This window comes from Dermacentor andersoni, chromosome 4, assembly GCF_023375885.2.
Source record: "Dermacentor andersoni chromosome 4, qqDerAnde1_hic_scaffold, whole genome shotgun sequence".
Classification (NCBI taxonomy): domain Eukaryota; kingdom Metazoa; phylum Arthropoda; class Arachnida; order Ixodida; family Ixodidae; genus Dermacentor; species Dermacentor andersoni.
In genome coordinates, this window is record NC_092817.1 from 3,490,062 (window position 1) to 3,778,419 (window position 288,358).

Here is a 288,358-nt window from a genome sequence, read left to right on the forward strand (position 1 = left end):
CAAATGCCGCATTGTAAGCTCGCAGTAATATTTCTGACATGATAGATCATCACAAACAGTTTGGGAATTCACTGTGACGAGAGGCTGACGCGCACAGCTGACTCGACTTGGCCCAGTTCGAAGCGCGGGCTGCCATCTTCTCCGTGGGCGGGGTCACAGGCGGTCCGGCTCATGACGTCAGTCCAGAGTGCGCGCCCATTGGTGGATGCTCCTGTGCATCCGCCTCGGAGGAGTAAACGTTCCCTTTTTTCTAAAGTTGTACACGACTATAGACTAGTATGCGATTGTGTAGTCAGACTAACTGAAAGGTGAATGTTAAGAGACGCTACAGTCATGGACAAATTATGTTAATAATGAAGGTAGAGAAACCAATTTAAGTAAGAGAATGAAGATTAGATATCTTCATTCATATTCATTAGATATCTTCGTTGCACAATACAAATATCTAGGATTATGGATTACTGACGACCTTGACTGGACAAAACACATTGTACAGGTTATAAGCAATGCTAACAGTAAAATTTGTTTTCTTAGGCGAGCCCTACAACTCTCCACGCCCAGAGTCCGGCTCGAAGCTTACAAATCCGTTGTCCTTCCAATAATAGATTATGCGGCGAGGATTTCGGATCCATTTACAAAAACGAACATTAATAAAATTGGAAAAGTACGAAAGAAAGCAGTTCGTTTTGTTAACAATAACTATGGACGCACAGGGGTAACTGATATGTTAAATAGGGCTGGTTTCATATCTGTATCCGAAAGAAATCGCATTTCCCGACTTAAGTTCTTATACCAATTATTCAAAGGTCATCGTAAGACTAATACTGACGGACTAATATATTTCTCTTCAGGTTACGCTACAAGAGCACGTCATAATCTCACAATCACCCGTTTTCGTCAGCGTAATAGCTGCTTTAAGTATTCATTTTTTTCCTAGAACAGTAACGGAATGGAATCGGCTTACTAACGATCAGGTACTACAGCAATCTCTGGCGTCATTAAAACAAAACAAAAAATAGCAATGCGTTACTCGAAGAAAACCTAGTGCGTATTGTTTACAGTACAGTGGAGTAGCTGCCAGTATTTTTTCGTTACTGAGGTTTAATTAGGCAACTGTAATTAATTAACTAGCTCGAGACGTACTATTCTAATTATCAAAGTGTAAATGAGGCCAATGAGGACTCCGGCCCTTCTCTTCGTCCAGCGACCAGCGCTATTATTCGTTAGATCGCGTAGTGTACTGGTCGTGTGTTCATAGATGGAATTAATCACCACACTGCTCTTGCAGTATTTCGTGAGTGTACACCCACGAACTCATCTAGGGGTGGGGCTTCTTATCTTCTGCGTCCGCTTCTGTCTCTTGTCCTCAGCGCCTCATACAACTGGATGCCACCGGCAATTCTCTTCCTAACCACGAAGACCGCATTTGTCTCGTCACTTCTTCCGATTACGTTCTTTGGCCATCTAGAGAAGAGAATATTAGTGTCAAGTCGCGCAGCATTGTGAATGGCGACGTACTCAATCTACCCTATGGCCATACCCTCAGTCGAGGGATTCTGATTACCCTTGGCCTTATTCGCTTCTCTGAGGGTTCTGCATTGCTTACGGCCTTAAACCAAACTTCCGAACCCCGACTGTTGCCTCGTGGATCAACTGTCACTTGCGCTGTTGACACTGTGCCAGCCGAGTCAAGATCGCTAACAAGTAATCCCTCTTCCACACCATTGTTGGCAACCATGAGCCCTGCCCTAACACCTGTCCAGAGTCAAGATCTCCTCGCATCATTCAGCAAATACCCTTCCTTGTTCGCCGTCAATTCGCCCGTCCTCGGTGTGACTACCGCCGCTACTCAACGGATACAGACAGATGGCACCCGCATTGTTCAGCGGCGCCCATATCGCGTGTCTCCTACAGAGCGCAAAATCATCGAGGAAAACATATCAGACATGCTTAAACGAAAAAGCATACGTCCTTCCTCGAGTCCCTGGTCCTCTGCCGTTCTAGTGGAGTAGAAAGACGGCGCAGTGTGTTTTTGCCTGGATTATCATGCCCTGAACAAAATCACACGCAAAGATGTTTACCCCCTGCCACGGATCGACGATGCCCTAGATTCAGTCCACGGTACCGCATATTTTTCTAGCCTTGACCTTAGATCAGGATACTGGCAAATACAGATGTGCGAATCCGACAAAGAAAAAACAGCGTTTTCTACTCCTGATGGGCCCCACGAGTTCAATGTGATGCCTTTTGGATTCTGCAATGCGCCTGCCACCTTCGAACGCATCATTGACAATGTCTTGCGTGGTTTGAAATGGAAATCCTGTCTGTGCTACCTCGACGACATTATACTGTTTTCAACCACGTTCTCACAACATTTGCAACGTCTTGATGAAGCCTCGCCTGTCTTGAAAACTCTGTCCTGCAGCTCACCACAGAAAAATGCAGCTTCGCCAGCAAGACCAAACAAACATCAAAGTTTTGGGGCACTTAGTCAGCAAAGAAGGTATTCAAACGGAACCCGGGAAGCTTGCTGCCGTTCTCGACTTTTGCCGTCTGCTGTGTCAAAAAGACCTGCGTAGTTTTGTCGGACTTGTTTCTTGCTTCCAGTGCTTCATACACAACTTCGCTGCGCTTGCGTCCACGCTCCATCAACTCCTCGCCACTAATGCGCCCTTCGTTTGGTCCACCGAATGTGGACATGCTGTCCTGGATTTTAAACATGCCCTGACGTCGGATCCAGTACTGTGCCAATTCAATACGACAACACCCACCATCTTTCACACGGACGCTAGCAGTCATGGTCTCGGTGCCATTCTACTGCAACGTGACAACACCGTGACAACACCTTCCACGAGCGAGCAGTTGCTTACGCTAGTCGTACACTAATCACTAGTCATCCATTGTACATCTTCTTCATCTGTATATATCATCACTAGCAACACAGCTTGATGCTCGTGGTAGTAGCATGAACTCGACAAGAATAAAGCGGTTCCTTAGAATATTTTTATTTCATACAAAGATTCCAACTTTTGAATATGGCAACCGAGCAACTTACATAGCTCAGTCAGAATATCATGTGGGCGGCGAGGCTACCTTATCTCGGAGAAGACCAGCGTAGAGGGCCTTACATGCCTAAAAAAGACCCTTACTTTACCCGCCATTATCGGTTTTGATTTGCTGATCGCGATAGGTAGCACAGTAGAGTGTAATATTTCAATGGTCATAACATCGTGGTACCTGAATCTCACGTACGTATGCGGGCATGAACGCGGCTAGGTACAGGATATATTTTCGGCGAATACGAACAGCACTTGAAACGTGTGCGAAAAGAAGGGAAGAAAAACGAAAAACGTTTGAGCGTTTAACGGGAAACCCCAAGTCGCCTATGCGCGGAGATACACCCGTCCGTTTATCGTCTCGAGGCCTGCCTCTGGCCGTCTTTTTGCGACCGTTTTCTGGTCGTCGTTTGCATATATACCGAAACTTTCGCTCCCAAACAAATACAAACTGTGGGGAGACGGCCCGCTAGAACAATATGGTTCTGAGCCGCGCGCAAAACAGGCGACCTTGACAACGGCTAGGTGTCTTCGACCTTTCTACAGGTTCGGACTGCGCTTACACCAGAGCTAATGAGAAGAATTAAATGGCGGGATGGGCTCCTTAGCTTATCGGGAACGACTCGGACGCTAGCAAGTCAGGAATGTTATGCCTGCTTTAAGACACAACAAGGCCGTCTGCGATCAGTCAGACATAGTTTGTAGACTTCGCGCGTGGAAGCAATTGATGACTCTGGTACCGCCGCGCTCGCAATACAATTCACGGGGACACAAACGGAAACATGCAAGAAAGAATAAATGCAAATTCAAAGGAAGGAATGGCCGCATATACGACCGTTATAGCGTGATGAAAATATGTGTGTCAACTTTACACGTGGTGTCGCTACGGGCTTTTTCCTCATTCTTTGCGTGAATACTGGGAAGCTTTCTCCTCACGTTTCTCTGTTCCTTTTGGGCGGAAATTTTGCATCATCTAAGGAAGCACGTTTCCGCAGCACGCCTAGTAAGGTGCCGCGCATAAATTGTAATGTGAAATTAATAAAAAATCCAAGTGTTTATAAACGTTCTACGAATTTTAATGACATTTTCAGGAATTCTGACTTTCCATGTGATTGTAAAGGTGCAGTTTTGTACGGCATAAATATTTCTTTTAGTTGAAAGAGCTTGTGAAAATGTACCATGTTTGTCAAAAACATATCAGCTTGCTCTCGGAAAGTTGAAAATGACCTCATTTTTCCCTGGATGCCTGTTAACTTTATAAAATGGTACAGGAGATGAAACAGTGTGAAACAGTACAAGCATCAACTCCTGGCGCTGACAGCAGAGCGGCAACAACCGTGACCCATGCCAAAGGCCATACGGAAAGAAAATGGAATACGGAAAGTTAGAGAATACGGCCCCGGGGCTGCATTCAGCACCTCACAGTCGAGTATAGGCACAGATATATACAACAAATCACTAGGATATGATTTGCTGCTGCAGCGAGGCACCTTGAGACACCATAACGAGTCTTATGGACTCCTCGGATATACAGGTATGAAATAGTTAAATCAAGGATGAACGACACTCATTGTGGAGACCGAGCGCTTTACCCGCGGCACTCATTGGCCATGCAACCCTTGCACCATTAAAAATTGCATCACGCTTGCTTTATAGCTGCCAGGATAATCCACTTTTGGCTACCAATTCCTTTGTAACTTTAATTTCATTGCATAGCACTACGCTTGTAAGCCGATTTTCATCCCAAAGTGTTTTCTTAGGAATGTTTCTTTTTCATAAGAGATTCTGTATTAAAAGTAATTCACTTTATTAACATTTTCACTCGAGAACGAAAGTGTCCGTATAGATATTTAGGTGCTACTACATGACGAGTAGGTGCATATACTCAAGCAGTGCTTCTGATGAAACAGGTATTAGGTTGCATATTTCGCTTCAAGTATTCCGAGAATGTATCATGCATGCTGTGATGCGAATATAAACAAAGGTGACGTTATTGTAACAGGCTGTGCACTACACACAAAACGGGCCAGCATAATGACGCGAAGGATTAAGGCCAGTTGGGTGCTGCTCATTTTGCTCCACACAGAATATTCATACAAGACGTTATACATCGAATGTCCTTGTAAATGAATTGGCACGTAAAGATATTTCCGTGAGTCGCTCCTACTAGCCTCTTAGTTGTTCGGAAGAAATATTGAGGCAAAAAAGTATTTCAAGCTTTGAATGTTGGCAGCATACCTGTATGCAAGGTCAAGGCCGTCATGACCAAGCCGTAGTCTCATCAAGACCACCACAAGCTGGGTCTTCAAAGGCAGGACGAAGTTTGTGTCTGCACTGTCTGTTTCTTTCATCTGCCAGAACCTCAGCCTTGTGGTATCTGGTTCTAGGAGGGATCAAACAGTGTCGAAGCCTTCGCTGCATGTGAAGCCGGTGTAATGCCGCTTCTTTTTCTCGTCTTTTAGAAGGACCTCATATGTGTTATGTGTGTAGACTCAACCTTGCACCTTCTTGCAACAACCTTGCCACAAGCAATCGCTACTGTTCGGTGCATGTTTCATTTTCCCTTTATTAATTACTTTCCTCCATCTTGCGGCTTCTGCAGAACTATTTCGTAAAACCCTTGCCTTTGCTTCCAGTTGATGGATTCGACTTCGCCCTCTCATCTGCTAGCCGCTTGGCTAGCACAAATGGCGTAGCGGCTGCCCCGGAACGGTGGTGGTCCCGGGTTCGAGTCCTCCCGGACTAGGACGAATTTTTCAACTTCAAGGCCTTTCTTTCGAGGAGCCCTTATGGGTCTCCACTGTATCAATTGCTACGATTGGGTGGATGTCTCATTTTCCTTTTATTAAATCACTTTCCTCCCCCTGGTGAGCTTCGGCAGAAGTATTACGTCAAGTTGAATTATTAATAAGACTAATTATGTAATTAGGTACAACAAAATACAACAATGTGAGTATCTCCAAGCGACGGCAAACATTACCTTGGTACTGTTCTAGTTACGTATGTGTCATTTGCATATCTTTAAATCTTGGTGCATGATAGTCGCTCACCCTGTATACATATGTATCTAATCATGCCCTAAGAAGACAACAAAGACACCAAGGGTAAAATAGGGCAAACTACTTGCACTTGCTAATTCAATTCAATAAATGGTGAATTAATGAAATGAATATGGATAAAATATTGGCTATCCCTTTTTGCTCTCTGACCAGTGTCACTCTCCTTGTTTTTTAAAGTTAGGCCTTAACATCTTTCGTTCTATCACTCTTTGCGCGGTCCTTAACATGTTCTTGAGCTTCTCTGTCAACCACCTAGTTTTGTCCCCACATGTTAGCACTGTTTAATGCAGTCGTAAATAAACAACTTAGTTCAAGTAGTGACGCATAAATACCCCAGAAAGTGGATGGGAAAGCGGCGCCGCAGTAGCTCAATTGGCAAGAGCATCGCATGCTTATTGTGAAGACGTTGGTTCGTATCCCACCTGGGGCCAGTTGTTTTTTCAAACACTTTCAGTTCAATAATTTCTATCATTTCCTTAATTCGTTAAGTAAGTAAAAGTAATTTTCCTTATGTTCTCATTGATGTCTCCTTTTCCTTATGTTCTCTTTGGTGACTAATAAAAAATCACCGCCCTAGCTCTCCGTACAGACTGTTAACCCGCGAAGCTGAAATAGCTGAAACGTGCGGCCGCCGTGTTTATCGCTCGGTCAATCCCTACTATTAATTAAACGACGTCTTGGTAGACTGCCGGATCCTCGCTACGCAGTTGCTGCTTGCGATCGGCTGCAACGAGCCGGTCCTTGTGCCCGGGTCAGCATCGGTTTGGCCTGAGCGAGCTCTTTCCTGGCTCTGCTCGCAGCGTTGCTGATAGAAAGTTGCCTGCTCCTCAGGGGCACGTATGACGCATGGCCTACCCATTTCGGAGCCGTAGAGAAACAGCTGCGCGCACGCTCGGCTGCGACGGAGAGCATCGACGTCACTACTGGCGCAGCCAATCGCACGCCTCTCGTTTTTTTCGCACTTTCGCATCCGGTTGCGTCGTAGGAGTTTTCGGCATACAGGAGACAGACAGACGCACGGATCAATCGGCTTGTCATATACAGCTTCGCTGTAAAAGAGGCCCATCAGTTCCCATTCTTCTCGTTCATTAGAATACGACGGTCTGAAATCCAGCAACATTGATACTTTCGGGTACCCCGTGTAAGTTTATTGACCAGTTGCCGTCACGCAAATGGATAATGTACTCGCGACACCTGCTGCAGAAATTAGGTTCCACATCCGCCGCCTAGGTTTGTGAGTGGCGGCGCTGGCTAACACAGCCAGGGTTAGTTCTAGCAGCGAAACATAAATGCCCCAGAAAGCGGATGGAAAAGTGGCGCCGCGGTAGCTCAATTGGTAAGACTGTCGCACGCGTAATACGAAGACGTGGGTTCGTATCCCACCTGCGACTAGTTTTTTTCATCCACTGCCATTTGCAAAAATTTATCATTTCTTTATTTAAATTGGTAAGTACAAGTAATTTCCCCCATGTAGTCCTTGGCGTCTTTGTATGCCGGCTTCTTATGCTATCATTAATAAAAATCGGGCCCCCCTCGGTTCCCTTTCTTGTGGTTTATGACACACACACACATCTATATCTATATATATATATATATATATATATACACGCACACATACATTTGCAGGTCTCGCCGTAACGTGAGTCCTGCGGTCACGCATGCTTCTCTTCAATGCCGTGTCAAGAGAACGCCGAGCAAGCAGAGCGCAACGTGAGTGTTGTCGTGGCCCTTCCGTTCGATCGTGGTCTCCGAGATAGTGCAGCGAACGATACGTGCCCCCCGATCTCGGAGGCCATGGCTCAGTACGCCTAGTTCAGGAAAGCCAACACAGTGCAGGATTCGTTCACAGCACTCCCGTCTCACGCTAGCTCAGTGCTCATGCACGACCTTCACGAAAGAGCTGGCGTCAACTAGTTGACGAATATCCAGAGAAAACCCACTTTACCTTTGAAAACCCGTTTCTCCGCAACGAACTGCAAAAAAGTAAGAAAAAATCAAGAAGCTTTGGTAACGCTCTGCTAGAGTGAGAAATAGTTACTGTGTATTCCACGCATACTAATGTTGATAAATGAAAATAGAACGGGAAAATTGAGCGCGGAATATGATCGTTATGATAGCTACACAGGCAGAGGGCGCATAGCTGTGTTTGATTGGAGCTTCAACGTAAGGTACACAGTAAATAATTTACTCCTTCTGCTAGCCGACTCTCTCCGCTAGCCAGAATCTCTCTCCGCCTTTGCGCCGGCTGGAATTTGGTGGGGGTCACCGGTCCGATAGTCCGTAGGCGGCAGTGTTATTTGTGCTTCTTGATTGACTGTCGTCTTGGTGGGTTGCGACCGGTGTGCGATTGGCTACCGCCAGCAGGGAGGGTTTGAGCAAAGCTTTTATAATGACGGTGGGGAGAGAGAAAAACTGCACTAGGCCATGGAAACGAGGCTCATCGAGAGGCTCGTTAGTTTGCAGCACAAGGAAATTTCTTGTTGCCTTTATGTCAGACTAATTACGGAAAGATGGCTTCCTCTTTTTGCGCGCTTAAACTTTGGAACAGTCTTCCATATTCCATTAAGTTGTCAGCTACCTTGTACTCTTTCAAATATGAACTCAAGGATTATTTGCTGTCTGATTAATTTCCTACAATGCTATTTTGCTATTTAGAAGCTGTGGAATTACCATTGATTGTGCATCTTCCTCTTCCTTTTGTCTTTTATGTGTGTCGTCACTCAGTTTCTTGGTTATATTTTGCTTATTTCATGATTTCTTTCTCTGCTCTGTATTCCGCTTTACTTTTTTGTATAACTTCTAATCCAAGGGTCGTGGTGCAGTCTCTGACTTTGGGACCCTCGTCTGTATACCATTTTTTGTAACAAATTATGAACGAGTAATAAACTGAAACTAAAACTGAACTGAAACAGTTCACCTTTTTTCTGTTTTTCCTCTTCAACGAAGTAAATATGTTTTGTTCAAGTGCCACTAAACATCTATTTCCCAACTTCCGAGCTTATGATTTTTTCAACCCGAAGCCTCCGCCACGCTACCATATGGAGCCGGGTTAGAGATAACCTAGCGCCGCAACAATACTTTGTAGGAGTTTGGCATTACAAAGAGTTGCAAAAACCACAACCTCTTTGATGAAGTGGATCATTTTTCAAAAGAAATATGCACTGCAAGGCACCACTCTAAACTATTTTGCTAGTAAGTGTACATACATACGGCATGTGAGACTTACCAATTAGGTAATTAGTAGCATGCAATTAAGCAGCCTATAACGACTCTCAGTGTTTCTGATGTTCGCCGCTATTCAGGCCACCAAAATTCCCATCTTGTTTCTAATTTCCTGTTTTTGATAATGAACGAGAAGAAAGGAGCAGAGGTGACCGATGTTTATTAATCATATCACAAGAAGCCAACAAGGACACCAAGGACTACAAGGGGTACGCTGCTTGTACCTAATAAGTTAGTTAATAAAATGATAAATCAATCGGAATGGAAGTGGATGAAGAAACAATAGGGGGGATCCCACATGCGACCAGTTATATTTTCATCAACTTTCATTTCCATAAATTAATAATTTCATTACCTCAATTAGTAAGTACAGGTAATTTCCCCTATGTTGTCCTTAGTGTCTTTGCTTGTTGTCATCTAGTGACATGACGTCTTGAGTCCGGCAACATTTATGCCTTCAGGTAGCATGTGTGGGTTTATTGATCAGTTGCCGTCCCCCAAATAGTTCACGTACTCATGACGCCTGCGGCACAACAGATGTTCCACATCCGCCACCAAGGTTTGTGAATGGTGGCGCTGGATAACACTCCAATGGTTAGTTGTAGTAGTAAAAGATACCTACCCCAGAAAGTGCATAGGAAAACAGCGCCGTAGTAGCTCAATTGGTAAGAGCATCACACACGTAATTCAAAGATGTGGGTTCGTATCTCACCTGCGGCAAGTTGTTTGTTCATCCACTTTCATTTTCATTAATTCATGATTTCACTAACTCAATTAGTACGTACAAGTAATTTTCCCTATGTTGCCATTGGTGTCTTTGGTGGTTGGCTTATATCCGTTTTTCATAAGTTATTGGTAATAACCGTGCTTGAAACACCCGGTGTACTGATGCAATTTTCTGACTGAATCATCGCTGTTTGTGCCTAAATAAATAAGAAAAAGCATGCGCAGGCATAACACAACTCTGAACACAATTAATGCCGTGAACATCCCATATTTGTTGTGAAAACTGCGTAGTTTTTGTCGGCATTCCAGCAGAGAAAATTTCAGATTCGTATGTCGTGTGAGAGAATCATCCCTGTACTCTCAAAGATTCGCAAAATTGCCGAGGTGGTTTCTACAAAGAGTTCAATCTCGTCTGGCACCGTTGTAAATATTAGGAATGGTTATCATACCCCGCAGTTCTTTCGCAGTGAAATCATAGGGAAGCAGATCTCTCTCATGCAGTCGTGCAAAATCTAATTGCTATCGCGCAGACTGGGCAACGTGAGTGGGTTGCGGCCATCCTCGTCGTCTGCCTCATCGTTCCACCAAACGTGCCTCGCGATATACTCGTATCACGAGCCTCTGTTATGATGTCCCTGGTTTACGCAATAGACTAGACTTCAATGTGCCTGGGGCCAAGTGACGCAGGCATCGTGCGCGCCAAGTATACGTGGGTTGCAATACGCATTGAGACAGGGAGAATTTCTATGGACTGACATTAGCCATAGACTGTGTTGCTATGTACAGTGTCGTCACATTGCCTCGCAAAGTTGGTCTTTTGTTTTTGTAAACGCAAAGTCGAAGCTTCACGTTGTCATTGTCGTCATAAATTACTAAGCGTCTGTTGGACGAACGTATGTTGCATGAGAACAGGTTATGGGTGGATAGTCGGCGCCCACAGACTAGCCTAACGAGCTGGCCGAGAACCACTGTTCTGATTTTGCAGTCATGGCCTCGAGGGTTGACGTGCCGCATCTAGATATTTTCTGTTAGCATGTCCCATATCTTTTATTGACGCAGTACAACGTACAGACGCCCAATTTCCTAAGTGGTAATCGCCGAATGGAAGTTGTTGCATTTAAAGAAGAAGCAATACTTGCAGCATACATTGTTGCAGACCCATTGCTCTGTATTTTTTTTATGGCAACCCGAAATAGTATGCAACGGTTGCTGTAGATGGCACTGAAACTAATTCAACACTATGAAATGCCGCAATTTCCGAGAGTATTTCAACCAAAAGCGCGTACATATCGATATACTGAAGTTTTGATGTTTATTTTAGCTAGAAGAGTCACGTTATTGAAAAGGTTATTATACGGTGTTTCGCTGGCGTGTGCCTGTTCGTGAATGGTACGTTTTGCATGCCCTTGTTTTGTACAGTCCCGATCCTTGAATTGTTGGAAAACAAAAAATGGCCGGCTGGAACGATTTGTTGATTTTGGGTCGTCGCGGAAAAAAAAAAAATCGCTTGGGGCGTCCACATAATTGCTATGCGGAAAATCCGAGGAAATCTCGGCACTTCTTATGAGTTGTAGATGCTAGAGCATTAATGCCCAATTGAACGGCGCTGAGCGATTATGAGCTCCTCGCGGGGAAGCGAGCACGTTGAGTGGCTTGGCGCCTTTTGATTTTGCTTTACCAAGACGCAGTTAGACCGAGGCGAGAGCTTGCGCGGACAAGGAATACAGGCTTGCGCGGATAACACAGGCTTGCGAGAGTGAGGGTGACGTCACGTCACGGCGATGCCCTCTCCCCTCCCGCAACACCTGGCGCGGGGCAGCAGCTGTGCCCCGTTCCGTCGACGCGCGCTGGTGCCGTGGAGTCGCAGCCCATGGCAATGGCACCTTAGGTGCCGTTTAGCTGCTACAGGCGACTGACGCGAGGCTTTACTTGGGCCATGTTACGCTTTTGGATCAACAACTGGTCCTGTGTTTATGTACCGAGTCACTGGAAGAGGCGTTGATGAAAGCGGAAACGGCATCGAACTTGGGTGTTGCGCATTTCTTTGATTTTAACGCGTGCCGTGAAACGCCTCTTCTGCCGGACTCCTCTGACGCAGGAGCATTACATAAGAGCATTCAGGCGAAGCTAGACCCGCAACTACAACCAGCTCTTCGGAGCGGCTTGTTCTCCCGGTGCAGCTCCTTGCACCATCGAGTCCAGCAGCGGAGTCTCGCTGACACGCTCCGTTCTCACAGCAGGCTCTCCAGCCTCGTGCACGGTCGCCAAGGGTGCGTCGTCGTCCTGCTCAATCTCGGTGCTCACCTGGTGCTCCAATTTCTCCCTGCACAAACAACAGTTGGTCACTTTTCTCGGGTATCCTGGGAAAAGCTTTTATAGAACTCCTTTTTCTAGGCGCGTAACTTAAGTGCCAGCGTCCTGCTCAAAAACAAACGCCTCGTTAGCGTTAACCACTGTCAACCAGCGCTTACGTTTTCAAGCATGAAATGCTTTTACCTCCTGCTGTCGGCAACCTTCAAATGATTTTGCGCCGAAAGCCAAAGTCATTATACGGGCACCCAACGAGAACATTCGGGCAAGTTGCGAGAAGAAAACGAGATAATCCGGGAGACCAACTAAAACATAAGAAAATGCGGTCTCTGGCCTCCAACCCTCTGTACAGTAACGCATAACATACGTTAGTTACTGCCCAAACAAGTTACAAAAATATTGCTTCCGAGTTCTTCCTATTGTTCATTGGCAATATCACTCAAGCTGTAACTTCTAGTACGCTCAAGTTTTATTTGTCACTTCCAATGGCGACGTTAGAAAGGCAGATACAGGGCGCCATACACTTCATTGTCATCTTTTGATGCTGGGACAGTGTTGCGTGTGCTCTTTTAAACGCCAGAGGTCCGTGAGTTTCGCAGCGCAGGTTATGCGTCGGCTCGAGAGATGGCGCCAGGCTGCGTGGCGCCTCTCTCAGGGGTTTTGCTTCTGTCTGGGCAGTGCACGTTGTCTCCCTGGCGTATTTCGCTGCCTGTCGTGCTGCCTTCAGCCGCTTTTCTTCTTCGAGCAGGGCAGCGGCCACATGAGCCGGTGCACAGTATGGCGTGGTGCGATGTGGTGTGGTGTGGTGGGGTGTGCCGTTGCGAACACGCACTACACCCGTTTTAATATTCTGTCTAGTATCATCTGCAACCAATGTTGCTTTCTTGCCAAATTCATATACGATCTTTTCCCCAATGGTGATCCACTCGTCACCAGTCCACGTTAGCTTATTCATCGCGCACGAACAAGCTCACAGAGCGCCTCAACCAGACATGCTCACTATGGACGTCTCCACCGTTATTCCCACTCTACATTGCCCTTCGTCACTTTGGCTGGCGGCTCCTTGCGAAGTGCTGGTTACGCACTTTCACGTTTTCTGTATGGCCATCTTGCTTCTACCTGATGCAACGTCGACCTGCTTTATACTCCTGGTGTCATTGCCCCTACCGATACTCCGCATCGTCCATGATCGTCCAAGGCAATATATATGGCGTTTCTACGGAGACTAAGTATTATTTCAACAATGCGCCTCCGTTGCCCCCCGTGAAAGTGTATGTACAGCGATGCTGTTGCCGACGTTAGACAATTGAGTACGTTAGACACTCGGCCCCTCGCACACGAAGGTCTTCGAGTCTGACAGCACGCCGCTGCTGGTCATACTGCTGTTTCTCTACCCTCTGCTATTGTTCGTGCTCACGCTGCTCTTCAGAAGGCCTGTGCATGCGCGGCCTACTCACAGTGCAGCAGTAACGACACTGAAAGCCATTGCTAGGCAACTTCTCCTTAAAAAGGGCCCCGCCATCTGCATTTGGTTGCTGCTGAAGGACGTCAATCCACACGACTCCAACTGCAGCTGTCTCGTGACGTCGGGAACCACCACCCTGTAATCGTCACCACTCACGCAATTTCTCCGAAGGAACGGTCCTTTTAACACAAAAGTGTTTTATGCCGGGCTCGACGCTTGACATCCTGTAACAGATGTAGCGGATGTGATGTCACCGCCAAGGAGTAAAATAGCTGGCCTTGTTGCAGCACTGTGGAAGCTACACGAATTCTTTTCCAATAGGAAGGGCGACTGCCACTCGAGATGCGCTCACCCGCACCGCGTCGTCTGCTCAGCGTCTCCATGTCATCCTGTTACATGCTCCATGGTTGGTGGAGCGGCGCAATGTTTTGACGCCGTAACGATAAGCTGCGTTTACATGGATACGACAGCATGTCTTCGCTTCCCTGTGCGCGTTCCTTGCAGTTATCTTGCACTCTCCTTCGCAAGAAATACGGGTGAATGCCCTTACAAATGTTCACCTGGGCCACAGCGTCTGCTCGACGTCTACTTGGCGCTTTGTCGCTATCGTCATCACGTACCATGCTAGAGTGGGGTAGCAAATTAATGATGCAGTGAACAATTACGCTTTTAGATCGTTCGGAATCTTCAACGCATCACTAATGCTAATGCTATGGCGCCATCTGCCAACTAGAAATCAAACCAGTTTTACGACTCGGTACCGTGTATGTAGTCCCAACAGCGCGATAACAGACAGCCGATCTCGATATTTACAACAAAGCATACCTAAGGTGAATTAGCGCGAGCTATTGGCCCAGTTGGTGCATGATTGGGGATGCCAGCGAAACGCAAAGGAAGCGCACACAAGGAAAAGGCGTTAGACGCGGACGGACGCTGGACTTTCAACTGTACTTTATTGAAATTTACATTAATTGCCACACATAACCCCCGGCGCATGCGTATTTTCTACTCCTTCCCAGACATGTGCATAGATAACACCTTGAAGATACACTACCGTGCGAAAACAGCCGACGCATGCGCAACTTCTACCCCTTTCAAGACCTGTCCATAAATGTCAATGTTTTATTAATTATATTTCACCTACTCGATAGGTAAGCACGTTCCTTGTTTGTTCAACATAAAGGCGTATCACTGACACAAATTTCTTTCTAATTTCCCATGTGAAAAGCTTCTAAGATTTCGAGTTCGTATCTAGTCTTGCCCTTCCCTAAAATGCTCACATGACCGAACAATGGCGCACTTTTTTTTGCACTTATTGCAACAGCGGTAATGAACCGCCAAATTGCTTCCCTAGTCCCCACTTAAGAATAGGTTATGCTCTCGCAAGCGCTTATTAACACATCTACCTGTCTAGCCTATATAGACTTTACCACAAGCCAACGGAATGCGGTAAACAACACCAGTGTTGCACTTGATGAAGGGTGTCACGTGTTTAACTTTACAGGCCCCTCTCTTCGTCCCCTCGTTTCCAATCCTCCCACACAAGGTAGCGAATTTGCAAGGTGCGGAAAACACAACGCGTACACCTTGCCTTCCCACCACCTTCTTAATGCTGTGGGAAATTTTATGAATGTATGGTACTACTTCTAGTTGCTTCCTTCGCTCTGATGTCGGTGACTTCTGGCCTGCTAGACCCTTTACTTTCCGCAAACCGGCTTCAGCAACAGCCTTCACGACTGAGAGAGGGAAACCTGCTGTTTCAGGCTATACGCCATGCGGTGACAGCAGCTCTTCTGTACTACGTCCAGAAGGCGTCCAGACGCCTTTAGACGCCATGAATGCCGCCATGTTGGCTGTGTAATCACGGTTAGGGTGGCTTTACGGTTAATGGCGGCACAGTAATTCTAGATATACGACGTGCATTCACGCATGTCATAACATGTCACGTGCCGCTGTACCGTATTAAGTAGCGATCAAAAATTAGTCTCCAGTGTATACCCGATAATGAGCCAGTTAGCCCAGAATACCGCTGCGCAAGGATATTACCTGTGTACGCCTCGCACCTTCGTCAGTGCTCTAACCAACTTGTGAGATGGAAATAGCAGTGGTGAAGCGAAGTAGAGCATCATGACACTAACGAGCGCCCACAGAGAGCGCTTCGGTAGTCACTGGGCAACGGAGGCTCCAACGCTATATAGCCTCGTGGTGGCACTTGCAGCACATGGTTTGGCTTTCGCGCAGAATTAGCCTGTGGCGTCTCGTCGCCTACGGTGTGCAACTTCAACATGCACCAGCAATGCTTACACGACGCCTACTGCTTGGCTTGCGATGGCACTAACTAAGAAAACTACTGCGCTAAGCGGCGCAGAAAGGTAACGGCGTCGGCAGGCGAATCTCGCTTTGGTCCGGCGAGAGAGATACCAGCATGAAGCCGAATGCCTTGGCGCGTTCGCGGCGCACACTGCGAACTTTGCCACTCGCATTCTAGAAGCTGAGGCCGTCGCAACTCAACTGGCTACGCAAGACACTCTGGAGTCGGACGAAAATGCTCGTACTGTCGCCAAAGTGACTCGCCAGCAGGACGCCGCACGCCGAGTCAACATGCAACACTGTCGCCGATCCGCAAATCGTGCGCGTTTCGCTGCAGCAGACCGTGAGTTCACAACGCAGACATGCAAACAGCCTTTGTGAAGACACGTTTCACTTTCGTGTTCTACCGATTCCGATTGAAAGAGGGATCAATCCGAATTTTTTATTTCAGAACTGCTATTTTTAAATATTACTTAGTGTTCGTAGAAACACGCGGTATACTCGCAGAAAATGCAACCATCGCAGCCACCGAGTCAGCTACTTGTACACTGTGGATGTGTCGCCGCGTGGACTTATGACCGGCTCGGCATACATACCAAATCTCGGCTGCATCATCCGTATCTGCAGCTGGAGCGGGTGCACATCGCCAAGTTCGATCACTAGTTTGTCCCGCACACTGTGCCTTAGGCAGTTACGCGCGGCGCTTTGATGTAGAAATTTTAGCCACCACGTGGTTTCAGCCGTGAAGCCGGAGACAACAACGATCGGGTTGGCTTAAATGGTGGCCGCGATTAGCTCGTGAAATTTTGCGTTAGCAATTGTAGATACTACAGTGCGCTCCGCACTAAAAGCTGGGGTTTAAAAATCATGAGCCATTCCACTCTGTGCAGGTGGATGGCCAGCGAAGATGTTTAGCACACGAGACAGAGGTGACAGAGATTTTTGAAGAAAGGTACGAACACATTTATTGTCTCAATCGGAGGTCATCATGAGATACGCACACTCTTGTATCACCTGTGTTATTGTTACATTAAGGCTATCATATCTGCGTGTAGTCCGGACTCCCGAGAAGCAACGCGCCTACGAAGAGCGCCGGCAGGAACAGAGAATGCAATTGTGGCCGGCTGTCGCAACCCCCCCCCCCGGTGAAGATCATGCACAAAACGCCAAGCGCATGCGGGACGTCGTTCTTCGAAGGCGCGTTGCTCCTCGTGAGTCCGGTCTATACGCGGCTTCCCCATCACCCCGACAAAAGCGATGTGGAATTCAAAATGGAGAACGGCAACTTGCCTTTCTGGTTTTTTTATATATTCTATATATTCGCGTGGACGACAAGATCACCGCCCCGCAGGAACACAGGCACGTGTCACGTTTCGACGACACTAGATACGCAAGCGCTTGGAACGCCGACAGAGGGAGAGGGCAGTGCTGACATAGACGTGGTAAAACCCCTTAAGATGAGGGGCGCTGCGAGCTGTCAAGGAGAGCGGACGCATTTCACGTCGGCTCCATCGAATCGATGTCCTGCCGCCGAAAATTTCTTCTGCACCGCCCGAAACCAGTTAGACTACATCTGTGAAGTTACCAGGAACCCGTGAACATCGTTATTATCCAGGTGGGCCAATTTTTGGCAGTTCTACGGGACTCTATTCTTCAACCGCGCGAACGCCGTAGGCGCGGTAGCCGCGGACGCGGCACCAGACGCGGCCTCCATGGCTCTCGTACGGGGCTATGACCCAGACAGCATGCGAGAAATGGAGCTTTCGACCGCGGAGACGCCAGTTTTTGATGAAACTACGGAGTATACCATCCAGAAAAAGTTGGAACAGTGGGAGCGAGCCACCTCGACGCGCGCCCGTTCCGAACATCAACGCAGCCACGGTGGCGGCAGTGACGGCCACGTCACCACTCTGGCTCTTGGCAAGCAAGCTCAAAGTAAACGCTGGAAGCCACAAGTAATGCCGAAATTCGGAGCGGAAGACGCTGTGGTCATCATCAAGCCAAAGGGAACTCTGAACCTCGCACAATTTAAGGGCAGCAACCAGATCGGGGAAGCAACGTACGCTGCCGCCGGCATTCCGCGGGCGTCGCAGGCGCTCGCTATTTGGCCGGCCTGGGACCAGAATATAATTATTATTGGCATCAAGAACGCCCAACTTATTCGTCAGGTCCTTGCGATCGAACAGCTCCAACTTGGAGGACAGGCCCGAGCGGTTCAAGCCTACCTCAAGTCATCGGACAACACAAGCCGTGGTGTCATTCAAGTGGATCCCACAGCCACTGAAGCGGATATTACTCAAGCCATTTATTCGCCAGAGGCTCCAGTAGTAGGAGTCCGAAAATTAGGAGAGACCAACGTAGCAGCGATCACGTTCGAGGGCCGGAAGGTGCCTTTCAACGTTTATTATTGGGGCGAAGCTGTGCCGGTTCGCCTCTACCGCAAGACGACGCCAGCCTGTCCCCGCTGCGGCACGATGGGACATCGCGCCGATGTTTGCCCTAATCCACAGGCCGGTCGATGCCAGGCTTGCGGCGAGACGGATCTAGAAGAAGGCCACGAGTGTCAACCCAGCTGCCTCATTTGCAGGGGCCCTCATGCCACGGGATCAATTCAGTGCACGCAAAAGTACAGGAGAGGCGGTGCTGGAACTGGGGCCAAGCGGAAGCCCGTCAATGGAAAAGCCAGTCAGCAACATCACTCCAGGAACGCTGGAGGGAGCGAAGCCCCCAACCTGCAAGCTCGGACGCAGGGGGTGACCCCTTCGCCTCGACCGCATGCAGGAGCCTTCAGAGGGGGCCCTAAAGGAGGCGGTCGTCCAGCAGACAAGCACGATGGGCCAGAGCCAGAACACAGTCCCGGAAACAAAACGAGCAGCAACAAGGTGAGCTGGGCCAATGTGGTTGCCTCCCCTCCCCTCACGTTGTCTAATGAGAGACTTAGGGCTGAGAACGAAAGGCTCAAACTAGAAATACAACAGCTTAGAGAGAAGACGGCAGCGAACGATACAGGAAACTCTAGAGCACTTCAGGTACCCTCAGCTCAGGCGATGGAGGAGGACAACCCTCCCCCGCTGCCGTCAGGTAGTGCGACTAAGTCACCCCCTCGTACGTCAGAATTCGGCCGAGGAGCGTCGGGCGGCAGCGTAGCGTTGGCGGCTGCACCCTTGACAGAGGAGTGTACGACACACGCAGATGTGGACGCAATTACAAAGAAATTCAGTGCATGGATGGAGAGCATGGAAAAGCGCATGCGAGAGGAAATCGAGAAAATGGAATGTCGCATGCTACCAAGCCTACAGGCTAGCGTAGAAAAAATTGAAGAGACGCTAAGCAAAAAAATTGAGCAGAACTTACAAGTAATGACAGAGCAGACAATCCATAAAATGTTAGAGCCGCATCTCTCAAAACTCCATGCTTACGAGATTAGGATTGACCGTAAGTTACAAGAATTCGCTGAATGCTCGCGCACTAAGACACCCAGATTGACAGGAAAAATGGACACCAGGCAGATTGCGTCTGATGATGCGCTTGACCTGAGTAAAGAACAAGGACTGACCTCTTCCAGTTTGCAATATGGCTCGTCAAACTAAGTTAACAATATTACAATGGAACTGCAGGGGTTTTAAACGTAAGCGGAAATCTCTGCAACAGTATGTGGACTGTCTAGATGAGAGGCCGGATGTAATCGCGCTACAGGACGTTAATGTGGCAGCTAAACTCAGGTCGTACAGTACGCATCAAACTAACACTTCGACTTGCATACTTGTACATAAAGACAGTACGGCTTCAACTATAGACCTCGAACTTAATGCTGAAATAGAACATGTGTTTATTCGTATCCTCCCTAACACTCGTTCCAGTAAAGGGGCGTACGTACTTAACATATACAGCCGCCCTAAACACAGGAGAGCAGTCTTCGATGAAATTTTCCGGAAAGCAATGCAGGCTGCAAAAACTGCGCCTCTCATTATAGTGGGGGATTTTAACGCGCACAGCTCTCTTTGGGGTTACAACAACGAAAACGTAAAAGGCAGGAAACTGGCAGCAGCAATATCGGATATGGCTCTTACTATTCTGACGGACCCGCAGCATCCTACAAGAATAGGCAATAGCGTTTCAAGGGACACATGCCCCGATTTAACGCTAGTCAAAAATGTTAAAAATTGCGAGTGGCAAAATACGCACGAAACCTTAGGCAGTGATCATTATATACTCCGAATTTGCCTAGACCACAACAAGCATCGTAAACACAGGGGACAAGCCCGGCTTACGGATTGGTCGCTTTTTCGAGAGTCCAAGGGTCCTCAACTCGACTCGCCTATTGAAGATTATGAGCAATGGGCTGAGTCACTTCTAGCTGCCAGAGAGAAAGTCACGAGAACGCTGCACACCTCAGAGGATGTCCCGCCAGTCGACAACCACCTTCTCCACCTCTGGGAGGCTAGGAGAGGCCTCACCAGAAGGTGGAAAAAGCAAAAACACAATCGCAAGCTTAAAATCAAAATCGCTGAAATTACACGACAAGCGGAGGAATACGCGTGGACCTTAGCCAAAAACAACTGGTTAATCAAGTGCGACTCATTGAGAGGCGGGCTTGGCGTCAAGTCGACGTGGAGCCTCCTGCGATGCCTCATCGAACCCAGCAAGACGAGCGGAGAGCAGCAGCGGAACCTCAAGAGAGCCCTCCACGGCTATGAGGGTACGGATGAGCAGCTGGTGGCAGCCCTGACGAGCAAATACCTCTGTACGACCAAAGATGACGAGCCTGTGTTGCAGTATCAAGGCAAAGATAATCCAGAACTCGACAAAGACTTCGAAGTAGAAGAAATACAGGCGGCGCTACTAACCATGAGAAGAGGTACGACGCCAGGACATGACAAAGTTACAGTCGGCTTGCTCGCCAACATGAACAAGAAGATGCTAGGCCAGCTGACGGATTATATCAATGAGTGCTGGAGAGCTGGCAAGCTGCCCCTGGCGTGGAAATCGGCAGACGTCAGCTTTATTCCTAAGCCGGGCAAAGAGGTAAATATTAACAACCTGCGTCCGATTTCGCTCACTTCATGCGCCGGCAAGCTGATGGAGAAAGCAGTGCATGCCAGACTTTCAGCGTATTTAGAGGAAAACGATTACATACCCCACACCATGTTTGGCTTCAGGGAGCGCCTATCCACGCAAGACGTACTGCTGCAGCTCAAGATGGAAGTTATTGACCCACCCAACAAACGCAGTAGCAGAGCCATCTTAGCCCTAGATCTCAAGGGCGCTTTCGATAATGTGAAGCACTCAAAGATCCTGGAGAACCTGCGGAAGACACAGTGTGGAAGAAGGACTTTTGAATACATCAGAGACTTCCTACTAGACAGACAGGCTCATGTAAAAATTGGAGATTTTAGGTCCCCGCCAATCCCTATGGGCACCAGGGGTACTCCACAAGGAGCCGTCCTCTCCCCTCTGCTCTTCAATATTGCTCTTATAAATTTGCCTGAGCAACTCGATCGCATAGAAGGAATTCGGCACGCCCTCTATGCAGATGACATCACGGTCTGGGTGACGAAGGGCAGTCTGGGGCAGATGGAAGAGGCGCTCCAAGACGCTGCTTCGACAGTTCAAAAGTATGCCGAGGAGTGCGGACTGCGCTGCTCTCCGGAAAAATCGGCACTTCTAATCATGCGCAGACGAGAAGATGAAGCTCCAGTCAAAATTAGGGTGCACGACGCTGCGATCCCTGAAGTGGAGACAGTGCGTATCCTGGGATTACTGGTTAACAACAAGGGTGTCAACGCAGCAATGATTACTCAACTCCGTACATCCTGCGAACAAGTAATGCGAATGATCACACGTATCACAAATAAAACGAGAGGGATGATGGAGAACGACACTCTTCGGTTGGTCAAGGCCTTTATACTCAGCAGAATTGTGTACGTAGCTCCGTACCTTCGGATGAGGAGGTGCGATTTAAAACATTTCGATGTCATGATCAGAACAGCATATAAGAAGGCACTAGGACTGTCGGTCAAAACATCTACAGAACGCTTATTGCAGTTGGGGGTGCACAATACAACAGATGAGATGATTGAGGCCCACCTATTAAGTCAATATGCCAGATTGGCAGGAACGAAAACGGGACGCAAGGTACTAGAGGACCTAAATATCAGCTGTCCTTACTATACGGCAACAAGACAAGACATTCCGAAAGAGTGGAGGGGCAGATTAGCGACACTGCCCCTTCCTAAAAACATGCACCCAGAATATCATCAAGCAAGGAGGAGGGCAAGAGCCAAGAAGATGGACCAGATCTATTCTAAATTAGATGGAGCCTTCTTTGTGGATGCTGCAGGTCCGGTGGGAGGAGTCTCCACAATATCGGTAGTGCATCAAGGGCAGACGGTCAATGGACTTTCTGTTCGGCACGGGGAAATTGCAGAATTGGAAGAGGCGGCGATCGCCATGGCGGCTTCGCATCCTAGTTCAGAATACATCATTACAGACTCGCAAACTGCATATAGAAATTACACGCGGGGACGAATTGCACCGCTAGCTTGCAGGATCCTCAAACAATCTGGGGTCTTCGCCTCGCGCAAAGAGCTGATTTGGGTGCCAGGTCACGAGGGTATAGAGGGAAATGAGCGTGCACACGCTGCCGCCCGAGCTTTTCTCCCCCGGGGTCCCTCCTCCTCCCTCACCGAAGACTCGGACGTCCCAGTGCCATTGATAACTTATGCAGATGTATTACAACACTTGCGCTTATCGCGACGAAAATACCCGGGCCCAACTAAGGGATTAAACAAATCAGAAGAATGCCATTTACGAAGGTTACAAACCCTATCATTTAATAACCCAGTCAAGCTGCATGCTATTGAGCCACAATCTTTTTCGGCCGAGTGTAAATTCTGCGGGCAGAAAGCAGATTCATACCATATGGTATGGGCCTGCCAGGCTAATAGTGCCTTAGAAGCTATAAAACAGCCAACGTGGGAAGGATGGGAGGCAGCCCTGTCCAGCTCAACCCTCAAGGACCAGCGAGCCCTCGTGGAAAGAGCTAGGGCGGCGGCCTTAGCCAACGGAATTCCGGAATAAGAATCCGACCACCCTTCTCCTAACTCCCCACTCCTTTTTTTTTTTCTTCAAATAAAACGTTTTCATCATCATCAAACCCCTTAAACTTCGTAAAATAACCACACGTTTTCACGAATGCCACCTCCTGCTCGCGCGCTCTGGCCGAGGCCGACGACAAGTCGCTATTGGCCTATAGCATCACGTGGGCCCCGGCTTCGTTTGTTTATAGTCGTGCTTCAGCGCCAATTTCGCTCGAGCGGTGTAGGCGGCGTAACGTCGAAGAGGGAGCGTGAAAGAGAGGAGAAACGAGGAGGAATGAAGGCGGAGGAGGAGAGTGTTGCTACCTCACGAAGTTAAAGGGGTTTTAAGACCTGGCCGACGTGGGTCAGCCATTTGGGCTAAGATCCGATTGAATTAGCGATATCTACGCGCTACACATCACGGCAAGAAAATAAAACTCACTAGGCAGACACACTACACTGACACACATCTATATGCCGGCCCGAAAACTTCCAACAAAACCCGACAAGCACATTGCAATAAGATGGCGAGTTGAGCCATCGTAAGTTGATGTGCATATCTAAGTTAGATTGAACACACCTATGACATGGACAAAGAACGGAAGTAGACAGCATAGGACTTCCTTCCTATGTCCGCGTCTTAGGTGTGCTTCAAACTAACTGAAATATAAACGCCAACCAACTAGCCCAACTCGCCATCTTATTGCAATATACTTCAGTACGCAGGCTTCTTTACAACCTAAACAAACGCTGCCATTTCTACTTCATTTTCTGTCGAGGTCTTACGTGCGCTTCAGTCAAACTCAAATGTGAACAAACACTAAACGAACAAACACCTTCACTCCTGCTCAAAAACAAACACCAAAGCTCTAGTTCGTTGTCTTGGGCGTTTATGTAAACAACAGTCCTTTTTGAAAAGAAATTGTAAGAAGATTTTTCAAAAACGTCTGTTCTTACCCTTGTGTCTGGGACCTCTTTGGGTCCCATGTGTGACAAGGGTAGTTAAAGGGCGCGTTGCAGGTCCCGGAGCCCCCTACCCGGAGTCCACACGGGTAAGTGCCAGGGGTATGTGCTTGGACCCCTTCGGCATATCACGAGGATCGGCCCACTTTTTTGTTAACACAGACGAAAAATGCACGGAACGCTAGCCACAAACAGCACCGCTGCAAAAATAGAAAACGCCAGGTAGTCGAAATTATACCGCGCAGCGCGGCGTGCCCCAATGTCCATACGTTGCCTCAGTAAAGTCAATTCCATGATTTGAGTTTTCTTTTCACGCGCAAACGTAGATGTCCCACCTGTCAAATGCGCGAGATTCTGTTTGTCGCCGCGAGAGAAGCCATCGCCGGAGGAGGAAAGAGCCTGGAGGCGGCGAAGAGAAACATCGTGTTTGCACCCCTTCAGTTCATGCTTCTACGAAGCGGTGCTCGAGGTGCACGTTTTTTATACGCCGTAATATCGTCCTAAACCATGCGGGGCATACAATACGCCGCGTGCGGCCGCCCAACTCACCTGAGCATCGAGGTGCGAGTAGGTGCGTCCAGATTCTTGCTGGTGCCAATGGGCGACACCTGCAGCGCCTTGACCAAGTCCCTCCAGCGCTGCAGCACCCGACTGTAGCTGGGCCGAGCCTCGGTCTCTTCCTCGTGCCTGCTGCTGACGTCGGCGCAGCTCGAGTGGTGCGACAGCAGGTCCGGGTCGGACGCGTCCATCAGCGTGATGCTGAAGTCCTTGAGCAGCCGCCGCTCGCGCACGCGAACCTTCTTATTCGGCATCGCTGCACCAACAGGTGACACACCATTCTCACTAGGCCGAGGCACCGGTTTTTCAAACAGAGCGTGTACTTGAAGCACGAGACCGGACTTTCGCAGTTCTTCCGAGTGTACATAGATGGTAGAGCAAAAGTGGACGCCAGCAACCTTTTGCGCCAGTTACTAAATACGCCTCGAGGGAACGCCTCGAAGATATCTTCGCTGAACCGCGTAAATTAGTATACCACAAAGCAAAAAATATTCAAGATATACTATCATAATCATGTAAGTGTACCCGCCGCGGTTGCTCAGTGGCTCATTATGCAAAATAGAAGTGAGGCGTGCAGACAGGACACAAGAGTAGAGAAGTGGACAACACGAACGCCGTTAACGAAGCAGGATTGTGCAGATAAGTAGGGGAACATAGAAAAGGGCTCAGAGTACTAGAAATGAAGCTGAATCCAACAAACACAACACACTGGCGCGTACTCTACACGCCGCCAAGCGTGAATCTTCCGGTGAGTAAGTTCCATCCAGACTCATGAAGAAGTATATATCGGTCGCATCGGGACCTACACCACCCTCACCTGACTACGAAGGCTCTGGGCACCCTGCGCCCGATGCAGAATTCGAGATTGAGGAGATCAGGTAGGCGCTCCACGACCTCAATGGCAAATCGACTCCTGGTCCGGATAAGGTCACAAACAAATCCCTAAGGAACCTGTACGATAACTCCATCGAATACCTGACGGACATCATTAACCAAGCATGGAGCAGTGGTTAAGTACCAGAAATGTGGAAATCTACCAACACCATGCTAATCTCAAAGCCGGGTAAGCCGCCCAGCCTCGGCAACCTCCGTCCAATTTTGCTCACATCGTGAGTGGGGAAGGTTGCTGAGCACGCATTCCTAAACAGAATTTCTCGCTACCTGCAGGACCAAGACGTTTACACACACAACATGATCGGTTTCAGGACCGGACTCTCGATGCAGGACGCGATGAAGCTCATCAAGCATAACATTATTGACTGTAATACGCGGGACACGAGAGCCATACAGGTCTACGCCAGGAAAAGCCTTTGACAACATTCTTCACTCGTTCGTTTTTGACACGATCTCGAGCCTTAACCTTGGAAAGCACTTTCATTTCTACAGAAAGTCGTTCCTGTCAGACAGAAAAGCCACCCTTGAGGTCGGCGACCTGACAAGACATGATCAAGATAGGGTCTGGGGGGACGCCACAAGAGGCTACCCCTCTACCCTCTTTAACCTCGCCATGATTGGTCTACCCAGAAGACCCTCTCATATCACGGTATCAGTCACGTCATATACGCAGACGACGTCACCATCTGGTGTACGGGTGGTAGCGACGGACAGGTAGAGACGGCCCTGCAAGAATCGATCATTGCTACTGAGAAGTACCTCGCGCCAACGGGCCTTTTGGTGCTCACCACAGAAGTCGGAACTGCTACTATATTGTCCCAAGTGCAGAGGCCCCAAACCAAATGGTGGAAGCCACTCGCCGAATGCGACATCAAACTGCGCACGAACGATGGAGACTATATACCGAGGGTGGATGCCATCCGGACAAACGGCATGATGATCGAGTCGAGTGGCTCTAACAATCACATAGTGCTGTGACTCAGTACGAAGACGGACAATGTCGTCAGGCTAAAAAGAAGAGCGACCAACCGGCAACAGAGCCTCATAGAAGATAACCTCGTGAGATTGGTACGTGCGTTCGTATTGTGCTATTTCACTGACGTCGCGGCCAAGCACAACTGGCAATGATCGGAGCGGTATAAGCTCAACGCATTAATCAGGAAGGCAATCAAGACAGCTCTCGGCCTCCTCATTTAGACACATACGGAACGCTTACTTCAACTCGGCGTGCATAAGACGCTAGAGGATATCGGATATCGCAGAAGCGCAGGAGAGGAACACACAAGCTACACGAGCTGGAAAACACATCCTACAGAAGCTGGGCGTTCCCCCCCTCCCTCTGCCCCCACAATAGTCAAGACAAAGTTCTGCAGCATCCCTCAACAGCAACGGAACCGCATAGCTGTCGCCCCGATCCTAGGAAACGTCCATCCGGAACACAACGTGGGAAGATGTCGGGCGCACGTGAAAGCCCTCCTCAATAAGGCTCGTGAACGGGCTTCGGAGAACAGTTTCGTCGACGCATCGCGCTACGCGGACGTACGGACCTTCGCTGCGCTTAGCGTAGACCATGAAAGTCAAGTGAAGAACTCCGGACGACGTCCTCTGAGATCGCAGAGCAGGCTGCAATAGCAATGGCCTTATTGGAGGACAAGAGGAGAACGATCACAGTGACTCAAGATCAGCCGTTCGGGCATTTGCCAAAGGAACCGTATCCAAGCTGGCCTTGGGGATACTTGGAAGCAAGGAAATCGAGCCACATACAGTAATCTGGTTTTCAGCCCACATGGGTAAGATTGAGGGTGCCCGCCAACCTGAATGAGTCGGCACGCGATGCTGCGCGAGGGATCATCGACCGTGTAGTTACCGAGGACAGTGATGTTGGGGGTACGGACAATCGGGACTCTCCTGCCTCATACAACAAAATTACTGAGCACTTTTTACTTGGCTGAGAGGATCCGCCCTCTTCCACATTCTAAATTCAATAGACGTCAGGCTCTTACACCAAGGCTTCTACAGACCAGGGCATGCCCAAGCTCCCTCCTTCTCACAAGATTTCCCCCGAAATTGCAATGCACTATGCACTATGTAATGACTTCGCGAATTTAGATCACATGCTCTGGCGGTGTCCCGCTTTTCGTGGCGATGAAAGCAACACTTCCTCACGATGGGAGGCATTTCTACGCAGCCCCAACCTCTAAGAGCAGTTATGGGCTGTCCAACGGGCCCACGACGCGGCGGAGAGGATCGGCCGCTCTGTGCCGACGTGAGAGCTGTCCGCTGTGCGCTAATGCGTGCTCTAAAGGATCACAGCAAATTTCATCCATCCATGTATCCATCCGCACAGATCAAATACGTAGAAAGATGCTCTAGTATTATGGCACGCGTTATTCCACGCACAATATTGGGGGCATTACTTTGCCGCTGAAGGAGCACATACCTTCGCCTCGCTTGCGCTGCACTTTGTTGATCTTCATGCCGTTATCCTTGAGCACGTCGAGCAGGTCGTACCGGAACGAGGTGATCTGCTGTTTGAGCTCGTTCACGTCGTCTTCCGTAACGGGCGCCTGCTCATTCTTGCTCTGTTCGCTGGTGACGTAACGCCACACGAGGCTCTTCATCACGTCCTGCAACACACCGACATGCACCCAAAACAATTTTGATTCCGAGACGAAGTAAGGGAGTCTAGTTATGGCGACGTCGTTAATCAACAGAAGAATAACAAGAGCTGGCCCTCTGGCGTTTCCCTACGCCTCATCTTACGCGACCTTTCCAGCTCTATCCGTTTGTTCTTGTACACTCTCTTGCAGGTGCTTTTTGTCAAGTTATCCTCGAAGACCCATATTTTAGCGATGGTTGAATGCATAGGTTTTCCGCAATTAGCCGCTTGTGATTTCTCGAGACGAAGATATTAAACACAATCCTGGTGTAGGCATCACATTATTGCTAGCTAACCAGCTTCCTTGAACCATGGATTGGCGCGACGACATTGTCAAGCTCAAGTCTACAGACTCGATCGCTGGCCTGATGTGCACTAAAGAATAAACGACCTTGACGGCGGGTTTTATTGCTCTGACAAATCCCTGACAACATGTGTTTGGGCTCTACTTAACCATTTCAAGCCTAAAAAAACACACTCTGTTTATTTTAGGATGTTTTGTTGGAACCATGGACAAACAACCACTATTCTTGTGGCGGAAAGCGACAACAAAGAAGCGCGATAGTTAGGACAGAAAGGTCGCGCTCATTTTTCTGTATGAGCAGCTGCCATCTGTTGCACACAACCCCCGTACGTAAGAACCACCTCTAAATGCGTGTGAACTCTACTAGCTTGTCCATGTTTCAATGCTGCTCATTTGTGTGCATCTTCAGTTTCTTGCATCGTTTACACGCATGCCTTGAGGTAGCACTATCTCAACCTTCGTCGCCACAGTCACACTCCGCTGGTGACAATACGGCCGAAAATTGCGGGTGGTAACATGCATGCACGAACGCACTCACATACACACGCAAGCGGGGACATATGAAAGAAAGGGAGCGGTTTATGCAAATAATCGCCTATACAGATTCTTTCTTGTAAAGGCAGTTAAACTGCGCTATACGCGATCAGTCGCCGCATTTCGAGTTCTTTAACGTGCCCCTGATGCACAGGAGACTGGTGTTTTGGAGTTTCGCCCCCATCAAAATGCGGTCGCCGCGGCAGGGATTTGACAACGCGGTATCGTGTTTAGCAGCGCAACGCCAAAGCCGCTAAGCCACCAGCATCTAGTTAATCTCCGCTCTAAATATCTGCTAAGAAATGTCTTGGCATTCCAGTTAAGATCGTCCTTCACTGGTATAGGTACGTTTTTTGGGAAGCTGTTAGCTAGAAGCTCAATGGATTTCGTAGCACATCTTAAGAGGAGGCTTTAGCTAGGCCTCAACTCCGAATTCGCCCATTCGAATGCATGTAAAACGCAGAAATGCTTTTCTGAGCCAATCCCTGGCCGACTTGAATGATATTTGGCGTATTTAAGAGAAAAGCTTGAATTGTGGTGACTGTGGCAAGCAGAATTCGGGTTTAAGGCCTTGAAGTTAAAAAAAAAATTGCAGAAATTTGGTAAGTTTCCTAAGAGTCGCAGTTTCGCCCGGAAGGCGAGGCATCGATTGCGATAGCAGAAAACTGGACAGCTATACGAACTAAGGATAGTAGCTTTATAAGCTGTGTGAACTTGAAAACATTCACTTACGAACTAAATTAGCAAGCATGGTGTCACGCGCGCCCAAGCAAAAATGAACACATGTCACTCGATGACCGCGGAAACTCGCTGTCAGAAAGCTGGAGTAACGAAGTGCGGCAGCAGCAGCGAGCAAATGCACCTTCTTGCTGTCTCTCACTTCAAAGCTATTCAAGCATTGAAAACACAGCACAAACGAAGCTATCAGTCGTCGGTGCACTAGGCTCTATACTCATGGCAGATCACTTTCAGAACAGGGCTCGCACGGCCGCGCCAAATGCAGCACCGCCCTCCCTCAAATCCCCCTGGTGCCTTGCGCGCGGTGCGAGACGGTGCGCATCCTCGCCGCTTTCCTCCCTTGTGCGCGCGATTAAGCCGCCCATCGTCGGCTCACCCTCGCACGTTCTCACGTGCACATACAACATACGGCACATGGCCACGATGTGCAGAACATCACGGACGTTATGCAGAACATCACGGCGACGGTGACGAGAGAGACGCGCCCGGAGTGTAGGCGGCCTGACTAGTATAGTACTCCTGATATGCAAACCACTCAAGGGACAAAGAACAGTAGATGTGGCACACAGGACAGAAATAAAAGTGGGCTTTTTTGAAAAACCAGTCTCCCAGGAAAACCGGGCGAGCACGCGCCGCTGGAGAGCCAAACCACACACAAAACAACATTTATTGCAACATATACCAAGTAGGTAGCGCCAGTGCAATAGCAAACTTAATCCCTTCTGCAACGGTGAGATAGAATTTGTGCTTACGCAGTCATCCCCTTCCATATTGATGTGATGCGTTTCGAGAATTTCCCGCTGCTCCTTGCCCTTGCCTGCACGCAGAATTTTAACATTGGAAGAAAAGCGGGATGCGGCCGCATTTGCAACAATGGCTAAGCAGATTCCCGACAATGGCCGCTGAGCCAAGCGACGAAGCCGACCGGTAGGATCCCTTGAGTGCCCAAAGCGAGCAGAGCGCGTGATGGAACGTTATTACAAAGATGGGCGTGTGATACAAATACAAGCGGAATTTGGAAACTGCCTTGACAAGAGCCAGGTATTCACGCTCTGTAATGGAATAGACGTGCTTCGCTGCTGTGAATGGGCGGCTACCGTAGGTGATGAGACGAGCATTTCCCCGTTGGCGTAGAGCTAAGGCGGCTGCTATCCCATGACCACTGGCATCGGTACGGGCCTCATTAGTAGAGGCCCGTTCAAAGTGTGCCAGCATAGTTGAGGTGGGGAGAATGGTAGTGAGGCGGGCAAATGCGGCGGCTTGAGAGAGACTCGACGTAAACGGCACATTCTTCGTCAGAAGATCAACAGGTGGTCGGGCAATCGCAGGGAAATCTTTCACGAACGCTCGGAAGTAGGAGCATAGTCCTACAAAACTTCAGACGTCTTTGACAGACTGAGGTACAGGAAAAGACGTGGCAGCGCGAATTTTCTCCCGGTCCGGTTGAACAGCGGAAGCGTCGACGAGGTGGCCCAGCACTGTAAGCTGCCGGCGACCGAAGTGACACTTGGATGAATTAAGTTGGACTCTAGCCTTGCGGAGGTATTGAATAGCTGATAAGCGCTCATGGTGTGCCCCAAATGTAGGGGGAACTACAAGAACGTCGTCTAGTTAGGACGGACATGATGCCCATTTTAACCATTGAAGCAAAGAGTCCATCATACGTTCTAACGTTGCTGGAGCGTTGGATGGACTGAACGTGGTCTTCTCTTGGTTATTTTCATCTGCAGAATTCTGCCAGTAGCCAGAGCGAAGGTGTATTGAGGAAAAGTAGTTGGTACCATGGAGACAACCGACGGCATCGTCAATGCGAGGCAAGGGGTAGACTTCCTTTTTGGTAATTCGGTTGAGACGACGATAATCTACGCAACAATATCACGTGCCATTTTATTTTTAAGAATACAACAGGGGACGCCCAAGGGCTCGACGAAGGTTCAACAATGCTTTTGACAAGCATCTTTTTCATTCCTTCTTGAATAACCTTACGCTCAGATGCAGAAACTCGATATGGCCGGCGATTAATGGGACTAGCGTTATCAGTATTTATATGATCCTTCACAAGTGAAGTCTGACCAAATTTTCGATTCTTGAAGTCGAAGGTGTCGTAGTAAGAAAACAAAAGGCGGCATACAGCTGCTGTCTGCTCAGATAATAGGTCCGTAGCAATCATATGACTAAATGTGGCGTCAAGGCACATTGGATCCTGTAGAGATTCTCAAGGATCGGAGCAGACGTCTACTGGAAAAGTCGTGACGTGGTCATCTGCTATAGCAGGCAGCGTGGCAACCGATATGTCTTAGGGTAGAACTTTCTTTGTGAGGCCAAAAGCGATGACGTGGAGGCATGTCCAGTTATCGGCAGCAGTTACGACGGTACGGGGTACAGCGATATTGCGCATCAAAAGCACATCAGGAAGAGGTGTGATGATGTAATATCCGTCAGGCACAGGACAATATGATATCAAATCAACGAAAGTCAAGGCTTTAGGCGGCAGGTGGACGAAGGTGGTCATACTGAAGTTGCTCAAGCGTTCGGCACGAATTTGCGGGAGAAGAGGAAATTCGAGGCAAAGGGTACCGGGAGAATAGCCGAAAAGAGAGAAATGTGCCTTAAGAAAGTGTAGTCTGAGGATAAGGTCATGGGGACAATCGGTCAACTGTAGAAAGAACTGGAATGTGGTGGCCAGTGATACTTATACGGGCAGTACACGGCGGCAACAGTGCTACCATCGGTGACGTGTACGGCTCGTGTAGTAGCAGGCGTGAGAACCATCTTTAGTCGACGACAGAGGTTAGCCCGCATAATGGAGACCTGGGCTCCAGTATCGATTAACGCTGTGAAAGGGACACCGTCGACGTACTATCAAATTCTGGTTCTTTGGGAGCCTATACGGAGGATTTCGGCATGACGAAAATAAGACAGCAATTTGACATAATAGTTTTGCGGAAACCCGCAAGCTGGAGAGAAGTAATTAGTAATAATCAGACATCCATCCGTTCGTAGCAATTGCGACAAAGGAAACCCATACGGGTTTCTCGGAAGAAAACTTCGCATTTGAGGAAAAATTCCTCCCGCCCTAGGACAAATTTTTCTTCCAGGCAGGTAGGTAAAAAGATTAAAAAGGAAACGAATACTTCTTCTGATTCCAGATATCAGCAAAAAATTGCGGAATTACCATCTCAAATTAAAATGCAGTTCACTTCAGATAAACAAGGTAACTTTGGCGAGTCATTACCCAATTTCATAACTAGCTGTTCAGACAACGTTTGGAGAACAATTTCCCCATAGTACCATGAATGTGAAATCTTTGACGATAATTGTAGAGAGTTCAGTGATTGAACCACGCCGGTACGCCGCGGTATCAAGCGGCGTACCAGCCCCCCACCTCCCCGCCCACGCCACCACTATTCACACATTCCTAAAGGGCCGCCAAATCAATATTGAGACTAGACAGCTATTCAGCGGTCAACATTTTCATCTTAACAAAAAAGTGCGCGAAAAAGACGTAGACGAGGAGAGAGAAACGACAAACACGGGCGTTTCTCTTTTCTCGTCTAAGTCTTTTTCGCGCACTTTTTCATTAAGATGGAACCACACCAACTCGCCAAACTCTCAGTTTTGGTCAACATTTTGCTGCCTTATTCAGTTATATTGGATGGCGGTAGTTATCGGCACCTCTTGGGGTGTAAAGCCCAGTTTTCTCATAGGTTCAGTGCTCGCGCGATTAACTCGAGATGTGTTCACTTTTCATAATCTTTTCAACGGTCGCGCGCATCTCTATTGCTTCGTTAGTTCAACCTTGTTTATTTAGACTGATCCAGAGACCAGGAAAGAAATTTAGTTCTTAGTCAGCTGGTCTGTATGCACGTGGAACGATTGCAGCAGGAGAAAACGCCAGTTTCGTTTAACTATTCCTTTTGCTTCGTTATTTCTTTGAGTGACGGCTCCCCGCGACGCTGGCAGATCCCCGGAACCATATACCCGCGATATGGGTTAGATAAGGTGGAAAATAAAATAATGCGAAACAGCGTCCATCATCGAACCCTGCAATAAACCTTAAGCCCATAAGCAACATAAATGCCACCTGTGATCTCGTCTGGTTTTCCCCTAATTGTACAGCACTTTTCGTGCAAAATTGGCAATTGGAAACAAGAGTCGCAAGGTGTTGAGAAATTAAGTGATCTACTAAGGGAGAGAGCAATGGCAACAGCCAAACAGAAAGGAAAAGCGAAAATAACAAATTTAACCATTGTTTAGGAAAATATTTATGGATCAACATCTCCTTACTTAGAAAGCAGGTAGAGAAAACGCCGCCGAAATTGGAGAACAAATCCGTGTGTTTTTAATGACGCTACTACAATTATCAGTCGAACCGCCTGACGCAGCCACTTCTCTGGTGTGCTTATGTGGGCGTTTTCTAACCCTTCGCGGTTGGCGCAGTACGTCTAGAACCGCAGCGGCCTGCGCTCTACGCAGTAATACGGTACTAGTGGCCACGCATCGTTACGCAACTTCCCAAATAACAATACGAGTCGGTTTTTGTACTTGTTAGAGCAGTAAACGAGGGATCCAGCAGAACTGATTGTTCTGCAAAACATATTTCTCTGTTTTCTTCCAATTACTATAGTCAAATACAACTTAAGTCTGCAGTAAAGCCCTGCCCACGCCCTCATGACCGCCAGCCACTGTTCCTCCGCGAGGCTGCAAGTAATTCGTAGTTCAAACTTTTCTTGCTACCCAAATAAGGCGATAACTACAAAGATAAAATTATTAGCGCGTAATTTTATGCGTTTTCTTTCGGCTATTGTAGTGAAATGGCGAAAGTCTAATTATTTATTGAACTGAAATAAAATGGTTTATAATAAATCTATTCATTTTCAATTTTGACTTCAGTGGGCAGTGAAGTTTCATGAGGAAAACGGGCTAAGCAGTTAAATGAACTGTACTACAGACTTTTAAAGAGTGAAATGCGCAGACTCCATACACTTTGTCCGTATCTGTTGCACATCTCATTGCTTCCGCCGATGAAAAGACGCTTCAAGAACAGCGGACTCTCCGGAGGTATCAATCACGACGCCATTTGGTAAAGGCTGCATCACGATGATTTTGTTTGCTTCTGTGACTGGCTGTCAAAGTAACAGCATCCCGCGCGGACCGTGTGCCTTGGTTGCTAACTGCTGTTTTTATTGCTGATTCTATTATATAAATCCTTATTTTACACTTTCACTTCATTAGATGTTCTTGGCAGTGTTCTTCCTGCGCGAGTCCATTTGATGTGGTTCCTTGTTTGCCAAGTAAAGGACAGGTGTATCTAGCAAGGCCTACCTGTGAGATACACCTTATGTCATTTGTCTTTTACGGATTTGCGCGTCTTTATGGCGAATAGCGGACATTATTCAGATTTGTACTAGTAAACGTACCCCCCCCCCCCTGATTTGCATAGAAAAGTTACCTTGGGTCGCACATCCCCCGAAAAAAAAAAAATCCTGGTTACGTGCCTGCCTGGCACAGTGAGTGACGCCAGTGGTGGACATTTGATCACCGTCGATACAGAAGGCGGAGAACAGCGACGACATGTGGGCTAAATGCGACTTCGGGAAGTTCGGCAGGAAGTTGCCATAATTAACACATCAAAGGGAGAATGAAATGGACAATAGCGGTGGAGGTTCGCAACGTTATCAACCATCGACAAATGAGGTCTGCGAGCAAACCGACATAGCATCGAGTACAGGTCAAGCTGCAAGTACTCGGGAAGAGCCGAGCCTACCCAGACAATCCAATCCGGAAATCCCCGGAATCGCGCTCACTGTTGAACTGTGCATATGCGCATCGGCACTGCGCGTACATCCATGAGCTCTCTGACTGAAGAAGACGATGACCAAATGTACCTGAAAATAAAGCTGTTCTTTACTAATAGCCCTGGCATGTGTCGGGCCCAGGACGATATTACGTAAACGCTGCAGTGAAGAAATGCAGCAGCAGCAGCGAGCGAATTGACCTTCGTGCAGCCGCACTGCATCAGCGCAAACTAAGTCGCGAAAACGCAGCGCAGATTCTACCCGTTGCAGATGGTTTTCAAGATACAGCGGCCCGGAGTAGAGCCCGCCGCTCCCTTGCCTAGCCTCCCCTCGAAGCCTTGCGCGCGCTTCCTCCTGCCGTTCCGTGGGCCAGCCTGAGCCGCGATCGCCGGCTCGCCCTCGCACGAACAAGGCACCCGGCAACAATTTTATCGCCCTTGGACTTTATACGGAGCCTCGCGACGACGGCTGAAATGCGCCTGTAGTGTCCATATAATTGCTATCACAATAAAACAAAAAAGTCGAAATTCATAGTCAACAGCTATACAGCACTAGTCACCGTTCGCGACTGTTTTATGGCTCTCCACCAGAGTTGCAGGCAAGCTTTAGTTGTGGCTACACCTCCGAAGCAGTGGCCACTCTCCACGTAGAGAAATCTGAGGGCCTGCAGCATGGTGGTGCCATGGATGGATGGATGGATATGGATGGATGTTAGGAGCGTCCCCTTTGGAACGGGGCAGTGGGTTGCGCCGCCAAGCGCCACCATGGATGGATGGATGGATGTTATGAGCGTCCCCTTTGGAACGGGGCGGTGGCTTGCGCCACCAAGCTCTTGCTACTATGCTGCCTAATATCCTACCTAGGTTCCTACCTAGGTAGGAATCCTACCAACTGCGGCATGGCAGCGCCATCTAGGAGCGATGGTTCACACTCCTTCGCTTGCAGTAGTGGAAGGTAAAGGGGGTATGCCAGCCGGCGCATGCGGGAGATCGGCGCACCCGGGTAGCGTTGCGCATGCGTTGCACCGTCTGGCGATGGCGAGTACGGCCGTATCCCCGCCTCGACGGGGAGGTCGTGTACCCGGCAGAGAAAGCCAGCTTGGCTCTTGCTGGTTGAGTCCAAAGGTGCATTGCAAAGCTCCTCGACACCCTTGAGGCAGTTTGCAAAGTGCGAGTGAACACTGCTTCGTAAGCTTCGCCGATTCCAACAGGGCACGTTGGATCTGCAGACTTTTTTAGCTATATATCTTGATAATCTCCTTATTTTCAATCAGCGACAAGGCTCTGTGATGTGCTGCGATATGATTTTAACCACCTTTTGGAACCACGTATATCATAATACCACGCATCAAGGTGCTGCCATATGATTCCAGCTATGCCAAAATATACAAGCGGAGCATCGCTATGCTCTGCCGGGAGTCGACCCTCAGAATGGCATGTACGCATCCGAAAATTCAGGTTTCTCGTCTTCAGACACCAGGGTTCCCTATATGACGTCAGTCGCGGAATGACCTCTGCAAGCAGGCGCAAGGAGCGCAACTAGAGAAAAAGAACTACTAGAACTGCTTAACACTTGCAGTGGTTACGCCGACGTTAAAAAAAATAAGAACTACGGCTACGTGCGATCGTTTCTGCTACATCAATGAGAGCCATGACGGCTGCTTATAGTTGCGATTGGTCATGCGTCTCAATGTTCGCTTATTTGTTGGTCTAAACAAAACATCGCCGCCTGGGTAATTGGTAGAGGCTATAGTTTTTCTGCAAACAGCAACAACGTCAAGTAGCAAACTTAATGAAGAAGACAGTATCTTAGTTTAGGTCCGTAAATATAATAAATGAAAATATCGTTAGCGTTTCGTACCATAGAAAATCGCCACAGAATAAATGCGTAATATATTTCATTTTTTTCGCATTTCATCGCTGTTTGGTTAAGCTCTACAGTTAGATCCAGTCAACGAAAGAAGCCATCTAAAGAAAGGGTTTGGAAGGTAATGTTTTCCACACAAACCTGATATGTCAGGTCTTCTTTCTTCGTAGGCAGACCATTCTCTTCCAAATAAATCTGCAAAAAGAAAAAAAAAGTCATTTCGAGAGGGCACCATAACAACGACGCCGTTGGTATCTGAGAAAACGGCCCGCAACTCTGCCTCTGACAGAACACTTCTCTTTAGAATCGCTTTTGCTTTACGAATGAGTGCACAATTTCTGAGCATACATTCCTAACTCAACATTGTACCTACGTAGTGCATTGATGCCGCGAACATAATTCCGGGACTCAGTATCGATTGGCTCAATGATTTGTTTGGGTGAAGAGACGCCATGTAGACAGCAAACTCAAATTGTGGCAAACGTTTGAAACGTATTTCTCACAGCCGCATCTTTTTGCTGCATCAAAGAGAAAGGGACAGATAACGGCAGAAGTGAAAAGTAGAAAACAGGATATATCCCCGTCGATGTGAAAGATTTAAATCTAAACGCCGGTGTACCTAGTCGGACAGCGTGGACAATCCCTAGCTTCGTGTTTTACCTTGTCCTTCCTTTTGGGCATCTTGCAGCCGATTCGCTTGGTGATATGGCGAATGAACTCCAACAAGTTGAAGGGGGGTGGCAGTGTCTGACCTGGCTGGAAGTACTTGAGAATCAGTTTGGCGCGGCCAAACTTCCATTCAGTGTCTGCGCGTTCCTGCAGAGGCACACCAAACAATTGGTTAACGGTCACTTTTAGAAATACTGGAACCAGTACACAGTACAAGCGCAGACTGACATTCTTATTTTGCAAAAAAAAGCAAATGAATACAAGGCCGGAGGTGCAGACATACGAGCAGTGGCACTTTCGAGCAAATCTATTTGGTCCCAGCTCGTAATCCTCCGCTGCTGCTCGTCGGTGCGCAGCTGCGCTGCTGTATTGTGCAAGAGGAAGGGCGCTTATGGATGAAGAAACCGCCAAACGAAGGACGAAGAGGATGATGAGTAAAACACAGCTGTAAGAAGCAACAGTGCTTATAATAATCGGTCACACTTGCTGAGTATATTTTCGACCCTTGCCCTGCGTCTTAAGTCCATTTTCTCTGGGTACTCGGTCAAAGTTGAATCTCTTAAATGAATCAACTGACTCGCTCAAACCGTCGTCACTAAGCGGTCCGGTCTCAAATATCCTACCTGATTTCGTTTCGTTAACAGCGGCTAGCTTTCGACGCCTTTTATTTCTAAATAGTTATGAACTATGCCTACTTTCCGCAGATGATTTGACATCTAAATTTCTCGCAGAACACGAGCAAATGCCTTTCACGGCAATGCGAGGTTACCTTATCAAGCTCCCGTTGTAGTTTCCCGCCTAAATTTTTACCTTCATAGATCTGCTTTATCCATCACTAACCTTTGCTATTTTGCGATGAACCGGAAACTACGGACCATTTCTTGATTTCTTGCCGACGCTTCTGCTCCCTCCGCAGAATGTTCCTCGTATTTCTAACTAGTAAACTGGGATTAGCGCTTACTACACCAAATATTTTGTCATTTTGTGTCTGTCAATTAGGCACAAGCCATGGGTAAATGATTGCCGATATGCACAAGTTCACTGAATCGTCAGAAGAGCTTCGCTGCTTGGGTACAAACTGTCGCACACCGTCTTCTTTTTTAATCCTAAATTTGTGTATAAGCCTTCTAGTAATTTCTATAAGCATTTGGTTGCGTAATGGTTCGTTTTGAATGTTTGCCTTCACCCCTGTCAGCATTTGGTTACATGCTCTTTTCAATCAACGTAGTGTGGTCTATCCCCCTGTGGGCGCGAGCCCTGTTTTGAGGCAACAGCAACCATCCCAACTAATCAAGGCGATGAGAGAATGAAAGAATTGCCATGCGGCTTTTGGCCGCTGACGTGCACCGTCTAACGACCAAGCCTGCGCGTGTCCGAGGGCGGCTTGACCGACTCGGTGGCATAGGTTGATGGGATACCGGCACTCGATGGCGCGGTATCGGCCGTGACACTCGGCAGTAAACTTTAGAACGAGGCCAGGGGAGTTGAACAGTAGTCGAAGCCAAACCGGTGAGCGAACGGCGAAGCTCTGCACAGGCTGACCGCTGTCGCAGCGATCTTTCTGTAGGCCTTGATTGTCGGACGGGAATCAGTAGGCCAGCTAACGGCAACCTTCAGCATGCGGTGCAGCTTCAGAAACATTGCTGAAGTTGGAGGCGTACGCGCAGTATGGTAAAACAGTGTCTATTGTGGAGGATGGTTCAAGGCCAAATAAAGCTCCGCCTCCTCACAGAATTTGTCGAGAGATCAAATACATGAATAATAACTGCATTTCCATTGCCAAAGATGCTGCAAACGAATTCTTGGACGCTATGCACTGTCAAGACTAGGAAAATATGTATATTTTTATAAAAGCATATATTCTTGGGGCCTAAAAATTGCGCCAGAAATAACTGATATCAATGCTTCCATGTTTTTTGTCTCTTTAGTAATAAAAAAAAAAATATCACATGAACTTTAGAACTACATCAGTACGAGACCAGCAAAGCAGTTCATGCCACTGACATGATAAATGTAAAGGCCGTGAAATGCACAAGTCGAGGACAAATATTTTAATGAAACTTTGTCATTCCAGAACCTTGTTTACATTTTTGTGCATATGCAACTGCGAGGGAAAATTCTCTGTGACGCTGTCCTTCGTTCCAATGCACTGCGCAGGAGCAGCTGTCAGCGGTCGTGTATTGTAATTGCACCGAAATCGTAGTCGCAACAGAGATCACATATAAAAAGCAGCAGTTCTGCAAAAAATACGTTAGAGATTGGAAGTACAATGGCATACACAAATGCGAAGATAAAGCTTGATAAAAACCAAAAGGTGTCTCTGGAAACAAAGTTCACTGCATGCATCCACAAAACCTCGCAACAAGATATTTAAATATACGTATAAGTATATATCCAATAAATCTACGTATCTAAGCAAAATTCACTGTATAGAGGGTGTTTCAGCTAAATTTAGCCAGAGTTTAAAAATATGCCGACGCGACCAAGTGCTTGTTGCTCACTTTTGTGCGTAGTGTGTCACGCTATTTCTTGTATTTTTGCTTAACTAGGTTTTTAGTCAAGATTAATAAACCAACTTCTGAAGTAACGAAACTAGGAAAAAATTCCATTTAGAAAATTGCAGAATGGTTTGCAAAGCGTCCGAATAAACAGTTTCTGTCTTTCTATACATAAAAATAAGTATTAATGTATTTCACATTACTGATCATGCCCGAGGAAATACAAAGCACCAAGTGACATGCCCGTTGGGCGTTGGGATTTCACTGCTCTCCTACGTTCCGCGCACAAACAGCCATAGGCGCGCTTCCGCTTGAAAGGCGACAGGGCAACCACGTAGGCATTGGCAGTGCCATTTACACCGGTGATGTGCTCCGCTCGCGAAAGTTCGTTATAGCGGTAAGCAGACGCAGCGGTTGTCGCTTGTGCTGCCGGAAGCAACAGGTCCGGCATTTCGCGATAGCTGCGATGACGCCAGAAAATCCGGAGCCCCAAACACGCACGTCTTCGCGTGACTATCTGCAACCCACGTCTCGTCGCTCGCCTTCACCCCTTCGCCGCTCCTTGTCGCCCATGCGTCGTCGACCACCCCCCGAAAATGAGGAAAACTAGCTCCCACAGTTCATGAGGCAAGAACTGCGCTGTCAAAATGCTGAAACCTTCGAACTTTGCCGTTGAATATTGTCGAAGTTCTTGTAGAAGGCACCCGTGCATATGCTCTTGTCGATAGCGGTGCTGCTGTTTCTGTTATAGATGACACACTTTGCCGCAAGCTTCGAAAGGTTACCACGCCTCTTGGGATGAGGCCCTCACGTACAGCGAATGGAGACCCTGTTCGGCCTAAAGCTGCCTGCTCTGCTCGACTTATTATCGCCAAAGAGCTCTACATTATTGAGTGTATCGTCCATTAATCCTGCTCGCTCGACATCATACTTGGCTCGGACTTTCTATCGTATAATCACGCCGTTATTTACCGTGCCAGATTTGAACTTGAGCTCTTCCCGTCGTGTGACCAGTCGTACAACCCCACTCATCAAGCCGCACACAAACTAGTCGTAACAGAAGATAAAGAAGTTCCGCCAACAGCAGCTGTTTCGCTCCCCGTGTTCTGCAATAGCATATGTGATGAAGCTGCATTCTTTGAGCCATCACGTCTCCTTTTAAGTCGGAAGCCATTTCTTCTTCCTTATCCGACCATCTCTGTTTCGATTGGAACAAGCGCTCTCTGCCTCACAAATCCTCTTCCGTATCCCATCAAACTGCTTAAAGGTGAATCCCTTAGACGCATGCAACCCATCGATATCGGGCAAATTTTTTTCGTGCAGCAAGATTCAGCTCGATGCGACCTCGACGTCGTCAGTGCTCTAAATCCTTCTGATGTACCAGCTGCCAACCTATTCGACCGATCGCTGACGGACTGTCGCCATTTGAAGTCTCTGCTCTTCTCCAGCAGCTCTACTAGTTCCGCGACTCTTTCGATGCTGCCCAACGTGCCCTTGGCCGAACTTCTACGATTGGTCACTACATCGACACCGGCTTCAATTCACCAGTGCGACAACGCCCATACCGTGTCTCCACCGCGGAACGTCAAGTTATTAACGACCAGCTTGACGATATGCTTAAATGCGACGTTATTTGCCCTTCACAAAGTCTGTTGGCATCCCTTGTGGTTCTCGTTAAAAAAAGATCGATCGATTTGCTTCTTCGTGGATTACCGGCGCCTAAACAACGTCACTCGAAAAGACGTGTACTCTTTACACAGAATTCATGATGCCCTTCATTGCCTCTAAGGTGCCGAGTTTTTTTCGTCGTTAGATTTGCGTTCCGGGTATAGGCAGGTACCTTTAGCAGAGGCCGACCGTTCAAAGAGAAGACTTCACCACGCCTGACGGTCTATGTGTATTCAATGTCATGTCGTTCGGCCTCTGCAATGCGCCTGCCACCTTCAAGCGCATGATGGACTTGGTTCTGCGGGGTTTGAAGTGGCACATAGGTCTCTGCTGCCTCAAAGACATTGTTGTCATTATGCCAGATTTTGCAACCCATCTCGAACGCCTCAACCATGTGCTGACTTGTCTGAAGACCGCTCAGCTCCAACTGAATCTCATGAAGTGCCGCTTCCCTGAGCGAAAACTTACAATTCTCGGTCGCTTGGTATCAAAGGACGGTGTACTTCCGGACCCCGCTAAACTACGTGGCGTGACCGACTTCCTCAAACCGACGACTCTCAAGCAATTATGAAGCTTCATAGGGTATTTGCTCCTACTTTCGCCGGTTTGTGCGCAACTTCGCCTCTATAATTGCGCCTTTGACGGAACTTTTGAGCAGCGCCTACAATCTCTCGTCATGGTCTTATGAATGTGATGAAGCCTTCTGCACGCTTCGCGGTCACCTGACGTAACCACCTATATTGCGCCTCTACAATCCTATGACCACAACTGAGGTTCACAGCGACGTCAGCGGTGTCGGCCTCGGTGCTGTTCTCGCACAACCAAAGCCTGGGTTCGCATAGTATCTCGTCGCATACGCCGGCAGAACGCTCGCCAAAGCTGAGCCAAACTATAGCGTCAGCGAGAAAGAATGCTTGGCAATAGTCTGGGCGCTTGTCAAGTTCCGCCCATACCTATATGGCCGCACGTTTCATGTAGTTACGGACCACCATGCATTATGTTGGTTGTCTTCGATGAAGGATCCATCAGGTCGCCTTTCCCGCTGAGATCTTCGACTTCAAGAGTTTGACATCTGCGTTTTTTATCGTTCCGGACGCAAGCATGCCGATGCTGATCCACTGTCGCGGTCACCACTATCCACCGAAACTGCGTCCATATCCACTAACGACCACCCATTATTCGATCTTGACATCGCCACCGTCTCCTCTGCACAGCAGCTTCTTGACGTTTTATCCGAGGCACCCACCCTTTCGGCCACTCGATAACTGCGACGCCAAGCTTCGCACTTCAGCATTCGTGATGGCATCTTGTACCGGCGCAACTACTCGCCGGATGCGAGGAAGTGGCTACTAGTTATCCCCGAACGCTGCGCTGTACAATCTGCGCGTCCTTTCACTCCGACCCGCAGTGTGCTCACGGCGGTGTCTTCAAGACCTATGAACGCTTTCAGAAAGGTACTACTGGCGCGGAATGTTTCGCTTTGTCCGCAAGATCATTCGCGGCTGCCACGAGTGTCAGCGACAAAAAAAAAAAAAAAAACCGCATCCTGCCGCAGGTTCATTGCAGCCCCTTCTGTGCCCAGACCGCCCGTTCGACCGTGTTGGAATTGACCTTTATGGACCTTGGCCTTTGACCACGGCCGGAAACCGATGGGCTATCATTGCTGTCGAGCGCCGTACGCGATACGCCGAAACCACTGCTCTTCCCACGGCGACAGCACAGGACGTCGCCCTTGTCATCCTCAAGCGTTTTGTGCTTCCACACGGCCCCCCTCGCGAACGCCGAGTGACTGTGGCCACGTATTTCTCTCCGATATAATTCAAGCACTTCTCCATCAGTGCAGTATTGTACATCGGACGTTTACTGCCTACCACCCTCAGACGAACGGTGTGATTGAGCGGTTTAAGCGGACACTGGGCGACATGCTTGCGACGCATGTTGTAACTGATGAATCAAACTGGGACCTGGTTCTTCCAATTGCGACATACCTTGTTTAACACCGCTACGCAAGTCACAACCGGGCTTTCCCACTTCTTCCTTCCTTGCGGTCGCCAGCCGACGCACACTATCGACACGTTGCTGCCTACGCACCAGATGCCCTAGAGTGCACGCACGTGTCGGAAGCTGCCCGATACGGAAAAGATAGCCGACAACTAGCCAAGCGCTTTATTACGGCCGACCAACAATGCCAGAAAAATGCCCGCAATGACGACCACTCTCCTGCCGCAACGTTCGCTCCTGGGGCACTTGTGTGGCTGCATGTACCGCCCTGCGCTTCTGGCTTCTCATGCAAACTACTCAGAAGTTATCATGGTCAGTACCGCGTCGTCGAGCGTACCTCCCCCGTAAACTACTTCACTGAACCTCTTACGCCGCAGGATGACCGTCGTCGACGTGGACCTGATGTTGTTCACGTAGACCGCCTCAAGCAGATCGCTCCAGCTTTCTTGACTGGGGAAGTTATAATGAAGAAATGAAGAGAATGACATCGCGGGCTCAGCGATCATCAAGAGCAGAAGGTACGAGATCGGCGCTCCAACACCACCATCTTGTTCTCCCTGCGTACTGTTCCGAGCTACCGCCTGTTTCTTGGACTCGCCCAATAATCCTCTTTACATTATTAATATTATTATTATTATTATTATTATTAGAATCCTCACTACGGCCACATTGAATGTGTTGAAGCCACCGTGACACCCAATTCAATATATTTCTGGAGCTTCGTGCGCTCTCCCTCTTCTAAAGAAAGCGCCAAAGATGTATGTCTTCTTGATGAAAATGGTAATGTTGTTTCGAACACTGCTGATGGCTCTGCAGAACGTTTCTGTCCTGCATATGGCGTAAAATATGCTTCAGGCAACCTCCCTTCTAAATCTGACACGTTGTGTACGCTATCGGTCAATGAAAACCTTGTTTTCAAGTCTATGAATGGCCTCAAACCTTCCCTTCTGGTGCTGATGGTATTCTTTCCGCAGCACTCCCTTTCAGACGCTGTCTACACAATTGTGCACAGCAAGATTGTGCATCAACGGCAAAAGCACTGATGAAACTAATGATATTTAAAATGTGTTACATAAATCTTGAAACACTCACTATTGGAACTATGCTGCAAGCTTGAATAACGTGGAGAGTGTTTTAGCAGTATGAGCGGGAAGGTAGGCAGTTCAGTGTTTTTACTCTGTGGCAGTATGTATGTTGTAAGTAGTGGGTTCACTTCTTTCATTGTTTTTCCACAATTTCATGCACAAGGCATAATTTTCAAGTTGCTGGATAAGTGCTTTTCAAGCTTTTGAAAACACTAAATAATTTATGTTCTCATATTTGATGTTCCTGTAGCGAGTTTTCGCATGGAGTCGAAATTATGTAAACTTGACAAACTCAATAAGCAACTGCAAATTCTGGTCTTTTTCTGTAGCTGTACACTTTTTATGATTCTGAAGATGCAACAGATGTGGTGAAAGCTAGTTTTCAATCAGCGAGATAAAGTGGCGTCTGAAAGTGTTAAGACCTACGAAAGCATACTTGTTCCCTGTTCTCACAAGCATCTTCAATAGTTCGCTAAGGTCTGGTACGTTTATTAGCACTCGGAAGGTAGCACGGACATTGCCCGTGCACAAATTGGGTGCAAGACGCGTACTTACCAACTGCCGGCCTATATATATTCTCTGCAGGACGTTAAACGCGTTCCAATCGCTATTGCATTCCTTGCTTTCTGTTAATGCTAAAACTCTTTTATATATGAACAGCATGGCATTGTGTGTCGACGACTTTAAACTATTTGAGACTGTCAACAGCGTTCACCACTGCATTGAATTCCGAAAAAACAATTTTATCACTCTCAAACTGGTGCAGTAACTATAATGTACTCTTTAATGCTTCCAATACTATGGCATTAAGAGAGAGAGAGAGAGAGAGAGAAAACATTTGTTTATCAGGAGTTTGGGCGACATCCTCGCAGGGTGGAGCCCTTAGTTCAGGGCCCCATTGGCTCGCGCCACTCCGCGTGCCCGCCGGATCAGCCATCGCTGCTCTTGCGGGTCTGAGCTGGCCAGCGCAGTCTGCCAGGAGGAAGGGGAAGGTGAAGGAATAGGGGAGTAGCCCGGAGGGTGTGGGCACTTCCAGGTGCAATGATATACTGTGGGCTTTGCTCCACAATAGGGACAGTATGAGGTATATTGTGTGGGGTAGAAGAGGTGAAGATAAAAGAGGCAGGGAAATGAATTAGTTTGAAGCTGTCGCCACGCGACGGCATCTTCTCGATTAAGGGAATTATGTGGGGGAGGGAAGTGTCTCCTGTTATTTCTGTAATATTGTAGAGTTTCAGTGTAGTTCAGTGGTTCTGTCGGTGCGTCGTCTGGGTTGGACAGCTCTTCCAATGGCGCCCGGTTAGCGAGCTCTCGGGCTACCGCATTAGCGCGTTCATTACCATGGAGAGAGGCGTGTCCAGGTGTCCAGATGATACGCACCCTGTGTAACGCTGTGGGGTGTAATGATGTAAGGATGCGGTGTGTGTAGGGTGTCACCCTCCCTTGTGCCAAAGTCCTGCAGGCGGTCTGAGAATCAGTGACCACTGTGATAGGTCCATCCGGCGCCGGCATGGTTGAAGCGTGTACGATGGCTAGGGCAATAGCAGCCTCTTCCGCCGTGCCACTCTCCACAGTGTTGAGCATTGCCGAAGCTCTCAGAATGTCTGCACTATCTAGTACGACTAGGCATAGGGCACGTTTCTGTGGGTAGCGGGCCACGTCGGTGTATAGGACTGGAGTGTTTGATTTGTCATCGCCAAATAGGCGAGCGAGGGCTTGTGCTCTTGCCTTTCGTCGACCTTTATGACGGTCAGGGTGCATATTCCGGGGAATTGGGGCCACGTGAATTTTGTTGCGAATGCTAAGCGGAAGAAGTGTGCGGTTTTCCTGTTGTGGTTGTCTTGGTATTTGGTATCCTAGCCGGGATAGAATGTGGCACCCTTGCATTGTTCGTTGCAGACGTTGCAATTGGCTGTTAAAATGACCTTCAACTAGTTCGCGGATGGTGTTGTGCACCCCCAGTCGTAGTAAGAGCTGCGTAGACGCATGTTGGGGTAGTCCCAGCGCTGCCTTTAGTGCCGTACGGAGGAGGGTGTCCATCTGGTGCATCTCAGTCTGAGTCAGATTATGATAGGGCAGGTGGTAGGTTAATCGGCTAATTATGAGGGCTTGCACGATTCGGAGTACGTCTTTTTCTTTCAGTCCTTGTCGGCGGTTTGTAATGCGCTTTATCATGTGCGTTATTTGGGTAAGTTGTTGGCGGAGCATGTGTAGGGTATGTGTGGCCTTCCCGTTGTGTTGTATGTGAAGTCCTAGTACACGTAGTCTGTCTACCCTTGGAATAACGTTGCCATCGAGATGCAATGTGATGGCTGGTGGAAAATCAGCCTTGTTCCGTTTTTTGAATACAAGCAGGAGCTCCGACTTCTCAGCTGCGCATGTGAGTCCTCCGGCTGTTGCGTACTCTTGAACTATATTTACGGCTTCCTGTAGTGCGTCTTGAATGGCGCCGTCTGATCCTGTGGTCACCCAGATTGTAATATCATCGGCGTACAGGGCGTGCAGCACGTTCGGAAGTTTGTCGAGGAGCAGTGGTAGCTTTGCCATCGCCAGGTTGAACAGGGTGGGTGAGAGAACCGAACCCTGGGGAGTCCCTCTGCCGGAAAGTTTTATGATATCCGACCGAATATCACCTAGGCCGATGGTGGCTGTTCGGTCGGATAAAAAGGCTCGGACATAATCATAGATCCGCTTTCCGCATCGGGAGAATGCAAGGTTGTTTAGAATGAGGTCATGTTAGACGTTATCGAAGGCTCCTTTGAGGTCCAACGCCAGAATGGCTCTTGTTTGAGCTTTACTTGGACCATCCACAACATCCTCCTTAAGTTGTAGGAGTATGTCCTGCGCAGACAGGCCTGGTCGATAGCCGAATAAGGTATTGGGAAAGAATTCGTTCACTTCGAGGTGAGGTTGGAGGCGATTTAGAACTACGTGCTCGAAGAGTTTGCCAATACACGAAGTCAAGGAAATGGGTCTGAGATTTTGGAGGGACAGCGGTTTCCCGGGTTTCGGAATTAAGGTGATATCGGCGTGTCGCCATTCCTGTGGAAGCGTTCCGTTTTGCCAATTGTCGTTGTAGTATGCAGTGAGTTGCCGTATGGCCTGGTCGTCGAGGTTGCGTAGCAGTGCATAGTGAATGCCGTCTGCTCCGGGCGCCGTGTTTCGTCTTATGCCGTGTAGGGCTGCCCTCACTTCTGTCTCTGTAATATCGCCGTCCAATTGGGTGTCTTCCTCGTGTGGATAGTCTTTGTTCTCCGGTCGGTGGCCTGTAGCAATGTGTCTTTGTTGCAGTGTTTGGAGGATCGCGTCATCATTCATTTGTTCTTTGTGGATGATAGTGCGGACTGTGTTCGATGTGTGCGTTTTTGTGTGCGTTGGGTCGAGTAGTGCTCTGAGGAGGCACCACGTTTTGGAACTACTTAGTGTGCCATTAAGGCGGTCGCAGAGGTTGTGCCAATTGCTATTAGTGAGGCTGGTGGCATATTCTTCAGCTTCTGCTGTGATCCGGGCGATTCTTTGTTTCAGCCTACGGTTGTGCCTCTGCCTCTTCGATCGTTTGGTCAGGCCTCTTCGAGCATCCCAGAGATGGAGCAGATGTCTGTCCACATTCGGCGTCTCCGTTGTTGCAGTAATTTGCTTAGTGGCTGCTTTAAAATCTGCTTGTAGCTTTTGTGTCCACTCGCGTAGAGATGGCGGGTCGTGTTGTTCAGATTTGGTTCTGTTGCGCCGGAAAGTGTCCCAGTTTGTTATTTTAATTGAACGTTCTGGGGTGCGTATAGCCACCAGTTGGACGTCTGTGGCTAGAATGCTGTGGTCACTGCCCAGATTCTCCATTAGGCTGTTCCAGGAGCATTGAGTCAACCCCTTCACCATTGTTAGGTCAGGGCAGGTATCCCTGCTTACACTGTTACCCGTTCTGGTTGGTTTGTCAGGTTCTGTCAGCAGAGTGAATTGATGAAGGTTCATGGCGTGGACTAGACGGCGGCCTTTTGGAGTTTCTGTTTGGTACCCCCAGGCTGGGTGGGACGCATTGAAATCTCCCAGAATAATCAATTTCTTGGCTTGTTTACTGGCGGCCGAAAAAAGTTGTCCGAAGTCGTCTCGTCGCGATTTGGGTGCACTATAGATATTAAGTAAAAACAAGCTGGTTTCATATCGATTCCTAGGTACAATTTCTAAGAGCACATGCGGAATGTGGGAGCTGTCGAGCGTGTGCTCGATCACTGTGATTTGTTTGGACACAAGGGTGGCAGCTAGTGGTTGTTTGGTGGTGTCATGCTTGTCGGTGTATGCATTGTATCCACTGAGTGTGGGAGTGCAATGTACTTCTTGAAGTGCTATAACGTCTGGTAGGTGAGGACGTGTGGCTAGGAACTGTGTGAGGGAACCCTTCTTCCTTCGGTACCCTCTACAATTCCATTGCCACACCCGGAAGGTGGTGGTAGGGCGCCTCTTAGGTTTGCTTGCCATGATTGGTTGATACCGCCTCGCTGGTGAGGGCAGGTGTTGTTGTACGAGCCGGACGGGTATAAGGGTGTGACCTTCTTGGTTCTCTAGTGGCGTTAGTGTCATGTGGAAGGGAGTCGTTTTGATGGCTGAAAGTTGAGCTAAAAGTTGCACTGATGAATTGTTTCATGTCAGTCATGGCTTGTTGTATGACCTGTTGTAGCATGTGCTTGACATCAGCCATGATCTCTTCCTTCATTTTTTGCATCTTCGCTCTTAAAATAGTCGCCATTTCCTCTATCATTTCGCACACTTCTTGTTTGGTGCAGGAATTGTGAGGGAGTTTCTCAGGTGCGAGTGTGTGTGTCTGGGTGAGTGAAAGCGTTGCTGTGGGAGACATTTTGTTTTGTTTGTTTGTTTGCTGTGCGGACGGAGGTGAAGGAAGGGATGAGGAAAGAGGGGGAAACTGCGCTGACCAACTCACCGCTGTCGTCTTCCTGGTGTGATGGTCGGGCGTTTTCGTCCACGCGGCCTGAAGTTCCTTCGGTGGCTGTTTCTGCTGCGTCAGGCTGCGGCTCCCAGATCGGCTTCGACCACGTGGTTGCTTCTGGTCCTTGGACGGCCTGCGGACCCTGGACCTACTGCGACTTTGGGATTGGCTGTGACCCCGGGATCGGTAGCGCGGACGACCACGTGTTGCATCAGTAGTCGCATGTGCCGCACCGTTGAATGTCGTTACCTTGCTGGACTTGTCGTGCTGAAGTTGTTGCTCCGCCATTTTCTGCTGCTCTCGGAACATGTGGCTCTTGTTAAAGGGCTTGCGTTGCCTTACAGGACATCGAGAGTCAGTGGCGGGGTGCTCACCACCACAATGATAACATTTCAGCGTGCAATCATGTCCTTCGGAGGGGTTGGAAGTTCCGCACGCAGCACACCGGGGTTTATCCGGGGTTGGGCAAACATCTGCTCGATGACCCGTGGAGAGGCACACGCTGCACAGCTGCTGTCGGGGTTTATGAATGTAGCACCGGTATTCTGCTCCGTAATAGTAGATATACCGGGGAACCCGAATGCCAGAGAACGTGATGATGGCCGTGGCTGAATTTCCCATCATTCTTGCATGCAGGACCTGAGCCATCGGGGATCGGATATTTGTCATCAGCGTTGTCGGGGTTGTGTTCTTTTCTATACCGGAAATGACTCCTTTGCAGGAAGCATCCGAAGCAGCCACATAGGCCTGAACCTCGTACTGCTTGTTTTCCAGGCATATAGACTTGATCAGCTGCAGTTTTGCCGCTAGTTCTTCGTCCGGTGTGCTGACCACTGCGACGTTCTGCTCTCGGCGTATGCGGATGGTTAGCTGGTGGAGCGTGCTCTCGTTTAATTGAGCCGCTGTGCCTATAGCTCTGGCTATAGAGTGCTGCGGCCACTCACCGAGATTCAGTCCATCTCTCGGTCGGAAGACCACTTTCAAGTCGTCGATCGGTAGCGGGGGCAGCTGCGAGCTCTTATTGCGCAATGTCAGATGTAGGTGGTCCTGCTGTGCGGGTTCGGTGTTGGGTGGCACGCTCGACGTGGCTTGGACCTGTTTCTTGCACTTTCGGGCCACGAGAAACCAAGTCCCGTCTTCGTTGTCTTCAGTCGGTTCTTGATCCATAGCGGTGGCTGGTGTGGTTTCATCCAATGCTGCAGCAGGCAGGGGGTCTCGGGCAGCCATCGTCACGGTAGCAGTGCAGTGGGCATGTGCGGCACGCGATGCTGTCGCGCCGTAATCGCGGCGCCTACGTTAGGCCTAGCGCTGCGGCCTGCTCGCCTCGAAATGTCCAAGCGCCGAGGTCTCACCGGTTGTGGCAGATCTTGGTCTCAAAAGATTTCACCCGTTAAGATCCGTCGACTGGTGGTGGTAAGCACGTTGTAGAAACAAAAGATCAGCTGTGAGGTGTTCCAAGAGCCGGAGTTCATACGGAGTTCGTCCTTCACACGCGGTCTTCTTCTTCTTCCCCCTATGGCATTAAGTTACATGCGGAAAACACACCATGCGCAATTGTCATACACCCTTGGGGATCGCTCCGCTGCTTACGGTCGATGAAGTGAAAGATCTCGGTGCGTATTTGCAGAGAACGCTCAGCATCTCTCGAGATAATCACACATCGCGCCCTTCAGGCTCTTGGAAGTGTGTGTCGTATAATGCATGATATCCACTCACCTGTTCTGTTTCTAAAGTTGTATGATGCTGTGTGCCGACCACTACTAGAGTACGCCTCTACAGATTGTGGTGCAACGTGCAAATCAAATTGTGACTTGATTGAACGCGTTGAGAATAAATTGATGTCTGTCGTTAAGTAGCACTTTTACCATTCTGGCAACTATAATTAAGGCTTCTCAAATATCCTTCAACTCGCACCTCAATACTTAATTGTGAAAATAACCAGCTTATATATATATATATATACAATCTTATTTCCTGCAAATGAGCTGCCCCTATACATTCGAATGAGTGCTTCAATAGCACGACTTGGCAAGGGGCAACGTATTACACATATTAATGCCCTCCGATTCTCAAACTTGTATTATCTCACGGTATGTCATTCCATTACTGTCGAGAAAAACAGACTTGACATGTTGAAACAAGTTACAATAGAACATGGCTTTTACACAGTACAAAATTTTCTAGCAATACACTCAATGTGAAGGCCTCCCAATGCGGTGTTGATGCTTCAAAACAACCTTGAATAATAAATGCGGTGCTCCATGGGCAAGATTTGACAGAATCAAGTATCGGGAGCAGACAAACCACGAATTAGATAAATTTCAGCTATTCTAGATGTTTTTTCGTGAGCGCTTAAGGTGTTTCAACTTTTCTTTTTCCTGATTTTCACAGAACCCACTTTTTCACGTTTCTTTCGTGCAACGACCCGCATAATTATATTGACACGCATATTTCTTTATCTGTATCCGGAGACCGTATTTCACTGGCTAACACATGTTAAACATTATCGCTTGGCGCAGGACGCGCCTGCGCCTATGGGAAGTTTCGCGGATGTTATCGATGGTGCTGGCGATTGTCTGTTGCCCACAAAACCTGTTTAACCTCATTGCATACGCGACATGAATTGTGTACTAGGGCGCTAGAACGTAAAACTATTCCAAACTTTCCTATTCCAATTCTGCATCAGCTCTCCGCGATTGGTGAAACGCTTTTTTGGACCACCCGCACTTCACCTGTCTGTTACGCGACGTCACGAACAACCGCGATAGCTCCCCATCTGATATGACGTGTACACACTGATTATGCATAATTTGACCGAACAAAAGAAAAATAGTTATTTCTCGTTCGATGCCTTTTCACAATTAGCCCTCGGCTATTGGTCAAAAGTTTTCGGGCTGCGCCCACTTCACCTGCCTGTCACGCGACGTCACAAAACCGCAAAATCTTACGGCGTCAAAGTGATGTGTACGCGTTAAAGATGCAATAATATGCCGAACAAAATTGAAATTTCTTCTGAATAGCCGCAGGCTGCCCCGTTCCGAAAAGAATAAAAGATGGCTGCCGCCGATCGCTGATACACTGGCTACTCGCACCTGCCGCAGAGCATGGGTTTATTTGCGTGCAATAAAACTTTTTGCGTGGCCATGTAACGTTTTCGAACACTTTCGGCACTTTCACGACCTCGTTCTGCCAACTATTCTTTGCTGAGGATCCGTTTTAGCGTCATTCTTAAGCTTCCGTTGCAAGCCGCCGCGATTGTCGACGAGCCACCGCAAGCTAAGTAAGAGAAAGCGGACCAATCGCAGACGCCGGCGCCACCTTCTTCATCCGCTTATCTATTTTCAGTGCATTGGCTCGGCCCCATCGAATCCCTCTGCACTTGAACGCGCTCCTCACCTCTTGTGAGCCAATTAGATGAGACAAGCCGCTCAGTGTAGGCAATGCTATTCGTTTTTCAAGCAAACAAAAGTGACCTCCTATGAACGAGGAGAGCGTTTGATTGGTTTGTTCAGAGAGCCCTGCAGGTGACAGCCCGATGCTTGCGTTGACGTTACGCAAATTTGAAGTGAGGAGATTGGAATAAAAACATATTGGAATAGTTTTACGTTATAGCGCCCCTATCTTGTAGATGGCGTGTGAGCTCCACCAAAATACGGTGGAACTTTCTATGACTGATATGTGAAAGCGGACGCGCTTAACCCGGAGATGAGATTTTCGACGATCGCCGACTTTGCTCGCCGCTATCATTGCGATTGAGTGTTGCTTTCTGTGGACACAAGCTCGACTAATTAAGAGTTAAATTTGTAAACTCCAGTTTTGACTCTGCATTATTTTTCAGCATCACTACTACGTGACAATATTTCTGATACAGACTTTTCGACGAAACTTTGCACGCCTAATTCTTACATAGTTGGCTGTGAAATGAGCTACCAAATATGATATCGTACAGCAGCTTTTGATATCATATGGCATGGTCGTTCAGGCGTTTGCAAAGCGTTCTTGCAGGCAGCTCACGTGCGAGCGCTGATGTTAATACTTTGTGCACTATTGTAACTTGAAAGGTAAAAAGAAACTGTTGCGGCAGGCGCACATGCACTAGTGAGACGTGTTTTTTATAACTAAAAGAGCATATAGGTCACTAAATTATTCTCTCAAGCTCAGTCTACAGTCTGCTGCTTTAGGCCGGACTTGAATGATTGAGGACAACATAGTCCAGCAACAGTGCGCCGCCGCCGAAGAGCCAGTGTCGGTGCGCGTCAGAGCCTGTGTCCAGCGGTTTGCTCGCCCTTTTCCTCCAAGCGATGCTAAGCGACGCGTTCGCTTGTCGGCTCGTGCCGAAGCGTGCCAGTGGCTGGGCACGGATCATGGCGACGACAAAAATGCACCTGGGGTATCCATATAATTGCTAACGCAACGATATGTTGGACATACGACACGCTGCGTTACTGTTCATCTTAGCGACATTGTCTCTTCAAAGTACTGGGCCGCTACATACTCTTCTGCACTGCAAATCATGTTGCTCTGTTCCTAGCTTTGATGAAACTCCTATTATCTTTAAACACATTAAGTTACTTATAGGGCTGTACGTTCCAAAACCCCAGTCGGATAATTAGGCACGCCCTAGTAGTGGACTCCGGATTAATTTTGGCACCATGGAGTTCTCTAACGTGTACCTAAATCGAAGAGTACGTGCATTTTTCTATTTCGCCTCCGTCGACATGCGGCTACCGTGGTCGGGTCCTGCTACCTGAACAAATGCCACTGCTGGAAAGCTACCGCTGTGGGCACAGAAGTGTTTTTTGACGTGCAACTGCTTGCGTAGAGTCGCCTAGACGCTGCATTGCTTTAATCGGCGTTGCGCCTGGACGTCCTTGGTTAGTTGTGCGCTTGACAAATCTCCATGGTGTTTACTTGCACAGTCGTTATGGAAAGGTCGAAACGAGCTTTTCGGCTTTCATTTTTGCCATGCTCCTTTCTTTTATGCGCATGCTCAGAACCGCCTCCCGAGGGGAGCCCAAGACAGCGACAGCAGCAGTGCAAAAGTCAAAGGAAGAGGCAAAGAGTTTTAAAGGAAAATGTCCAGTTCCCACGCAACGTAGGAACCAGTGTAACCGAAGCTTTCTGCAGTTTTGCGTGACTTGAAGGTAATTGGCAGTGATCGTAAGTCAGTAAGCGCTTGATGCTATACAAGAATAGCAAGTGGATGTTCACCTTCCGTGCAAAACTTGTGTTTATTCGATCCGTAGTGCAGAGAACACACACCGAGACATGTCTGCTCGAAGCGCTGGTGCGGGCCATTGTTCATAGCCTGAGTAGCTTGGCACACTCATTGTCTCAGACGGCGCATCGCATATTGGCAGAATTGGTAAACTCTAAAGCATGGTGCTTTACATGGCGAAACGACAATCTCATTATCAGGCACGTCGTAGTGGGAGACTCGGGATTAATTTTCTCCACCTGCGATTCTGTAACAAGCATCTTAATCTAACCGCGCGAGCGTTTTTGGATTGTTCCTTCGTCGAAATGCGTCGGCCATGGTTGGGATCACACTACGACCCCGACCCACTAAGATATCGCGTCGCGTACAAAAGTGTTGCTATGCCGGACGGCCGCTTGCGTAGTGTGTCTTGACGCTGCGCAGGTTTAATGTGGCTTCGCGTCTGCACGCCCTGTGTCAGTTCTCAGTAAGAGAAATTTGCACGATGTTTATTTTTCAAAAATATCAGAAATGTACCGTACCTTGAATTAACATTTATTCACTTATTCTTCAATTTCGGTCACGTGTATTAGCCACTCCTTTAAAGACGAGACCTCAAATTACGGAGGCTAGCTGCCACGAGCGAAGATTGGTAAACTTCCCAGATATTAAGCCTGCGTCGGTGAATAAACGGGTAGGGCATCCGGTTCTGCCCCTTCGCTGCCTCCTCATTCTACTGTTTCCCAGAGCTGTTGCTCGTTGGCACAAAGCCAAGCGCTGCAGCTTCTGTAATGTTTTGGCGGTGATGGGGCATTGTGACGACTCCCAGGAAGCTCCTGAGCTCATTGTGGCGCTGCTTTCCCCAAAGAAGGCATACTTTTATTGTGATAGCAATTATGTGGGCAAGGCAAGAGCATTTCTGCCGTCAGTGTCGCCGTCGCCGTGATGCTCCGTATGACGTCCGAGGGTGACAAAATTGTCGCCGCGCTTCTTGTGCTCTATTTGCAAGTGAAAGCATGTGAGGGTGAGCCGGCAATCGTAGCTCAAACCCGCGCCCGAAACGAAGGAAGGCGTCGAGGAGGGGCGCCATCTTCCGTTGTGCGTAGGGCTCTGGGCAAGGGTAGGGAGGGGGGGGGGGGTGGCGGGCGGACTGTATCTTGAACGCTATCCGCGACAGGCGCAGAGTCTGCCGCGCGGTGTATTTTCGCGGTTCGGTTCTCGCTGATGCAAGAGGAATCGCGAAGGTTCATTCGCTCACTGCGGTTGCCATGACTCCTCACTCCAGTGTATTGACAGCGAGGTTACACGCTCATCGAGTGAGATGTGTTCATGTTTGCGTATGTGCACGTGGCACCATGCTTCTTAGTTTAGTTAGTCTACCTATGTCTAAACCTTTATACGGCCAATAAAGCTATTACTCATACTTCGTATGGCGGTCCACTAACTTGCTATTACAATCGATACTTCGCCCTTCGGGCGAAACCGCGACTTTTTTACATCTCCCGCACTCCTACGTGGGTTCTCAACCACCTATCGACGTGGCGCCCAAGATAGGGATAGCAGCAGCAGCAGCAGCTGCGGCAGTAGAAACATCGAGGAAGAGCCGAAGAAAACTTAGGTTTAAGAATGTCGCAGCTTATCATGTAATTGTTGGTTTGGGAAAACAAGTGGGCCGTTGTCTCTCCATTTCGTGTTAAACATGATGACTTCCACTGACCTGAGAACGATAAGAATATTTGCGTAGGTCACGCTATAAGCAGCCATGCTTACCGATATTCGTTGGTAGGAGTTGCTCATCATGGCAATGAGCAGGTTCAGGAGGACGACAATGTTGATGACACTGTACGATCCGAACATGAGAAGGCCCCAGAACCGTGTATAGCTCTTGATGCCCGTAAGCTCGAAGTTTGAGAGGTCGACCAGACCGAAGCTGGCCCAGAAGAGGGACTGCGACGATTCGAACAGGCTGCACCAAGAAGGTTTAGATCACGTAAGCTATCTTCAAAGGCCACAGGGTTGACGAGAGCGAGTGCAAGTGTTGATAGAAGGCAAAAAAAGCATAGAGCACCAATGTCGCCAAGGGCAAAAACGAAACGGATTGGATAAAAGTGAATATGAAGTAAAAGAACTGGGCACTGACATATTTTCCCCGCCGCCTGCAGGCGGATGAATCGCTCACTTGGAGAAGCGTCGCCACGTGAGACAGGAGGAGTCCCTGATGTTGTTCGGGTCGCAGTTGGTCTGCTCCAGGTCTGCGTAGTACCAGAGCAGTTGGTTGAGGCCGCAGGCGAACGAGAACAGCACTAAGGTGTAGATGAAGAAAAACTGGACGATGTCAATCACCATCCGGCCCAGCGAGATCTGCAGGGGGCCTAGGTGGGGGTTCATGGAGAACAGATGCACCAGGCGCAGGGCTCTGAAATGTTAACCGCACGCAGTTGCTGTAGTCAAGCGCCACTTCACGTCTAGGTCCTAATTATTAGTGGGCATTGTGTTGTCAAGCTTCCTCTTAAAGACATGCGCATAAATTTTAGCGCGTCGACTGAAGTGTCCGCCTTTACGCACGGGAAGCACTTACGAGAAGACGTTTCCTGCAGCGAACAGGCCATCTGCGATCAGCATAGGATCAAACGGGTCCCATTCTTCCCTCGGAAGGAAGGCAAGCAGTGGCTGCTCGCCTATTTCTTGTGTCTCCTGTTGAACCAAGAAAAAAAGAAACCGCGTTCAGTCGTCATGCACATACTATTTGTGTGAACGGGAAAGCTATGCAATGAAGTCAATTAGCATGCGGCGAACTATTTTAGTAGAGGGCGAGAAGCGATGCATGCAGCGCGAACTCGATAAACGCGCTTGTTGCTAGACAGCGTGGATACCATTTTGGGGTGTTATGCAGAAAGGCCCGAGTTTGGCAGAGTTCTGGATCTCCGCGAACTCTGGCGACGCCCAAAGATGAATGAGCTAATTGTATGACGACATAAAATGCAACCCTCAACACTCCTCTAGATTCATTGGATGATGCAGATTCACTCTTGGGTTACCATCGGTTGGGTGTTATCTCATAGGTGACGGGAAAAAACGAGTCACGTGGTCAAATCATGGGTGCCTTCTTTCAGCTGTTTATCGCTCCAACAAATGCATTGCCTGTGCAAGTAAGTTAGACAAAAAAAAAATCTTATCTATTAGTGTATTCGAAAGAAAGAGTTGGCGTGAGAATTCGCCTCATCCGCACTGTTCGCATTCGATGGTGGATAGAGAGAATATGGCCGAAAAAGCAGACACGCCCGTGACGCGCTCTAGAAAGGCGTGGCAAGCGGCATGCACCGAATGTGTAGATAAATAGCGCCGGGGGGAGGGGGGGTCACGGTATTGCGATATTCCGTTGCAAACAATAAGCGGTGCTGGCGCGTAACATTACCTAGTCTTCTCTTTATGAATCTGTGTTTCAAACGAGGAAGCACCAAAACTGGCTTTATCTCGACATGTAGTACATGCGTAAGCATGTTTTGCTTACCAAATAACAAAGGATAGCCCGCAGCCCGGAAGAGGTGTAGAAAATCACCCGTTCCTTCGCCCCTAATTAAAGAGGGCGCGGCCAAGACTTTGGCAGAACTTGATTGGATCGTCACCAATATGTGGCGTTACTCGATCCAGGGAACTAGGGAAATGAGAAGTTATTTAAACGCAGCTTTTAGTCCCCTCTGAGCATTCTAGAAGCTGATCCTATAATCTTCTGAGAAGCGTCAAGGGGCTAGTGCCATCCAGTATTACCTGGTCCGCATAGCCGCATCTGAACTCCGAGTGACTACTTCACGTAAGAGACGACAAACTAACGTCTGCAACAAAGCTGACGGTAGTTCCCTTCGATATAGCCCAACCTGGTCGAGGGAAGTCGTCAGATCTATACTCCCTGGAAACCCAGCCCAGAAATCGCATCCACCGCAACAAGATCGGCTCGCCAGTGTTCTTCGGGTAACCTCTGCCGTCGACTCCAGGGTTTATGGACTTGCTGCTGCTGCCCGGCCATGCGTATACCATCATTTCTTTTCTTTTGGACTTTTAGGTTTTTTAGTTTTAGTGAACCATTGTCAGCTGTCTTCTCGTGCAGTGTAAGTTTTTATATGCACTGTTAATTGTTCGTTGTATTTCTTTTGTCGTCATCAGTGATCTATATTAAGTGCATGTGGGGTAATGTTCTTGTGTCATTTTTTTATTTGAGCATCGTTGTCAGTCAATACATATCTTTCTTTTTTCTTTCCTCTCATTATGACCCCATCACTGTGTTCGCTTGACTACGGAACGACCAACCGGCTTGCATATACCGTCGATGACTTCACGTGGACGGCCTACGCGTGACAAGCCGTGACATGCAGAAATATGTGTCCCTGAAAAGCGTCGGTACGAAATAAAGGAAGAGATAAAGAAAATCGGCAACGAAGTCAAGGGTAATTGAAAGTGTAAATAATCAAGCAGGAGTTACAAAAAGTAAGTGATAGAAAAAGAGAGCAGTAAATTGGAAGGAAAGTGTGGAAACAAAAAAGAAATATATGCAAATCCCACGCACTGTGGGAATCGATGTGCGCGAACATTTCCGCGTTGGATGCTTTCATCGACAATAATTAGCGGTGAAGTTCACGGCTAAAACTTAATTTCTTCAACATTTAGTCTGACACGAGAGTGGTCAGTTGATGTTAAACGCTACCTTGCGTGCACCGCTGCTGTTTGTCTGTGTAGTACACAGAAGACACAAGGAGAGCTGTTTGCTTGAGGCGTTGTTGTGCGCAACATCTCATAACATCAGAGAGGGTTGAGCATTGTCATCGTCGCACATTGCACATCCCACCGTGACAGAAGTATTAAACTTGGATTATGGGGCTGTACGAGCCAAAACCACAATCGCATTATGAGGCGCGCCGAAGTGGCGGACTCCAGAATGATTTTGACACTGTGATGTTCTTTAACGTGTCCCAATATGTAATGCGCCTGCGTTTTATATTTCGCCTCCTTGGAAATGCGGCTGCCGCGGTCATGATCAAATCTGCGACCGCTAGCAATACCATAGCCGCAAATCTAACGCCACGGGCACAGAAGCGCTGATTTGACAGTCGACCGCTTCTGTAGTGTCATCTGGGCCGTCCTGTGCACTTTAATTAGGGCGGCTCCGCTTCTGCGCGCCCTGCGTAAATTGTCCGTTTGACATATTTGCGTGGTGGATATTTTTGAGAAGTAGCAGCACCGTACTTTACGTAACTTCAACTTAAGCTTATCCAGTTTCCCCGAAACCGCTGCCGTACAGTAGTAGGTTTCCTTACCTTCTCACGTCACCTCCCACCTCCCTTGTATGGGAACTGCCCATTCTTCCCTGCTCTCTAGAGTTCTACCTACGTCCCCTTTGCATTCGCACATTAGTAGAAAGGGAAGCGCTGCAATTTCTTCAATGCTATTGAGGAGAGTCACGGATAATTACAGCTGTCAAGAGGCTAATGTGACGACGTCGAGGGAGCTGCAGAGGGCATTGTGCACATTCGACGCGAAGGGTTGAAAACGAGTTTCTCGCGTCGTCTTTCCTCTCTGACTCGCCCCTGTCGTGCATACACACGCTCTGAACCATCCCATGACGTGGTGTGCCGGACAGCAGCAGCTGCAGCAGCTGCAGCTTCCGCAGCAGCCACAGCAGCCACAGCAGCAGCAACAGTGTGAAAGTTGAAAGAAGATGCAAAGAAAGCGTCGTTTTAAAAAATTCGAGGGCACCTATTGTTACGTCTCAATATGGCAATCAACATTCCTTAGACGTATTCAACGAGGCAGTTCTGTCATCAGCGCACGCCCAAACCACGCCGGGGCATGACATAGACTGTGACGCCCAAACAAAGGAGCTCACTTCGAGGTGCCAACTACCGCTAAGATCACCCTATCTGAACCTTACCCTGACAAGCTGAAATAATTGTTTAAAGGGGCCAACGTCGAAGGCTACCGCGGGAACCACGTCGACCTCGGTTTGCCAGATTACCACGCAGTTGCGCCTGTTACGTTTCGCCTACGACGCGCGGTATAGCCGGCGCGGATGCAACGGACGCCGGGGCTTCGTTCAAAGCGGCGGACATTTTGGCCCGTTCAGCGCCGCCGATACGCCTCCCCGTCAAGCGCGTCCAGGCATGTTTCAATGCCACGTGTCTTCGTGTGCGCGTGTGTGTGTGTGTGCATGCTGGTGCCCACGCTTGTCAAAGCGCGGCAGCCGGGGAGAGGAGCTCCCCAAGTGTGAAGCGAGGAGGTCTGACCGGCGCCGGGCCGGCGGATGCGTCACTACACTCGTACCAACGTGTCTCTCAGCCTGTCCGTGCCGCGCGTCACGTGGGCCTCTATCAGGCGTTCCCCCTTGCCCTCGACTCCGAGACTATAAAAGCAGCTGCCCCCGGACGCCGAGGGAGGCTCCGATTTCTTCCGTTGAGTTACGTGCTCTCCCGTCTCTCCACTTCGGTCGACCTGACCGCGCGCTCTTTTGCGATGCTAGAATAAACAAGTTGTTCTGTTACCAGTCGACTCATGCTTTGCCGGGACCTTCGGATGCTTCCAGTTGTGCCCCAGGCCGCCAGGCCAACGCTACCCTTGGGGCTTGCGACCCATTTGCAACAACTCGTGCCAGCGGTGCGATTGCAATAACGGGAGTCAGCGCTGAGATTCCAACAACTGTCTGCCAGCGGTGAGATCGCGACAACGGAGGCCAGCAGCGAAGGTATGCGGTTGACTGTATGCTGAGCAGCACAACGACCATCCGGAAGCAGTGCAACGAGCCCTGTGTGATGACTGGTTGCCTGCAGCGGAACGACTGCGCTGAATTCTTGGCTGCGAGGTTTGGTGAGTGCGGGACTTTCTTCTTCTGAGTTTCGCCAGGCTTTTGTTAGTGTCAGAAACAGAGCTGGTAATTGTGGTTGTCGTTGCTGTCGGGTTAGTTTGCGGCAAGACAATAGTAGGCAGTAGAGAAAGCAGCATTCAGAGCAGCCATGGATTTGAAGTCGATGCGCAAACCGAAATTGCTGGAGCTTGCAAGAGAGTTGGGTCTGGATGTCTCAGACAAACTCAGAAAACCAGAACTGCTAAGGGCTATTCTTGAGTTAGAAGCTGAGGATGACGAGCTGTCGGAATGCCTTGAGACCATTGAGGAGCGGGCAAAAAGACAGGAGCGCGAACTTAAAGAGCAAAAAGAGAAACGGGAGCGCGAACGAAAAGAGCAGAAAGAAAAAGAAGAGCGCGACCACGCTTTGGAAATGAAGCGTCTCGAGATAGAGATGGAACGCGCTCGTAATGGAAGTCAGGCACACGGTGCAGGAGAACGAGTATTGTTCAAAATGACTGACCTGATGCGGCCGTTTAAGCTTGGAGAGGACATTGGTTTGTTCCTGGTTAACTTTGAGCGAACGTGCGAGAAGCAGGGGTTCTCTCGGGAAACGTGGCCACAGCGCTTGCTCACTTTGTTACCCGGCGAGGCGGCCGACGTAGTCGCTCGCTTGAATAGAGAGGAGGCAGAGGATTTCGACAAAGTGAAATCGAGTCTGCTAAAAAAGTACAGGCTGTCAGCGTAGGCGTTCCGTCGGAAGTTTCGGGAAAATGAGAAAGGCAGAAGTGAGTCATATACAGAGTTTGCCTACAGGCTAATGTCAAACATGCAGGAGTGGCTCAAAGAAGAGAAAGCGTTTGGTGACCACGAGAAAGTTCTGCAGTGTTTCGGGCTGGAACAGTTTTATAGTCGGTTACCTGAGAACGTGCGGTACTGGGTCTTGGATAGGCCAGACGTTAGTACGGTGGCTAGAGCCGCTGAGCTAGCCGAGGAGTTTGTGACGCGTCGGGCTCGCGGAACTAAGGACGGTCAAAAGGGTGAATTTGGCTCCAAGTTTGAGAGGCCGAAGTTCACGCCCGTGAGAGCAAAGGGGGACACACGTAGTGCGGATGCGAGTGAAAGCAGTCCGACCGAACGTAAGGAGACGGCGGCAGCCGAAGCCGAACGCAGAAAGCGGTTCGAGACGAGGCAAGCGCGCGTTTGTTATACGTGCCAGAAGCCGGGTCACTTTTCGGCGCAGTGTCCAGAAACAAAAACAAAAGTCGTGTTTTTGTCATTATGCAGCATTGACGAGAACATGAAGCTTCTCGAGCCTTACATGCGAGACCTCCTCGTGAACGGGAAAGAGTGCCGAGGGCTTCGCGATTCCGCAGCTACAATGGATGTAGTTCACCCCTCTTACGTAGAACCCGATATGTTCACGGGCGAGTGCGCATGGATCAAGCAAGCCGTGGAAGCTCATAGCGTGTGTCTGCCCGTAGCAAAAGCTCTTATTGAAGGACCTTTCGGAGCACTTGAGACGGAGGCCGCAGTGTCACCTATGCTGCCCCCCCCCCCCCCCCAGTACCCGTACCTATTTTCGAACAGGTCCGATCACCTCCTGCGCGAGAAGGGGCTTTTGTTTGGTGAGGCTAGCGTTCAGGCCTTAACCAGATCGAAGGTTCGGGAGCTCGCTGCAAAGGCGTTAGTTGCGGGGCCGACGTTGTCGAATAATGAGAAAGGGTCAGAGGAGCAGCAAGCTGATATTCAGAGCACGTCCGTACTGAATAAAATTGAGCCTGTAGCGTTAAAGGCACCAGATACTGGAGAGGAAATGCCCGACACGGGAAAGTTAGAAGAGCTATCTGCAGATTTGCTCATCGCGCCTACGTCAGACGGACTTAATAGGTTGCTAAAAGTCAGCCGGGCGGCTTTGATAGCCGAGCAAAAGAAGGATGGCAGCCTAGAAAACATACGCTGCATTGTCAAGGAAGGTATCGCCAAGAAAAATGCTCGCTTTGTGGAAAGAGGTGGGGTCCTGTACCGGAAGTATCTAGACCGCAGGGGAGTGGAGTTCGATCAGCTGATCGTGCCTCAGTGCTACCGTCAGGATCTGTTGCGCTTGTCGCATGGGGGTTCTTGGTCCGGACACCTAGGAGTTAAGAAAACTAAGGACCGTCTCTTGCAAGAGTACTATTGGCCAGGGTGTTTTCGTGACGCAGACCACTTTGTGAGGACATGTGACACCTGTCAGCGGGTGGGCAAACCAGGGGACAATTCGAGGGCGCCGTTGAAGTTGGTACCTATCATTACGGAGCCTTTTAGACGGCTCGTTATTGATACAGTGGGACCTCTGCCGGTAACAGCCACGGGGTACAGACACATTTTGACTGTGATCTGCCCAGCGACAAAGTTCCCTGAAGCAGTGCCGCTTAAAGAACTCAGCTCAGTTGAGATAGTCAATGCACTACTGTCGATATTTGCGCGAGTTGGTTTTCCTGCGGAAATCCAATCAGATCAGGGCACAGTGTTTACTAGCGCTTTGACGACAGCCTTTCTCGAAAGGTGTGAGGTAAAGCTGTTAGACAGCTCAGTGTACCACCCACAGTCGAATTCCGTTGAGAAGCTCCACTCCGTCATGAAGCGCGTGTTGAGAGCATTGTGGTTTGAACAACGAACTGACTGGGAGCTGTGTCTGCCTGGGGTGATGTTTGCATTAAGGACCGCGCCGCATGCGGATACGGGGTTTTCGCCAGCTGAGCTAGTGTACGGTCGCTCGCTGCGTTCTCCGCTTCGCATGCTTCGAGACGGATCACTGCCCTCTCCAATGGCTGCAGACTATCTCTTCCACAAATGGCCGCCTCCTGCGCTGGAGCCTCGCTTTGCAACAACATTCCTTTGAGGTCCGTTACAAAAAGGGGAGTCTCAACGGTAACGCCGATGGCTTAAGTCGAAGCCCCTAACGTAGGAATCAGCCTCAGAGTTGTTTGTTACTGATGTTTTTCTTCCTGAGGCAGGATTTTTAACATATTGCTTTTGTGTAGTGTTTCAAAGTGATGACTTGCTTTCTAGTGCAATTTTCCAATTTGTGGACTTGTTCTGGGTGCTGCTAGACTACTGTAAGGAACAAGGCAGTGGTATAAAAGGGGAAAGAGCCTGGCAGGACTTGGTGAGGGTTGTTTCGTGCTTGCTGACTGAGCGGTTGAGTTTCGGCGTAGTTCTAACGCTTGCCGGGAACGAGAACAAAAATGTCAACTCTCCCGAAGTCACTTTGCAGTGTCCTGTGTGAACCTGAACGAGAGAACGAGGCCTTCTCTGTGCGCTGCGCTCAAGAAACGCCGAAGGACGCCCGACTTCGGTTATGAGCATCATCGAGCGATATCCCTCCGGACAGCGGATGCAGTCCCCTGACCATCGGGATCTCCTTCCCCCGGCGGGGCGGTCTGTTACGTTTCGCCTACGACGCGCGGTATAGCCGGCGCGGATGCAACGGACGCCGGGGCTTCGTTCAAAGCGGCGGACATTTTGGCCCGTTCAGCGCCGCCGATACGCCTCCCCGTCAAGCGCGTCCAGGCATGTTTCAATGCCACGTGTCTTCGTGTGCGCGTGTGTGTGTGTGTGCATGTTGGTGCCCACGCCTGTCAAAGCGCGGCAGCCGGGGAGAGGAGGTCCCCAAGTGTGAAGCGAGGAGGTCTGACCGGCGCCGGGCCGGCGGATGCGTCACTACACTCGTCCCAACGTGTCTCTCAGCCTGTCCGTGCCGCGCGTCACGTGGGCCTCTATCAGGCGTTCCCTCTTGCCCTCGACTCCGAGACTATAAAAGCAGCTGCCCCCGGACGCCGAGGGAGGCTCCGATTTCTTCCGTTGAGTTAAGTGCTCTCCCGTCTCTCCACTTCGGTCGACCTGACCGCGCGCTCTTTTGCGATGCTAGAATAAACAAGTTGTTCTGTTACCAGTCGACTCATGCTTTGCCGGGACCTTCGGATGCTTCCAGTTGTGCCCCAGGCCGCCAGGCCAACGCTACCCTTGGGGCTTGCGACCCATTTGCAACAACTCGTGCCAGCGGTGCGATTGCTATAACGGGAGTCAGCGCTGAGATTCCAACACGCCATATGCGGGGTTGAGGGTGCAACATAGGAGGCGGAGACCGGCAGAATGGTGCAACATCCTGGGAGGAATTTCGAAACCGATTCGACGATTGTGATTGGCCGAGACACGATCATTAGATTCCCCAGCGTACTTTCCTAGAAAAGACTAATGTTTCAAAAGCGGATAATTATGGTGCAATAAGGAGGGGGCTGATGTGCTCTGATGTGAACTCGAACGTTCAATATGCTCCGGCATGGAGTGGACTTCCGGGTATAACATAAAGCGTTTTTCCTTCGTTCCTACTACCGGACGTACTCATCCCGGCGCCGGGTGGATTCCTGGCCTAAACGCTACTCTGAGCCCCAACGATCTGGTTGGGAGCGGCGAGATCATGAAGGCAGTCTTCACGATCTGGTATCGGCCGGAATGGGAACGTAGCTACGGGAGACACAACCTTCGCAAGCTCAAGGTAAACTGCGGCAGAGCTCCTCTTCGTGGCTCCGGGACGCACAGACGTCGCGCTAATGGCGTGAAGGCTGGGAGGAGTCGAGGAAACTTCAAGGAAGAGCAGCAGGAGGCATTCCTCACGCTATAGGATCGGCGGACCTGAAAACGTGGCTCTGGGAAACGCGACCTTCGCAAGCTCGAAGTAAACTGCAGGCTGATAGGTGACTTCTCTGGATCCGTGATCAGCAGAGCTCCTCTTCGTGGCTGAGGGAGGCACCGCCGTAGCAGTATGGCGTCGAGTCTTGACGAGGCGGGGAAAGTTGAACGAAGAACAGCAGAAGGCCGTCCTCATGATCTGGGATAGGCAGACCTGAGGACGTGGCTGCGGGAGACACGACCTTCGCAAGCTCGAGGTAAACTGCGGACGGAAGAACGACTTCCGTGGATCCTGGATCAGCAGAGCTCCTCTTCGTGGCTCAGGGAGGCATAACCGTCGCAATGATGGCGTGGAGGCTTGCAAAACTGGAGAAAACTACAAGGAAGCGCAGCAGAAGGCAGTCCTCGTGATCTGGAATCGGTGGACCTGGGAACGTGGCTCCGGGAGGCACGACCTTCGCAAGGTCGGGATTGGGCGAGTTCTGCAGTGACTATGTTTTGGACCTACGATAAAGACAGGGTTCTATCGGACAATTAGTTATCATTGACCATCACCGCACCCAGCATAACTTCCCCTATATGACCGCCAGCTGTCAATATAAGGGACGTTGTAGCAGGCTCTCGCAAACGCATTGATATTACAGTGTTAAAGAAATATCAGATTCGGCTGTTGGCGCAGCGCTCGGTACGGAGATGAACCATACGTTGAGGAAGCCTGAAATTCGTACTGCCATTAACAAAGTGGGTTTCGAGGAGGACGGGCTCATGGATGCCTGGGAAAAGATATGTCGCGAGAAGAAACAAAGGGCGGAAGAGGAGGAAAGGCAGGAAAAGAGGGAAACTTTAGGCTGGCGGAAATTGAGCTTGAGAAAAAACTAGAGCAAGCGAGCTTAGCGCCCCGTACGGATACCAGCCCGCCACAAGCGGAAAGCGTGAAAATGACGAGTTTGCTTCGGCCGTACAAAACAGGCAATGACATCGGTCTCTACCTGATTTCTTGTGAACGGATTTCTGAGATGCAATCATTTCACAAAGACACATGGCAGCAGCGGTTGGTTCCGTAGCTGCCGGTAGAATCCTCGCAAGCCATGGCCGAACTGAACGCAGCCGAGGCAGGCAGGAACAGTTAAGTCAAGTCGAGTTTGCTCACAAAATTCCACAGAGGAATCCCGAAGAAAATTTTGACAGGAAAGAAAGAAGCCTAATGAAAGCTTTGTCGAGTTTGTGTGTCGCCTGATAACTCTGCAGAGTGGTTGAAAGGAGCAGGGGCGGGTAACGTCAGTAAACAGGCAGTGTTAATCTGCTTAGAGCAGTTTGAGGAGACGCTGACGGATAACGGGCGCCTTTCCGTTAAGGACAGCCAGGATGGAGTGTCTGCAAAAAGTGCAGCGCAGTTGGCCGACAAGTATGTGACAAGCAGCGTCTTCAGGTCACATAGCAATAGCGCCCAGTACTATCAAAAGCCTTCCTCATGACCGCAATGTTGCCCTCGGGGGCTGCAAACTACAACAAAAGAGGAGGCAACAGCTAGCGCCGGAAACATAGCTACGCTAGAGGAGGAAATCTTTCCGATCTCCCAGGCAGAAAATCAGAAAGGGGGCCATGCTGAGGAGCCACCGACTGAAACAAAAAAAAAAGGCAGCAGCGTAGCCGAATGCAGCGAAAGCCACTAAACCTTGTGAGGAGCGCAGCGAAAGAATTAGAAAGGCGCGTTTTTCGTTAGAGACGTTGCCAGTCAGAGCACGTGCGAGCCGCCAAACGACGAAGAAAACAATGAGCGGTACGCCGCGGAGGGCATTTATGTTCCTCCTTGCCGAGTTATTTTCGAGGTGCAACCTGTATGACATAGGAGCGCGCGGCAGTGAGGCTGCGCTAAGTGGTCGCACCAGGCAGTAAATTCGTAGTGCAATGCCGAAAAGGCAGGTTGCCATTTCGTACAGTGCCGAAAGTCTGCAGCGAGGTGAATGACCTCTGTATTCCCTGGCTGGCAGCATGAGCTTTCAGACCGCACCCGCCTCGAGTGCGGTCTAAAGAGTTGACGTTATCGTCGCCTATTCGGAATGAATAACGCTGTTACAAGTTCTGCGGAAAGAGCAGTTTTTTTTTAAGAGTTTGGGTAAACGTTTTGACACCACCGAGACTAAAGATTGTTTCGATAAGCAAGTTTCGAACTTTGTTGAGGTTGTTTGTTTTAGAAGCTCATTGATATCTGAAAGGGATGGCTTGCGCGCGCATAAATTTTGGAAACTCTTGCCTCGATATGTCGTTCTTTCTTTTAAAGCGGATAAGCTTCATTTTTTCTTGCGAGGTACGCTTGCACAGTAAAGTCTAGGTTATTTATTAGAAGCCTGTAGTGGCACGCTTGAGCATTAGTGCACTTTCGGGAAGTAAGACACGTTATTTGGAGGATCCGTTGTTTAACCGCAGAATTTTAGGAAGTGTTTGTGCCGTTCTTTAAAGGCATGTCTTGCACGGACACAGAGACGCAAAGCATCAGTGCATGTGTCGCACGTGTACTCATAAGACACCAGCGTTTTCAGAATCGCTTAGAGCGTGCGTGGAGGTATTTAGAATTAAGCTCTTTCACACACGTAATTTACGCAACATTTCATGGCAATTCTTTTAGTGCCAGTCTTTTGTGAACAATAGACAGAAAATGTTGATGATTCACAAAAAGTGGAAGATTTGCAGAGCCTTATTCGGAAAACGTGGATTGTTTTCAGAGGAAAGCCTTGTCTTCACGGCTTGTGCTTGTCTCACCAGACGTTCACGCAGAATACATTCTCTAGAGTGACGCAAGCAATCGTGCTCAAGGTATATTCCTTGTCCAACTTAATGAAAGCGTTGAAGAAAACCCCGTGATGTACCTCAGGAGAAGGAGTGTTTGCGCATAGTATGGGCGATTGAAAAGCCAGGATGCCATATTGAAGGCACGAAATTCGCGGTCGAGAGCGACTATTGCCCTCTTACATGGCAGAAAGAAATGTCAGGAAAAAAGGGGAGACTGCTCAGACAGAGTCTAATTTTGCACGAATGCAACTTTGAGGCAAAACATAGAAAAGGGAGCCAGAATAAGAATGCAGGTGGTCTGAGACCGGGATCTTAGGCAAAGAACTCAGGGCGTTTTTTTAACGTGTTCTCCATCGCTATTGGTGTTAGTGAAATAGAAAACTAATTTCTGCCTTGACGAGGGCTGACCACGACAAAAAGAAAAGAGAGACAGAGAGAGGGGTAGAACTTTATAAAGCGATGTGAGCATCATAGTGTCCGGTGGGCGTGTCGCTGAAGCATGCCGACCAGACTATGTGTGTGTCGGTGTAGTCCGAGGGAAAAGGCAACAACGAAGCAAGGGCTGAGACCTGAAGCTGCAGTGTGTCATCAGTTATCACTTATAGAATAATACCCGGAGTCACTAGTGGACACTCACGCTTCGGGTAACCTGACAGCTGGACACCCTCAGGTCAAATCTCGCGGCAGCGGAGGAGTATGCTGCACCTCATTAGGGCGATGAGCATTCCTTAGACGTTTTCCACGAGGTAGTCCTTAAATAAGTGCGCACACAGATGACGCCTGGGCCTGACAGAGACTGTGACGCGCAAACAAAGGAGCGCACTTTGAGGTTACAACTACCCCGAAGATCACTCTACCTGAACATGACCATTGACAAGCTGAACCCGAAAAGTGAGGTGAAAAGGGTCAACTTCGAAGCTGAGAACCGCTTCGGCATCGGTTTCCCAGATTATCGCGCAGTTGCGCCATTGCGGAGGCCAGGGTGCAACACAGGAGGCTGAGTCCGGCGCAATGGTGTGACATCCTGGGAGCGATTGTGCGACCGATTCGAGGATTGACCGAGATACACTAATCAGATTCCCTAGCCTACTCTTCTAGAGAAGACGACTGTTTTAAAAGTGGAGACTTTTGTAGCACTAAGGAGGGTGCTGACGTGTCCTGATGTGAACTCAGACGTTTAATATGGTCATTGATGGAGTGGGCTTCCGTATCTAGAAGGAACGTAAATGATGTAAGATAAACCTTTTTCCTTCACTCCTACTACCGGACGTACTCATCCCAGTAGCGGGTGGATTTCTGGGGAGATACTCTACAAGAAAGCACCAAGAATGCACCTACCAAGAATGCACCCATTGGCTTGGCGTTGCTGCGCATCCGTGGCAGCGAAACGCCACAGCCAGTAAGCACTTCAGCAGCAGACGAAATGGACATGTTCACTAAGTGGGCATTTGGAGAATACTTCCCCTGTCCTAAACGCCACCCCGAACTGCAACACTAAGCATTCCTTATTAGTTGTGAATGCGAAAGCATTTTTGTCCCATTAAACGCCGCTAACTGGTTCTTCCAGTTTCGCGCCGCGAATATTGTACCATAGCAGTACGTGCTGCCCGAGCCAGCAAGCAGCAGCAGCCTGCGGTGCCAACGCAGCATTCCACCTACGTCCTGAGCTACGAAAGACTGAGAAAGCAGCAGTGGCCGCCAAGGCCGGCCGGCGAGCACAGCAGCTAAGACCAGTGATAGTGAGAGAGAGATACGGACTGCGCGCTGGCTTCCGACAACGAGGGTCACCTAGCGTCGCAGCGATGCCCTTTCACCGCACGCAAGACCTGGCCAGACATGTCAATCGCTGGTGTTCCCTTTCGTCCACTGTGCCCCATCGAGGCGCGCTCGTGCCGTGGGTTCGCAGCCAATGAGAATTTATCAAGGTGGGCTCGAGACATGGCGTCGCCGCCTATGGGTCTTTAGGCACAGTTTCGCTAATACAGACGCCGTCTTTCTCTTTCAATGGGCCATTTGACGATTTCGCATAAATAAAGGACATGGATAGTTACAAACACTACAAGAAATATATCTGAAGGGAATGTCCGTATGATAACTCAAACAGGAGCGGCCTGCTATTTGAGGTACAAGCTGGCGGCCTTGGGACAAAACACAATGGAGCAAATAAGCGCCGCAGGATGAGGCATGTGTGTGCTCCACAGGAAGCCCTGAAACGACTTGGTACATCGTAACAGAATGCGAAAATATGCCCAGCCAGACCCATAGCGAGTGTCCACCTTCCACAGGCGCTGAGATTCAAAGAATGTGAAAGTATAAGCTGGTTAACAGTACAGATTAGTAAGAGAAGATTACACTACTGGTGGAAAAATATCAGAGAAGAGATTCATAAAAGCAGAGTCATTGTGTAAATAATAATCGTTATTATCATCACCTTATTGACACGTGTACTTGTTTATCTTTATCGGGCGACCACGTTTCAACGCCCAACAAATGTTATAGCAGAGTGGAGGACGCGCCTGCATGTATTAGAAGTTTCTGGTATGTTATCGATGGTTCCATTCGCAGTCTGTCACGGAACCTTGTGCAATTTGATGGCATGTATGCGCCACGACAATAGTGTAGAACTTTGTGGAAGACACCCGGGTCCCAGCGATTACTCTGGAACATTCAACGACTGATGTATAAGGCCGACGTGCTTGACCCGCTGATCAGATTTTCGACGATCTCCGACTGTCTTCGCCGCTATCGTTGTGCCTTAAGTGTAGCCTGTTTTTGTGGGCACAGGTTCACCCAATAAAAGTTAGTTTTGTCTTTCACAGTATTGCTACTGTGTTCTTCAACGACACTACCGCGTGAGATCTGGTGGAGGTGCTTTGCGTTCATGTACCGGACACCCCATCAAAGCTGTGACCCAAGCCCGAACACGAAAGACGTCACCAAGAACCAGCGAGGTACCTGCATGCTGCAAGTGCTGCCTTCGGAGCGCGGACTTTTGCCTGAGACGACCAGGAAGATAGTCACCCAGCCAACCCCAATAAGAGCCCCAGCGTCTCCCATCGTGCTGCAGCAACCCAGGGAGCCTCCGATATTCCGCGGTTCAACACTCGAGGACCCGGAAACCTGGCCTGAGACGTATGAGAGGGTCGCTGCATTTAACTGCTCGAACAGTGGCTAAAAACTTCGACATGTGTTTTTCGCATCGGAACACGCCGCCAGGACGTTGTTTGAGAACCGAGAAGCCGCCTTACCGACGTGGGACCTGTTCCGAAGCAGCTTCCTGCAGACATTCACAAGCGTCGTACGCCGATAACAAGCCCAAGCACTACTAGAAACCCGAGTGCAGCTGCCTAATGAGACCATCGCGATCTTCACGGAGGAAATGAGCCGTCTATTCTGCCACGGCGACCCGGAAATGTCCGAGGAGAAAAAATTCCGCCTACTCATGCGTGGTGCGAAGAAGGAACTTTTCGCGGGAATGGTATGAAGCCCACCGAAGACCGTCGACGAGTTTCTTCGTGAGGCCACCAGCATCGAGAAGACACTCGAAATGCGGAACCGGCAATTGGACCGGTGCACGAACTCTACAAACTACGCCGGAGTTCTGTCACTGGCCACCGACGACCTATGCGAGACTATCCGAGCACTCGTGCGGGAGGAGCTACAGAAGCTGTTCCCTTCATGACAGCTTCAAGTGGCTGCGATTGCCGACGTCGTACGTGAGGAGCTACAACAACAACTCAAGTAACCCCTAATCACCGCTGCCACAGCCGCAAGCGATGACCAAGTTTCCCTTACCAAGTTTCGACGCGAGAACGTGAAGCTATGAGACAACAAGTCGACGAAATGCTGCGCGACGACATCATCCAGCCGTCTAAGAGCCCGTGGGCATCTCCTGTTGCCTTAGTGAAAAAAATGACGGAACCCTACTTTTTTGCGTCGATTATCGTCGGCTGAACAAGCTCACTAAGAATGACGTATACCCCCTCCCATGGAAGACGACGCATTGGATCGGGTCTGCAACGCTAAATATTTCTCGTCAATGGATCTCTAGTCTCGCTACTGGCAAATAGAAGTCGACGAGAGAGATTGCGAAAAGACCGCCTTCATCACTCCAGATGGCATCTACGAGTTCATAGTCATGCCATTGGGACTGTGCTCGCCGCCTGCAACATTTCAGCGTGTCATCGAAACGGTACTAGCAGGGTTGAAATGGTTACCTGTCTTGTTTATTTTGATGACATCGTCGTCCTTGCTGGAAATTTCGACCATCACCTTAGGCGGCTTGCGACAGTACTAGAGGTCATGAAGTCATCAGGGCTCACTCTGTAGCCGGAAAAGTGCCGTCTAGCTTACGATGAGCTTCTGTTCTTGGGCCACGTCATCAACAAATGTGGAGTCCCCCCTGACCCACAGAAGACAGCCGCCATTGCAAAGTTCCAGCAGCCCATCGACCAGAAGGCTGTCCGTAGATTCTTCAGCATGTGTGCCTACTAAAGGCGCTTTGTCAAGCACTTTTTACGCATCGCTGAGCCGTTGACACATCGAACTAAATGTGATGTCGAGTTCAAGTGGAAAACGCCGCAGGCCGATGCATTTGAAGAACTCAAACGACGCATGCAGTCGCCGCCGGTATTCGCGCACACCGACGAGTACGACGATGAAGAAATCCATACTGACGCCAGTAGCCTAGGCCTCGGAGCCGTTCTAGTCCAGAGGAAAAACGCACTTGAACGGGTGATAGCTTACGCTAGCCGGTTGCTGTCGAAAGCGGAAGGAAATTAGTCTACGACCAAAAATGAATGTCTCGCCATCATTTCGGCTACAGCAAAATGTCGTCCTTAGCTCTATGGCAGGCCATTCAAAGTCGTCAGCGACCATCATGTGTTGTGTTGGCTAGCGAAGTTAGAGTATCCTTCAGGATGGCTGGCGAGGGGGAGCCTCAGCCTACAAGAATACGACATCACTGTCACCTACAAGTCCGGACGGAAAAACTCTGATGCTGATTTCCTACCACATGTCCCCATTGATCCGCCGCCGCAAGATGACGAGGATTGCGACGCCTTCCTTGGAATAATAAGCGCGGAAGACTTCGCTGAACAGCAATGAGCAGACCCGGAGGCCTCGTCAAGTATCTTGAAGGGCACACCGGCGTTGTCCCTAGGGCATTTAAGCGAAGATTGTTTTCGTTCTCGCCTCAAAACAACCTACTAGTAAAGAAAAACTTCTCACCAGTACGCACCAACTACCTTCTTGTCATTCCCTCAGCGGGGCGTCCAGATGTACCGCACGCCCTGCATGACGATCCAACCGCTAGGCACCTCGGATTCTCCCGGACGCTATGGATGATGCAGGAAAGGTTTTACTGGCCGCGCCTGATCGCCGACGTTACCCGTTACGTCAAGACATGCCCAGACTGTCAGCGACGCAAGACACCACCGACCAGGCCAGCGGGATTACTACAGCCTGTCGAACCTCTTTGTCTACCATTTCAGCAGATCAGAATGGACTTGTTGGGACCCTTTCCGACTTCAACAACCGGAAATAAGTGGATCATCGTGGCGACGAAGTACCTCACCCGCTTCGCTGAAACGAAAGCCCTGCCGAAAGGTTGCGCACCTGAAGAAGCGAAATTCTTCGTCGAGAACGTCCTGCTGCGCCATTGCGCCCCAGAAGTCCTCATCACCGACAGAGGAACGGCCTTTACAGCGGAGCTCACCCAAGCAATTCTGCAGTACAGTCATACGAGACACAGGAGGACAACTGCCTACCACCCACAGACGAATGGTCTTGCCGAGCACCTGAATAAGAAACTCGCCGACATGCTAGCAATGTACGACGACGTCGAACACAATACCTGGGATGCAGTACTGCCGTACGTAACATTCGCTTAAAACACGGCGGTGCAAGAAAGAACACAGGTGGCTCTGTTCAAGCTGGTTTACGGCAGGAACCAGACGATGACTCTGGACGCCACGCTGCCGCACGTCACCAACGAAGAGAATCTTGACGTCGCCATCCATCTCCAGCGAGCCGAAGACGCCCGACAGCTCGCCCGCCTACGGATCAAGAACCATCAGCGTACCGACAGCTAACACTACAAACTCCGACAACGCTACGTCGAGTACCAGCCAGGCAACCGTGTTTGGATTTGGACCCCGATACGTAGACGAGGACTCAGGGAGAACCTATTGCGACGCTATTTCGGACCCTGCAAGATTATCCGACGTATTGGCGAATTGGACTATGAGGTCGTGCCATACGGCATTTCGCATTTACAGCGGCGCTGTGCGCGATCTGAAGTGGTCCAAGTGGTGCGTCTTAAGCCCTTTTATGCACGCTGAACTTGTTGTTTCTTTGCTACGGGTGTTTTTGTTTATTACTTTCGTTTGTTTGCAGCATCGGATGGATGCTTTTTAAGAGGGGGGTACTGACACGTTTACTTGTTTATCTTTATCGGGCGAACAATGTTTCACCGCCCAACAAATGTCATCCCAGAGCGCAGGACACGCCTGCATGTATCGAAAGCTTCTGGAATGTTATCTATGGTACCATTCGCAGTCTGTCACCGACCCCTGTGTAATCTGACTGCACGTATGCGCGATGCGAATAGTGTAGAACTTTGTGGGAGACACGCGGGTCCCAGCAATTACTCTGGAACATTCGACGACTGATGCATAAAAGTCGACGCGCTTCACCCACAGGTTTCCGACGATTGCCGACTGTGTTCGTCACTATCATTGTGCTTTAAGTGTAGCCTGGTTTTGTGGGCACAGGTTCGCCCAATAAAAGTTAGTTTTGTCTTTCACAGTATTGCTACTGTCTTCAAGGTCACTACCACGGGTCATTATTTTTGCGTCCACTGCAGGAGGAAGGCAATCTACAATTACTCTTGTCTTGATTCAGCTGATTCCAGCCTTAGACTGCGAATTTATAAATTTCATCATCCTATCTAATTCTCTGCCTTCCTCGAATGCGCTTCCCTTCCCTTGACATGTATTCTGTAGCTACGCTAGCGAATCAGAAAGCCATTGCCCCGGTTTTTTTGGCGCAAGTATGGCTGAAAATACGAAGTCAACATATCTGTTCCCAGCGGTGGACCCAGCGGTGGAGCTACCTCCTGGTAGCTCCGCGGCACGCTGCTGCTTTCAGTTTTTGAAGGTGACGCTTGTGATTAACACTTCGAGTGCGTACAAACAAAGAAGTGTTGGTCATTTTCTATGAAGCAAGGTACGAACGCCCATGAAAATCTAATAAGAAATGCAGCCCACGTTGAGGAAAGCTGTCTCTTTTTGTGAATTGAGGTGATGATGTTGTGAGTAAGTAAACAGCCGTGGAGGCACGACAAGGAGCGTTTCGGGAGGCCGCGTGCGTCACAGTCAGAACCACCGACGAGCTCCGCTCATCTTACAGGGAGAGTCTGGACCGCCCGCCATACAGTCCGGACGTCGTCCCTAGTGATTTACATGTTTTCAATCCGCTGAAGAAGTTCCTGCCTGGACAGCGATTCGCATGCAACAATGAAGCCAAGACAGCAGTCGGACGGTGGTTCGACCGTCAGCCGCACGAATTCAGCCACGGGGCATCTCAAATTTATTGCTACGATGAAACCAATGTCTGAACCGGTCAGGGGACTGTGGAAAAATAGTGTAAGTTTCGAAGAAGAGTACGTGTATTTGTAGTTACCGATATCTACATTGTTTTGGCTAATAAATAAAGAGGCAAATACTTTCTTATTGGCCCTAGTACAAAGGTTCACAGATAATCCGCCCTACGCATTACATGCCGTGCCGAGTTCCATCGTTTTCTCTTGGTGTCAACTAGGATATCGGTTTTCCCGGTTTCCTCCTCGATCCATACCGCTCTCTTCCTGTCGTTTAACGCTACGCCAAATTTTTTTCGTCAATTCGTTGTTTACGCTGTCCCTGTATTGTTCTACAGCCTCTTTTGTAACCAGCACGTTTCCGTCCAATATGTTAGGACCGGTAGAATGCAATGAATGTTCCCTTTTCTTTCCAACGACAAACGTAAGCAAACAGTCAGGATTCAGTAATACCTGCCGTATCCACGCCAAACCATTTTTGTGCTGTAAATTTTGTTCATATCACCAGGGTCTCCTGTGAGTAATACACCAAGATAAACGTACTCATGCACAGACTCTAGAGGCTCACTGGAGATCACGATTTCTTGTTCCTTTGCCAAGCTATCGAATATTACCTTTGTCTTCTGCAAACAACCTGAGCCTTCCCAGTCGAACAGCTTGAATATTTCCAAGGATGCAGTGAGCAGCATTAGGGATATTCTCTCCTTGCCTGGCTCCTTTCATAATACATTTAGGTAAGTTTCTACGTATCTTGTAGAGAAAACAATGTAGCTGTAGCATCTTCATAAATATTCTCAAGATATTCACGTATGCCTTCTGTACTCCTTGATAGCGCAATGTCTCCGTGAATTCTCGTATCTGTGTTGAATCAAATGCCTTTTGTTAATCTATAATAGCCATTTGTATAGTTTCATTGTACTCCGCAGCTTTCTCGATTACCTGATTGATCACACGTACGTTATCCATTGTAGAATATCCCTTTCTCAAGCCAGCCTTGGTTAATTGCAGTGAATTGTTGCCCTGATTCTATTGGAGATTATCGTGGTGACTATTTCATACAATACTGAAAGCTACTTAATGTGATTATAATTCTTTAACGCCTACCTTCTTAAGAATTAGTATAATGTTGACATTATTTCAGCTGCCTGGTACACATGAAATCGTGAGGCATTGTCAATAAAGGGCCGCAAGCTTTTCAAACATATTATCTCCTCCATTTTTGATAAACTTTACTGTTATTCTTTACTGTACTGTTATTCCGGACAGGCCGCCGTTGGAATATGAACCTGGCAACGTTTAACGCTAGAACGTTATCTAGTGAGGCGAGTCTAGCAGTGCTATTGGAGGAAATAGAGGGCAGTAAATGGGATTTAATATGGCTCAGTGAAATTAGGAGGCCAAAACAAGCATATACAGTGCTAAAAAGCGGGCACGTCCTGTGCTACCGGGGTTTAGAGGAGAGACGAGAACTAGGAGTCGGATTCCTGATTAATAAGAATATAGCTGGTAACATACAGGCATTCTATATCATTAACGAGAGGGTGGCAGGTCTTGTTGTGAAACTTAATAAGAGGTACAAAATGAAGGTTGTACAGGTCTACGCCCCTACATCCAGTCATGATGACCAGGAAGTCGAAAGCTTCTATGAAGACGTGGAATCAGCGATGGGTAGAGTGAAAACAAAATACACTATACTGATGGGCAACTTCCATGCCAAGGTAGGCAAGGAGCAGGCTGGAGACAAGGCAGTGGGAGAATATGGCTTATGCACTAGGAATAGCAGGGGAGAGCTAATAGTAGAGTTTCCTGAACAGAATAATATGCGGATGATGAATACCTTCTCCCGCAAACGGGATAGCCGAAAGCGGACGTGGAGGGGCCTGAACGGCGATACTAGAAATGAAATAGCCCTCATAATCTGCGCTAATCCTGGCATCATACAAGAAGTGGACGTGCTCAGCAAGGTGCGCTGCAGTGACCATAGAATGGTAAGAACTCGAATTAGCCTAGACCTGAGGAGGGAACGGAAGAAACTGGTACATAAGAAGCCGATCAATGAGTTAGCGGTAAGAGCGAAAATAGAGGAATTCCAGATCAAGCTACAGAACAGGTACTCGGCTTTAACTCAGGAAGAGGACCTTAGTGTTGAAGCAATGAACGATAATCTTGTGGGCATCATTAAGGAGTGTGCAATAGAAGTCGGTGGTAACTCCGTTAAACAGGATACCAGTAAGCTATCGCAGGAGACAAAAGATCTGATCAAGAAACGCCAATGTATGAAAGCCTGTAACCCTTCAGCTAGAATAGAACTGGCTGAACCTTCGAAGTTAATCAACAAGCGTAAGACAGCTGACATAAGGAAGTATAATATGGATAGAATTGAACGTGCTGTCAGGAATGGAGGAAGCCTAAAAGCAGTGAAGAAGAAACTAGGAATTGGCAAGTATTAGATCTATGCGTTAAGGGACAAAACCGGCAATATCATTACTAATATGGATGAGATAGTTCAAGTGGCTGAGGAGTTTTATAGAGATTTATACAGTACCAGTGGCACCCACGACGATCATGGAAGAGAGAATAGTCTAAAGGAATTCGAAATCACACAAGTAACGCTGGAAGAACTAAAGAACGCCTTGGGAGCTATGCAAAGGGGTAAGGCAGCTAGGGAGGATCAGGTAACAGCAGATTTATTAGATGGTGGGCAGATTGTTCTAGAAAAACTGGCCACCCTGAATACGCAATGCCTCATGACCTCGAGTGTACCGGAATCTTGGAAGAACGCTAACATAATCCTAATTCATAAGAAAGGGGACGCCAAAGACTTGAAAAATTATAGACCGATCAGCTTAATGTCCGTTGCCTACAAAGTATTCACTAAGGTAATCACAAATAGAATTAGAAGCACCTTAGACTTCTGTCAAGCAAAGAATTAGGCAGGATTCCGTAAAGGCTACTCAACAATAGACTATATTCACATATTATCAATCAGGTGATAGAGAAATGTGCGAAATATACCAACCCGTATATATAGCTTTCATTGATTACGAGAAAGTGTTTGATTCTGTCGAAACCTCAGCAGTAATGGAGGCATTACGGAATCAGGGTGTAGATGAGCCATATGTAAAAATACTGAAAGATATCTATAGCAGCTCCACAGCCACCGTAGTCCTCCATAAAGAAAGCAATAAAATCCCAATAAGGAAAGGTGTCAAGCAGGCATATACGATCTCTCCAATGCTATTCACAGCGTGTTTACCGGAGGTATTCAGAGACCTGCATTGGGAAGAATTGGGGATAAGAGTTAATGGAGAGTACCTTAGTAACTTGCGATTCGCTGATGATATTGCCTTGCTTAGTAACTCAGGGCACCAATTGCAATACATGCTCACTGACCTGGAGAGGCAAAGCAGTAGAGTGGGTCTAAATATTAATCTGCAGGAAACGGAAGTAATGTTTAACAGTCTCGGAAGAGAACAGCAATTTACAATAGGTAGTGAGGCACTGGAAGTGGTAAGGGAATACATCTACTTAGAGCAGGTAGTTATGGCGGATCCGGATCAAGAGAAGGAAATAATCAGAAGAATAAGAATGGGCTAGGGTGCACTTGGCAGACATTCTCAGATTATGAACAGCAGGTTGCCATTATCCCTCAACAGAAAAATGTATAACATTTGTGTCTTACCAGTACTCATGTACCGGGCAGAAACCTCGAGGCTTACGAAAAGGGTTCTGCTTAAATTGAGGGCGACGCAATAAACTATGGAAAGAAGAATGATGGGTGTAACGTTAAGGGATAAGAAAAGAGCAGATTGGGTGAGGGAACAAGCGCGAGTTAATGACATCTTAGTTGAAATCAAGAAAACGAAATGGGCATGGGCAGGACATGTAATGAGGACGATGGTCATTAAGGGTTACGAACTGGATTCCAAGGGAAGGGAAGCGTAGCAGGGGCGGCAGAAAGTTAGGTCGGCGGATGAGATTAAGAAGTTTGCAGGGACGACATGGCCAGAATAAGTACATGACCGGGGTAGTTGGAGAAGTATGGGAGAGGCCTTTGCCCTGCAGTGGGCGTAACCAGGATGATGATGATGATGATGATTACATTGAATCAATGTTTTTACTGTACAAATAGCTGAAAACTCTCCCAGCCCATTTACTTTCTTCCATCTTCCTCAGCCTCTATTTACAATCAATTTTCACACGAGCTTCTCTCACCTTAAATCTTTTCCAGCGCATATCACCCTGGACGGCTGGATGTGTTGTCTTCCCGTGAGCACCCAATGTGAGGCGTACTACTGTCCTTTGGTCACTATCGAGTCCTGATTGTAGCCCTGGCTTTAAACAACCAACCACATTTCCAAATGTATGTCCTGGTACCATTGCACCTTTCCACGCACCCCAGAGCACCTCGTACCTGTTGTAACCAATTAGCACTCCGTGCTTTATTATGACGGTATTTCTCTTTCCACTTGCTGTTATTGTTTTTTCCTGTGTTTCCGTATATCTATTGCCTTCCTTTATTCGTATTCTAAGGTATTTATACTCTTCTACCCAACATAATTCCTGGCCCTGTATTTATACTGTCTGTTCCCTGCTTTCGTTGAATACCATAACACTTGATTTTGAACGCTAAACTTCATACCTAAATTCTCGCCTTCATGTCCACAGATATGAGCCAGACATTGCACATCACTTTGCTTGTTAGCTAGCAACACAATGTCGTCCGCATAAAACAAACTTGGAAGCTGCTGCTCTACCACTGCACTCGCTTGCTTGTATGAGAGACTAAAGCCGATATTACTTGCTTATAGCGCGCTTTCCATCCTCACCATGTACATAAGAAACAGCACTGGGGATAAAGGGCACCCCTGCCTCGGTCCCTTGTTGACCTTTCGTAGTTACAGCACCCTCTGGGAAAATTTAGGGTAATGAAACAAAATAAAACTACCTATTGATCACTTTTATGAACTATAACGCATATACATATGTAGACATGCGCTTTTAATGCCCTACCACTACATTTCATCCAGTGGAAAATAAAGCACCGCCTTGGGAAACGCCAGGTGATAGCTAGCGAGCTTGCATTCTGCGTACAATCTAATTTTTTTCTGACGCTAACGCGCAACACAGTGCGCACGACATCCTCCCACGCTTCAGGGTTTTCAAAAGGGTCAGCACTTGTACCTTATTTTAGCAAAGCAATTTTCGTCTTGTGCGAAATCGCTTTTGTGGCTTGGGCTACGCAGGCAAGCATAAAGGCGAGGTTGAAGTACACGGCATGGTCGAGAACATGTCACTGGAGGCACGCCATCGTGGAAAGAGCGAGGAAAGCGAGGTGCCTCGATGCACGCGCGAGAGAGGGCGCACGCATCGACCATCCTTGCTAGCGAAAAATGGCAGCAACGCTTCTCTCAAGCGGACCGTGTTTCTCGCTCCTCTAGCACACTTGCGGCTAAGCGGAGGGCGCATTCGCGCTTCCGCTCCGCTCAGATGCTGAGCGGAGCGAAAGAACGCCAAACTAATGCACTCCGCAAAGGTGAGCGCAAAGGTGAGGTGTAGGCACACTGCTTCGGGTTGCCAGTGAGCAGAAATGTGGTTCCTTCCAGCGCCAGCGCTGCAAGCCTGGTGATCGCTTGTGTGCCCACGGCGGTCGCTCAGCGGCGCGGAATTCCGATTGCGCGACATGGTTACGCGTGCCCTTACGACACTGGAGATATTCTGTACAAGTAATGCAACGTTAGGTTCATGTGAATAAATGGAACGTCTGCACGAAGCAATAGCAGACGTTATTCTTTCTTCCTTTTTTCGAGACGTTTACATTCTGGCAATAAAGTTTTCTATTCCTTCGTGCAGACGTCAGTTATATTCAGATGAACGTAATGGTGCCTTACTTGCGCCGCACAATTGCCGCATCGGAAGGGCACGCGTAACACGAGCGTGAAAGCAGACAATGTCGCGCAACCGCCGTCGGCACACAATCCCGCTCCTGCACACCAGGCTTGCCGCGCCCCGTTTGCGCTGCAAGGAACCACAGTCCCGCTCATTGACAACCGGAAGCAGTAAGCCTACGGTGAAAACACTCTCACCCTCGTGGTATACCGCAATGCTTCCATAGGCGGTGCTGCATGTAATGGCGGCCACGCTCTTGCAGTGTCGCGTTTCAATTCGCGAGTACTGTAGATGACGCCGGTATTAGTGGACCTCTGTTTCGGCGGATATCGTAGACGCTGACTAACGGTTATCTAACCTACACATTACATGAATTGCCCAGCTCCATTTCTTCCTGTTAACGTCAACAATAATATCCGCTATACCCGTTTGCTCTCTCACCCGAACCGCTCCCTTTCTGTCTCTTAACGTTATACCTAGCATTCTTAATTCCATCGCTCTTTGCGCGGTCCTTAACTTGTTCTACAGTTTCTTTGTCAATCTGCAAGTTACTGCCCCATATGTCAGTGCCAGTTAAATGCACTGACTGTACACCTTTCTCCTCAATGATAATCGCAAGCTTCCAGTCAGGAGCTGACAATGTCTGCCGTGTGCACTCCAACGCATTTTTATTCTGCTCTAAATTTCCTTCGCATGATCAGCGTCCCCTGTGACTAATTGACCTATGTAAACATACTCCTTCACAAACTCTAGAGGCTCATTGGCGATCTTGAACTCTTGTACCCTTGTCATGCTACTCAGCATTCGCTTTCTCTTCTGCAAATTAATCTTCATCCCTACTGTTACACTTTCCCTGTTAAGGTCCTCAATCGTTTGTTGTAACTTCCAATCCATTCCTTCCAATCAAATGGAAGGTTGCTGAGACATTCGCCACAGATCCTTACTCCAAAGCCTTCCCAGTTTAATAGCTTGAATACTTCTTCCAAGCAAGCAGCGAATAGCATTGGAGATATTGTAGCTCCTTGCCTGACCCCTTTTTTTATATGTATTTTTCCACTTTTCTTATGTAGAATTAGGGTAGCTGTGGAATTTCTGTAGATATTTTCCAATATATTTATCTAAGCCTCCTGTACTCCTTGATTGCGTAATGCTTCTATGACTGTTGGTATCTCTACTGATACACATGCCTTTTCGTAATCTATGAAAGCCATATAGAAAGGCTCATTGTTTTCTGCGGATTTCTCAATAACCTGATAATTGACATGCATGTGATCCATTGTACAATATCCCTTCCTGAAATCAGCCTGTTCTCTTGGTGGACTAAAGTCAAGCGTTGCCCTTATTCTGGTTGAAATTATCTTGGTGAATATTTTATATATTACTGGGAGTAAGCTAATGGGCCTGTAATTATTTAAATATTTAACGTCTCCCTTTTTGTTGCTTAGTATAATGTTTGCATTTTTCCAGTTCTCTGGGACCCTTGAAGCTCATAAACAGTTTGTATAGAGAGCCGACAGTTTTTCTAGCATTATGTCTCCTCCATCTTTGATTAAATCTACTGATATTCCATCTTCTCCTGCCACTGTTCTCCGTTTCATGTCTTGCAAGGCCCTTCCGACCTCATCTGTAGTTTTAGGAGGAGCTGTAAACTGTTAATCATTGTTTCGAATAGAGAACTCCTGAGTCCTTTGGGTACTGTACTTGTCAGTATAGAATTCTTCCGCTGCTTTTATTATACCTTTGGGAGTGCTAATGATATTACCCTGCTTATATTTCAGTGCGTACATCTTAGTTTGTCATATGCCAAGTTTCCTTCTCACTGATTTAAGGCTGCGTTCATTTTTTACGGCTCCTTCAGCCTTTCTCACGTTATAATTTCGAATATCCCTTATTTTGTCATTTTGTCCTTGTTCATCAGTTTTAACAGTTCCGCAAGTACTGTCTTATCTCTTGAGTTGGGCACTTTCATTCTTTGTCGTTTCTTTATTAGGTCCTTTGTTGTTTTAGAGAGCTTGCCTACTCGTTGTCTTGGTGCTTTGCCTCCAACTTCGAATGCTGCCTCTGAAGCCCAGCCTAGTTACGGTTTCATTTATTACCTCTATGTCATCATCATCATCTCTCTGTTCTATGGCTGCCTATTTGTTTGCAGGTAGTAGCCTGAACTAGGTCTTCTTTTACGCTTACTGCGTCTAGGTTGGCCTGTTTCTTCCTGACCCTGACTTGCCCGACAAGGGGGCTAGAAGTATGCTGCAGAGGTTTCAAAATCAACTTGTCTTTTATTTGTCTTGAATAACGCAAGCTATATAATTGACCAAAGAAACATGTTTCGATGGATCCAAAGTACTCTGACCAGCACACAGTCGTAATGTATAGCAGCGTATGCGAAACGTTTTCACAGAATTATTCGCAATGCCGTGCGACACCGTGTAGTCATATCCAGAAATTATCAGACATTGCCCCAATAAACATGCGACTTACTAATTTTGCTGCTCGTCGGAGACGCCTGTGTTAGGGAGAGTGAATGAACATAACGCAGCGTTTCTTCACGGAGCGTTCCAGCCTCGTCATCAAGACGAGACACAGCGCGTCGCATGCCACAACGTCAACTTGCAAGACAACAAAAAAACTGGTCTGAACAAGGTTTGAAGTGAAGCGAAATGCCACACTTTGAACAAACACGCAAAGAAACAAAAACCCGGACGAAACCACCGCGTTCAAGTGAGCAAGGCCATTCCGCACGATATTATAGCTGGCTTGCGCATTCTTGGAAAGTGTTTCCTTTGGATCACTGGTTGGTAGGGGTCGCCAAGAGCTAACTAATAAATTGTGAAATAGAAAAAATAACGTATTTTGTTTCAGTACAGCAAAAATATTTGAAACGGAATATTTACTCGTATGACAGTATTCTGGTATTCTGATTAAAAATTTTCGGACATTGTCTTTCAGATAGGTTTTCTAGTTTGTTTGTCCCCGCTCGCTTAGTCGCGTTTCAATCACGTACGCCTAACTGATATCTCTGGCAATAGGCTTTGGCAAGCTTTTCGTTCCAATTTCGCGATGTATACTTGGATGGACCGTGGTTCATCTTGAAACATTTGTGTCCTCACCCATGCTTTGGCGCATTGCTTCAAGAGTGCGGCCATTAACTTATTCTTGATACGTGTGCGACATAAGGTACGTACGTTTCAGTGTGAGTTGGGTGGATGTGTATGAGACAACATGCGAGAAACCTGCTACGCCAGGAAGCAGCGCTACTCGCTTTGTCACCACGTAACGAGCGGTACTCACTCCTGCCGACGTTCTGTGGCTGAAATTCATTCTGTAAGTTAGTGATACAACGCTGGAGAATGGATGAATTTTTTTTATTCATGAGGAAATCCATTCATCGCGAAGGGCAAGCAGAATAGACAGTCCTTGCGCAGCAGCAGTCCGTGAACTTGGTCACACACATTCATTCCACTCCTTAAATCTTTCAGCCAACTCCTGCATACGTCTTCCCTCTACCGTCCGACATTTTGCAGCATGAATGAATCACAGTGCGCTAGCAAACACCCAGTTGCATTTCCGACAGCTAATTGCACAGTAGCAGGGCAGAAGAGGTAATTGTTTCGCGTTCGTCCGCTTTCGCCTGAGGCAGCGTGCGAAGCGTCGCTGAAAGCGTCATCTCGTGCCTCTATAAAGGGTCTATAAGTTGCCCCTCAGGGATTCGTAAGGCCAACACGTCGAAAGAGCGGTGTCGACGCTGTTCGACGGGGGCCGACGACGGTGCCGGGGCGCGTTAACCTGCAGAAGCTCGCGAAGCCCGTCCAGTATAAACGCGTATCTCGTATCGTGCCTGCCATGAGCCGCACGAAGTCACGCAGCGTAGCAGAGAGTCGAGCACCCGAGTAGCTGAGAGCCGCCCAAGATAGACGTCGCCTGAGACTCCTGAAGAATACATCGAGTGTCTCCTACGTTACCCGGCGGTTATCACCGTAGTTGCGTGAGAAATATGATAGAATTAAGATATGACTTAAGTGAATAGTAAACATGAAAACTAGACACAAACGACATATAATGGCATTTAATAATGCCGGGTAGTCATTGTTAGATTATTTTCACTTCATTGGCGTTCGGAGCCCCTCAAACGCAGAAGCAAAAGAAGCCGTAAGCAGAAAGCGTATACGAACCAGTGAAAGGCGCGCACCTTAATGTAGGCCACCACGCGCAGCAACGTGGCAGCGACGTACATGGTATTCCGTATCGCATCTAGCATATTCCAGCTGTCCTTGAGGTAGCGGGCCATCCCTATCGACCAGATCTCGGTCGCCTCTTCCAATATGTGAGCTGCAAAAATGGAAATAATGCGATGCACTGCGTTTAGAATTGTCAACAATATGGCGACACGTGATCGCGTACTTCTCATCATCAAACCATCGATACTCGGTCCGTTTGAAAGGTTCCACTTTTAATGCTAACAGATAGGACATTAGAAATATTTGTAGGACAAGCAGAAACACGGAGAAAAAATATGAAATGTGCACCGTACACCGACAAGAAAGGAGGTCTCGCTTCAGGCAAGATTAGACATGGACGCAGGAGATCCAAACGCTGTCTTCCTAACGTGATTTTCGTTTCCTTAAGGGCGCCTGTCCTACTTATCTGCGGAATCTCGTAGTTGCCTACATATGGTTTTCCAGTGCCTTACAAGCAGTGTTGGACGGTCTGCTGTATTGCAACTTACTTTACTAATAATGACCTACGTAAACCAGGGTGCCTACTTCCAGAAGAGGGTTATAGCGCCGAAAAAACACAACACACAGCAAGCGAGACGGGACAGGCGCATCCCGTCTCGCTTGCTGTGTGTTGTGTTTTTTCGGCGCTATAACCCTCTTCTGGAAACATGCACCAACTAGCCCCCCAACAAGTATTACTCAGGGTGCCTAATAGTTTTTAGATGACAAATTTGTAGTCACTGGATGAAGTGAGTTGAGCTGGCGAATGGCAGCGATAGTCAACATAATCCTGCAATGGAAGAAAATGTCATGGTTTAGCTCGAAGCGAGATGTTTTGACAGTAATAGCAAAGTATTAGAATATTGCACGAAATAAGGCTTGTGGTTTTATGAGCAGTGTCAAATACGGCATTCGCTTACTAAACAGGCGCGGTGACAGGTGGACAAAACACAAAAGTGTTCTTCCGAAGAACGGAAGTAATCGTGGTCAGAACGACGACGTGATGAATGCCGGCCGCAGGTGGCGCTTGTCCGAAAAGCGAATGTTCGGTGCGTGTTGCCACTCCCTTAGGCATTTACAATGGAAGACAGTGCGCGTTGTCCTTTTCGACATAAAGGCAGCGCTAGGCAGCTTTTAGCCCGAAAGTCAATGCATTGTGCTTGCACTCCTTGGACAGTGTTCTATCCTGAGTAATTCAGGCTTCAAATATACGCGGGTGTGGCATGTTGGCGTGCCGCAGCGCACAGGGCAACTGCGGTCAGATCAACAGCACCCTGGCAGGCGTCCCACGACGTGGTCAGGAGCGGCGCTGCAGGAGCCGCACTTGGATGGTGTGCGAGACCTTCGGCGTTTGGCTGCGCCTAGTTAAATGCGAGACGTCGTTTGCTTGACGTTTATTGCCCGTATGTCCTGCACTCAATCTCGGAATGAGGCGAAAAAATAACCCGCTGATTTCCCCTACCCGTACGGATAGCTTAAAGTGATGTTTTCCTCGATGTTTGTCAACAACGTTGTTCTTGCTTAGTAAAAACATTTGCAAGAGGAGATCACCAGGGCTATTTGGGGAAACCACCTCGCTGAACATAAACTCGTGGCACTCGATCGTGCATATTGCACACGTGACGACGGCGGAATGACAATGACGACGGGACGACGTCGGCATGACAGCCATGGGATTACGCTGATCTTATGACGAGGATGCCGAGTCGTTGGCTGTGTGACGACGCCGTAGCGACATTGCTATAATGATAACGATGTTAAATCAATTACTATGGTATAAAGACAACGGCATAACGACAATAGTAAGGTGATGCTAGATTGACAGCAACTGTATTACAAAGACGGCAGAACGTCAATGGGAACCACTATGACAAAATGACGACAATGTAACTTACACAAACGCATGTCGGCGATGATGTGACGGCGACGGCATGAGGACAATTTTAGGAGGATGCTCAATTGCGACTCAGGTGTAGCGACTACTGCGTGACGACAACATGATGCCGATGCTGGTGCCAATGGCATGACGACGACGCCATAACGAAGGGTCTGATGAAAATCATGGAGCTGGAATAATGATGACGGCGTTGCAAGAAAAAGCTACCGAAATTCTGAAAATTGTTTACTAATTCGTATGCGTTTTTTTGGCACTGGAAGACCGATAGGTAGAGATGCATAAGCTAGGAAAGCAATCAAGTAAAAGCGAACAGCCCCGCCAAAGAATGCCTAAGCATTAGTTGGCAGTTGTCAGAATTGTAGCATTTTTGCTGCTTATGTCCAACCTGCTTCGACTATATCATAACGTTCCAAACATAATTGTATTCCATACAATCACGGGATAACAATCTTCTTTTATTGCTGCATTATGCACAATTTTATTTTAATATATTTTTTATTTTTTTATGTTTTTGTTGCAACTGAGTGCGGTGAGGTCACCAGTTCTTTCTTTTTTAAGCCTACCAACAATCTACTATCACAATATAATCACATCTATCAATCCGCTAGACTGTTATTCTCTATTCTCTGCCATCCCAGAGCAGGTTTCCTTGCACGCACATTAGTAATGCGGAAAAGAAAGATTTCAAGGAAAGTAAGCATTCAAGGGGGCATGACGAGAATGATTGTCTTCTGTTATTGCTATAGCAATTATATGGACAAGAGGCATTTATGCCGTCGGCGTGGTAGTCGCCGTTTCCGTGACGTTCCGTATAAAGTCCAAGGGCGATAAAACTGTCGCGGCGCACCGTGTGCTCTGAGTGAAGGCGTCAGAGGGCGAGCCGACGATCGCGGCTCAATCTCGCGCGCGCAAGGGAGGAAAGTGGGGACGAAGCGCGCCGTCTTCTGCATGCGAGGAGGGACGGCAGCTATTGTGGGGCTTGTATTTTGGCAGTAACTGCTAATGGCGCGGTTGCGTGGTCTTGAAAGCGATCTGGTTAGTGGGCAGAATCTAGATGGGCCGACGGCTCGTAGCTTTGCGAGCGCTGCGTTCTCGCCACTCACTTTGCGTTCAAGCGATAGACAGCACTAAGGTCACTTAGCTCGCTGCTGCTACCGCGTTTTCTCTCGCCAGCGTTTTGACCGCGAGTGTCCGCGGTATTGCGACTCGGGGTCTACGACGAGAGATGGACTATTGCAGCACACTAAGAGGAGACGAAAAACCCGATGCACTATGTATTGATATAGCAGGTAGCGATGCCGAAGAGCGCACCAGACAAACGCGGCGGCTGGCGGCGGCTCTTTCTTCTAACAATCGGCCAGTTCCGCCCTAAATCCCTTTGAGTATCCGTAATCAGCAGGAACGAGGCGCGGCGGCTGCTGACGTCACCCGCGTCGCATTTCCCTTTCGTCGGGGCAGCAATCCTGGTGTGGCGGGACACCGGATTTCTCAGTTCGACCCACGGGAAGAGGTCGGCAGTTTCACGTAACTTTGTAGGTTGTCAGTCGCAAGGGCAACTACTTCAGAAAAAGGAGGAAGGGGGCAGCGCGCTCGTTGCCTCGATGATAGGCACGTCATGTGCCAGCACAACGTTCTTCGAGCGTAATGTGTGCATGTTTACCTGTGCGCACTGGTACCAGGCTTGTAAGTTAGTAAGGGAGTGTTTACTACAAGTTTATACGATCCATAAAACTGCTATCCTTACTTATTATGGCTGTCTACTGGTGTGCTATCACAATCAATGCTTCGCCTTTCAGGCAATACTGCGAGCTCTATTCTTTTTTTTTTCATTTTTTACTGCTTCCTCATTGATTCTTAAACAGTCAATCATTTACGCTCACGCTGCTATACCGATAAAATGTCTTAACTTTGCCAATTATGCGTTTATCTTGCAGATAAGGGGTGCGACACTTTTCGCATTACGGACAGATTTTACCAGGGTACTGCCCGAAGAATGTTTACGCATTAATACATAAGCTGAGGGTGCTAAAATGTTTACAACGGTATGACAAAGATGACATAACAATGCTGGAATGACGACGACGGCGTGTCGTCGACGGTGTGACGGGACGGCGGAATGACAATGGCGTGAGGAGGACGATGGAATGGTTATCGCGACGCGACTTCAAAGGCCTAAAGACAAAAAATGCATGATAACAATGGGATGATGACAGTGGAATCACTGCGACGGCATGACGACGATGGAATAATGACGACGGACTGTTGACGACAGAATGACTACGACGGCATTTTGGCGTTAGAGCTAACGTCCGCACTTATGAGTATCAACTTCCGCGGCGGGCTTCCTCGATTCGCCCTGCATACGGTGTTTGCATTACGTCTGGTACCAGCCAGTCGTGCAAGATTCTAGACAGAATCCAGCAAGGATGACAATGGTGCAATGACAACGCCATGACATCCGTATTTCCCAAGCATTCGGCAAGAGCCGCGTGGATTCGTACCGTGTCCGGTGTTTGCACTGCGTCTGGCGCTGGTCAACAATCCAAGACAGCCTGGAGCCAGCAGGGACGACAGTGGTGGGACGGCGACGATTCAATGACGGCATGACGGCGACACTGTGACGATGACGCAAACACGAGAACGGTACGACGAGAATCGCATGAAGAAGGCGACGTGACAACGATGGCGTGCAGTGCTGAAGCTCACGTCCGCGCTTACGTGCATCATCTACTGATCTGTGCTTCCTCCATTCACATTATATCCGGTGTTTGTATAAACTGTGCCCGGTACTGGCTAATCAACCAACACTGTAGCCAGGAGCAGGCAAGGATGACAGTGGTACGACGGCGACGGCGTGATAGCAACATTATTTACAGTATGACTCCCGTATTCGGCTACACCGCAACAAGCAACAGAAGTAGTCCAAGTAAGGGGTAAACTTTAATGAAGACTTCAGTTTACAGATAAAGCTTTGATAGCTGTGGCACTGTGTCGGCGAAGGCCGCTCGAGTGCACAATAAGGTTAGGCTCTTCTTGATATAAAGGTACTCTGCCCTTCTTACCAATAACGAAGGTCAGGATGGCCACTTCGACGAAGGAAGGCGGCAGGCCTCGCTGTTTTTGTTTCGTAACTACGCCGCCTTGGAAATGAGAGTGCAGGTCTTCCAAGTTCACCCTTTGAGATGCAAGTATAAGAAGAACTGCAACGAAACGTGGTGGTTTTCAAGTCACTCGCACAGCGACCGTCAAATCAATTGAAACCACTGCAACTGCGACAGACAATATTCACATCTCTGGTATTTCATGCTTCTGGTTAATTCAAGATTTACTACTGCGGTGTACTAGAATCGTCAGAAGACGAGCAAGCGGTATAAATCATATCTTGCGCAACGCTTCCTCTGAAAAACCATTGTCGCAGCAGCGACAAAAGATAGTAGAAAGTCATTATGGCTATGGTGTTGGGTTGCTAAGCACGAGGTCATGGGATCGAATGTTGGCCACGACGGCTGCATTTCGATAGGGGCGAAATGCGAAAACACCCATATACTTAGATTTAGGTGCACGTTAAAGAACTCCAGGTGGTCCAAATTTCCCGAGTCTCCCACTATGGCGCGCCTCTTAATCGGATCGCGGTTTTGGCACGTAATACCCCATTATTTAATTTTAATTTCAAGAAACCCATTCACACAAAGTTTCTTATTTCGCCTTTAGTCTGATAAAGCATACTACGCATCCCAGCAAAGCGCAGAACAGAAGAACACACCTACGCGAAGTAATTACTTGTAGGAAGGCTGCGACCAACGCAGTTTCTCAAGCTGTCAAAGCTATATGGATGCAGCTAATGACTGATATAGTGGAGCTACAAGATTACGAGGCGCAAGAGATCAGCCACCTCTGATCCGCCCGAGACATGCATCTACGCGCACGGCTGTGTCCCTCTGCACGCCACCGTGAGTGTGGCTCACGACGACGCGCGAGGGTGGAGCTGAGGTTCGACGTCTTCCACAGTTTGGCTCCGTACACATGGAGAAATTCTGGAGCTGTTCGATTGGCGAAATACACGTGTAATAGAACAACCGAGACAGATATCCATACCACCACTTCAATTCGAGAAAAACGAGATGACCTTAAGAGGAAGCTTTATCTCGGGTGCTCCTATAAAAATACATGTAAAAGGAGAATTCGTTTTTCTCGGCAACCACTGCATCAAATTTGACGAGGTTTCTTGCATTTAAAAGAAAAGCTTAAGATCTAGTGACTGTTGGTTTCGGATATTTGATTTAAGTCGTCAATTCTTTTATTAAAAATTGGCAAAGATCGAAAATTTTCAAAGAACGAAACTATCAAGTTCACAACTCTGTAACTCAGCAACGAAAATCGATAATACAATTCCGTGAATTGCATCTAATAGTAGATCTAAAGCAGACAAAGGTGATATGTTACACATGAATCTCAAAAAATTTATTAATGTGAAAATATAGCTTTTTCAGAACCCCTGTAAACAACGTAACGAATTCACGTAAAATATAATATGACATATCGAATTTGTCTGCTTTCAATGTCCTAATAGATCCTGTTTACGGAAACGAGATATCTGTTTTTTATGCAGAGCTATGAATCTGTAAACTTCGTACTTCTATCTTTTTCAAGCTTTCGAATTTTTGAGAATCTTTTAAACAACATTCAAGACGTAAATAGAAATTGCGTGACAAACAGTCAAAAGAATTTAACTCGTTCTTTTAAATGCAATAAAGTTCATACAAATTGGTCCAGGGGTCATCTCAGAAAAACTTTCTTTTCGTTTTTACTTGTATTTGAATAGGCCGCGTCGGAGTTGGGCCCGAACTAAAGGTTCCTCTCAAGATTTTGAATCGAACATGGAATATTTTCTCGTTTGTAAACGTTTAAGAGGCTTAGAACGACCGAAAGTTGAGCTAGTTGTACGGGTTCATGTTAGAAAAAATTGTGTACATCCAGCACATATGCCTTATTCCATAGAAAAAAATGAAAAAAAAACAAATTTCTGAGCGGTAAAGGAATGCTCTTCTAAATTTGCCCATTTCCATCGCGCACCCGTGCTACGCAGCGTGAAAAATCCTATAATGGCTTGTGTTCCTTCATTTCTTATTTACCTTAAATGTACCGGCCACATTTTTTTGCCATTTTGCCACAGTATGGAAATTACAATCATCTTCCACATCTCAAGGGTATAGCTGGCGTCGGACCACCTACTTGTCGGCCGACCTCCCGTCGTTGGTCTGCGTCTTTGCATGCAAATCATCCTCATAATCCTCGACACGGGGACACGTTTTTGACCTCCGGTGTTGATACGTGCCGTAGCAGGAAAATCATAGTCACCTATCAACGCCCGGCGATCATCTCAAAGAGCTAGTCTTTAGCACAATATGCACCGCTCGATACTCGATCAATCTGCCGTTGTGGACATGTGCCAAGTACGGAAATTATAATCAAAGCACGGACACGCTTCTTGGCGAATCCCCCCCGGTGGGTATATGCTAGAAAATCATTATCATAAACAACACGCGACGATCCCTTCCAAGAGCTAGAGTTAGCGATGGTATTTTTATATAACACTTTACTACCTTGCGTGTTTGATCTTCCGTGCATTCGTTCTTCCTTATTAACAATGTCGTCTTAATATTATTATTTGTATAGCTGTTACAATGTTCTACGCATATAGTTATTTGTATAACTGTAGCTGTCTACACCTTGCTACATTTTTGTAAAGCCCCTCTCACCCAATGCCCTTTTCGGGCTTGTAAGGTACCGTCCTCAACGCGCGGGGACTGCTTCGTCCTCCCCCCCTACCTACGTGTAGGTTAAGAGGCGGGCACCCCAGCTCGGTGGAATAAGGTTTTCAATCAATCAATCAATTGAGTAAATAAGTAAGTTCCACCCACTTCTTGACCATTTCCCCCTTGTGGGTATGTGCCATAGTAGGGAAATCGTCATCATAATGAACACGTGGCAATCATCGCAAAGAGCTGGTTGGTGTTGGCACAAGAGAAACACAGGGGCGCTCGTTGGTATACATAAATACACAAGTGCCGGCCCAATGATGCCACCATCACATTTGTGCAATACTCTTCCACTAGAAGGTTGGAAAGGGTAAACCCCTCACCAAGCTTTGTTACCAGACTGGCGTAATGTAAGAATAATCATAAATGTGCCTTAGTTTGTTGATACGGAGTGATTTCCTCATGACACCATGTGCCCAGTGACCATGCGTGCGTCATAAATACCATAAGAAACACATTGTGGTTTAACATTAGGATCGTGTTTAAAAGTCCTTTGGAGAACGTCCCAAAACAAGATCGCGTCCTTGCAGTCAGTAAAGCAAGATATGCCACCTAAATGTGAAGATGTGCCTTTCGACATGCTGCTACACATGACGTTGCACACTTTACAAAAAAAAAAAAACTCGCATGTTCAATTGGAATTCAGAACCAATTGTACCTTTGCAGCCACATTTCATTCAGATCATTTCAAAAATGAAATACATTTATGACCAACGAGACTTCCAAACAGACTGGTATCAATTATTGATGGAATGTATCCTTTTGCCTCCCTCTTAGAGAACCGTTTACTGCAATAATTTTACTGTGAAGTGTTTGTTTTGTGCTTGTAGACGCGGCTATGACTCTTTTAGGCACTACGTAAATAACATAAAAGAAAATACATAGTGTGTTTTAAATCATGTTGTGCACACCATGCACCCCACAAATACTACAACTAGCATTGAACTTTGAAAAGTGGCAATGACAAGCAACTTATCAAGAGGTGGTACCAATCCGGTTGAAAACCTGTGAAGTTATGCATGCGCTTCATGTGTCCAATCATTTGAGAATAGAGAAATTTTGACAAAACAGTGGGATCCGCGTTTTCGACTAATATGCGTGTCTTCCATAGGCTATGTAGTCTTTTGGTTCCTTCCTAGGCCGTGAATACCAGATGTGTTGGCTAGTGCTTGCTCGTTTCTCATGTATAGTACCATTCTTGCATATACATGATGCAATAAATACCATGTGAGAAAAAAATTGTGGTTGAATGCCGAGAACATCAGGTAGACGAGGCTCGAATGCCGTTGCCGACGCGCTTTTTTTTTTTTTTTGCGAAAGTAGAAATTGAGTTCTTGTGTTTGACGTGCAAAAACCATGATTTGGTTATGAGGTACGCTGTATTAGGGGACTGCGGATGAACTTCAACCACTAGGAAATCCTTAACGTGCCCCAATGTACGCAACAAGGGAAGGGAGGAGGAACCTACTCGGCAAGGATCCGATGAGCGACCAACCGACCCAGGGGAAACCGCAGAATGGTGGATAAATAAACATAAATAAACGAAAGACAGAGCTTTGCTTTAAATAGTTAGGCGTGCCGACACGGACCCAAGATGAGGAAAACGAACAACATAAGCGCTGCTGTCAACTGAAGGGTCGCCCATGGGTGGAAAAGAAGGTTGACACAAAATGTATCTGCGCAATCGCAGGAATGGCATCGGCACCTTATCACACTCAACTGTGCAGCTCAGGAGCGACAGTGCAAACACCTCAATCAGGGACAGGCGCGGACCTACACTCTTAAACAAAAGTACACCCTTCACTCTAAAAAAAGTTTACACCCTTTGGGTTGTATTTTGTCCCCAAACAATAATCGTCATCTGTGTTGCTCGCATTTTCTTTCTTTAACACTGCGAGCGCGGTATTTTCTAACCACGAACGGCGAGCGCGTTATCAGCTTGACACAGCATTCTCGACAGGAAAGTAGCGAGCGCCCAGTTTTGAAGAGATGAAACGCAAGCAAGGCAGATGACGATTATCGTTTGGGGAAAAGATAAGCCCCAAAGGGTATAAAATTTTGTTAGAGTTTAATTAGGAAGGAACAGCGCCGACTAAGACGAACACGAAAGGAAGAACGACACAGGACAAGCGTCATTATGCTGTCGCATAAAAAAGGGCCCTGTGTTTCCGAAACATCGTTCAGAACAACATTCATTTCGGCTAGATGGTGCATACTCGAATTAGGAGGGAACAGCGCCAACTAAGACGACCACGATAGGGAGGGCAACGACACTTGGCGCTTGTCCTGTGTCGTTCTCCCTCTCGCGTTCGTCTTACTTGGCGCTGTTCCTTTCTAATTTAAGTATGCACCATCTAGCCGAAATGAATGTAGTTCTGAACCTTTTTTTAGAGTGTTTGGGTCGTATCTTGCCACGCAACAATAATCGTCATCTATCTTGTCCGCATTTCCTTTCTTTAATGCTGCGCGCCCGGTACAAGGTCGATCCAAATAGCTCGCGAAGCTTCGGGCGAAAAGCGGTTCAGTACAGATTGTCACCGACATCAGCAAGGGGGGTTAGCAACGATTGAAGCGCGTCTATGTTTGGAGGGAACAAACATTGGGAAAGAAAAAAGCGTTTTTTATTTCAAGCGAGACACAGTTAGATTCATTCAACGAAAATAAAATTCCTGGTCAATTTTGTATATTCGCGACGAGTTAAGAAAATACAAGTTTGTTAAATTTTATTGTTATTAATAAATGCATTTATTTCCGGCGCCCATCGTTACAGGGGCCGTTGACACCACCATCACTCGCAATGCAATGCACGTCTTGAAATGGGCAGAAAGGCGCACTCGTAAAGTTCACCTGTTCAAATGCGCCCCCCTCACTGTTTGTGCTTTTTTGCTTGACGGAGTTTGGATTTGGTGACGCGGGTAGCTTCATCGCTTCTTAATCTGTTCAATCAAAAGTAGTGAGTTACGACCGCCAGATAGTTGTGTAGTTGTTTTCGTGCGACTGCGCCGGCCGACGAGCTTGGCGTCCGACGATAGGATCAGCACTCTACACCTAAAGCTTTCGTCGGCCTCCAAAGAAAGTATGTTCTGTGCAGGGGTGCGATTTCGACAACCGTACGGCTGGCTTTTCCTGCATCGCTTTCTGCGCTGAAAGCTCGACACGCCCATCAAGTCGAATGGCGGGGCATTTGAATATATAGCTCCAAAAGCAGGCCAACAAAACAAAGTTCGCGCCTTCGAAAACAAAATGACGTCACTTCTGCGTTTAACGAACATGGCGTAACATTATTTTTTCTTCAGCCGGAAGTGTTCCTACCACATACAGATGGCTCCAAGTCCCATGAACCACCGATGGACCGCCATGTTTTGAACATATGCGCTCCTATGGAAGCTTCGCTACGAGGTATATTTACATTGCCCGGTACTTCCATGTCACGAACGGCATGCGCGTTATCAGCATACAGATCATTCAGGACAGCAAAGTACCAAGCGCAGCGTTTTAAATAAAGGAAACACAAGCAAGACAGATGACGCTTATTGTTGTGTGGCAAATATACACCCCAAAGGGTGTACATTTGTTTCAGAGTGTACACTGGAAAATGTTTACACCCTTAAGGGTGTTTTCTTGTCGCACAGGTAACACCCTTACCGTGAGGGCCGTAAAATATTTCGTTTCGCCAAAGATTTTCCCACCACCCATACCCAGGCCCTCTATGTGGCGCAAGGACGCTAATGAACTAATTGAATTTGTCAAGCTGAAATACGTAGAAATATCGTAATTTACGACTTACACAACCTACAGACATGATAGCGTCGGATTGTAATTTGACTATGCGAGAAAGCATAATTCTGTAACGCCAAAACTCACACCCCTTTTCCAGCGTTTCTACGATTCATAGACAGGCCAAGGCGTCGGTCATTTGTACGCGTTCGTTGCGCGAGTATCTTGGGGTCAACGGAGCGGTGCCCCCAGTTCTTTGCAATACCTCCAGATGGCGCTCGCCTCCGCCTTAAGACGGTAGAAGCATGTGCTTGCTGCGGTAAAGTTAGGGAAACGACGGAGCAGGTTTTATTAGAATGTGAAGACATCTGCCCAGCGGTCGATTTAAGTAAGCACCACTGACCTCCATGAAGCTGTTGGGTTCAGCGAGACCAGAGGAAGAGTAAATATGTCGGCAATAGAGATCAGTAAGAGGAGATTGCAAGATTGGTGCAAGAAAAGTAGGGAAACGACATAAAACGGAGACGTACAAAACGAAAGTTCGCAATAGGGCGTCAGAAAATGTGGTTGTGAGAGTTCATAATGTTCTTTCCTGTTTTTTTTTTCTTTTTTAGCTTGGGTAAGACATTAGGCAGTATAATAGCAAGAGCTTGGTGGCACAATCCACCACCCCGTTCCAAAGGGGACGCTCATAACATCCATCTATTCATCCGTTGCGGCCCGCGTAAGAGGCCCCGTTTCAACTAGAAAGCCCACCTTCATGTATAGCGCTCGCGGCCCGCGCTTCCCGGTAAACATTACGGTTACAAACGCTCCAGTTGCCGGGAAGCGTTAGCAGTAGGCAGGGATCTTTGAATGCTATCGCGTTCCACTCTGAAAGGCGAAACTTTAGCGTCCTCCATTTTTTTCCATGTTTGTCCGCATTTTCCTGAGATGACTAGCCCGAAAAAGTGCCATTTCGACGCCCGGTAGTATAGAACTCGACACAAGCACCGAACAAGACTACGTCAGACACATAAAAAGATATCATCAATCCCTTTGTCATCGGAATCGGTAGAATACGAAAATTAAAAGTGTCTTCAAAGAAGCTGTTGCATGTTGGCTTCGGGAACTCATGGTCTGCTGCAGCGAAAGGCGCACAATCTGCGGGTCGGCGACCCTGTCGCAGGTATGGTTGGCGCGCGGCACCGGTTGGCAAGCGTCGTCCTGCTGCCAAGTTGCTTCGGCGAAGGTACGAGCATTCTGGCTTGGTAGTGCCTTGAGCTCTTGAGCAGCGAGTTCAATTGCGACGCACTCAGCTTCAGGAATGCGTGTGGTAGAGTTCGCAGCGTGCGAGCCGAATTTGCGAGGGCGTTGGGCTTCACGCTGGCGTGTCTCTCGCCGTACCAAAGCGAAATTGAAGCATCGACGTCGTAGCATTTCCGCGCAGCTTAGCCTAGCAATTTTCTCCGTTTGTAGATAGCGAGCGAAGCAGTAGGCGGCGTGTATTTATTGCTGATGCATGCTGAAGCTGCACTCGGCAGGCGACGAGGCGTCACAGGCTAATCAGACGCGAAAGACAAGCCATGTCCGAAAGCTGTGTCGTGACCTCAACAAAAGGCCTACACCAGGCTACACTACGTTGGAGCTTCCACTGCGCTGAGTCTACCGAAGAGCTTAGTGTCGGCACTCGTTGGTGTCATGATCGCCATCTAGTGTCATTAGCGCCATGTAGGAGCGTTTCACCGCTCCTAGATGGTGGCGCCTGTCTTGTCAAGAGAGTGACGCCATCTCTGCCAAATGAATGAAAATCAAATAACAGGGATAGCAAGAAACATAGGGAACAAAATGAAGGCTTTCCTGCAGCAGTCTGGGAATATAAGCAACTGGTAGGCGTTATGCGGCAGCTAATAAGACAGACATGGCGAAAGCAATTGTAGGGTTGGTAAGAGGAAATCACCTAAGTGGTGCGACAAGGAAAGAAAGCAAGCCATAGAAGAGTGATTTTATAGTGATTATCTGAAGTGAGATGTTGAACTTGACCTGTAGACTGTAGGCACATACGCGGGGTGACTGGGCGAAATGCTTTTCTCGTGGCGCACAAACTGGCGACTGCATATCCTGGTGTTCAGCGCTGGTTCCCATGGTTTTCTGTCGGGGCTGTCGGTGCAAAAGACCGAATTTTACCAACGCAGATAATCAAGCAAGCTTCAAGACAGGCGAAGCAGTCAGAAGGCGCGAAGTTTCGCTTACCCAGCGCGACGAACTGCAGTTATCCAGCGCGCCCGACGCTCCGCCTCGTGAGGCATTGAAGGAAAACGGTAGAATATGATGTTGGGATTCAGGCCTTCTTGTTCGTGGGAGCCCACGACGCAGCAGTAACGACGGTGATGATTTTTCGAGGCTGAGCTAGGTCTCTCCGGATCGGCGTCGCCGATTCCTTCTGCTTCCAGCATTACGTCCCACGGCCCACGGATAGTCCGTTATCGTTAAAGTATAGGCTGCGGCCAGATCGCAGTGGGGTCGGGGTGGTCTGTGAGAAGTGACGAGCATTTTCGCACTGGCAACAGGACAGAAAAAAGTGCAAATCGACGCAAAACTCGGGCTAGAAACGTGCTTCGCCACAGCCAGGGCTCAATACTACCCAAGCTGGTACTACCAAGATAACGTTTCTTGCCGCCACCAGGCGCCGCTGCTAAACCTCAAGCTCCAGCGCAAGATGCCCATAGAGTCACGAGCGTACTGCAGACGGGGAGTGGATAGCAGTTGGCAGGAGCGTGTCTAAAAAATTATGGGGTTTTACGTGCCAAAACCACTTTCTGATTATGAGGCACGCCGTAGTGGAGGGCTCTGGAAATTTCGACCACCTGGGGTTCTTTAACGTGCACCTAAATCTAAGTACACGGGTATTTTCGCATTTCGCCCCCATCGAAATGCGGCCGCCGTGGCCGCGGAGCGTGTCGAAAGGTCACGTCAATGTCGATGTCATGTCGGGTCGGGTCACGACCAGAGAGGAGATAGAAGGGAGAGTAGAGAGCGGTGTCGGTGACTTGACGAGTTGTACGCGAACATCACAAATTGAAGCGCGGCGTCCCCGTCACTATAATCTGAGGAGACATACATCAAGATCATATCGGTAAGTGTTCGGTTCAGGCGTTCAGTGAGGCCGTTCGTTGGAGGGTGGTATGCTGTTGTGAACTTATGTTTCGTGGCACAAGCGCCAAGTAGATCTTCAATAACCCGAGACAGAAAGTAGCGGCCCCTGTCTGTGCGAAGCTGGCGAGGAGCTCCGTGGTGTAAGATGACGCCTTGGAGGAGGAAGTCTGTGACGTCAGTAGCACAACTGGTCTGGATGGCTTGGGTCAGGGCATAGCGGGATGAATAATCCATTGCAAGGGCGATGTACTTATTTTCAGCTCTGTAGGTAGGGAAAGTGCCCAAAAGGTGGAGGCCAACATGCTAAAACGGTTCGTTGGATATTTATTTATTTCTACATACTGCAGTCTATACAATTCAAGCAGGAGGCGTATTCCTGCTAACACTCATTTAAGAAAAGAATAATATGTGCCCTTGTGCTAGACATATGGAACAGTAAAAGGGAAGAGAGCAAGAAAAGAAAAAAAAGAACAAGTTGGCATTTTTGCACTGTAAAAGACGATATTCAACCCATCACAAGAATGCACTGGGATAGTCAATGTCATATGAAAATAACAAGTTGGGGTTTCTGCTGACCTTCACCCAGAACAAAATGCCCTTGCATAGGCATTAGTAAAAATAACATGAAAAAACAAGAGGGAGAAAACAACATTCCATATTGCTGTGCAAAATACATGAGCAGTGCCTGCTCAAAATTATCAGCAGAGAAAATTTCTGAGGGTAGATCATTCCCCTGAAAAACAGTACGAGGAAAGAATGAATTTTTAAACAGGTTAGTGCTTGCCCGAAAAGGGAGCAAGTTGTGAGCCTGACGGTGTCGAGACGCGCGTGGCAAGTAAGTTTGAATGCATGTTCGCCCATTAAGTTCATGCGACTTGTCGTACATCGTGAATAGAAATTTTAGTTTTGCCACAGTTCTTCGTGCTTCTAAGGTAGCGATATGTTTTTCAGTCATTATCTGTGACGGCGAATCAGTGGACCCAAACTTGTTGAAAATGAACCATACTGCTCCCTTCTGAACCATTTCAGGCTTATGCTCATCCTTTGTGTAACAGGGGTCCCATACTATTGTACCGTATTCTAGTTTTGGCAATATATAAGTTATGTATGCTAGAAGCTTTAAATTTGATGGCGCTGTTTTCATTTTATGACACAGAAAGCCAAAATTTCCAAAGGCGGATGCACAAACGTTCGCAATGCGTTTCGACCACGATAGAGGATTTGTAATCGTTATGCCTAGGTATTTATATTCGGAGATTTCCTTCATTTGTGTACTATTGATACAATATGTAAATGCCATAGGTTGACTTTTGTTCGTGACACAAAGTAAGACAGTTTCGTCAGTATTTAGGGTCATAGGCAAGGTGGTGCGCCATTCTTTAAATCTGGCTAAGCTAAGGCTTAACTGAACTTGATCATCATGGCAAGTAATCTCTTTAAAAAGTAATTTAAGCAGTAAAGGCAGTTTTGAACAGTAAGGCAGTTTCGTCAGTATTTAGGGTATAGACAAGGTGGTGCACTATTGATTAAATCTGGCTAAGCTAGTGCTTAACTGAACTTTATCATTGCGTCAAATAATCGCTTTAAACACACGACAATCAATCATCTGCGAACAATCTGATGATAACGTGTGGACGAATGGTGTTAGTTATATCATTAACATAGGTTAGGAAAGGAATCGGGCCGAGTACGCTTCCTTGAGGTACTCCGGACGGAACCGGTAATGCAGCAGAAGCATGGCCCTTAACTTCTGCGAACTGGCTATGGTTTGATAGGCAGGCTCTTATCCAGTTTATGAGAAATGTAGGAAGGCCGAACTTAGTAAGCTTTCCCAGAAGTTTACCAAGAGGGCCGCGATCAACCGCTTTACTGAAATCAAGGAAGATATATCATCAAGTTGTCGGGAAGAATCAAGCGTTAGATCAATTTCGTGAACAGTTTTTAAAAGATGCATACATGTCGACAGTCTCTTTCGAAAGCCATGCTGAAATTGATACAGCAAGTTTGTACTTTCAAGAAAATTAGTTATGTAATGAGTGATGATGTGTTCTAGTGTTTTACAGCACGTGGATGTTAAGGAAATGGTACAGTAGTTTTCTATGCTTAGGCGATCACCCTTCTTGTGGACTGTAATGACACGAGCCACACGCCAGTCATCAGGTAAAGTTGCTGCGCTCATAGATAAAAAAAAGGACAGCTGTTAAGATGTGCGCAACAGGTTCGGCGTAACGGCGAAGAGAAGAATTTAGTATGCCATCCGGCCCCCCAGAAGAATTTCCTTGAAGATTGAGCAATAAGGAAAACACGCCTTCAAAAGATATGAAGTATGACACTTGGCACGCGGAAGACGACGCCTCCAAGACTCTATCAGTGTTGGTGAACACAGAATGGAAATTGTATCGACTCAGCATTGTTACAGCGTTACGGGGACGCTTGGAAACCTGTTGCGTATACGCTTCGCGAGTACTCAGCGGCATCCAAAAACGATATTCGCAGATTGAGAAGGAGGCGTTGGCTGTGGTATACGGGTGTGAGAAAAGGTCATCCTCGAAACAGACCACCGCCCCCTGATCAATATCTCGCAAAAGGCAATTGCTGACATGCCACCGAGACTGCACCGCTTCTTTCTACGCTTACTAAAATACAATTTCACTCTGCACTTTGTTCCAGGAAAGCACTTCGTGTTGTCAGACCTGCTGTCACGTGCCTCTGTAGGAAAACCGCAAAAGGATGAAGCAGAAGAAGACGTCGAGATTCACGCCGTAGGTGTTGTATCGTCACTTGTAAGTGACCCCACGTTAGAGGTCCTATCAAAAGAAACGCGAAATGACAGCTACTTGCATGCGAAAGACGGGGAATGCGGGAGATTGAAATTCAAGACGATGAGCAAAACGTGAAGAAGGTGAATGCAGGAGCCAACGTTTCGACAAGTGGGCTTGTCTTCTTCAAGGCGACGTACGCTTTCCTCGCCACAGTATATATAGGTGGGGTTCTTCTAATGGGGAGAGGGTGTGAGGCGGGAGGGTGCGGAAACGAGGGAAGGTGTGTTAGCTTGTCGAATTGAGAGTAAAGGAACGCGGTGCACAAGGTCAAAGCCAGGGCCACCTCTCACCCCAACCCCGGTCTTTTAACCCACACGTGTTAGCCGGCGTGTCAAGGGCGTCTGACACGCCGGCTGAAAAAAAAAAATAAGGGGGGGGGGGGGGAGAGGAATGGAAAGGAAAAAAAAGAGAGAAAAAAAAGGGGGGATACGCCAAGAAATCCAACTAAGTGTTGTTGCGTATAACTAGAAGTTTAGCATAGCGAATAGATTCTAAAGCCCCCTTTGAAACTTTTATGCCTATAGGTCGCAATGCTTAATGGTTGCAATGCCTATAGGCATAAACGTTTCAAAGGGAGATTTAGAATCTATTCACTATGCTAAACTTTACCGGGCTGCGTCTTCCGCATCCTAGGAACGGAACTCACTCTGGATCATTGCGTGACCTGGTGCCCGGCGCACACAGCGATAGCGGGGAACGAACGGGCGGACCGCTTGGCTCGAGGCATGACAGGCCGAGCCGCGGGCCACACCGCCCGAGAGAACACCTCGACACCCGGTGCGCCAAGAGAAATCCTCGAATTACAACGGCTAAGTAGGCGAACCAAAGCCCTTTTTCACCCAAACCTAGACAGTAGGCAAGCACGGGACTGGCGCCGCCTGCAAACAAACACTTTCCCACATTTATACAGGCTACACAAAATGTACCCAGACAAATACAGCAACACATGCCCGTGGTGCGAAGGAACACCGACATTGGAACACATAACATTCCAGTGCGCGTTACGTCCGGTGGCTGCCACCTCGCCGCTGCTAGACAACACTCTACATAACTGGTCGTGAGAGGCGCGACTCGCGGAAGTGGAATTGGGAAGCCAACTGGCGACCCTTGACCAGGCCCGGCGAGCCGCTGTAACCAGTGGGGCCCTGGAGGAGGGGCTCCACCCACCATAACAAAACAACCTCTATTACAATAAACGTTTACTCTCTCTCTCTCCTCTTCTCAAAAAGATACGATTTCCAGCATGTTATTTCGACCCCGCGATTTCCATGCTCAAATGGCTTCGCCGAGAAAGGGGTTCAGGTGGTTAAAAGAATCCTTAAATAAAAACAACCGAAGGAAGAGGGGACTTCTGGCTTGGATTGCTCAGTTACAGGTCATGTCATCTGGAAGACGGCAGATCGCCAGGTGAACTGCTATTTTGTCGACGGCTTCGAACGCCATTGCCGGATTTTGCGGAGGTACCCAGCGCGTCTGTGCGGAAGCATCGACAAACGGAACAGCCGAGACGCTCCCTGGCTCCTTTGCGGAAAGGACAAGTCGTGTGCGTGCGCGGAGACCGATGGGATACCAAAGCCAGAGTGATGCGAGCGGAGCAACCAAGGTCCTACCGAGTAGAGACAGAAGACGGCAAAATGCTGTGTCGGAACCGACAGCACCTTCTTGCGACAGCCGAACCATTCGGCATGGAGTCATCCACCTAAGATTCCATGGACGACGAAAGCGACAATGACGGCATTGTAAGCCTACATACGTCGTCAAACGGAGGTGCACCAGTGATATCAAATGAGACAAGTCCGCTTTTGAGGAGATCAACACGGCAAAGAAGACCGCCACAGCACCTCCAATACGGCAGATATATTAAGCAATGTTCCTAACCCCTCGCAATGCCTTTCAATAATATTTTCACTTTCGTGTTGGTACAGAAAAGAGGATGTATCGTGTTTTGTAAAGACATACGCATCATGTTCAACTCGGCATTACTGCGCATGCCCACTAACGATGGAATCAACAAACATGCCCTCAAAAGCTATCGTAAGCGTGTTCCCTCTCCTACCCTGTGTGGATGCACGACTCTCGCGCGTCCCCTGATGTTTTTCCTGCATAGCGCGTCTCCTGTAATCCGGCTTCGCCGCGTGGCCTGCGTGATGCCCGCGGCGGTGGATGTGGTTGGGGCGCAGTGCGAGAGATGGCGCGAGTGTTGCGCAGCTAACGCCGCCTCACGGCAGGGTTACTTGGGGGCGCAGGGGCGAACAGGCTGGCTCTTTCCAGGCGGGTCGGCGAACAGCGTGGACGTCCCGCGCGCCGCCGACCCATGCTTCTGCGAGACCGCCTCGCGTGGCCGCCTTGGAACGCGCCACCGTCCGCGTGACCCTACACGCGAATGACCAGGCGTTGGGATCCAGCATGGGGCGAACATATTCGCTGGCTATCCGGTCGCGGTGAGTCGGACTTTTAGATTTGTCGCGCGCCCATCGGCATGTTTTGTGGATAGCAACTCGGCTAGCAGGCATTGATCTATGAAAGGTGCAATAAATGCCCTTGTGATTGTTTGCACTACTGTGCTGTCGTTCCTTTGTCCCAATAGCACGGAGGAGAACCCCACAACGCATAAATAGTTGAGCAAATAAAGCAACGAGGTTCTGTGTTGACTGACACTTGGCTCGATCGTATTCTTAGCGCGAACGGCACGAAACAGAAATATTCATTCTTTATGTTAGATATTTCCTGAGGATCGGTGATCACAATGTCGCGTTGCCAAAATTTTTGCAAATGTGTGTTTCCACCGCCAAGATATCACCAAAATTTATCAGGACTGGTTTTTACGTAATTTGGCAAAGTATTAGAAAAAATTTTTTTTCAGAGAATGCGTCTGAAATCTGGGCTTGCAAGGGGCGACTAACTTCAGGGTTTTTGTTCCGGTGGTTTTTGGCTCGTTTTAACCTGCGTTTTATACGTATAATTTTTCTCTCAATCCATGAGTTTCTTCGTTGTGGTTTAATACGTTTAGTCGGCACGACGGCATCAGTACAGTAGTTAACGCAGGTCACAAACGCATGCCACAGTGAAGTAACAACAGTTTTTGGTAAGTTGTCGATCAGCTTCCAAAGTTCAAGGATAGATTGATCAATAGTATTAATAAAATCTTTAATAGTTTTGAAGGACTTAACGTGCTTCCTTTCACAACTATCAAGCCTACTACTGACCAGCACAAGCTTGTGGTCAGATATGCCCTCCTCCACTCGGACCAGCTCTGCCATATTTTTGCTAATACAAGATCCAAAATTGAACTAGTATCAGCATTGTCACGTGCGATTTCAAGCACAACTTGCTCCATGCCACATGCAAACATTATGTCGAGAAGAGGGCTATCGGCCAGTTGAATTTGGGGCATGTGCAGCCAATTAACTGCGGGTAGGTTGAAATCGCCCGCCATGATAATATTTCGGTGTTTCAGCACAGTCATGTAGTCACGCAGTGAGGACAAGAACTCGGGCGGGGATGATGGTGGCCTATAAACCGCGCATACCCAACTACATGCCCCAACAATTAACTTTCAAAAACAGATTCTCATGGTTTTCGATCTGAGGGAGCATTTCTGCGGAAAACGTGCTTCTTAGAATAATCGCAATACCTCCTCCCCTCGATCCACGGTCCCGACAGAAAATCTCATGTGATGCTGTTACCAGTATTTCGTAGCTAACACCATCATGCAGCTAGGTTTCCACGACAATTGTAATATGGGGTCGCATCTGAAGAGGACGCATTGAAGCTGTTCTACCTTATTTGTTATACTTCTGGCATTGAAATTTAGCACTCGCAGGGTTTTAGAAATGGCATACGTGTTCTCTCATGCATTACTAGAAGTTTTGGTTTCGCGGCTCACGACAACACGTTGAGCTATACTGTCATCCCAAGCATAAACGCAGCCATCAAATTTCAGTTTGTCATTGATATGAAAAGCACGTTTTAATTATAGACGTCCCATTTGACAGTTTCCCAAAGAAGCTTTCGTTTTCTCAGAGTTTCTGTGCTGTAATCATTCTGGACAGATAAACCAAGGTAAATATACCTGGTAGCGAAGCTTCCATAGGAGCCCATACGTTCAAAGCATGGCGGTCCATCGGCGGTTCATGGGGCTTAGCGCCATCTATATGTGGTGGGAACACTTCCGGCGGAAAAAAATATAATATGACGACATGTCCGTTAAAAGCAGAAGGGACGTCATTTTGTTTTCGAAGGCGCGAAATTTGTTTTGTTGGCCTGCTTTTGGAGCTATATAAAATGCCCCGCCATTCGACTTGATGGGCGTTTCGAGCTTTCAGCGCGGAAAGCGATGCAGGAAAAGCCAGCCGTACGGTTGTCGAAATCGCACCCCTGCACAGAACATACTTTCTTTGGAGGCCGACGAAAGCTTTAGGTGTAGAGTGCTGATCCTATCGTCGGAAGCCAAGCTAGTCGGCCGGCGCAGTCGCACGAAAACAACTACACAATTATCTGGCGGTCGTAACTCCCTACTTTTGACTGAACAGATTAAGAAGCGATGAAGCTACCCGCGTCACCAAATTCAGACAAACTATGACAAGCAAGAAAGCACAAACTGTGAGGGGGGCGTATTTCAACGGGTGAACTTTACGAGTGCGCCTTTCTGCCCATTTCAAGACGTGCATTGCATTGCGAGTGATAGTGGCGTCAACGCCCCCTGTAACGATGGGCGCCGAAAATAAATGCATTTATTAATAACAATAAAATTGAGTAAGCTTGTATTTTCTTAACTCGTCACGAATATATGAAATTGACCAGGAGTTTTATTTTCGTTAAATGAATCTAACTGTCTCGCTTGAGTTAAAAAAACGCTTTTTTCTTTCCCAATTTTTGTTCCCTCCAAACATAGTCGCGCTTCAATCGCTGCTTCCATAACCCCCCTTGCTGATGTCGGTGACAATCTGTTCTGATCTGCTTTTCGCCCGAAGCTTCGCGACCTGTTTGGATCGACCTTGGATATACCACTACCGTTAAGATTACGCACGTTGCGAAAAACGCTCTTTTTTTCCAGTCGTGAAAATATACGATAACAGGTCTTTTTCATGGCTGTATTCCAAGACGATGAATACGCGCGATAGATTTGCATGATTGCTGCAGTTTCTTTTTTTGAAAAAATGTGGTCAATGACTGCTTTTCGTAACGTTTCATCATCTTCATCGTCTTGCTCTTTGACACTGAAAACAACTATGATGGGCGATTTCGCTCTTCGACGTCAGTTAGTTTTTCGTTTTGTTTCATAACCACTTGATATAAAGCCCGAATATTGTCTTTTAGTGCATGAATTTAGGAGATTTTTTGCTAATTGTTAGCAATAGCTTATCGATTGCATTTAATCATGTATTAGGAGTGGCGACGGCTTGTTCATTCGATGTAAGACGCTCCCGAATACCAGTTAGCTCAGTTAATATGCTTGCTTGCCATGACTGAAGACCCCCAAACATTTCTTCAAGTGTAGGGCCTGGGTTTTCTTCAATGTCTCCAAAGACAAGCAATTTACACATTCAGAAACAGTCGTAAGCAATTGACAAGCATGTCCGTCGGCACGGAAAAAACCAGCAACGTAATATCGTCTCTGCGGAATGTAGAAACAAACTAACCTGGGGAAGGAACATAGATTTTTTGGTGAGTGGCATGATTCCTTCGGTTTCGCCGTGCCCACTGGCTGGAAGGTTTCAGCCGGAAGCAGAGCAGGCTTCTTACAACGTTGGCATGGTTCGCAAGGAGCGACATCACGCCGCGCGGTACGGTAGAGCCCAGGCCAGAAAAATTGACGCCGGACACGGTCGTAGGACCTGGAAACACTCAGGTGGCCAGTGGTGGGGACTTCATGAAGTTGCGCTAGTACAGTTGCCCGGAGATGAGAAGGAACGACTATCAGCAGTTCATGTCCTTCTGTGTGCATATTTCGGAGGTATAAGATGCCGTCCAAAACGAAGAACGAGCTAAGCGAGGGGTCTGACGGGTCAGAACGGAGGCGGCTGATGAGGTCGCGCAAGTGTGTATCACGTGCTTACTCCTCGCTAATGTAGTGGTAGGCGGAGAGCGTGAATATTCCAGCAGTTGCATCACTGGAGTCAGGAGCGTCGACGGGGTGCCGAGACAAACAGTCGGCATCCTGGTGTAGCCTACCGGACTTGTGCAGCACCGTATAGGTGATTTCTTGAAGACATAGTGCCCAGCGAACTAGAAGACCCTTTGGATCCTTAAGTGTCGAGTGCCAATAGAGAGCGTGATGGTCCGTGGTAACAGTGAAAGGTCGACGGTATAAGTACGGCCGGAATCAGTTCATTGCCTATACAAGTGCGAGGAACTCGCGCTCCGTAATAGAGTAATTGCGTTCGGTGGGTGAAAGCAGGCGACTTGCGTACGCAACAACCTTGTCATGGCCACGTTGACACTCAGCTAAAACCGCGCCGATTCCATAGCCGCTAGTATCTGTACGTGCCTCTGTTGAAGCAAATGGGTCGAAGTGAGCAAGAATTGACGGAGTAGTGAGCAAGGCCATAAGGCGTTGGAAGGCAGCAGCTGCATCAGGACCCCATAAAAAGTGGGCGCCTTTCATCAAAAGATTAGTCAGAGGCCGAGCAATGTACGCAAAATTTCTGACAAATTGACGGAAATAAGAGCATAAGTCTACAAAGCCCGAGAACAGCACGAACTTTGGCGGGATCGGGGCGAACACCAGATGAGTCGACGAGATCACCATGAATAATAATTTGTCGGTGACCAAAGTGATACTTTCAAGAATTTAATTGTAGCACAGCAGCACGGAAAACGGAAAGAATAGAGGAAAGGCGTTCAAGGTGTGTCGCGAAGGTCGGCAAGAACACGATGACGTCGTCGAGGTAACAAAGGCATGTAAACCACTTAAACCTGTGCATGAGAGTGTCCATCATGTGCTAGAAGGTGGCCGCGGCGTTGCAGAAGCCGAATGGCATGACTTGAAACTGATAAAGGTCGTCTGGCCTAACAAATGCTGTTTTCTATGACATCGACGGCAATCTGCCAGTAACCAGAGCTCAGGTCTAGCGATGAAAAATACCTCGCACCGTGTAGGCAATCTAATGCGTCGTCTATGCGTGGCAGTGGATAGAGATCCTTCGTTGTTATCATGCTTACACGGCGGTAATCTATGAAGAATCGCCAGGTGTTGTCCTTTTTTTACCAAGACAACAGGCGAAGCCCACGGGCCCGACGATGGTTCAAGAATGCCCTTGATAAGCATCTTATCAACCTCCTGTTATATTTCTCGGCGCTTGGCGTGTGGCACGCGATACGGCCGTCTGCGAATTGGCGGTGAATCGCCGGTTTGTATGCGATGCTGAACTAGGGAGGTTTGTCCCATAGAGTTTCATATTAGTATACCTAGAGGGAAATCTGGCGCTGCGATCGTTCAACCATCATGGGAATGATGGGAAGTACAGGCTTCGGATTGGCGTTCTATTGACTGGCGAACTAGTCTACAAGTATTTTTTTGGCAGTTTTGGTTTAGCTTCAAGCGCACTTGCTGTAACCTGCAGTGGGACAGTGCAACGCAAAGCTCTCTGCCTTTGTTATGTTGCTCGAAGTGGCGAGAGCGCGCTGGGCCAACGACTGGGACGATGTTTGTGTCGCGGTGTGGCGTCGAAGCCCTGATGACAAAGCGACGGCATCGTAAACGTTGAAAGAACATGTTTTGAGCGTTTGGACCTTGCTTTGTTAAGTGTGTTAGGTTGGCACTGTACCGTTACGTGCTTTATGAAACTTCAGAATATGAAAAAGAAGGCACTACTGATACAAGACATATACAGTTGTACTTCCAGTGGCTTGACAATCAAATTTTATTGAGGGCTTCATTATGCATTTCTCGTTTATGTGCTCATTGAAATGCGTGCTTTAGGTCTTTGAGAACACAAACTTACTTGTGGTAGGAAATGTTGCTGCTTGCTGGCTGTAGTCTAGTGTCGCAAAATGGGTAAGTGCAAAGCCACGCCATAACGCTTCGGAAGCGGTACGTCAATATACAATATGATGAAGCATATTGGTAGGAGGCCACTAGCGTCCTAGGTAGCACTGCAGCAGATGTGCGTAAAAGTATGTGAAGACGTTCAGCAATCGTGACAGCCGACGCAGCCTTTCGAAAGAGCGAGAGAGAGTTAGCAAGTGCCTGTCGTCTGCGAGAAAAGTCTCGCGTTTGCAGCGAGCAGGCCTCGTAGCAGACGACACTTGTAGCATTCCACTCAAGGGCGCAACACTTTCTCACAATACAACATTTTTATTTCCATAAATACTTGATGAGCATTTTTATATAAGTACATGCACGATTGTTATTGCTATTGCAAAAATAAATAAATAATTATTCTTTGTGGTTAAATCGGGAACAGAATCGCACAAGTATGCATACCCTGGTGTGTCCTGGTGACAAACCATAGTAAACCATGCTTTCATCTCAAAGTCATACAAAGTTTATGTAGCGTCTTGTACATTATATAACATACTACAGAAATAAAATTAGATTTTACGCGATAATATTTGAGTATAGCTTTGTTTACTGCGCCACAAGCAAACGTCACTAGTCTAAAGATCGAAGTCAATCCGAAGCCTGTACTTCCCATCATTCCCATGTAGGTTGAGGCAGCGCTCATGAGAACCCCCGTAGACACTAGCGCCACATTTCCCTCTAGGTATTTATTTAGAAACTCTATGGTTTGTCCAATACGCGGACCGCTAAGGTCGAAAATGTCGAAAGGTGATGTCAGAAGATAACGAAGATCATTGGTTTGTGTGGGGTAAGGTCTAGGGCTATCATGGTAATGTCGTGCGCTGGAGGCGACGTGACGGAATGAGAATTACAGGCGGCGGAAGAGTTGGAGGAAGACGGAAGAGGCAAGAGGGAAGAAAGGTCGCATTCGTGCGACGGCGACAGTGCGGCGAGAGCGATTCCTTTCGGTAGTACCTGAGGGCAGAGTCCGAAATTCAGGAGCGGAAGGTGAGTTTAGTTAGCCAATACGGTCACTACTGTGTGAAGAAGCGACACGCCGTGCGAAAGTAAGGCACTGAGACAGAGAGTGACGACAAAGTCCCCATCCGGTACACAGGGGTTGGGCACAGCAGTGATACAGGCCCAGTGCCTGCGGAGATAGACGAACTAAGTCGACGCAACAGAGCTGAATTGGAACGGTGTCGGCAAGGTCGGTAACATCAGGGACATCAAGTTTGACTACACCAGCCGAGCAGTCAATTATAGCTGAATGGACAGCTAAAAGATGAAAGCCAAGAATCACGTCGTGAGGGCAATGATCAATTACATGGAAGAATACAGATCTGTGGCGACACGCTACGCTGACCCGAGCGGCACGCAGCACAGCGGGAGTTTCCCCGTCAGCGACTCGTGCGACGCGGGACACGGTAGGAGCACTTCCTTGAGCCGATTCCGCAGATAAGCACTCATGACCGAGATATGTGCGCCGCTGTCGACCAGAGCAGTGACAGGTAGGGTATCAACTTCTACGGCGATTAGGTTCTGATCTGTCGGCAAGGTAAGGAGAGCATTTGTAGATCGAGTGTCAAATGCAGCATCACCTCCGGAAGCTGCATCTGTCAATTTTTCGGGGATGAGCGTACAGAAGGGTAATGCGATGAAAATTGCGACATTGACGGCAGTGGTAGCATCGAAGAAGCATCGTCCAATTAACAACCTGCCTTTTCGCAGATAACGCCGGCTGTCCTGTGACGTCGCTACCGTGCTTGCGTCAACCTTGGTGGGCGTAGCTCTGCGAGCGCGTCTGCTGCAAGTCCTCTTTGTCCGGATCACGCCGCAGTCTTCATCAAGCGCCACCATCGACAGAGCAAGCTATAAATTAACGCCGGCTGTCCTGTGACGTCGCTACCGTGCTTGCGTCAACCTTGGTGGGCGTAGCTCTGCGAGCGCGTCTGCTGCAAGTCCTCTTTGTCCGGATCACGCCGCAGTCTTCATCAAGCGCCACCATCGACAGAGCAAGCTATAAATTAACGCCGGCTGTCCTGTGACGTCGCTACCGTGCTTGCGTCAACCTTGGTGGGCGTAGCTCTGCGAGCGCGTCTGCTGCAAGTCCTCTTTGTCCGGATCACGCCGCAGTCTTCATCAAGCGCCACCATCGACAGAGCAAGCTATAAATTAACGCCGGCTGTCCTGTGACGTCGCTACCGTGCTTGCGTCAACCTTGGTGGGCGTAGCTCTGCGAGCGCGTCTGCTGCAAGTCCTCTTTGTCCGGATCACGCCGCAGTCTTCATCAAGCGCCACCATCGACAGAGCAAGCTATAAATTAACGCCGGCTGTCCTGTGACGTCGCTACCGTGCTTGCGTCAACCTTGGTGGGCGTAGCTCTGCGAGCGCGTCTGCTGCAAGTCCTCTTTGTCCGGATCACGCCGCAGTCTTCATCAAGCGCCACCATCGACAGAGCAAGCTATAAATTAACGCCGGCGGTCCTGTGACGTCGCTACCATGCTTGCTCCAACCTTGGTGGGCGTAGCTCTGCTGCAAGCCCTCTTTGTCCGGATCACGCCGCAGTCTTCATCAAGCGCCACCATCGACAGACCGAGCTATAACATAACGCCGGCTGTCCTGTGACGTCGCCACCGTGCTTGCTTTATCCTTGGTGGGCGTAGCTTTGCGAGCGTCTCTGCTGCAAGCCCTCTTTGTCCGGATCATGCCGCAGTCTTCATCAAGCGCCACCATCGACAGAGCAAGCTATAAAGTAGTGGGAATAGAGGCCTGCTTTCACATCCGCGGTAGCGGCAGCATCGAAGAAGCATCGCCCAAGTAACAACCTGCCTTTTCGCAGGTTAGTATTTCTATACTTAGTACTTTATTTTTCCCCTATTGCTGATACTGCTGCTGCCAAATTGTGACCATGTCCTGCAATGTGATATGCGCCACTTGTGAGCTAACGCTTACTGTTTCAGACTCTACCATTGAATGTAGTGACTGTACTTCTTTCACATCTCGGACACGACAATTAGGTCAAAGTGAGATGCATACCGCCTGGCTTGGCGCTGCACATCTTGTAGACAGCAGAAATTACGTATGCAACCTAACAAATCTAGTGATGACTCTTACGCGCAAGATGTGCGGCAGTTAATGACAATTAACGGAAATCTTGACCAGCTGTTCCCACTCCGAGAGGTAGTTGAAGGCATTGAAGACACTTTACAATTTCTGAGCGAACAGTACGATCAGCTGCAACAACGAACGGAGCGAAATGAAAATGAGATCAAGGATCTAAAACGCAGAACCGAAAGACTTGAAGGAAACGAGAGTGACGTCAATCAGCTTCACGCTGAAATTGACCAACTTGAGTGGTGGAGCCGCCGCTTAAACCTGGAATTTCATGGTATTCAACACTCTGAAAAAGAAAACCTACTCGAAAGGCTAAACGAAGTAGCCATGCAGCTCGAACTTCCACAGCTCTCAGAAAATGACGTTGTTTCAGTTCAGCGGCTGCCTTCGAAGAAAGAAAAGATACCGGGTATAATCTGTCGCTTCGCGAAACAAGCCGATAGGGACCGCTAGTTGAAAAGCAGAAAGAAGTTGCGTGAATCGAAAGAGGATGTATTCCTGCTTGAAAATGTGACAAAAAGGACGCGTGATTTGCTCTTTCGGACAAAGATATGGGCGAAGCGAGCAAACTACATATATGTGTGGCACAGCAACGGCCGCGTTCTTGTCCGAAAAGCAGAGGGCGAACGCGCAGTAGCTGTTTCGACCGAGAGGGATCTTGATAAACTCGCTTAAAAGCAGTTCTTGATAACGACGTCTTGTGCAAGTGGGAATACTTGCATATTGCCACAAGTATTCAGTCAGCATTTAGGTAAAAAAAAAAATTCACCAATCCTTTAAATGCTTTAAACTAAACATCCGCTCAGTTTCAGATAAAAAAAAACAAGTTCTGCTTGTTTTTTGAACAGCTAGGGCAATAATTTGATACGATACTGTTAACAGAAACGTGGTCCATGAACAATATGGATATTTTCCGCATCCCAAATTATAGTACCTCCTACTCAAATCGGTCATACTCTCGGGGAGGTGGAGTATGTATCCTGGTAAAGGAAGTATTCGAGTGTGACTTACTGCCCGAACTTTCCGCAACAACAGCTGACTATGAAACTCTAGCAATAAAAATGCATAACACCGTTATTATAGTGTGTTATCGCCCTCCCAATGGAGCGTTAGTAATTTTTTTGCAAATTAGAAGAAATCTTTCAGTTTGTTAATAAAAATCGGCTTGATTTATTCTATGGCGGGGACATCAATAATAATAGGATGAAAAACGCTTCTCAAACTTTACAATTAGATATATTACTGAAAATGAATGGTTTAGTGAATGTAATAAACTTGCCCACTAGAGTTATTGAAAATGCATCATCTTCAATTGATATTTTTTTCACAAATGTGATCCCTGAAAAAGTTAAGGCGGGTGTGTTTGCCTATGACCTCAGTGACCACTTGCCTATATTTATTTGCGCCAAAGGGCACGTACGGGAAAAGGTAATGCATCCAATGCACCAGGTCCAAAAAATAACCCCGCGAAATTTGTCTATATTTCGGGAACAAATAGAAAATGCCTGTTATCCAACGAAGCAAATGGGGCCTATGAAAAATTCCTTCACAGTGTTAAATCGATATATGAATCTAGCTTTCCCTCAATGCGCATTAGGCCAAGCAAAAAAAATCGGAAACCATGGATTAACTCTGAGCTTCTGGGACGAATCGCGCATAAAAATATTCTCTATGGCAAGTTTATTTCAACTAAAGACATCGAATAATTCCGCCAATTTTAAGTGTGCCGTCATCGCCTAGATAAAGATATAAAAAAAGCTAGGCGAGAATATTTTGTAAATGTCTTTGCAACTTCTACTGGATGCTCTGAGATTATGTGGAAAATGCTCAACTCTGTATTGAGGCATCATCCGCCTATCAGTAAAATTCCTAAATTAGATATTCATGGCGTAGAATTACCTGGGAAGTGGCTTGCAGATACATTTAATATATATTTCGCAAGTGCAGGTAATACGCCTATGCTACCAAATGATCTTATTATTATTCCGGTTAATTGCACCACTATATTCCTTAAACCTGTGAATGAAAACGAAGTGAGACACATAATTAAAAATCTAAACACCAGCAGTGCGAAAGCTATTGACGGGTTACGGATAAAACCTTTAAAATACGTTGTTGATATTCTGGCTTCATGCATTGCATATATATTCAACCTTTTTCTCAGACAAGCTATTTTTCCCAGTAAAATGCAAGAAGCACGCATTAGTGTCCTATATAAAAAAGGTGACAAAAATGACATGAGCAACTATCGCCCAATATCAACCATCCCTATGTTCTCGAAGGTACTTTAAACAATAATTTTAAATCGGTTTATGGATTTTTAGCAAAAACATAAACTTCTAAATGAATGCCAATTTGGCTTTGGCAAAGGTTTCAGCACGGAGTGTGCCTTACTTGCTCAGAAAGAGTTAATTTCAAGGGCAATTGATGAGGGCAAACTGGTTCTGGGGTTGCTTGTAGATTTTGCGAAAGCATTTGATTGTGTCAATCATTCACTTCTTGTTAGGAAACTACCGCGGGAAGGCTGCATTTCTCATCACACGTTATCTAGGACACCGCAAGCAAAGAGTCGGTATTAATGATGAACTCTCTAGTCCACTGCCCATTTCTTATGGCGTGCCACAAGGCAGTATTTTTGGCCCTTTCCTCTTTAATTTATATAATAATGATATCATTAGTATCAATATCAAGGCAAAGTATATAATTTACGCCGATGATACTAGCATCTTGCTGATAAGAAAGTCGGCGGATGAATTAGTTGAGGAAGCAAACTAAATCCTTCAAAGATTACATGAATGGACCACGTCAAAATAGTCTTAAAATAAACATAAACAAAACAAAAGCAAGACTTTTCCGAAGCAAAAATAAAAGCGTAATAATTAATATGCCTATATTGCTAAATGTAACGCATATCGATATAGTTCCATAATTTAGGTGTTATCTTTCAAGAAAACTTATCATGGGATATGCATGCAAATTCCTTGGCGAGAAAATTATCTCAAACAATCGGGCTTGTTCACCGTAACCGTCATATGCTTCCAACAAAAATAACGATGCTGAATTTCAACACACTGTTTCTAGTCTAAACTACTGTCACCTAATTTGCGCTACTACCACACAGAGAAATTTAGAAAAACTGTATGTAGTGCCAAAAAAATTCTTACTAGTCGTAGAAAATGGCCCAAAATATGTTCATGCACGTGATTTTTTTATAAAATACAGTATAATGCCAATTGCCAGTATGAACGATTATCGACTCTGTAGAGCATACAAACAAGAAATAAAAAATGGAGCCAGCGTTCTAAGAACACTAGCGGATTTAAAAATCAACATTACAACATACACGACAAGGACCAGAGAATTCCGGAAAGTAAAAACCATTAGAACGACATACGGACAACAAACTCTTCGCAACAACCTGCCAAGGTTACTGAATAAATTACACAACGAAACCAATGGATTGGAAAATACCTCTTTTAAAGCTTTGTATAGTTATTTCTGCCTGCACTAGATCGTTTCCCTGGCTTTTGCAAATTTTTTCTCATCGGAACTAACTAGTCCCATTGTATAGCTTGTATTCTTGGTTTTTCGTTTGTTTATTTTGTGTGAGAAATGTTATTGTTACGGCTTGTGTTTTGATTATCCTTCTTGCCCTCGTGTTTTTTGAAGAGTTGTGATACCGTTCTGCCTATCATTGATTTTTTATCCTTATTGCTTAGAGATGTTTTTTACTATGCCCTGTTAGAGCATATCTTTTTTTTATTCATTTGCTTCGCATGGTTCGCGATGCTCAATCTTGTGTAAACGGCATTTGTAAACATTGGCCTTTGTCTTTGCTAACGCCGCGCAAACGCCAATGCGGGGGCCTGCGGTTTCTTGAAGCTGTCCATGTGGCAGCTTTTTCTGCATGCCACTCGCGTCATGTACTGATGCAAATAAACATCATTGTCAAAAACGACGTGGCCGGGGTGAGCGGGACCGACGATCATGCGGCGATGGCAAACGGTTCGAGCATCTGATAGACGCATAAGGGCAGCGGTCGTGGTATGTCGGTTCATATGGAGCATGAAATAGCTGGTGCTGGTGGTCATTGGGGCGGCAGTAGAACGTGGAGCGTGAAAATAACGGCTGACGATAACGGCAACAGCGAGAAATGTGCCACAAACCACTACAATGGAAGCACATGGGCTTGTCGTCTAGCGTTTACCATTGGGCCGGATGTCGATAGCGTCGAAACGTCGGTGGAGGTCGATGAAGAGGGGCAGGGTTAACTGGAGGGCGTGTTATGGAGCACACTGGTTGAATACCTGCGTTGGCCAGTTCTTCTCAGTCAACTGCATAGATGAAGGAGATCATCGATTGCGTATCCTTAGAAGGGCGCGCGAAAGAAGATGGCGACGCAGCCTCTATTTCGCGCCGCACAATTCGGACAACGCTATCGATAGTGGACGATTGAAGGGCCGAATGAGCGTCTTCGCAGGACGACGTAGCGGCGGTGATGGGAAGCCGCACGAACTGCCCGGCAATGAGACGGCCCTTTGCGTCTTCGAAACGTCTGCACTAACGGATAATTTCGTCTACTGTCGAGCAGCCTTTAAAAAGAGCAAGTTAAACGCATTATCGGCGATGCCTTTCAGAATGTGCCTCACCTTTTCAGCCTTGGGCATACTAGCATCCACGCGGTGTCAAAGAGCTAGGACATCAAGGAAGTACACAACGTACGACTCGGTAGCTGTCTGAGCCCGACAGGATAGGTTTTTCGCAGCGGCATTCTTGCGACCGGCGAGCTTGCCGAAGAGGTCGCGAAGTTCTTGCTTGCATACGTCCCAGCTGGCCAACTCTTCTTCGTGTGGGTCATACCAAGTGCGTGCTGCTTCCTGGAGGTAGAAGATTTGCGAGCATCACTGTCCGGTCCCATCAGTTGTGTGCAGCGACGCGTTCGTATATGCCAAGCTATTCTTCGATGTCGACTTTATCGGTGCCGTTACCTGTGAAGGTGCCGGGGTCACGCGGATGGGTCAAGACGACTGATGGTTGCGGTGTCGTGTATCACAACGGTGCGGGTGCGCTGGGTGCTGACGCTGTGCTTAACCCAGGGGCCTGGTCGTCTGTCAGCGTGGTAGGATGGCCGAGGACAAGCCCGTTGCGGAGTTGCGTCTTGTGCAATACCACGCACCTCCACCAAAAATGACACGGGCAGTGACATAAGGTGAAATGGCACCGTGTTTACTCTGAAGATAATATGGCCGTTAAAACCAGTATGGCCGAACGGTAGGTTAGCCCCTCTACGTCGTCTCTTTCTTCTTGTTGGTGATCGTCGTCTTTATTGCTCTCGTGGCACCGTGACAATATTATGCGCAAAGGAGGAAGGCTGCGAGAAAGCGCACCAGCTTCCATAGCGCGCAAGGCGCCAGGACGGGGGCTGCGTTCTAATCAGGCGCCTGTGCTGCGCGTTTTACGGGTCAGTGCCGCTACCGGGGGGGGGGGGCTATTTATACCGGATCGCGTTAACGACCCTGTGCTGCAGAAAATCCAGTACTGGCGTGCACGGTCGGTCGTCTTGTGAGTGAAAGTTGGCGTACATATTCTATACGGCACTAAAGTTCTTCTATTACTTGAAGTTGGTCATAGCTTGTCCTAAATGCTTTACAAGGTTATAAACTCGGAATTCTGAGAATGAGAGCCAAGAAAGAAATGTCATGAAACAAAACAACGACAGCGCACGCATTTTATGTTGAATTTTCTCCGACTGAAATATTAAAAGTGTGAAACAATAACAGGAGATCGGCCCACGCAAGTCGGCGAGTTTCTACCTGAAAACTCGCCTTCGTTCATAGCGTTCGCCGCCAGCGTTTCCTTGGGAACATTGCGGTTACATACGCTGCGGTCACCGGGAAGCGCCAAAAACAGTCAGGGATCTTTGAATGCTATCGCTTTGAACACTTAAAGGTGAAGCTTAAGCGTCCTCCTAATTTTTCAAAGCTATCTACGATGGGGACAGTCTAGGCACGCGAGCGTTGCGTTCATGCAAGAGGCAGCACGAAGGCAGGTCAATTCGCTTGCTGCTGCTGCCGAGCTTCCTCGCGCCAGCGTTTTGACAGTGACGGTCCGTGGTGATCGAGTGAGATGTGTTCATGTTTGCCTGTGCATGCGTGTCAGCATGCATGTCAACTTAGTAAACGAATGTTTACATGCTTCTACGGCCGACAAAACTGCTATCCTTACTTCGTATAGCTTTCTAATAATTTGCTATCGCAATCGCTGCTTCGCCTTTAGGGCAAAACTGTTACTTTTTACAGCGAAGCTGTACATAGCGACCATCCAGCAGTGGTCGATGTCCGTCAATCTAAGCGCCGCGAGGGCACGAGAAAATTTTCGTCTTCTCTTTCTCGCGAGTGCATTGTAGCTTTCAATGTATTGCAGGCATCTTGGAAAATAATCCTACTGAAATTAGTCGCTAAGATGACTCTATCATTATACCAAGTTTCATTTACTTGTCATAGATAGTTCGCAGTGAATTTGTAAACGTTACAGAATTCCCGTCTGCATACTATGCATGACCGTCTATGGAATGAGCATGGAACAGAAAACGGTTCTAACTCTTGTTTAATAAAAATTATCCCAAAAGAAATTACATAAAGCTTAGCCTCTAATACGACTCTAACATTACGCCTGGCTTCATTTACTTGTAATAATTTCGCAGTTCACAGTGAAGCTGTAAATATTGTGAAATTCCCGTCTGCTGTCAATACATGGACTTCTACTGGAGGGAAACAGACAACTCCATGTTCGGAGTTGGATAACTCCATGTTTGGATTTGGATAGATGTACTCCTGCATAGACTCTCGAGGTTGTCTGGCAATCATGAATTTTTGGCTTCTCGTCAGGCTTTTGAACATTACCCGTATCTTCTGCACAATAATCCTCAACTCTACTCTTGCACTTCCTCGGTTAGAGTCAACAATCATTTTTGCACTTGATTCCCAGTGTTTCTGAACAGGATAATGTCATCTGCACACGGAAGGTTGTTGAGATATTCGCCGTCGATCCTCACTCCAAAGCCCTCCCAGCCCAATAGTTTCTATATCTACGCATGCAGGGAATAACATTGGGTAGAATGTGTCTAACTGCCTTTTCCCCTTCTTTGTAGGCATCTTTCGACTTTTCTTGTGGAGAATAAAGCTAGCTGTGCAGTCATTGTACACATTTCTTAAGGTATTCATGTTTTACAACTGTGCTCATGTGTTATGCAATACCTCCATGACTGCTGGTATCTCTTCTGAACCGAATACTCTTTCATTATCTATGAAAGCCGTATATATAGGTTGACTGAGCTCCACAAATCTCTCGGTTACATGATTGATGACATGGACATGATCGTGTGCAGAATATCCCCTCCATGAAGTCAGCCTGTTGTTTTGAATGATTAAAATCAAGTGTTGCCATGATTCTATTGGAAAATATTGTGGTGAATGTTTTATAGAATACTGAAAGCAAGTTAATGAGCCTTTAATTCTTCAATTCTTTAACCTCTCTCTTCTTAAATATTAGTATAATGGTAGGATTCTTCCGGGTATCTGGTACACTTGAAGTCGTGAGGCATTGCGTATACATGGCCACAAGCTTTGCAAGCTGAATATCTCCTTCATCTTTTAATAAATCGAGGATTATTCCATCTTCTCCTGCTGCTTTTTCCCGGGGTCATGTCTTGCAAGGCCCTTGTAACTTTATCGCTAGTAATGAGCGGAACCTCTGTATCCTGGTCATGAATACTTCCAATGAAGGATTGCGTGGCTGCTCGAGTTACTGCACAGGTCAGTATAGTGGTCATGAATACTTCCAATGAAGGATTGCGTGGCTGCTCGAGTTACTGCACAGGTCAGTATAGTGGTCATGAATACTTCCAATGAAGGATTGCGTGGCTGCTCGAGTTACTGCACAGGTCAGTATAGCATTTTCTGCTGCATTTATTATATGATCGACATTGCTGATGACAGTAAGCATTGCTGCTCGTTCATACGAAAGCATTATATGCCCCATTACGCGAAACTCTGGCGTTCTAGTCGGCCCCGTGACTGAATGATGGTACTAAAAATGGCCGACGGCAAAGACTAAAACCATATCAAAAATACTCTATTCGAAGTCAAATTTCTGTGGGAGGTCCATGTAAGCAAAATAAATTATTTGGCTCTGAAAATAATATTAGGAAAATTTCGGTCTCGTTGTGGAGTGAACCCGGGCCTCACGGGTGTGAGACGAGCCTGCTTCTCCGACGCCACGGCAGTTCCATGGTTCTGGTTGACAAAATGTGTGCCCTGTGGGTGCGTCATTGCGCATGTCACATCACAGCCATCTGGCTGACTAAACGTGTGACCTATACTCCATTTCACTAGTTGTTTGCAGCGGTGTGGACGCTGCAGTATTCCTTAGCCAATAGGAAGGCCGATTGCCCCTCGAGATGTGCTCATCCGTGCCGTGTCGCCTGCACACCGCCGCGGTAATTCGTGGTATACGATGTGCGTGCGCAAAGTCCTGACATGTCACGTATCGCTGTAGGGTATCACGTAACAACAAAACTAACTCTCTAATGCCGCCAGTAATAAAACAGTTACGCTGAGAACTACATATCCCTGCGAAGTGCTATTACCTGTGTACACCTCGTACCATCGGCAGTGCTGCAAACGACTTGTGAGATGAATGGAGTATAGTGCGCTCGTCGTTGGGCCCATGATGGCGTAGCCAATGTGTAGCAGGTGGCGCCACGTTATGAGTGCATAAAATGAGTGCATACAATACAAATCATTATTGTCCAATTGAATGCTACTTAGTGGTCCTTCAAATTATGAACTACCCGCGAAGGAGCTAGCACATTGAGACGCTTGGCGCGTTTTCATTTGTCCTCAGCGAGGCGCAATTAGAACGCAGGTGAGAGCTTGCGCGGACAAGGAACGCGCAAGAAACGAAAATTTCACGAAAGTGACTATAACGCTTTCGCATTCTCACACGTAAGGAGTCTTAAGTGTCTTGGCGGAAATTTTTTTTCACTGCATATATCTTGCCGTGTCCAATGGCAAGTTTTCTTCTCACTGATGTGATGCTGCTACCATTTCTTACAGCTTCCTCAATCTTTCCGACCTTATTATTTCGAATATCACTTATGCCATCTTCGACTGGTTGTTTCTGAGCGCTCTGGAACGCTCTCGCGAGCGGCGCTGTCTTCGGCTGGTTGAAAGAGGGTGCGCGCCCTGCGTTCGGCTGGTTCTTCTTGATTGCTCTCCTCTATCTTCGAACGCTCTGAGGCGCTCCGAGCTCTGTCGTCGGAGCAGTCGTCGAAATTGAAACGTCATCGCAGAGCCGCGTCGCTGCTGTTGGCGACGGCCCACCGTAACCTAGGCAACCTAGGCCACTGCGACGAACGCTCGTCCCGCCGGCGCGTCCGCCGGTTTCCCCGGCAGCGCCGGGAGCTTTGGATAAGCGAAACGTCGGACGTTGGTAGTAGTCACGTGGTTTAGCATCTGCCATTGCCTCCTCCGAGAGCGAGTCGCACGTTCGGCTTGCGCGCTTGTCCTCTACCTCTGAGTTAGGGGAACGCCGGATCTGCCCGACTCTGCTTCGGGGGATGGAGGCGACCAGTCGAAGATATCATTAGTTTGTTCTTGTTTACAGTTTTGGAGTTTTGGAGTTGCAGTGTCTCATGCTTTGTCGTTTATTTATTAGGTCCTTTGCTACTTGGGAGAGCTTAACTACCCGTTCCCTGGTGTTCTACCTCGTACTTCAAGTGGTGCTTCGGAAATTAGCCTCGTTAGGGTTTCATTCCTTACATCTGTGTTAACTGCACCTTCCTGCTCTAAAGCTGCATATTTGTTTGTGAGCACCAGACTGAATTCGGCTGCTTTTACCCTTACTGCCACTAGGTTGGTCTGTTTCTTCTTGACTAACGTTGTTCTTTTTTTTTTTTTTTGTCTGCCACGCTAGCCCACACCGCTAGGAAAGAAAGCTCCACTCAACGTTGACAATAAAAGTTCTTCTCTCTCTCTCTCTGTTCTTTAAGTTGAGAGCAATCCTGACCTCACTCACCTATGATCACTGCCTTTTACCGTGCCTAACGCTTCTACATCCGGCACTTTGCTGGGATCGGCAGAGAGTTCGCAATGTATTTCATTTCTTGTTTCTCCGTTAGAGCATTTCCAGTTCCACTCCCTCTTACTGCGCTTCCTCGTGGTATTCATTATTCGGGGCATATTCCTTTCTCCCCTCTGATATTCCTAGAATTGATGCCGTAGTTATCAATAGTTTGTTCAACAGCCTGAATTTCCCTCGCATTTTAATTAAAGTCGCCTATGAGTACAGTATACTTAGTTTGCCCCTATATTATTCCCAATTCAACATCTTCATGAAACTGTTCCAATTGTTCATCATCATGAGTGGAGGTTGGATTGTAGGCTTGTACTACCTTTATTCTATGTCTCCCTTTAGCTTTATTAGAACAACTCCTGCGCTCTCATTATTGCTGTAGAATTCATGAATATTGCCCATGTCCTTACGAATTAGAAAATATGTCGTTTATTCTCTCATATGTGGAAGACCACTGTAGCAGAGGACGTGGCCGTTAGTCAGCACTGTCTAAGGCTCACCAGTTCTTATAATTTCACAAAGGCCAATAGTGTCCCACGCAACGCCTGATAATTCCTAAATAAAGCCTGCTAAGCTAGCCTCACTCGAAAGGGTTCACGTATTAAGCGTTGTAAGGTTTCGTTTCCGGTGGCGTTCAAAGATTCTCAGCACCCTCTGGCACGTCGCAGGTCTCGCCGCCCCATTGGTCAACTGCTCCACTGCCGCGGGGGTCTGAGGGCCACGGTTTAATTGCAAGAGTGATAAGTGAGGTAGTGGCCGAATGCTGCACCTGGGAGGACAATTCCTGTTCTGGTGAGAGACTGCATTTGTTGAAGTTTAGTGGTCCTTCCTCATTTGGAAGTACCTGGATTGGTAGAGCGCCGCCGGGTGGTGACCGGAAGCATAGGTAGAACACTGGTCTTCTAATCTGAAAGACGTAAGCTCGAGTGCACGTCCAGTCCACTACAGTTTTCGGGCTTGGAGTGGCGCCTGACACCGGAAAAGGAAATGCGGAGAGCCGAGGTGCAATTACCCGCCAAATATTTGTCGCCTTTCACAAGTGCTGGGCGGAACCCGCGGCACATGTCTTCAGACAGTCTTGACTAAATTGACACAAGCGCGAAGTGCGGACTTCGTGGCGACGGTGCTAGATGGCGCTGCAGCGTTTCCAGAGGTAAGTGCGGGAGAGGAGTCCGGCTGCAAAACGCCTTATAGATGACGCATCTCTGGCTTGGCAATATGGTGTGCCCCTACATCGGTTCAATGCTGATCGCAGTGACGTCAACGTTCCTCGTGAGGTTGGTTCTACCAGAATTTTTTTCTTTGATTTGGTCATTGGGCACATGTCACTATCCGCCACTAGGTGAGCAGCCATTCTTGAGCGATCCTACTGAAGGGGTATAAGAGACATCGAGACAAGACGTAGATAATTTTTAATGTACTTTGATATATCTATCGCACTTTTTTTGTGACTATATACACCTTTCATCACTAGTCTTCCCGCGAATAGCATTACACTTGCCGTCATCCATGTGACATCATTGTCCAGACATCTGAGACTGTACATCCCCAGATTCGGTGTTTGAACTTTTGTATAGCTTGTGATCGGTTTGGCGAATAAATAAAAAAATTGTATGTGCATGAAGTTGTTTTCCGGTAATGAAGCTGTTCCTTTCGCTAAATACAAACATAAAAATTACATGGGTTACGCGTTGCTTAGAATTGAAATTAAGAGAATTGTACGCATTGCCCTTTGTTGTATCGCGTTTAATTAACCACTTCACATAAGCTTATATTGATATTGATATCAGATATTGTTCTTATATGACGGTTGGACCTGCATATTTTCCCTCCACATGTAACGATGCGTTTTCAGCCTTTTGAGCAATTGGAATGCACTGTATTACCTACAAAACTTACTGTTCCTGCCGGCATTTGCATCATAAGAGGGCGATGTGGAACGTAATGCCTCCAAGCCCACAACTTTGCCAATAATACTTCAAACATTTTTAACTCATTATCATTGATTGACTGGTGTTAAAGCTATAGAATGTCACTTGCCTTACCTTCGCATCGTTTTTGGCTCCAGAGAAATCGAGCAATCTATGGCACCCAGAGGTGATGTCCGTTTGAAACAGCGCGCTGTCATTGAATTTCTGACTGCGGAAGGTTTTGCGCCCATCAACATTCATCGCCATCTGACTGCAGATTTGCGCTGGTTGCCTACTGACATGAAAGAGTCGAGGAAGCGTACCAAACGAGCGCAAATCTTCTTGTAAAGCAGGAGGTGCTTAATAATGTGGTTCACTGAACCAATGGAAATGGCGAATGTTGTTGCGATCTCCTGTTGCTAGATCCTGCGATTGCCCCGAATCAAGTCGTCCACCTGATGATGACGATCCTGATCAGAGGCCATTGGTGAGCGTCCACTTCGGTGCTTATCGCGGAGATTTGGTGCTCCTGAATTTTGTTCTTCAGCAGTCCTTGCTTACCTCCACACAGTGCATTACAGTCAGCACAGCCATGCCCGTAAACTAGTCAGTCGGCGATGAATTTTAATAGGCGCAGAAACTTCCGCAGTCAAAAGTGTAATTACAGCCCGCTGTTTCAAGTGCACGTCAGCACTTGATGCCATGGTGCTCGGTTACTCTGGCACGAGAAGAGATACGAAGGTGGCGCAAGTGACTTTCTATAGCGTGCAACATCAGTGCATTAATGATAGAGTTCCAAATGTTTGCAGTGCTATTGGCGAATAGTGTGCTTGGAGGCATTACTTTCCGAATCGCCCTCGTACATGCCATTTTCCCCCACCGATGAGGTGATATACTGCGACTCACGCAGGAAAAGGAGGTACGAGAAGGCGTTCGAGATGAACTTGACGAATGGCTTCTTTACGACCCTGCCCATCCGGCTGCGCGGAAAGAATATGTACATGGCCGAATAGAAGGGAAAAGCCACACCAATCTTGACAATCTGCAGGCACTGGGAGAAGATGCTCTTTCTCCGGAATCCGGGCAGGCCATCATACCACAGTGTGCTCATCTGTTGCTGCACGTTGGGGTGCGCCACGAACTGCGTGCGGAAAGCATTGAATATGAGGATAGGTATGCGCGAATGTTAACGAGGCTGCAAGCAATGACCACAATGACTGACTCTTTATTATATTTATTCTCTTGCCTTATGTATTCTTATCCATTTTCCCTTCCCAAGTTTAGGGTTTAGGGTCCTTGGTTAACTTAACTACATTTCCCTTTTGGTTTCTCTCTGTATACTAACAAGCAAGCTGCCAGAAGTCGGGTTCAATGTCGTGTGACAAACAAAATTATCAGTGTCGCCCAAAAGGCGAAGCATTGGTAGCGATAGCAAATTATTACACAACTACATGAAGTAACGTTCGTAGTTTTAAGCTACCAACCATGGTATCAAGCACGCATACAAAGATGTGAACATATCTCACTCGATAAGCACGAATGATCTTTGGTACCGAGCATTCGGTGGTCACAATACTGGTGTGATGAAGAACGCCAGCAGCGGTAAGCGACCTCTTCGTGCAGCCTCTCGCTTTGCCGCGTCTCGGAGACAACGCAGCGCGCGTGAAGGATCGCCCTTCTGTTTTGCACCTGGTGGGGATTATCGTAGATGCGGCATTTGGGGCTCGTATGCGATCACCCTCACGGTACTCATGCGCGGCCGGGCTAAACGAGGAAATGCAGGATCACCTGCCCCCCCCCCCTTGATCACGTGACCTCGATTCGAAGACACGGAAAAACCGTGAACTAAAGCCACCGTAATTCTTTATTTCATGAGTGAAATAAAGATTATTATTATTATTATTATTATTATTATTATTATTATTATTCTAGGGTAACAGTCATACGTCTTCCCTTGCGTCCACAGCATATGGCGCACGGAGTGCGATAAGATCGTCACGCACTTGTTTTTACAGTGTAACTGTTAAAAGCTCGCTGGGTTTCTCTTGACGTGCTAAGCTTCGCCGAGCTGGGGGAGAGAAAGCTGAGAGAGAGTGAAAGCAGAGTATGAAAATAACATCGCGCAACATAGCGATGCCATGGCGACGCGGCGAGGGTGGGTGGAGCCTAGCAGGGTAGAAGGAGCGGAGCGCACGCGAGCGAGGAACGTGGCCCGTATGAGTGCCTGCTCCTGTGGCGCGCGAGGCAAGAGGGTGAGGCGACGGAGGAGGCGCGTTCTTCTCAGGCGGCTGCTATGGTGCCTCGATATCCTCCTCGCCCGCCACTCCGTACAGAGTGGAGACAACCGTAGCGTCTACTACGGCGTTGGCCACGTGAATCGCGGACGCCGTAGTAGACGACTTTGGCGGACGCCGTAGGGAGGCGTTGCCGGAGCTCGTGTGTCTTGAAAGCGCTCTGCGACGTGGCTAAAGTGTGCGCCCACGTGGGCCTCATCTTCAACGCGGTCTGCAATGTTTGCAGAGTGCACGAAGTGCCAATAACGTCGTATTCGCTTTGTTTCCGACGTTTCGTACGCCTTGAAGCGACAGATGCACGGAGGTCAATTGACTCGCGGCGGCTGCCGCGATCCTAAACGCCAGCGTTTCAACAGACAACTTCTGCTGCCATCGAGTGGTGTGGGCTCATGTTTACCTGTGTGCGCGTGACACCGTGCTGGTTAATTTAGTTAAAACACGTTGGTGCGCTAGTTGGTTTGAATCCATGATAGAATGTGTAAGCATGACGGAACAAGGACGTAGAATAAAGCAGATACACAAGGACAGCGCTGTCTCCATGTGTCTGTTTCTTTCTCCCTCCTAGCTGAGTGACGCGCACATGTTGTATCATTGTTAATTTAGTTCGTAAGCTAAGGTTTACAAGGTTATACGGCTGATAAAATTACTATCCTTACATCGTACAGCTATCTACTAATTTGCTATCGCAATCGGTGCTTGGCCTTTACGCCGGAACTGCGATTTTTTTTTCTTTTTTTGACGCCAGCCAGATGTGACCAATCCTACCGTTCACCGCCCTCTCATATCGTTGTTTCCTACTCTTCCCCGTCGGCTAGCGTTTGCACCTGCTTTACGGTCGTGGGGGAGATTGCCACGTGGCGCCTCACGGTGAAAGTCGGAGCAAGACTGACACACGCGTGATAACCTAACACATAAGAGACGCGGAGACGGAGCGTCGACCACTTCTCATCAGGAACGGCAGCGGTGCGCACTCAGACGTCCGCGTTACGCAAGCACGCGTAGCTAAATTAGTCGTACCAACGCCTTCTCTATTTTTTTCAATTCCAGTGCAAACGCTCGCTTCCCAATGGGAGCCGTTGGTGCGCCTTAGTTCAGTTAGTTGCCGCGATGCGACGCTACCCAGATGGTACGACTAATTTAGGTACGTCTGCGTAAGTAACGCGGGCGTCTGAGCGCGCCCCTGCCGTTCCCAATGAGAAGTGGTAGACGGTCCGCCCCTGCGTGTGTCAAGTTATCACTCCTCTGTCTGTCTTCCTCCGACTTCCGCCGTGAAGCGCCACCCAGATGGTACTCTCTCCCACGACCACAAAGCAGTCGCGAACGCTAGCCGACGGTGGAAAGTAGGGAAGGGCGATAGGACAGGGTGGTGAACGGTCGGATCGGCCGCATCTGGCTGGCATTGAAAAAAATTGGCCGATGATTACGTTACTTTCTAATGCGAAATTTGAGCGCAGCTCTACAGGTGTTTCGGCTAAACCGTCTGGGAGCCTCGGACAATTCGTCTCGTGCGGAAGAGCAGGTGGCTCTGCGTTTCGGCTTGGGAAACGCGCCCCGTGATCCGCTGATACCGAGCCGGCGCTTCGGCAACCGGAGAACACTGCGCGCTCTCGCGCGGCCGCCACCGCGGAGAAGCGCCGGAGAGCTACACGTAGTGGCGAACGGCGGGGGCTATGCGTTTCGGTTTGGGCACCAGCACATATTCGAGCTCAGCCGCCACCGAGCTAGCGCTCGGATTTTCGCCACACAGGGATGGCGACAAGAGCGACGGAAGCAAGGAGCACGGAGGAGCAAAGAGAGCAAGGCTCGCGCAGTGCGCGGTAGATGGCGCCATGAGCGCGCGCAGCTAGAGGTGCGCGCTGGCCGTGACGGCCAGCGCCGGTTACGCGGCTGGTTACGGCAAAGGACGACGGCGAGGCTCGACGGCGACGCGAAACGCAGGAACGGGCGCCACAGAGCTGCGCTCTAAAATAGAGGAGGCGTTGGCAACGCGAATCACGGACGCAGTAGTAGACGCCTTTGACGGACGCCGTAGGGACGGATTGCCGGTGCTCGCGTGTCTTGCGTGCGGTTTGGCACTTGTTTATTGGCCTTCCCCCAGCTCAACTGCCCTCTGGTGCTTGCGATGGTAGAGCCACGCGTAATCTTATGTCATCGCGGGCTAGACGATGGCGAGAATTCACCTGGGGTGTCCGCGTAATTGCTAGTGGAATAAAACCAACCGCTATAAAAACATTTAGTGGTCCAGAACACAACCAAACCCTTTTCGTGCTCTTGCACTCGTTCGAGCTTCTCCTGAAACATCAATTTCTATTGAAAAAAGCAGTCGCTATTGAATTTTGCCAGCTAATAACAATGTTGATATGTAATAAATTTGAAAAATCAGTCCTATTGGCACCAACAGCACGAGGGCATGCTCTTGAGCACAACATAACGAATTTGATAGCGTTTTCTCTCTGAGCGACTTCAAATGCGCAGTTGCTACATCCCGATAACAAACCGCTGAATGTCTGGACTGTAAACCATGTAGTATGCTGCAGAATCTTGAAGCATCAGGCGCAGGAGCGTTTTATGAACAGTGTGTCGGGGCGTTAAATAAATGAGCAGGAATGCGCAAGTTACAGACACATACACACCCACGTTGAATAAGCACAGTATATTGCACTGATGTTTCAGCTGGTGGACCAGCCTTTGTCAAATTCTTTGACAAAGGCCGGTCCACCCGCCGAATATACGTGCTTATTCAACGTACGTCGTACTCTTCTTTCTTCATTTTACTACGAGGGCCAGCGTGATTTCCTCAAGCCATATATATGTTAGGCATAAACTTTATTTCTCGAACGGTTATCGGGGGGGGGGGGGGGGAGCTGTTGGTGCCCGCGGCTAGGCTGCCAGGGTTGCTTCGCCCGAGGAAAATCTTCCGAGATCCTCGGCAGCGGCCCTGGCCTGCTGGACGCCCCCCTCCTGGTCTTCGGGTGCTAGGCTGCCAGGGGTCCTTCGCCCGAGGAAAATCTTCCGAGATCCTCGGCACCGGCCCTGGCCTGCTGGACGCCCCGTTCCTGGTCTTCGGGTGCCTTGCTGAGGAGGGCGGCTTGCCATCTCTAAGCGAGGCGCCCCACTGCAAAGGGTCCCGCTGTTGTCTTCCCCCTTCCTCTTGGCTCTTCTTCCTCGTGGCGTTGGCGTTCCCAAAGCACATGGGCCATATCGGCCCGTTCCTGCTCGCACCACGGCAGCCGGGCGACGGGTGCAGCGCGGGCCACAGGCGGTGCAGGTGGTAGGGGCTGCTGAAACATCCCGTCTGCAACCATCTCTGGTCGACCTCCCGAGACCTGTCCAGCCGCCCATCAGGTGCTGGATATTTCCTTCGTTCATTCCTGTAGTTACAAAGTACCTCTCGGTACGTTGCCGGAAACTCCTCGACATCGCGGTCGGCGTCCCCGTGATCCCCAGCCAGGTACCCACTGCCAGCCGGTGAATATATATTTATATATATAATATGTATGCGGATACCAGTAGCCCAAAGGGATAGGAAATTGTATTTACAACTTATATACTCAGAGGCGGCTGTAGGCTAGAAGGCAGAACAATACGAGCGCTACTCTGATCGTCGTCTTCACCGTCTTTCCGGCGCATTCTTTCATGCTCGGCAGGATGTGTGTTTCGGTGCGCGGGAATAGCGCGTAACATAGAACCCCCGCCAGCGAGAGCGCCGTTTTGGCGCTTAAGGAGGAGTAGGATTGTGTCCGGCAACATAAGGTTTACGTCGGGTCAGGAGACGTGAGCGATATCACTGGCGGACGCGGCAGATTATCGACTGTCGATAGGAGCGTTCTCGTAAGGGAGGGCAGTGATCTGGCGTAGGACTTTGTTAGGCCCGGAGAAGCGGGAAAGAAGCCTTGACGACAAGCCAATGTGGCGGCAAGGCGTCCAGAGGAGGACCAAAGAGGTTGGAGAGCAATTAACGACTCTGTGAATGCGATCGCAGCGGGCCTTCTGGAACAGCTGAGAGGCATAAAGACAATCCCTTGCAATCTGGTGAGCCGTTGCGGCGCGAGAAGCTGCATTGCGGGCGTAGTCTCTAACAAGGTGCACAGGTAATGGTAAAAGAGTCTCGAACGGCAATGTGGAGTGGCGGCAAAACAAGAGATAAAGGGGAGAAAAGCCAGCGGTGTCATGGCTTGATGAGTTTTAGGCAAATGTCACATAAGGCAAGGCGCTGTCCCAATCACGGTGGTCTGAGGAAACGTGCATGGAGAGCATTGTTGTCAGCGTGCGGTTGAGGTGCTAGGTAAGCGCATTGGTTTGTGGATGGTCGGTCGGTTTACTAGTGACGTATTGAACACGAACGAAGAAGGTAGTCGACGACTTGCGACAGAAATGAGCGACCACGGTCGGTCAGCAGCGGTCGAGGAGCGCCGTTGTGACGTATAACGTCGTATAGGAGAAATTAAGCAACGTCAGGGGCACAGCTTGTCGGCAGTGCCCGCGTGATAGCGTATCATGTCGCGTAGTCCGTAGCTACGGCAATCCACATTGCGGCCAGTTTTGGGGATTTGCGGCCACTTTGGGTATTTCCGGCCAGTTTCACAGGGCTGAAGCTGTTGCTTTCGCCCATCGTAGGAAACCTGCGTGTGACCCTGTGAAACGCCCGTCAGTCGCTGCTACAATCGGCTGATTGCGCAAGCACCAGCCGACTGTCACCCGTCAAGCGCAAAAGCTGCTGCCTCGTGTCCTGGGCTCATATCACCTTGCGTCGTGGGAGCCATCGTCGCGCGATCCCGCGCAGGTGATGCCGGCACGCATCGCAGCGCCCTCAAGTCAAATATAAGAAGCCTAAGCGGCAAACGTCAAGCGTGATTTGCGGCCAGTTTCACAGCGCTAAAGCTGTCGCCTTCGCTCATTGTAGGTGAGTCTGCAGGCGCATTTCGTGACCCCTATTTGGCTACAAACCCCCAATCGAAAGTCTGTAAGATTTTTGGACAGAGATGGGCATTGATCTGTGTACCTACCGCGCCAGTATTGGCTGTTTCGTCGCGCTTAGTAGAGTCAGTAAATCGCGCTCACCCGTGTGGCTACAGCCAGCATCGGTGCGCCGGGCATGGAAGGCTGGGGTACGATTGTTCGTAGTTTTATTCTGTGTCGCGCACATGATCATCTGTGCAGAGGACGAAACAAACCCAGGTCCTCACAGGGTAGATCAAATTATGAATCTTCTCAAAGAACTTTCTGCCGCTAATGAAAAATCTCAAAAAGACGTGTACGTCAAACTCAAGGACATCCAGTCGAATATTACAGATGTCAAAGACGGTGGTCACAAATTGAGCAGCGCCTAGAAACGGTAGACAGCGTTCACAAAGATGTATCCACAGTGGGCATGCTTGTGCAGGAAACTCGCGATCAGGTTTGAACCATTGAACTGAAACAAATTGAACAAGCCAATCTTGTCGTGGATGATCTGAACAACCGAATGCGGCGGAACAACCTTATATTCAAGGGCAGTCCCGAGGAAAGAACTGAGAAATGGAATGACGCGGAAGAACAAATTACGGAGTTTACAACAAACAGATTCGACATTCAGCCTAGTGGTATTGAAAGGGTTCACACACTGGGACAAGAAAAGCCGGGATATAATTGCCCTATAATAGTGACGTTTTTGAACTTTAGGTATAAAAACAATATCCTGAGGGATGCATTCAAGCTTAAAGACGTTGCATCTGCTCGAGTATGGCTAGAAGAAAACTTTTCACCGCGCTTGCGGCAGATCAGAAATAAGCTCCGCGATTTTGCTCGAACTAACCGCCAACCCAACGAAAAATTCAAGCTAGTTTTTGATAAACTAATTCTTGCCAATAAGCACTATACGTTCGATTCCTCGGCCAATAAGGTGGTAGTTCTCCCAGACCACCAGACACGTAGAACAAATGAATGAACGTGAAAAAACCCATCCAAATAACACCTTGTCAATCATGGTATCGAATTTCCGATGTCTATTAAACAAACAAGATCATCTGCAAGCCTTTATTGAATGCCGTTCCGCGGACATAGTCCTTGGTACCGAAACATGGCTGTGCTTGGATGTAGCTGACAACGAACTATGGCTTTCGAATAGTTTTTCCTTGTTTAAAAAACACAGAACCACATCTCGAGGCAGTGGCGTCATAATTGCTGGAAATAAGAAGTTCAGTGCGCATCTTGCTGACACTTTTCATGTCCTGGAAATATTGTGGATCGCACTTCATCTATCGCCCTCTGTAACTTACGTTATCGGCGGTTTGCTATTGACCACCCAGTTCTTCCACTGACTTTGTTGAATGTCTTCACGATTCTCTAAGTATTATTCAAACCAGGTATCCCTCATCGGAAATAATACTTGCAGGAGACTTTAACTATACCGGAATTGACTGGCCAACATGCAAACCCGTCGAGGGCGCAAGAAGGCATGAATGTAGGCAGTTTCTTGATGTTCTTTCTTTGTTTAGATTGAGCCAAATGGTATCATGTCCCACGCGTGGTGTTTCACTTCTAGATCTTGTACTGACTACAGATCCGCAAAGTATGTATGTACGCATCCTTGACTGCATGAGTGACCACAATGTTATCCACTGCGAGTATGCCATAAAATGTGAAAAACCTTGTAATGCAAAGAAAACCATATACGATTACAACAGAGGGGATGTACGCGCATTAAATAATGGCCTACTAACATTTTCGACGCCGTTTTTAATGACTTTTCCGAGTGGGATGCAAACGAAAATTGGCAGATCTTTCGAAGGACACTCACTGAACTAAAGAAAAGATATATTCCAAGAATTACTATCACATATTTAAATAAGAACACGTGGTTGACAACCTATGTTAAATGGCGCATAAATAAGAAGAAAATAATGTACTCAAAGGCAAAGCATTCGACCTCTGCCGACGACTGGGAATGCTGTCTTGAACAAGCAAGACTTCGCAGAGCAGAAATTGAAGCAGGGAAAGAAAAGTTTTACAACTACGACTTATCACAAATGGTAAAAACCAACTGTAAAAAAAAAATTTGGGAAGTAGCAAATCCGAAACCATCGTCATCATCCTTTTTGTCGATAACGAGAAATGGTGAGCCTCTTCTGCAGTCCGATGTTGCGGAAGAATGAAACACTTCTTTTCTCTACGGTTGTCACATCAGAAGAACCAGTGCCACGAGATCTGAACTTTTTCAGCTTAAGCACTTCAATGAATGACCTCATAGTCACTCGCGAAGGTGTGGAAGCCGCTATAGATCGTCCACCAGTTAATTCAGCACCTGGACCAGATGACATCTGTGCAAAATTACTAAGGCTTACAAAACCAGCTATATCGCAAATCTTGGTTGCTATTTTTCAACAGTCAGTTGATAGAAGATGCGTGCCTGACGCCTGGAGGTGTGCACGCGTGATTCCCATTTTTAAATCTGGTGATCCCTCCTTAGCCTCAAACTACAGGCCCATTTTTATTAACAAGCATATGTTGTAAGTTACTAGAGCACATCATATCATCCCCCGTCATGAAATTTCTAACAGATCACAATTTCTTCTCTAGCAATCAGCATGGTTTCCTTCGTGGTCGTTCCTGTGAAACTCAACTATTCGAATTGATAACTGACCTCCACGAAGCCGTTCATGGTGGACTTAAAATAGATGCTATATTTATTTATTTTGCAAAAGCATTTGACAAAGTTCCGCACATCCGCTCACTAATGAAGCTAACGAATCTTAAGAAACAGTAGGATTACAAGGTGGACAGCTAATTTTTAACCAACCGAAGTCAATCAGTCTACGTGAACGGGTACTCATCGCCACTTTCGCATGTAAAATACGGTGAACCACAGGGTTCGATGCTGGGTCCAATATTGTTTCTGATCTATATTAACGACATAGAAAACACTTTATCTTCTACTATCAGGTTATTCGCAGACGACTGTATCATCTACAGACGAATTAGTAACGCCTGAGAAGAGAACTCATTACAGCTAAACCTCGACAAACTCACATTTTGGTGTTGCCAGTGGCAAATGGAACTTAACATTTTTAAACGAAGGCCATGACGTTTACGAGAGCACATAATCCTGAATTGAGCTACTACGCGATTCAGGGAATCCCTGTTGAGAAAATATCCACATTGAAATATCTCCGAGTTCATTTATCCTCTGATTTATCCTGGAACGAGCACATTATTACCGTAGCCAGTAAGACATCCAAAACACTCGGCTTCATTAAACGTAACTTATACTTGGCGGACTCGGCTACTAAGCTATTAGCATACACTACGCTTATTCGTTCAAAGGTAGAGTACGCATCCATTATTTGGAATCCGCATCAAACCTATCTGATCGATCAACTCGAAGCAATAAAAAATAAAGCAACAGGATATATCACCAAGAAATACTCGCGAAACTACAGCGTTACGGATATCAAGGAATCACTTTCATCGCTCTCCCTTCAAAACCGCCGACTAATAACATTGTTATCACATTTTCACGCGCTTTATCATAGTAGATCCCTGTTCCGCGAATCTTACATCAATGCAGCTCATAGTATTTTTCAGCGTTTTGTCCACCCAATTAAAGTGCAACCCTTATTTGCTCGCACTAATCTGTGTCATCATTCACCATTCCTTTTGGCAAAATATCATTGGAATAAACTACCGAGGTACATTGTATCTGCCATTAACCATGATGTTTTTACTAACAAGTTGGACATTTCCCTAAATGTGTGATTATTTCTGTGTTGAGTGCTTACTTGTATATGTTATTCTTTCTGTATATAATTATGTCACTGTTCTTTTTTACACGTTTGTAATTGTAACTGGCAGCCCTATCTAATGCCTGAATGGGCTTTTATGGTATATGAATAAAATAAATAAAACTTGGTCCCAGTCAGAGATGTTGGAAATGGCCCGATGAGATCAAGGTCCACGTGGTAGAACGGGACACCGGGTACTACTTGCCGTGCTCGAGGATTGCTCCCGTGAAGTCATCAACGGTATGGATTTTCTGTCTGCCCATTCTGCCCTTATTGATTGTGGAAATGGCTTGCTTCTGCTTGACTTACCATGCTACCACGACGCTCCTACTCCACGCCAACCGTGCTTGTGCTCAGTGGATTAAGTTCGTCTAATTCCTCAAGCCGTTATGTACGTAAATTTGCGGTCTTCTCCCATTCCCAATGACGATTATATGTTGACCCCTATCGTTGACGTATTACTCGCCAAAAACTTCGCTCTTCCTCACACCCTTATTAGAGTCACGAATAATCAAACGCCTCTACCCATATTAAACTTTAGCTGGTCGCATTCAACTTATGCCAGGCGGCATGAATCTAGCCCACATGTCTTCTATCGATGAGTGCGCCGTTTCTGCATTCGTCACCGACGCTTCTTTGTCCTCTGCTCCTTCCCCTTCCTCGCACAATCTCGTCGACGGTGATATTGACAAGACGATAGCGTCTGACCTCCTTCCTGCTCAAACAGCCGATATGCGGCGCATATTGAAGTCCTGCGGCGACATCTTTGTCTTTACTGACAGTCGTTTGGGACAGACATCTGTGGTCACTGATGAGATCAATACTGGGGACGCCAGCCCAATCAGATGACGTCCTTATCGCGTGTCCTGTGCCGAGCGAGAAGTGATACAGCGTGAAATCGACAAGAGACTCATTAAAGACATCATCGAATCTTCATTCAGTCTATGGGCATCCCTGGTCGTCCTAGTCAAGAAGAAGCTGGCACTTATGCGTAGACTACCACCCCTTAATGAAAGTAACGCGCAAGGACGTCTACCCTCTGCCGCGGATCGATGACGCTCTCGATTGTCTACACGGCTCTGCCTACTTCTGTTCTATCGACCTAAGGTCCGGATACTGGCACATATCCGTCGATGATCAAGACCGTGAAGAGACCGCATTTGTTACGCCCGATGGATTTACCAGTTTAAGGCAATGCAGTTTGGACTGTGTAATGCCCCAGCCACATGTTAAAGGATGATGGGCTGCCTCCTTCGTGGATTCAAATGGCCAACATGCATCTTTTCCCTTGGCGATGTCATCGTCTTCTCGCCGACATTTGAAAGCCACCTTAGCTGCCTGTCGGCATTTGAAGTTTTCCGGCAAGCAGGCCTTCAGCTCAACTCTGCCAAATACCGTTTTGGTCGCCGTGAAATCACTGTGCTTGGCCACCTTGTGAGTGCTGAAGGCGTGCAACCTGACCCAGAAAAAATTGGCGTTGTCAAAGGCTTCCCTATGCCACGTTCCACTAAAGGCGTACGGAGATTTGTCGGCTTGTGCTCCTATTTTCGACGTTTTATAAAGAACTTCGCCGACGTTGCCCGTCCACTAACGCAACTCTTGAAGAAGCAAACGTCATTTTCTTGCGTCCCGAACAGGCCACTACGTTTCTCAAGCTCAACACTTTACTTACGTCACCACCCATCTTGGCCCATTTTGACGCGTCAGCCCACACTGAACATTGCACCGACGAGAGTAGATATGGCATATGCGCTGTTCCCACCCAGCAGCAATAAGGATGAGTCCGCGTCATCGCCTATGCCAGTCGACTTCTTTCCCCTTCAGAGTGCAAATTTTCGATCATTGAGCGCGAGTACCCCGCACGACAGCGCACCCGTCCCCAAAGACCTGGAATATTGGTGCGAGCGAATCAAGAGTGACGCCGAGTCATCCACTAAGAAGATCGTCAGTGACCTGGAGGTAGAAAAGATGGACAGTGGGCTGGCCCATCTGATCGAGGCCAAGCAGGCGCTGCTTCTAAGATGGAAGGGACAAAGGTTTAACCGAAGATTGAGGAAAAAGATCTCCGAGCTTAACAATGCCATCGAGATTACTGTCGGACCCTCGGCAAGCAGCAATGGGACGAGGTCTGTGACTCGATCGACGGGCAGATGCGTAACGCCAAGTCCAGTCAGAGACACACGCTCGCCAGAGCCCATCACGAAGCTACCACATCCTGTTCCGGGGACGAGCTGGTTGCGAAGCTCATGGAGAAATACCTTCCCATAAAGCACGGAGACGAGGAAGACTGGTTTCCCGACTACCTCGGCCCAGCCCGTCCGGAATTGGACGAAGACTTCACTGTGGGGGAAATTAGGCAAGCCATTTTCGCGCTCAAGGGGAAGTGTGCGCCAGGTGCCGACAGAATCACCAACAAGATGCTGCGGAACCTTGACGACGGTTCGATCGCATACCTCACCGAGAAGATCAACGAGACGTGGAAAAATGGTAGCGTCCCAGAGCAATGGAAGACCGCCAACGTCGTCCTGATCCCCAAACCCGGCAAGGCTCCGAACGTGGACAACCTCCGACCGATCTCTCTCACCTCCTGCGTTGGGAAAGTGGCGGAGCACGGCGTCCTCAACAGACTAAACAGATATCTCGAAGAGAATAACATCTATACTCATAACATGATTGGCTTTCGTGCCGGCCTCTCGTCGCAGGACGCCATGAAGATGATCAAACATCAAATCATCGACGGCAGTACCAGAGACACCAGCGCCCTGCTCAGACTCGACCTCGAGAAAGCGTTTGACAACGTTCTCCACGAATACATTCTGGCCTCCGTGGAAGACCTCGAGCTGGGCCCCAGACTATATAACTACGTCCGTTCGTTCCTGACGGGGAGGAAAGCGAAGCTGCGGATCGGCGACTTTGTTTCCGACGAGGTGCTCCTGGGCCCACGGGGCATGCCGCAAGGCTCAGTCATTTCGCCTGCTCTCTTCAACATCTGCTTGATCGGCCTCTCGAGGAATCTGGCCCAAGTTGAAGGTATCAAACACACCATCTACGCAGACGACATCACCATCTGGTGCACCGGCGGTAGCGAAGGGCAAGTGCAAAGCGCCATACAAGAGGCGGTAGACGTCACGGAGCAGTACCTTCTACCCACCGGAGTCAGATGCGTGGCTTTACCGACCGCGCTGCCCTCGGATCGGGCGACTCTCTCCCCGGACACAGAGACGCTCCTCTCACACACAACGAAATCACTAAATTCTTTTACTTAGAGAGAAGGGTTTTCCCCCCGCCTCACTCCAAGCTAAGCAGGCCGCAGGTGGTCACACTAAGACTTCTGGAAACGAACTCGTACCCAAATGCGGCGTACCTTAATAGCATATATCCCGAGATTTAACCGAATTGTTCTTGCGTGGCCTGTGGTGAGGTAGCTACGTTGCCTCACATGCTCTGGGAGTGCCGGTCGCTGGGCCCGAAGTTCACCAAAGAAGAGTGGGACGCGCTCCTGCGAAGTCCCGTCTTTGAGGACCAAATCCTGGCCGTCCAGCGCGCCCGCGATCGGGCCGGCAGACTAGATCTGTCAGTCCCGTCGTGGGATTAGCCGGGTGCGCGTTTTATCGCGCTTTGCTGGACCAAATAAAAGTTTATTCACTCACTCACTCACTCACCCCGCACCTCCACCAAAATGCCACGGGGAGGAGAGTAGCCAAAAGAGATAGGAAATCCTATTAACAAATTTTATGCAGCGAGTCGGCACCAGGCTATAAGGCAGAAGAAGAATACGAGCGCTACTCTGATGGTCGTCTTTGCCCGGGAATAGCGCGTAATATATATATATATATATATATATATATATATATATATATATATATATATATATGTGTATATATATATTGCGAGCATTATTCATACGCTTCGTCTCCTCACCTGCACGTACTCATCTTCACCGTTTTAGGCCTAAACGTTCTCGCAAGATGGTGGAGTGTGCTGTCCGGTTTCTCATTCCGCTCGCTCCCGGTCCCTCTACAGCTTGAACTGCACTACATCCCTGGAGCTCCGTTCGGGATGCCACCTCTACCAACGGCACTGGGCCATGTCGCAAGACCAGCGGGCCATTAACACGACATCCACCTTGCCTGCTCCGACGGGAATCCCTTCTTGAACGGTCACCACCCCTCGGAAGGATCTACCGGTGTTTGCTGGACTTCATGGTGACGATGTTGAAGGGTGCTTGGAGCAGTAGGAGTGCGTAATTTCCTTTAACCATGGGGACCATTCTGCAAAACTTTCGCACGTCGCATTCTATCTAACAGGCGTCGAAAAAACTTCGTTTTACAAACAAGAGTTTGATTTCCTAAACTGGATCGCGTTTAAGCACCACCTACGCCAGATTTTCGCGAACTCTCCTGTCCGCTCAGATATAGCCAAGAAGAAGCTTGCTGAGCAGGTTCAGCAAACGGTGGAGTCACACACTTCATATACAAAGGACGTCCTCGCTTCCTACCGCCGCGTGAACACCTCAATGGCGGAAAGTGATCGTGTACACCACCTGCTCAAGGGTAGCGGGGCTGTGACATTTAATGGCCTTGTAGTGCAGAACCCCACTGCCGTCGCAGACATCATCGGTACGTGTAAGTGCCTCGATGAGCTTGATATTCATTTATTCATTCTTTATTTACAACGTATTTTACGAAATACAAAAATATATAACACATTACTAGACCCATAGCCATTGGCTAGTCCCGGGTCCGTAGCCAACTTAGGGTATAAAACGCAGCACGCGAGCAAACAAATCATCCGCTTGCAAGCAAATAGATCATCCGCTTACAAACTAACACGTCTGATTTCCGGTCGTCCAATGACGGCGAGCTACGTGCACTGATCCGCTATATCATTCGCGAGGAACTGCACGCTCAAACTTTGTCAATCCCACCTGAATTCCATATGACGTCCCCTGGTGGCGGCTAACGCCATATCGTGAAGGAAAACAAATAGCTATCATGACGTACCCGCAAGTGCCCAGCACACACCCCATACATACGCTATCTTACGCTCAGGTTGCCTCTATAGTGCCACCCACCCAGCAGGCACTACTGACGGCACCTACAATGCACGGTTACCTGAATTTTTCAACAGCAAGACCACCACTGCTTCAATCTTACAATGCGTGGGGCCCAGCTCTACCTTCTTGTTACTACTGCGGCATCCGTGGCCACATTTCAAGGTTTTGCCGACGCCGTCAAGAAGATGAACGACGAGGCTATGCCGGATTTGAAAGAGATGAGTTTTCTGGACCTATAACACAACGTAGGTGCTCCTACTATAATTATCCACGACGTTCCCCATCTCCGTAAGAATTCTAAACTGCCGGTTCATTGGTTTTCCCGCGTAGCCGCTCTCCATCACTGATGCGGCGCTCCTCTTCCCGCCTTCGAACGGGTGCTTCGACCTCCGATCACCGCCCAGAAAGCTAAATAGAGCTACTTGAGTAAGGAAAGCTGCATTTTTCGGACAACATGACGCTCCTCCGCAGCGCCCCTCATATGTACTTTTGGTGCGTGTGGAAGGTGTACGGACTGAACCCTTGGTTGACACGTGTGCATATCCTTCCGTAATTAGTACTGACTTGTGGCTTCACTTGCGAAAGGTGAAGACGCTATATAATGGTGCTTTCCTTCCCCGTTGTGCTAATGAAAATCTTATTCAGCCCTCCAGTGTTTGTACTGCGCGTGTTTTCATTGTGTGTATCGTTCGCCACATTCAGTTCATCGTGCTGTCTTCGTGTACCCACACATTAATTTTGGGATGGCTCTTCCTGTCCTCAGCATCAGCTTTAATATCTTGCCATTAGCGAATTATTCATATGACGGATACTAAATGTTCATGTCATGTCGATGGTCACAACCAGCTTATTGGGGCTTTACTGGGTGCCCGACATGGAAAGTTTATAGCTGTCACACTGGGAATCCCTTCTTCGAAATGTTATTTTCGGACCGATTCAAGAGTGGCTCTCGGATCCGAGGTGTCGCTACAAGGTGGCAACATTTTGTCAGACAGAAGACCACAGAAATTCAAAGTAGTACCGACTCTTCTCCGTGGAACCACTGTGCTGGAAAAAAAAATCCAGTGAACCTAGTTTATCGGGGCTCTTCAGTCCGGTCTCTGGCTGGCAGCGAAATTTGGTGGAGAGCACTGACTTGGTTAGCAAGATGCGATGAATCGCACAAGCACTCGGCTGCCAATCTGGCTATAGAAGCAGACACTGTCACCCTCCATGCTTCAGAAACATCGATGCACACTATCTTCCACTTGTCAAGACAGTACCCGGCTGCGGGTGCTACGGATCACAGGGTGGGTACTGAGGTTTGTCGCAGCCGGCCACAGCCGGCCACTAAAGAAACACCTAACGTCGGAAGTGCTTGCTGCTTCGGAAAGGTATTGGCTTTCCATTGCCTAAAAGCAGCCAATTGGCCTTGAATTATCAGCCCTCCAGGGAGAAGAGGGCTCCGTAAGATGTCCAAAATCAGAGATTTGCACCATTCTTTTTTTTCGGAGGAGGGTGGTTTGCTCCGGATTCAAGTGCGACTTGGAAATGTCACGTACAGGGACGGCATCATGCACTCGATCCTGCTTCCCGGTGATCGCACCACTGCACTCGTCGCAACGTGATTGCCCCGGAGGCGTTTCCACGCGGGAGTCTCAACGAATATAGCACAAACGTGAAAGCGGTCCTGGGTGACGAAGGCGAATCAGCGTGTGAAAAGAGTGACCGCGCCGTGTACTTGCGCCCTTAAGGGCTGAGCCTGCGACGGCTCCAATGACGTCGCTACTTGCGGACCGAGTGAATGTGTCGCAACCCTTTGACATTGTTGGTATGGATTTTACTGGACCACTATGCCTGAAAAGTGAGCCTACACAGAAATTCTACATCGTGTTGTTCAATTGCGCGGTAGTTCGTGGGATTCACCTAGAGCGTGTCTTGCGCTCAACGGCCGACGGTTTGTTAGAGGTTTTTCGGAGTTTTGTTGCCCATCGTGGATTTCCTGCGGTGATTTACTCTGACAATGTTCTGCGCTGTAAGCGTGCTTCTCGCGAACTTCGCGCTGTATATGAGACGGTTCTGGAAAGTAAGGTTGGCGATTACGTGTAAGCTAATCGCTACTACGTGGAAATTCTTCTCTGACCATGCTAATTGGTGGGGTGGATTTTGGGAGCGTATGGTGCGATCAGGTAAATACAGATTGAGGAAAGTACTAGGAAGGTTACTTCTAGATTATCATCACATGAGCATGGTGCTAACAGAAATAGAAGCGATCGTAAACAGTAGGGCCCTGACGTATTCATATCCTGCCCCAGAGGAACCAGAAGTCTTGACACCTGCCCGTATCCTGCAAGGCAACTGAGAGTACTTCCTTACTTACAAACTGTAGCCGCATTGCCTAGTTCCCACATTGAGCTGCTTAAAACATGGTTACAGTGTGAAGAAATGCAAAAAGACTTCTGGAACCGGTGGCACAAAGAATGTTTAATACTTCTCAAAGGCGTTCATCCTAGCCCATTGTCAGACATCACTAGCATTGCTACATATAAAATCATCATAGTGCGCGACGACTCCATGCCCAGAGTGTAGTGTAAACTCGCACGTGTCCTGGAGGACATTACTGGAAACGACGCAATTGCGAGCGCATTTTTCCTAAAGCTTGGAAACATCAAAGTAATCATGCGGCCTGTACAACATTTGTGCTTTATAGAAATGCACCCGTAGCACTTCGTAAGCCGGGAATGTTGATAATAGCAAAGAAATAGCTCACGCAAAAGAAACAACTAAGTGCGGTGGTTGAGCGCGCGAGACACTGGAGTTCTTGGTCTTCCAGCTACTTCCAAGAGCTTCCAGTTACTCCAATACCTTCCAATTACTTCCAATTTCTTATAACTTCCAATTACTCTATTGAAACCAGCATAACCGCACTAAAACGTACATTTGAACTACCATCACTTGCTTCCCGCCGGATCACCTCTCGTCTCTGCTTGCTTCACACCTTTTATTACCATCCACACTCAAGGCATTTCCTGTTAAATTGACCCTTACGTACATCCCCCCGCTTTAGCCACAGTCGCCCCACACATTAACACTCGATCATCTGCCATGAACTCTTCATTCTTCCCTGACGCAATAACCCATTCACACCATCTCTCAGAAGATATCTTGTCATGCGCTGACCGTAAATCGTTCCGCGAAATGTTAAATAACCACATTGCTTAATTTACGATCCTACCCACCCTTACTCCAACACAATGTTCCCCTCTTTTCACAATTGTTCCAGGTTTGTTTTTGGTTATTGTTGTTCTTTACTGCTCTGTACATTTGTTCTAACATTGTCACACGGATTAGCCCTCCCTTATATAATGCCTCCGGGTGCTGAGGTGAAAATAAATAAAATAAAATAAAAGACGCGTTGATCTCGGCTCTTCTGGCGTTGCAGAGTGGTACTGGAGTCGCTGAACACATCAATGCGCTAGCACTGAGTTGCTGCGTCTCCGTTGCCAGAGCACGTATCAATGTAATCGACGGAAATGCCAAACTGTTGCCGGCCAATTTTAGTAAGGAGGGCCGACACATCGTTAAAAGCCCTGCTGTCGCTTACCTCGACGAACGGGAAGAAAGGGGGTTAACCGAGGGGACCGATTTTTATTAGTCATAAGAAGCCAGCAAACACTGACACCGAGGACAACATAGGGGAAATTACTTGTGCTTAATAAATGAAATAAAGAAACGATAAATTAATGGAAATTAAAGTGGATGAAAAAACAACTTGCCGCAGGTGAGAACCGAACCCACAACCTTCGCATGCGAAGGTTGTGGGTTTCAACCAACCAACCAACCAACGTGCTCAGACTATTTACAAGAGGGCTGGTATCGTACTGCATGCGCCGCAACGTCCTCTACAAGAACTTCTCCCCTAGCGGCAGCAACTACTTACTCGTTGTTCCCTTATCACTTCGATGTGAAATCTTACACGCCTGCCACAACGAGCCGACTGCTGGGCACTTAGGCTACACTCGCACATTGGTACGGATTTGGCAGAATCACTACTGGCCGAGGCTTACACCGGTCGTTAAATGTTACGTTCAGACTTGTCTGGATTGCCAACGTCGCAAACCAGCATCCGTCAAGCCAGCCGGCCTACTGCACCCTGTTCAAGTACCGGCCATACAATTTGCACAAGTAGGCATGCATTTTCTGGGCTCCTTCCCAATGTCTACTACGGGTAATAGGTGGATAATCGTCGCCACAGATTGTCTCACTAGATATGCCGAGACAGGTGCTCTGCAACGGGCAACAGCAGGTGAAACGGCACGATTTTTTCTCAAATGCATTGTTTTAAGGCATGGCGTTCTCACAGTAGTCGTGCCGGACAGAGGTACTGCGTTCCTGGCCAAGTTTTTGGATATCGTTCTACGTCTAAGTGGTACCGCCAACCGGAAGACAACGGCGTATCACCCCCAACCAAACGGACTGACAGAACGACTCAATAGGACACTGGCTGATATGATAAGCATGTACGTGGATGTAGAGCGCGAGAACTGGGATAGATAGATAGATAGATAGATAGATAGATAGATAGATAGATAGATAGATAGATAGATAGATAGATAGATAGATAGATAGATAGATATAGATAGATATAGATATAGATAGATAGATAGATATAGATAGATAGATAGATAGATAGATAGATAGATAGATAGATAGATAGATAGATAGATAGATAGATAGATATAGATATAGATATAGATATAGATATAGATATAGATAGATAGATATAGATAGATATAGATATAGATAGATAGAAACTTGCTTAAAAGAATGGTCAGAAAAATTGCTATAGGTCGGCGCCCCTAGTCAAGGGCTCCGCTGGCTCTTGCCTTGTTCTCAGCTCTTCGTATCAGCTTGAGCTGGTCGTAGAGGGCTGAGCTGGACAGCAGTGCCCATTGCTCCCTAGTGGTCTACGGTGGTTGCTTGGGCTAGTTGGTAATTCATGATAAAAAATAACATACAGCGCGAAGGACAAGGACTGCGAGAGACGACATACACAGCGCTGACTTCCAACAATATTTTATTGCGTTGCCACATCGTGTGTATATATAGAAGAGGACGCATGCGCAGAAAACGAAACTCAGTCACAATGGGCGTTCTAACAGCAAGTCATTGTACTAAGAACATGGTCACTTGAAAAAAAAAAAAAACATTACGATTTCTATCTGTTTAGATACGTGACTTCATTAGGGGTCAGCGCGATAGAGGGGGCACCAACGCACATACTACCCAGTTTTCTGATGAAATCAGCTTCCAGAATTTCCCGGGTTAGCTGTGAGCTGTGTCCCGCTAAAGCTTCCGTATCTTCAAGGAGGGCACCGCAGCCGCAGTCCCGGTAATGGATGCCCAAAAGGCCTTGAACAGTGTTATGAACGCTGTTACAGTGCTCTCTTAGACGATCGTTTAAGCACCTGCCTGTCTGTCCAACATATTTACCGCAGCAAGGCAGGGGAATTTGGTAAACCACATTCGTTATGCACGTCGCAAAACGTTTTCTGCGCCCGACAAACCAACAGCTCTGACGTGATTTAGGCGCGTTTACACGCTTACAGTGCCTTGCCAGGTTTTTCGGGGCTGAGAAAACGACTGTGATTCCTGCACGGTGCCCAATCTTCTTTAGCCTATGGGAGACATCATGCACATACGGCAGCACTGCAAACCTGCGTCTTTCAGCCGGTTGGTTCCTTAGGTGAGTGGGCTCATCACGTTTTGTGAGCCTGAGAAGCTGTTCCGCTATGTCTGAAATTAAGGCCAAAGGGTGGCCAGCCCAAGAAAGGCGATCAACCTGTGCAGCAAGACTATGTTGCATCTCGTGTGGACACGATTTATTGAGACTGTTAACGAGGCATAACTTTCTAATACCTCGTACAACGAGCTTTGAGTGCGCAGAGTTAAAGGGCAAGAGTGGCTTCTTACTTCTCGGTCCGAAGCACCAGCACACATGTTTGTTAACATGGCACAGCCTGAGATCTAGAAAGCGCAAAGAATCATCAAATGGGACCTCATGCGTAAGTTCTAGAGGCTGCAGCTCTTTCTTAAAGATCTCCAAGACTTCCGAAACAGAAGGCTCGAAAGCGTGATCAGTGCAATCAATAAATATCATAGTCGTCCACAAACCTGCACACTTTGACAACAGGGCACGCGGCTAGGTGACCATGGATATTGCGATCATGATGAGCTAGACGGATATCACTTAGTGCCGGCGCCAGCACGGTTGCGGGGCCCTCTTTAACGATACGGAAGTTTTATCGAGACACAGCTGACAGCTCAGCCGGGAAATTGTGGAAGCTGATTTTATCAGAAAACTGGGTATATGTGCGTTAATGCACCCTCATCGCGCTGACCCCTAGTGAAGTCACGTATCTAAACAGATAGAAATCGTAACGTTCGTCTTTTCAAGTGACCATGTTCTTAGCGCAGTGACTTGCTGTTAGAACACCCCTCATGACAGCCTTTCATTTTCTGCGCATGCCCTCGCAATAAAATATTGTTGGAAGTGAACGCTGTGTATGCCGTCTCTCGCAGTCCTTGTCCTTCACGCTGTACCTTATTTCTTATCCCTTGTGGTGTTCGTGTCGGGGTGTTCTATGTCGTGTAGCGTGCACTCCTACCTAATGTGGTGTGGGGTAGGTGTGGCCCCACACCACGGGCATTCGTCCCTGTAGGCTGTCGAGTGTATGCGATGTTATATGTGCAGGTTCACGTAAGTGCCTGTCTGGAGCCTACGCCAGGCAACGGCATCCTCTGTCTTTAGATTTCGATGGGGTTGTGGATATCGCAAGCGACTCCCTCTGGGGTAGTTCACGGTGGCTGAATACTCCAGGTCGACAGGGTCCGGGTCTTCTGCAGCCGGCGTGATTAGTGCTCGGTTATGCACGAATCCTCTAGCTGCTCTGTCGTTCTGCAGGTTGCCCGTGATGCCAGCGTGACCCGGTATCCAGATGATGGTCTGGGTGTTGAAGGCCTCAGGGTCCTCCTTGAGTATTTGGGCTAGGACTCGTGCAGCAGGTCTTCAAATTGTTTCCTGTAGGAAGTTGTGGCAGGCCTGCTGGGAATCCGTGAGGATCGTCAGTGGTTTCTTCGCGCGCTGGCCTTCGCGGATGGCTAACGCGATGGCCAGCTCTCCGGCTTCCGCAATCGTGCAGGGGCAGGTCGATATAGCGTAGGTAACGTGGTCTGGGTGGTCGCATACCATTGCTTCTGCGCTCTTGTTGTTCGTCACATACATGGCGGCGTCCGTAAAACGGGCCGTGGTATTGAACCTGAATGTTTTCTCCATGTACTGAGCCCTTGCTCTCTTCTGCAGGAGTGTAGGTTAGGGTCCATGTTGCGTGGTATCGGGGCCCCGTGATACCTGTCCTGGACGCGACAAGGTATCGAGCAGGTTTCTTGGGTTCGTGTTATAGCTGGGAAGCCCAAGGTTTGTAGGACCTGCCGGCCCATGCGCGTCCGCGCTAATCTCTGTTATTGCGATACGTAAAGGTCTTTTGTTATTTCACTGAGGTGTTGTGCAACCATAGCGCCATTAATATTTCAGTCGATGTACTCATCGGCAGGCGGAGAGCGGTCTTGAAAGCCATCCTCAAAAGTGCTGGCCTGCTTCGTTTCGGAATTTGTGAGATGGTAGTAGGGCAGGCTGTATGCGATTCTGCTCACCTCCGGGCGTCTGACCAGTCGGAGGGTGTCCATCTCCTTCATGCTTGTTTTCTTGGATGTTACGCGGGAGCTCATGCGTGATATCGCCTTGACACTGGTTTTGAGGAGTGTAGGGGTGTGTGGGCCCGCTGGTTGGACTGCAGCCACATGCTCAGCACCCTGAGCAAGGGCTTCTCTGGTATGAGACCCCCGTTGAGGCGTACCTCGAGTTTTCTAGTTGGGTCTGTGTGGTTACCGCGGCTTCGCCAGACTCGTAGGAGATCGGATTTTTCAAGAGAGCATTGTAGTCCCCGTTGGCTGACGTATTCTTCGATGAGATTTGCTGCAGCTTGCAGCCGTTCTTTTTTTTCAACGGGGGACCCTGTTGCTGTCCAGAGTGTTATGTCGTCTGCGTAGATTGCGTGCCGAAGACCTGCTACGTCCTGCAGTTTGCTTGCGAGGCCGATCATGGCGACGTTGAACAGTGTTTATATATATATATATATATATATATATATATATATATATATATATATGTGTGTGTGTGTGTGTGTGTGTGTGTGTGTGTGTGTGTGTGTGTGTGTGTGTGTGTGTGTGTGTGTGTTGGGTAGGTGTAAGATAGATATGTGGGGACGGCGCACAGGAATAAAAATGCACAGATGTTATATACGTTCTGATGTGAATAAGGATGTATGTTATAACATCACTTCGTTTCGTGGATATGTACCGCATTCTATTTTTTAATATGCTGCAACTGATTTCAAAGAAAGGGTAGAGGAACCTCGTCAAGCGGTGGTTGTGCAGCGTTTTGTTCCTGCCCTTGCATTTTCTTTTGCTGCAAAAATGAGTGGAAGTGCGAAATAAAGTTGGAAGTTGAAAGACAAATCGAAGACTGGGGGGGGGGGGGGGGGAGTATACAGGCGGAATAATTTCTTGTGGAGTAGTGAAAATATTTGAATGTTGTTGTGCATGGAAAACATGCAATATTAGTCCTGAGTGTGCATCAATCTGCACAAATGCAAGGGCAGTTAGGGGCATTAGGTTTGCCTAATCCTTGCCGACGTAATAAATAAATTATTTACAGATGGTGTCTTTCCCAGAAGCCTCAAAATGGGTAATCTTAATATTTAAAAAAGATAATCGTGAGTGTTTTATTAATTATCGTCCTATTTGCATTTTGTCTTTCTTAATCAAGGTAATTGAGAAACTTATTCACAAGCGTTTAACTAATTACTTATCGAAATGTAAGCTATTATCTCCGTATCATTTTGGTTTTAGAGAGGAATTGTCAATAGAACTTGCACTAATTATGTTTACTGACAAAGTTAAATTTGTTATAGAGGAAGGCCCATAAGTAGGTGCTCTCCTTATTGATTTCACTAAAGAGTTTGACGCAATTAACCACCTCATCCTGCTATACAAACTAAAGTTTTATGGCATTTCTAGCGCGCCTTTGCAGTTAATTCGTGATTGCCTAAGAGACCGACCACAACTAGTCCCAAATGAATAGTTCTTTCTCCTGAGCAAAAATTATTAATAGAGGCGTCCCTCAGGGATCAATACTTGGGCCATTCTTATTTTTAATGTTCACTAATGATTTGCCACAAGTATTAACGCATGCCCACGGCCTTCTCTATGCCGATGACACAAACATTTTTATATCCCGACAAAAGATCCGTCACACTACTAACAAACTAAACAATGATCTCGCTAATGTTCATGCATGGTGCTTGAAAAACACGTTATATATCAATCTATCGAACACAATATGTATGGTATTTCCTTCCCTTTAAACATTATTCATAGGTACCTTTCTTGTATCACTTCATCATCATCATCATCATCAGTCTGGTTACGCCCTCTGCAGGGCAAAATCTTCTCCCATACTTCTCCAACTACCCCGGTCACGTACTAAATGTGGCCATGTTGTCCCTGCAAACTTCTTAATCTCATCCGCCCACCTAACTTTCTGCCGCTCCCTGCTGCACTTCCCTTGGAATCCAGTCCACAACCCTTAATGACCAACGGTTATCTTCCCTCCTCATTACGTGTCCTGCCCATACCCATTTCTTTTTCCTGATTTCAACAAGGATGTCCTTAAGACGCGTTTGTTCTCTGACCCAATCTGCTCTTTTCTTATCCCTTAACGTTAGACCCGTCATTCTTCTTTCCACAGCTCGTTGCGTCGTACTCAATTTAAGTAGAACCCTTTTCGTAAGCCTCCAGCTTTCTGCCCCGTACGTGAATACTGGTAAGACACAGCTGTTATACACTTTTCTATTGAGGGACAATGGCAACCTGCTGTTCATGATCTGAGATTGCCTGCCAAACACACCCCAACCCATTCTTCTGATTATTTCAGTCTCATGATCCGGATCCACGGTCACTACCTGCCCTAAGTCGATGTATTCCCTTACCACTTCTAGTACCTCGCTGCCTATCGTAAACTGGTCTTCTCTTCCGACACTGTTAAACATTACTTTAGTTTCCTACAGATTAATTTTTAGACCCACCCTTCTGCTCTGCCTAACCACGTCAGTGAGCATGCATTCCAATTTGTCCCCCGAGTCACTAGCAAGACAATATCATCAGCAAATCGCAAGTTACTAAAGTATTCTCCATTAACTCTTATCGCCAATTCTTCCCAATCCAAATCTCTGAATACCTCCTGTAAACACACTCTGAAAAGGTTGGAGAGATCGTATCTCCCAGCCTGATGCCTTTCTTTATGGGGATTTTGTTAATTTCTTTATGGAGGACTACGGTCGCTGTGGAGCCGCTAGATATATCTTTCAGTATATTTACATACGGCTCGTCTACACCCTGGTTCCGTAATGCCTCCATGTCTGCTGAGGCTTCGACTGGATCAAACGCTTTCTCGTAATCAATGAAAGCTATATATAAGGGTTGGTTATATTCAGAACATTTCTCTATTACCTGATTGATAGTGTGAATATGGTCGATTGTTGAGTAGCCTTTACGGAATCCTGCCTGGTCCTTTGGTTGACAGAAGTCTAAGGCGTTCCTGATTCTATTCGCTATTGCCTTAGTAAATACTTTGTAGGCAACGGACAGTAAGCTGATCGGTCCATAATTTTTCAAGTCTTTGGCGTCCCTTTTCATATGGATTAGGATTACGTTGGCGTTCTGCCAAGATTTCGGTACGCTCGAGGTCATGAGGCATTGCGTGTAGAGGGTGGCCAGTTTTTCTAGAGCAATCCGCCCACCATCCATCAACAAATCTGCTGTTACCTGATCCTCCCCCGCTTCCTCCTCCCTTTCCATAGCTCCCAAGGCTTTCCTTACTTCTTCCGGCGTTACTCGTGGGATTTCGAATTCCTGTAGACTATTCTCTCTTCCATTATCGTCGTGGGTGCCACTGGTACTGTATAAATCTCTATAGAACTCCTCAGGCACTTGAACTATCGGATCTATATTAGTAATGATATTGCCGGCTTTGTCTCTTAACGCATACATCTGATTCTTGCCTATTCCTAGTTTCTTTTTGACAGCTTTTAGGCTTTCTCCGTTCCTGAGAGCATGTTCAATTCTATCCATATTATATTGCCTTATGTCAGCTTTCTTACGCTTGTTGATAAACTTGGAAAGTTCTGCCAGTTCTATTCTAGCTGTAGGGCTAGAGGCTTTCATACATTGGCGTTTCTTGATGAGATCTTTCGTCTCCTGCGATAGCTTACTGGTATCCTGTATTACGAAGTTACCACCGACTTCTATTGTACACTCCTTAATGATCACTTACTTATGCATCACTTAACAAACACATAATTACAAGATCTGGCTCAACCAAATTTCTAGGCATTATCTTAGATGCGCACTTAAAATTCAACCACCATGCCCCAGCTCTTGTTCAAAAAATTGTTTTGGCATTCACGTCATTATCAAATCGCGCTCCTTTATTCATCCAAGTATTCTCTTTATTTGTATTACGCGTATATTCACAGTCATCTTTCATATTGCCTCTCAACATGGGCTAATACATACTTCACTCATCTCCACCAACTGGAAGCTTTACAAAAGCAAGCGCTACGATTCGTGACATTTCAACCTTTTACGTCTCACTCCGCTCCAATTCTTCGTTCCCTAAACTTTGTCCCCTTGCGCATGTTATTCAATCATAAGCTGTTGCTAATAATGTCCCCCCTCATAAATATTGAGCTAAGTATTGAAAGTTTTAGTCGTACTGACCTCACTAATAATATTAACAGAAGGTTTGCCGCACGTCCCAATTTGCTCATTCCTAAAATTCGAACTAACTATGGGAAATTTACTGTCATGTTTTCAGGCATATTATATTTGAATTCCATTTCATCCGATATCAAACATCTGCATTTCAAGCCTTCAAACGCAAATCTAAGGCGCATTATATAAACTCGCTACCGAACTCCTGGTATTGTATTGTGCTATGTAAACCTTATTAAATATATTTGTATTGCACTGTTCCTAATTTTCTTTTATATTTCTTAGACTTTTTTTTTCTGTCCCTCTCATATAACTTTTGCAAATAACTTTTCTTCTACTCTGTCTCCTGTGCTTTCTGGGGTTCCTCAAGATTCTGTTCTTGGCTCTCTTGTCTTCTTATTCTACATTAATGACTTTCGTATTGATATATCTTCTAACATACGCCTAATAGCGGATGACTGTCTTATTTACCGACCCAGTAATAATAGCTCAGCTATACTTGTCCTACAGCGTGACTTACAAACAGGTGAAAAATGGTGTAAGACATGGTTATTCCAATAAATGTAAATAAAACTTCATTAATCTCTTTCCGTCGTCGGCATTCTTATGTAGCACCGCATATCTCTCAGGTAACCCAATAACATCATCGGGGACATCTTATAAATATCTAGGGCTTATTTTAACGCTCGATCTTTCATGGTCTTCTCACGTCGCTAAAATAACTAACGAGGCTAACCGCACCTTAAGCTTTCTGCAGCGAAATCTTGAATTTGCCCCTCCTTCGGTAAAAACTCTTGCCTACAAATCTGTGGTAAGGCCCAAACTTGAATAAGCATGCTGAGTTTGGGACCCTCATCATACTAATCTTTCTAACAAGCTTGCATCTGTACAAAACCGCACAGCCCGATTTATCTTTCATGACTATTCTTCATAAACAAGTGTCACAGCGCTACAATTTAATGCGAATCTTTCTAGTCTAGAAACACGACGTCAAGCGTCCAGGCTCATTCTATATCACAAGTTTTACCATGCCCCGATTGGTAATAGCGTCATATCACCCGCTCACAGCCATTCATCACGGACTAATCATTCAGTCAGTATACCCCCCACATGCGAGCACATCATCCCATCTGCATTTGTTTTTCCCACGTACAGCGAGAGACTGGAATGATCTTCCTGAAGAAGCGGCGAACCACTCGAGTGCGACCATGTTCAAGACTGCCATCGAACACCTTCTTCTTTGAAGCTGCTCATCCCTCCTGTAAAATTATTCTCCAGGGGCATTTGAGGAATAAATAAATAAATAAATAAATAAATAAATAAATAAATAAATAAATAAATAAATAAATAAATAAATAAATATTTACAGCGTTGCTTGTTCCCCATGCTACCACCACCTACTTTCATATTAAAACGCTGTATTAAACACTGCTGACATACACAACTTTTGTGTGATGAAGCCTGCTGCCGTTGCCACAATTGCAGTAACCCCCACTTGTTTCCTGTTTAGGAGATCCCCCCGGCAGTTTTTACTTCGGGACCTCCGAATGTGAAATTATACTTTAGCACTTTTCTTACTACGGATGAAAATAAATTCAATAAATTCATAACTCGGCGTAGTGATACAGTTATCTTAGCGGATAATTTTAGTCTTTCTTTTTTCTCTAGATATGTATATTAGGTTGATAGCTACAGAGCATTAGCGACAAACTGGAGACGGAAATTTTTTTGATGTAAGCACGACGCGTAGACGGACATCGACCACCGCCGGAGGATAGCCAGCTTCGAGGTAAAAGCAAACCCATGTGACCTTGGCACAGAAAACAGAACACGAAGCCTCACTTTTTAATGCAAATATAGGGACACGTGCCCAAATTAATTCAGATCTGGCACCTCGTGTGCGTGCGAGAGTGTACCGCGAAAGGCCCGCTGTTCCCTTTCGTGTATTGTTAAGAGACCATGGGCGAGGAGGGCGAGGTGAGCGATTGGTGGCGTTGGGTAAGCGCATGGTAACTTGATCAAGTCGCAGAGAGTGAGTGTCGCACGTGCTAAGGAGTGGGCCAGTTCCTTTAGCCCGGCTGTTGCTGCACATGGCGTGACTGAGCGCGGCTCTTCGCGCCCTGTCTGCAACCAGAGCGCAGGGTAGTGAGCCGAGATGGCTGGTGGCTTCATGTGCGCTGTGTCTCGTGCACCTAGAGTTGGAGGTCGCGTCAGCGAGCATCGGAGAGGCACTGCAGCGAGGTGCAGCACGAAGCGCTCGCCCGCTGCTGCTCTGCCTCTTCACGAAACCAGCGTTGTGACAGCGAGTGTCCGCGATCATCGAGTCAGGTCCGTTCAGCTTTACTTGTGCGCGCGTGACACCGCACTTGCTAATTTGATAGGTAAGGCGTACTGCTTACTGAAATTATTACGGCTGATAAAACTACGACCATCACTTACTGTGGTTGTGCAGTATTTTGCAATCGCTATCAATGCTGCACTTTTCGGGTGGCACTGCGACTCTATTCGATGGTGGCCTTTTTTTTCTGGCTCTCTCTACGCTTTTAATATACCTGTGAGCCGACATAATTTGCACAGGTCGCATGTCGGGATGTATTGCTTCATTAGCAAGAAAAAAGAATACATCACGACATGAGACATGTGCACCCACACGCACATACACACACCCACACCCGGCGAGACACCAACCGACCCAGCCCCCGCCATGCTACAACACAAGCGAGAAGTAATGGCTTTAGGCAAATAATATTAAGCTTGCCTTTAAAACCTTCGTCACAGCACATGATTTGCGTCGAGCATCGATACCAACTTACATGGGAAATTCTGTATCAGTTATATCTCGTTTGAGTTGGCGCTGCCTGAGCACTCCGTCAGTGGTTCTCTCTTTCATAAGGAACTACACTTCCATGTAATTGATGGCATGTTCCAGAACTCGTATGAACGTTCGTATGATTGTCAGTTTGCAAATCTTCCTCTTGATATTATGTCAATAAGCATTTAAGCTACCTTACTGCTCCAAGTATTTTATCATCAGAAGTGAACGGTGTGTTCGTCTTGTCCTCGTCTTGAATCTAAATGGAATTGCTACCCCTTCACTACGGCTGCAATCTACTCGCTAGAATGGCGCTAATTGCTCTGTTCAAATGAAATGCGATACATATGCAAACGTCAATGTGGGCTAACGGAATTCAATATATTATGAAAAAATAGTTTTCTCAGTGTAATTTATGGCGAAGTTCTTTTCAATAGTACCATCCTTAATCGTGACTCCTTCGCTGAAATATCCACAATAGCGATAATTATGTGGATATGCATGCAAACAGCGCGCCTGCGCGCAGAATGTAATGTATGTAGGTGAATCTGACAAGATTAGGCTTGATAGAAATCGTCTACTGCGGACATAATTACATGTCAGTGTTTGTGCGTCCAACTAGTTTCCAGCAGCAATGACGGTAGCAAAATCGCAGTCTTGCTGTCCGTACATCCCAGTCTGCGTTGTCGCTCAGGTCGGCCAAAAATAATAATAATAATAATAATAATAGAGATAGGCCGACCAAAGCAGAAATACAGGTTATAGTGCCTGTAGCACTTAACGCGAGAAACATCTTTTGATTACAGCTCACTTTTGAACCTCGACGGCACTAATTGCTGCCCCAGCTGAAAAAGTAGTGGCCGCACCACTGTTGGCGCAGGTGCGGAGGGCGCATACCTTTTTCTGCTGGTGCTCGATTGCGAGCTCGAGCCTTGCGAGGGACATGTTGTCCTCCTCTTCGTCTTCTCTCGCCTTCGCTCGATGGTTCATTATGCAGGCAAGTTCTGCTGACGTGCGGATGTGGTCCAGGAGGGACGTAGCGAAGTCCTGGCATTGACGCTGAAGCTTCTGCAGTAGATATTAATTTTGACTTTGCAACAACGTAAGCACTTGGCATCGCTTAAACGTAAACACAACTTTATGAAAAGTGTTGGCTACGGTACCCGCCGTGGATGCATGAGGTGACTGACTGGGCTGCAAATCCTCAAATTTGGGAACACGGCACCACTGTTACTATATGTATAAAGATAATCGCTATAAGAACTTTAGTCAGCCCCCAGAAGACGACCGTCTATTCATCTCTTAAACGTCAATTTATGTGCAGAGGCATGAAAAGTGTACGCTTGTCGAGCCAATTGTACAAGCAAAAAAAAATTCTGGGGTTTTACGTGCCAAAACAACGCTTTCATTATGAGGCACACCATAGTGGGGCACTCCGGAATCATGTGGACCACCTGGGGTTCTTTAACGTGCAGCTAAATTTGAATGCACGGTTGTCTTCGCATTTCGCCCCCATCTAAATGCGGCCGCTGTGGTCGTGATTGGATCCGGCAACTTCGCGCTTAGCAGCCCAACACCATAGCCACTTAACAACCACGGCGGGTGCGCATAAAATATAAAAAAAAAAAATTATGTGGAATCTTAAATATTATGTTTGGACCCGTGTTGGTCTCTCGTGGAATCACCTAGAATCATTGCATTTTACTGGTGCAAAATGTAATGCAGAGATTTCTAAGTTAAGAAAGAAGCTTGAAAAAAAGTTTGGCACTGCGCAACGGGCGATGAAACGAAAAATTTTAGGTCTAACTTTAGGAGGCAGGGCGAGAGCGGTGTGGATCTGAGAACTAACGGGCATAGCTGATAACCGGCGGACCAATAAAGTGATTGAGCGAGTGTCAGTGGAGGGGAAGTCCAGTCGAGGACAAGAAAACTAGCGGGGTGGGGGGGGGGGGGGGGGGAGGTGAATAAAAGAGGATACTTGCAGGCACAATATGGAATCAGCTAGCGCAAGACAGGAAATTTGTGAGTGCTGGGAGATGCCTTGGTCCTGGCAGTGGGCATAACTATAGGCTGAAGATGATGACGATAAAGTGTTGGGTTGCCCGCTTAATCGTAGAGATTTATCATCGAAAACATATCGTTATGTGCTGTCCCTCTGTTAGCAATGAACGAGAGAAATTCTGTGGCGCTTCATAGCGACTGGACGACCGAGCGTTCACACTAGAAAAAGTACTGGGATCACGACCTCGACCGTCATCCGCGATGCAGGCCTGAAGAGCACTGCTGCACTTTTTGAACAGAGAGAGCGAGAGAATAACTTTATTTGCCAAAGGCAGAATTTTTGGAAAATCGCTGAACTCAGCGACCGCCTTTGTATGCACGGTGATCGCTGTTGCTTGGGTGCGCGAGTCACTTGTTATCGCTTGCCATTTCCTTGTCTGCTCTCTTCGGCTTTCTGCAGTTTAGGGTAGCCAACTAGGCGGAACCTGGTTAACCACCCTGGCTTTCTTTCGCTATCTGTTGTGAAATTCGATTGTGTGATAACTCCGTGCGCATGCACTGTATTTTTTTACAGCACAGATGCTTGGTTTACCTGACTTGTAATTTTTGTCGTTATTCAGTGAGATGGTGCACGTATAGTCTGTGACAAGGCTGGCGAAAGACACTGAGTACGGCCGAGCGGCGGAACTGTCGTTTAAAGCAGCCATATGTGTGTTCAATGTAACTCGGCAGCTGTGGCCAGCCATCTGCTGCTGGGAAGAAGCGAACGGCCGCGCTCAGCTTGTATTTTTCCTGACATGCGTTCACGTGACTTTGCCGCACCAACAAATAGCCACGGAGTTCCTTACCAAAGCTACCAGGGATTCGAGGCCGGAGCAAGCGATTTGAGGTGGTTGTGAATAGACTGGGAGGAGGAGTGTGGGACGGTTAGGAATCGCGCACCTCCACCTACGGGCGACATACAGATCTATGCTCATTCGTGTTACCGCTGAAGAGCTCTGTTGTCTACGGGATGAAATAACGAATCGTACCTGAATATCCTCACTCCAATAAATATTCAAGATCATCATTTAAGGAGTCACATTGTCGCCAATCGTTTCGTCGCGTCTGCTTGGTAGGTTTCCCGCGAGCGGATTGACCTTGGAGATCCGGCATATCTGAAAACTGCGCTAATCTCATGTAAAATGATCATTAAGGTGATGTGATATTCGCCGGTTGTGAAGTAGCAGGAGGAGATGAGGTGGGGGAGGCGACGAAGTGTTGCGTGCTGAAGTCTCAACTGCGTGATTCGAGCGGATTTCAAAGAAATTGACGCTGTTTTTTGACATTCGTTATCGATGGTGTTTACAGTATTTTTTTCTTATTCACTCGTTATTCGCAAAACCATAAGAGGCGTCCCAGACTGAGCCGCATACCTTGTATTCCACCTTGAACTCGTTCTCGACGTAGCTGAGCCGCTTGAGCTCGAGGCTGAGCTCGAACGCGGTGAGGATGGGGTCCACGCTGGAGAGGCAGATGAGCGAAGGCGAGGAGAGGGCGCGGAAGGCGTTGATGCGCGAGCGCGAGTGGCGCAGGCAGTCGCGGCGCACCGCCAGGCCGCACTCGTCGCAGCCGCAGCGCACGTCGTGCGGCATGGGCAGCGTGGCGCCGCGGTCGAGCAGCAGCTTGAGGATCTCGTAGTTGTTGCGGTGCGCCGCCAGGATGAGCGGCGTGATCTCCGGGTTGAATGTGGACGTGGCCGAGTTCACTTTCTCCCAGTTCTGAGCAGTACAGCACATAGGCATGTCACCACAGTGGGAAGCACCGGGAGGAAACAAGTAAGCCGGAAAAATTCATGCAGCTAACTTAAGTAAAAATATGGAGCAGAACGAGTACTGCTGCTAGCAAAGGGCGAAAGATGTAAAAGAGTGCAGCCACTTGGCTACCTTCGGTTTGGAAGAAGATGGCTCAAAGTTACCAACGAAAACAAAGGGTGAACAATGTGGGGACGCTAAATAAGACAAAGTCGTCGTACGTGGAGTTTTAAATGATGAGATGATTAAATGTTGATTACATCCCTCTATTCAGCCTCTGTTTCGTTTTCATGTTCATAATTTACTAATTTCGTGTCGTATATCACGCGCAATTACGTCGACCTTCTCATGTCCAGCGCCGACACTTGGTTGAGCGTTTCATTTTCAGCGTTTGAAACACCACGATGTGCCCTTCGCCCTGGCTTTCTTATTGCCCCTTAAGGCTACAGCATTACGTGAGAGAGCCTCGTTGCTGTGAGAATCTCGTTTGAAACAGGCCGGTGGGTTGCGCCGCGAAGCTCTTGTTCTTATGGTGCCTAATGTCCTACCTATATTGTTTCTTTTTTAAAGCTAACAAGAATTCCCACCATCAAACATTTTGAACCACCATTGGGAGCTTCTTTGTCAACCTTCAAGCTTCTGCCCCATATGTTAGCACTGATAGAATGCATTGATTTTACACCTTTCTTTTCAATGATAGTGGTAAATGGTAATGTCTGCGGCATGCACTCCAACACATTTTCATTCTTCTGCAACTTTCCTTCTCATGACGAGGGTCTCCTGTTAGTAATTGGTCTAGGTAAACGTACTCCTTGACAAACTCTAGAGGCTGATTGGCAACCTTAGACTCTTGTTCCCTGTCCAGGCTATTCAGCATTAACTTTGTTCTTTTGTTATACTAATCTTCAACCCCACTCTTACACTATCTCTTTTAAGGCCTTAGTCATATGTTACAATTCGCCCCCAGTGTTTCTGAACAAAACAATGTCATCTGCAAACCGAAGCTTGCCGATATATTCGCCGTTGATCCTCACTCCTAAGCATTCCCAGTTTAATAGCTTGAATACTTCTCACAAGCCCGCATTGAATAGCACTGGAGAGACTGACCCTTGTCTTTATAGGTATCCTTCTACTATTTTTACGGGCAATCGAGGCAGCTGTGGAATCTTTGGAGATATTTTCGACGGTATTTCCTCGAAACTCCTCCTAAAATACGAAGGCTCTCAGCGACTCTTGGAGCGAACGTCCCCAGTTAATTTTTTCACCGAGCCACTATCTCCACCTGACCTCGTGGCGAGCCCTACCATGGCTCTCTGCTTGCCGCTTCTCAGGTCGCCAGGACGGTTACGAAGGAGGCACGCTCACGCACGATCAACGCTCGCTGCGCGCTGCTGGTCGCTAGTGTCTTGCGAGACCTCCCTAGCCGTTCCTTGAACTCGTAGCCTCCTTGAAGGACTCCGCCAATGAGTCACTTATCAGTAGCATAGAACCCAAGTAGTGAGTTGGGCTGCGACGTTCTTTAGTCTTTTTTCGCTACGAGATATCACAGTGAACTACAGGATGGGACTGGGCTAGTTGTTGTTACATTCTAGTGATGGTAGATTAACGCAAATGAAGGCGCATTTATTAGCGCATTAGAAAATGCTCCACAGCAGTAATTTACTTGATCCCAATGTCGTGGAAAAATTTATATCGACCAGACGGAAATGTCTGTTCATTACCGTCTTAAGGTGCATACTGGAAAAAGCAAAAAAGAAAGGATATGCACACGCATTGGGTCGCGCGCATTTCTGCATGTGGCTGCGAACCACGACTTCGGAAGGCGAGAATCCTCGGCACAAGACTTTTGTACTTTGGGAGTCGAACTCCTTACTTCTCCCTGGGAGGATTCACCTGCAAGAGAGGCACTACAGGACTTTTTGACGTATTGTAAGGTTGTTTATTTGTCTTTGCGAATTCTTTTTCCACCTTGGCTTGTTCAGGAACCTTTCCTTTACTATTCTATTAAATTATACACAAGACTTGGCTGTCGCACAAATGCAGCGCCTGCGTTCGCTGTTACAAGTGCCTTTCTTTTCATAACTTCGGGTGATCGCTGTATTGAGATTGGCGGTCGAAGAGAAGTACGACAGCACGTATCCCGTAAATGCTTGCTTGGAGGTACAGCAGAATAATTTATTATTGTCAGTTGGCTGATTAGTGAAAGTTACGTACCTAGAACGGCCGTACACCCGCCGTGGTTGCTCAGTGGCTATGGTGTTGGGCTGCTGAGCACGAGGTCGCGGGATCGAATCCCGGCCATGGCGGCCGCATTTCGATGGGGGCGAAATGCGAAAACACCCGTGTACTCAGACTTAGGTGCACGTTAAAGAACCCCAGGTGGTCTAAATTTCCGGAGTCCTCCACTACGGTGTGCCTCATAATCAGAAAGTGGTTTTGGCACGTAAAACCCCATAATTTAATTTTTTTTAGAACGGTCGTATCTGTTTGTTTACGCGTGCGTGCAAACAGTACGCGTGTTTTACTACGGTCATAGTTCCATCTCCTGTAGCACACTAGCCATCGCCACGTTTCGTCCTCTTTATTCCTGGCGCAAAGAGGAAGTATGGTCTCACCAATTCAAGCCCAGAGTACATATTATCGAAAACACGACACTTGGCGCCGTAGGCGGTGAACATGAATTTGTGCTCGGCAGGTGTCAATGGATCCCGTAGGTCGTCCGCCATTCCAAGCAAACGGAGCTGCACGGGCGGCGTGCTCATTGGCATGTCTTCGACAACGAAAATTCGTTCATGGTTCGGTTTGAGTCCATTTATATGTTTTATATATAGGGAAGCCTACCCTGGTACTGTAAGCCCAACAAGTGGGGGTCAAATACCTGGCCTCCTCCCAGCTAACACTTCCTTTGAGTTAAAAAAGTTAAAAAACGTCCTTTGAGTTAATGTACACGCCCAGTAAATGCTGGCTGAAAACGAATAAACTGAACATACACGAAAAGGATAAGCAAAAATTAATGTCTGTTTCCTGACAGGAAATGCGTCCATTTCTAACGGAGGCCATGCTGACATTTTCCCAGCGTTTTTAGATGTACAGCTTGCATAATTCCTCTAGACAGCAGATCTACACAGAATGCTGGTTTCTTCCTCTACAATGCACGCTCAGATGTCGAGAGTGCATTGTAGGGGAAGAAGCATTCTGTGGAGATCGGCTGCCTAGAAAAATTATGGAAGCTGTAGATGCAAAGACATGGGGAGAATCCTGTGTCAGCATGGCCTCTGTTACACTTTCAGAGATGGATGTGTTTCCTGTTGCGACAGGTATGGACACGCGTCAGTTCTTGCTTCTCCTTCTTGTGTAACTTCGATTTATTGCTTGTCAACCACCATTTACTTGGCATGTTCAATAAACTTTCATTTGTTAATGCACCTCATGATCCTCTTGGTCTCCAGCAGAAAGGTGTTGATTGTTTTTACAGCGAAGCTGTATATGCCTAGGCGAAACATTCGTGTTCCGATCACAGAAACCCTACTGCTGAGGTGTGAGCCTTTGTTTAGGGGGTTATGAGCCATTACATTCGTATTATGTGACGGACAGGCAAATTTCTCGTTGTGTAGGCATAGAAATGCTTATGCATTTAACACCTATACATTTATCTATGTATTGTTGCAGGGAAGGGACACAGAAGGGGACGGGCTTAAGACAACATCCTGATGTCATAATTATCTTGCAGCAAAGGTGTGGTGAGCCATTGGCTAGACCGATAGTGACGTCATTTCTCTCTAGCAGCAGAGCGCACGTGCAGCAGTCTCTTTCCGACTTCCCGATAGGTTCAAGAATGTGTCCCTGTAATTAGTTAAATGAAATGTGCAGCCCCGGTGTGTCCCTTGGTAACTACAGTGCATAATTGAGTCATAAATACTATGATAAACGCATTACGAAACACAAATGCATAACATAATTCAGAAAGACTTTAATAGACCCACTGTATTAACGCAATGAACCACTCATTGCTCCCTCCATGATGGTGATTGGCCGAAGCGCGATGTGTCGAATTTCAAATAAACAGTGGAATAAACCCAAGCCAAACTTAACCCAAGCCCAAGCCAAACCCAGGCGTAACGAACAATTTAGAAATATTTTAATAAACCGCCGGAATTTACCCAGTGATAAACACCGGGGCCGCACATTTCAGCTTCGCTGGTTTACCATCTCTACAGCATGCATGGGCAGTAATTTTTTCTGGTATATTTAAGTATTGTATAATGTTGTGCCAGTAAAACACACTGTTGGGCTAGTTGTTGCATTGTATTGATGGTGCTTTTATTGTTTTTTTTTCTTAATGTTGTGCACTTCTTCCTTTTTTAACAGCTTTTTTATTCCTCCTCACCTAACACACCAACCTTGCAGCCTGCGAGGTATATAAATAAGTACATAAGCACATCTCATTCATTCATCTTCCTGCACCTCGCACCATTCCTTGCTCAACAAACGTGTGCATCTACATTACCAGCCGTTTGCATTTTGGTATGGTTTGTGAACAGTGTAGTGCATAAACATTACATGACATTAAGGCTGTGACCTTTGTGGCGCGTAAGCAAACCTTGCAACAGGTGACATGTTGGATTGTTAAAAATAAGACCAATTGTATATATCGCAGTGACTTTAACAGCATTTAATGGACCACTTAACAAAAACTTCGCATAGATTGCAACACGTGCACTGAATCTGCAATTTTTTGTGCTTATTAATGTGGTCGTTACTGCATGGCCACATCTTTTAGATTTGAAAACAAACCTAAATAAATTAGGTTGTTGCAAAATAGTCTTTAAAAAGCGTACATCACTACGATTGCAACACCAGAACTTGATACAAACGCGCACACTATAGGATGCGGACAAATGCTCAGGAGAAACTCCCGAATATTTGCATCCTGACACTTATTAAAGTGAACACTTTCATTCCATGGCTGTTTATGAGAGGGAGAAAGAAAACTTAATTGTGTTCATGGAATAAAAACGCATTGATAAACTTAGAGATATTGTCATTGCTTAACACTTTAGAAATGAATAATTTTAGCTTGCTATCGCCATTGAAGCTCCTTTTCAACAGCAAAAAAAGGAATCACTTTTTCCAGCTTTGAGCGTTGAATTGCAGGCAACGCAAGCAGGCGTAATTTTGCGCACATATGATCTGTTTGGCAATACGATATAGGAATAGACGTTGAGGCTTTCATTTGTACTTTCTCTGGCTGAGCAATCTAGTTTGAAATGACTCCCATAGGCATGTCGTAGCAATGTTGATCTAATACAGGTTAAATGCAGGACTAGTTTAAGAAATCTGGACGATTTCTATAAATTACAGTGAAAGAATTGTAATATCTAATAACATTATTAATATAATAGTAATATTTACACAAAACAGGCTAACCATGAGTGACATGCGAGGCTGAGCAGAAAGGTCAAAAACTCTACAAGTGCGCCTGCCGTGGGCCTACGATCCTGCATTATGGATAGCGCGTTGATATGGTCCTCTTAAAAGTTCAGAGTATAAACCAGCACGATACACAGGACAACAATGTGGACAAGAAGCGTGTGTTTTAGTATGCTATGGTGCAACGTACAGGTTTCTACAAAAGGGAGGGTAACTGCTCAAAAAATTTGAGGGGTCGGCTTTCGCTCCTTTAGAGACATATATATATATATATATATATATATATATATATATATATATATATATATATATATGATGTCACAGTCGGTGATGTGTGAAGAACAGGACTATGATGGTGGCCTGAGAGACGACGAGGAAGAGGGTAGTTTTTTTTATCGCTGCTCTCAGCTTGTTGGCACAGCCATGAAAAGCCATCTGTAAATAGACGCACGCGTCTTCCTTCCCGTAACATCATTGGTGGAGGTGCTGAATAATCACTTGCGCAAGACGGAGCTCCGCAGCGGACGTAACCTGGCCACCATGTCATCCGAAGGAGAGAGTTCAACCACGGCCCCGTCGTCGCCACCGACGGTCATCCTGGCCCAGCCTCGCGACCCTGGGATGTTTTCCGGGATCGAAAACGTTGACGTCGATGACTGGTTGCCGAATTACGAACGGGTCAGCGCACACAACAGGTGGGATAACACGCTTATGCTGGCCAATATAATATTCTACCTCAAGAAAACAGTACGGGTCTGGTTCGAAACACACGAAGAAGAGATTACGAGTTGGGACCAGTGCAAGCAGAAACTTAGAGATTTGTTCGGCAAGCCAGTCGGCCGCCAACGTGCTGCGAAGAAGGACCTTGGGACCCGTGTACAGACGTCCACTGAATCTTACGTTGCGTATATCCAGGACGTCCTCGCCCTTTGTCGCAAAGTGGATAACAATATGGCAGAGGCAGACAAGGTCAGCCACGTTTTAAAAGGCATCGCGGACGACGCGTTTAACCTGCTCGTTTACAAGAACGTAACAACGGTCAATGAGATCATTCACGAATGTCGCCGCTTTGAAGACGCGAATAGTCGCCGCATAGTTCAACAGTTTACGCGTCAACCTAATACCGCAGCTTCAACGACGTGCGAAGACATTTGTCCACCGCGTGAGCCCACCTCCTGCGAGAACGTCGTACGTATCGTTCGGCGAGAAATCGAAGCAGCGTCTCCTGCCACGTCAGTGACGCAGAGCTTTGACGATTCCAGGCCGCTTGTGTCTCTCATTCAGTCGGTCATTCGCCAAGAACTTGCCAATGTGGGTCTTCCGTCCATCTGCTCCACCAGCCGTCCTGACTTTGTTTCGTCTGCTGCCTCTGCCCCTGTTCACTGGAGCCAATACGGTCCATATCCGGGCTATCGCAACCCGGCCGAATGGCGCACACATGACGATAGACCAATCTGCTTTTACTGTGGACGTGTGGGACACATCTCTCGCCACTGTCGAAGTTCCTGGCCAGCCCACTCTCGACGAAGCTTTCCCGCCTACCGCCGCTCCCCACTGAATCCTCGCCCCAGCTTACCGTCGCCGCTCTCCGACGGGAAACTAACTGGGGCTGCTCCTGGAGGTGACGCTGCTCTAGAACCCTGGCCTGAAATTCCTCTGTTGACCCTGCCTACTATTAGGAACCTTCTGGACGTGGACGTGGATGGTTTGCCCGTTACAGCACTCATCCACACTGGAGCCCAAATTTCCATCATGAGTTCGGAGCTTCAAACACGCTTGAAGAAAGTACTGACTCCTGCTCCAACTCGACTGCTCCAGGTCGCCGATGGTGGAACTCCGGCTGTGCTTGGAATGTGTACTGCTCGTGTCAGTGTCGCCGGACGCCACACGTCCGTTTTGTTTAGTGTGCTCGAACGTTGCCCTCACAATGTGATCCTCGGACTTGACTGTCTGGCCGCCCATTCTGCTCTGATTGACTGTTCCGCTGGCGTTGTACAACTTGACCTACACCTACCTGTTCCCGTTGACCTTCCTGCTCAAGCTCCGACTCAGCTTTGTTCCGCGGATTTTATACGCCTGCCATCTCTTGCAGCAACCTGCTTCCCTGTCTTAGCCTGCCCACCTGTACCTGACGGAGACTATGTCCTTACTCCCGCGACTTCAGTCCTGCTTTCTCACAATGTCTCCTTTCCGCACACCATCGTTTCTGTTGCGGACAATCAGACATGTCTTCCCATCCTAAATTTCGCCCAGTGCCCACAAGTACTTCCTCGAGGCATGTCTCTTGCCACATTGTCACCAACGCACGATTGCCACGTTTCCGCTCTATCTGTTGCGCCGTCTTCGACCAATGCTCATTCTGCGCCTTCTACATCAGCCCGAACGACTACTTTACAAAGATGATTGCACCGGACCTCTCAACCCAACAAGCCGCAGAGCTCCGTGGCCTCCTCGAGTCCTGCTCCGACATTTTCGACCTGAACGATCGCCCTTTGTGTCAAACTACGGTCGTGAAGCATCGTATAAATACCGGCGATGCAGCACCTGTCCGCCGACGCCCATACCGGGTGTCGCCTTCTGAGCGACACGTTATTCAGAGCGAGGTTGACAAGATGCTTGCCAAAGGGATTATTGAACACTCTTCCAGCCCGTGGGCTTCCCCTGTTGTTCTCGTCAAAAAAAAAAAAAAAAGGATCCCTTCCCGTAACAGTGTATATATATATATTCACAGCCCACGCACCGCGATGGACGAACCAGACTAGCGCTAACGTTAGCTTTCACGACACAATTTCCATTCCACATTCAGTAATCAAAGAGATCATTTGCGGCTTCATTCAGGGGCAGACGCGGGCTTTCGGGCTGGTGCTTGTTGTTGCGTTTGGTGCAAGCGTATATCTAGGAGCAGGCACTGCATATGTGACAAGCACGAGTAATATACACACATCATTTCTCCAGAACCTGACGCCGAGCACGGGTAGCGCGGCGATCTTGTTGGGCTGACACGACGACTTCGTGGTAGCCGAATTCCGAGTACTGTATATGCGGTGAGGGTAGCTGTTTGACTTGTTGATAGGTCATCTTGTAGATTATTGCAGCGCAGATAGAACGAAAGGGTCACAGAAGGCAGATGAGAGAACACACAGCGCTGAACCAGCTGCGAACAGCTGTTTACGTGCGCCGTGTCTCATCGCACTGAACTTAAGAAACCGCCCATTGCGCACTCCAAAACAAATCTTAACTTCAACACGTTGTTAATTTACAAAACACGCATATTATTCGCTCCTAATAAAGAAAAGTCATCAATATTATCATTTAAACATCTTATTGATTACAATAAAATAATTATGCAGCGTATGCCACGAAACCTGGCAGTAAGCAACCCTGGGCGTCGCACCAGTCGCATTGTTGAAATCGCAATCATGTGAAATGGGCCCTCTAAAAATTGCATTGCGACGCGTGCACTGCACCTATTTTCGTCGTTCCAGTCGCAGCACGTGAAACAGCCTTTACACTTGACGGGCAGCTTGGGGAGACTGAAGTACGATGCCGAGCACTCCTTGCGCCGTTCGCAGTGGCATCCAACAGCACTACATAGGCGCTGCGGTTGCATTGTTTCAGCAGCTCCAGCTGTATTCTTGCCTCATTCAATGAGTATTATAGGCCACTTACGTTCACTACTGAATTTCCAGCGCAGGGCAATATCAGGTTTTTAGACTTGCGGTTGCATTTCACAGCTGAACACGTGTGTTGGGTATATGAGCCCAGAGCTAATAAGTCGCCCTTGAGGTACAGTTCTGCACACTCTAAACTCATAAAAAGAAGTATCGTACGTTCTTTCCTGTCATGCGCTCTATCTAAGTCATGTGCTCACTTGCTAGATGAATGCCTTAGTAAGCAGGTGGCTCGTCTGGAAGCAACGAACTATCCGAGACATATCATTATCTCGGTTGCTGAAGGCCTGCATCATCAAAAGAAACTAACTTCATGCATGAGCGATGAGCAGAGAGCGGATGACGAAGACCCGCCGTGGTTGCTCAGTGGCTATGGTGTTAGGCTGCTGAGCACAAGGTCGCGGGATCGAATCCCGGCCACGGCGGCCGCATTTCGATGGGGGCGAAATGCGAAAACACCCGTGTACTTAGATTTAGGTGCACGTTAAAGAACCCCAGGTGGTCCAAATTTCCGGAGTCCTCCACTATGGCGTGCCTCATAATCAGGAAGTGGTTTTGGCCCGTAAAACCCCATAATTAAAAAAAAGAGCGGATGACAAAAGACAAAGGAAAGAAGAAAGGCACAAGCGAAAAGTGGCGGTAATTCCCTACTTTCATAAGGTTTCCCACAACCTAAAGAAGGTTGGGCAACGTTCTGGTGTAAACGTTGTGTTCATAGCACCTAACAAACTCTTGAGGTTGAGTGTGATGAGCTGTCCCATGAGGAAACGAAAGCCTGGTTGCGCTACCGCGCACAAAGATCCTTTTGTTGCATGCACTCGCAATGTTGTGTATAAGATCCCACTCTCGTGTGGGAAGTACTACGTGGGCCAGACGGGCGATGTTTAAACGTGCGTCTGGCGGAGCATAGTAACAAAGTGGAGAGCATTGCAATAGATGGGCATCTGGCTGCCCATTGTAGAAACTGTGACGCGAAGGCACCATGCTTCCCGCTATTAAAACAAACTGTTGTTGTCTATCGCCACAGGAATAAGATTACGAGGGAAATTGTGGAAGCAGCTGAGATAGCCAGAGCAGGTGACGAGTGCGTTAGCACGCTGTCTATATTTTTATCAAGGAAAGAGCTTGAATTTTTGGGCATATTAGTCACATGACTGCCTTTTCCTCCTTCCCTTCAGTGTGTTCTATTGTAGTGGCGTCCCAGTGAGTATGTATATACTCACCAGCTGCAATGAATCAATTTTAGCAGGATGCGTTGTTGGGCAACTTGGTTCATTGTAATAGGAAACATTGGTTGCGCTTTCTAGACAATCACATGTAAGAAGACAGGACAGGCAACAGGACAGGACAACTGACAACAGACAGGACAGGACAGGCAACAATAAATCAATTGTTGAAAGTTAGCGCTCGTCCTGTGTTCTGCTTGTCCCTGTGTCATTTTTTGTTGCGCTATGTATCCCAGTCTGAATGTATCCCACCAAAACGCCCAAACTTCTTCTCTGCTCCAAGTTGAACAATTCCAATGGCAAGCTTAACAAAGCAGAAGTTTCCCGCATGCGCGCACAGTTGACACACCGATTCTTCGCCGCAATGTACATGCTCGCTAGGCAAGCATGCGGCCTGTGGCGTCACGGCTCGCGAGCGTGCTAGTGTTGTTCCACTGTTATGCCCGTTGGAGTGTAACATAAAAAATTCATTTACAAATTACATAATTCCTCAAATGCGATAAGATTTGGCCAATGTGTTCTTCAACGCACATACAATACCGCACACAATACAGATTAACCGAAAATTGAGGTTCATGGCCCCTCTAAGCACTCCCCATACGTGGGCTGAACCCAAAGATAGTGCAATACCAGGCCGACCCGCAGCGGATGTTCAGTTCACCATTAAGGGGCCCACATACACATCTTCGCTGGTCGTCTTCTTCACAGAGAGTGGAAGACCACTGAGTTTTGTTTTTTGTTCTTTTAGCATTCTGCAAACTACAGGCTCGCTAAAGAAAGGTACTAGGCTTGAAATGGTAAATGTAGCTTTATAGCTATCAACACATCAATTGAAACGGAGGGAAATCGCTATTGGCCGCAGTAACTGCCTAGCCCGGTCCGCTGACACCTGGAGACCGGTCAGCAGTTGGCGAGGGGTGGTGATAGGACAGTAGGCGTAAAGGTTAGTAGATAGCATAGAGTAAAAACAAAATATTTACTACAGAGCGACTAAGCAAAAAGAAGAAAGACAGTTCGTTTGTGGAGCGACTTCTTCGAGGAAGGTTGTCACCGGCACTGTTAGGTCGCATGGAAAAGCGATGTGGCGAAGCCCGACTGCTAGAAGTCGCGGTACTTTTGTGAGCTACCCCGGACATCGTGCACGTGCATAGAAATTAGAGTTGTGCGCACCGCTGACACCAGTTGTTTTATTTCCACCGCATGTGCGGCGTTACCCGATTCCGATTTCCCAACGTTCAGAAGCCCCAAGTAAACTTGTTTCCATCACTTCGGAGCTTACAATACGCAGAGCCCCTTTTGTGCGCCTTCCCGTGTGTCAAAAAGGGTGCTTTTATATACATGAGCGGCGGAAAAGGTTTTCGTGTAGCGAACTACAGCACTATTAACCTCATGAATGCCGAAACAGATGTCCTCTATGTATGAGGCGCTGCTTTTTATTTATCAACGCTGTTTGCGAACTGAATGAATATGAATGGGGGTTAGGGTGGCGAACAAATGTTCCTAGACCACCAGCCATATTTTGTTGCAACAGCACTGGCTCCTGTAATCGCTGAAGCTAAGCAGCGTCGATCTGAGCTAGTACATGAGAGGGTGACCACTACGAGGAACGCCGACTGATGATATGTCCTCCTGCCGTGGAATAGCTCGAATGTTGGCCGTGTACGATACAGCTGTGGTAACGGCGCTGAGGGATACCTCCTTCCCCCATGCTAACAACAATCCCTCATCACCAAAAATGGGTCAAAAGCTCAAGGAATTGTGAGCAGACGCTATCCGCAAAAAAGTCGACGTAAGCGGACGCAAGCGACGCTACTGTCTATCGACGACCTTGGCCGCTTGCGCGGGATGTTTCCTTCTCTCCCTTTCGAAAGTCGTCATTTTCCTATTGTCCCACGAGCCGGCCGAATGGTTCTTCGCACTCGTCGCTGTGTCGAAGCATGCGAACAAAGCCCTTTCAATGTTTGTCATGAGTATTTGCAGGGCTCAGGCGCCAGAATACAGATGTAATAAATAGCTGAGATTTTCGGTCTGTGCGGCCCAGGGACGAAGCGCAGACGGCATCATTCCCGGACATGCAGTCACGTGATAAAACCTGGATTGCCCAGTGCCTGTTTGTCTCATGCAGCAATGGTGCTGAGTTATTTCCGATTCCTTCGTCCATGTGCGTGTATGCTTTTAGCTCACTATTGGTGTGGGATGGGCTGTGAGAGAAACTTGAGTAGGATACTATTTATATCATCTAGTACCGATAGATTGCCCGTATGATGCAATTAGCACAAATCTGCGTCCCGCATTTATGATATTACACAGATATCGGACGCGATTCCTGTGCTCCCACTGCTTAAAACTTATTCATGAAGAATTGGACAAGCGAACACCTGATGAAAAGAATGCAACCCAAAGAATACTGCTTGCCTGTCACTGTATTCTCTGCAGATCAAAACAGGAGTAAAAGAAGGCATTATGATTCAACTCAAATGTGTCACTCAATAAAATTATGAATATGCTCATGTGCGCACACAAAGAATCTTCATTAAATGGGTTTGTTTAAACGTTTGCCATTTGTCAATTGCAGATGTCCACTTATTTGTGCGTTTACCCACATATATTGCAGTCGTATAACTCAGTCGCAGGACAGCAAGCTATAAATTCGAAGGCTGCAGGTGTACTGTCAAGATAACTCTTTCGGAAATGAAATACTAGTAAGGGTGTGCCAAACTTTAATAGCGTGTATAATAATGTCCTATTCGATTCGATTGCCGAATCGAATAATCATTATTCGATTCGCCTTTTGCGGTATTCGATTCGGGGTCGAAAGTAACTATTCGCGCACCCCTACGAAGTAGATAGCGTAGTACACGTGGTTAGGCTGTCTTATTGGGAGAGAAATAAAGCACACTTCTGGCGCACGCGCCGTGCTCGTATGATATTGGAGATCACATCATGCGAGTTTGAGAGCCGTGGTACAGCGAAATGGTAAAAGAAACAGTAGCACAGGATGTTCACTTTAGGAAATGTACAAGCGCTCTCCGCTGAGAGCACTCATCGCGCAAGCGTTATGATCACGATGACCATCGCAAGCACTCGCGCATAGCCTTGCACACAGCCCGCGGATGTTTTCCAAGTTTCGCTGACAGCCGTTTTCGGTGCTTTCGCGAAGGACGGTTTCTCTGCCTCCCCATGACAGAGGTGCCCAATGCCAAGTCATCAGACTGGCCTTTGGAATAAGATCGCACGCTGTACACCAGCGGGAACGGTACAAATAGATTATTTGGTAAAAGTACCTTTTTTCTAACGGTAACCATTCCACATAGCGTAAATTGGGCAGGTGTTGTCTGCTTCTTTCGCGCGGTCCGTGCTTATTCTTTTCTCTTTTTCTTCTGCTGAATTAGGAGACTCTCCAGCTCTGTTGGGCATGCAATTGCCGAAGGGAGTCGCAAAAAGAAATGGCGCAAACTGCTCGATCGGCTGCTATGCACTGCAACATGCAGATGGGTAGCAGTCACTGCAGTAGTTTTCTAGGGTACCATAATTATTCGAAAAAGAAAGTGGACAATGTGGGGTTTGAGCATTATGCGAGTACGATAATTACGCGGGTAAACAGGATGCATCTTTGTACATGACAAGACCACCTACTGTAAATCACGTGTTTGAAAACTTCACTGGGCGTCGGAACACGTGGCACTCTGTATGTTGTACGCAGCTTGGAATGCTACAAGCTAAGCACCCGTCCGCAGTTTTCGCTGAAGTTGGGGAAATAAAGGCTCGCTCAATGTTTGCTGCTAATCCTATCGTTCAACCGGCGTCACGTAGAATAGGGCAAACACAGCACTCTGCCAAACACCTCACCACGGAGGGGAATTCCCAGATAGTGTCGTGCGAGCCTGGCAACTATAGGAAGAGCTGCGGTCAAGTTCTGTGTGCACTTCAAGAACGCTTCCACGGTCACCTGTGAACAAAAGTGAGCACCGAGGAAATTTCTGAAATCTTAGTTTGTCTGCAATTCTCCTGGGCACAATGGCAAAATAGCCTAACCTGCTGGCTAGCTGGCATGCAGTCATGATGTAGCGTGCACGCCGCTATCATTTTTTTTTTTGCTTTTTTCTCCCAGTAGTCACAATTGAGTGAGCTGCCTTACGACCACGTTGAAGGCCTGGCTGCAGACACGTGTGCTTGATGGAATGCGGGATAGGCGCGACGACACGACTGAGTCAAACACTCAAATCTGGAGAAAGAAGTAATCCGCGTTTTGCCCGCATTGTAATGTTTAGTGGCGCTACATTTTACAAATGTTGGAAGTCACGTGAAACAGCTTGATATTTTTTTTTTTTTTTTGCAGAGATGGCACCACCAGCAAAAGACGCCTGTAAGATTGATTATTTACTGGAAATATTTTCCTTCAAGCACTGCTTAGTAAAACTCGTGTTTGTAATTACAAGACATTGTACGATTCAAGTAATGTGTAACACTCGTTGTGAATTAGCGTGCACATGAAAAACAATGTCAGTTTGCCCGGGCCTGGCCAGCAGAAAAATTACCTACATTCACTGCTCCATGCAGCTCCTTTAATCAACATAAGACAATTTTCTCTTCATAGAATCTCAGGGATGCCTTGATGTTGAATTATTGAAAATGTAGGAGTCTCAGCTTGAATTCTGTTGCCCCTTCTTCGGCAATGCGTGACCAAGTATAGCCGTAAATTCCCAATTTGAAGTAATAATAACTCATGAACAGTTCATTGTAACACAAAACAACGACACATAGACAAGTCAACTGTAACCTAAAAGACCATTAAATATTGTTGTTCTGCGTTGAAAACCAAAAAAGAAGTAATCATTCATAAACTTTCATTGTTTGCCCATTTTTATTGGAGCCAATATAAATTTCTTATTGCTTTACACTTATTATTTCTACACAGAAACCTTGCATAATATTTCATTCATAGGGAGAGCAAACATAACTTTTTTATGTTGAACAGTTTTGCCGGAAACGCAGTACAACGGAAGCTAGTACAACCAAAACACCGATTTTTGCTATCACTGTTTGGATTGCCGTCAGGTCAAGCATCAGTCTAGGCGATAATACTGGGTGTCAGTGCAAAGCGCAGAAAGTAAGCTTTCTAATGCAATATCCGTCTAATGAGCGCAGAAAGCACAGTGCGTCCGCAAAGAATCACTAAAAATGCGGAGCGTGTGCCGCCGCAGTGGGACCGCCACCATGGCAACACCAATATTGGATAATGCATTTTTGTTTTCCACTAGAGTGCATGAAATTGCAACTTCTGGCATGTCCTTGTGGAATAGTATGTGTACCGATGCTGATGACCTCCAGATACAACTTGTAAAATACGCTATCAGTACAATCACACCCATCTTATGACGTATAATTAACCTTATGTTTTCCATCGGCACACTCCCCAAACGACTTCAGATATCCAAAGTATCAGTGATATTCAAGGGCGATGATATGAACGACTTCTCTAATTACAGGCAAATATCAACGATTCCCTTGTTTTCAAAATACATTGGAAAGTTGATATATCAACGCATGTTCAGCTTTTCAATGAAACATAGCATTATCACGCCATGCCAGTACGGTTTCAGGAGAGGTTACTTAACCGAAACAGCCCTTCTGAACCAAAAAGAACACATCTTGCAGTCCTTTGAAAATCCACTGTGTACACTAGGGATATTTATTGATTACTCTAAAGCATTTCATCATGATGAATATAGTGTTTTGTGGCGCAAGACCCAAGTATGACCAAAGAGCGCCACGCCAGTGGTAATGAGTTCTCAGTGAAGCGATAAATTACGAGAAATATGTATTACAGGGCTTAAAGGTGCCTAAAAGATGGTCGCTGTAAAGTGTGTGAGAGCTGCATGTAATAAAACTATGACAATGATTATGAAGTGTGCCAAGGATGCGAAAGATACATTGTGAAAGAATTACAATGTACTAAAATTGGTCACAGGCTAAAAGGCACTACTGCCGTAACAGAGCCCTTGAAGCGCAAGGACCTGAAGGCGTGTGTCATGCAAGGCCTATTATCACAGAAGCATCCTCTGGAGAGAGGATGCGCTACGAGACTATTGGGCTATTAACGTGCAAGACCACATCGTTCAAGAAACCTAGTTCAGCTTTGGTGGTTAAAAAGGGGTTCTTCTCCAAAAAACATATGGGGATGAAGAGGGAGACAATAGCGGGTTGCTAGAGGAAAATGTTTCCTTCTTTCTGTTTAGGAGTCCCGATACTCCACGAGGACGTGGAGGACGGTGAGCCTTCTAGCACATCTACTACAGGTTAGAGGTTCAGTTCCAGTGAATAGAGAATTGTGAGTACCATATGTGTATCCTATTCTGACTCGACAGAATAGAGCACCAGTCCTTCTTGTTTTTACAACGGAGGGCCAGAAACCTAACTTTGGCCTAATCAAGTGGAGCTTATTATTTGTTACAATGTCCCACTAGCGCTGCCAGCGGCTGCGCAGTTTCGTTTGCAAAAAAGGCTTGAGATCTGTGATAGGAATAGATGCGGTAGGATTATTAGTTTACGATGTAATTGATGTGGCCATTTCGTCTGCTAGCATATTACCCTCGATGCCTCTATGACAAGGAACCCAGCATACAATTGTCACATGTCTACGAGAAGAATAAATGTTGCACCAGAGTAAAGTTAAGTGAAAACAAGAATTTTGTGTTTTCTGAAGAACAATAATGCTTTTACAGTACTTAACGCATCCGTGAATATTGTTGCTTTCTCTACTCTTAAGCTCTTTATGTGTTTAACCGCAGATAGCACTGCATAGGCTTCTGCAGTAAAGATACTTGTATGGGGGTTCAATACGCCTGATTCAGAGAAAGTGGGACTAAAAGCCGCGTAAGACACGCCAGCATTAGACTTTGATGCATTGGTGTAGAATTCAGAACAAGAGTACTTCGATCGGAGTTCATGGAACTGCATTCGAATTTCGAGTTCTCCTGCGTATTTTGTAACTCTTACGAAAGGTACATCACATTCAATCATCTGCCGCTCCCATGGCGGTAGCTGCTCCGCTGGAGGCATTAAGCGATGTTCAAAGAGTGGGACATCCATTTCAACGCAAAGCTCCCTCACGCGGCGTGAAAAAGCTCATTTCTGCTCTTTTCCATAATCGACCCTCTGTGAGAGGGTTGATTATGGAAAAGAGCAGTACACGTAGAGTCCTCAATGGTTTTAGAACACAGATGTTCAAGCTTAGAGTGCACTTTAAGGAAATATGGGAACCTGATGTATGATCTCTGCAGATATAGTGAGTCGTCATTCGATTCTACATGTAAGCTTTCAATGAAGCTGGTAGCTGGTTCTGAAGGTGCCTGTGGCCAGACGCATGCCGAAATCGTGGACGGGATCCAGAATATTTAGTGCGCTCGGGGAAAGGAATTGTATACTATGGCACCATAGTCTAACCGTCATTGCATGAGGCTCTTGTAAGAATTCATTATACACTTCCTCTAACAACCACATGTTGGGTGAGCTAGTATTTTCATTAAGTTCATTGTTTTTGGACATCTCGTCTTGAGATATTTTATGATTGAGATGAAAGTAAGCTTAGAGTCAAGTACTACACCTAGAAATGTGTGCTTTTTGTGCACAGGTATTTGTTGTCCACACAGTTCCACGCACTGATCTGGAACCAGGCCTCTCTTGCAAAAAGAACACAAGGACGTTCATCATCATCATCATCAGCAGCCTGGTTACGCCCACTGCAGGGCAAAGGCCTCTCCCACACTTCTCCAACTACCCCGGCCATGTACTAATTGTGCCCATGTTGTCCCTGCAAACTTCTTACTCTCATCCGCCCATCTAACTTTCTGCCGCCCCCTGCTACGCTTCCCTTCCCTTGGAATCCAGTCCGTAACCCTTAATGGCCATCGGTTATCTTCTCTCCTCATTACATGTCCTGCCCATGCCCATTTCTTTTTCTTGATTTCAACTAAGATGTCATTAACTTGCGTTTGCTCCCTCACCCAATCTGCTCTTTTCTTATCCCTTAACGTTACACCCTCCATTCTTCTTTCCATAGCTCGTTGCGTCGTCCCCAATTTAAGCAGAACCTTTTTCGTAAGCCTCCAGGTTTCTGCCTCGTACGTGAGTACTGGTAATATACAGCTGTTATATACTTTCTCTTGAGGGTTAGTGGCAACCTGCTGTTCATGGTTTGAGAATGCCTGCCAAACGCACCCCAGCCCATTCTTATTCTTCTGATTATTTCAGTCTCATGATCCGGATCCGTGGTCATTACCTGCCCTAAGTAGATGTATTCCCTTACCACTACCAGTGCCTCGCTACCTATCGTAAACTGCTGTTCTCTTCCGAGACTGTTAAACATTACTTTAGTTTTCTGCAGATTAATTTTTAGACCCACCCTTCTGCTTCGTCTCTCCAGGTCAGTGAGCATGCATTGCAATTGGTCCCCTGACTTACTAAGCAAGGCAATATCATCAGCGAATCTCAACTTACTAAGGTATTCTCCATTAACACTTATTCCCAATTCTTCCCACTCCAGGTCTCTGAATACCTCCTGTAAACACGCTGTAAACAGCATTGGAGAGATCGTATCTCCCTGCCTGACGCCTTTCTTTAGTGGGATTTTGTTGCTTCCTTTATGGAGGACTACGGTGGCTGTGGAGCCGTTATAGATATCTTTCAGGATTTTATATATATGGCTCGTCTACACCCTGATTCCGTAATGCCGCCATGACTGCTGAGGTTTCGACCGAATCAAACGCTTTTTCGTAATCAATGAAACCTATATATAAGGGTTGGTTATATTCCGCACATTTCTCTATCACATGATTGATAGTGTGAATATGGTCTATGGTTGAGCAGCCTTTACGGAATCCTGCCTGGTCCTTTGCTTGACAGAAGTCTAAGGTGTTCTTGATTCTATTTGCGATTACCTTAGTAAATACTTTGTAGGCAACGGACAGTAAGCTGATCGGTCTATAATTTTTCAAGTCTTTGGCGTCCGTTCTTATGGATTAAGATTATGTTAGCGTTCTTCCAAGATTCCGGTACGGTCGAGGTCATGAGGCATTGCGTATACAGGGTGGCTAGTTTCTCTAGAGCAATCTGGCCACTATACTTCAACAAATCTGCTGTTACCTGATCCTCCCCAGCTGCCTTCCCCCTTTGCATAGATCCCACGGCGTTCTTTACTTCTTCCGGCGTTACTTGTGGGATTTCAAATTCCTCTAGACTATTCTCACTCACATTATCGTGGTGGGTGCTACTGCTACTGTATAAATCTCTATAGAACTCCTCAGCCACTTGAACTATCGCATCCATGTTAGTTATGATATTGCCGGCTTTGTCTCTTAACGCACACATCTGATTCTTGCCTATTCCTAGTTTCTTCTTCACTGCTTTTAGGCTTCCTCCGTTCCTGAGAGCATGTTCAATTCTATCCATATTATACTTTCTTATGTCAGCTGTCTTACGCTTGTTGATTACCTTAGAAAGTTCTGCCAGTTCCATTCTAGCTGTCGGGTTAGAGGCTTTCATACATTGGCGTTTCTTGATCAGATCTTTCGTCTCCTGTGATAGCTTACTGGTATCTTGTCTAACGGAGTTACCACCGACTTCTATTGCACACTCCTAAATGATGCCCATAAGATTGTCCTTCGTTGGTTCAACACTAAGGTCTTGTTGAGTTAATGCCGATTACCTGTTCTGTAGCTTGATCCGGAATTCCTCTAATTTCCCTCTTACCGCTAACTCATTGATCGGCTTCTTATGTACCATTTTCTTCGGTTCCCTCCTCAGGTCTAGGCTAATTCGAGTTCTTACCATCCTATGGTCACTGCAGCGCACCTTGCTGAGCACGTCTACATCTTGTATGATGCCAGGGTTAGCGCAGAATATGAAGTCTATTTCATTTCTAGTCTCACCATTCGGGCTCCTCCATGTCCAATTCACTTTAAATCCATTTTTGTCTGCCCACTTAGACACCTTGTTCAAGCCCTGCTGTACTTGTCTCTCGAACACAGCGAGGTTACAAGACTTGCAGCCCATTTGTACGTCGTCCACCTAGACGGAATAAAATATAGCCGCTGGTAATGAGACATGGAGTGTGTTCATTTTAACGATAAAGAATGCGCAGCCAAGTACGCGTCCCTGAGGTACACCAGTTTCCTGAATAAATGGACGCGCAGTGCATTACCTATTTTCACCCGGAATTTACGGTTCTGTAGGTAGCTTTTTATAATCTGTAAGATATTGCCACGGATGCACGGAGCGGACAAGTCGAGCAGGATTCCGTAACACCAAGTTTTATCGTACGCCTTTTCCATATCGAGAAACACGGATAGGAATGATTGTTTATGTACGAAGGCGTCACGAATATTTGCTTCAATGCGCACCAGATGGTCGGTTGTAGACCGTCCTTCTCTAAAACCGCACTGATATGCATCAAGAAGTTTGTTTGACTCAAGAAAGTGTAAAAGGCGACGGTTTGTCATTTTTACAAAAAGTTTGCATATGCAACTTGTGAGGGCGATTTGGCGTAACTTGTTACTAATGGGGTCTTTGCCTTGTTTCAGAATCGGAACAAGGGATTATTTCCATTCAGTAGGAAGGTACCCGGCCGCCCATTCAGCATTGAAAAGTGCGAGTAGCGTTATTTTAGTATCGCTGTGGAGTGGTTTAAGCATGTCGTACATGATCATGTCAGGTCCAGGTGCACAGCTCTGACATGCAGCCGACGAGGCTGTCAGCTCGACAATTTTAAAATGCAGGTTGTAGGATTCGTTCTGTCTGCATTTGCGGTCGATAGCCTCGCGTTCTGCTATTTGTTTGTGCATTAGGAGCGTCTCGTAATAATGATTAGAACTGGAAACGCCCTCAAAATGTTCCCCAAGAGCATCAGCTTGATCTTTCAAGCTGTTCCCTTCATCGTTTGATAGGGGCAACAGCTGAATTGCTTGTCCATTTAGCCTTCTAAGCCCGTTCCATATTTTAGCCGCTTGATTATATAAATTTATAGCTGAAAGAAACCTCTGCCACCGTGCCCTCTTTGCCTGTAGTCGCGTTCTTCTTCCCTGGAATTTAACCCGTTTAAATTCTAATAAAGTTTCGGCCGTAGGACATTCACATAGTTTGCCCCAAATTTTATTTTGTGTCTTTCCTCTCTACAATCGTCGTTCTACCAGGAGACCCACCTTTTCAATGAAGTGCCACTTTTATTTATTTTTATTTATTGATACTGCAATCCCCAGCGGGATTTTAGCAGGGTGGGTTACAATACATGAGAGAAAATACAACATAATGGCAAACGAAATATATGTACATGCCTAGGTCACAGTCAAGAAAGAATAAAAGAAAAATTAAGCAAAACATTTATCAAATGTGCAAATGAAATAGACGAACACTCAACGCATAAATCATATAGGCAGTCACTATAATATAACCAATTATGTTTCAGCCATCAAGAAGGGATGCGAAAGCTGACAAAGAGTCTGCTTGAACGATACAGCTGCTGAGATTATTCCAGTCTCTGACTGTTCGTGGAAAAAATGAATACTTGAAAGAGTCATTATGAGAACGAAAAGCTGTTATTGTTAGTTCATGTCTTTGGCGTGTCGAATAACCGGAAGAAAATGTAATCCATTCGCTAACGTTGACTTTATAGTGCCCCCTGACTAATTGATATAAAAATTTTAGTCGCGATGAGCGCTTTCTATCGGATAACGGGATTAGGCTAGCGCGAGCTTGTAGTTCAGTGATTGAGCTACGTCGAAAGTTGTTATAAATGAACTGTACGGCTTTATTTTTGGACATTCTCTAGTTTCAGAATATTACCTTTTGTATTGGGGTCCCATATTATAGCAGCGTAGTCTAAGACTGGGAGGACAATGGATGTGTATGCTAATCTTCTTACAGCAGGGGTAGCCAAAGTTAACGTTCTTCTTAAAAAGAATAACTTTCGATAAGCATTCGCTGTAACGTAGTGAATATGTTTGTTCCACTTAAGATTGTTTGAAATCCATAGCCCAAGATATTTGTATTCAGACACTTCAGACAAAAGCACATTGTTAAAATTATACGGAAACGATAAGAGCCTCTTCTTACGTGTGATCCGCATGAAAACGGTCTTGTCGAAGTTTATACACATCTGCCACCGCTTACACCAAGAAGCAATACGCTGAAAATCATTGTTTAACAATGCCTGATCAGATTGATCATTAACCTCCGTATATAGAACACAATCGTCCGCGTATAATTTTATTTTGACAGAGATGCCTTCTACCATGTCGTTTACATACATAAGAAAAAGGAGTGGCCCTAGGACCGAGCCCTGCGGGACACCTGATTTTACTGGTAACTGGTTAGATTGATGTCCTTTGAACGCAACAAATTGATGGCGATTGTTCAAATACGCTGATATCCAATTAACAAGTTGAGAGTTTTTAAGCAGACTATTTTATTTAAATAACAATTTACTGTGTGATACTTTGTCGAAAGCTTTGGAGAAGTCCATAAAAATTGCATCAATTTGTTTTACGTTATTTACAGATACGGCAAAATCATGGATAATAGCAACTAGCTGTGTACAAGTTGAGTACCCTTTCCGAAATCCATGCTGGCATTTTGTTAAGATGTTATGTGTATCTAAAAAATCCACGATATGTTTATGTATTATGTGCTCTAATAATTTGCAAGTGTTAGAAGTTAAAGATACCGGACGGTAATTCTTTATAGACTGTTTGGCACAGTGTTTATGAAGTGGTGTTACTCGGGCTGTTCTCCAGTCATTCGGGAGTTGACCTTCTTCCAAGGAACGTAAAAACACAATGTACAAGTATTTCGAAACCCATTCGGCATACCTTTTTAGGAAAGTGTTGGGTATATCGTCTGGGCCTGAACTTTTCTTTTCATCAAGTTTTAAAAGCATCTGGAATATACCCTGTTCGCTTATTGATACATCAGAAATAGGGGGCAAACAATTCTCGAACATAGGTAAGACACCATCATCACTAGTAAAAACTGAGTGGAAATGCTCATTAAATAAGTTAGCAATTTTTTCTTCATCATTCAAGTGAATGCCATCAACTTCAAAAACATCGCATTGGTAATGTTTCGGTGACACCTCCCGCCAAAATCTATCTGGAGACGCTGTGATGAATTTAGGCAATGATTCTTCATAGTAACGTTGTTTCTCAGTAGATAGTTGGATCCTAAGTTTAGATGAAAGAGAGAGAAATTTCTGCCGTTGATCTGGTGAAGCACTGCTTGATTTTTTCATTTTATCTTTTAACCTCTTGAGCTACCTTTTCAATCTCAGCGTCTCCCGAAAAATCCATGGATTCTTTTTTCTTTTCTTAACAATAGTTGGTACATATTTTTCAATGCATTTATTAACACTACTCTTGATTTATTTATTCATTTATTTATTCATTTCCTCAAAGGTCTCTGTTGAGACATTACATGAGGGATTACATTACATGAAGCATTCCCATAGTTCCTGCACCTCTACAATATTCTCTGAAAATGAATCTAAGTAAAACGAAAGCGTATCTATAATCGAAACATCATCAGCTCGGGAGAAATTGCGGAATCGGACAGCGCTAAAGCTGTCTTTCCAATTCATATTATTTATATTTAATAACACAGCCTCATGGTCCGATATACCGGGAAATACATCGCACTTAGTGCGACTACTTATGGTCCCACTTACAAAAAAGAGGTCCAGGATTGTTTCAGAATTACCCTGTATGCTAGTACAGGTATCCACTAACTGTAATAAATTAAAAGAAAAGACAATGTCCAGCATGGCCTCCCCTAAGTGGTCGTTATCACTTTTGACCGACATCGTTTCCCAATCAATGCTTGGCAAGTTAAAATCGCCCGAGAGAATAATGCGGTCAGCGGGTTTCACATGCTCGCTCATGTATAGCTTCAAAGAATCCAAAACTTCAACACCAGAATTGGGAGGTCGGTACAGAGCAGCTATGACATATCGAATATTTTCATGGTAGGCCTTGCAAAATATGCATTCAACATCTGATAAATCAGGCATTTTTAAGAGCGTAATGCTATCCTTGAAAAGGATGGCTACACCTCCGCCCCTGCTACCTCTGTCTTTTCTGAATGCGTTATACCCAAGTGGAATGAACTCGCTATCATATATTTCTTCATTTAACCATGTCTCCGTCAATACAACGATATCTGGGTTATACGACAAAAGAATTCCCTCTAACTCTGTACGCTTGTTTATAATGCTCCTACAATTTACGTTAAGTATTCCTAAAGAGCCACGCCTGCGCTTAGTCTGTCAATTTTGAGTACTTGATTTCTTCAGCTTATAACGGCATTTTTTTTCAGCATCCCAACCAAACAAAGTCCCGTTGATGCTCAACTTATCGTAATGCAGCTTTACTTTCATGTTTTTCTGCCTTTCTTCCTTAGAACTCTCCCATAAAAGCCTCCGTGTGTCACGTACTCGTTTAGAAAAGTCTTCAGATAGTGACAGTACACTGCCCTTTAGTTTATGCGATGCCCTAAGCAGGGCATTCTTTTCTCGGTAGTCAAGAAATTTTAGAATCACTGGACGGGTTTTATTTTCGTCTTTTCTTCCGAGTCTGTGACACCTTTCTATGCCTGTTATGTTAATGCATAGTTTTTTACTAAAGACTTCATCTTTTACATTTCGTTCTAAGTCTTCTGAAGTTTCAACTCTAGGTTCATGTAAGCCATAAATTATTAAGTTATTTCTCCTACTTCTGTTTTCTAGATCATCAACATGTTCACTAATGTTAGCGAGTTGTTCCTCGAGGTTCGTTATTGTTGTTTTGATGCTTTCTACGTTAGAGTTCAGTGCACTTAAACCACCCAATCGCCGCTCGATGTCATCAGTTCTTTCTGTTAATTTTGATAGGCTCCTTTGCATTTCATTCTGTGTTGCTTGCATATCATGTATAGTAGAAAGAATTTTACTTTGCCCATTTAACAGTTCTAGAAAAAGATATTTTTCTGTTGGACCTGGATTTTCTTCTACGTCTCCGCAAACCAGAAGATCTCTAATTAATGGGCTAATTATACTAGACAAAAAATAATTAACACGCAGTGGGCAGGGCAGCAGCAGCAAAAACCGGTTATCCGATCGATAACCACGAGTTGGCATATATCTACTAACCTGTAGCATGAAGCAAAAGGGATTGTTCAGCATGTTGCCGGGATTGCTGCCGCCTAGCCCACTGGTGAAGCACAGCTCGTCCGGCGCCTTTATAACTGTCCGATGGGGCATGTGACTTGACGTCACTGTTGTGGAGGCGATACCCGGACCTGTGACGCATGGAAAACTTTGTCGATTCATGATGCCGCATTCACCGCGTGTCGATGAATGCACGCCAGCGTCTTGGTCCACGCCCACCAAAGTTGTCGAAGCAGCACAGGCGCTAGTCGAAGCTTGGTTTCCGAGAGTAAGCAGCGTAACCTGTAGCATGAAGCAAAAGGGATTGTTCAGCATGTTGCCGGGATTGCTGCCGCCTAGCCCACTGGTGAAGCACAGCTCGTCCGGCGCCTTTATAACTGTCCGATGGGGCATGTGACTTGACGTCACTGTTGTGGAGGCGATACCCGGACTTGTGACGCATGGAAAACTTTGTCGATTCATGATGCCGCATTCACCACGTGTCGATGAATGCACGCCAGCGTCTTGGTCCACGCCCACCAACGTTGTCGAAGCAGCACAGGCGCTAGTCGAAGCTTGGTTTCCGAGAGTAAGCAGCGTAACCTGTAGCATGAAGCAAAAGGGATTGTTCAGCATGTTGCCGGGATTGCTGCCGCCTAGCCCACTGGTGAAGCACAGCTCGTCCGGCGCCTTTATAACTGTCCGATGGGGCATGTGACTTGACGTCACTGTTGTGGAGGCGATACCCGGACTTAATAATCCCACTTGTTCGTGGGATGTACTTTTCTGCTGCGTCAATGATAAAAGCGGTAAAATATGATACGGCATGATCTACCTGTACACTGAAATTACTTATAAAAGCGGGTGATATGTACGTGGATTCCCTAAAACATTTCCAATTAGCCTCGGCTACTTAGCCTTGTCGAGGTCTTTTCGGAAGATGCTGTAATTACGAAGCAAATTTGTGTTCGCAGGTTTCAGATGTGTCTCTTCAAGACACAACTTGGGATTGCGTTCCTGTAGTAATTCTATGTCGTCCAGGTTATGAAGGAGTCCTCTAACATTTCGTAGTACTAACATTTCGTTGTACTATTTATGTCTCCATTATGATAAAATAGCTTCGGTTTGTCTGTTTAAGAGAAGAATGTTAGCTCACCGGCCTTTTCCAGGCGCCGTGACGTGTGCTTTTTCTTTCTTGGAGCGATCGCGAGAATCTCGCCGCTGCTTAGGCGCTGGTGGCGCCATCTGGCTGGTGGTTGTGTCCATCGCCTCTTGCGGGGCGCTGGACAGGCGCACTTGTGAGCGCTGTGATTGACGTGAATGCCTCGTCCTGGTAGAAGAGACCTTTGAAGACACCGGCCCGCAGGTGTCGTTGGACCCTTCTCGTTGGGCGGCGGAACAGCGCAAGCTGCAACTGCCGGAGGGCGGGGGGGCGGATGGCGTCACTGCCGCCTTACTGCGTGTGGGTTGGACAGCCACTGGGGACCGTTGTGGCGCTGCCTCCTGACGCGCCCTATCGGCAACGCTCTTATTGGGCAGTTGCGAAGCCCGCCTGCGTGCCTCCTTGAATGTTATATTCTTTTTTACTTTGAGTGGTACTATTTCTTTTTCTTTCTTCCCAGATGCAAATATGCGGCATGCTCCCCATCACAGTTCATAAAGTGGAGAGAGTTCTGACATGGTCCAGAGAGGTGTTCGTTAACACTGCATTTCGCACAAGTCTAACGGCCTCGGCGGTTCTGTGAACTGTGGCCGAATCGCTGGCACTTCAAGCATCATAGTGGATTTGGGATGTATGGTCTGATTCGAATTTTCACATACCCTGTCTCGATAGTGTCGGGCAGGTTGCCTGAGCCAAGTGTAAGTGTTAGGGGATAGGTTACGATTTCTTTTCCGTGACGCCAAGTTTTATTTATTTCGACGTTGATCACGTTCTGGTCATTCCAACCATCAAGAAGTTCGGCTTCAGACAATTCGAAGAGATCAGCATCGCAAACAACGCCGCGGATAGTATTCATGGTACGGTGTGCGGTCACTGTTACCGAAACACCTCCAAAAGATACTAGATTGGGCAGTTTTTGATGTTTCTGATCGCGGAGCTCTAGAAGTAGATCACCGCTTGCCATTTTCGATGCTTTGTAACCGGGACCGAAAATTTCCGTCAGAGATTTCGAGACAACGAAGAGTGAGATCATTGTCACAGTGTTTTCAGGTTTATCAGAGTGGATTACATGAAAGCGGGGAAAGTTCTGTGTTCGAGTGCCAAAAAGTTAGACATGTTCAGTGCGCCTTCGTTTCTGAGGGCGATCACGAAGTGGGGGTAAAGAAGTTTCCCTGAATACACATAAAAATTCGGTAACAGTGCTGACCGCCCACCACGGAGCCCAACGAGGGGACGTGGCAGAGCTTGCATACAAGACTGCACGATGGCAGTTGTACCCCGTCACTATAATCAAATATGGTGTACCCAAGGTTGCATAGCCGGACAAGGTTAACCTTTGCCGCGAAGGAGAAAGGACGTAAATGGAAGAGAGAAGAAGACAGGAAAGGCCAAAAAGTGCAAGAGAGAGACGAACATTTGATGAGAGACAGAAAAAGGCGACGACCGGTTTCCACCAGGCGGGTCAGTCTGGAGGGTTCGTATGTGAAGCAGAGGCCATAGATGTTTGTTGCCTCAGCCGGGGGCCTCAAAAGTCCGAACACCCGGCATCGGATCAATCCCCAGGATCCTCCTCTTCCCAGACATGGCTATGCCGCGTACAGCTACACGCGGGAGGGTCCAACCTTCATGTGCTCGGGTACGTGGTGTCGCAACACTCCAAACGCCTGCTGACTCAAAAGCCCCTACGGGGTCTAAAGCATTTGACTCAATCACCAGTTCTTACTGGGAGCTGGAACCATATGGCTTTAGAGGTGCTTTTCTAACACTTATCCCATCGTTATTTCACCACCGTCGACAGCAAATGACTGTTAACGGTTTTCTAACTGAAGTAAAACCAATTCATGCTGGTGTGCCTCAGGGTAGTATCTTCAACCCATTACTCTTGAACATATACGTGAACGATATACCAAACACAGACACTAACACAAAATTTATTATATTCGCAGATGAACACAAGAATGTTCATGATAGGATGTGATACCCTCATAGAAAAAGGCAACCCAAACTTGGAGTGTCGCCAACTCGTTGAATGGTGCAAAGACGAGAGCAGTTTTATTTGGGCCTCAACGTGAAGCACTCAATATAACCAGCAGTTTAACATTAGGGTCATCAGATATACTAATAACACGCGAAGCTAAACATCTTGGCCTGGTTTTTTTAAGAACTCATGATGTGGACAGTTCCCCCAAGTATAAAAAACATTAAATAAACTTTCAGAAACTGCACAGGTTTTGTGCAGATAAGCTACATCCAGCGTCAGAATATAAAAGTGTTCATTGACAAATCTCTGGTTTTTTTTCTAAGTTATCGCACTGTTACTTTGTCTGGGGCATGACAACAAAAACTAACACTCAGAAACTACGGAAACTTTAAAAGAAAGCCCTTTACAACATCGTTAAGGCCGCATGCGACGAAAACACGTTACGAATATTTAAGGCTCTAAATCTATTACTATTAAATGAGCTCTACCATAAAATGGCACATAAACGCTATAAATTGGAACTGAAAAATAACAACTCATTTGTTACTGAATTGTCCGTACTAGGCCAGCTTAAGCATGTCCGTACGCTGAGAATGCTTTGGAAGATGCCTTGAACACACAAACTACGGCAGTCAGATCTTAAAATATCAGACGCTTGCGCTTCCTTAATTCAGCGTTCCAAATATATCACAACACCACACCTCTTTATGTTATTTGCTTTGCTGTGAAGCTCATATTTTCTTCGCAACACGATGTCTAATTTCGTGCGGTATTAATGTAGTCATGCGAACCTGTTTATGCCTACAAGCGTTCTTTGCGCAATGATTTGTTAGAATGCTTTCTTCTTTTTACTAGTATGTATGGCACTAGTAACTGATTAACTGAGTAACCTTCCAATTAATACACCTGACTTCTGTACACTATTAGGTTTATTTCTGTTGAAGTGCTGTATGTATAATGCGCCTTGACTGCCAGTACTCGGAGGTGCGTATCCTGTCAAGCCTGATCGATGGCTTTTTGTCTGCGCCCACCAAGTGTCTTTAATACAGAAATATATGATTGATGGATTCATTAATTGAGCGTCGCGCGGTCTCGAGCTTCTCTCAGGCCATTGTCTTTTTTTTTTATACGGAAGGGCAGTTAGTCACGTCATATTTTTAATCTTTTGTGGGCTTTCTTTATCAGCCGCAAAATATAAATGGGCAAAAATTACCTGGCTTTGAACATGCCAGTTCTAAGTTTCTGTAAAATTTCAACAAATTTTTCATTGGCAGCTGCGCCATTAGTAATTAAATAAATGCGAGAGAGATGTTGGTCAATGTCTATCACACAATTTACTAAATTCCGTCACCGCCGTTGAAGAAGCTGGTGGTACGTACTGCAAGAAATGAGAAATATATGTTCATTTTTATTTGCAACACATAAGAGCAGTCCGGTTACTGGCAGAGTTGAGCTATGTTGATATTTTTTTTGATCAGGCTGTTCTAATAATGTCCGCCATTTATAGCATTTCTGGTGAAAATAACGACGCTCATGTATAGATACAATGTCAAGTATAACGTAGTATGCAAAATATTCAGAACCCTTCCACTCCGTGAAAAGGGAAGTCCAGCGAAGCTGGCGCTATGGTTGGTTTTTCTATGTTGGGGTTTTCCTATGTTGGGGATTTGCTATATTGAATTTGACTATTATGAGTTGGCTATTGGGCGTATAAAGAGACATTTATTCAATGATTCCGGTTGTCATCATTTATTTCGTGGCCATTGTAATCATAGCATTGTGGGCACTGTGGTACAAGGCAAGTGGCTCCACTTTCACTGTGTTAATCTTCCTCCCGAAGTCAATGCGCGATCGGTGGCGAGTGGTGGGTACGGTGGCATCGGTGACACACTGGCGGCCAAGGCGCTCCACCATGAAAGGAATTATCCACGCGCCGTCGGGTCTGCTCACACCGACATTGAAACCTCCCACGATGACGATGGATGTATCCTCCCGAAGACATGCACCGTAAACGTTTCGATCGTGGCAAATCCCGCACAGAGTCTCTCGGTCCACGTCTTCGGAGGAGATGCACTGCCGCAACGCACCCGCGGCCACTTCACGCTGTTGCGCATCACGCACGCCGCCGACCGAGGCCAAGTCTCCAGCGAGCCGGTCACGCACGATTGGTGGATAGAGACAATGACGTTTCATTATAGCACCGCTACGCCAATCACGGCGCGCTATATTGCGCCGCACAGGCGCCGCCGTAGAGAGCGCGCCTCGCTATGGCGCAATATCGGGAGAGAGACGGCGCTTGTGGCGAGGACTATACAGAACTTGGGAAAGAGGGGTCGGCGGCCGAGAGGAGTATAAATTGTTGGTCTGTGCCCACGGAAACGAGATCCGCCAAAACCTAGCCATAAACAGCTTCGCTGTAAAACACGCGAATATAACAAAATTCGCTAAATCGGTTGTTTCTATTTGTGCTACGTAGTGAGGGGTGCTTGAAGATAACGGTTAAGTAATTAATCCTAAATAATAGTTCCCTTATGCGTATAGCAGAGCTTCGTTGTTAAGAGAGAAAAGTCTAGCATGCCGTAGAACGCGCAACTAGTATACGTCTCTCTGCCCGGCCCGACCGATGAAAGGCGAGCGTGCGTCGGCTTTTTGGCGTCACCGCTTTGAGCGACATGGACGAGTGCTGGCAGTGCCAACACAATGTGCACAGAGGGCGACTGTCGTTAGCGTGGTGGAGCTGCGCTACTGAACACAAAGGCTCCATGTCATTATTTCGCAGACAACACGAACGCGATGGACAAAAAGACTCCACGCAGGATTGCGTTGTCAACTGTGGGAAGGAAGCTCCCGATAGAAAGCCACCGAGAGACACATTGTGAAAAACAAGAGGTTGACCTTGACCAGACGATCGGTGACTCGTAAGAGTGAAGCCAGAAAGAGGCACACAGCCGAAATAGGAGCGAAAGAAGAAGACAAATTAGTGTCTCCCTCTACCAGAAGAATTGGAAGAACTGGAAAGTGAAACATGTTTTCTACGGAAGCATGGCAACTTCGTTGCGCATTCATAAATGGACTGGGCGATAAATGGAAGTCTTGAATATGCACAGTCCTTTCATTCATTCATTCATTCATTCATTCATTCATTCATTCATTCATTCATTCATTCGTTGATTCATTCATTCATTCATTCATTCATTCATTCATTCTTTATTTACAACATATTTTACAAAATACGAAAGCATTACTGGACCCATAGCCATTGGCTAGTCCCGGGTCCATAGTGAACTTAGGATATAAAAAGCAGCACGCGAGCACACAAAAGCAGCAGACATTATACATAATAGTAATATTAACATAGGTAATTCAGACACGAAGGTAAATATAACTGAGTGTTCTTTTATCCTTAACGCACGCGAGCAACAATACAGACATAATACTTAACAATGACATTGACATGCACAACTTGAGCAATTGACATGTACAACTTAGACAGGAATGTAAGTATAAAGAAGTGTCCTTTTACCGAAAGTATTTTTCAAAAAAGTATTTTCTCACAGCAGACCTAAAGTTCTAAACTTCTTAAACTTATTAATTAGTTTGATCATAGGAAAACTGCACCACAGCGACAGAAAACATGCAAGGACAGTGCTGCTGCACTTTTAATGTCGAAGGCGTCATATAAGACTCGACCGCGAGTTACTCCGAGGCGAAGCTGCGTCATTAGCGCGTACTTATCGAGAGAAAACGTGACGCGCACCAAACGCGTGCGCTGCCGCGATAGCACTTGCAGGAAGGGAATGAAAATTGGCTGGGGCTTAGCTAAGGTTAAGCCTGGATATGTCGAAGCGAAAAGGTTCGGTGATGCTTATGGCTTAGCTTATGGTTATGCTTTATGATTTAGCCTATGGTTATGCTTTCGGTTTAGCTTATGGTTATGCCTTATGATTTAGCCTATGGTTATGCTTACGGTTTCACTTATGGATATGCTTTGATTAGGTTATGGTTATACTACACGTGTGCCTTGTGTAGTTATGCAAATTGCTTATCAATGATAGATATCATAAGTTATGCAGGATTATTAAACTTCTTTATTCATCGTTGTTGGGCACATTGTCTTGCGATTTCTGTACAGCCATGAACACAGCTCTCTCTATCAGTAGTATCACTCTCTTCTCCTTCCATGTTGAGTGCGCACGCCTATTCTCTAGCAAGCGGTTATATAGTCGGCCTCCGCGATAAGCAAGCGCTTGCGGTGAACGTCAAACGATGAGGCATAGCGCGCGGCAGTGGCCACCTGCGCCGACTCCGAACGCGCTTACGGAGCCAATTCCGACACACGCAGGCTCGCGCGAAGCACGGTGTCGACTAGCGTAGTGAAACTTTTCGCTTCAAGAACGCGGCGCGGACTCTCTGTGCATTTTGATGTCTGATCGCGTTCTGTATGGCTTTATTGCGATGTGAATTACACGGACACTCCAGGCACATATCCGCCGTCGGAGTCGCTGTCACCGTGCTCTTTCGCGTAAAGTCAAAGTGCGATAACAGAGAGTTTTAGCTTGCCCGATATTCGGGTATACATAGGGGGACTGGGCGTTGGGGTGGAGGGGTTGGGGCATAAACGTGAGCGGATGGTGCAGCCACCTGGTGACGCAGAGTTCAACTGGACAAACACTACTAATATTGGAGCAACCAAGTGTATTTTACTTTGCTGCGGGTGTAAATACTCAGCGACAACACGATTACGCCACTGCCGAAAATTTGCACCAGCAGCGAAGTAGAATACACTTGGACAGCAATATTAGCTGTTTTTGTCTATTTGAGTGTTACGCCGCAAGGTGGCTGCACAATGCAGGACGCCTCCGCCCCAACGCCCAGTCCGCCTGCGCATACCCGAATACCGGACAAGCTAAAATTCTAAACCACGACACACACGGTGTGATTGGGCGTCCGATCCGACGATTCGGGCACGTGGTACGTGCGGCGGAACGAGCTAGCGCTGTGTAAGCTGCGCCCTGCGCCTCATCTTGTAGGCTCTGAAGACTTCATATCCACGTCGAGAAACGCTATATAAAACACTTTGTACAACACTCCTTCGCTTTACGCAAAAACTCTCAATAAAATTACCACTCTGCAAGTGACAAAACACTCCACAACGGCGCGTTGTCAACTGGCAGCTCTGCTGACAGCTAGCCAAAAGCCGCTAGGCCTAGTTCGGCGGACGCCGCGGCCGACGGCCATCCAGCCCGAACTCGTCGAAGAGCGCTTATTTTTGCCAAAACACTGTACACTTAGGTCGCCTATAATTAAATACATTTGGTTTACTTGACGCAGTCGTTGCGAAGGGCAAACGTGCAAGCCCAAGTGAGGATACATCCCCGCTCAGACGGCCGGTGTGTGCTGTCTGCCTGCGAAATGCCCTCGCATCGCGGCTCCCGATCTCGCCAGTAGCTTAGCACTGGTGTACTAGGCGCTGCTTTGCAGAACAGGCTCATGTTGGAGATAATTTTACTGAACGGGCAATTATTTCGTATTGGAAGCGAATTATAGCCGGCAAGAAAAAAAAAGAAAAAGATGGCGAGGAACCGGCCCGCCGGCGCCGCCTCTGTGGAGGGAACCTCAGAGAACAACGCCCCATGCCAGTCGCGTTGTCATTGGCAGCGGGCAAACGACGGTGCGGTTATCGGACGCGTCGGACGATGAGAACCTGCCCGGTTTATCGCACGCCGGGCGTCCGATCCGGCGCTTCTGTAAAACACCTCGATTCCGGCTGCCGTTCCGGCGCGTCGGACACCGGATCGGACACCGAATCGGACCATTTGTCTCCCGCTTAACATCGCGGCTGCCAGCCGTAACTTGTCGGCACGAGTGAAAGTGTGCAGGTGAGCCGAGAAGGACATCGCGACTCGATTTCGGGCGCGTAAAGGAGGAAGGCGGGGAGGACGCCAGCCGTCCTCCATCGCACGCAAGGCAGCAAGAGGGGGAGGGCGCGGCTGAGTGCAGCCGCGCGTGTATTGAAAGCAAACTGCGGTGGGAACAGATTCTAGCCACGCCGAGGGCTGATAGCTTCTTGCCTCTGTTATCGCCGCTTAATTCGCGTTGAAGCGAGAGACCGCACGAAGGGCAATTCTTTCGCTGCTACGGCCGCTCTTCTTCACGCCAGGACTCCGAGATGAAATAACCGCGATCATCGAGCGACATGTGTTTATGTTTGCTTGCGCGGGCGTGAGACTATGCTTGGTAATTTAATTTGTAAGCGAATGTTTAAAGTTTATGCGGCTGATCAAACTACCATACGCAGTTAGTATAGCTGTCGAATAATTTTCTGTCGCAATGGATGCTTCGTCTTTTGCACGAAACTACGTGAACAGCCCGTGGCGGTAGCTGTTCCGACTGGTCGCTGACGTATTCTGTCGAGGTGATACGTAGGGTGCCGGAATGCTGCTCTCTTCCTCGCCGCCAGAAGAGTGATAGCATGCAGGCACTCTAATTGATGGATGGATAGATGCTATGAGCGTTCCCTTTAAAACCGTGCGGTGGGTGGCACCACCAAGATCTTTTGCGTATTTTGTCTTATGTCTTACATATATTTTTATACAGACAAAAAAAAGTTGACCACCCTTCCAGTACATTGAAAAGGGGTGCAAGCGAAGCTCGGGATCCGCGGCTCTCCGTTGTCGTAACGCCTCGGCTTCTCCCTCCCTGACGGAGAAGTCGCCACGTCGAAAACAAACCCTTTCTCGAGCGAGTTCCCGGCGGCGTTCATCAAACGACGCCTATTCTTCGGCCAAACGCATGACATGCGGCCGACCCATCGCAGCTCCGATAGTGTCATGACGCGAGAAACACTCGTTTCTCTCACATTACCTAGAGAAACGGCTCTTATTGGTGGAGACAATGACGTCAGTAGCGCGGCGGCGCGGAAGTATTCTCCGTTCAACAGCTCTATTGCTTGTTTTTCGTTCATAGCAATCCCTGCATGTGTGCAGCCATGAAAGCAGCAGGCGGCGTTAATGAAACGCCGCCTGTTCTTCGGCCGAACGTACGATGCGCGGCCGAACCATCACCGCCCCGATAGTGGTCTGACATAAACATATTCGTCAAGAGCAGACACTCGCGTAGGGCCCTGCGGCCGGGCTACTGCAGTGCCCCGAGCGGCTCTTCAGACCGATAATTTTGTCTTCCGAGAATTGAGACGCGTGGTTTAGCTCTGTTTTGGTGTCTGTTTCAATAACAATGCTTTCGATTCTGGTTTAGCTATGGCTGCAAAAATGTTTCATACGTCCTCTCTAGTTGAGTGCAAGAGCTTTAATAGTTCATTCTTAAACATGCCATGCAAATGCATGGCATGTTGTGTGTGACAATGTGTGTGACACACACACAGTTTTACTGGAAAAGCCGCCAAGAGAGAGAGAGAGAAAGGCAAAGGAAAGACAGGGACGTTAACCAGAGATCATCTCCGGTTGGCTACCTTGGTTGGTGGGCAAATGTTTGCGATAGGTGAGAGAGAAAAAGAATGAAAGAAACGCGCGCACGCACGCACGCACGCACGCACGCGCACACACACACACACACACACACACACACACACACACACACACACACACACACACACACACACACACACACACACACACACACACACACACACACACACACACACACACACACACACACACACACACACACACACACACACGCACGCACGCACACAAACGCACACAAACGCACACAAACGCACATGCACACACACAGGATACATAACTGCTTTTGTGGGCACTGTCACGCAGTCTGCCCACAGAAAAATTCGAGAAGCCGCCAAGCTTGAATAACCAGCAAGGCTGAATTAGATGGTTTTTTTGATGGTTCGCTTACGCATTCAAAGCCCTTCCCTTTAATGTGGAAGACTTCCTTCAGCTCACGGGCCACGCTGTCTCGACTTCTGTCCAGAATGATGGTCTCTCTTAGGCGAGGCTTGCACCGGCACTCTTTGCAATGGATAGCCATATTGGAACCAGTTCCTTTTTCCTGTGACCTTTCGTGTTCCTTTAGCCTTTCATTTAGACACCGCCCCGTTGGCCCTATGTAAACCTTTTTTGCATGAGAGCGGAATTTGATAAACTACCCCTTCTTTGCAACTGACAAGTGGATTGGTATGCTGGGTTCCGCAGCTCGCGCGTTCTGCTTTTTGGTTGTTAACGCGGGCGCACAATGTAGCAAGTTTTGAAGGGGCTGAGAAAACAACCGGGACTTTGAATTTACTCGCGACCTTTTTCAGGTTGTGGGCTACGCGGTGAGAGTACGGTACGACTACAGGTCTTAATCTCCAGGTTTGTTCTTGCGTGTTTTTTCTTGCTTTCCCTTTTATCTTCTGGAGCAGGCACTCTACTACAGAACTTATAACTGTCTGTGGAAACCCCGCCTCCTTTAGCCTTTCAATCTGCTGACGGAAGCTGCTTCGTATGGCATGCTTACATGACTTCCGGGCAGCCGATTCCAATGCCCCTGTGGCTATCACTCTTTTTACGATCTTAGAGTGGGCTGACTCATAAGACAAGAGCTCTTTTTGCGCTCGGGGTTGGTACTTCCAGTGAACTTCAGCCCCCAGGCTGAGCTCGAGGTCTAAAAACTGTAACTTATTGTTCTTTGGTAGTTCAAAGGTGTATTCTAAACCATGGCTATATTTCATAAAAACATCTAGCATCTCTTTTACAGTGTCCTGGTGGCCTGGTGGATCCTGTCTGTTTAACACAATTAGGAAATCATCTACATATCTAAATACTTTCAAAACCTTCTGTTTGTCAAGCATGCTGTCCAAAACGCTATCAACGGCCGAAAGAAAAATGTTGCTTAAGATAGGGGCTACACAGGACCCTATACAGATGCCCTTCTTCTGAACATAAACCCTATCATCAAACTGAACAAGCGTGGAACTAAGATAAGACTTCAGAAGCCTAATGAAATTTTCAACTGACATGCCCACAGAATTCTGAAACGAAATGGTGCCTTTCTTTTCAATACATGCCTGGACAGCTAAAAACAGTTCCTTGTGTGGGATAGAATAGAAAAGATCTTTAACATCGACCGAGAAAAAACCACCGACGGTACCGCAGGACTGTAAAAATCCTACCACATAATAGGAGTTCCTTGTTTCGAAAGGATCTTCTATGTTAAGTGAACTCAAATGCTTTAACAGAAACTGGCTAACATGACGTTGCCAAGATTCCCTTTCGCTCACGATACACGGGAACGGAACTTCTTCTTTGTGGGTCTTGGCGGTAAAAAACATGCCCAAAGTCTTATTTTTGCACTTACTTATGGCATTTGCTATTTTTCCTAGTTCCAGTTCCTTGCAGAGGGACACAGCCTGAGATTTCACCCTAGCCGGCTTGAGGCTTGACGTGGCGAAATTCTTTTCCACAGCTCGGCAGGCCTTCTCCTTGTAAATTCCTTGCGGGACCACAACGAAGCCTCCTTCCTTGTCAGCCTGTAAAAGCAGCAGGCCATTGTCCTTGAAGAATGTGACAACTTTGTTAATCCCAGATCAGTTGCTCGAAGATTTCTTCGTAACTGTTCTTGACAGAGCGTCCACTCCTTCCAGTAGGCACCTTTCCTGGTCTTCAGGTGACGCCTTCTCGGCAACACGCCTATTCAAAGAAAGTAGCTCGTGCGCTGCAGTTTCAGGTTCGAGGCTGAACTTCGGTTCCTTCGCCAGCACGTTTTTTACGTCCTCCGTGACTTGTACTTGTCCCAGGATTTTTACGGCACCACTGGCCTTCTTCTTGTCTGGCGGCTTGGGTGTGTTGTTTAGCATATGTCGCCACCAGAATTCCACCGTTTGAGCCGCAAGCTTCCTGTGTTCCCGGAATTTCTTCTCGGCAACCCACTCAGGATAATTGATGTGACATGTCACGCGCAAATAGTCAAAAAGGAGCCGCACTTGCCTCCACAATTCCGAACGTACAATCCTACACACCCGCTTTGCGTGCCCGTAGGAAGGCTGAATGGCACCGAAGAGGGCGGAAATTTCACCAGGGATCAGTCCCTTCTTGAGGCAAAACGAGATGTGTCTGGCGCGGCATGAAGAGCATGTGATGTGGGTGACGAGGGCTGCCATATTTGACGTAGGGGAGGAAACACATATTGGCTAAAAAAACATGCATTGGCTAAAAGAACACCAAAGGTCGCAGGAAAAAGGAACTGGTTCCAATATGGCCATCCATTGCAAAGAGTGCGGGTGCAAGCCTCGCCTAAGAGAGACCATCATTCTGAACAGAAGTCGAGACAGCGTGGCCCGTGAGCTGAAGGAAGCCTTCCACATTAAAGGGAAGGGCCTTGAATGCGTAAGCGAACCATCGAAAATTCTGTATCAAAGTGAGATGTCATTTTTAGAAGCCCATAGTTAAAACTGAGCATGTTGCTGCGCCGCCGGCGCCTGGTGAATATTCCTAATATTTTAGTTTTTTATGTAAACACTCCCTTACGGCGGTGTTTGTGTATCGCGTAACCATCATCATTTATAGTCATTTGGCCCTGTACACCACGTGTCATCTTCACGAACGTCACCTTCACAATCGTTCTATCGCCTTTTGCCTAGTTACCATGTGATGTTTTGACAATGCGCGAGTTGCGCGGCCAAATTTGCGTATATATATTGTGTGTTTCCGTCATTAAAGCATCAGTTGTTAGTAAGCGCTCGTCCGTGTCTCTTCTTCTTGTGTCGTCTGTTTGGCGCTATTGTACTTCAGTAATATGCACCAACTAGCCCAACAAAAATATCTGCTCATGTAGATTGCAAAAATAATGCGATCAGAACTCTCCTTATTGCATTTCCTTTTGCTGTTCTTAAGGCGTTTCTGCAGCATGTAACGCAGTTGGGCAACATAAAGGTTCGATACATTGTCCCAGCGGATGGCACCACCAATGTAGGAGACATTTATGACATTGACATTCAGATCCCCGATGGAGACCTTCCAGTGCTCATAAAACCAGCGAGTGAGAACAATGCTAGTGTGCACGCCAGCAGTCTTGGTAACACACGTTGTGTGATATTAACATTCAAGGGTGACTCCATTCCCTCCTACGTGAAGGTTGGCCATTTCAGTCACCCGGTTCAACCATTTGTTCCAAAGGCGCTTCACTGTTATAACTGCCAGACGATCGGCCATGTCAAGGGCGCTTGCACAAATTCTGCCATGTGTCCCCGAAGCGCCGAGCCCCACTCAGAACAAAACTGTAGTGCGACTGTTTTGAAGTGCTCTAATTGTGAAGGCACTCACAGGCCTTCTTCCAGACTGACAAAGATTAGGAAAGAACTTCCTGGGCTCAAACAAATGGTTAGGGACAATTCAACCCCCTAGGTGGTCGCTGAAACAGTGCGACGTAGACGACGTCGACCTAGATGGTACTCACGTAGGAGTTCGACTGCTTCGAAAAAAGCATTACATATACAAGTAACGTCGCCACCTACAGCGCAGCAAACGCTGGCGCTGGACAGTATAAAACATCTAAACGTCTGTCTTCAAATGAATGGCCATCGCTTTCAAGTACACGACCTATAGAAGAGCAACAGCAGCTGCCGCATCCAGTACAGCAAGCTGCTACATCGGATGGGGTACGACATGCAGATCAGCAAGTGGTATCACTACTACGATTCTTAATGAATGCCATTCACGTGTTCCTGAACAACATGCAGACAACGTCAGCCAGAAGTGTACTGCAACTACTGGACACAGTAAGTCCGGCGCTGCAACCCTTGAGTAAAGCATGGCACACCAACAACTATCTGTTCCGGAGGAGGTGCGGAAAGCAGCAATTTTCCCGTGGAATTCCCGGGGACTACTATCGCGCATCGCCGATTTACGACGATTCGTCTACGCCAAGCTTCCCGTCATCATCATCTGCGAGCAGAAGTTATCGAACTGAATGAGGCAATCCAGCTAAGAATCATTTATGTCACCAACTATTGGTGAAAACAGCAAGGTTATCGTGTTTATTCGCAATGACCTCACTTACATTCTTCAGCCTGTACCGCCTCATGACGATAACCAATACGTATGCTTAACATCAAAGAAGAAAATACGTACAGTTACTGTTGTGGGGGCCTACCCAAATTGGAGTCACAGCGCTGGACGGCTTTCTGTGAATCGCTAGACCCTCGTAAGCCCCTATCGCACTTATGAAAGACGGTGCGAGGGCTTAGGACTCCAACCGCACAGCGGTATCCATTCAAGGCTCTGGCCCCCTTCCAATAGCGACCAGATATTGATGTAGCAGAAGACTTCTGTGCGAGTTTACTCGGGCAACTCACAGCTTCCAAAAACTTATCACATTGCCTGAGGTTTCGCCACCACGTGACCCCCGCATGGATCTACAATTTTCCATCCGTGAACTCAAGGCCGCGCTAGCTTTATGCAGACGTACGTCTTCATCACGAACTGGCGGAATTTCTTACAGAGCTCTGTGTCATCTGAGTGAGCGGGCGAGGAGTGTTCTGCTTGAAATGTATAAGGAATCCTGGCTAACTCGCACACTTCCCACAAGCTGGAACACTAGTCGCGTAGTTCCGCTACTGCAGCCTGGCAAGTCTCCATTGGAGCTTTCGTACCATCGCCCGAATGCATTGGCGAGCTGTATGGGCAAAGTAATGGAGAGGATGATCATTGGACGCCTGGCGTGGTACTTGGAATACGACAACGTCTACCCACTTGCCATTGCAGGCTTCCGACGTGGCCACCGATCGATTGATAACGTCGTCGACCTGGTTACCTATGTTCAGTACCGAAAAGGGTGTAAAAGTCTCTGCGCTTGTTTTTTCCTCGACGTCAAAGGGGCGTACAACGTTACACATGAAGCCATCCTCGCCGCTCTCGAAGAGGGAGGCCTCGGTGGTCGGATATTTTGATAGCTACATAGCTATCTCTCTATGCGACATTTCTTTGTAAGCTGCAAGGACGGCCACACTCCTTTACAACTACTGTGGCGTTCCCCAAGGCGGCGTATGAGCCCTACGCTGTTTAACCTCACGCTTGATCACCTTCCAAACACAGGTAAATTGTGAATGTACGTGGACGACATGCGTTTGGGCGTACGGAGCGACACACTTAGAGCTGCGCGCAATGCTCCAGAAAGCTGCCACTGAAACTACACTCTAACTCCCCAATCAAGGCCTGGAGATTTCATTGGATAAATTTGCATATATGGCATTTACGCCTAAGCCCATAACGCACTACACTGTGTTAATCAATGGGCGGATGATACCATTTGTACGGTCTTACAAATTCCTGGGTGTCATAATTGACACAAATACCTGATGGAGCCCCCATGTATTGAACAAGAAGCGGTTGACAGGCATCTTTCACCTTCTGACGTTATTCGCTGGAAAGACCTGGGGAATGTTCACAAGCGCGTTTTGCGGTACAGCTTGGCAGCATTGACTAACGCAAGTAAAACAAGTCTACGTACTATTCAAATCATTCAGAATGATGCACTACTGATTTGTCTAGGTCTTCCTCGGAGCGCGTCACGGTGCCAGCAGTACCTCATCAATACGCATATCGCAGTTGAAGCACTAAGAGTGCACCTAAGGCACTTTGCCCTCACTCCTTGCCACCATCTAGCCTCTCTACCTGCGGACAGACCACGTGTCTCATTCTGCCGAACGGTTCTGCCACCTTGTTTCACACCTGCCGCGAGACTTTCGACTTCTCCTTGGTGCCTCATTCAACCAAAGATCAACCTTACGAGACCTTGCGTCCGTTAAAAAGCCGCTATGTCATCGCCGGCTCTCAAACAGCTTAACTTAGTCCTATTAGAGAGAGATGCAAATGGGAGAAAGGCAGGAAGGTTAACTACAGTTAAATATTCCGGTGTGCTTACCTGCTCTAGGGGAAACCAAAGGGGAAGTAAAGACGGAAAGAAGAGCGGGGACAAAAAGGAAGGCGTAAAAAAAGACGGGATAATTATTGTCTTTATAATAGGCCACTGTGGCGTAAAAAGGTCAACAAAGCCTTGACCGACTTTCGTTGCGACGACAGTTCATGTCGGCATTCCAAGACTGTCTGTTCTGAAAGTGGCCTGTCATCAAGGCGTGCCAACACGGCCGCTAGCGACAGCCGGTGCGCTCTGTATCGAGGACAGTCGCAAATTACGCGTTCTACAGTCTCCTCGCCGCCGCAGTGACTGAAAGCCGAGCTCTCGTCCATACCGACTCGGAAGGCAAAATATCTTGAGAAAGCGACACCAAGCCACAGTTGACAAAGTACGGTTGTCTCGGGTCGAGAGAATCCAGATGGGGTTTCCAAGTCGAAGGGATGGGTCCAGTCGGTGAAGACATCTGTGCTCCAAGTTTGGTGTGTTCCATAAAGATCTGATGGCTTCATTTCCAAGCACACGAATTTTCACTGCTGCGTCTGTTTTTGTGAATGGTATGGAGTCTTTCAAACCGACCTCATGTGCAGATCGTGCTGCTGCATCGGCATGTTCATTGCGCATTATGTCACGGTGGCTTGGAATCGACTGTAACGTGATAGCGTGTCCTTGCTAGACTAGGTCTAGCAAGGACGCATGCTAGACGCATGCGTCTAACTAGACACATGCGTCGAGCTAGACGCATGCATATCAGGTCTTCGACCAGATATGCATGCGGTAAAGTTCAAGCAGTGAGTCCAGCAGGTCGACCCCGCCCATGTGTCTGTTGTAGACCTTTACTACGCTGGGACAATCAATTTAGAGAATCTCCTTGGCGGAGGTAAACCAGCGCTTTGTCTTTTGGACTGCATATCTCCCAACAAAGCTATACAGAAATTTCACGGCGCGGTTATCGTACAAACGTACACACGATAGATAAATACACGTCATCTATCGTGCTTCTGGGTTCTTCTGAAGCACCACGTCCTTTAAATTTCAGTTCCTTTTCGCTTTTCAGGCGACAGTTTGGTAGACGATTCTCACCCTGACCGTACCGGGCGACAAAATTTCATCTTGTGATAGAGTGACCTGCAACTTCGGGCTATTGAATAGACGGCAGCACGTTACCATTTTTTGTCTTTCAAGTTCATACTGTGCCAAATATGGCATACCGATTTCGGGTTCTCTGCTGTAGTTGCGGACGAAATTGAGAAAGCTAATATTGGGTTTGAATTGATGAGACCAGCAAATATGCCAAAATAATTTTTCTATGTTTATGAGGTGAAAATGTTCAGAGAAAAAAAAAACAATTGCTCTTGTTTGCCCTCTCCGAGTTTCACATCGCTTCCCAAAATCTACTTCACCTCTGTTTCGCGTATCGCTAAAGAGATGGCAGCACTTCCCAATAATAGGCGCGCATAACTATGACAATTACTCTGATGGTGTCACATTCTCAACTGGGCATCTCACACAGGCAATAAAAAAATGGTAACCGGTATGTGCCAAATGTGGGAAGCCATGCAATAGAGGGCTAACATCGCATCAGAAGGCCATGCACGCGCTACTGCGCTTCTTGAGATCGACTGGCCTATGTGGACGCCTGTGAATGGAACTTTTTCTCTTACCTGTTTATCTTTTTTTTTTCTTATTTTCGTTTTTTTCGTGTTCCTTTTTTCCTCTCGCTCTTTGTCGTCGTCTTTACAATCCCTATATTCCCTACTCCAGTGCAAGGTAGCAAACCGGAAACTCGCCTCTCGTTAACCTCCCTGCCTTTTGTCTATCCTCTTCGAGGGAACACCCAGTGATGTCAACTATAGGCGTAGTGTATTGCTTACGGAGGCGCCACTGATAGCAACCTAGCGGACGCTACCAAAAGCACGCTTGGGGTGCAGTAGCAGTCGACAACATTTTGCAGCAAGGATGGCTGAAGTTCGCGGCAGCGATTTCTCCTTTGTTCGGGTGTCAAACTTCAGGCGTGGGCCTGTATGATGAGAGCGGACATTTACACGATGTTACCGGCGTTCGGGAGAACTCAGTCCGCATACGTGCCTGCGCGTCCCGGGGACAAGCCCAACGAAGCCTAGTTATACGAAGTGCGTTAAGTAGCGATTTCGTTTTGTTGACTAATGTGATGCCTCAATAGCTTTTTTTAGTCAGTCCTTGCTATATTACTGTTTCTGCATCTCAAAACAGGCACACATGGGTGCAAACATAACTCAAACGCCTACGCATGGCGCGATGCCGCCGCGTATTGTAGCGATCTTGCCACCGATGAATACACATTGAATTGCTGAATAAGTGCAGTCGAAATCGCCTCAAAGAGATTCTAAATGTGAATTCGTTCATGGAAATGTATGTGCTGGTGAACGAAGTGCCCTAACGCGCAGGTGAATAAAAGTGCCAGTTAGCGCTTCACGGCCGATGCAATTCCGCTGCGTACGTCGGCTAACTGTCCTTCTCGCTGCTGTTTTCGCAATCTGAAATTTCTTTAGTAGTAACCTGGCTGGGAACGTGAAACGTTGCAGCCTTGCCAGGTTTTCAGTATTTTTTTATTCCAATCTGTTATGGAAGAAAGGAGCCACACCTTGTATTTAAAGGCGAAACAGCGCCGACCAAGGTAGACAGGCGCCAAGGCCAGACTTAGGCATTTGTGGCCTAGGCTGCGTCGTCAAAGATAAATAGGAATGCAATTGAGTACAAAATTCACATGCAAAAATGCACTGTGCGTGGTAACCCTGCTAAGACAGCATTACATGGTGCTGCAAAAACATGGCGCCGCGAAAATCAAACCCTGTGCAGCAGCCATCCTGCACTGCCACTTTTTTAACGCATTTCCCAAGCAACTTCAATTTCGAAGGCGTGCTCGGGGAAACGAATAAAGCACCTAAAGAAGTACTTGCGTGTAATCATAGGAATAGAATACAGCATGCTTTAAGCTCCTTACACACGAAGCGAGGCAAAAGCCTCGTTCCTGAAAAATTCCAACTTGATCAAGTGATATCATGAACAAACATTAAGTAGAACTCGGAAGCAATATTTTTGTAATTTGTTTGGGCAGTAACTAGCGTATGTAACGTGGTCCTATATAAAAGGTTGGGGGCCAGAGACCGCATTTTCTCAATTTTCGGCTGGTTGCCCGGATGATCTGGTTCTTTCTCTCAACGATGCCCGGATAACGGCTCTGGCTTTAGGCTCAAGGTCACTTGAATCGCATATACGTGCGGATCTCTTCAGACAAACCAGTCGTCCGAGGGTCACATATCCAGTAGCACGTATCGAGTCACATTTCTAGGCTGCAACATCTCCAGGATCAGCCCATGATCATATGTTTAAAAAATCACCGCCTGAACACTCCGTACAGATGGTTAACCAGCGAAGCTGAAATGTGCGGCCCCGGTGTTTGTCACAGAATGAATCTCGACGGTTCATTAAACGATGGCTTGGTAGGCTGCCAGATCCTCGGTACGCAGTTGCAGCTTGCGTTCGGCTGTACGAGCCTGTTCTTGTGCCCAGGCTGCAGCATCGGCACGGCGTAGACAAGCTGGTTCCCGGTTCTACCCGTGGCCTTGCTGATCAAAGCTGGCTGCTCCTCAGGAGAACGTACGACGCGTGGCCTATCCATTTCGGAGCAGGAGAGAAACTCCTGCACGCGCGCCTCTATTTCTTTTTTTTTTGTCGCGCATGCGCATGTAGTTGCGCCGGAGGAGTTTTCGGCGTACAGGCGACGGACGGACGAATCGGCTAGCCATATCCAGCTTCGCTGTAAAAATCAACATATCTGCATGAATTAATTATAGGGTTTTACGTGCCAAAACCACTTTCTGATTATGAGGCACGCCGTAGTGGAGGACTCTGGAAATTTCGACCACCTGGGGTTCTTTAACGTGCACCTAAATCTATGTACACGGGTGTTTTCGCATTTCTCCCCCATCGAAATGCGGCCGTCATGGCCGGGATTTGATCCCGCGACCTCTTACTCAGCAGCCCAACACCATAGCCACTGAGCAACCAGGACGGGTCAGATCTACATAAAGGAACTACCAAAAGGTAAACGCGCGTGAAGCCATGCATTAAATGCATCCTGGAGAACTTCAAGACATGCAGCTGGTGTGACAATTTAGCGTGTATCACATAGAACCAATAAAATCAGTCCTCGCAAACCGCCGCAGCTTTATCAAGCAACAAGATGGAGTTGCGGCGTTCTGAACCTAAGCGGCATGCCTTTAACACGCCGTGCTGCATGCAGACAAACCACAACATGGGTAGACCGCAATCAACTTCATCGCTTAGTCGTGTAAGCCTGATCGAGTGCAATAAGCGCAAAAAAAAAAAAGAGAAACGCGAAATTTCCCACGTAACGGCCGTACTCTATTGTTGCCGTTGCTCCAACTCATGAGACCTCGTTAGTGATTATTATAATCGTGTCGCCGGTACGTTTGTGCAGGTATTTGAGTACCTACCACGCAACAATTATTTTTCGACAAGCATTAAAGCTTTGAAAACCACACACATGCGAACAGGACTGATTATTTCGCTCTGAAAATCTGAATCGAACAGAGATGTACGAGATACGACGCAGAAAACTAACGGTCGACGGCTACCTCCCTCGCCGAGTGCACTTTGAGAGGCCGCGCCACCAGACTGTCGGCGTGCACAACGCGCATAGCTAGCTGGCCTGTTCGAAGTGTTTGCTGCTATCGTAATAAATGATTTGCGAGTTTACACTGTCGTGTAGTAGAATACGTTGTGGCGTTAGTTGGTTACGCCGGTAATGTGTAATAAGCACCGGTAATGTGTAAAAAGCCGCATATAATGGTCTCTTTTCTTCACTGACGGATGGCTGGATGGATGCTATGATCGGCCGCTTTGAAACGGGGTGGTTGGTTGCGCCAGCAAGCTCTTGTTCTTATTTTTCCTAATGTCCTCCGTATGCTTTAAAATAAGATCTACCCCCCCCACCCCCCTCCAACCAAACACAAAGATGAAAAGGAAAGACGTACACCGACGTTTCAGCTTCCTTACGGAAGCCTTGTTCATAATGGGCGAAAAAGGCTGACGTGCCTGTGTAAATAGGTCTTAGCATATGGCTCAGGCACTACGCGTAATACCGGAGCAGGGTTCCTTCGTTTTCATTGAGCGTGTGTCCAGTTGATTGCATCTCGAGAGACTCCAGGCACAGACGTAAATTCCAGTTTCTTTCCAGGCCGATTTTAGATGTCGTCCTGTCAATAGTGTGCGCAGTCGTCGATGCGTGTTCTTGCAAAGCATTCGAAGCCACTCTTTTCTCATCCACATCATTTTGATGTTGGCGCAGCCGCTGTTCAAAGCTGCCCGTCTCCCCGATGTCGACGCAATCGCAATCTGCACAGGGTATCGTGTGCACGACGCCAGGAAAGGCTTCCTTCGGTAGCTTGCCCTTCCCACCAACGAGTGCATGCCTCACTTTACTGCACACAGGAACGTGAGCCACCTCAACGTCATATTTACGCAGCACGCCTGATAAGGTCCCGCTTATCCCGGGCACTTAAGCAAAGGGATGTGTTGATAAGGCCATCTACAAGCAAGTTCAAGGCACACCAATGGGTGCCTCTGTCTTGGTGACTGCTGCGAATCTGACAATTGATTGACTGAAAAGTCCCGCGCTCGCTTCTCTCAGCACATCAACCAAGAAGTTTTCTACGCTATGTTGACCATTGTTTTTGTGCAGTCAAGCACTGTACTCTGGACGCTTTCACCACGCATCTAAACAATCAAGCAGCCATTCAGTTCATGGTGTATATGGAGGCAGACGAGAAACTGCCTTTTTTGGATGTGTTTGTAAAAAAAAGCAATGGTGCGCTTTCTTTCAACGTTTTCAGGAAGAGTACACACAATGGCCGATACCTGAATTTCTGGTCTGTTTATCCTGGCGCTCACAAGAGACCAGTAGTTGCCTCCCTGTTGGGCCGTGCAGCCGGCATTTGCACAAAACCTCAAGATAATTGCGATGGGCAGACAATTCGGAAAGCTCTTTCGGCGAGCGGTTAGCCCCTTGCGGTCATGAATGCTGTGGAACACCTTTTGTTCAACCCTTTCTAAGCTGGCAGTGGCCGTCCGAAGAAACGCGCTAACATTCCCTACATGCCTCGGATAAGCGAAACCTTATCACGCGTGCTGCGTAAATATGACGTTGAGGTGGCTCGCGTTCTTGTGCGAAAACTGAAGCACGCACTCGTTGGCGGGAAGGACAAGCTGCCCGAGGAAGCCTTTCCTGGCGTTGTGTACAAGATACCCTGGGCGCATTGCCATTGCATCTACATCGGGAAGTCGGGCAACTTTAAACAGTGCCAGCACCAACATCAAAACGATGTGGATGAGAAAAGTGCGGCTTCGAGTGCTTTGGAAGAACACGCAGCGACGACTGCGCACACTATTGACAGGACGACATCTAAAATCGGCCTGGAAAGAAACTGGAATTTACGTCTGTGCCTGGAGTCTCTCGAGATACAATCAACTGGACACACGCTCAATCAAAACGAAGGAATCCTGCCTCCGTATTACGCGCGGTGCTTGCGCCACATGCTAAAACCTATTTACACAGGAACTTCAGCCTTTTTCGCCCATTGTGAACAAGGCTTCCGTAAGGAAGCTGAAATATCATGTTTTTAAAAAGTTTTACTTGGTCGGTGTACGTCTTTCCTTGTGATGTTTCATCCCGACCTGGCAGACTTCCGTTGAAACACTCAATTACACACACACAAAGAATTCCCGGCTTTCTGATCCACTATTAAGAGCTTTTGTACTCGTCCGTTGTTTGTGGTCTCGCTAATTATCTGCCACAAAACCTCTAATCATCTATTACTAATCTGTACTGTGGACATGCTTACCCTCCCTCTGCTATCCCTGAACCCAAGGGCTTCAAGGAGGCAAGAGTAGCCTAAACCGACAGCTGGGTGGATATCTTCAGGTTCTAATAAAACATGTTCCATCGTTTCCGAAGCTTTACCCCAAGACACACATGCTTCTTGGTGTATTTCACTTTATAACTGCGCATTGTAGGGCACCCTGATCGCGTGTCGAAAAGTAAGGAGCTTCCCTTTGAGTTACGATGGAAGGATGAATGGATGGATTCTATGAGCGTCCCCTTTGAAACGGGGTGTTGGGTCGCGCCACAACTGATTTTTTCTGTAGGGTCCCGTTATGGGTTGCGAACACGTTGAGTGAATTGCACACTTACGTATCGCTCGCCTTCGACGTGGGTGTTCTCCTCGTAGTCGAGGAGCAGCTCGACTGCCTCGACGTACTCGGCGTTGATGGCGTGCAGCAGGCTGTCCTGAACCTCGACGCTGGCAGCGAGCAACGTCTCGAGTAGCGGCAAGTTTTCGTTCTCGATGGCCATGTGCACCGCGGTGCGACCCAGCGAGTCGGCGCAGTTGATGTCCAGCTCGAGCAGGTCGGCACGCGTCTTGGCCAGGTTTAGTATCCTGGTAGGGTGAGGCTCAGCTGCAAACCACTGTGGGTATGACGGAACCCTGACCTGGCTAAACTAACCGCCACGTATTACTAATATGCGGAAATCCCTTAAACAGGAACCAAGACGGCTGGTATCTTTCGAAATTCTCTCAAAAGCTCTCATTTAAGTAATGCGGGCAAATCAAATTAAATACTCGAACGTCTTCCTACTTTCGCCAGGAGTGTTGATCCATAGCCAGCTAACTCGAGCGTGACTGTGTGCAGCGGTATAGGCGCACTTGGGCCACGCGGAACCAGGCCCCCGATTTGGTTGTGCCAACGGGCACCCAAAGAAAAAATCATGCAAATAAAAGAAAGCGTGGTAAGGGTGACATTCTGGCATGTGTGTGTCGCGTACTTAATGGACCTGCCATTTGGCTATGGGGCCGGTGCGCCTGCATGAGTCGAACGCGCAATTTCCGCGTTTCTCTGCTCAGTGAGGGCAATACCCCGGGGGTGGGTGTGAGATGGGAGCGCAGCCGCTGTATACGTAAAGGAAGCTTTAAAACACATTTCTCAAAAGTGTTCAGAAAGAGGCGGCAGCACGTACCTCGTGACGGTGGGTATGTCACCATGCTCGGCCGCCAGCAGATACTTCTTCTCGAGCGGGGTCAGCTTTCTGCTGGCAATGCCGTGCTTCATGGAGCGCACCTTGGACGTGAAGTGGAACAAGGACGACGTGTTCTCGTCCTCGCTGCGAATGGACAGCTCGGACTCCTTGCGCCTGCTGGCCGGCAAATAGAGACCGGCGCTGTGATTTGGCCGAGCATGCCAGCAAGTACACTGCACAGCGCTCCCCGAAAGAAGCGGCTTTGCGCAGGCGCGTGGACCAAGTAGGCTGAGTGATTTAATGCAACCCCGTCGTCAGCCTCTCCTCGACGAGCGCTTGTTAAAGGACGCCATGATTCGGAATGAGTCCTCGTTGAAGCGATGCGACGGAGTTATTTGATTAACAGGGTGGCCTAAAAAGTACGTAGTACGTCACGCGAAGCCATTCCGATATGACACAAAAATTTCCATCACACACAGAAAAATTCTCGAACACGCGTACAATACGTGTCATTTCTCGCAATAAGCTTTCTTTTTTCTAGTTTTGTTTAAGCGGTTCATTGTTTTTTGGGAGCCGAAGACTTCTTGCTAAAGCCGAGCAATTTGTCATCTCCAACTGTGTGGTGTCACGGACACTCCACAGCGCGATGTGCTTCGTCACGGACACTTCCTACCATTATAGGCCCCAAAACAGGGCGTGGCAATGAGTTACACTATCGGGGCTTCGCAACCAGCTGGGACGTTTTCAAGTACTACTATTAAATCAGTTCATCTCATACGCGGCCAGAAATTGAACCGCCAACCTCACTAGCACGACGCCACTGTGTCATCGCCTGACGGGATTGCAATTGTTACGTTAAGTTTGATTTTTCCCATACCACTGTTTTCAACATTGCAGATACCGTGAATGTAGTTAAGAGGTACACGTAGAATAGAACATTGGCAGCTCTGGAGGGCATTCTGACGACTATTTCCGCCCGCCATATATAGTGCCAACGTCACCGAGAGTGCACATCGCTCGACGAATATTCGACTTTCCATGTAGGAACAGCCAGCGCTGGGTGTAAAGGGCACGGTGAACGGCGTTAACCTCGTGCACTCTTTCTTTTTCATTTTTTTCGCTTGTTTTAATTAACGCTAGGTAAAAACTCGTCGAATTATATGCTGAAGAGGCCAGGTTCCACGCGCTCCTAAGTTAAGCGAAAGAGAATGAATAAGTCCCTTAGTGAAGTATGCAACAGCCTTTCACAAAACAACCGCTGTGTGCAGATTGTGATCCACGTAGGAAGTCGTGAGGCAATGCGTGAAATATTCGCGAGTTACGGCAAGAAGTGTGAGAAAAAAAAAGCCAGAATAATAGGCCAATAGAAAATTTAGTGACGTTAGGGGCAAGTGGAGTGCACTTCGCTATGCTGAGTGCCACTTCGGCGGCGTGGTGCTAGATGACAAAACGAAGTGTCATTTGGGATTGATGACATTGACGATTTGTGAAACCATAAGGCTTGACATGATTTGCAACATTTTGAGTTTCACAAATGGTTACTGTTTCATTATGAGAATAATGTTTACTTACAAGAACATCCGCAATTAAAATCGAGGTACTATAATCTTATTAACATGTCTATTCGTAATGACTAATACCAGCAAGGAACCAATTCCAAATCCGGACGGTCGAAGTGGCTTACTCCGTATAGGACAATTCGACGGGGGTCGAAAATGAACGTTTCAAGTTTGTTTTGGCTTCAACAATTCCGTGCTCGTAACATTGAAAATCACAAGAAAATCTATCAGCGCCGACTCTGCAGTTAGCACTGTTGACCGTAGTGGCGCAGCACTTAAGCGCAGCAAGTTCGTCGAACGTGAGAGTCGCCGGCAGTCGCACTCGACATCACTCTAAGCTTTTCCGTCTCACAGCCTGCGAGTAACACTAACGTCCAAGTGCACTCGCTTTAGGTGTCTCTAAATTTGCCCGCCCGAATGGGGTATCACGAATTTCTCGTTAGCACAATTCCTTTTCAACTCGCCCTCTGTCGCCTATATTCACGGGATCCTTTCTTGAAGCTATCGTCCCGAATTTCTCCCTCGGATCATTTTGCAGCCTCCGGCAAAGGTTGGCATGCACAGAGACTTCTTGCTTGTTCCTCTTCGGGACAGTGCGGGCTCCGGACAGTGCACTACACCGGCTCCATTCGATGCTAAGTTTTCGGAGGAGCATCGCAGAAAAAACGAAGGTGACAGCCTGGGTGTGCACCTCCCCACACAACGTGCATTGTTGTTTTTTAAATACATTTTTGACATGCCTCTGGGCTGCACCAGCTTCTCACTTTCAAATAGGACAAATATCTGCCAGCTTTCTTTCTCTCGCCCAAGTGCAAGAGAGCAAGCCGGGCGTGCGCAGCCCGTTTCGCCTGTCGGTTGATTCCTGCCTGTGCGTCTGTCGACGTCCATCTTACTGGTCATGCAGTCTGTGAACGCAGCCAAGGGCCTGACACTATACGACTTTGCGACTGCCCTCGCTACGAGTCAACTTGACAAACACCAGCTTCTGCGCCGGCATGCACTGTTGTGCAAATTTGTCTGAAGATACGATTTTGTACGCAATGTGCGACAGCGCAGAAGGAACTACTGAGGGTCCTTATGGCCTATTTTGAGAGTACCGGACTGCATTCGGCACTTTAAGTAAACCACGGTGCACAGTAGCAGGCTAGTGCCTGCTACTTATGGTCCTTATGGCCTATTTATTTCATTTTATTTTATTATATTCACTATTATGGTCTTTATGGCCTATTTTGAAAGTACCGGACTGCACTCGGCACTTTAAGTAAACCACGGTGCACAATAGCAGGCTAGTGCCTGCTACTTATTATCCTTATGCCATATTTATTTTATTTTATTTTATTCACTATTATGGCCTTTATGGCCCATTTTGAGAGTACCGGACTGCACTCCGCACTTTAAGTAAACCACGGTGCACAGTAGTAGGCTAGTGCCTGCTGCTTATGGTCCTTATGGCCTATTTATTTTATTTTATTTTATTATGTTCACTATTATGGTCTTTATGGCCTATTGTGAGAATACCGGACTGCACTCGGCACTTTAAGTAAACCACGGTGCACAGTAGCAGGCTAGTGCCTGCTACTTATGGTCCTTATGGCCTATTTATGTTATTTTATTTTATTTTATTCACTATTATGGTCTTTATGGCCTATTTTGAGAGTACCGGACTGCACTCGGCACTTTAAGTAAACCACAGTGCACAGTAGCAGGCTAGTGCCTGCTACTTATTATCCTTATGCCATATTTATTTTATTTTATTTTATTTTATTTTATTCACTATTATGGTCTTTATGGCCCATTTTGAGAGTACCGGACTGCACTCGGCACTTTAAGTAAACCACGGTGCACAGTAGCAGGCTAGTGCCTGCTACTTATGGTCCTTATGGCCTATTTATTTTATTTTATTTTATTATATTCACTATTATGGTCTTTATGGCCTATTTTTAGAGTACCGGACTGCACTCGGCACTTTAAGTAAACCACGGTGCACAGTAGCAGGCTAGTGCCTGCTACTTATTATCCTTATGCCATATTTATTTTATTTTATTTTATTATATTCACTATTATGGTCTTTATGGCCCATTTTGAGAGTACCGGACTGCACTCCGCACTTTAAGTAAACCACGGTGCACAGTAGTAGGCTAGTGCCTGCTGCTTATGGTCCTTATGGCCTATTTATTTTATTTTATTTTATTATGTTCACTATTGTGGTCTTTATGGCCTATTGTGAGAATACCGGACTGCACTCGGCACTTTAAGTAAACCACGGTGCACAGTAGCAGGCTAGTGCCTGCTACTTATGGTCCTTATGGCCTATTTATTTTATTTTATTTTATTTTATTCACTATTATGGTCTTTATGGCCTATTTTGAGAGTACCGGACTGCACTCGGCACTTTAAGTAAACCACAGTGCACAGTAGCAGGCTAGTGCCTGCTACTTATTATCCTTATGCCATATTTATTTTATTTTATTTTATTTTATTATATTCACTATTATGGTCTTTATGGCCCATTTTGAGAGTACGGGACTGCACTCGGCACTTTAAGTAAACCACGGTGCACAGTAGCAGGCTAGTGCCTGCTACTTATGGTCCTTATGGCCTATTTATTTTATTTTATTTTATTATATTCACTATTATGGTCTTTATGGCCTATTTTTAGAGTACCGGACTGCACTCGGCACTTTAAGTAAACCACGGTGCACAGTAGCAGGCTAGTGCCTGCTACTTATTATCCTTATGCCATATTTATTTTATTTTATTTTATTTTATTATATTCACTATTATGGTCTTTATGGCCCATTTTGAGAGTACCGGACTGCACTCGGCACTTTAAGTAAACCACGGTGCACAGTAGCAGGCTAGTGCCTGCTACTTATGGTCCTTATGGCCTATTTATTTTATTTTATTATATTCACGATTATGGTCTTTATCGCCTATTTTGAGAGTACCAAACTGCACTCGGCACTTTAAGTAAACCACGGTGCACAGTAGCAGGCACTAGCCTGCTACTGTGCCTTATGGTCCTTATGGTCCTTATGGCCTACTTATTTTATTTTATTTTATTATATTCACCATTATGGCCTTTATGGTCTATTTTGAGAGTACCGGACTGCACTCGGCACTTTAAGTAAACCGCGGTGCACAGTAGCAGGCTAGTGCATTTTAGCTCAAGCACGCCTGGCCTTCCTACTAATAAATTCTCTCATTCAGTACACATTTAGACTACGCATCAGTTACCGTTGCACCGGCATACTTAACTTTAGATCATTCAATTTGATTCGTGTAAACAATATATATGAATTTCGTTCGTTACAAATAATATACTTTTCTTCCACAGGTATGAGTAATTTCCTGACACAACTTGCTTCCCTTGAATATCGTACACCAATAGTTAACACTTGTATTACTGACACTTGGGCCTTACTACAGTTTAGAACCGATTACAAGCTGCAATCCTTGGCCCACAATCTGCCATTTTTTCTCAATAAACATAGATACTGCTGGCTTTAGTTGAAAACAACTGCGAACATACTTTGTGCACTTGTAATCCGTATTTCTCCATATGTCGTTTAAGAAAACTTCTTGCTGTACTTGATTTGATGCTGTACTTGACTGCGGTACTTGATTTGATTTGATGACTACTTCTGTATTGCTATTGTTATTTCGTTCTGTCTGCTGCTGCCATGTAATGGTTTCCTGGGCCTTCGTCAAGCTGTTCGTACAGCTTTTAGCCCAGGTGACCATCCAGATACTTGCTGGAGAATAAAATAAGATTTGATTTCATTTGATTTTTGCCTCGAATATGGCACTATCCACTGCTACAGATTCTGCTACAAGCTAGGAGAATGGATTTCTTCCCCTTTCATAGAGTTCATTATGCTCAGTAGAATGTCAGCGATTGCCTAATTCTCTAAAGTTGCAGGTATTGCACGGTTTGGCTGCGAAATTGTACTTATGTTTAATGCATATAGGCCATTGCACTCACATAGAAATGTTTTTTTTTTTGTTAAAGCACAGCGACAAGCACACTGCACTCTAAACACTAACCTTGATCCAAACTTCCGTCGCTGGTTTGCAGCCTCCGGTGGATCCATCTTCCACACGTTTGTTACTTAACGTGCGAGAAGAAAATGAAGCCAAATGGAAAACTGAGACTATCTACGAGGCGACACGACGTGCAAGAGAGTGAACTAGATCACTGACGGCAGAACGGTTACCTGTCGCCCTACTGAGTCTTAACAACTGCGGCCATACCTGTACGTGCCAAATTGCTGGCCGTGCACGGAGCACACTGGCTGTGCCACACCGTACTTGGTTGAGAAATGGAATTAGGGGAAACCGCGCAACGACCCAGCAGTCGGCCCTGGTGAGGCTTCTGCCGCGGATTGCGCCTCTCGGGCTTCCGTCTTTCTCGCCCTTCCATGTCCGCCAAAGCTTCCCAGCCGGTGAGTGTCCACATGTCTGAACACAACTTGGGAGACACCGCGGTGGCGTTACCGAAATTAGCGATTAAGGAAACGCGGTAAAATTAGTAACGCTATATACGGCGTTCGGTTCCGGTGTATTGTCGCTGTGCATGTGACGATTCCCCTTAGTGACACGTCCCGGAATCCGTTCCTTTTCACGGCACCCGGAGGAGTGGTTTAAAGTACAGCGAACGTTATCCGGCTATAATTTTCAAAAGACGCTTTAGTGGTAACTGATGTGGTAATCTAAGGGTTTCACGATCCTCTTCTGTCCATACTGCTGCGGCCTCGTGTTTCTCCGCTGCTTCAAGCTGCTCACGTGTGGCTTCTCGGCTCTCTCGAAAAGGGCACGCGAGCTTCTGTGTACCAATCTTTTCGCTGCGTTAGTCGGTGTAACATATGCAGGCATGGTCGTCACCATGTGATCTCGCTTATCAGCTTCCAATGGCGAGATGCCCTTATGTGCTCATTCCAAGTGGCTCGTCGCCCGTAGCAGCTGCTACGGAATCATGTACCGTGTGCCGTTTCGGGAAGAAATAGCACATCCGCCCGACGGCTAGTTTCGGATATCCTACCAACGGACGTCTCGAGAATATCGCGCATAGCCCTGTTTCGGATATCCTTGACGAATGTTTTAAGGACGTCGTTTCAGACATACGCGTGAATATCTATCTGTCTGTGTTTTCTCATAACAGATTAATGCTTTTAGCATGTTCGAATTACATATAGTAGCTATCACGTCTGCAGCTCGTGTGTCCGTTATATATTGCGACTTTTCTGACGCAGACAACCGTGGAAAGTTTAGTTAGTTGAATAAATGTTGATTCAGTGGGCCTATATAGTAGAAGGAACGCCGCGTATACCACACTGATCACTCCAGGCTGCTCCAACGAATGACGTAGTGGTGACAAAGCATCAGCAACCTTCGATATAAATATATATATACGCAAACTGCCAGCGAAGCTTGCATAGAAGCCGACATGGTGGCGTGTTGCAATTGTCGGAATGTGTGGGTCGGGGTTAAACTTCTCTTGAAGCAAACCATAAGGTAAAAGAAATGACGCAGCAGCAGGAAAGGGAAGCGACGTCGTTATTTTATACTTGTTTCCGCGAATATTTAAATTAATGGTGTTCTAGTTTGATCGCTGTTACGTATCAGCACGGCCAAGCGCATTGATTAGGGGTTTACCATAAAGCAACACGCCCTCCCCCCCGCCCCTTCCTTCACTCATCAGCGCCTATCCAGAAGTCGACGCAGATTTGACTCCGACGGTTAACGGGTCAACAAAAACCCCTGTACCTGCACCTGGCAGCCTAAACTGATGATCAAAAGGGTCAGCGTCGAATGCTACGGTGGGAACGGCTTCATTTTCAGATTCCCAGATTGCTACGCACTTCCTAAACTTGCGAGGGCGAAAGTGAAACATTGCAGGCGGAGTTCGGCGGAACAGTTCATTATCATGGACGGGATATTGCGACCGATTGGACCATTATGATTGACCGTGATACAGCCATCAGACTCCCTTGTCTAGTCGCCTAGCGAATACGACGGTATTAAATACGGGGACTTTTGGTGCAATGAGGCCTGATGCGTCCTGATGCGAACCCAGACGTTTAATATGATCCTGCATAGATCCTGCTACCGTGTCTGGAGCCAGTGTAACTAATGTAAAATAAACCCTTTTTCCTTCATTCTTACTACCGAACGTACTCTTCAATAAGCTTGGTGGATTCCCGGCCCAAACTCCACCTCGAGCAGCAACACCGCTCATCGAAGTATTATTCCCGTTCACAGCACGCTGCAGCTGACGCACTAGGGCGTCTTTAAACCTGAATATATAATTATTCTTTTAAAGCGAAGCTTCTTTTGCCTCTTCTACCGATTTGTGCTGCTGCGATGGTCTTGTCCCAGGTGTTGCTGGGTTGCTTGCAACACCATCAGATGGCGCTCGCTTCTGCGCATCCCGCGGACTTCAAGCAGCCGAGGAAAAGCTGAACAGGGCCGCCATCACGAACGAGAATGGGCGTGACAATCGAGCGCAGTCTCCCGGCGTCACAGGGCAGACAGTGTCGGCCAAGCACGTGGAATGCGTGCAATGTGGGGAGGGGGTAGCTGGAAAGAGCTGCACCTAACTTGAGGCGGCCACACAGGAAAAGCAAGAATGCAGGGGTCCATGCGCCGTGTCAAGTCCGAATCACATAGAAAGAATGACAAAGGGAAGCAGTGAGAGGCGTCAGCAGTAGGAGAGAGTGCATGGGTGATTATCTACGGCAACTCAAGCGTGGCTAGGTGCTCAGAAGCAATTGGAGAGAGGGTGAAAGGCAATAAAATAGTGGCGGTAGGGGACACTTCCAAGGGAGCCATGGAGCGAGCTCAAAAAAAAGCTCGCGCACAATGCCCTCGGACGCAACTTTGTCGTAGTAGCAGGTGGGCTATATGACGTCCTATCCAAAAAAGGGTCAGGACTACCACAACGCTTGGCGAAGGGAGTAGACGACTTGCGCGAGTCTTGCCGTGAGAATGCAGGTCATGGTGTGCACGGTGCCGGAGGCGTCTGTACGTGAGAGTAACATACAAATAGCCTTTGTGGCTGCTAATGAGGCTATATGGACAATGAGCCGAGAGAAAGGTTTCGAGGTTGTAGAAGTAAACATGGAAGAAATACGCTATGGTGGTTTTCAAAGATACGGGATCCACTTTAATTACAGGCTTGGACGTGAAGAGGGCTGACGACTTGCTTGTCGCATGGTTGCGTTTTCGGGGGGCCCATGGGCGTTCAGGAGGCCAGTATAGGTAGTAAGGAAGAAGGTCCCCTAGGGGAACCCCAGAACAGCACTGCCGTCAATAAGAGAAAAAGGAGCAAAACAAGAAAGAGAGCTCGCCATGCAATAGGTTACATAAACCTGCAGGGCGGGGGGGGGGGGGGGGGGGGCGAGAAGAAAGTAAAGTGGGGCAGGGACTGAAGACCAGTTAAATGAAGAACAAATAGGGGGTTACGCGGTCACAGAAACGCACCTTAGAAACGCAGAAGAGTCGTCAGTGATTGATAATTATGTTTGGAAAGGGCACAACAGAACTAAGTCGGAAAGGAAGGGAGGGGCTGTCAGAATGCCCATCCATCAGGAAGCCAAATGAAAACAGCAAATTCAAAATGTCAAGAGCGTCTTTGGTTATCATGTACAATGAGTGAAAAGGAAACTTGGCTCGATGTACCGTATTTATGGACCGGAAAATATTGAACAGAGAAGGATGAATAGTTAGTGGAATGCCAAAGTGCTGATATTAAGGGTTCCAAGAATCATGGCGAAATTATCCTATTAGCTGACGCGAATGCCCACATACAGGATCCAGATGGCTATACCGACCACAATACCCGCCGTGTTTGCTTATTGCGTATGATGTTGGGCTGCTAAGGACGAGGTCGCGGGATCAGGTCCCGGCCACGGCGGCGGCATTTTGATGCGGGCGAAATGCGAAAACACCCGTGTACTTAGAGTTAGATGCAGGTTAAACGACCCCAGATAGTCGAAATTTCCGGAGTCGATCCCCCCCCCCTCTAACGGCGTGCCTCATAATCAGAAAGTGGTTTTGGCGCGTAAAATCCCATAATTTAATATTTAATACCGATAACAACGGGCAGTCATTGCTAGATGGTTGTGAGCAACACAATCTAGTTATGGTGAATACAAGGCCTGAGTGTGACGGGCAGACAACGCGGGAAGTGGGAAACTGACAATCAAACATTCATTACAGTCTGATGACAAAATGAATTCTTGATAACCTGAGAGAAATTGTGATTGAGGAGGAAGTGTATAGCAGCATAGGGAGTGACCATATTCGCATTATTTTGAACATGGGATATATAGTTGGAAAGAGCAAGGAGCGCGAAATATAGTCACGAGAGTTGACGAAGAACTTTGCAAATGGCCAAGCAAAGAGTGGGAGTATAGTGAGCTTCTAAGTGTAATAATGACAGGAATACCCAAAGAGAATCGACATTCTCGTTGGAAAGGAAAAACAAAAGGCGAAAAGCTGGTGGAACTGGGACATACGAGAAGCGATCGCCGAATTAAAGAAAGCATCCCGAGAGCACAGGGAGGCAAAGAAAACGCAGCTGCCGCAGGATCAAGTAGCCAGAAGATAAGAAACATAACGGGGGAAAAAATATATAGTTCAAATATTGGTTCGAGCAAACATAAAAGGTGAAAAGTGAATGTTGGTTGTCAGAAATACGTGAGAAAAAGAAAGCCGCACCTAGAATATTTTGTGACCACATAAACTTATTAGGCAGGAAATCTGGAACAATGCAACATATCCTAGACAAAGATGGAAACAAACTGGAAAGGGAGGCGACATTAAATTGCGTCCGTAGAACAATAGCCCAATCTTGCCAAAGCAATGAAGAAATTTTATGTGAGCAAAAATAAAGAGCGTGAAAGAGAGTCAGGCGGAAATGGAGCTGCTGCTGACAAATCTTAACTGGAAGAAAGCCGAAGAAAAAATTCGAGTGCATAGAAATATGGTTAGACGAGGTTCCCGTTAGGCTAATTAATGAATTAGAACGTAAGTAAGGAAGCTCTCTTGAAATTAGTAATTGCGAAAAGTAGGAAGTTTATGAAATTAGTGGAAAAAGTTCTAAAATATAGACGAATACCAGACAGCTGGTGACAAAGTAGAATTAATTTGATTTATAAAATTAAGGGGGAGAAACAGAATTCACTCCTATAGACAGTTGGCCATTACGTCGGCAGTATACAGGTTAGCAATACAGGCAAATAAATTGAAGCTGCATGCATGGGTAGAGAATATTGGCATATTGGGAGAACTTCAGAATGGTTTCAGAAGAGGCAGGCGTCTGGATGATAACTTCTTTGTCCTTACTTAGTCTATTGAAATGTCTAAAGTACAAAGAAGACCGTTATATGTGGCCTTTTGAGATGTTCCAGGAGCGTACGACAGCGTAGACCGCAAAAGCTTTGTGGGATATTCTGGAAGGGCAAGGCTTAGGCGACGATTGTCTTCAGTTTTTGAGAGAGATTTACCTAGAAAATTCCGTTTGCCTTTAATGGGAATGGATGAGGAACGAGGAGAAAGTTGATATCAGCAAGGAACTGAGGCAGGGGTGCCCTTCATCCTCATTGCTGTTTTTGATGTACATGTTCAGGATGGAAAGGGCGCTAGGGGGAAGTATTATCGGGTTTATTCTCCCTTACAAACAGACGGGTACAGTAGTAGAACAGCAGCTTGCTGGTTCGTTTAATGCTTAGGGAAATGTATTGCTAGTTAACAAGCAAAGTCACAGGCAACCTCTGCCTGGTATCTGCGGACAGGAAGGGGAGAGTTCAGGCCTGAAATTTAGCGTTATAAAATCAGGTGTTATGATATTTAACGAAAGCAGTGGACAGTTTGAATTCAGGGCCAGGAATTACCTAGGATAGAAGAGCCAAAATACCTAGGTATACGGATAAATGACATCAATTGATATATGGAAACACAGGAAGAAACAATAACAGCAAAGGGGAAGAGAAATGCTGCCATGATGAAAAACAGAGCGCTATGGGGATACAATAAGTACGAGGTGCTCCGACGTATGTGGAACGGTGTAATGGTTCCAGGACTTGCGGTTGTTTGCTTGAAGCCAGGGGTACAATTAGGACTCGATGGCAGCCAAAGGTCACTGGTACGCATCGCATTGGGCGCTCACGGGAAAACTACAAATCAAGCCGTGCAGGGGGATATGCGCTGGACGAGCTTTGAAGTGAGAGAAGCTCACCATGAAATTGATTATGAAGAACGACTGAGGAAAATGGAAGAAAATAATTGGGCTATGAGAGTGTTCAGTATTTCTACAGGAAGAACATTGAACAAGCAGAACAAGCAGGCGTTAAGCACTCTCCATACGTGGGCCGATCCGGAAGGTTGTGCAATGCCGGGCCTACCTACGGCGGAGGTGCAGTTCGTCATTAAGGGGCCCGCATGACACAGCTTCGCTGGCCATCCTTCGTTACAGAGTGGAAGGGGCACTGGTATATTTTTTTTTAATAGGACATTAGACAACATGTCGCTTCCAAACTTCTATAGCGTGTCATATCATCAGCCGTTATGAAACACCTAACGAAGCATGATTCTTTCTTCCGTAATCAGCATGTCTTTAAGAAAGGACGTTCCTACGAAACGCAGTTGTTCGAATTAATTAGTGATCTCCATAACGCCATACAGTGTTATTGGAAGTGCATACCGTGTTTGTAGATTTCAACAAAGCTTTTGATGAGGTTCCAGATATCCACGTACTAAAGAAACTTTCACACCTAAACATAAACACTAAAATTGTCAAGTGGATAGAAAGCTTTTTAACGGGCCGCTCACAGACAGGTTCTGTAAATCGACACCTATCCCAATTCATCATCATCACCATCGTTATCAGCCCATTTTATGTCCACTGCAGGACGAAGGCCTCTCCTTGCGATCTTCAATTACCCCTGTCCTGCGCCAACCGATTCCAACTAGCACCCGCAAATTCCGTAATTTCGTCGCACCACCTAGTCTTCTGCCGTCCTCTACTGCGATTTCCTTCTCTTGGTACCCATTCCGTCACAATAATGGTCCAACGGTTATCTAATCTGCCCATTGCATGGCCTGCACAGCGCCATCTCTTTCTCTTAATGTCAATTACCATATCGTCTATACGCGTTTTCTCTCTGATCCAAACCGCTGTTTTTCTGTCTCCTGAAGTTATACCTAGTATTTTTCGTTCCATCGCTCTTTGCACGTCTTTAACTTGTTCTCAAGCTTCTTTGTCAGTCTCCAAGTCTCTGCTCCAGATGTCAGCACAGGTAAAATGCACTGATTGTACGCCTTCCTTGTCAATGATAACGGTAAGATTCCATTCAGAACCTCACAATGTCTGCCGTATGAGATCCAACCCATTTTTATTCTTCTGTGAAATCCTCCTCAGGGTCAGGTTTCCCTGTGATTAGTTGACCTAGGCAAACGTACTCCTTACAAGACTCAAGAGGCTGACTTGTCATCCTGAACTCTTGTTCCCTTACCTGGTTGTTCATCATTATCTTTGTCAACTGGATATTAATCTTCGACCCCACTCTTACAGTCTCCCTGTTAAGGTCCTCAATCATTTGTTGTAACACGTCTGCAGTGTTGCTGAATAGAACAATATCATCGGTAAACCGAAAGTTGCTGATGTATTCACCGTCGATCTTTAATCCAAAGCCTTCCCAGTTCAATATACTTCTTCCAAGCACGCAGCGAATAGCATTGGAGAGATTGTGTCTCCCTGTCTGACCCCTTTTTTTTATAGGTATCTTCCTACTTTTCTTGTGTAGAATCAAGGTGGCTGTGGAATCTGCACATATTTTTCAGGGCATTTACGTAAGCGGTCTCTACTCCTCGATTACGCAATGCCTTTATGACCACTGGTATCTCTACTGAATCAAATGCTCTTTCAGGATCCGTGAAAACAATATATAGAGGCTTATTGTATTATGCGGATTCCTCGGTAACCTGATTAATGACATGGATGTGATCCAATGTAGAGTATCCCTTCCTGAAGCCAGCCTGTTCTCTTGGTTGACAAAAGTCCAGCGTTGCCGTTATTCTATTAGAGATTATTTTGGTAAATATTTTATATAATACTGGGAGTATGCTAATAGGCCTATAATTTTTCAGTTCTTTAGCGTTTCCCTTTTTGTGGACTGGTATAATGTTTGCATTCCTCCAATTTTCTGGGACCCTTGCAGTCTATAGACGCTTCGTATAGAGATCCGCCAGATTTCCTAGCATGATTTCTCCTCCATCTTTGATTAAATCGACTGTTATTCCATCTTCTCCTGCAGCTTCTCCCCCTTTCATGTCTTCCAAGGCCCTTCTGACCTCATCTCTAGTTATAGGAGGAGTTTCTGTATGCTGTTCATTATTGTTTAGAATGGAGTACTCCTGAGTCTTCTCGGTAGTGTACAGGTCAGTATAGATTCCTTCCGCTGCTTTTATTATACCTTCGAGATTGCTGATGATATTATTCTACTTATCTTTCAGTGCATACATTTTGGTTTGTCCTATGCTAAGTTTCCCTCTCACTGATTTCAGGCTGCGTCCATTTGTTACGGCTTCTTCAGTCGTTCTCACCTTTTAATTTCGAATATCGCTTATTTTCGCCTTGTTGATCAGTTTTGACAGTTCCGCGAATCCCATCTTATCTCTTAAATTGGATACTTTCATTCTTTGTCGTTCCTTTACTTGGTCCTTTATTACTTGGGAGAGCTTGCCTACTGGTTGCCTTCGTGCCTTGCCTCTCACTTCGATTGCTGCCTCTGAAGCGAGCCTCGTTACGGTTTCATTCATTAGCTCTATGTCATCATCGTCATCTCGCTGTTCAAAGGCTGCATATTTGTTTGGAAGCACCAGCCTAAATTTGTCTGCTTTTGCCGTTACTGCCTCTAAGTTGACCTGTTTTCTCTTGCCCAATTTTACTCTTTCTCTGTTCAAATTAACGTGAGTCCTAGTCCTCACTAACCTATAATCACTGCACTTTAACCTACCTGTGAGTGTCACTTCTACATCCTGCACTATGCTCGGATCGACAGAAACTATGAAATCAACTTCATTTCTTGTTTCACCAATTGGGTTTTTCCAGGTCCACTTTCTGTTTCTACGTTTCCTGAAAAAAGTGTTCATTATTCTCAGCTTATTGTTTTCTGCGAATTCTACCAGCATCTCTCCTCTAGCTTTTCTAGAATCTACGCCGTAGTTGCCAATTGCCTGTTCACCCGCCTGCTTTTCCCCCACTTTTGCATTGAAGTCACCCATTACTACTGTATACCGAGTTTGCACTTTTCTCATCGCTAATTCAACATCTTCAGAAAACTGATCTAGTTTCTCATCGTCGTGACTGAATGCTGGAGAGTAGGCTCGTACTACCTCTAATCTATGACTCTTATTAAGTTTGATTACGACTACTGCTACCTTGTCATTAATGCTGCAGAATTCGTCAATGTTGCCAGCTATGTCCTTATGAATTAGGAATCCTTCTCGTATTGCGTCTCATCAGGGGGACCTCTATAGCAGAGGACGTGGCCGTTATTAAGCAATGTATCAGCCTCACCAGTTCTTCTAATCTCACTAAGGCCGTTAATATACCAAACAACTTCAGTCTCCATTGGCGGCCTGTCCGGACCCAGATATTCTCAGCACCCTCTGCTGCGTTACTGATCTGACCGCCGCCTTGGTGAGCTGCTCCGCAGCTGCTGGGGACGGAAGGCCATTGGTTAATTGTAGATATTATCAGGGAGGCTGTGGCTGAATACTACACAAGGGAGGCCAATTCCTGTTCTGGTGAGGGAGTATCTTTGTTCGAGCTTAGTGGGCCTTCCTAATTTAGTTGTTCCTGGATCAGTATAGCCCCACTCGCTCTCGGCATCCTTCGCCAGTGTCTGGCATTACTCCAAGCCTGTATATGTAGTGCACTGGAGAATGTGAAATTGAGATACAACATCGTGAAAAAAGAATAATGATAAAAGAACTGGGGAGGGGGGGTTCGAACTTCCGACTACCGCAACCGAGTAGCTCAATTGAGGGTACGGTTCCCTGGGGTGCCCGAGGGAACCGTACTGGGACCGATTTGATTTCTAATTTATGTGAACTACCTAAACGCTAAGATACGCTCCACAGTACAATTGTTTGCAGACTACTGTGTGATCTAAGGACTGATCACAAATACCTCGGATGTGGACATGTTCCACGATTGTCTAAACAAAATTAGTAAATGGCGCGAAAAGTGGCAGATGGAAATAAATGTTTTAAAAACAAAACCCATTGTATTTATTGCATCAAACACTGCAGCCGAATCCCGTTACGCGTTAAATAACATGCTCATCGAAACGGTGCCTAATGTAAAATATTTAGGAATTAATTTGACATCGGATATTTCATGGTGTCGCCATATTGATGAGGTGGTCAACAAAGTATCTCGCGCAATCGGGTTCATTAGGCGCAAGCTCCACTCTGCTAACACCGATACAAAACTACTAGCTTACACAGCATTAGTACGCTTGTAAATAGAGTATGCATTTATAACATGCAGGCCCTCATCAATTATTCCTAATCAACAAACTAGAATCCCCATCATCATCCTCATTGCCATCATCGTCATCATCATCGTCATCATTATCATCATCATCGCCACCACTCCCACCACCATCATCATCATCATCCTATTTTATGTCCCCTGCAGGACTACGGCCTCTCTCTGCGTTCTCCAATTACCCCTGTCCTGCGCCAGCCGATTCCAACTAGTCCCTCCAAATTTCTTAATTTCATCACCCCACCTAGTCTTCTGCCGTCCTCGACTGCGCCTACACTGCGACTGCGACTGCGCCTCGACTACACTTGGTTCCCATTCTGTAACCTAATGGTACACCGATTCTCTAACCTACGCATTGCATGAACTGCCTAGCTCTATTTTTTTCGCTTGTTGTCAATTAGAATATTGGCTATTCCTGTTTGCTCTCTGATCCTCACCTCTCTCTTCCGGTCTCTTAACGTACACGTAACATTCTTCGTTCCATCGCTCTTTGCGCGGTTCTTAACCTTTTTCGGGCTTCTTTGTCAGTCTACACGTTTCTGCCCTATGTGTCAGCACAGGTAGAATGCATTCATTCTGTACCTTTCTTTTCGATGATAATGGTAAGCTTCTCGTCAGCATCTGACGATGTCTGCCGCATACGTTTCAAGCCATGGTTATTATTCTGTAAGTTTGCTTCTCATGGTTAGGGTCCCCGTGCGAGTAATTGACCTAGGTAAACGTACTCCTTCACAGACTCTAGAGGCTGACTGGCGATCCTGAGCTCTTGTTCCCTTGCCAAGCTATTGGTCATTATCTTTGTCTTCTGCATATTAATCTTTAACTCCACTCTTATACTCTCTCTGTTCAGGTCCTGAACCATTTGTAACTCGTCCCCATTGTCACTGACTAGGACAATATATATCCTTAATCCTACTCCTAAGCCTTCCCAGTTTAATAGGCTGAATACTTCTTCCAAGCGTGCGGTGAATAGCATTGGAGAGATTGTGCCTTCCTGTCTGGCCCCTTTCTTTATACGTATCTTCCTACTTTTCTGGTGGAGAAATAAAGGAGCACTGACACAAAAATTCCAAGTCGAGATAACTTGTGAGCTCGATTTAGTTGGTCACACACACATGGTCTGTAAAATATCAGCGGCGAATATAACTTAGAACATATTTAAAATCAATTTTAAAGTACGTGCGCGCAGCCAACCGCAAGACAGAGGCCTCCCGACATTGACATCATGGCGGGATTGTAAATAGCCAAGAAAACGCTACGTCATGTGGCTACGTCACGAATTTTCGTTGGCTGCCATGCGGCTTACATGTGCTCTTTTCCTCTGTTGTTGCTTGTTCTAGCTGTTGTACTTGTAGTGCGACGCTCTCCGTGTCGCTGCAACTGTAGTTTTTGTCGTGTCCGTCGCGATATTTCCCACACTATCAGCTTGCTGCGCTGCACTGACAATGCACGAATCGCGAGTACAGCACAATGCCGCGTACATACTGCGTCGTTGACGTCTGCGGAACATATTCAGGTTTAGGTATAGCTATGCATCGTTTTCCCCACGATACCCTTCACTGGCAGAAGCGGACCGAGTTCGTGCGCGCCTCTGGACGCTTGGAGTGGACCCCGCTGAAAAGCAGCCGTACCTGCTCCCTTCATTTCGAGCGTGCTTGCTATAACGAAAACCCGCTGGACTTAACGCAGTCCGATTTTCCACCAAGACTACGTGCCCTCAAGCCTAGTGCTGTGCCGACAATATACGCCGCCTTGTGTCCTGGTCCATTGCCCAAGCGTTCTCGACGACAGGTTCGTACTACTTGCAGCGGTGTGTACGCATGCTGATAGCGTCACATGTGATGATGCCTGATATTGCGCAGTCGTGTTCGGACACGGAGCTTGAGCAAACTGCCCCCCATGTCGTGTCGATGGAACTCAACGCTGTCTACGAGATAAACGAGGCCGCAAATGCATCAGGTGGTGTTTAGTGCACCATGGAGATGACTAGTCATAAGCGTAGATTACCGTTTTGGCTGTTACTCAACGTTGCTTCTTGGTGCTGTGCGCGACGTACTGACCAATGACCGTGCGAACGACAAATCAAGTCACGTTTAGAAAAATTTAGATATGTTTGACCTTTCCTGAGTGAAAGGCTAGGCCGCGCCCCTCGATCGCGTAAAAGCACATCGCGATAGAAATAGGTGATATTACATTAGGGTTAGGACACAAAAATAACAGAAAGATATTAAAGTTGCCATCTGAGTGGACATTCTACTGTGCCTGCTCTTTATACGGCTCCGTATTTCTGTAACGCTGCACAGTGCTTTGATCTTTGATGAATTGCAATAAGTGTAGAACTGGCCAATACATTTCTGAGCAATACATTGGGCTGAACTGCCAACTTATCTAAACTTGGCAGTTTGAAAGCACGAAAACGTCCTGGAGGCTACCGAAGGCAAGATATATAAAAATAGTGAAGTACATGCAGCAAACAGCAGCTACTATGTATTTTTAAAAATCAATATATAATGGCAAAATAACAATAAATAAAAGATTGATTTAAGGCAGACAGCTGACTACTTATTTCCACAGGTCAACCAAAGCTGGATGCACAATCCCAGTGCTTCGTTGAAGTTTGTTCCAAGGCCACTCAGGCGGCTCTGAAGGCTACAACAAAATTTGCAAAGGTGCAAGCAAGCCGAACTGTCAAGGAAGAGGGTGAGTGCCTGTCACGCCATTGTAGTATGTACTTGCATTGGTGGTCTTGAAACTTGAAGCTATTATGGAACCCTTTATGTGCTGAGCTCAATGGCGTAGCCTTGGCAAATGCATGCCTCATTGCACTTCCAGCATGCCAGACTAGTTTGGAATTGCTGGCCATCCTGTTGATGGAGGTAATGTGTCAGCGGTGTTCTACACCTTTATGTTCAGAGCCATCCATGACCTATGAAGGCAACACTTATGAAAAGACATATGAGCCTACAGTGGCGTAAGTGACATGACATTTTGTTTTTTTTATTTGAGCCTGCAGCAGAAAGAGCATTAATGTCAGTGGCCTTGAAGTATATCTTTCAACATAACTTCATGTTTTCTCTATGCCACAATAATCCAAAGAGTTCAGTAGCTGCACTGTTTGAGCTTCAATCAAGGGAGATTAAATGCGCACGAGGGAGAAAAGGTTCAGGTGAATGGTTTCTGCCCGCCGCTGTACTTGCTTGACCATGTACTGGCTGTGGCAGTCAAATAAAGTCCAGGAACGGTGACTATCATCCTGTTTGCAACTTCCAGCATCATAGGCATGTACCCGTCGTGGTGGCTTATAGGCTATTATGGCTTTGTGCTGCTAAGCATGAAGTTGTGGGATGAAGCCACAGCGGTCGCATTTTGATGGGGGCAAATTGCAAAAACGCCTGTGAACTGTGCATTGGGTGCGCGTCAAAGAACCCCGGGTAGTTAAAATTAATGAGGAGTACCCCATTACGTCATGCCGCATAAGCATATTGTGGTTCTGGCATTTGTAAAACCAAACAATTTACTTTTCATTTATTCATGGACATGCTCCTCTCGATAGTAATGTGAAAACTGTATTAATAAGGTACCAGTTGTGCACTTCCTCATTATGTGTTCAGGAAATGTGCAAGGCAAATAGGCCTGTAATGCCCTAAAGGTTACCTTGCATGTTTTTCGAGCAGCTTATCGCTGCACTTGTAGCATCTAATCTCTCATTTCCTCATGCCTTTTTTTGTCATCTGTGTGTATGTGTGTGCGTCATGTTTGTGCAGTGAAATTTCATGCACTTCATAATTTGTGTGATTATAGCTTCACCAATTCCTATTGGTGAACTGTCATCGCAGTGCATGGCGGTTGCATTATAATAAAAGGTACTTCTAGCAGTAATATAAGTATATCAACAATTGTGCCAGTTCATGAAAGAAAAATGTTCACATATGCTCCAATGAATATTCTTCTTAACAGATCCTCAGGTGAACCTCTTGCAGCTGGGAAGCTCATTGTGTACGAGGAATGCCTGCTGCAGGTATTCCAAACTTGGAAGACCTGCGGCTTCCCTGCTGAACCTTCAATGCAGGTGTGCAAGTCTCTTTCTCTAATAAATAAATAGTGTAATTATTAACAGCATTGCAGATACTGTGATGTGTCTTAATGACACAATGCTAATAGCTAAAGAAATTTGCAGACACATACAATGACGGACCCAGCAAGTTTGTTTACATAAGTGTGTGCAGGTTCCCAAAGTCCCAAGATTACCTGAGTCGTGGCATGTCATCTCTGCCTTTTTTCCTCTTCGAACAGGACTACCAGTGCCATTTAGAGTATCTGCAGTGAAGCTCCAGCTTCGAGTGTGGTCCCCTATTCTCGTGGCATGTCAGTCATTGCGAAAAATTATGGTGTGGCCTATGTTAAAAGGGGGGGGGGGGATGGAACTAGGAATGTGAATTTTTAGCACACCGTCTTGTTGCAGACTTTCCTGCATCCGATGAACATATTAATGATGAACATTATGATGAACATAACGTGATGAACATATTAGACACAGGTGTTAATAATTTGATCAGAAAAAATGTACCCGATGCCTTCGGCAGAAACCATGTACAGAAACCATGTATATGTACGGCAGAAACCATATCAACATCCGGGAATAAGTGGATCGTCGTGGCGACGGACTATCTCACCCGCTTTGCTGAAACCAAAGCTCTACCGAAAGGCAGCGCAGCCGAAGTGGCGAAATTTTTCGTCGAGAACATCCTGCTGCGACATGGTGCCCCAGATGTCCTCATCACCGACAGAGGAACGGCTTTTACAGCAGAGCTCACCCAAGCCATTCTGCAGTACAGCCAGACAAGCCACAGGAGGACAACTGCCTACCATGCGCAGACGAATGGTCTCACGGAGCGCCTGAACAAGACCCTCGCCGACATGCTAGCAATGTACGTCGACGTCGAGCACAAGACGTGGGACGCGGTCCTGCCGTATGTAACCTTCGCTTACAACACGGCGGTGCAAGAAACAACACAGATCACGCCGTTTAAGCTGGTTTACGGCAGGAACCCGACGACGACGCTTGACGCCATGCTGCCGCACGTCACGGACGAAGAGAATCTTGACGTCGCGACCTTTCTCCAGCGCGCCGAAGAAGCTCGACAACTCGCCCGCCTACGGATCAAGAACCAGCAGCGTACCGACAGCCGACATTACAACCTCCGACGACGCTTCGTCGAGTACCAGCCCGGTGACCGTGTTTGGGTTTGGACCCCTATACGCCGACGAGGACTGAGCGAGAAGCTTTTGCGTCACTATTTCGGACCGTACAAGATCATCCGACGTGTTGGGGCACTGGACTATGAGGTCGTGCCAGACGGCATTTCGCTATCCCAGCGGCACCGCTCACGACCTGAAATAGTCCACGTTGTGCGACTCAAGCCGTACTACCAGCGATAATGAACTTTGGGACTTCGCGTAACTGACCTTCGGACTTACTTTCTTTTCGTTGTTTTGTTACTTATGTTTAATAAGTGTCCTTTTGTGTCTTGCTCTCTCATATTTGTAGCATCGGGACGATGCTTTTTAAGAGGGGGGTATTGACGCGTGTACTTATCTTTATCGGGCGACCACGTTTCGCCGCCTAACAAATGTAATCGCACAGCGCTGGATGCGCCTGCATGTATCCGAATTTTCTGGAAAGTTATCGATACTTCTACCCGGCTATCTGTTGTCGCCGAACGTTGTGTTATCTGATTTCATCGTGTGACGCGAATGGTGTAGAACTTTGTGGAAGGTACGCGGGTCCGAACGATTAGTCTGGAACGTTCGACGACTGCTGTATAAAAGCCGACGCGCTTGACTCGCTGGTCAGATTTCCGACGATCGCCGACCTTGTTCGCCGCTATCGTTGTGCTATAAGTGTAGCCTGTTCTTGTGGGCACAGGTTCGCCCAATAAAAATTAGTTTCTTGCCTTTCACAGTATCGCTACTGTGTTCTTAACGTCACCACCACGTGACAATATGAACATATAAAATGTTTCCTCGTAACTAAAATAAATCGACTGTGAACAGCTAGTTTGCCAGTATGTTAAGGTTTCACGAATGCACTGGCTGGTGAGATTGCATAAGCTGAGTAGCATTCGGCTCGATCAGTGCTTGGTGAGAGACTCCCTAGCAATGCCAATGTCCTGAATTACCGGTTTCGTCGACCCATGTGCGTTTAATTGGAGCTGGTTTGCAGCCCCGCTGCGTGTATGCCTATTCCCAATGTTCACGCATGTGACAACAGATGACATGCTTTTCAATAATGCAGTGTAAGGTTGTCTCCAGTGTGTATCCAAACACACTCTGTGCTGCATTATCCTTCTTGCAGGTGAAAGGTTCCATTGTCACTGTTTCTGTGATACGCCAGAAAAAGCATGTCAGCATCTGGCACAGTCAGCTGAAGAAAGGGATGCGCGCATTGGGTGACATTACACTGGCTGCTGCGATTCTTTTCACCGGCTGCAGCATAGCACAGTCCTTGCGCTTTCTGAAGAGTGCGGGCGCAGCCTGCTTCACCGAGAGATCATACCATCGCTTGCAAAGCAAGTTATTGTTTCCGGCAGTGAACGAGGTAATGGAATTGCTGTATTACACAAATTGAGATGGCCACAATCTGCTGGTGCTTGGGTGTTGCACGCTGACAACAATGGTGAAAATGATACACACTGCACACTGTGACTGCACTGGAAGGTGTGTGAGCATCCTTGAGATGTACATTTCATGACATGGTATACATGGCCTGCCTTTCATATTCAAAGGAATACGTGTCAATAAATGCATTTTATGCATATTCCAGGTCTGGCAGAATGAAAAAAGGCGGCTCATGCAAACGGTGGTGCCGTTTGGAGGAGGAGCAAAAGTAGGAGGCGACAGCCGTGCTGATTCTCCTGGCTACAGTGCCAAGTATGGCGTTTACTCAATGCTCGAGACAAACCTGAATCGCCTCATTGATATCGAGCTTGTGCAGGTGAGAGCTCAGTAACGCACTTATTTCAAAGCATTGACATATACTTGGTTTTATTAATTGTTTCTTTGCTATTATGTTACGCTGCGCATTGCTTTACGTTATTTTCTTTCATGTTGCCATCACGTTCATCCATGTGATAATGCCAGCATTCATTGTACTTGCAACTAACCAGAAATTTCCATTCACCCTGCAGAGTCATTCTTTCTTTATGTGTTACGATGATGACCATTTATTAGTACTATAGTTACAAATAACCGCTACAAGGGCCGTATTTAAAGAGCACACAATGTTATTTGGTTGCCACATGCACCGCTCCTTTACCTCTGTTTCCCAGCAGAGCGCATCGAGCAGAGCGCATGGGCAGTTACCACCTGCAGAGCAGCAAATTTATCTCCTTTCTTCTGGCATTCGTTGTAGCGGTCCGGGTAGAAAAACTAACCACCAGACATAAGTTCAGTAAGGCGAGTGTTGTCCTCCATTTAATCTTATTCTCCACCGACCCCTCTTCTTCCTCTTCTTTTACATTCCAGAAGTAGTCCACTTCACCCTCCCCAGCTTCTTTTGTTTACACCTCCTGGTGTAATACTTGAACACATTTCCGATTGAGGCGCACTCTGTTTGGCCGGTCGCTCCCAGGTACCAAGTAGTATTCAATACATCATGCTTCGATGCCGTTTTACCCACAAGGAAGGGTCCGTAAAACGTAGTGTTGGTACTTCCAATTCGTTTCCTGACTAGGACGCGATCTTCCACTTCTATATCTCGTATGTCGCTGTTCCGCCTCTTGTCGAAGTTCCCCTTCATGCGCTTTCTGTAAGCGTTTTCTTGTCTCTCGCTTTTCTTGACTTCACTAAGTGTGAGCTTGTCCAGGATGCCGAGTTCGCAATCCGCACGGAGAGTAGGCACAATTCCAGAAGTGGCAAAGAGAGGACTGCATCCTTATATAAGAACGCTTGTGGTGTCTTGTAGGAGCTGCGAGGCAGAGCTTCCAGCCACCTCGAAATTTCGGGTACATCTTCATGTATTGCTTGATGTCCCTCATAGCACGTTCAGCAAGGCCGTTTGCTGCAAGATGAAAGGGTGAGAAAAATTTTACTGTTATCCCATGATCTCGTGTCCAGTTGGCTAACTTTTTGCTTCAAAAGGCCGGGCCATTTCCACACTCTATCGTCTTTGTATTTTGGAAGCATTGAGCTTTAAGAGCAACGACACTGTGGGCGTCTTCTTCCCTGCCTTGGCCGTGATCATTCTTGTGCATTCGTCAATGGTGAGCAAAACGCTTGTGGTTTCTCTGTGCCTTTTCCCATCTTTTTAAGTTCCGCGAAGTCCAAGTGAATGACTTTAAATGGGATGCGTGAATGCTTTGAGGCGTGAATGCACAAGGGCTTGTACATAAAACCTTTACCTAAAAATATGCATCCAATACATCACGAGAACCGTAGGAAGGCAAGAGCCAGAGCTTTACATGCTAAGTACGGGAAGTACAACGGGGCAGTCTACGTAGATGTCGCCGAGTATAAGAACAAGGACGCATTTGCAGTTGCGGTGGTGGACGGGTGGGGACGCTTAGTCACCTCTGGATCAGTCAAAACCCGCTCCTCAGAAACTGCAGAGGAGGCGGCGATAGCGCTAGCTATAGGTAATACTGAAGCTGACCTGATTTTCAGCGACTCTAAAACAGCCATCCGAAATTTGGCGAGGGGCAGAACCTCTGCCACAGCGGCAGGATTACTAAATCGGGCCACGGGGCGAGGGACTACGGAGGTGGAAATTGTCTGGGTACCGGCCCACTCTGGGAACCCTGGGAACGAGGCGGCTCACATGAATGCTCGAGGTTTCGTCAGCCGAGCAGGTGAGCCGGACGTTCCAGGGAGGTCCACGAGAGATGGGCTGGTGTCCTTTCACGACATTACTAACCATTACAAACTTGAGCGGAGAATTTACCCTCCACCGGACAAGCAATTGGTGAAGGCGCAGGAAAGCGTCTGGCGAAGATTGCAGACGAGATCTTTCTATAACCCATACGTGTTAAACAAAATCTACCCGGACGTTCAGCCGGAGTGCAAATGGTGCCAGGAACGGGCCACCTATGACCACATATTATGGAGCTGTAGCATAGCGCCGCCACCGGCGGATATTATGCGTGATCCTTCTCTCGAGCAGTGGGAGGCCGTGTTGGCCAGCTCAGACCCGGTCGTCCAGACCAGGGCCGTGGAGTGGGCCACCCAGGTCGCCGTCAGCCATGAGCTGATGGCCATCTAGCACGGAATCATCCCCACATGCGTTCTGACGAAAATAAAGTTTTTCCATCCATCCATCCATTGAGGTTACCCTCATGTCTGTCGCCTGCTAGAATTTCACTTTGTTCACTTGACATAGGTGGCACGTGCGAATGTAATTTCTGATGTCGTCCTTCATACTTGGCCAAGTAAACCTTTTCAGCAGTTTGTTGTAAGTGCGCCAGAAGCTGTCATGTCCCCCTGACTCTGGACTGTCGTGGTGTAGCTGAAGTATCTTGGGAACCATTGTCGATGGCATGCTATATTTTCTGTCCACAAACTTCATTTCCTCAGTGCCTTCCCACAACTTCACGTGATTTATTTCTTCTGGGTGTTCGCTTGTCTCGTGGACAAGTAATTTGGACATAGCGTCCGCATCCGTCAGTAGAGGGCCAGGCCGATGTGATACAGCAAAGACGAACTGTTGTAGGTAATCAACCCACTTCCCGATTCGACCCTTTGGTTGTGTCATGCCTAGGAGATGCATCAAAGCTTGATGATCGGTAAAAATGGTGAATTTCGCACCTTCTTGATAGGTTCTAAAATATTGTACAGCTTTTAAAACTGCCAACACTTCTTTTTCTCTGGTAGTATGAATTGACTTCAGCAGGCTTCAATGTATAGCTGTAATATCCAACGTCGTAGTACTTTTGATGCTCAGATTGTCGTGGTGACTTCTGATATAGAACTGTTCCCGTTGCATAGCCGAAACTGTGCATGTAGTTAGGTGCATAACTATTCGAGGATAGGCACTCGGTATGGGGACTCAACTTATTCACGTCCTGATTGTCAAAAACCAGTTGTCTCCTCCACACTGAGCCTTCCTGTTCCAGTTCTGTTCCTGGTAACAGATTCTGGAGGCACTGCAAAAGCTTGTCTAGGGACCTTAGGGCTCTCATCTGGACTTCATTTCGAATGTCCAAACAGAGACCGTGCATAACTAAGGCAAGAACAGCCGTTGCGGCGAGCCTAGGTTCAGCGGCATGCAGCAAATTATACTTCTCAAGGACATACTCTAGAAGAGGTCCTGACGCGTACTGGTAACCTAGAGCAGCATCCCATCTCTTTACAGTACTGATTTCGAAAGCAGCCAGGAAACTCACTTTCTATTTCTCCCAACATGGTGTTGCCTTGTCAAGAAGCTGCAAATCATGCCATTTCCTGGCGGTGGCATGAAGATAACGTCGCTTGTTTTTAATTTTTTAATCATCAAAAATCCACTTTGTCTTTTCCGATGCGTACGCATAGAAGGATAACCATTGGTGAGGGCTTTGGTGGTTGCCTTCAAAAATGTCCGGCTCCGCAAGTTTTTGCACTGGTTTGTCTAGGCTGAGTGACTCAACTAGACTTTTCATTAGTTGACCGTGTTGCGTCATTTGTCACTGCTGCTCTTCAATAATTTTCATAACGATGCTCATCTTTTCCACAGTGGTTTCTTGCGTGAGGCGTCGACATCGCATTGGCTCGAGGACCAGTTGTTTCAGTGCCGGTAGTGACAGATGCACCTTCACCGATTCCATTTGAAGAAGTTGCTCGCGTCCTGTGGAGGCTTCTTTTATAACTGTGTCGATGAGGTCTGCTGTACTAACATGACGTGGAAGGTCAGTTGATGGCTCACCTTGCACTTGGTAACTCTTGAAGACAACATGCTGTGACGACATCTGGTCGATGCAGAACGTAACCCACATGTTCTTCGTCGACTGCGCCAAAATATGTAGCGGTCCGGGTAAAATAACCAACCACCAGACATAAGTTCGGTAAGGCGGGTCTTGTCGCACTATTTAATCTTATTAAATAGCGGACCAGAAGTAGCCCGCTTCATTCCAGAAGCAGTCCGCTTGATTCGTTGCCACTTTTTTATTGATTTTCACTACTCTTGGCCAATGTTTAGGTGGCATTTGCATGCTAAATAGTTTCGGTGTGACTAGCAGGCTTTCCTCTTCACCATCAACTAACGATCTCTCTTCAGCTGTTTCTTTCATCTAGTAGCCGCATTTAGGTGAATCTCATCAAGCATTTTCTTTGGTTGCCAGTGCAACGAGGTATCCTCAAGCACACACATGGAGCTTGAGGTTCTGAAGAGGGCTCTCACCTCCCTTGATGAAGGCGGTGTCATTGTCACTGAAGCGGTGACGGACCGGCATCCACAAGTGCGCAGGTCAGTGTTGCCAAATGGGAATGAAAGTGCTAGGTAAAAGTGCCCTCAAATGTAGCCAGAAAACAACCTGGACTAACTAGCACTGTGCTGTCATCATGGCGGCATTCATAAAAGTAAATAAAGCATTACATTAGGAAAATGAGAAATCCTTCATGGCAAAAAATAATACAATAATGTCACGTAGCAATGACGTTGAAGAAAACAGTGCTAAAACTGCGAATGACGAATTTGATTCTTTATTGGGCCATCCTGTGCCCAGCGAAAAACTAACTCACTTTACAACAAGAGCGGCGTGCACAATCCGCCTGTCGTTGATAAACTGATCAGTGGCGAAACGTGTACATGCTTCCGATGAAACTTCCGATACATGCAGGCGCGTCCTGCACGTTGGCCGGTGAAAAGGGGTTACTGATGAAAGATAAACAAGTACAGTGGAACCCCATTGATACGATCTGCTTCGCGGTAGCTTTTGTGGCACGCGTTTTGCCACCGCCGGCGCGCAGCGCACGCTCTTCCGCTAGTGTCGCCGGCATTTAACATGTTCGTGGGTTGTTGGAATGTAATTTAATCTAGTACACTTGAAGATAAAGCTACCAGCTTCATAAATACGTGTTTGCAGTTGTTACATCCAATTTCAGGTGAAAACGCGATCGTAACAACCGCATGAAAATACATTGCTCCATGGGGCTTTGGCTGAGAAACGAAAAAAGAAAACGTATTACGCAGAATCATATCAACATGGTTCCACTGTATATGTGTCAATACGACTAACTTATTAAATCTCCTCTTAATCTGTATGAAAACATTTGAGTAGTGTGGGAACCATGAAGCACAACGAAACCATTGTAAGGCCACCACTGTATACATTTCTCACTAGAAGTGAGAGACCAATGTGCAGCAATAACATGTCTCTTTGTCTGGGCCACATACTAACGATTGTGGTGCAGGCTGCAACGCAGCTGTTCGTGAAATAGCAGTCTGCAACGCTGATGCAGGTACTTCAAGTCTGAAAACCTGAAGTGGACCACCACCTGTTTGATGCATGGCACGTCTGCAAAGGTCAGCATTGTCTGTATTTTTCTGCTAGAGACTCCTTTACTATTAGTTGCTTCTTATCTTTGTGTACAGGGCTAAACAAGAAGCTTTTGCAGGCTGCGAAATCCACAGGATGTGCTGCCATTGGCCGGTGGACACGTTCAATCGTCAACCACCTATACTTTTCATTGCACTGTGGGGATGACAATGGCGACTTGGCCGTGGCTTTATGGGTATCTATAATGAACCAAGTGCAAGATAGAAACACCACGCCACAGCCTACCTTATGATAGACGCCAGCATGCCGACCTTGAGCCACGGAAATGGATCTTTCCAGGTGCAGCTTTCTTGTATATTTTTAAAGAAAATCTTTCTTTGGCTATCCTATCCAGTGGTTACCATAATAGCAGCAGCACCTCTCTGGGCGACGCTTAGGGTACAGTGAACCTAACAAACTTGCATCATCTAACATCGAAAATCCCTATTTTAACCTGTCACAAGAAAATTTCAAAGCAAAAATGGTCGCTGAGAATGAGTTATTACAGTATATTCCACAACTGCAATGCACACCTTTTTTTCTAGCACATTCGCCAGGAAACTGCCTAGCTGTGTGGTGCAGCCTGATATGAAACTAAAACCACATCCTAGGCAGCGTCAGCAGTAAAAAAAACGTTCTTGCATAGCATGACCAGCATGATTAATGTAGCATGACGACCCACTGCTTTCAGTATAATTACGAAAGCACATTCGAACAATAAGTTACCTATAAAGCTAGTGGTAACCGGTTGCGTTGCGTGTTTTTGGTGCAGGAAAAACTAGCAAATGGGTTAGTCTAGGCATGGGCAACCATACCATTTATAATTGCTGTATAGTTATTTCATAAATGCAAAGTATCACATGCGCTGTGCACTACATAGAGGACATGTATACACGTATACACAGGACACGTATACAGAGGACATGTGGTTCTTCACAGACAGTAATTAAGTGCTGTCCAGTGTGTTGACAATGGATATGAAGTCAAATTTATGTCTCTTGTTGGTCCACCAAATTATTGGCGATTTCTCGGTCATGTCAGGGCTGAATTGACGGAAGTATAGAGGCAAAGTATCTGCATTGGACATTTCCCTTTATGACCGTCACATTGTTCATGATATTGCAGGGTGAGAGCCGAATTAACAAGTAAACTTAACTTTTTCTTGAATTCTGTGCTACGAGACCTTTTATAGTTGTTTGTACATGAGTAATGCCATTTTTTTACATAACCACAAACGGGGTAATAGTTTCTTCGTTTTTTCATTTTTGTGTACATTATTGCAGGTACCCATGCCTATAACAAGCTCTCCAGCCTATTGACGAACAAGAGGCTGCTGAATGACATCCGCCAAATGTCGCCACACATGCAGACATATAGCGTCGAATCTTCTCATGCAATAATCAATCGCTTCGCCCCGAAAGCTTATGCTTACTCATTCCATGGAATGTTTGCAAGGTAAGCTTGTTGTAGAAATTATTGTGAGCAAATGGCAAGCAGTTATAGTAAGGTCAAAACTAGATGTGTTAGCATTTCCTGCTATCGTTGATATCGTTGTTCATTGTCGGCCAATACAATGTTGCATGTGCTTTGCTTTTCGTTGCAACAATGCCTTGATCTGCTGTGTGAAGTCCTTTCAGAGTATCTTGTTTGAAGGATGTAGGAATGATAAGGCGTCTTCCACAAAAAGGAAAGCCATCTGATAGATGCAGCTCGTCTTGGCAATGAGCATATGGTCTAGCAGATGGATCAACACTTTGATGCTTTGGCCACCGATTCTGAACATACTGGGCAACTTTCTGAAGAACTGGATCTTTTTAGATGCAATAAGAAGCTCTTGCAGCTTTGTAGTTGAAGCAGTGATCAGAGTCATCACTCTGCACTCTTCCAAATCGGATGTGTCAATCTGGAGAGATGTGTATGGGGCACGCGAAAGGGCATCTGCGACAGTAAGGTGTCTGCCTGGCACATACGCAAGCTGGACATTGTATCTTTGAAGACGTAGAAGTAGACGCTGCAGTCTTGGAGTGATTGCATCGAAGTTTTTCTTGCAGAGACCAATGAGTGGTTTGTGGTCAGTGTGCACAGTCATAGGTCGGCCATATGTATAAAAGTTAGTGTTTACAAGCAAACACAACTGCAAGAAGTTCTTTCTCTATCCGTGCGTAGTTTCTTTGTGCTGATGTCAGTGATACAGAGGCATATGCAACTGGTTGTTGATTTTGTAGCAGCACTGCACCTATTCCGTATGCACTAGCATCTACAGAGACAATGATTGGCACTTTTCGGTTGAAGTACTTGAGGACTGGTGCTTTTATAAAAACTCTCTTGAGGTAGTTAACACTTTCGTCCATGTTTGCATCCCAGTACCATGCTGCACCATTTTAGGAGGGCCCTGAGCTGTGCAGTTTCTGTGAGTGCAGAAGGAACAAACTTTGCGAGAAATGTGACTTTGCCTAGAAACCTGATTAGCTCTTCTTTGGTGGTTGATGCTTTCATAGAAGTGATAGCCTGGAGCTTAGCAGGATCAGGCTTCAAGCCATCTGGTGTTAGCAGGTGTCCTAGGTGGGCAATGTTTGAAACAGCAACCTTAGTCTTTGATGCGTTCAACTTCAAGCTGTGCTGTCGTGCTACTTCTAGTACTTCACGAAGCTTTGCATTGTGTTCTTCAATACTCCTGGACACAATAAGTATCTCATCAAAGTAGGGTCTAACGTTCTCGATTCCGGAGAAGATGCTGTCCGTGGCTCGCTGGAATAACTGGTGCACTCTTAAGTCCAAAGGGAAGTCGAAGAAACCTGTACGATCCCCAAGTGTGATGAATGTACACATCTTCGAGCTGTGCTCATCGAGTGTTAGCTGCCAGAAGGCTGACTTCGAGTCAAGCACTGTAAACACGGTGCAGTTGCTAGGTTAGCAAGAAGCTCCTCCTGTGTTGGTGTGCAGTAATACTCGCATTTGATTGCATCATTTAGCTGTCCTGGGTATAAACACAATCGCAAAGTGCCATCCGTTTCCATGACAATCACGAGTGGAAGGACCCAATCTGTTGGTTCTGTTACTTTTGTTATGATGCCTTTTGTCTCCATGTCATCAAGCTCATGCTTTTCCTTGTCTTGGATATCAAGGGGAAACTTCCTGGGAGCTATAATGACCGGTACTGCGTTCTCGTTGAGAGTAGTGCTGACCACACCTGGTAGTTGACCGATGCCCTCAAATACCTCAGAGTATGCATCTAAAATAGCTTGAGTGCTGAAATGTACTGAGCCTTTCTCGTCGAGAGCATTGGGCTTGCTACTGCGCACCATGAGACGGGCGATCAGCCGTAAATCTTGGCATGCAGATGCTCCGAGAACTGGAAAAACTTCTTTGTTGATGATATGGTATGTCAGCGTATGGAACTTGCCTCTCACTAGCAATTTCATTTTGCACTCACCAAGTATTGGCAGTCCTGTGCCATCATAAGTTAAGGCTTTCACAATGGAGGATGTGAGTTTTGGTTGCTGCTGGCATCTCTTGAGCGTACTCGAAAACATGATGTTTACATAAGGTACTCTGTCGAGCTTGAAAATTATATCCAATCCATTGATGTTGATTGTTTGTGTCCATTCTACTGCTGCATGGAGTCTTTGCACTCTCAACATGCCAAGGCACACTGGATGAGTGTCCGAGGGGGACTCTGGTTGGGTATTCAACGACAACACTGCATTTCTTGAGGAACGTGCACACACTTTCTGACGAAGCACAGAAGCGAAGTGACGAAACTTGCCAAAATAGTAGCAATGGTTACTTTATGCTAGGCAACTCCGTGGTAGATGATTGGTGCCACATCTTGAGCACGTCCAACGAGAAAGCTGAACACAGTTGACAGGTTGTTGCTGCGTGTGTAGTGCGCTGGTGCGATGCAGACGGGCTTGTTTCGTGCTCTGCACGTAGTTGCGAAATAGGCGATCCACAGTAGTCTCTCTCTGCTTGCCTTGTAAATCACGAACATGCTGTTTCGAGATTTCGGCAGCTTTGCAGGCTGAAATTATTTTCTCCAGAGTCAATTTGGGCTCTCTGAATAGGCGTTTGTGTAGGGCATCGTCCCTGATCCATACAATGATAGGGTCGCCGATCATGCGGCTCTCTTGTTGACCGAAATCGCACTTGCGTGCCTGCAGTTTCAACGTGGTGATAAATTCGTTGATGGTTTGACCCGGTTGTTGTGCCATTGTATTAAATAGTACGGTTGTTTGAGTGACGTTCTTCTATGGCGTGTACAAGTAATCAAACTGCTTTATGATTGCCTTCCCAGAATCTTCGGCCTGGACCTCGGGAAGCGTTTGCTGAATGCGTCGCGCTGGTGGTCCCAAGATGTGTAGAAGTGCTTTTCTTGTGGAGTCAGGCTTAGCTGAATATTTTATGAGAGTTTCGTAGCTCAAGAAGGCTTCCCGCCATTCTTCCCATTCACTTGCTGGGTTGTCGCCGGGCGTGAACGGCGGTGGAGGTTGTAAAAAGGGACTTGCCATGGCGGTCACGGGCGGGCGCTGCGGAGCTGTCGGCTGCTGCTCTTGTTACTTCTGACCCTCTTCTGACGCGATGTTATGTCTCAGGAATACAACAAAGAACATTATTTAAGTTTACACAGCTAGGGGTGCATGTGCGCACGTTGATGTCGTTGCTGTATATATAAACCACACAAGCTTGTCACGACTATCAAGAGTTAGGTTATATGTATATAGGTGGCGTTGGTGTCCAGAAACAAATACGTAACATTTATAACCCTGTATAATCAAACGTATCATAAACCAAATCACCAAGCCCAGTTCAGAGCACTGGGGCTTTATTTGTACATCCCTTCACTTGATCTACTCCATCGTTTCACTTCCTGTTCTTCACCTCGCTCAGCCGTCCCCCGCTCCACGCTCGTGTCTAAACCGGCAACTCGCCAGAAGAAGGAAAGTTTGCCACTGATGGGCAGACGAGCAGATGAAAGTGTCTCAATAAATCAGCCCCTAATGTGGCATAGCAGACGTCTGCTATCCAAAATAGCCATTGAAACCTTCTTTTAAGACCGAGATTGAGGGCAAGAAACTTCTGTCTGTAAGTTGCGATGATAGAAGGTTTCATTGTAGGGGGGTTGAACGAAGTGGTGATGTAATGATTCAAGCGTGCTAATGTTGGAGCTCACGTCTGTGCTTACGTGCATCACCTGGTGCCTAAATTTGCATCGTATCCAGTGTTCGTACTATGCCCAGTACAGGTCGGTTGTGCAAGACAATGCCAGCAGACTGCAGGGATGACAATAGTTTTTACGTCTATGATGTGGCAGCAACCAACTTTCAGTATGACTCATTCGTCAAGAGCTCTTCAGCAACCATCAGCAGCAGCCTGTAAGGACATTACTAAATAGAAATGGTTCGAAGGCACACATTTTGTTTTACTTCTAGAAAGTAGAAATGGACCCATTCTCTGTCGGACATAGTGCATCAAAACTCTGCCCCTGCATTACTAATGAGAAATTTCAGGGCACATATATTTGTTCTTTAACACGTTGGTGAAAATTAGCATTCATGCATCCATACATTCAGCTGTTTCTGTCCTTCTCATAGAGCAACAGCACAAACGCGACCTGCTTCCATATGGCATGCTCAAAATTGTTTGATGTATTCTTTTCGTGCACAATCGGTGAATTTAATGCACTACCGAGGGACAGTATTTTGGCTGAAGGTGCAAATCCATTTTAAACTGCATTGCAATCTATACTGTAACTTATATTATGTGCAATAATGAAACATGCTTGAAGCGGTCTGCGCTGAACGCATGAATGAAGACGAAGAAATGGGCTAGGGAAGGAGTGAGAACGAAGAAGTAGGAATAAAATGGCGGACGACACCCGTCTCACTGAGATTATGTCGTTTCTGCTGCCGTTCTAGTTAGGAACGCTACATTTTGGCGCAGCTGACAGTTTGCGAAGAAGGAAGAAGTAGGAATAAAATGGCGGACGACACCCGTCTCACTGAGATTATGTCGTTTCTGCTGCCGTTCTAGTTAGGAACGCTACATTTTGGCGCAGCTGACAGTTTGCGAAGACCAGCCATGCGGGTGACGTTTTTCGTTGACCAGGTGTCATCGGCGTCTGTTGTGTTCACCCGATACCAAGTGCAAGGTGAGCCAGCGACGGACCTTCCTCTCGAAGTTAGTTCTACCGCGCTGTTCAACGCGGTGCTGCAACAAGCTGCAATCAGCCACGAAGCCCTCGTGGAAACAGGATAGGTGACAGTGAATCTACAAATGCAGACACGAAGCGAACACATTCTGGAACCCATACGACGTGGCACCCTCAAAGAGGAAACAGATCGAAATAATGAGAACATTCGTCCAAGCGCTTAGTCGAGAGCAATCAGCAAGAGGCATTGTTGAACCGGATGTTTTTGAAGGAAACTCGCAAAGTGCGCACTGCTGGCTGTGGTTTTTCGAGTATGCTTGTGACAAGAATATGTGGCAGTCCGACGACACAAAGATTTTGAATATGCGCTGCTATTTGGGTGATATAGCCAGAAAATGGTATGATGTGCAACTCGTGGATCATGGAACAACATGCTGGGAACTGTGCAAAAGCGACTCATTAGCGGCTTTCGAAGGCAGCGCAGTAGAAAAATGGGATGCGGCACTACTGTTCTGTTATACAGGTGGCTCTCTGCTTGAGTACTGTCTTGAGAAGCGTCGCCTACTGTATTCTGCAGAACCGAAGCTGTCGTCTTCTGCTGTAGTAGCTTTGATAAAGCAAGGGTTGTGTATCGAGATCCGTACATCATGTCCAGCTCAAAAGTCCAAGAACATTTGACGACCTTCTGAACTTTCTACAGACCTCAGTGCCAAGAATTACGTTGAGAAGACCGCCAGGTGGTAGAACAGAGGAGCTTGATTCTCGCAAGCTGAGTGAGCATCCAGAGTCGTTGCCGTCATCTGAATGTGAAGATAGCTTTAAAAACAAATCTTTGGGAAGCGTAAATCATGACTGTGAGGATGGTGAAGAACCAATTACCGCAGTTCATGGCAACCTACTTCCACATAATCTGTCTACCGTACATCAGAAGCCCCAGAAAAAGAGGTTCAATGAGGCGCAAAAAGGAAGGAGCGCTCACTCTGTTTTCCGTTAGCTTCAATGAGACAGTGTGCTATTTGGTGTCGTCAAGCTTATTGTGCGCCCCCATTAAGGTAGATGGCATTGAAATGAAGGCTCTTGTTGACAGTGGAGCTTCGGTATTAATTATCAACAAGACTCGAGTGGATGCCGGTCGGCTGGAAGCTGGTAGAACATTGCGTGTCCAAGCCTACGATGGGTCAGTGACCACGCACAGTGAATGGGCAACCCTGGCTATTGAATTTCAAAGACATGCTATTACCAGTGACGTATTGGCGATTCCCAATGTCACCTACGATTTGTTTTGTCCCATCCAGACAGAAAAAAAACTTAAGATAAACCTCCATTAGGAGGACAAAGTAATGATCGAAGACACGACAAGAACAGAAGATCCTGGTGAAGAACCTAATGTATCATGGCTAATTTTTCACCAGGAATACATCAAGACTAAGTACCCAGAGCTTACATGCATGGGTAGCTACCCTCCAGCAAGGTAATCACATGTCGTTCCTTTCGAGCTCGCAGATAAAATAGTGGTTCGTAGAACCCTCTATAATATGTCCAGAGATAAAAAGGAGTTGCAAGAAATGTTGGACGCAGGTATCATCCGGCCTTCTGTATCCCCATTTGCTTCTCCTATAACTATTGCACCAAAAGAAGACGGGACATTCCGCCTCTGCACAGGCTACCGAGCTCTCGATCGTCAAACTGAATTGGTACCTTATCCAATGCTGAGAATCGACGACACCATTGACGAAACCAGCGGATGCCATGGTTTTCACGAATAGACCTCTGCAAGGGCTTTTGGCAGATTCCGCTAAGTGAACAAACGAAGAAGTACACCGCGTTCATAACCCCATTTGACTTGTTTGAGTACAACCGCCTACCATTTGGTTGGAAAAACACCCCTGCGTGATTTCAAAAGATTATGACGGACATTCTGAAACCTTAGCTGGTCATATTTTGCAATGTGTACATCGACATCATCACCTACTCAAAGGCAAAGGAAGAACACCGTAGTCATCTTTCAAAAGTTCTTCACGCACTCCGTCTTGCCCAACTCAAAGTCAACTTCAAGAAAAGTGCGTTCTTTCAAGAAACCGTAGTATTTCTTGGCAGGGTGTTTTACGAGCACGCTAAAAGCACTAAGCAAGAATCGGTAGAGAGAATCTCCAAGCTGGTTAAGCCTTATTGCCTTTACTTCCTGCGCGTTTTTCTTGGCCTTGCAGGACACTTCCCGGCGTTTATCAAAGATTATGCATTGAGAACAAGGTGCCTCAAATGTTTAATTCAGAAAGACGTGCCCTTTCAATAATGTTGCACTTGAAAGTAGCCATTTGGTATGCGTGCGTAAAGGAAGCGAATAATTTCTAAATGCATGTCCTGTCTCTGAGGGCTTTTAGCTTTCATAGACCGAAATGTATTGCATGAATTGTCTGGTAAAAATAAATGGAGATGTAATAGGCAGAAGTCAGAATGGCAATGATTGAGCAGATAAGATTACGTATAGCCGTTGTATTCACTGAACTTGAAATATTCTACCAATCTATGCTATCATGTCAAATGTAGTTGTGTAGGCCACAACAAGTGATGCAGACCTTGGTCGTGGCCCTGTTAGCAATAATGCTATATATTTTGTGAATAAAAATAACATGTATTTTCCAATTTGTTGAGAAGGCAATTTGTAACTTCACGTGCAATGCGAATTTAATGTCTGAACCCTCTTCTTGTTACACAGCATTGCAGCAGCACACATAGGCACATTTTGTTTACATTTTTTTAATAGTGCGGATATTTAAATCCTGCGTACACCTCAGATGGGAAGGAGTCCCTCACAGCAGCAACGACACAGCTGGGCAGCACCCTCCTGTTGCCCCGTCCCAGCCGATGCCACACCCACCATGCAAATTGGTGGTATGCTGTGTATCTGTACCACCTGAAAATAAATGAACAAGGTTAGGAGAATTTTAACGATAACGCTAATTAGCGGCTGAGGATGCCTCCTGTAGCGTACAGCCGGCGTTAAAGTATAGGGTCCGCGGTATCCGAGGAAAGGCTGAATATTTTCATGACCCCTGCAGGAATCGCTGGTAATTCAATATTGTCTGAGATACCATGAACCGTAAATTTGTGATGCCGACTGCACGTCTTTTAGAAGTTACGCGTGTGCTACGATGTATGGGCTCGAACACTAACACGGAAGGTTGGACGGACGTATTATGTCATGTTGCGAAGTGAGATCACAAATTGTTCCCGACCGAAAATCTAATACTACGAACGCCGTGCTTTGGGTCGAGGCCGCGGTGGAAAAGGTGTAAATAAATACCTGTGGATTTCCGGGGCCTCTACAAGCGCCGGGCGGTCTTCCATGAGGGCGTAATACGCCACTTCAAAGGCATGCACGTTCAGGCAAGCCTGAACAAAGGTGGGTGGCTTGTGATGCATGCCTCGTTGCCTCGGAGTGCGTCCACACGGTCAAGCTCTGTGCAGCGCACCGACTGGCGCTGCGTCTCCATTGCCCTGCAATGTCCACATTGGCACCTGCGATAATCGCGATACAACTTGAAACGTGCGCTCTGCGTGCTCCGCACACTGCAATTCGTCGATGTTGCTGAGCATTGTAGTTCCGTTTTACAAACTGTACCATGCGGGTAACATAAATAAATAAACTGTCTGCTCTTAGACAGGCATATAAAGCATATAAAGCAATTAGCCGTCACTGACTCGAAAACCAGATTACATGTAGGTACATCGAAGTGTGGCAATAACCATGCCTATAAACTCAAGGGATACATTGCATATATATGCAGCAGTATTTGTTGCTCTTAAGACGTTGTGAAAATTGAGATTAATTATGACATGCGAAAAGTTGAGACCGCTCCTACACGCTACTGGTTAAATGTCGTGCAGGCCACAACGTTCAACGCCGATTTGTTGTGTCTTACCATTGAACGTGGCCGATGCGAAAGTTTTGTTCAGGTTCATCCTCGCCGTCGTCGGCCGCAATATCCGAGTCGCTGCTCTCTAGTGAGTCAAATTCAAAGTGATTGGCCACGTCTAATACGGCGGCGACTCCCACATGCAGGAGATCGTCGCCGCTGGACGACGAAAACGAGGACGACGACGACAACGATGATGGCGAGGACATGGCAAACCACGTGCAGGCGTGGCAGACAAACTAGCAAAATGAAGCGCGCACGCTGGCTGCGCGTCAGAGCATACGTCATGGCTTTTTGCGAACACGTGACCACTTTGTTTACATTCACGCTTCTCCCGTCTCGTTGCTCTCTAAAACCGAAACTTGGACTGGTCGCTACAAAAAAGACTGCAAATAATTACCTGTCGCGCTTTGAAGTAAATGAGGTTTCGTGCCATGATTACTGGGTCATTAACTACTTATTAAAGTAGAAAAAAGCACGTGGATTTTTTGTGTGTCAGTAATCGTTTAAGGTAGCTGTGGAGTATCTGTAGATACTTTGCAAGATATTTACGTTAGTGCCCTGTACTCCTTTCTTATGTAATGCCTCTCTGACTGCTGGTATCTCGACTGAATTAAATGGCTTTTCGTAATCTATGAAAGCCATATAGAAAAGCTGATTCTACTCTGCCGATTTCTCGATTACATGATTGATGACATGGATGTGATCCATTGTAGAGTATCCCTTCCTGAAACCTGCCTGTTCTCATGTTTGACTAAAGTCCAGTGTTTCTATTATTCTATTGGAGATCATCTTGGTGAATTTTTTCTACAATAGTGAAAGTAAGCTAATGGGCCTATCGTTTTTCAATTCTTTAACGCCTCGCTTTTTGTGGGTTTGTATAATGTTGGCATTCTGCCAGTTCTCGGGGACCCTTCAAGTCGATAGACAGTTCGTATAAAGGGGTGCTAGCTTTTCAAGCATTATGTCTTCACCATCCTTGATTAAATCGACTGGTAGTCCATCTTCTGCCGCCTTTCCCCATTTAATGTCTTGCAAGGCCCTCCTCACTTCATCGCTAGTTATAGAAGGAACCACTCTAAGCTCTTTATTACTACTTTTAATGGAAATATCGTGGCTGGTTTGGGTGCTGTACAGGTCAGTATAGAATTCTTCTGCTGCTTTTACTATATCTTCGAGATTGCTCATGATATTACTCTGTCTCTCTTTCTGTGCACACATCTTGGTTTGTCCAATGCCTTGTTCACACTGATTTCAGGTTGCGTCCATTTTTACTGCTTTCTCAGTATTTCTCACATTATAATTTCCAATATGCCTTATTTTCTCCTCGTTCATTAGTTTTGACAGTTCCACGAATTCTATCTGATCTTTTATATTGGGTACTTTCATTCTTTGTCGCTTCTTTATTAGGTACTTTGTTACTTAGAACTTAGCTTCTGGTTGCCTTGGTGCCTTAAGTCCCACCTCAGTTGCTGCTTCTGAAGCCAGCCTAGTGAGGGTTTCATTTGTTGCCTCTATTTCAAATTCATCTTTCTGTTCTACGGCTGCATATTTGCTTGCATGTTCCAACCTGAATCGCTTTGGTTTTGCTCTTATTGTGTCCAGGTTGGTCTGTTTCTTCTTGACCATTTTTACTGTTTCTCTTAAAACTAAGCTGAATACTAGCCTTCACTAACCTATAATCACTGCACTTTACGCTACGTAACACTTCTACATTTCTTGTTTCACCCTTAGACCTTTTCCAGGTCCCCTTTTTGTTCCAACGATTCCTGAAGAAGGTGTTCATTATTCGCTGCTAATTCCATGCCGCGAATTGCGCCAACATCTCTCCTCGAGTGCTTCCAGAATCCATGCCGTAGTTCCCAATTGCTTGTTCACCAGCCTGCTTTTTCCCCACTTTTGCATTGAAGTCGCGCATAACTACAGTATACTGAGTTTGCTTTCTTCGCATCGCTAATACAACATCTTTATAAAACTGTGCTATTGCATCATCATCGCGACTGGAGGTTGGAGCGTAAGTTTGTACTACCTTTATTATATACCTCCTATTTAGCTTCATTACGACTACTGCTGCCCTCTCATCAATGCTGTAGAATTCGTCAATGTTGCCCGCTATGTCTTTATGGATTAGGAATCGTACTCCGAACTGCTTCTTATCTGGTAGTCCTTTATAGCAGAAGGCGTGGCCATTTGCCGGCACTGTTGGCTAGTGCTTCTAACCTCACTAAGCGAATAATGCCTGATAGTTCCTCAAAAAGTCCTCATAGGCTGGCTTCACTCGAGAGGGTTCGGGTGAACCGCTTCAGAACACAGTCACTCATTTCATATCAAGGAAGTGCTCTGGAACATTTAGCGTAACAGAAATAAAAACATCGCTCAAATTACCTACACCCCCAAATCGCAGGCGTCAGGCACTGCTGTCTTTTTTCCAAAGATTTTATGACAGTCATTCACCCGCTGCCACCCGTTACATTATGCCGGCTTATTGCGTTTTTCCTCGACTAGACCATTCCTTTAAATTGCAGCCTACATTTGCGCGAACTAATCACTTTTTTTGCTCGCTACTTCTTGTAGGTATCAGACACTGGAATAAGCTCTCAGAAGAGGTTGCATGTCTTACCAATTATGGTACATTTGTTGTAACATTCCACGACAAGCGTGCACAAAACAAAAGCACGATCTCTTTATTATTCTTCTGTCCCCGTTCCCACCAGATCGGTCCTTTGTCATCACGGTCCACTACACTCTGCTGGGTTTTGTTTCATCCAGCCGCTGCAAATAAGAGATGACGTTGGCAATGGCTGCTATTTCCATCGCACCGTTTTTTGTTGTATAGCCAATGGTCTTGAGTACTACTTCTTTTGTAGCCACTTTTACCACATTAAACCGAACCACAAGTTTTGTGTTAGGACTGCGATATCCTTTCCGCACCAGAACCATACCGCCTAATGCAATCGCGGGCATATTTGTGTTATGACGTTTGTCAAGTGCTCTATTCATCGCTTCCCTGTGCTTCCTTTGCTGTTCAGAAGTCTTCTTCGTTTCCTTCAAATTAAGCTTCTCTGTTATGCCAAGTATATCGTCCCCAGGCAAATAGGCAGGCTCCTTAAAGGCGGCGTATTGAGGACAGCATCCGAGAGTGCTCGTATGAGATCTATTGTTGTGCGACAAAGCTGCTTGTAGACAACACTTCCGCCCTCCTGGGAATCCTGGGTACATACTTATATGTAGTTTTATATCTCGGATTACTCGCTCTGTTAGTCCATCAGCTGATGAATGGTATGGTGCTGTGAACTTCAGGGTAATGTTTCCGTCTATTGCCCACCTTGCAAATGCCTCACTCTTGAATGCAGGGCCATTATCGGATACGACACATTTCAATCCTTTAAATATCTCTATACAAGGGAGATATGACAGCATCAGCATTTTCTTTTCCTGACTTGGCAGCTTGCATCCATGAGCATTCCTCAATGCACACTAAAAAGGAATGCGTTTGCTTCATTTCTTCGCTTTTTTCTTCAATTCAGCGAAATCAACATGTACGGTTTCAAATGCCACACTTGAATGAGGTGGAAAAATTATGCTGTCTGTCTTCTGCTTATATTTTGCTTTGTTCCGTTGACATTGTTGACAAAAGTTAATGTAATCGCTAATATATTTCTTCATACCGGGCCATGTAAATCTTCTCATTCTGTAGTATGTTGGCCAGAAGCCGCCATGCCCTCGTGGCTCTGGACTGTCGTGACGGAGGTCGAGAACTTTTGTTTTCAGTGTATCCCGTACGTGAAACTTTCTGTCGAAGTACATCAGCTGTTCTGTGCCTTCCCACATTTTAAGTGAGTTACGCTTCCCTCGTTCCCACAGTTACTAACACTTGGAAGTCGAGAAAGTGCATGAGCATCTGACCAATCTCTTTCGCTCCTATGTGCCACCTCAAAATCAAACTGTTGAATTTCACTGATCCAGCGAGCAACCCTTTCGGTTGACTACCATTCAGAAAATTAGTAAGGGCCTGATGGTCAGTGAACAGTTTGAATTTCGTGCCTTCTAGGTACGATCGAAAGTACCTAATCGCTAGCACAACAGCCGATGCCTCCTTTTCTGTTGTGCTGTAGTTTTGTTCCGATTTTGTGAAAGTATAAGAGTAACATCCAACCACTTGTCTTCCTCTTTTGCTGCCACTTGTGCTTCTTCGTTGGTACAGTACACCACCTGCTCCGTAGTTCCATGCATCAGTTGTAAGTTCAAATGGAACAGTGAAGTCCGGTATTGTGAGGACCGGGTCTGATGATATGGCTAATACCATATCTCTGTACGCCTTCTCACATTCTTTAGTCCAAATCAAATCTGTGTTTTTACGGAGTATGTTCTTCAACGGCTTAGCTCGTGCTGAAAAATACTTTATGTAATTTCTAAAGTGTCCTGCGAGGCCAAGAAAAACCCAAACTGCATGTACATTGTCTGGCTTCATATGTCGTACAGGTTCTACGGATTCCTCTTTCGTGCCCTTTGTAAGCGAGAAATGTAATTTTGTGTTTAATAAATTCAGTTTTCTTAAAATTCACTTTAAGTCTAGCGTCACTTAATACCGTCAAAAGAGATATCAGGTGTTCGGCGTGTGTTATTTCATCCTTGGAGTATGCTATGATGTCGTCTACACGTATATTATAGAATAGTCCAAAAAATGGCTTGAGAACCCTATTCATCATTTTCTGGAACCATGCTGCACTGTTTTTCCGTCCAAAAGGCAAACGATTATATTCGTACACATCAAATGGAGTGGCAAACGGCTGTATGCATTTTATATTCCTCTTCGAGTGCAATCTGCCAAAATCCTTTGCAAAGGTCTATACGGGAGAATGTTTTGCAGCCTCCGGTTTCTTCAATTATCTCATCGATGCTTGGCGTTGGAAAAGAGAAACTGTCCGTTTGGATATTCAAGATCCGGTAATCAGTACATCGTCGCACAGATCCGCATATCGGAGCCAGAGTAACAGGTGAGACGAACGTCGACACTGATGGCCGTACTATTCCAGCATCTAACATATTCTGGACCTCATTTTTCAACCAAAGTCTCTTTTCGCGTGACATACTGTAAGATTTTCTTTTTGGACCGGCGTAACATCCCTCATCTTAAAAGGGAACAGTAAATTTTGTTATAGACGGTAGATAGTTGCCTAGACAGATAAGTTCAGGAAATTTCTCACGAACGTCTTTTTCACACTTAACAAGGCGGTCCGCGACGTTCAAAGACGCGCACGTCACTTGCGCCACAGTTACTTCGTCATTTCAATAAAGGTTTAACTCCAGTGTCTTCATATCTGGTCTCGAAAGTAATGTTACGGAAGGATGAAAGATAAGAGGAGGAAGAAGATCGCGAGACTCTGGTTGCTGTGTGTTGCTGGTGGTCAGCCATCTTATCTAATCTGACTCACTTTGTATACATATTGTAAATAATGTCTTCTATACACCTAACACCCTCGTAACATATTGGTGAGAGGTGTGGGGTACCACGGCTGGAAACGGAGCTCCGCAGTGGACGTCGCATCACTGTCCGCACCATGGTGGACGGTGAGCACTCGGGATCAACGTCGTTGCCACCTCCTACGTCACTGTCGCATGCTACGTCGCTGTCACCTTCGGTTATCATTGTGCAACCCGAGGATCCTGGAACTTTCTGCGATACCGATGGCGCCGACGGTGAAGAGTGGGAGCCATGTACACACGCGTGAGTGGAATCAACAGATGGGACCCTACGCCTATGCGACCTAACCTGTTGTTCTACCTAAGAGGCACGGCAAAGGTGCGGTACGAAAACCACGAAAAGGGGCTAACCAGCTGGGACCAATGCAAAGAGAAATTGACAGAGTTGTTTGACAAACCAGCCGGCCGTAACATTGCCGTAAAGCAGGAACTGGCGTCCCGTGCCCAATCCCCCACAGAGCTCTATGTCTCGTTCATCCAGGACGTGCTGGTACTTTGTCGTAAAGCCGATCACGACATGACAGAACTGAGAAGGTCGGGCACGTGCTTAAGGGCACTACTGACAACGCGTTTAATCTGCTAATGTGCCAAATCTGCTCTACAGTTGATGAAATCATTAAAGAGTGCCGACAATTAGAGCAGGCCAAAAACTGGCGCGTCTTGCAATCATTCGCCCGACTTCCGAATACTGCCGTAACGTCGACGTGTGAAGATCAACCCGCAGAGCAGCATGCGTCGCCATCAAAGGACGCGGTGCGAATCCTTAGACGTGAACTGGATGCGATGGCACCCGCAGCTTTCTGGTCGCCTAGCCCCGATGCTACCACATCTTCAGTTCCCCTCGTACAAGCCAATGTTTGCCAGGAACTTGAAAACTTTCGTTTACATTCTGTTTGTGCTGTCGCCAATCCCAGAGCTAACGAACACCCTTCTACTATTTTAACTCCACCCCGACACTTCTCTCCGCGTTATCACAACACGACTGAGTGGAGAACTGCCGATGACCAGCCGATATGTTTCACGTGTCGCCGCATTCGTCATGTAGCCCGATACTGTCGCAACTCGTGGCCCTCAACACCTCGCACGCCGATGAACCTGAGCCGTTTTAATGGAAATACCCGCAATGTTTCGCCCACCGCTGAGTCTAACAGCGCCGACAACTCTGCTAGGAAGACGTGGTACAGTCACTCACCGTCACCGCGCGGACACCAGTCTCGTTCACCGCAAACACGTCGCCCATCTACCCGTCCGCCGCAGCCACGTCGCCTTTCATCCCCCGTGGCTTTTAGCCGCACCCTTTTGGAAAACTAGGAAATGCAGCCCTTGGAAGTGTTGCTGTATTGCCGACTACTGCAGCAAATTCTCTGTCTGGATCCACAAGAAGAAGCGTAACTGACGTTAAAATAGGCGGCGTACCTGTCCAAGCACTCGTGGACAGTGGAGTCCATGCATCTGGCATGAGTGCTGGCCTACGTAGACGTTTAAAAAAGGTCCTCACCGCAGCAGCTACCGGAGTGTTTCTTGTGGCCGACGGCGGCATGCTGGTTACTCTTGGAATGTGTACTGCGCGTTTAAGTATAGCCGGCCGCCCTACTTCTGTTCTCTTTGCTGTGATCTACAACTGCCCTCACGATGTTATCCTTGGATTGGACTTTTTATCCATTCATCCTGCTCTCATTGACTGCGCGACCGGCGTTCTTCAGTTAGAACTGCCTCAACTCGCCGATGTTCGAGCACCGCCCCACCACACTTGTGCGTGCTTCACGATGTGCGTCTGTCACCCGAGGCTGTTACTTACGTCCCTTTGACCGCCCAGCCACAGGTTCCTGACGGCGACTGTGTGCCTCGCCCCATCCTCGACGTGCTTTTGAACCCAAACATTGCTGTTCCGCATACTCTGGTCGCGGTTGCTAATAACGACGTCGCTTTACCGCTTCTGAATTTCAGCCTGTGCCCTCAAGTGATTCCGGCCGGCACGTTCTTGGCCAGTGTTTCTAGTGGTTCCGAATTTGACATTGAGAGTCTGATTGCCACAGTGGTTTATCAGCACCAATTGCAGCTCACGGCTCTGGTTCCTTAACGGATGACTTCGCGAAAATGATTGCACCTGACCTCACCTCGCCACAGGCCACGGATATACGTCGCCTGCTTGCATCGTACAGTGACATCTTTGATTTCGGTGGCAGGCCTTTAGGCCAAACATATGTTGTTCAGCCCCGTATACACACTGGAGACACGAATCCTGTTCGTCGGTGTCCCTATCGTGTATCGCATGCTGAATGGTGAGTCATCCAATCATAATTGGAGAAAATGCTCCGCAAAGGGTCATCCAGCTATCAGCCAGTCCTTGGGCTTCGCCTGTCTTCCTTGTGAAAAAGAAAGATGGTAGCTGGTGTTTCTGCGTCGATTATCACCACTTAAACAAGATCACGCGAAAAGACGTCTACTCACTACCAGGCATAGATGACGCCTTGGACTGCTTGCATGGAGCTAAATACTTCTTGTCCATCCATCTTCGATCCGGCTACTGGCAGATTTCGGTTGATGAAATGAATCGCGAGAAGACAGCCTTCTTCACGCCGGATGGCTTATGTCAGCTCAAAGTCATGCCCTTTGGACTGTGCAATGTTCCTGTGACATTGGAACGTATGGTGGACTCTATTCTGCCAGGCTACAAATGGACCAAATGTGTCTGTTACCTTTACGATGTTATTGTTTTTTTGCCCGCGTTCGGCAGCCACCTTACCCGACCCGCTGCCATTCTTGCGGTCTTGCGGTCTAGGCGAGGAAAAATCGAAAGGGTTCAGTAGACTGTCATGCTATGAAAAGGGAAAAAAATAATTATCTATAATATAAAAATGAGGCAATAGAGGAGGAATGAAAAGAATAATACGGTCATCAATGAAATCGGTTTGATTCAATAATAAATTTTTCAAAGGCGAAGCACACATTCCTGTGTGAGTGCCCAAGCACAGACGCTCCGAAAGACAGTAGTACCGGAGTGTTCAATGGCAGGCCAAGCTGTCGCACTGTAATTTCTAATGTCATTATCCTCATGGAGGAGAAACGCCGGCATTCCAGTATCTCTTTATTCTTCTTCTTCCCTCCGTTCCCACTAGATATGTCCTTTCTCATTACGGCCCACTACATTTGTTAGCCGCGTAAAGGAAATATTATTATGAACATTGTTGATTTTGTTTCCTACTTTTATCACTCTATGATTTAGTTCCGTTGTGTCACGTTACTCTATTATTTTTCTTTCCTGTAGTTTTAAATCGCAGATCCCCTCTTCGGCCCAGTGTACTTATTGCCGAATACCTGGAAACTGCAGGCCCTCTTATAGGTTATTTGGTCATTGTAATTCTCGCTCCATTGCTTTACAATCACTAATGCGTATAGGAATCTATATTGCGTTGTTTGCACCATTGTGTATTTGCTGACTGTTTCGTTAGCTGTAGTATGTACTAGATTTATTGTCTTGTATCGCGCTTCCTGTTCTTGTTCTGCTTTCTTTTTGCCGTCACGCAGTTATTTTCAATGGCTTACAGTGTATATTCGTTTTTCTTCTTGTCATTTCCCCCCTATGTAATGCCCCCACCGGCCCTTTAGTGTAACTGAATAAACAAATATAATAACAAAAGCTGGTTGCGCAACCCACCACTCCGTTCGAAGGGGACGCTCATATACGGTTGCTATGAGCGTCCATCCATCCCAGCCATCCATTCATCCATCCATCCTTTCATCCCAGCCGCCACCGCAAAGGGCCGGTATGCGTAGTTTGAGTCTATGTACACGGGCTGTGCTTGCTTTCCTATGTGGCAAAAATGGAGGTGCTGGACTGTGGAGGTCGCGTGCTGGGCTCTGATAGTGTAAACATTGAAATTGTCCATAGCCTGGAGAGAGCCCTTGGAGCTGGCCTCTGAAGAGCGTGCTGGCCGCTCATGCTGAAGGAGCACGTAAACAGGCGCCAACAAAGTGGCTCCAAAGCGTGCACTCAGCGTCGAGGACACCCAGGCCCCAAAGAAGCGCCGCGCGGAAATGGAGTGTACTCGCTGCGCAGCGAAACGTGGTGCAGACCGCGAATATATCGTTTTAATGTATACATACAATTTTATAATAATTATTAGAACGACTTAGAGCCCCATCAATAAATTAAAGATAACACTTCTGCCACCATGTGATGGGCCATGTGAGGCAATGATAGTGCTCAACTCTCCGACAATATGAAGAATGACGCAGAACTACGCCTCAGACAAGCACGTCTCCTTGTATGTTTGTGGACTACGCATACAAACAGCAGTGGTGTACACAAGGTAACATTTTAGATCAAATTACCACTCTTGTATTAGACTAAACAATGGAGAAATCACATATTCGCCGTTAACATGAGCGTTACTTATCGTCATTCAAAGCAAACAGCATATAAAGCATCGCTTGTATCGATACCCACGTTGATTGGGCTCCGTATATTTTTTTAAGGATGCTAGGGAGTATGACGGTAGTAAACGACAGCGACAGAGGTTTCAAGAGCCACCTCACACTTTTTAACTTCGTTGGTTATCAATATAGGGACCGAGGTTAGGTCTACTACAACAATGAGTGAGTCCGCGGCCGGAAGAACCGTTCGGACCGACAGCCAAAGCAGCTCTCTTTTTATTCCTCCTCCCTTTTCTTCTTGCAATCGCCCAGCACGAAACACGAGACACGCGCTGGAGCTGGCCATGTATAAAAGGCTGCTGAGAAAGATGATGGTGACTGCTAGAGTCGGATGCCTTCACTGTAGGCATGTCTCGTTGTAGGCTCGCTGTAGGTATTTCTGTGCTGACGAAAACGTTATTTGATGATGCAACCCTACTAGGCAAGGAAGGACGCAAGCGTGCAAACAGGAAGCGGAGATGCTGACCATAGCTGTCTGGAACGCGTGCGGCAACAGTAGCTGGTGCGGAAAATTCACTGGGCAACTGCGACGTTGTACCATAGACCAGCTCCGCAGCTGTGCCGCCGATGTCTTCCTTGAAACAGGAGCGCACGCCTAGCATGACGAGAGCAAGGTGTCCAGCCCAAAGAGAGCGACCCTGACGGGTCATCAAGCCGGCTTTAAGTTGACGATGAAGGCGTTCAACAACTCCATTTGCCCATGGGTGTGCGCGGTCGTATGGATACGGCGGACGCCAAGCAGGCACGTGAGTTCGCGGAACAGACGAAATTCGAAATGTTGGCGGCTGCGATCGGTTGTAACAACGCTGGGGCATCCGAAGCGTGAGAGCCAGCCATTGTCGAATGCGGATGTCACTGTAAGTGCCACTATGTAAGTGAGTGAGGTCATCGGATAAGTGAGTGAGTAGACATAAGTGAGTATGTGGCGAGCACCTTGGCATGGTGGCGGCAGGCCAATGATATCGGTGCGAATGTGATCGAACAGGGCGTCAGGTGCACGAAAAGATTGAATTGGTGACTTCGTGGGTCGAGTCGTCTTGAAGCATTGACAGGGAAGACATTTACGAGCCAAGCGGCGCACGTCTGAGTTCACAGTTAAAGTGGCTAGAAGGGGAGGTGTGAATACCGGCGGCGCTTTCCTTCGGGCGCGCGTGACCCCCTTGCGCACCGATGCCACCAGGGGGAACGTGGCGCTGCTGCTCGCAGCGTGGTATTACGGCGTAGTACTCCCGCGCTGGCCTGCGCCTGCGCCCTCCGCTGTCAGTTGGTCTCGTCGCCTGTTTTGGAGTTCCTCCCGCCATTCCGTCATTCGAGGGCGAGATGCTGTGGACCACCAAAGTTATGTTGAGCACCGCAGCGACGCACGGCTAGTTTATTACATTGCAGGTTATGTGGCGAGAAGGCGTGTTTTGCCCACACATTGTGAAGACTACGAAGCACCATAAAGGCAATATCCCCAGAGAGCTTCCACCAGAGGCATCCAAAGAGTGGGACCTTGAGGGCCTTTTATATCCCTCAGAATCGTTCTATAAGCTGGACAATGCCCTTGAAAACAAACTCCCTCGTTTATTCAGTGTAACACTCGCCGTGGTTGCTCAGTGGCTATGGTGTTGGGCTGCTGAGCACGAGGTCCTGGGATCGAATCCCGGCCACGGCGGCCGCATCCCGATGGGGGCGAAATGTAAAAACACCCGTGTACTTATATCTATCTAGGTGCACGTTAAAGAACCCCAGGTGGTCAAAATTTCCGGAGCCCTCCACTATGGCGTGCCTCATAATCGGAAAGTGGTTTTGGCACGTAGAACCCCATAATTTTTAATTCAGTGTAACACACTAGCATGCCAAAGCTGTGGCCGAGATATTGCAGTCAATTGGTTAAATATCAAAAATTGGTTGCCTAGACCATTCTGCTACCCTGTCAGCCTCAGTTATACGTTTTTATTGCCTCACAAGGATTCACTTATTGCTTAAAAGTTTCAATCAGCAGAGCAGTGAGAAGAAACGGAAAACACTGAAACCTTGTGTTGTAAATATTTTTGCTCATTTGTAAATAAACGATTACATGACCAGATCTGTTGCTTCACTGTCTGCAATCATAGTAAATTCCTTATATGAGCGTCAAAATGACATGCTACAGGTCTGCAAGCGCAGATAAAAAGTGGTTTATAAATACGTCCAGACTTTATCAGGTAATGTCTGCAGTTAACAGGTCTTACGGCACGCATAGGGTGATTGCTGATCTCGAGGACGGCGGTCGCATTTTCAGGGAGGCGATATGCAAGGCGCCCGTGTGCCGTATGATGTCAGTGCGCGTTAAAGAAACCGAAGTGGTCGAAATTATTTCGAAGCCCCCACTAGCTCCTAACACCCAAAGCCAGCTCACGAAATGCGCACAGACAAAACGCGTTTGAATCTCGATACAGTGCGAACAGGGCCCGTAAAACTCACAGGAGTAATGATTTGGGCTGACATAACACTGTTTTCATGATAAAGATTCATTCTTTGACGCTCGCAGAAAGCGCGGGATACCTGAAACGGGCTCACTTTCACTTCGGTGGTGGAGATGCAGCCGACGCGAGGCTGGCGAGGCGCTCATTTCGGCTGCGTGCTTACCCCGCCTTGGTCAACAGCGCCGCCTCGCGGCATCGGTGCGCTGTGGGGTCACGTTTGCGCCGCCGGTATTCACACCTCCCCTTCTAGCCACCCTATCACAGTGAGCTACACAAAGCGGGAAGTATTTAGACGCTGGGTGGCGCGAACTCCAGGATTATTTGCACTGTGCAGCGTGTCAAACACTTCATGGTGGAGTCGCAAGGAACGAATGGGCGTGTTTGACCCCTTGACACGTCGCAAGTGATAGTACCTGTAGAAAATAGAAAGGACAGGTCGGACAGCGCTAATGACGTACAGAGGACCAGAGGTCCCAAAGATCGACGGCTGAATTCTGCGCCATGCCAATTTCCTCGAAGTCCTGGGCGACGGTGGATATTGCGTCTATACGGGCGAAGGCATCTGCGGCTGCGTTGACTGGGCCTTCAATGTATCGTATGTCCATGGTGAACTTGGAGATGAAATTGGGGTGCCATATCTCTCGTGCGGTATAAGTGTTGCGCCTATCGCGGAAAGCGAACGTCAAAGGCTTGTGATCCTTGAGGACGTGAAAACTTGTTCCTTCCAGCAGGTGTCCCAAATGCCGAAAACCCAAGTATACCGCAAGCAGCTCGTGACTGAACGTGCTGTAGCGCGTTTGTACAGGCTTCAGCTTTTTGAGAGAAAAACCCGAGTGGGCACCAGGAGTTGCGCTCCAGCATATTAAAGCAGCGGTGACAGCCGCACTATATGCATCGGTGATAAGAAGGTTTGGTGCGACATGTAGGGTTTGCGCCAGCAGGGTGTCGTGTGCCAAAGTGTTTTAGCAGCTTGGAAGGACTCTTCGGCGACGGACGTCCAGGACAGTGGAATGGACAGAGCTTTAGGGGTCCCAAGAAGCTCGGTAAGTTGTGTAACTATTCGGGCGATATTAGGGAGAAGACGGCAGGGGAAGTTGGTAGCCTTCCTGCACACCGCTTCGCATACCATCGACTCCCACAGGGCGTGGGATCCGCCGGTTTTTTGTTTAAAGAGCACCGCTCACCCGTAACGATTTAGTAAACTTCTGTTATTTGTTTTTACATAATCTCGTCTTCCCTGCTGGACCCTCTCCGATGGTCAATCTGGTTCGAGCTCCAAGCAGACGCTTTTGAAACCCCTTGCCCGCAAAAACTAGAAGTACTCGCTCGTAACAATAGGTGGCAGCCATAAATAAGCTAACCTAGCGGGTGACATCTGCAGCCAAACTTCACTCAAGTACTTCGAAGTCGCGTTTAGAGCTCTTTGCAAGCTTCCACAATGCCGCTGACCAAGGTGCGATAGGCCGCTTATCCACAGAGCACAAGCTTCCACAAAGCTGCTGACCAAGGTGCGAAGGGCCACTTATCCACAGTGCAATATCATCTGCACAGATAGCATTTAGAGAAACTTGCTGTGAAAGCTGCAGAAGTCTCTAATTTCATTCCGTGTTGCCGCAATAACCGGCCGTAATTTTCACAGAAATTCTCAGTACAATAAAGCCGTCAGATCCCACGCCCTGTGAGAATCGATGTTTTGCGAAGCAGCGGGGGGGGGGGGGGGGGGGGGGAGAGCCTAACAAGTTAACGAAACCACCGTGACAGCACCAAGACGTAGGCGTCTGTTTCATGACCTGCATAACTGGGTAACTGGAGTCCCCCACTACGGCATGCCTCATAATCTGATCGTGATTGTGCCGGGTCAAACCCTGTAATTAATTAGTAGGAGTGATAAAACACATTCTTCTGATATACACAATTTCCTAATTTTGTAATTTCTTTCTAATGCTGCGAAGGGTACATTGTAAGATGAAGAAATGATCTTACTCAAGCCATCCATGCTCAGTTGGAGAAAGAGAAAAAGCCATTCCACATAACTTGGTGTGTGGGTGCCGCGCCTCAAAGCCAACAATAATTATTATACCACGTGAGCGGGAACATTTGTACAGGTGACATGAATGACGCACAAATTTACAACTTTCATCGAAAAGTGTTTTTGACACCCAAGTAAATTTCCCATCTGTTTTTTCATTTTGTCTTAAGGGCACACGCCAGGAGTACTTTGTTGGCGGGGCATAAATGCTCCATAATAAAGATAGGGCTGTTCTCGCCTTGAAAACATAGGACAGAAGTGTGTACTTTGGTTTTCCTTGGGCGTTCAAAACTTATTCCACTCACTGCCTTTCAAACAAGTTTTATCATAATGTTCTGCGTCTGCGCATGGCTAGAGGAGATGCGGTGACCTGGATCAATATCCCATTCTTCTGCATGAACTTTAAGGCAGCTACAGATTGTTTTCATTGTTCAAATGAGGTTATCGTCTGACGTGATTGAGATTCTTTTATACTCTAAGTTATTATCATGACTGCAATGGCTCAAAAGAGTCTAATCTTTCTGGACGCCTTTGAGCGCTGTGAAAGCCAGTCATTTTCGTTCTTTAAAATCAGTATTTTCTGCCATTACCACGGCATGTTCTTTCCTTAAAAGCCCGCCGTGGTTGCTTAGCGGCTTTGGTGTTGCGCTGCTAAGCATGAGGTCGCGGCATAAGATTCCGACTGCGATGGCCGCATTTCTATGGGGGAGGAATGCAAAAACACCCGTGTATTACTTAGATTTAGGTCCCTGTTACAGAACCCCCGGTGGTCAAAATTAATCCGGAGTCCGCCACTACGGCGTGCCTTATCATCAGATCGGGGTTCCGGCACGTAAAATTTCATAGTATGACTTTTTAAAGCAAACTCTTATGCTTTCAATTCTCCGAATTCAATTTTTTTTATTCAGAAAGTTCTTTCCCTCTTTAACAGGGCGAATTACTTACTCAATTACACGCTTTAGGGACTTGTTCTGATCGGCACGGTTAGCCTTCATTTTATTACTTAACTCAGCAAAAGCCTTTGCCAGCTGTTTTACTAGTGAGTATTCTTTTCCAGCCATATTAGAATTTGTTCACACAACAATTCAAGAGCCATAAATAAATAAAAAGCTGACAGTCACTTTAGCCTACACTAAAGACGATAAAGGCGAAAGCCTACTTCCCGTAAACATCGAAGGTCGTGGGTTCGAGGGCCTTAATTGTAGCCGCGCGACGATCGCCTCCTGAGCTGCTGAAGAGAAATACGGCCCACGTGCGGGTAGTGCGAGAAAAAGAACTTGAGCGGCCACGTCACCGTGGCAGGAATGTCTAAATAAACCATTGCTACGGTTTTCTCTTCACGCCGCGTGTTAATTAACTGTGCTGTGTTCACTGTGCCTTAATTAACTTTTATTTAACTAACACCAAATGTCGTGTGTTTGAACCCCACGAAAAGTCGTGGATTCGACTGCCTTAATTAACTCTTCCTAATAAACTGTGCCTTAATTCGCCCTCATTAAAATGAAAAGTAGTGCGATCGACTCCCGCCAATGTTGGTGCCATTTATTTTTGGTGGTATTACACCGGACGGTCGCTTTTCCGACCCATGAGCGATCGAGCGCTTTCACCTCAACAAAATTTTTTTCAAGTGGTCACGACCAAGCAAGTATCCGTATGAAGCCAAACGTACATTGACACATGGGCAGATCCTGCAGCTGCCTAGATTACTCCGGTATGGTGATGTCGCTTGCTCTGGACAGTGGTTTGTAGCCGAGTGGTGACGTCAGTCATACGTGCGGGCGCGTTCTTTTCGATGGCCAGTAGGGTCCGGTACATGCCATTGTTGACACGTGCCGAATCGATGTGGCTGCAAAGGGGCGTGACTTCACTGGCAATCTCACTAGACGGTGCATTCTTGGTTTGATAGTCGATGATCTGTAGCTGTCTGGACTGCTCTCATATGCTAATTACATCCCTACCTCAGGATGAGGTATCTATGTAGTGAGTCCTCCCCAGCTCGCCCATGAAATATTAAAAGTTGCGCCTTGCCATCCCCGTCGTCATTTCGCCCTGAAAAAGGCGCCGGGTTAGATGCGAAACGTCGGGAAAATGAGCTCATTTATTGGTTGAAGACTACTTGACAGTCATAAGTAATTAATACAACCAGACAAGCAATTGTGTCAAAATGTTTAGTGTCTAGTTTTGTGTCTGTAGTGATTAGGCCCCTTGCAGGAAAATGATTGCGCAGCTATTATAGTAGCCCCATAAAAGAAATTTAGCTACCCATTGACCATCTGTATTCTTCAAGAACGCCCGGCCCTAATAGATGCTCAGCTGAATTTTACAAAGCTATGAATACACTTCCCAGTCCCATATTGCTGTATTCATTAAAAAAAGTCGCACTTTCGCCCGAAAGGGGAAGCATCGATTGCGAATTAGCAGACACCTATGGGAAGTAAGGATAGTAGTTTTATCAGCCCTGTAAACTTGGACTCATTTGCTGACTAACGAAATTACCAAGCGTACAAGGAAACACGAACACAAACACGAACACCATCGCGCACAAGGAAACACGAACACGTCACACTCGATGAGCGCGGGCACTCGCTGTCGAAACGCTGGTGTGAGCAAGCGCGGCGGCAGCAGCGCGCGAAGTGATTTTCGCGCGGTCTGTCGCATCAGCGTCAGAGAACACAGTCCGCACAAAGGTGGGAGCCGTCTGCAGACCCCTTTCAAGGTGCAGCGCGCGCGACCGTGCAAAGTACGCCCTTGTTGGCGGAGTCGAAGCTGGCTGCCTCCCCGCTTTCCTCCACGTGTGGCCCACGAGATTGAGCCGCGATCGTCAGTTCCCCCTTGCGATCACTCGAGAAATGCGCAGTTGCTGCCGGAGCACGACACTGCACCCTACCCGCTCCCTACCTGCACCCTATAGGGAAAGGCTGATTCCAAGAGGACACCCACTTCACAGATGTCTCGCAACTAATGTCTCTGAGAAGCCCTACTTGGATCATGGTTATAAAGGCGAGTTTTGAGGACAGGATACAGAAATAATGCATAGGGCGCTCGGGCGAAAAGTTGCTGACTCTCTCATAACCGAGACTAGATGTAAGCATCGAATGGCAAGCGGCAAAGCAGACTGTTTGGAGATGACTAGCCATAATCTCAAAAGGGTGTGGTGCATGTTCGCAACGGCACACTGCACCGCACCACACAGCACTGCACCACGCCATGCTGTGCACTGGTCGATATGGACGCTGTCCAGCTAGAACACTGAAACGGCTGAAGGCCGCACGACTGGCAACGACAGACACCATGCAGACAGAGCGCACTGTTCATCTAGAATAATTAATTGAATTTTGGGTTTTTGTATGTCAAAACCACGATTTGATTACGAGGCATGCCTTAGTGGGGCACTGCGGATTAACCTTGGCAACAGCGGGATCTTTAACGTGCCCCCACTGCACGAGACAAGGGCGTTTTTGCATTTCGCATCCATCGAAATGTGGCCGCCGCGGCCGGGATTTGGTCTCGCGACCTCGTGCTCAGTGCGCTCAGCGCCAAAGGATGAAAATGAAGCGTCTGATGCCGCGTGTTTGCCTTCTGAACGTCGTACTATAATCTACAGCCTAAGCGCTACTGTGAATGGACATTTGGAAGAACTTGGAAGCAATATTTCGTGTAACTTTTTGGGGAAAGCCTCTGTAATGAGGTTCTGTACAAAGGGTTGGGGGCCAGAGACGGAATTTTGTTAAAGTTTTACTGGTTGCACGGATGTTCTCGTTTGAGTTCTCGGATAACGGCGCTGGCGTTTAGCCCAATATCACTTGAAGGTCGCCGACAACGGGAGCTAACAGTATTCCAAGCTTAATACGAGGAAGAATTGGCAGACAACATCGCGCACCAGATCAAATTTAACTGCCGCGGTGGCTATGACATTGTGCGGCTGTGCACCAGGTAGCGAGTTACGACTCTTGCCCGCTCGGTTGGGGCAAGCACGCGTTGGTGCGCTTAGATTCAGGTGCACGTCAGATAGCTCCGCGAGGTCTAAATAATTATTCGATTGCGGCAGCCTTCACAAGTCGTTTTGAGATATGTCAAGCCTTGCCTCTATTAACAACACGATGCTCATCGCGCACGTCTAGTCGTCATAAAGCGCGTGTTTCACCTAACTTGAACCAAGGTTTAAATACTTAGGCGCGCCGTGTTGCTCGAGGTCATTCAGAAAAAAGTTCTTACGGACGATTAGTTATTCAATGAGGTTAAATTTGGAATATTATAAATAGTCATTTTAACACACAAGCTTCTGAATAGTTGTACAACATGTTCACGACACCGAATGAAGTTGTTAACATAAAGTTATCGTTTGCGTTACGTTTTTTTCCAAACTCTGAAGAAACCTCGCGAAATATGAAATAAATCACGCCGGTGTCCTCTTGCGTATTTGAATTCATCATCATCATCATCATTTATTTTTCCTTAAGGACCCCTGTCGGGGTATTACATAAGGGGGGGTTACAGAAGATAAGGATAGAAACAAAGATATGGTTACAATTTCTTACAAGACTCAGCCTGTGGATTCGCATTAAAACAAACAAACAAAAAAATGCCAAGAGCCACACTGAATAGAATGCAAAAGCAAATCAGCAGAACGGTCACAATGTGAGACAGCAATCGCAAAAGAATTAAGGCACAGTACGGTCATTATAAGGTTAGGGTTTAAGGTGATCAGTAAGCAGCTGCTTGAAGATAATGGGGTTGCGCTCATTGACAACTCTATCTGGTAAATTGTTCCACTCTATAATGGCGCTAGGTAAAAACGATTGATTAAAGGAAAGTGTTGAACCATGCAGGCGCTGGATGCTGCAAGAGTTAAAAAGGCGACGAGATGTACGGGTTGGTGGGATTAGAAGCCTTCCATGCAGTTCGGGGAAGTTATAATAAAGTCGCTGGAAAAGGCACAGTTTCGCAATTTTCCGACGCAACACCAATGGTTCGAGTCCTAGAGATGATATAATCGCACTGACACTTTCTTCACGGCTGTATCTGGAAGTGATGAATCTAGCGGCACGATTTTGTATTGATTCTAACATATTAATTAAGCTTGGTGCGGGTTCCAAATAGCTGAGGCGTAGTCAAGTTTACTTCGAATAAAAGTTTCATAAGCTAGTTTTCTTGTGGATGAGGGGCATAGCGCAAGGGTACGTCCGACGTAACCAAGTGATTTATTTGTGTCGGTAGCCAATTTTGTTATATGGTCGGACCAGGTCAACTTGCTATTAATAGTAATACCGAGATAACAATACGACTCAACGGTGGGTAGGGCTGTCGAGTTTTAAAAGTACGAGTGATTCTTGTTAGAGTGTTTACGGGATACCTGCATAGCTTTACATTTGCAGATGTTCCAACTCTTTAATGAAACTTAACACCAGGTTTCTAATGAATGTAAGTCTTTTTGGAGCGTTGCATGGTCGGCTGGGTCTGTAATGCGACGGTAGATTACGCAGTCATCTGCAAAAAGTCGGATATTGGATGATATGCCGTTGGGAAGGTCGTTTATGAAGATGACAAAGAGAAGGGGACCGAGGACGGACCCCTGTGGTACTCCGGAGATGACGCTAGCAGTGGTTGAGCAATGATTTCCGATAGCTGTGTACTGGAATCGATTAGTAAGAAAGCAACGGATCCATGACATTGCGAGATGGTCGAGACCGAGGCATGAAAGTTTGGCCAAAAGCCGCTGATGGGGAACACAGTCAAATGCTTTGGCGAAGTCTAGATATATGACGTCAGTTTGAAGTGATGAGTCTAAATTCAGGTGAAGTTCAGTAATAAATTCAAAAAGCTGTGTATCGCATGACAAACCAGGCGGGAAACCATGCTGATTGTGAAAAAAGAAGGAATGATCACCAAGATGACATGCTATTTGCGAATATATTATATGTTCTAGGAGTTTACAGGGAATACTCGTTAGGGAAATGGGGCGATAGTTGGAGGGATCAGAGTGGCTGCCTGACTTATATACCGGTACCACTTTACTAATCTTCCAGTCATTTGGAAGTGAACTATCAGTAATGGGCTGGGTAAAAATTATTTGTAATATTAGACTGGAAATTGCTTTCGTACCTTTTAGTACCTTAGCATTGATGTTATCTGGCCCGGGGGCACTAGAAATCTTTAAGTTATCAATAAGTTTCATAATGCCTTGAGAAGTAATTGTAATGGGAAACATGAGGGGAAAACTGTGGATGGGCAAATCAAAGTCCTTCAGTGCAGGTTCACGAGTGAAAACATGAGAAAAATATGAGTTCATTACGTCTGACCGCTGATCAAGCGGCACGTTTGAACCGTCAGGATAAGTCAAGGAAATGTTATTGGAGCTATTCTTTGGTTTCAGAATATTCCAAAACTTTTTGGGGTTGACACGTATGATGTTGGGCAAATCGTGGTGGAACAACTTTTTGGATTGTCTCAAAGTGCTAGTGTACTTGCGCAGGCATTTGAAGTACTTGTCCCACTTTGAACAAGATTTAGAGCGTTTCGCATCACGAAACAGACGTTTTTTCCTTCCCGACAGCCTCCGAAGCGTGTTGGAAAACCAGGGTTTTCCTAAATCACCGCGAATGCGAACAAGAGGTACATGTCTCTCAACAAGCCGTAATAATTTATTCTTAAATAACAACCAGTTTTCATCTACTGTGCGAGAAGGAGCAGTCTCACGAAAAAAATGTGAAAAAGTGTTCAGTTCAGTGTTAATTTTGCTAAAATCTGCTTTGTTGTAGTCCCTAATGTATTTGGTCGAGGGCTGTCTGAAAGGAACTGGGATGCAGAGATTAAATAGCAGTAATTTGTGGTCGCTTAGACCAGCTACGGATGATAGCGATTTTATTATTTTGGGGTTAGAGACAAGGACAAGGTCTAGAATGTTCTCCCCACGGGTTGCCATATTAACCATCTGAGTAAAGTTGAATGTAAGGATTGTGTCAAGAAAATTTTTGGATTGCTGGTTATGTGCGTCTAGATTTGCCCTGTTAATGTCCGGAAAATTAAAATCGCCACAGAGCATAAAATTCGCAGACGGCAAGCGTGAGTAAAGATTCGCTAGTACAGAATTTAGTTCATGGTTGAAAGAAACATCACAGTCAGGAGCGCGATAACAAGCAATAATCACAGTCATACTTGGCCGAAGTGATATATTTACACACAAAATTTCATGTTGGCAGTTCAATTTGGTGACATATGAAGGAACACTTTCTTTCACAAAAATCTAATTGCGGCCTCCCTGCGCCCCAACCTGTCAAGCCTGTGAACAGCGTATGTTTGGCTATCATTTAGTAGCTCGTGGTCAGCAATATTTGGATGTAGCCAAGATTCCGTAAGTATACCAAGGTCAGTATTGTTGTCTTTCAAGATAGATTCTAGGGCGTCTTTCTTAGGCAGGTAACTACGCATGTTTGCGAGCAAGACCGACATACTTTGATAAACAGGGACAGTAATCGAGGCGCGGCAGGTCTGGGGGGGAGAAGAGGGGCGCGCATGCCTGGAGAGACGCAGTGACCGCTATGCCCTCAGTTCAACTATACAATCAGATTCAGCATTGTACGTGAATTGTTTGCCATCAAGCAGCAGCTTGTCAAAGCGAAGTTTAAATGATCTGCCGCTCTGTTGTCCATGAAGATAAAGTTTCCTTCGCGCCTGTCGAACTCTGGCTGAGTAGTCCTCGCGAATCGAAAAATTCGTGCCCTTGAGCTTAGAAGCCACTTCAAGAATTCTTGATTTATCTTTAAATCTTGCATATTTTGCAATAATAGGCCTAGTTTTGTCTTGCTTGTAATGACCAAGTCGGTGTGCATGCTCCAAGTCGTCTGTACTAACGGATAAACCGAGTTGCTCGGAACAGAATGATACTACTTTTGTCTGAGACTCAAGCCAAGTCTCACCCTTTGTGTCTTGAATTCCACAAAAAGTAAGTTTGAACGACGCAGGCGATTTTCTGCATCATCGCATTTTTCTGAAATAACTTTGATTTCAGTGGAAAGTGTTGCAAGGCTACCATTCACGTCCGCCTTTAAACCTATTTCGTTTGAGTCAACTGGACAATCTTCTCCAGGGCATCAACGCGAGCCGAAAGGCTGGTCACGAGGGTCTCGATGCTATTCTGTGATGCTCGGATTAGAGAAAGTTCGGACAGAACAGAGCTTTGTGACGCTTCTATGCGAGATATGGCCTTTGCAATAGTTTCAATGGACGGCGGTGAAACGTCAGTTGGTCCTGGGTTTAATTCTACGTCGCCCGACAGCAACAGGAGCAGAGTAATTGTGTTAGCATTGATATATAGAGATAACATTTCACACAACAGCCCACAACAAGTTCCAAGAACACAAGGGGGGCACGACACCACAAGAAAACAGCTATTTCCAGAGCGGACACAAGCCGCGTTCGGAAGGTAACTGACCTGCGTCAAGAAGGGGATTTTTTGTGACCACTGTCGTTGCGGTGGCGTGCCCCAACTGGCCCCAGTCCGGTGGTGCAATATGTAGTCGATGCGGCTGTCCCTCGTGCATAGTTGCTCGATGTTGCCAGACGAAAAACCGGATTGTGGCAAGGAACGGCCTGTGTGAGGTGACTTGCGAAGAATCGTTCAGGGCCATGGGTAGCATCTGGGCGGGTGCGCTTTGGTGATAAGCCAGAAACGTGTTGCTGCCGTGGAAGCTCAGCCGAAGCGACAATACGAACCACAGGACGAGAACCTGCGTCAAGAAGGGGACTTTTGTGACCACTGTCGTTACGGTGGCGTGCCCCAACTGGCCCCAGTCCGGTGGTGGAATATGTAGTCGATGCGGCTGTCCCTCGTGCATAGTTGCTCGATGTTGCCAGACGAAAAACCGGACTGTGGAAAGGAACGGCCTGTGTGAGGTGACTTGCGAAGAATCGTTCAGGGCCATGGGTAGCCTCTGGGCGGGTGCGCTTTGTTGATAAACCAGAAACGTGTTGCTGCCGTGGAAGCTCAGCCGAAGCGACAATACGAACCACAGGACGAGAACCTGCGTCAAGAAGGGGACTTTTGTGACCACTGTCGTTACGGTGGCGTGCCCCAACTGGCCCCAGTCCGGTGGTGGAATATGTAGTCGATGCGGCTGTCCCTCGTGCACAGTTGCTCGATGTTGCCAGACGAAAAACCGGACTGTGGCAAGGAACGGCCTGTGTGAGGTGACTTGCGAAGAATCGTTCAGGGCCATGGGTAGCATCTGGGCGGGTGCGCTTTGGTGATAAGCCAGAAACGTGTTGCTGCCGTGGAAGCTCAGCCGAAGCGACAATACGAACCACAGGACGAGAACCTGCGTCAAGAAGGGGATTTTTGTGACCACTGTCGTTGCGGTGACGCGCCCCAACTGGCCCCAGTCCGGTGGTGGAATATGTAGTCGATGCGGCTGTCCCTCGTGCATAGTTGCTCGATGTTGCCAGACGAAAGACTGGACTGTGGCAAGGAACGGCCTGTGTGAGGTGACTTGCGAAGAATCGTTCAGGGCCATGGGTAGCATCTGGGCGGGTGCGCTTTGGTGATAAGCCAGAAACGTGTTGCTGCCGTGGAAGCTCAGCCGAAGCGACAATACGAACCACAGGACGAGAACCTGCGTCAAGAAGGGGATTTTTGTGACCACTGTCGTTGCGGTGGCGTGCCCCGCCATTGCAGCGTGTTAGGCAAAAAGGAAAGCTGCAAGTTATTCGCAAAAAAAAGAAGAAAGTAAGAAAGAAGCGATCGCCCACGTCGTTCTCTGTACAACACTTTTGTTATGAAAGTAGAAATCTGGCACGGTTCTAAACGATAAGAGATAGGCCGTCACGGAACTCGATACTAAGCACCCTCGGCGGCCTTTTTTTACGACAGGCTTCCTTGGAAACACCGCTTAGAGAGACGCACAAGAGCGACGCGTTGTCACGCAGCTTTTCTGCCGAGGCAGTACAGAAGAACCACGTAAAAGAATGAATGCTGGAGACAACTTAATTGGGGGTTTCTGAGCCTACTGTTCTCGTTTTCAAATAAAACTTATGCGTTAACTAAAACGCATGTTCGGTCATTTTTATAAATGAGCCTAACTTATTATACTTTTTAGTATGTATATTAGGTATTATAAATGATTGCTGTATACCGGTTTATCTTTAAGTTTTATGGAATTTTAAATTCGCGTGCTACAGATAACGTAATTCTAGTCATTGAGATAGATTATTCAGAGAGGTAGACATTCAGCATCATCCCGTCATTCTTCTTTCCATAGCTCGTTGCGTCGTCCTCAATTTAAGCAGAACCCTTTTCGTAAGCTTCCAGGTTTCTGCCCCATACGTGAGTACTGGTAAGACACAGCTGTTATATACTTTTCTCTTGAAGGATAGTGGCAACCAGCTGTTCATGATTTGAGAATGCCTCCCAAACGCACCCCAGCCCATTCTTATTCTTCTGATTTCTTCTTCTTCTGAGGCAGACATTACTTGCATGACAAATTGAAACACATATTCAAGTAATTAACAGAAATTCACCGCTTACCTCCTAATTAGTTACGTTACGGCGCATATGGCAATCTACGAATGTAGCCGGTGAGTTTTCAAGGCGCATCCAATCGACATGAATCTGGAGAATGGCATCCGCCATCAAACTCGCCGTAAAAATGCACTGCTACTCAACTGCCTTCTTTGCAAAAGTAGCTGGAACGCCTACGTATTTCGTCCCACAATTTGGTAAATATTATCTCGAAACTGGTCTGCATATGGGCACAGCGTAACGTAGACACGACGCGCTAGAGTCACGCACGGAGCTGTGCGTCGTGTCTACTTTGCGCTGTGCACACGCAGTGACGAGTATGCAACAACGCCAACTTTAGAAACAGGCGTAAGGTTGGAAATTCATTTCGTTCTTGATACGCCTTGCAACCTCACCGTCTCTAATTCGTAAAGCCAAATTGTGCCATAGAATAATTATTTAAGTTAATAAGGGATTTTTATTAGTTAGCTGGGTTTTGATTTCTCGTGTTAGCAATGTCCGCCTTTTGGAATAATACAGCCCGAGGACAAGAATTATTCTGTCTGCCACAGGCGATTTGTAAAAAAATTGCGTAAATCTTAAGAAAATATTACGGCATGTATATATACATATTGAATGCTAGCGCAGGCGAACACTCCCTGGCCGAGTTCCAGCAAACAGATGAAAATGCCCCAGAAAAGTGGATGGGCAAGAAGGGCACCGCACGCGCAATGCCAAGAAGTGGCTTGCTATCCCTCCTGCGGCCAGTTGTGTTTTCATCCGCTTTCATTTCCATTTATTTATCCTTTCTCTTCATTCTTTCTTGGTTTCTTATGTTCTGACTAATAAACAGTGGGCCCTTCTGTTTCCCTTCTTCTCATATATATATATATATATATATATATAAGTGCAGGACGACGAAGAATAAATGCATTATTCGTGCGACCATGTTTGTCCGCGTTCGCAGCCTCCTGCTCGCGTCTCTATCAAGATTGAAGAAACGGTGAGGACGATGTTATAACCTGGCAAGTGCTGTTTGTTGTGAGCAGGGCCACATGCATATGTGTTTATAAAAATTACTGTCTCTCCCGTAATCTAGAGTAGGTGTAAGCATGAAATGGCTATCGGCAAAGCAAAACGGTTGCAGGTGATGCTAGCTACAATGTTGAACTAGGTGTAGTGCATGTTCGCAACCATATGCCCCACCACACCGCACCTCCCGCACCGCGCCATACTGTGCACTGGTTTATATGGACGCTTGGGCTGCTGAGCACGAAGACGCGGGATGGAATCCCGGCCACAGCGGCCGAATTTCGATGGGGGCGAAATGAAAAAACACCCGTGTACTTAGATTTCATCATCATCAGCCTGGCTACGCCCAATGCAGGGCAAAGGCCTCTCCCATACTTTTCCAACTAGACATGCCATGTGCTGATTGCGGCCGTGTTGTTCCTACGAACTTCTTAATCTCATCCGCCCACCTAACTTTCTGCCGCCCCCTGCTATGCTTCCCTTCTCTTGGAATACAGTCCGCAACCCTTATTGACCGTCGGTTATCTTCCCTCCTCATTACATGCCCTGCCCATGTCCATTGCTTTTTCTTCATTTCAAATAAGATGTCAATAACTCGCGTTTGTTCCCTGACCCAATCTGCTCTCTTCTTATACCCCCTTAACGTTGCACCCATCATTCTTCTTTCCATAACTCATTGCGTCGTCCTCAATTTAAGTAGAACACTTTTCGTAAGCCTCCAGGTTTCTGCTCCGTAGGTGAGTACTGATAAGACACAGCTGTTATACACTTTTCTCGTGAAGGATAATGGCAACCTGCTACTTAGGTTTAGATACATGTTAAAGAACCCCAGGTGGTCCAAATTTCCGGAGTGCACAACTACGGCGTGCCTCATAATCAGATCGTGGTTTTCGCACCTAATACCCCATAATGTAATTTCTTTCGGAAGCAATATATTTTGTAGCTTGTTTGGGCTATAACTAGCATTTCTAATGCCGGCCTGTACACAGAGTTGGGCATCAGAGGCCGTATTTTCTTAACTTTTCACTGGTGGTCCGGATGATCTTGTTTTGGTCTCGCAACGATGCCCGGTGTTCTCGTTTGAGTGCCCAGATAACGGCCCTGGCATTTGGCTCAAGATCACTTAATGGCAGCCGAAAACGGGAGCTAAGAGCATTTCATGCTTAATATACCTCTATGTATATAGTCGCTCCTGTGCATTTTTAAACGTAACATATTTGGTGGAGGCACGTATTCCCTGTCCTCATCACGGAGCACCGTAGTGGATGGTCACTTTAGGTATTCACCATGATCTCTTGTGAATCGGTATCGACCACATCGGACGCCCTATCTTCCTCAACTACTTTCGTCACGCTTTACACACGCAATGATCGTGGCCTCTTCTCAGGCCTGAACGGTACCGACGTCAATGACTGGTTGAACTTCTACAAACGCATCAGCACTAACTACAGTTACCCTACTACCATGCTGTCGGACGCTATCTTTTACCTCGGCGGGACATCTGGAGTACGTTTTGAAACTCAGGAACACGAGCTCACAAGCTGGGAGAATTTCAAGCCGAAGACTCCTACTTATTTGGGAACTCCTTGAGTCGACAGCTGGCTGCCAAGAAGGAATTATCTACTCACGAGCAGACGTCAACCGAGCCCTATGTAACCTACAGACAAGATGTCTTAGCTCTATGCCGCAAAGCCGACGAAAACATGGCCGAAGTGGGCAAAGTTGCGCACGTCCTCCAATGTATTGCCGACGATCCATTCTACTTGGTTGCGTTTGCAAACTGTTGACACTATCATTAAAGAATGCCGCCACCGCGAACAAGTCTAAAGCCGATGCATTGTACATAACTTCCAGCGCCTGCCGAATAGCGCAGCGGCATCACCTTGGCATGATCTCTTTCGCCCAGCCAAAACCCGCGATAATGATACGCGTATCGTTCGGCTTGACCTCGAGGCGGTAACTCTAAACTGCCTTGGAACGAAAGTCCTTGGGGCATTCGATTCCTATACCATTATTCAAACCGTAGTCCGACGCGAGATCGCCAACGTGGGTATCTACTCTGTTTTCTCGGCTACTCTCTCTCGTGTCCAACCAAACTCGACCCACACCAGACTCTCCTCCACGGTACCGGAATCCGTTCGCATGACGACGACAAGCCTACATGCCTTCACGGTCACCCCGTCGGCCACATCTCGCAATATTGCCGACGTCGCTGGAGTTCTACATCAAGGCAGTATTTACTGGTTATGCTACGTTGGACCTGGGCGCTATCGCTCATATGAGCCCAGCTCTGGCCACGTTCTCGACATCGAGCGGATGGACAGCAGACTCGTCCACCAAAACGTCCTGCTCTGCCGATGGAAGGGTCAATGGCTCAATCGCAAACTACGAAAGAAGATCTCGGGGCTCAACAAGGTCATCGACGGCCACTGCAAGGCGCTATGCCAGCAGCAATGGGACGAGCTCTGCGAATCTATCGACTCACAGATGCGCAACGGCAAATCCTGGGCTATACTGAAGCACCTTTTTGACGAAACCAGCTCGAAGTTAAATCGGAGGCATACGTTGGTCCGGGCACTTCACGAAGCCACCAGGTCTCACACGGTCGATGAACTTGTCTCAAAACTCATACAGAAGTCCGTGGCGACAGGGATCCGGCGACCCAACTCCCGGACTACTGAGGCCTTCCGCGCGGCGAGCTGGACGAAGGCTTCTCCGTTGCGCAGGTCAGACAGGCCATGTTCGCGTTCAAACCGCAAGTTTGCACCGGTTCCGGACGGAGTCACCAACATAATGTTGAGAAACCTCTACGACACGTCGATCGTCTTTCTGATCGGCAAGCTCAACGAGGACGCCAAGGATGCGTCGAGGACGTCAATCACACCATCTACGCCAACGACATCACCATATGGTGCTTCGGCGGCTGCGAGGGCAGAGTCGGAGAAGTCATACAGGAGGCCATGGACGTGATCAAGGAGTATCTCCGCCCCACTGGACTTCTATGCTCCCCCACCAAGTCGTAGCTTCTGCTTTACATAAAAGAAAAGGGAGGCAGACCCGAAGATGCGAAGCCAGTCTCCGAAAGCAGCATCAGTCTTGGCAATTGTGACGGCGCGGGAGGGGGGGGGGGGGAGCTGATACCCAGGGTCGACGTTATTCGGGTCCTGGGCATGTTTGTCGAATTCAATAGCGGGAATGGAACGGCTCTCCGCAAGATCATCGCAAAGACGGATAGCGCTTTTCGCCTCGCTCGTAGAATCGCAAAGGGGCACCGAGGCATGAAGGAAAACAGTCTTCTCAAGCTGATCATTGCCTTCGTACTACGCCACTTCACCTACACGATTTCTATGCACAAGTGGCTCAGAGAGGAGCGAGACAAGCTCAACACTCTCATCCGCAAAGTAGACAAGAGGGCTCTCGGGCTTCCCATCAGGACCTATACCGAGGATCTCCTCTAGCTGGGGGTACATAAATCCGCCGAGGAGAGTGCCGAAGCCTAAAAATGCGAGCAACTCACTCGCCTGACCACCACAGCGGCTGGTAAACGCATCTTTAAAGAGTTGGGTTACCACCTTGCGGGATTTCCGATGGTCAGTGCCCTGATCCCAAGGTGCCTTCGAGACCAACTCAAAGTGGCCCCTGTGCCCCGAAACGTCCATCCCGTCCCCAACGAGGGTAGACGCAAGGCCAGAGCAGCAGCTATTCTCAAACAGACCAAGCAACAAGACATTACAGCAAGCTTCATCGACGCCGCGGTGTACAGCGATGAGAAGACCGTTGCTGTCGTAGTTGGCCCCGGCGGCAATATTTGCAATGGCGCCTCGATTCGCACTTTAGACTCCGGAGTCGCCGAGCAAGCCGCCATCGCCCTCGCCCTGCTAGACGGTCGTGAGTCCGAGATCTATAGCGATTCCAAAACGGCCGTTAGGGCTTTTCAGAAGGGTTGCGTCGCTAAGCAAGCTGCTCGTCGTCTTAGCGGCTCGAGTCCATATGCTCTCACGCATCATTCGATTCCCTGGTTTCCCGCTCACGTTGGGTCGGTCTAGGGTGCTCCCCCGAACCTCAATGAGTCTGTTCACGAGGCTGCGCGTGACCTCATCAACCGCACTTCCTCTGTAAGGAGCGCCGACTTCCCTCCTCCCTACGACCACAGAATGCTCCCGCTACTCACAACCAGCTTATTAAATTCTTCTACACGTCTTGAAGGGTCTTTCCACCCGTCACCCCAAGTTTAATAGGGCGCAAGCAGACCAGCAGACTTCTACAGACACAGCACATATCTGTGTCCGTCCGTTCTCCACCAGGCTTACCTCGACGTATATCGAAATGACTGACGCCTGGCCGTCCTGCGGGCAGACCTTCACTCTAGCGCACATGCTCTGGGAGTGCGGGTCAACATACCTCAATTTCATCTAGGAGGAGTGGGACTCGCTTGTGCATAGCCCCGCTCTAGACAAGCAAATCCTGGCTGCCCGGCGTGCCTGCGACCGAGCCAGTGGGCTAGACCTACCAGTCCCGACGTGGGACCAGCCGGGTGCGCGATGAGTCCGCGTCCTCGCCTGACCTGCAATAAAGATTCTTCACTCACTCACTCACTCACTCACTCACTCACTCACTCACTCACTCACTCACTCACTCACTCTGACCACGTTGCGCCTCAAGAACATGCGGCTGATACCCGCTACTGTCGCTCGCCTTACCCCAGCGGCGTCACCACAATGCTCCGCCGCGCGACGCGATTATCCCTCCTGTGTGCTTTTCTGGTCCCCTTCCCACCGTGTGGGCCTTTCCGAAAAGCTTCTTTGCCGGTACGCGGGACCATACCGCGTGCTGCGCCAGGTGTCACCTGTTACCTAGAATACTGCTCCTGTCACTTTCAGTTCACCTCCTCATCTCTCCTTCAGTCCAGTAACATCGCTCACGTATCAAGGCACAAGATCTACCACTGTGGTTCCCACGACACCGTTCAGAGCTCCGGGACGGTGCTCCTACCACCGGGGATAACGCCACAGAACAGTGATGTCTTTGACGAAGAGCAGGTCAATCAATAAATGAAGAGACAATGAGGACGACGACGCTGTAACCTGCCAGGGGCTGTTCCTTGTGGGCGGTGCTACATATACATGTGCTTGTAAATATCCCTGCATATATATATATATATATAATTAAGGAGCTCTACAGAAATCTTACCAAATTAATATTAGTGGTAGCCTTGTGTAGGTCTAACCATAATGTTTGCATAAATAAGTAAGCAGTTTACGGTCTTCCCTCAACGGTTTACGGTCTTTACTCAACTTCCCATTTATCAAAATTATAAAATTTTACGCGCCAAAATCACTATCTCATTATGCGGAACGCCGCAATGGGGCACTCCGGAATAATTTAGAACACCTGGAGTTCTTTAACGTGCACCGGTGTTTTCGCATTCAGCCCTCATTGAAATGCGGCCGCCGTGGCCGGGGTTGCAGCTATTGTTTGAATCTCTAACATGTCACTTATTTATATATTTTGAACACCCTAAAGGACCCAAAAAGCATGACATAGGGGGGGGGGAGGGAATACAATTCACATGTTATATGTCAACACAACAAAAACGACTGAAGACAACAATCAAGCACAGATTTGGGTAATAGATACAGTTTGTAAAAAAAAAAAAACGAAATTAAAGCGAGAGTAGGGGGTAAGGCACATGCATTTAAAAAAGGTATATATATATATATATATATATATATATATATATATATATATATATATATATATAGGACAGATAATTGGCCAGCAAGATGCGAGCAGATGAAAAAGATGAACCGGAATAGTAAAGGGAGTGAAAAAAAAATACTTAGTTGTAGAAAATTCTAGAGCGCCTCCAATAACCTCGGATTCAAGCATTTCTTTTGTGATAAAATTTGCCTGATTGTTATTGCCGAGGAATATAAAAGGCCACAAAATACAAAGAAAGTTGCACTTTCGGCCAAAAAGAGAGCCATCGATTTCGATAGCAAATTCGTAGACAGCGTTGACAAGTAAGGACGGTAGTTTTATTGGCAGTATAAGGTTGTAAACATTCGCTTACTAAGTAATTTACCAATCATTTGGTCACGCGCGCTCGAGCAAACATGAACAATCTGCCTCGATGACCGCACGCACTTGCCGTCAAAATACTGGAGTGTCGCGTCTGTAACAGCGAGCGAATTGACTTTCGTGTTGCCTCTCGCTTCAACGCGAACTAAGCGGCGAGCATAGAGCACACACGAACCTATCAGCACTCGCAACAATGTGTCCCCATTGCAGATCGCTTTCAACATAACGCCCGCGTGGCCGTAGTACACGCAGCGGTTACCGTTATAGAACGGCTCCCACACAGCATATGGCGTGCTGCAACGATGTTATCGCATTTGCACTTTATATGGAACAGCACGGCGACTGGGGAAATGTGCCTGGAGTGCCCATATAATTGTTATCGCAATAAGGAACCACGCGATGGGGCGCTTGCGCGACTGCTGTAGCGCCCCGCGGAAACGCGCCAGGAGAGAGAAAGCGCGGCTGAGGTCCAACTGTGACAACAAAAAGTTCGCCAAACGTCGACACTAATCATATCAGTCTCAGGCGCTTTACCCTTTCCTTCCCTGAAACCGAACAAAAGCTGTTTCCTACCCTGCCGCAATTTTCGATGCTTTATCAGTTCGTCTGCGCTCGGCCAGTAGCACGCACATCCGCCGTTATGCGACAAGATTCGGATGCCGAGATGCCTACGACTGGCGCCAGGCGCCGTCGCTACCCCGTGGTTGCAGTCGGGACGCGCCGCGCTTGCTGACCCATTGCACGCTTGAGCGGAGCACAATAGCAGTCGGGCAAGCACCCCATCGCGTGAGTTTTTTTTTTCTTCGTATTTCTCGGGCTTTTGTTTGTCTCCGCAAAAACAGCCAGGCGCATCATAGCACAAAGAAAAAGCTTAGATCCGCCGTTGAGGCGCTCTACAACTTCATAATTGACATGTTAAAATTCAAGCAATTATTAAAAAAGGTAGCAGTTTCGCCTGGAAGGCGAAGCATCGATTGCGATAGCAATTTAGTAGACAGCGTTGTAAAGTAAGGAAAGTACTTTTATCGGCCGCATAAGCTCGGGAACATTCCCTTACTAAATCAATTAACAATCACGGTGTCATTAACGCAGATAGTTGGGCTAGTTGGTGCTGCCGCATTTGGTGATACATATTTACTAGCGCCAACAAGACTAACGAAAAAAATTTGGGACAGGACAGATGCTAGCGCTCTGTCCTGTCCCAACTTTTTTTCCGTTCATCTTTTTAGTGCTAATAACTATGTCTCAGCAAATGAATCGTAGTGACAGCGCACACAAGCAAAGACGAACGCATCACATTTGATGACCGCGGACACGGGCTGCCAAACGCTTGTGTGAGCAAGCGCGATAGCAGCAGCGAGCGAAATGACTTTCGTGCGGTTTATCGCTTCAACGCGAGCGCGGCAAGAACGCAGCGCACACGAAGGTATGAGCCGTCGACAGAACACTTTCAATGTACGGCGCGTGCCCGTCCAAAGTACGCCCTTATTGGCGGAGTCGAACTCGCCGACCTCTCTTCCGCGCTACCTCCTTGCTTTGCTCCATATATGGCGCGCGAGACTGACCGGCAATCGTAAGTTCCCCTCGCGATGTGTTGCGAAAAAGCCCAGTTGCTGGAGCACAAGGCCGCTTACCCCCTTCCTTCCCTTACAAAAATATCTAACAAATTTGAATAATTTTTTTTTTGACAAACGATACTAGAACCTACCAACGGTTCTCTAAATGTTTAGAATAAAAAACAGGAACAGCGCAACACAGGACGAGCGAGTAAAGAGCACAGGACAGAGCGCTGTCCTGTGCTCTTTACTTGCTCGCCCTATGCTGCGCTGTTCCTGTTTTTAGTCTAAAGGTGAACCAACCAGCGCCATTGAACGAGCTGTTATTAAATGTGTTCATACCGTTTTTAAACTTCCTAAAAACTTCAATCCAACATGCACTATTCGCCGCCGATATTGAATAAAAGATTTATTGACAAACTTCTTTTGAAAAATGAATGAACATGCTTCAAACATTAAAAGAAGGATTTACTAACCATTTTAATACTTAGCAACCATGCAGCAGCATTTCACGAACTTATTATTCCTCTACTTATAAACATACTAGCAACGTTTTTCCAACTTTTTGTACTTCACCCTAGAAACACCCTCACAACTTTTTTTTATGTTTCAGAAATATCCTGGGCCGCTATCTTGTACACGTTCGAAAAGCCGACGTTCGATTTCGCCTTGCGCGATTGTCCAGGCTGCGCCGATATCGCGGCCCAGGCCAATCTAGTCCAATCGCGTGAGGCGAAATCGAACGTCGGCTTTTCGAACGTGTACAAGATAACGGCCCCGGTGACATTTCGCGCTTTCTCCAGAATTTTATTAAATCATCTGGTACTGTTCTGGTGTAACCTTGAACATGTGCGGGATATATATGTATCTGCTATCAAATTAGAAAAAACTGTTAGCAAAACACAAAAATCCTTTACAACGACCATATTTAGTTTGCACTCCTTTCATACATGACCTTAGAAGCCACTAGCAAGCCGCGACGGTAATGCATTCTTCATGGCCCCGCGGTCAAATTAAGATGCCTTGCCGGAAGCCTCAGGGAGGAAAGTATGCAGAAATAGAACAGTCTAGTGCATCGTGTCAGTGTTTGTGGACGAGACACCATGTAACAATCATGCAAAAAATTTAATTTGAAATGACCTACAATGAAAGCAAAAATTCCAACTGACTACGTTGTCACGCGTGCTTAGAATGGAATTCACACATCTCGGGCTGAAAGCTTCTTTTGGGCGCGGTCCTTGTGGGCGTTGGAACAGCAGCCAAGAAACGAATTATGCGGTACTGCTGCAAAGAACATACACCTGTTATATGTAGGAATCACACAAGTGTGTGATGTAGCCATGAATTAGTTGAGGCAAGGATATTCAAAGTTCTTAAAACGGCTTCTGCCAGGCATGCCTAAGTACCAATAAATGCGATGACATCTCCTACGTAGTACAAACCTTTACGAACAGATTTGAAAGGTCCTTCAAGCAGCCCTTGTTACTACAATTTTTTTGTAATTAGCAACAGTATAGTGATCAGTACTAAACGCAGCTGCCTAGACTGCTCAGCTATAGAATATTCATAATAATAGTGTTACATGAGTATTATACATTGTATTTGAGAGATAATAGACATATATGTGCGCGTCTTGTTGTTCATAGTCCTTGTGTAAGTTACGCCTAAAAGTGTGCCTTAATCACGAAATTGAAAGTAGTTCCGCTGCACAAATGCAGTAACATCCTTTCTTCTCTCAACTACAGGCACATATCTCTAGAAGTTGAGAATAAACACAACGGCATGATTACAAGGAGAGTAAAGAGCTTCGCATCGTACGCAGGACGATGAAAAACATATTTGGCATGTCAACATTAGTAGCAGCTTGGGTGCATGGTAAACATACTTTTTCTTAACTTTCTCTATGCGCAGAAATGAGGTTTGAGCATTTTATTGACACATATATGTGCCTATAGATATACGTTACCGTTGTTGTAAACAATTTTTTTCACATATATGCCAAATGTGTTTGCAAAGTCTCATTGTACACAAAGTCAAAGCCATAAGGCCCCGGCAAGAAGCTAAGCCAATGAGAGAGCAATCCCAGTGACAAACCATGCTAAACCAGCGAGACAACTATTCCAGTAACAAACCGGATAAAAAATTTTACTGAAATAAATTTCGAGCTTTGGACATAACGACGGTGCTATCCAAATGGAGGAGATGGGCAACCTTAAACAACGGCTATGCAACATCAGACTGATGTGCATAACATAAAGAATGGCCTCAAATACTTTGGCAGAGAACGCAGCAACGGCTAACAACAAATGACTGGATGAACTGCAGTATAATCGACCAGGAAAGAAACTGGCAGTAACGCCTGTACCCGGAATCCCTAGAGAGACAATCAGGAGGACACACGCTCAAACCAAGGAACCCTGCTGCATCTTATGCGTGTGCTTGTGTCAAATGCTAAAACTTACTTAAACAGAGACTTCTACTTTTTCCCCATTGAGAAGAAACCTCCATATGAAAGCCGGAGTCTCTTGCGTTCAAAGTTTTGTTTGGTTGGTGTATGTGTTTCTTTGTCATGTTTCATCCCGACAGACAGGCTTCCGTGAAACTCTCGATGATACAACTTTTATGCGTAAGCACTTTTTGCTTAAACTATGTGTTTAGGTGATAAAACAGATTTTTCTAGACACTCTAGAGTGCATTATTCACGGTACGAAACGTGAATTCGAGGTTCTTAAAAAGGCAGTTTGGCTTGATAAATATAGATTCTATGTGGAGTCTATCAGGCATAATTACTG

General features: G+C 47.1%; 2 protein-coding genes and 1 pseudogene across 3 annotated transcripts in view; 2 read left to right on the forward strand and 1 right to left on the reverse strand.

Annotated features, from left to right (window-relative positions):
- Positions 1 to 10,995: 10,995 nt before the first annotated feature.
- Positions 10,996 to 214,358, reverse strand: LOC126536031 (transient-receptor-potential-like protein). Its single transcript, XM_072287491.1, has 16 exons — positions 214,315 to 214,358; positions 213,319 to 213,492; positions 212,494 to 212,740; positions 162,356 to 162,700; positions 159,837 to 160,007; positions 129,054 to 129,288; positions 92,551 to 92,688; positions 87,564 to 87,703; positions 58,174 to 58,289; positions 57,775 to 58,011; positions 57,366 to 57,561; positions 38,202 to 38,357; positions 37,683 to 37,736; positions 28,083 to 28,269; positions 24,740 to 25,004; positions 10,996 to 12,386 (listed from the first exon to the last, which is right to left on the reverse strand). The coding sequence occupies exons 1-16, from the start codon at positions 214,356 to 214,358 to the stop codon at positions 12,203 to 12,205; spliced, it is 2,889 nt and encodes a 962-aa protein (XP_072143592.1). The 3' UTR covers positions 10,996 to 12,202.
- Positions 115,984 to 117,163, forward strand: LOC140217028 (uncharacterized; annotated as a pseudogene).
- A 70,340-nt stretch (positions 214,359 to 284,698) lies between the features above and the next one.
- The window catches only part of LOC126535889 (proton channel OtopLc-like), a 219,194-nt gene continuing 215,534 nt past the window's right edge, over positions 284,699 to 288,358 (forward strand). The window contains exon 1 of one of the 2 annotated variants that reach the window (XM_055073321.2): positions 284,699 to 284,796. The gene's annotated coding sequence lies outside the window, so the exon portion shown is untranslated. The remainder of the gene's footprint in view (positions 284,797 to 288,358) is intronic. The other variant, XM_055073323.2, reaches the window with a different exon arrangement.

What these genes read in the sequence shown, in the direction of transcription:
- LOC126536031 (XM_072287491.1), bottom strand. Translation starts at nt 214,358, where the DNA reads ATGGAAAGTCGAATATTCGTCGAGCGATGTGCACTCTCGGTGAC. An exon ending in CATCCTGACCTTCGTTATTG is followed by an intron (nt 87,704 to 92,550) that starts GTAAGAAGGGCA and finishes CCATTTTTGCAG; the next exon opens with CTCACATATTGGAAGAGGCG. An exon ending in ACTCCTACCAACGAATATCG is followed by an intron (nt 38,358 to 57,365) that starts GTAAGCATGGCT and finishes GTGCCTCTGCAG; the next exon opens with GAACGCGCAGACACTGAATG.